Raw genomic sequence first — 211301 nt, 5'->3', positions numbered from 1 at the left:
AATTGAGGCAGCAGCTAGGAGTCCACAGCGTCAGCTTCCCCACCCCGGCTGTAATGGCCAGCCACAGCCACCGAGACAAAATCCAGAGGAACACCTTGCTGTGACACCCTGCAGACCACAGTGTACCATATTTTCCCCTCATCAGTGGATTACGGACACAAGATGGTGCATTTAGGGTATGGGGGGTGTGCTGGAGCTCCCCTGCTGTGAGGGGTGGCATGGTGGGAGTGTGGTGGGACACTGGGAGAACAGGGCACTGGTGTTGGGCTAGTCTCACCAAAACCAACACCCTGCACGCTGCTGCAGTGCAGCAGCTCCTGGAACGGCTTCAGCAGCATGATGGCGGTGTGCAAGCGCTGTCCACTGTCCATCCCTGGCCGTGGCCCATGCAGCTTGCAAGGTCAGTGCAGCTTATCCAGCTCAGCGCCATCCACCAGCTCATCCCCTTGGCTGGCAACACTGCCCTTCGTGGGAGAGCCAGACCCTGTGGGGAAAGGCTGCCTTGTCCCACGCTGGGGCTTTTCCCAGAGGACATCGTCCTGGGCTCCCACAGCGCTGCACCGCGCCGTCCAAGCAGGCAAAGCACCATCTTTAACTTCCCTCTCCTGAGCATGGCTGAAAGCCACTCACCGGCTGTGCTAATAAATGGGCACAGTGGGAAAGAAAGAGGTCTGGCAGCTGCCCCGGTCTGTGCCGAGCTGGCTGAGGCTGCCACACGCCTGCTGCCAGGTAGGGAGGCAGGCCCGGCTCAGCACGGGCGCTGCCCGCAGCCAGGCCTGTGGGCAGGAGGGCACCCCGGCAGCCATGCTCACAGCTGGCACTCCCCAGCCGGGCTGGGGCCTCGGGGCTGGAAAGCTGCCTGCCTGAAGCACAGGAGGTGGGATGAGGTGCAGGAATTTAACTCGACCTGAGCAGTGGTGGAGCACCTGCAGCTCCCCCGGGCACACGCACGCTGCCATGCAGCCCAGCCCTGGCACAAAGCGGAGGAGGGAGCCAAGAACCATCCCCCTGGCACACAGCGGGGGCAGCTACGCAGGAGGAGGGGGCCAGTGCTGGCCTGGCTGTCCAGTGGGGTATGGGCAGTGAGCATGGGGCTCCTCCAGTTCACCCAAGGTAAACAACCGCTCTTTTCGCTGGAGGTGACGCATTCCTTGCCATTAATTGATCTGGGCATTTGCAACTTACCTCTTGCTCTGCTGTTGATACACTTTCTCTTTTCTCCCGGGAGATGCTGGTAATTAGGCTTTTATCCAATAAAAGGGGGGGGGGGCTGGGGGTGGGTATTTTGAAGCAGAGATAGGACTAGTTTCTTTTAACTTGATGAAATACGCTTTGGCTTGAAATAATTACATGATTTGCACTTAGCACCTCTCAGCCCAGGGCATAAAAGTGATTTACAAGCAATTACAAAGCCCACTGGGAAGATGCTTTTATCCCCATTTTGCAGATAGGCTGTGGAGAAGAGAGGTTGAGGGCCTGCCTCGGCTCCCTGGCTGGGGACACGGGCAGCTTGCAGGGTCTCCTGGGAGTGTTGCCTCCGTGGGACGGGGTGCAGAAAGCAACAGGCATCGCCACCGCGACAGAGATCTCGGAGCGCCGAGAAGTCAAACACCGGGCCAGTGGCCACGCCGGGGTGGCTGCCCGGGAGTGCCCCCAAGCACCGCGGGGAGAAGGGAGTTCGGGAGGATGGGGGGTCAGAGAGCTGCCAGGGAGATGTTTGGCGAAGGACAGCGCGGCCTGGAGCAGCAGGGCTGGAGGCGGGGTGGGTGCTGCTGGGGTGCGATGGGGGAAGGTGGGGCAGGGGACACCCAGCCCCATCGAGGTGCTGAGTCCCTCGGACCGGGCTGCCGCTGAGCGCGGGGGGTCCCGGCGCAAGGGCCCTGCTGGAGGTGGGGCAGGACCCCCGTGGCTCCCCTCCCGCCCCCCAGGGCAGCGCCGCGCTGGCTCCCAGCGGGGTCGCACCAGCTCCGCGCGGCGGGGGGCACAGGGGGTGAGCGGTGAGCCCGGACACAGCCGCCCCGTCCCGTCCCGTCCCGTCCCGCTGAGACGCGGAGGCCCCGCCGCGGGCCCGCCCCCGGCCCCGCCGCCGGGCGGTGCGACGCGGTGCGGTCCGGCTCCGCAGCTCCGGCCGCTCCTGCCCCAGCGCGCAGGCGCGGCCGAGCCGCTGCCGGGGCTCTGTCCGCCGCCGTGGCCCGGCGGGCTGCGGCGGGGAGCGGTGGCCGGCGGCAGCATGCGGCAGTCCCTGACTCAGCAGCGCCCGGCCGGCGTTGCGCTGCCCGACTCCGTGGGTGAGTGCTGCGGGCGGGGGGGGGGCCCAGGGGGGAGAGACCCCGCAGCTCGGGGAGATGCGCCGCGGGGCGCTGTGCGGGGGGTCGGGGGGCGCGCGGCCATTTTGGGCGGTGGGTCCCCGGGAACGGTGTGGCCCGGCCCGGCCCGGCCCCCCGCCGCCTCCCCCGGCCCCGTTGCCTGGTCGCCCCGCCGCCGTGCAGGAGCGGTGTCAGCCGCAGGGAGACGGTCCCTCTTTCCGCCCCCCCACCCCCCGCCCCATCCATCCCGCTCGTCCCCCGGGGGGCCGCTTCGCCCCGGTTCGGGGCTGCGGCAGAGACCCCCGTGGGACGGCTCGCTGCCCGGGCGGAGGCAGCCGCCGGCCCCCCGCAGCCTCCGGGTCGCGCAGCATCCTTTGGACCGGGGCCCCCGCCGTGCTCCTGCACCTCCCGAACTAGGTCAGGAACCCCTCGTACCGGGGGCTGACCGCAGCCTTCTGCCCCCACGCCCCGCCGAGCGGTGATGGGCCGCCCAGCTGCCTTCAGACCCCAAACCCGCAGGGCCCGTCGTTAGCGTGCGGCGGGGACCCAGCTCCCTCCCTCGGGCTTTTTCAGCGGAGAAGCGGGGCAAGAGGATACGGGCTGGAGGGGGGGAGCACGGCTCGGTGGGTTGGGAATTAATAACGTTGGCTTCCAGGGGCTGTTTTGCTCGTGGCTTTTCCCCCCCGCCGAAGAACAAGATGGAGAAACCGGTGCTGTTTCTGTGCCGTCCCATCCCTTTCCTGCTGATAATCAGGGGAAAAAAAGAAGTAAATTGGGGCAGTACAGCGCTATATGCAATGGGAAACTTTTACAGTAATGGGGAGAAAAACACCCTGCTCCAGCCTTGCTCTCAGAGTGGGCTGATGCATGGCAATTACAGCACCGGGCTGTCCCTGAGGCTGGAAAGAAAAAGGATCTTTCTGAAGCCTCTGCACATCCTGAATGCCATCTTAGTGCCAGAAATTGCCAGACTATAGATAGGACTGTTTTCCCAGAGTTAAGCACAGTATTGTGAACCACCTTGTATATTCATGGTGAGGTAAGCACTGCAAGTTTTGAGGTATCTAATTTGGATAAATCACAGAGCAAAGGCCATTACTGTCTCTTAAAAGCAGAGATAGAGCTACAACAGCTTTGCTGCTTCTCTGTGTAAAGGTGCACCAAGCCCAGTATCAAGGAGGAAAGTGATCTAATGGGGAATGCTTTCAGTAGAAATTAGTGTTGAGAGAGGTGATTTAGCCTGGGCAGCCCTTCAGCAGCCATCAGTGGAGATGCTGGGTACCAGTCCATGTATGCTGAAGCAGCTGCAGGCATCCTTACAGAAATGCAAACCCACTTTCTCAATATATGCATAAAAAATGTGTTTTCAGAGACAGCAAAACCGGGATTTGTGTCCCTGTGCAGAGGCAAAGTGATGGTAATGGTGTTATCCCTTCAATTTCGCATCTCTCTCGCCAATAGCAAGTTAAAGGGCTATGGTTGGTTTTGTTAGGACCTGGAATAAAAGCATTTGGTGTTCGTTTGGCTTTAATTTTATCAAGAATATTGAAAAGCTTTCTGAAATTTTCCAGCTGGAAACTTTTTGTTTCATTTGTGCTGCATGTCGGTGTGGCCCAGTTGTGAGCTGGGAAACGGAGGAATGTACGAGTGGAAGACATGGTGGCTCTGAAACGAGTTCAGAATGCATCAGCAGTATTCCAGCCGCTTCTTTTGGAGCGTTTTCCTGCAGAAATGCCACTACAAAATGCTCTGGATTTGAGGAACACTACCCGTTGTGCAGCTTTCTTTCAGTGTAACTTTCTGAAGCGTCTCTGCTGGAAGTGCAGGATGCCGGTTTGCCCGTGCGGACACCACGCTCGTGTACCCACAGCGCTCACCCAGACGTGCTCTGCAGAGGGGTTTCACAGGGCACACACACACACCTGGAGCCTAACCCCAAAGAGTTGAAGCAGCATGAGGGACATACAGCTGGTTTTACTTACCTTCAGCTCATTTGCCAGCCAAACTGTAGCAGTAATCAGGAGTTTGGTGATCCCTTGTACGTAAGCAAGATGGGTTCGTTCTTCCTCTCAGAACTATGGGAGAAGAAGCAGGTTTTTGTCCAGTCTCTGAAGTTTGATTCAGCTAAACCTTTAGTCTCAGATCTTTGGAGTTTTAAGATGTTGATGTGACACAGGTGATGACATTGGGAGTGGAGTATGGCACAAGCTCTACAGTATTTAGGAGGCAGTGCACACAGGATGACCTGGTATCTCCATGCATTTGGAATGCTTCAGAAGCCTGGATTTTGTACTGTTAACTTATTTGGCAGATTTAGGAGAATACAAATATCAACCCCAAATGTGACCTGCAGCACTTTCTGTCCCATAAAAAGGCAAGAAAACCTAAGGATCATGGATAAAAGATCCGCTTGGATTTTAGGGTGATGTAGCAGTCACTTAATTTTACTTTGCCTGAGATTAGTAACTATTTAGCTGTTCATTTCAGTGAAGGACTAGATAGTAGTCAGGTTCCTTGCTCTTAGACCCCGTGATGTCCCAGCAGTGTGGTCACAGCTGTGGGCTGGGACATGAGCAGAAGGTCTGTGGGTGGAGAGCTTTCCTTCCAGAAACGCTCATCAGCCAGTTGAAAAAGGATGTGGCTTTTCTTGATAAACCTCTCTTGCCTTTCACCTCCCTGCATTGGGTTTTTTAGGACTTTGTGATTTCATGCTCAGCTGGTTGTTGTGGGTGAAATGATCCAGACCAGAGCACAGACGGCATGGAGAGGGAGCTTTCCTGCCAGCAGCATGGCTTCTGGATTGGGTTGGAGAGGGTGAGGAGGAGCAGCAGGGGCCTTGCTGTGGTTTTCCCTGGGGACAGCTGTCCCTGCTGAGAAAGGGAGATAGTTTGTATGTATGGCTGCATTGGTGGAGCTGTTAGGGTGAAAAGATCCCTCTAGCTGTGCCACAAAGCCTGAAGAAGAGCTTTTGGGCACCTGGGGCATGCATCTTCAAGGCAGAAAGCTGCCCAGCAAGGCCCAGTGTGTTCTTCTCTGGAGAATTTGGGCAAGGAGGTTGGGTTGTCTGAGTCTGCCCTACCAGCCTTTCTGCAGGTGTTTTATCTCACTGCATACAGGCTGTGAGGGAGACCCTGAGCACCTTGGATCAGAGTTCCAGGGATGGTTTGCTTTAGGGAGTGTGCTCAGTGATGATAGAAGCAGCTTCTTGCTCTTGGGACACATTGCTGGCCTTCTCTGAAGTGTTCTAGGAAGTGCTGGCAGCATGCATGTGATTTGGGACTCTCTGGGGTGGGAAATATCTCCACCTGCTCCCAGGGTGTGTTGGAGAGCCCCAGGATGCAGGGTGGCCCCAGCAGCCCTCAGGGACTGTAGCAGGGGACTGTTACAGCCCGTTATCCTACCAGCTGCTCTCCTGAAGTGCTGGATTTTGTCTTGGTAATGTATGAAATAGAATCCAAAGGATTGTTCCACAGATCAATGTGAAGACAGCAGAGCACACATAGAGATGTTGCAGAGCGTAACATCACAGCCAGCTTTCCTCTTGGCTGATGGAATCACTATTTTATATTTATTCTCATTTGGGAGATCTATAAATACATGCAAGAAAAAAACCCAGTGTAATCAGACAGCTGTAGATGAGTTTTACTAATCCTCAGATTCATTATTCAAGCATCTAAAAATACCTGGTCCGTGCTGAAAGTAGAGGATGGTACTACAGGAGAAGGAAAAGTGGCTGCTACTGATGTTTCATTTACATGGGAAATTGTGGATGGTATGATTACAGCCAAGATTTTCCCCCTCAAAATAAGTGTCATACAGTGTGGCTATTTCAACTTGATCTAAGTGCATGGAGCAGAAAATACATAAAAGCCTAATGGTAATATTTCTCATTACTCAGTTGCCCCAGGCCAGAGGGGCTGGGAGCTCTGATGCACCCAAATGAGCTTTGCAGAGGTACTTAAGGCTCTCTTCACCTACATCAGAGCAATGATAAGTGAGTGTGAATTCAGATACTTGATAAAGCATGGTAGTGAAGGTGAAAAGTGACACCAACCCCAAAACTATTCTCAAGTTAGAAGGAGGGAAAAATCACCATGATGTGGTTGGCGGTGGGAGGAAAAACTTGCGGTACCGTGACTGTCCCCAGATGGAATCAGCAAATTCTGTTGTGTGTGTGTGTTTTTAGGGTCGTTCAATAGAAGAAAAAGAAATTCCCTCTACGTAACTGTGACTCTCCTCATTGTGTCAGTATTAATTCTAACGGTGGGCCTAGCTGCTACAACAAGAACCCAAAATGTGACTGTTGGAGGTTATTACCCAGGGGTTATTGTAAGTATAGAACTCCTAGGTAGGTCTAGAAAACTTATTGCCTACAAGTCCCTTGTAATGCTGCAAATGTTATAAAGGGTGATCGTGTCCTGAATATTATGCTCAGCTACTTCATTGCCATTTGATTTATTTGTTTCGTTGTTATTTTGCACCTGCTGCTCATTCCCATGCAAAGACCCCATCCAAGTGGCAGCTTCCTCTGAGCTTAGGTAATAACATGCCTTTGAGCCAACGGTGAGACAGATAAATAGGTCTTATGTCAGTCAGAGCAACCTTAGACCTTCTTTGTTTGCATACATCCCGTTAGCACCAGGCAGAAGTAAGGCAAAGAAGGACCATAGATGCCAAGAACGGTCGAGAGAAATGGTATTGAAATATTGTTCATGTGAACTCGTGGTTATAAAGTTCACTTGCAGAAGTGTTCAACGATTCAGAGTCCCTGAATGAGGAGAAGCACGTTAGCAATAGCTGTGGCAGCTTGCCAGGGGAGCGTGCACATCAAAGCAGCCAGCACATCCATTCCTTCTTTTTTGTTATCAAGAGATGCAAATGGGAAAGGACAATCTTACAGCTTCAAATGATTTAATTTAGAGAAGACCACTGATGCCCAGCCTTCTTGCCAGCAGATGTATAACCTCCTGCAGGAGCATAAGGGCAAGTACATCGTGGCCCTTCCAGTGTACACAGAGGTCTAACGATCTAGAAAGCAAGTCCTGGTGGGTTCCTGCTCAGGAACAGGGATGTGCTCAAAAAGCAGGACAAACCGGCCCGAGCTGCAGTGAGATCGGGTGTCTCAGCAGGTTGAGTAACTCGGCTCCCCAGGTGTAGCTGCTGTGGAGTGCTGTGCATTCAGGCTCCGAGCCTTGAGGTGGGAGTCCTAAAACCAGTCCAGATAATCAGGCAGAGACTGAGGTTTATCTCGTTAGGGTTCAGTTTATTTGCCACGCATTGCTGATCTCAGGGAAGTTTATACTTGTCTGTGGACAAGCTCTTCTGTGACTTGAAGGAAAATCCTTCACAGCCATTAGCATTATGGACCGTCTCGGGCCTCTTCAGCTTGGGATTGGTTTTCTGCCTGATCCCAGTAACTCCTGCATTTAGGCCTGATCTTTTTTTAGAAATAAATATAGAAGGAAGGTGTTGAGAAAGGTGACAGGCTGGCTTCAAACTCTCCACACTTAGCCTACGCTCTGTCAGCCCGAGTTGAACCTCGTGCTTCAGAGCAGGGCCCGCAGACCGATGCAGATGGGTAGAGCCTGTTGTTCACGTCTCCTTGACATCTCCGATGCTATTTATGCACTGGGAACGTCACCATCGCTTAGGCTTTTGTAAGACTCAATCTACTCAAGGAATTAATGAATTCCTGGACTTGGGAAGGGCCTTGAGTTACTTTATTCAGCGGCACCCTGACAGTTTGTGTTTGTCACCGAATTCCCCCTCTCAGTCAGTTCATTAGTCTGCCGTGTGGAAATGTGCGACGGCCTGGCCTGTCTCTCTGCACAGGAAAACATTTCAGTGTGCTGCTGGATGCTTCAGCAGGTGCTTAAAATAGCTGATGTTTCGTAACAAGCTGCGATTTCTCCCTTTACTGTGGAAAAAGGGCTCACTGTGGTACATGAGGACTTGGTGAATTGTCGCTGAGCAGGTGGCTTCCACAGCCCTGAAGAAGCAGCTCCTTGCAGGTCTTGTCATCCAGAACTTCACCCAAAGGTTAGACCTGCATGTGTATCCTTTGGCTTTCTGTGCACCACTCTTCGTTGTACCCTGAGTGCCTTGCATTGGTAAGGAAAAGATAGAGCCACAAGTCTCTGTATGCTGGGTGACTTCTCCATGCACGGACTGCATCCATGGATGGGATCATCTCATGGGACACTGGGTGTCCCATTGCTGCCATGCCTAATGCTCCGTTCTTTCCTCCTTTAACTTATGTGCCTTGGGCAAACACCTCTTGTGCAAGGAGGAAACATGCACAGGCGTGGCTGTTTCATGCAGGGAATTGTCTTCCCGGGCCTCTGCTTCTGAGGAAGGGCAGAATTCACTGGATACCTTCCACATATCAGTGGGATTTTGTTTCATCAGGGTTTTGGTGGTGGTTTGGGGTTTTTTTTTCCACAAACAATGTAGTTCCTCATTGATGTAACTGGAGGAGCTGAAGTTGAGGGTGCAATGACATGTCCTGTAGCCAGGCTATCTTCACCCTCCTCTGTGACCACTGACACCTTCACAGCTACACCTGTGAACACCCTGGCTGTGCCTCTGTGGGAAATAGCCTCACCTGTGACTGGATGACTGACCTGGAAAGCCCAGAGTGTAACAGTGATGTGCAGCAGACAAGAGTAATGATCGGCTGCAGAGGGAAGCACCCCATGGAACTGCAGCTCTGAGTTATGTGTGTGGTCTGCAGTTGATACCAGCTTCCAGCATCTCTGTCAACGACTGACCTTTCTTAGGCTTTGACTGGCAAATCTCTTCTGTAATGGTTCCTTGCCAAGCGTGTTGGCCTGGGGCTTTACTGTGGAAAAGAACATTTGTTTTGTGTGCTGTCCTCTTTTGAGACTGACATCCCAGAGGATCATATCCACCAGTGAACAAGTGATGCAGATCACTAAGATCTCTCTGTCCCATGCATAGAAGACTGAGTGCCTTTTTTTCCCATTAATGCAATGAGAAGTCCTGTTGCTTGGAATCCACTGGTTTATTTGGTCTTCACTTGTTGGATGTACAGACTTGCTCCGATTTCTTTTTGAATTAGCTTAAATTATCTTTAAGTATTTCACCTTTTGGTTTGAGGCTGCTCTGAAGCACCGTTCCTCTTAAGTGTGTTGAATCAAGCTCAAAGGGTGCAAAATGTTTTCCTTGAGCGTTTGCTTAGTTGTTTGTTGCCCCACACAACTTCCTTGCTGCTAAACATCACTGAACTGAAAATAGTTGATCCATGTTGCTGTCAATGCCTGGACCTTCCAGATTTTGGGCTTGGAATTGAGCAGCAAAGCTCCAGTTACTTGGTGAAGGTGTGGATTGTTTCTTGCCCAAGGTGAGCAAAATAATAAGCCCAGAAGCACTGACAGATGAGTTTGGGGCAGTTGAGCAATGCCCCCAGCTCTCTGCCCTGCCTGTCTGCTGCCCCAGTGTTAAGCAGCCCTTGGATTCCTTGCTGTGTTTCCCACCATGGCAGTTTGTCCCTGATGTGGGGATGACAGTCTCTGAGAGCTTAGAGTGCCAGGCAGACGGCTGCTCTGCTTTAATCCCCACAGTTTGAGCCAGCAGCCCTTGCTGCCCGCGGCACTGCACCAAACCTTACTGAGCTGAAGCAGGCCAGGGGAAGATTTGAGCCTGACTTTTTGTTGTGTTTGTGTCTGCTAATCTCTGCACGTGCCTCTGCTTGCTGGTATTGGATTTAAACACTTGTTGTCTATTCCTGGATCTTAAAATATCGATTCCAGGTTATTTGACTCATTCTTGAATCACTGCAGCTTGTCTCCTACCTTATTTTACTTCCTGAGGAGCTGGCCAGGTATGTGACGTTCTCACAGGGGTCTTTACTGCTCCCCTAATCTATTGACTGGATTTGTCCCTGCTTATTGTGACCAGTCCAGCTGTAGGACTTCTCTGGCATTTCTCACTTTGCCAACCTGTACGAGTGGAGGTGGATATGTTCTGCACTGATCAGAGACCTTTTTCGGTGTGACACAGAAGTACTTCTGCATCTCACCCCATGGTCCATAAATAGAAACTTCTCTTTAGTGTAGCTAAATAGCTTAAGGCTATGGAGAAGGGTGGGAAATCACACTCCTGGCTGACTTCACTGAGCTGAAGGAAGAGCAGTGTTGTCAGTGATGGCAGCAAGAAAAGATGCTTTTGCTGGAGCAGCTTGTTCTCCTGGCTGGACTGGCATGAGCTCTTCTGGTAGAAGATCCTGATTGTTGCATCCTCACCCTTGGAAATGAGGGAGGAGTAGAAAGTGGCAGGAAACTGCTACATCTCCCCAAGTATAATTCTCTCCTATTACATACTTCACATCAAGAAACTCTGATTTGAAAACTTAAAAGATTGCTCACACCCTTGCTGAGGTTACCAGAGCCTGGACCTGCAGATGCCAGTGATGTGGTCCTGCAGATGCCAGTGATGTAGTCCTGCTAGGTTTGCATCTGGAGGCTCCAGACTGTTCATAGGGTTGTTCCAAGACAGCAAAGCATATCTTCATCCACCAGCCATTTCTCAGCATCACTGGGGAGGGGATGGATTTCAGAGCTCATCCTTTTGGTTTCTACGCACGCTTTTAGTGTCATAGAAGGGACTCACTTGATAGTTCCTGCTAGTGAGAGACTCCACTGATTCCTTTCTGAAGGAAGAGTGCTCACAGATCCTCAATATGTTCTTTTGCTGCTTCTGGATTTAGTTGTGTGCTGTCTCTATGTAAAACATGTTGGGTATTGTCCTGATCTAAATGCTAACGATATGTTGTTTTTCAGCTTGGTTTTGGGTCGTTTCTTGGAATAATTGGATCAAACTTGATAGAAAACAAAAGGCAAATGGTAAGTTCGTGTTAAAACCTTTTTTTAAACAAAGACAGTAACTCAAGTTTTGTTTGTGAAGAGTGTTACTGGTTTTCCTAACATGAGGGCTCAGAGCTCTCTGCCCTAGATGTGTTCAGAGTACAAATCATTTGAGATACCAGTCTTTGTGCCTTTCATTGTGTTGCTATTATTGAAAAGCAACTGGTGTTGCTGATTAGCATGCATGTTGCTGGCCCTTGTTTCCAAACACCTCTTCAAGTGGGAAGGAAAACCAAGAGACTTTACATGCTGTAAAGCTGCAGTATGTATGGATCACAGCGCTCTCTGGCTCCCTCCTTGCACTGCAGGGAGGCTTTTGTGTTGTGGGGCTGGGCAGCCCCTGTCGAGGCAGGTCTGTGGTGTCCCATCCCAAGGGAGCAACATTCAGAAGAGAGCAGGTGGGCAGGGAACGTGCAGGTAGCACAGACCTGATGGGACCGGCGCTGCTGGTTTGAAATGATCACAACTGAGCTTACTGAGCTTGTGCTGGGGTGGGAGGGGGTCTCTGTGCAGTGGGGACAGAGCTGGCCCAGATGACACACTTTGGCAAGCACAGGAGACTTGTGTGGACCTGGCTGGGTCTCTGATGGCACCTAAACACGTCTTGAAGATGCTGTTTCACAAATCCCCCGTTTTCCTGCCTGTGCCTGGAGGTAGGGGCTGTAGTGCTTGGAGGTGTCATTAACAGGGCTTGGGATGGAGTGGGGAAGTCTTTTGGGAGAATTTAGCAAAAGGTAGAGAGAGATCACAAGAAGGTGGTACCCAAAGAGGTCCCGGCAGACTGTGGAGCTCAGTCTTTCCTGCCCTGTTTTCTCTGCTTTCCACATGTGGCTGGCTTGAGGTGGGGTGTGGGGAGGGAGGTTCAGTCCAGCTCCTGGAGCATCCTGTGGACATGCCTGTGTCCGCAGCCAGGAGAGCGGCTGCAATCCCCCTCCCCAGTGGGTGCCCCTGCTCTGGCAGTGAGATCTCTCCAGCCTTCCTGAAGTTGCAGAGGGCCAAGGAGAGATCAGAGTGTCACGCTGGCCCTGTGCTGCTGGCTGCATTTGCAGGGGTGGAGCTGCCTCTGTGGGGAGGGGGGGTGTAAGGATCAGATTAGCAGGTGTGCTGCTGGCCAAGGCACATTTGCCAAGCTATAGAGGGAGTTGGGAGAAACTCCTTCTTGTCCTAATCCAGAGGCTGGGCTGCTTTGCCCTTTGCTTTGCAGTTAGCTGCTCCCTGCAGAGCAGGAGAGAGGGTGAGACAGACCCTGTAGGAAAGGAAAAACTGCCTTTCCCACAGTTGGACAGGGTGCAGAAGAGGTGGGTTTCCTGGTGGGCTTTTTTTATTTTCACCCTGGCTCTGCAAGAGCAGCGTGTCCTGTTCTTTCTGTCCTAGCAGGTTTCTCAGCCTCTTGCTTGTCATGTGTTAGCAGTACCTCAGGGTCTGGTTGAGCAATGACCATGTTACGCCAGTCCTGCGTTCTTTGCAGGAGTGCCCATGAGTGACAGCGTGGCTCTGACTGGACTTGTTTGTTTATTCTGAAAAGCCCAGGGTAGCCTGTGTTTATTCCTTTCACCTCTATCATTTTGTGTCCTAAAAAGCATGTGTAACCCAGCTCTGCTGGGATTACGTCACTGCTGCCTCGGTTGGCAGCTGCTGTGTCTCTGCTCTCACCGCAGAGAGTACATGCAGTAGCTGTCACTTACTGTCCCCATGTTTAGTCACATCTCCCTCTTGCCCAGAAGCACTTTATAGTGTTTTGTCCATTACATATCTCCATCATGCTGCTGGCAGTGCAGGATTTGTTTTCTTATCTTCTGTGAACTTCCCCTCTGTCCCAGTTTGCTAACAGGCAGTCTTGGTGGTGCTTGTTATGCAGTTGCTCCTCAGTGATGGCAGGAAAAGCTCAAAGCAACTTCTGCTGCCGTGTCCTTGTGCATGTTCCTGCCCATAAGCTGGCTGGGGAGCATGAGGTGTTGACCAAGCCACTGTGGCTGATGGGGAGAGCTAACCCGAAGCAGCGCTCCTCGCTTCCCTCCAGCCTGCTGACAGGAGTAGACCTCTCTGTTTCTTCCCACCTGAGTGTGTTGGCTTTCATGCCGTGGGTCTGTGCTTCCCAGCTGTCAGGGTAAAGGGGAGCTTTCACCCCCCAGGAGGGCCAGCTGCCCTGCCAGAGCCCTGCCTGCGCTGCCTTGTGCCCGTGCTGCCCACTCAGCAGTTCTCAGGCAAGGAGTCAGCACTGCACGTGCCTTTGTGACAGCCATCCCTGCCACAGAGAAGTAATAGCCAACAGCTCACAGCCTGTGTGTGGCAGGACCTAAAGGGAACCTCAGTCCAGGACACTCCTGCTTTGTGGTTCCTGCATGGTCTGAACCCAGGTCGTCTTGTCTTGTCTTGTCCGAGTGCTGCTCAGTGCGGCCGACTTCAGATCACAGAATCATAGGGGCTGGAAGGGACCTCGAGGGAGATGAGGAAAGACCAGGCACCAACATCACACAGCTCTTCAGAGGGACTTCTGCTTGCTGCAGTAACCATATTGTCAGCCCCAGATCAAAACTTGTTGGCAAATCATGAGTTGGGTACTGTGGCATTTGTAAAAATAATTTATATGGTTTTATTTGTTGGTTTGGGGGCTTTTTTAACCATAAATTCTCAGTGTTTGGTTTTCAGGGTTTTCCTTCTCCAGCTCAGAGAGAGAAAACTGTGTTAAATAACATGAGCAAACCCATTTCTGACACCAGATCCTTATATCCTAGTAGTGCTGTTATGAAACTATCATAATAAACCTTGTATTATTTTAAATAACCGTATTAGCAGCCCCTATCTGCAAGCAGGGCTGACCAACAAATATCTTAATGGTATATATTTAGCATCTGGCTTACTTCCCATCTCCAAGGGTCATGCTATTTAGGGAGAACACCCACCTTTGGGTATGTGTGAAACAAAGGACAGTGTAGAGGAGAAACTAAGCTTGGCTACAAAATAAGCAAATCCACTGAGGCTGAAAGAAGCTCTGCTTTCTCCCCACATGGTTTATGGGTCGTGGTAGTGATGGCAGCCGCGGTGGGTAGTGCAGACTGATCCCACTGGGGAGGTGCTGTGGGTATGAGAGGGGAGGGAATGCTGGTGGTTACAGCTGACAGAAACAGGGTCCCAGCACAGGACCTGTTCCTGGAAAATGTGTCACCTGCTGCCATCTGCAAGAACTTCGTGGCACAGCATCCAGTGGTCCAGTGACAGCTTGTTACTAGTGACTGAGACTTGTTTATATGGTCACTGGGCTCATTTCACAGTCTGCTCTGTCTGTGTTGCAGTTTTTAGTTGCAGTAGGACAGTGTATGTCTTGAATACTTGCCTTGTCTAGAAAGCCCTTTTATTTTCTCTCTTTATGAAGCGAACTGAAGCATGTGATTGCACAGGGACCATTTGCACTGGCTTATCTGTCCCAGATAAGATGCCCTCCTGCATCTCTACTCATTGCTCAAGCTGACCGGGTCTGCACGTGGATGTTGCTGGAAGAGGGTTTGTTTTTGCTGAGGGAGGTTTAGTGTGATTAACTAAAAAAATCCTGAGATACTTAAAATATCTATAGAATTCTTCTGGCTTTTGTTTGTCAAGGGTTTTGGCTTGTCTCTCTGAGAACTGGATCCTTGTGCAACGGTTTTTCAGCAGACTTAGCACCTGGAGCTTTAAAACAAACATCCCCGTGGCAGGAGACCAACAATGGCTGTCATTCCTGTCCAAGATAACTGTTATTTTTGTATTTGTGCTATTAGTGATTTTTTTTTACTGTTACTCAAAGGTCCCATGACCAGTCACCTTAATATTTGTGGAGAAACAGCTTTTAACAGCTGCCAGCAGCCCACACTTGAAGGCTGTGATTACTGGAGTGGAAAACCAGCTAAAGCTTTCAGGTCTTTAAATGGAAATTCTGCTGTTCCCTAAGGAACATCTTTGAGAACCTACCTGTCCCCCTTGGCGAGGGGGATTAGGATCAGTATCCGGAGCTCTATGTGTGACGAGCTGGTCTGGAGCCTGCCACAGGCCCTTGGGAGTGAGGAGAGGGGTCGTGTCAGTGCTGGTGTGTGTTTCCCCCAGCTGAGCACTGGCACTTTGGCTGAGGGGTTGTTTAAAGTGGCATTGTGGGAGTAAAGACTTCATTTCTCGTGCCTGGATTAGGGGTTCTGGTATTTCTGTTTGCCTTCTGAATGCTTTCACCCTAATTTTAAAATTAGGAAGAGGAGGGGAAAGAGGAGAGGCCCCATGGGCTGCACTCACTGCAAGCTGGCCCTGAGGAGCCCAGGCAGGCAGCTGGGAGGGTATGCAGCACCGATGGCCTTGGATGGTCACCTGTCTTCTGGTCGGTCACATGGCTTTGTGCTTGTGTCCACATGAAAGCATTGTTTCCTGAAGGCACAGTCCCACCACACAGGTTTGCATACAGCAGTCTCCTGTGCCCTTACAGCCTGGGAAGTGTTCACAAGAGCAGCTCCCCACAGTGCCCCAGGATGGGGAGAGAAGAAATCCCCTCCTTTCTCGCCTGGGAAGAGTTAAGGACAGGAGCAGTTAGAAGAGGAGGTATATCCTCAGCCTAAGTTTAGCACTTTGAAGTCATGGAAAAACTTGCATTACAGTATCCAGTCCCCAGGGAACCAGGTTGGCACGACGCTGCTACTCCTGCTGCCTTGCAGGAGCAGACACGCATCCCGTGGTGTTGTGAGACCGGTCTGTGCAGCCTGGGCAAACGTTTGGGTCATCGATTGCTTGAGGGCCTATTGACTGTGGGCCACGTATCCTTGGGGAGAGGGCACGGGACGCTTGGTTGTGGAGAGGCAGATGATACTTTGCTTTGTTTTCCTTTCTCAGCTGGTTGCATCGATCGTCTTCATCAGCTTTGGCGTCATCGCTGCGTTCTGCTGTGCCATCGTAGACGGTGTCTTTGCTGCCAGACACATAGTAAGTGCTTCCAGGAAAACACAGGTCCTGCAATACTTTTACTCTAGGAAAACAAGCGATGGTGTCTGTAATCCACACCAAACCCTGTAAATATGTAAATACATGGTTTTAATCATAAACTTGAGAAAAATGTATCCTTTTTTAAAAAATATATTGAAATTAGCAGCAAGCATTGAGATCTGAGAGCTTTGCCTTACTTTTTTAGTGCCTGCTTTGTGTTTACTGAGTCTGAAACTGTAAGATGTAATATGAGTTACAAGTATTGCCAGGGGACGATATGTGAGCAGTAACATCTACCGTATTTTAAATGCTAGCAGAGTTAGTTCTTCATGTTTATTGAACCACTGGATGGTGTATGAATGAAGCAATTTGATACGAAGCTCGTTAAAGCGTTACAGTGTAACAGGAGGCACTTGCAGTGGGTTCGCCATTTCCATTCGATGACTTCAGAAAACCCACGAGCCCCTGCTGTCATGACCAGCCACTCAGCAGGACAGGCAAAAGCTTCAGTTATTAATACAGGGGAGAAAACTGCATTTCAACTTTCTAATTGAAATTTATAACTGCAAATGGATTTTTGTCCCCAACTCCACAGTTTGGTGATGTTATTTGACATTCTTGTCAGAAGGTCAGAATTACTCATGAAGTGGGAACTCCCCACGTCCGCTGGGTCGTTATTCTCCTTGCAAAGCCCACTCCCCTTTCCTGCCCGAGTTTTCCCATGGTAGAAAGATGGCTGGACAGCAGGATTTGCTGACATAGCAAAGGGCAGCTCTGCTCAGCCATGTGATAGGGCTCCATCTGTCTGGTTGTGACCAGCACGTCTTGGCCAGCCCTGACACCCCCCTCTGCAAGGGCAGGTGAAGCATAGTCTCTGATGAAAAGGTGATGCTCCTTTTGACTCCTGGTCCTGGTTGCGTGGGTCTGAGCCCTGCAGACTTGCTGTGGGATTTTTAGGTGCTGACCTAATGGATCAGGCGATGGTATGAGCTGGCACCTCTTCCCGTCTGGCCCTGAGGATGTCTGCGTGTCTGAGGCAGCCAGAGCTGAGCAGTTGGGGTGACGAGGGCTCTGGTTTCTGCCTCTTGATGAACAGACATGGTTTTGGCCTCACTTCACCCCCTAACCATCCAAGAATGTCACCCTCTTGCTGGAGACGTGCTCCTGCCATGGTAGCACACAGTGTTCTCCCTGTTGCCTGCTGTTGCAACCACCCCGTCACCCCGAGCTTTGGATCAGATGGCCAGGGAGCGAGTCGGGCTGTTCCCGGGAAGGGCTGGCTCACGCGGTGACACATCCAGCGTCGCTTTCCCGGAGGGTTTGCCCTGGGGACCAAGCTGCCCCCCAAGTGAGACACTGATGAGTGTTGTTTGCTGTCTGAGCCATTGGTAATCCTCCAGAGCTTTCTCATAAGTCACTCAAGAGCCCAGAAAGACAAATTTCTCGACAATTTAATGAGAAATTTTTATGAATCAACATGAAGAATCCTTGGAAACGCATCAGGCAGCCCTGGGATGTGCCTGGAGGGATAAGGAATGAATTACTCACTTCAAAGTAGTTGCCCTCACCCAAAGGAGCTGGCTTAAGAGCCTGCTCCTCTCGTGCTAGCTGTAACAAATAAACACCTCCAAGGACCAGGGTTAAACATCACCTGGGGCTCAGGGGGGCAGGGTTGGGGGGCTGCTGTGGGTGGGGATGTTGAGAAACAGCCACTGTGTTGATGTGCTGATGTGAGAGCAGGGGCCCTCGAAAACCTGGCCCCTTTCCCCACAGCAGCTACCTGACTATGATTTTGCTGCAGTGCTAAGCCTGGTGCTTTTTCCTCTGCAGGATCTGAGGCCGCTGTACGCAGGGCGATGTCAGTACTACTCCAAGAGTACGACCCCACCGGAGGTGAGAGCAGGTTCAGCTGTTCTGTCTCTGGGAAGGGGCCAGCTTCTTGGCACAGGTGGAGGAGCCTGCTGCCAGGCTCCTGTGTCCCAGAGGTCTGCGAAGCGAGGAGGGGCGGGACGCTGGGCCTGGGGCAGGAGGGGGTGCTGAGGGGACTTGGGGTGGGAATTCTATGTGGAATTGGTACTGCCACATTAATGAGGGAGCAGGTGTGAAGGAGGGGGTAGGGAAAGGAAAATACACTAGCTTCTTTAGATCTTTTAGATCATTACAGGAGCAGGGTGGTGGGTTGAATTCAGGCAGCAGTGATTTCTGTGGATACAAGCAACACACACCAGCCTCAGCACCTCTGCTGTCTATTGGCTTCTCCAAAGAGAAGGCTGTTGGGGACAGATATTCATGCCATGTACTGATTGTGTGTGGGGACATCTCTGTCTGCTTTTGCTGTGCACTGAGAGTCTCCCTGATATTTCCTTGCAAGATCCCAAGTGCTTTTGAATAACCATTTTATTCCAAATTAAAAAGCCTGCCTGAGGTGCAACTATGTACTACCCAGTGGCATTAGCCGGGTCCATTCTCTTTTTCAGCCCAAAGACTGTCCATGTGAGCTTGGGTGTTTCTACCAACAGGCAGACAACTGCTTTAGTCAGTTACTCACCAGTGTGGGAATCTTGCTCTGTTTGTATCCTCAACGCTTTGTGCTAAGATGCTGTGTGGCAAGGAGTGCCGGTTCAGCAAGGTCTTGGCTGCTTGTAAGAGTTGTGCAACCCCCTTCCTGACGCTTCCCCATGGTGGAAGGAAGCACGGGTCTGTTCTAGTCTGGTGTGCCTGTATTCCAGTGTAACTGTGTACTTTGCAGGAGCTGTGCTGCAAGAGAAGGAAAGAAAAATCTGCCTGGAGCTAATCTGGAGATCTACATGTAGAGCAGGCCAACTAGCAGCAGCGGCTGTGTTTGGTGATGATGTCTTTATGTGCTTTATGTATTTTTTTCTGGATTTACCCAGGCAATCTGTCACCCCCAGCGCCGTGCACCCTGCACGCCGAAAATAAAAACCAACACCTGCTTCTGCTGTGACCTGTACAACTGTGGAAAGTGAGTAAGCTAAAAATACCATTCCTGGCCCTGGGAAAGGTGAGCAGTCGTCGTGCTGGTTTGTGGGTGTCTGAAGAGCCAGGATAAAACAGAAACAAAGTATTGGCTAGTGCTGTGGGAAGGGATCTAAAGCTGGGGTTGCTAACTGCAGGGGCCCCCAGGCAAAGGGTAACCAAGTAACGGGGTGTATGAAGTGCACTAAAGCCATCCCCACTAGGGGGGACCGTCCTCTGGGCCAGCCCAGCTGGAAAAACAGAGAGCAGAAGTTTCCATTACTACTGTGCTTGGTGCCTTCCATGTTGTGCCCCTTGTACCTTCCTTCTCTGCTGTCGCTGCTTGTTCGCTGGGGTTTATTTTGTTTTAGTAGATGGAAGATGTGAAAGCTGGGACACTGTCCTTCACCTTCTCACCATTTCAGGATGAGCCAAGAGGGTGGTTACCAATCAAACACCACTGCATAGTGATCATGCCATCTTTAGATCTGGCTACTGTGCCTAAGTTGACTTAATTTACAGCATGCGCTGCTTATGTCATTTGGAGTGTCTGGTGTCTGTCTGCAAGCATCTAATTGATTTTATTTTTTTTTTAGAGCTGGCTCTTGCCTAGGGCTGTTTCAGGCTTAGCATTTCTCACAGTGCTTAGTTGGGCTGGGCCCTATTTAAATCATTGACTGTGGTGGAGGAAGATCAAAAGCTGCTGTTGGGAGAGGGTGGTTCCACGTGCTGGGGAGGGGAATCCCTGGTCTCTGTAGGATTTTGTCTCAGCTTTCCTTTGACAGTTTACAGAATGCCATCTCTTTTTACGACCTGAAGAGAGCAATACACAGAGAAGTGGCTGGAATAGAAAAACTTGTAACTTTGGGGGTTGGTTGGTTTGTTTTTTCCCCAGTCAGGCCGGTTCAGGGTCCTGCCTCTGACCTGGTTTCCCCTCACTGATGTAGGATACGCGTTGTTGCCACCTCAGTGTTGCTTAGTGCCACACAAGTGTTCAGCGCTGAGGAGATGCTGGTTCTTTTGGGATCTCAGTAAGAAAGGCACAGGCACTCAAGGCTTGTTAGCTCACGTATTACATAGATTGAAACTACAGAAAAAGCGACAGCAGCCTTGCATCCGTGCTGGTGCTGGGAATCTGGCTGTGGCAGCGTTGGACAGCCCCTTCCCATTTACAAGTACATGCTGAATGTACTTCTGGGTGTTATGCTCTCACACATCTCCATAAGAACCAGCTCTTGCCAGCAGTACACACAGGTTGCATTGTTCAAGGCAATCACAGCATGTTCTCAGGTTATACAGAGGGCATGCAGGTTAACATACCGGTTCTTGCAACCTGTGGTTACACAGTCTCGGTCTGCTTGAAATCCCTCTCTCTTTGTAATGTCTCCCAGTAGAAGATGATATGGGGAAAAAAAGGAAAAGAAAAAAACCCCAAAATTGAGTAATGAGGGAAGAAGGGTGGCTCTTGTGAAGGGGGGCAGGTTCCTGCAGGCATTGCAGAGTCTGCTGGTGAGCTGAGCCAGGCGTCTCCTACTTCTTGACCTTAAATATGAACCTTGTTCTCCCCCATTTCCTCAAAGCCCTTGCGCAGTTTGAGCCTAACCCTGTGAGATAAACCATTCCTAGGCCCTCAGTATTGTTTGTCACCAGTAGATACGTTTTCTAAAGGGGGTTTGCTGTGCTGAAAGCCAGCCTGTTTGCCCGAGCAGCAGTCAGAGAAGTCATTACCCTCTTGCGAGACTCCAGCCCCCATATTGCAGGAGCTGCTTTTCCCTCTCCAAAATAGCCACCTAAGTGGATTCAGTTGAGTTTTCACCATCTCTTTGCTGCATGTGGCAAAGCTTAAAAATATGAGCAGCAAGAACCTCTCCCTGCCGGGGTCCTGGGGGTCCTGCCAGCCCCTGATGGTGCGGAGCTGCAAGGGGCAGGCAGGTGGAGCGGAGCTGCCGAGTTGCCATGGTCTGTGGCCAAGCCCCATGGCATGGGCAGGCCAGCTGTGTCATCGTGTGCCTGTCCCACCCAGCTGCTCCTGTGGCTTTGGGGAGCTGCCAGCACTGCCCTGCGGGGTGGCTGCAGCTCCTTGGGCCTGGACTGATTTCCCTGAGTAATTCCAAGACCGGTTTGTCCCTGGGAAACCTCCAGGATCTCTGTAGAGATTTCAGATGATAGACTCGATGTCATTTGGGTATTTGCAGGCCTTGCAGGACTTGTTTCACAACCAATCCCACCATCTTCTGCCTCTGTCACACGGGGAGATCTCAGATGCCACAAACATGGGATCTTAGCAGGCTTTATCCCTGCTCCCTCAGTAGTTAAATTCCAGAATGCATTTCGCTGTCTAGGAAAAGTACTTAGGTTTTGTGATATGTGGTGCATTTTTTATCATTATTGGTTTTGTGGGGTTTGTTTTTTTTATCTAGTAGAGTAGAGATTTCTGGAGGCTACTATGAATACATTGACGTCAGCAGCTGCCAGGACATCATCCACCTCTACCACTTGCTTTGGTCAGCAACGATTCTGAACATAGTGGGGCTGTTCCTAGGGATCATTACAGCAGCGATACTTGGAGGCTTTAAAGACATGGTAAGATGGTACTGATTTCTCTCTGTGTTAAAGAAAACAAACCAGGCCTTTTAAAAATAATAATGAAAAACAGCTATTGGTATTTCAGTGCAGATGTTCTGTGCATCACTGCAATCAGGCTGGAAAGGAGGGCATGAAATAACTCTAAGGAGAAAGTGGAAATGATTTGCTTTTCTAATCTGGTGTCACCATCTGAACAGAAAAGATAAACAGAGATGGGAGATAGTGTTTTCAAAAGGAACTCAGAGGTGTTGGCAATACTAGAATGAGTAAAAATAAGCTTTTTCTTACAAACTGATCTTACTTCACGTAGGATTGACCTTCTGCAAGGAAACGTGGTGGTTTCTTATGAACTATTTTACAGCAATAGTAGGGTTTTGAGCTTTACAGCCTGTTTTAAGCAGCTGTGTGAAGCTGAAACTCTCTATCTAGTTTCTTTGTGGCACAGAATCTGAGAGGGTGAACTGGGGACTGAAACCTGGGGACTGAAACCGGGTGACTGATTGCAAGCTTCAGATAATGAAAAATGTGCCGTTCTGATAATGTGAGCTTGAAATACCCTCGCTTAACCAGGCTGCCTGTTACCTTCCATGCACTTCTGTTCTGCAGAGGACAAATCAATGGGGAGAACTGAACATTCAACAGATAATTGTTGGCTTGTTCAGAATAGTACAAAATAAGACACCCAGAAAATGGCATTGGTTTTCCTGGCAATACCTATTTCTTACAAACAAATCTTGGGCCCTGCACTGAGGGTGCCTTATTTCAGAACTCCAAACTTTTCTAAACTCTTCAGACTCATCAAGATTTTCCCAAATACAACAGGAGACATATTCTCAGCTGTGCATAGTAGCCTTTTGAGACCAGACAGCCTGTAAATCTCTGCAAAGAAGGGTACATAGAAGTGTCTGCAAACAGCAGCTCAAGAGGAGTTGAAATACGCTGATCTCAAAATGCACTGAATAACAGGGTAATCAAAATTAATGGACTCTTTCTCCTACTTGTGAAGATGTAGTCTGAACAGTTGGTTTGAGTCCTGGCATGCACTGGGCTATTGCCAGCTCCTGCTGGTGGCTGAGGAAGGAAATGACTTACCTGCTGCCTAAGATTGCCAGTTGCTAATTCAACAGACTTGAGCTCTAAAGAGACACAGTGCTCCTTTTAAATAATGTCTGCTTTCATTCAGCTGTCACCTTTCTGGGACTTGGTTAGCAGCCTGAGATTCTCTTTTTGTTTTAACAGACTCCCTCCCTCCCTACGCTGAACTGTACGGTTGAAAACGCACACCCTTCGGTGTCCTACTACTCAAGGCCACAAGTGACATCTTACAACACGTACTACCACAGCACTCCTCACCTGCCTCCCTACTCTGCATATGACTTTCAGGTAGGGGACATTACAGGGTGTTTTTTTGTTCAGCAGCAAGGTTAAATCCTGCTTGTCTGCAGGACTCCAGAGGCCTGTCTTTCCGTCATTCACACGTTTTAATTTTCCTGTTTCTGCAGAAAATACCAAATCTCTCCTACCAGGCACTGCTCCCTGGCTCTCTCTTACTAAGGCAGTATTTTCCTGAAAGCTGTCCTTGAAGAAAAGGCAGCACAACCTGCTGCCTGCCTCCCCCGTCGGTTGCCAGTAGAGGCCACATTAAAAATAGGCCTTGCCTCTGGCCCCTGCGATGTTCTGAGGATAGAGGCAAAGCGAGGTCTTCAGGTGCTAGTTTTTATTAGGCCAACTGCTATATCTGAGAGAAACAAATGAGCTTTTGGAAACAAGCTGTCTGAGCTCCTGAAGGCACATACTGACTCAAAAGCTGCTCCGTTGTGGGGTTTTTTCCACACACTTCAGCTGGTCTAAGAGCAATCCCTGCAAACATCACTCCTGTAATGCATCCCTTCCTCTTCTGAGCTAAGGAGCTGTGCTATTGGAAACCATGAATTCATGTGAACCTTGCTGTCAGCGTCAGCTTTCACTTGAAGCAGATGAGGACATTTCCTCCTCAGCTCTTCTGTCAGGTGGATGTGACCACAGTGGTGATGTTAACACACCATATGTTTTCTTTGCCACCATCAGGGCTGGAGACTTCTTTTATTCACAAGAGCTTAAGGTCTTGGACATCAACTAAGGTGTGCTCCATGGTAGCCACCATCTCCCTCATCAGAGCCATGCATTAGAGGTAATAGGAATCTGGAAACCTTTCTGGTTTTACTGTTCGACAACACTGCCAAAAGGGCTTCCTAGAAATATTTGAACACTTGCATCACTGTTTCTAGGACTTAGTTACACCCATCTGTGACTCCTGTTTTGATATCGATGCAACCTGGGACAGTCACTAATGTGGTGTAACTTTTGACAGTTTCCAAAATACCATCCATGGCACACACCAAACCAAGCCCTGCTGCAAAGTCCTCAGTCTCTCGGCTGCTACTAAGTGCTGTTTAACTTGTAGTTTGCCTGTACAGCAGCCACAGGACCAGCAGAGCTCAGCGTGGCTGGATTTGTCCTGCTTTTCAACCAGAAGGACTGCTGGGGTTCTGCTGGCGCTTACATCGCAGCTGGACGGGTGAAGGACTCGGTGTCTTTCTGCTGTGAGCTCAGCTGTTGGCTTAGGAGCCAGCACAAAAGCTGGGTATAAACTGAAGTAATTAAATTTAAAATAGCTGAGTCTTTCTTTCAAATGCAATTCCAAGTCTGACCCTTGCTTATCTCCCAGGGAACTTGAAGGCCTGCATGAAGGCATTAGCTGTGGAGACTCTCTCTCCTTGAGCTCCACCGTGACCTGAGCAGTGTCTGTGCTGCCCTGACACCTCCCCTGACATCTTAGAGCATACAAGCCAAGCAAGCCCATCCTCACCTCTCGAGTCCCTGTCGAAGGCTGCTCTCCCCCTGGTGCAAGAATTGGCTGAGTCAGTGTTTCCCACTCATCCCACCTATCTTTCACAAGAAAAACGAATCTCTCCAGAATTTCTAAGGAACCTGGAGTTCCTTAGAAACCTTAGGAGCCTGGCTTTCACACACAACTCTACCTTGGCAGCCCCAGCTGTGCTGCCTGATGACACTCCAGCTGGTCATGATCAGGAAGGCAGCAGGCCCTTGCCGTGGGCCATGACAGGAACCGGGAGGAGGAAAGGGCCCCTGTGGAAATAGTGCCAGCATCTCACTCCTCACTCTGTGCTCGGCTGGGGGCAAGCAGGTGAGAAGTCTCAGTCCTGCAGCTTTTGGATGTCTGCAGGCCTTAAGCCACGTTTGGCTGTGACAAGAAGGCAGGGAAGCGGTGGCCATCTCTGCCTTTCACCCCATGTCAAAAGAGGAAGCAGTGCCATCTTCTCAGCCGCCGCCTTTGCGAACAACGCCAGGCCGCTGCCTGCGGTCGTGCGAGCCAGGCTTGCTGGCAGCCACCGTGTTTCTCCTCCAGGACTCATGGCTGAGGCTTTTTGTCATGGTGAAAACCCAGGGCTGCATTTGCTGATGAGTGTGGGTACTGTGTCACAGCAGCAGTGCCCTTCCAAATGTCTTTTCAGCCCAGGGGCTCCCACCCATCAGACTTTAGGTGAACTGGGGCGTGATGGCTTTCTGTGAGGCCCTCAATAAGCAGGCTGGCCTTCCATGGTCTATATATCCTCTTAACAAAGCCATCACAGGTTGGTGTTACGGGAGTGACACAGAAAAAAGATGCTGCTTGTAAACAACCTGCTATTACTGCAGACTCCATCATCCCTGCACAGGGTGCAGCACGCAGGCCAGGGATAAAACCACGGTGGATTAGTGGCCAGAGGAGCGAATGCAGAGGACAGTATTTCATTACCTATTTGTCTGGTGTGTTTCTGGACAGAACACAGCTTGTGCACAGGGCTCTCAGAACCCTAACCCTAATTTTTTTGTGTTTCCTCACCATTTTAATACTGCCAACAACTAGAACAGAGTGAAACTGTACACGTGACTTGAGGCTTGTAGGCTTTTTTTTTTTAATAATGAAGGTATTTTGGAGAGCAGAAAGTAATGTTCAGGCATGCACAAATTTTGTTTCTCCACCTTTTCAACCTTTTTACTTACTGAAGGAATAAGTTATTTTTGTACCATTAATTGGGGGGTGTGGTATTTGTAATGAATAGGAAAAAGTAGTGTAAAAAGAAATTGTCTGTAGCCTGTTTATTGTTGCTACTGGCTGCTCTTGTGAAACATGAGACTTGAGAGACTCAGTTTTCAGTTGTTGAGCCTCTGTGACATGTGACAGGTATTTTTTAAAATGCCCTCTTCAGTTTTAGGTCTAAAGAGCCTCCTTGTGCAAGACTGTTACTTACAGGCCATGCTTACCTTGAATGCAACAAGTTACTTGAATACTTATTTGTAGGTGTGTAGCTTTTGCACAAGTGAGCGTTGAAAGGTTAATTTTGTAATTTTTTTTGTCATGAAGTATCACTTTGCCATCGTCCTTACATTAGTGGTTACATTACAGCCTTCTTGGTGTCTCCCTGCAGCATTCCAGCATGTTTCCAGCCTCCACTCCTTCTGGCCTTTCCGATGACCCTCAGTCAGTGTCACCGTCGCCCAGCTATATGTGGTCCTCCAACGCGCCGCCTCGTTACTCGCCACCGTACTTTCCACCTTTTGAAAAGCCACCACCTTATACACCATAAAGAGCGTGGAAAAGAAGGAAAAAATCTTTGCCATTGAAATAATTGTGAACATTTTGTATTTATATTTTACTGTGGGAGGGAGCAGGAGGTTAGATACAGAAGATAATTGCAGATACAAATACTAGCTTCGACTGTTCTTTCTTGCAGGACTTATTTCAGAGGTTTAACACCAGTTTATGAGGAAGGGGACACACTGCTGATGTTTTGTAGTGTCAGTGAGTAGCAGGTGACCTAAATTCCAGCCTCCCTGTTTTACCATGACCAGTCCTTGGTTTTTAATAAAGCGATACAACACAGATGATAGATTCTGGTCTGCCTTACTCCATCTTGTGCCAAGCTGTAGTAAGAGTAGCCAAGATCGATAGTTGCCAGAGAATATCAATCTGTTTAACATGAGGGTGTTTGCAGACAGCTTGATTTGATGCTTGTTTTGCTTGGCCTTGGGGCTCCAGTTGCTGGGATTATTTGGGGGTCTCAGAACCTAGCTCAAGTCACTTGTTGGCTACAGCCTATGCACTGGAAAAATCTTGGGGGGGGGGGGGGCGGCGAACTGTGACAAGGTCTCAAACTTTAATGCTAATGAAAAGAGATAATATCATAAGATATATTCATATATGTCTAGCAAAACAATTGGAATACTGGGGGGGGGTTGAGGGGAAAAGCTTCAACAGACAAGCTGGTTTTATTTCAGGATGCATCTTCAGAGAGGTGAAATGGAGTTGTCTCTCTCCAAATTCTGTGTAAGCAATGCTAAAGTCAAACAGTTTGGGTGGTTGCACTGCCTAAATCTTCCTTGTATTCCTAGAAAGAGCATCAGGAACTGTCCACAAGTCACTGAAACAGTGCAGTGAAAACATCATTACTATTATTATTTATTATTATTATTCCCTTCTGTTTGGTTGGGAAGTTCTTTTTAAGCTTGCACTTTTTTTAATGCACTGAATCAGCACCCTAAATAAGCACTGTTTTAGTAGCTGCATTATGGGCTGCACATAAGGAATATCCACTACTAGTTCTCCAAGATGTAAGTCTCACATGGATAAAATTCAACACCCTGTAATATAGAATGGAAGTGATAGGAATTTGCAATTATTGTTGTGACTTTCATTTAATCTTCAGCTGATAACTGTGCTGATTGATCTAGATTCCAACAGACTTTGCATGTATCCTGCATAACAAAAGAAGGTCTGCTTTGTTATGTGACACACTGTCCTGTAAAGTGTGGTTCTACTCCAGGAAGTGATTTTAGATGACAGCAATCAGATCTGAGCTGCTCAACCTGAGCGTTCTCAACCGCTTACTTCGGGGATAAAAATAAGGTATTGACATTTTATTCCTTGTTTCCTAAAGATTTCATTTCCTTGGCATCAGGCTGTTGACCCAAATCCTCAGTTGTCTACCTTTACTTTCTAGCGCTGCAGACAAAAAGGTACCTAAAAGCTAAGCCTGGCTGTAAGAATCTAAAAGTGGACTACGTGCTGGGTGAGGGGGGAATCCAGTTGGATTTTAAACTGTGGCATCTCTCTACTTTTAATCTTAAAAAAAATAAAAAATTAAGTGCTGTCAAGATGGAAAACAAACACTGAAGTCTCTGATCTCACTTTTCAAAGTACACCCACACTTTATAATGCTGTTTTTAATCCTCTGCGTTTGCGAAGCCTTTAGGCTAGGTTATGTGTTAACCCTATCGTTTCCACTGTCAAATACTAATCAGTGTATTAATGAGCTAAAGGATGACACTGTTTATCCAGAAGCAAACATAACTTTTCTCCAGCAACAAATGAACAGCTGGAAAAAGGAATACAATCCACGGGGTTTAAAGCAGTAGTGTATGCAGTACATATCCTGGTGACATTTTGGTTTACTATAGATTGTTGAAGTGTAGCTCCTATGAATTTGTGTGCTGGAAATAAATTTATATACCAGGCCATCATCCATTTTATATTAAGTTTTCCTGAATTAGAAATTGGCCACAATCTCTTTACCAAGATTTAAGTAGACAGTACTTCTCCTGATAAAACTCTCCACAAAACTAGAAGGGCACATTAATTTAGTATTGGAGAACATTTTATTGCTGCGTCTCTGAAAGAAAAAGCTAATAGTCCTGTCCCACTTCTGACAAACATACTCTACCATTTGTGCCTGTCAACTAAATAGGGCTAGAAGGACTAGGGGACACAACAGGAATAACATCATCATGAAGGGAACATAACTTAGTGGCAGAGAAATAGGAAATCACGGGGTCATTGGTTTTGAGTTGACAAATACTAAACTTGGGAAATTATCCAAATTCTCTCTTTTTTTTTTTTCCTAAGGAATACTTAAGTAAAAATTACATTGCTGCTTTAAATTCACTGTGAAAGGACAAGTCCATTTTCACATTTAAAAAATTATCAGTGGGACTTTCTGTTGAATTACCCGTTTCCTTCTGCTTGAGTAAAACTAAGCATTTAATGTAAATGCAACATTCTGCACTGTATTCATCATTTCTTATGAGAATGTCAAGATTGTGACTCATATGTACCCTTTTATTACTTTACCGAAGTTAAATAAAACTGTGTGACTTTTGTAAACATTTATAAATTGCATTTTACATCTTAGCAACTTTCCTTCTTTACAAGCATCTTCAACATTAGCAAGAGATCCCAGTATAATAGCATCATGCATTAAAAAAATATACAACCAACGACAAAACACCACCACAAAAGAAACCCCCAGAAAAATTCTATTTGCTATTGGAAACTGATGTGTCTGCCAGGATTAGTCAGACTCACCTTTATTTTAAGTTCTGGCTTTAAAAGCCCTACCTGCCCCCACATTTCATAATTCTGCCGTTCTGCCCACGTACCAGCGTGCCCTGACTTCAGTCACTGGAAAGCTGTTTGTCCCGTCCCACTCAGTGGGTGAGGGTAAGTTTACTTCTTAATGCTCTGCACAATAGTCAGGAGTAATGGCAATTACTCAAGAGGTTCAAACAAGTCACAAATTTACTTTAAACCTCAGTGGAACTACAAAAGAGAGCAGCTTGGCAAGAGTTACTGCAATACCTACAACTCAGCAGAACTGTAGAAGGCAACGGCTGAGCAAAACGTGTCATGGTATTGCCCTAATGTGCCAAAAATTAAATTGGAGACAGAAAGAGTGGTGGAAAAGAGAAGAAAAGAAAGAAAGGTATCACCACTCTTGTTTTCTGCTTGCAGTTGTAGACCTGAGGTGGCAGGCACCTGCTGAAAACACGTTTCCCCTTTTTCTAACCCCATGTGCCTGCCCCACAGGCGGGGGTTCCTCACCACCGCGCAGGCGTGGGAGCGTTCAGGATGTCACAGAGATGAGTCACTTGGCTGTGGGGGTCTTGGGGAGCTCACTGCCCCCGCCCCGCTCAGGGCCAGCCGAGCGATCTCTCACAGGCACGCAGACGCCTGTGAAAGACAGACGGTCTTTGTTTGCCTGTTTCAGGAATGGGGGAGTTGGCTCCCAAGGCAGTAGCTCATGGTCACAGCCCCCAGTTATCAGTCTCTCCCTGCCCACATCAAGGTGGGAGGTGGTGGCCTCGCTTGCTAATCAGAGCCTTACGCCGTTGCTGCTGAGTTTTTGTTCAGCAGAGGTGAGTAATCCAGCCAGCGCGACGCCAACGTTTCCTTTACTTACTTTCATGTTTACTTTATTACTTTGGGCCTAATTTTGTCCTGATGATGTCAGCTGTTCTTTGATGCTCACAGAAGTAGGTGGGGAGTCCTCTGCCAAGAAGATAAAGGCATCTAAAACACCATTTGGTATGTTACTTGGGAACCTACATTCCTTACCTGCAAGAAAACTCCATAAAGTAACAGACTCTCTCTGTTAGCCACTGTTTGCCCACAGTGTAACTCTTCCAAATCCCAGCACCCTGCTAACAACTGCCGTGCACAGCACTGGCCGCTACGTGTACTCTTCCTTGTTTGCAGTGATGGTAGGAGTTGGGCAGACTGGTCCCCAGCAGTTCCACCCATTCTGTGAGTAAGCATGTATCAAAGCACTCAGCTCACAGTACCCTGGGGAGTTTTCCAGCTAATTTGGGCAAAAGAAAAAAATAAAATCCCTCAACCAAACAAAAAAGCCCCACCAAAAAAACACCTAAGCCCCAAATAAAAATCCTTCTCCCTCCCCTGCTATTCCCAAAGACCTGGACAAGGAAGTTACAAACTGTTGGTAATCTAACATGGTAAGACTAGAGGAGTTGAGCTGTCATTGAAAAGAAACATGCTACACCCATCTTTAGAATTAAACTTTTTTTTATTATTATTATTTTTGCCATAGAAAGCTCTAAGAACTAATATCAAGTATTGATTAATGAAAAGTAGAACACAGCTTTTAAAAGTATGTTAAGGAAAGACTGTACAACTATATACATTACAGATCTGGCAAAAACGTGAGTGTGTCACACGGCACAGTTCCTAGGCAATAGCTTTAGAACCCAGTGTTCAATGTATATAGTCGTCAGCTTCTGCATCTTTTGATAAGCTGCATACCTTAACAGTACAAAATAAATAAGCAGTCAATTGTTATCTCAATATTGGTTTCATCCACATACTGGAATGCTATGGTACGAATCCCCAGGCAGTTGTACATATTTTGCAGCAGATCCATTAATGTTTCTACAGGTGTATAAATGACCGTGAGGTTTGTTACCATACTCTGTTGAAGTGCTAAATTCTTATATAAGGGGTTTCCCCCCCCCCCCCCATAAGTCACTCTTTTTCTTTTGTTAGCACAAAGCCAATTTCTTAGTATTTACATCAGATTTTTCATTAAGTTAAACTGGAAGCTAAGTGTTTACAAAAAAAAAAAAAAACCTCCCACAAACAAAAATTAAACAAATGTAAGTGCAATAGCCAGAAATCTAAATATAAAAGCTTGTGGCCCCATAAAAAGTTTTAAAAGAATGCATTTAGTATGTTTCCAAACCAATAAATACTGGAAGTGGAAAAAAAAAAAAAGTTTTACATGACCTCTGGACTTTGGATATCAAAAATCACTTCCAAGGAAAACTGAAGACCCTGAGACGCATGCAAGCACGAGTCTTCTAGCAAAAATAGTTACAAAACCCTAATTTTCCAGTTTTCCTCCATAAAGAGACCTTTAGTAGGCACAGTTTAATTTAAGGTTTTAAATATATCAGCAGCAAATACTGACAGCCATCACATTTAATGATTACTGAATGTACACTTCGCAAGGTGATGTTTAATTCCAGATGTGTCTTGTCAAGGAGATCAGGAAGCCTCACTACAGCACACACCCAGCTCCCTCAGAGCTACCTGTGCTAAGAATACAGGCCACCAATACTTATGTCTCATGAGGATTATGTTTAACTGCCAAAATGCCATCTCAAGACAACATCCAACCTGTAACATTTGCAAACATACCCCGTTCTACTCAAAAGGGTCTGAAATAATGATCTGGAAATAACTGCCAGTATCAGGTTCTTGGCCCACAAGACAGAAGTGCTGAGTATTACATGCAGAACCCAAACAAATCCTCCTCTTTCTCCCATCCTTACTCATACAGCTTTCTGGTACCCTTTTTAATGGCCCTGGCTGTATTTGAACCATTTAAACGTCTCTCTCTGCCTAGAGTACTGTATGCCTAAAAACTTAACTGTGAAGGTCACAGGATCAAGTGCTTACTTAAAGCATGATGAAGGAAAGAAAAACATTTTGCTGTAATTTAAGCAATGAAAGGTTACAATAACTAACTAGTACTATGAGTACTATGCATGACAATCTCAGTCCTGCCCAGAACTTGAGCAGTTTTCATATTACCATTTACAAAAATTCAACAAGTCACTAGACTTGAAATGCTAAACTATGACTTGTTTTTCTCAGATCTCCCATTTCCGTTCAAGCTGGACATCTAATTTACCTTTTAAGTGCTTAAACATGTACCCATTGCAAGGAGAAGAAACAAGGACAGTGCAATAAACCTTAAACTGAAAAGAGATAACAAGACAACTGCAGCAATATTATACTTTGGATTATGATGGAGGGTCTGTCATCATTGTTGGTTTATTTCTCTTCTTTCCACACCTAAAAATTGTGGAGAAAAAAATTCCAAATCCCTGTTTCACTTAAAGATCTAGCCAAATAGGTATACCAGAGCTTCAACAGTCTCAGTGCTAAGTCAAAACAACACTTAGACTATTTCCATTTTAAGAAGTAAATTTCAAAGCCTTCAGCTGGAAAAAAAAAAAGGCAAAAATCCCACATTACTTTTATCCTATTACTTTTTTTTTTTCTCTTTAATCCCAGACTGAAGCCCCCCTTAAGAGCAAAAGAAGGAACAGCACTTTATTCCAAACTAACTACTGACATCTTTTCTAGTTCTAAGAAAACTGAACATTTTTCCCTCAAGCTTTGAAAAGGCAGCATTACCTCCTTTCTAAGTGCTCTAAGCTTCTTCACTTCTGAGCTTTGTGGGGTTTGGTTTTTGCTTCCTACCCCACTCCCCACCCCCAGCCCCTCCACTGCAAAAGAATCAAATGTAATGGTTCAGACAGTGACTACTCTGCTCACCATACTGCCAAGCATAAGGAAAGTTTGTTCGAGTTAGCGCTGGGTACGTCTTGTTGGGAAGACCATTTGCAGGGAGACACGTTCCTTCACAGTGCCTAGGGAAGCAGGTGCCAGTTGAAAAATACACTCCTCCAAACTACTGGATCAATTATTTTGGACCCTTGCAACAGTGTATTGTTCACACACAAACCAACCCTGAACTGTGGGTTGGGTGGTTTTGCTGGGGTTTTTTAAATGGTTCCATATTTGAGAGACTATGACGCGAGGTCGTACTGATTTCTTGGTTAACATCGAAACACAATTCAGCGTTAAAGTGCTAACATGAAAGGGTTTACACAGTAACTATGGGTACAGGAAATACTTCAGTTACTTTAGAAGAAAGATTTCTAGCTCTTTAGAAGTAACTGTACCTTTTCAAGCTACAAACCTCCAGATTTGGATCAAAATTAACATACCAGAAAACACCGCCAGCTCCTTAGGAACACCGTATTCTCCACTCAAGTAAACTTGCAGATGAATTGTTTCCACAAGTCACCTGAAGCTACTAATGATCCATCTACGTGCTACCTTTTGATGACTTGTAAGAACAAGTTAACTTGTTTTCTCTTTAACATTTGATTTTACAGTGATTTTTCAACTGTTCATTTAAACAGCTGCAGTATTTCTGCACAGAATCCCTTTTCCAGCATTTTAATGCGTTTCAGTAAGATTCTGGTATTACAAACTCAAATTCAGTACTTCCCTCCGACTGATTTTGTTTAAAAATCGCCTCATTTCCCTGTGGAATGAAAATGTCATCCCAGGTAAGCTGTTTGGCCGGAGGGTTTGATGTCGTTCCTTCAGTGCCATCCTTCCCTGTGCCGACACGATAAACAATTCCACCCTCGTTTATCACTGGTATACTGCTGGAGTGATTGGTAACGTACGCGTACTGTCTGATCTGCAGGGACCTGCACGGGTGCAACCGATAAAGCTTGGTATCTCCAGAAGGGTCTTGGCTGTGAACTGATCTTATGTGGGAGGCGGTGATTTGGTAGTTGATGAAAGACTTGCCACAGGTCAAGCACTGGTACCTCCGCTCGCCGGTGTGGTGGATTTCATGCTTGGTGCGGTACTCTGCAAGAGGGAAAACCTTGTCACAGTATCGACAGGGATACTTCTTCTCCCAGGAATGGACGTTAAAATGTCTCCGTAAACTGGTCAGACAGGCGTACGACCTCTTGCACACAATGCAAATGTAGTAGACTCTTCCATCCACTATGAGCTCGTAATGGTCGTCGTGCTTTACCTTCATGCGCTTCCTGTCTGGAGAATCACCGCCAGATGTTCTAGGCTTCTCATCAGGCTTGGCTTCACCTTCCTCGGAATCACCCTTGACAGGAATGACTATGTCATATGTATCCTCTCCAATGTTGGCATAAACCTTACAGCCTGTGGATAAGCCACCTATTTCAGTTGCTGTATCTAATGTTATGATCTTCTGCCCTTCTGCCACGTGCGTTGATGCTACACCTGAACCAAATTCCTTGTTGTTTCCAGTAAGGACATCTGAGATCTTTATTTTAAATTCTCCTGGTTTAGAAGACGGCTCTTGTGAAAACGTAACCACCTGTTTTTTCTGTACACCTGATCCTTCAGTGGTTACTGCCTTGGGTACAGAAGGCTGCTGAACCAAAGAGCTACTGCTGACTGAACCAGGACTAGAGGAGCTAATGATATCGACGTCGTCTTCAACAACCTCTTCATCATCGACAGCAGTTGTTTCCACTTCAGTTAAGGAGCCATTATTAGACGGCGGCTGGTTCTCCTCAAGCAGATTAATGGTAGGGGGTACATGGGTTTGATGGGAGGAGCTAGCATTGAGCGATGAGTTCAGCAGAGGCTTGTTTAGCACAATGATACTAGGAGTCAAATGCTGCGGTGCTGCAGAGGCCAGTGATTCGGCACTGGATTTTGCTTGGTTTGAACTCAGCTGGCTGGCAGGCAAAGTGAGTTTCTGAGCTGCTGTGGCACTCACCACGTGCGGAGAGCCGCCGCCGCTGCCTCGTGACTTTTGGTCAGACGCTCCAGCTGAATTTGGGCAAAGCTGGTGGTCCTGGACCGCAGCGTTTGTATCTTTAGTACATTCTTTCGGAGGAACAATCTCAGAGCAAAAAATGACATCATCATCATCCTCATCATCTGAGTCACTCACCGTAATTTTTGTAGTCCCGTATTCTATGCCATGTAAGGAGAATGACTGTGTTATAACCGGCATCCCATCCATTACCTCTTGACTCTCTGGTCTTATTACAGGTACTTGTGTTTCAGCATCCTTTTGACCTGGACTAGAAGTTTCTGAAGCACCATCTTTGACCTCCCTTGGCACGTCTTTTCTTTCAGGTGGAGCTATGCCCAGATCAGCTATGAATTTCACACCCAGCTGTTGCCCCGATTTAATCAGTTCATCCAGTAAATCGGATCGAATGCTGATTATCTTGGAACTATAAATATAATTAAGGATTTCTTCAAAAATCTCTGCTCTTATGAAGCTCAGTTCAACCACTTGCCCGGCCACTGAGAAAAGCTGGTGAAAATAAGTGCTTGAGGCCGAAAGGACGTTTCTGTGAGCTCGAAATTTCTGGTCTTCCACGATGACAGTAACATCACAAAAAAGCCCGTGGCCACGCTGTTCATTCAAAGACTGAAGGAGCACGCTGGAATACTGCGTATCCGTTGCCGAAATCAGTTTTTTCCCCTCCATTCCTACAAAGAGAAAGCAAAACGTATCCAGTTAGTAAAAATACAAATTTACAGTTTTCACTGCATGGCAACGTTCCCACGTTTGCTGTTTATTCCTTCTCTGAAAAATCAAACCTGAGATACCATTCATAAGCTTGTATGCTGCAGCACACTGCAGATTTGTTTCTTACTCTTATTTGTCCCTTCACCTTCTAGGCAAGGCACGTGCAATTCAGAATATATCCTCTACTCCTACAAGGTGATGAACAGAGAAACAACTGTTTCCCTGATTCAACAGCAAATCAAGTAAACTTGAAACCCAAAAAGATACAAGATTCAGGTCCCTCAAAAGGCTATGAGCATTATTATAGGTTTCTTTTTAATTGCAAAAATATTCCACACATTGTTATGGTAACTTCCAGGTTATTTATGGGCCAGGCAACAAAATCCATGCATCTGCGTGTTACCAGTCAACTGAGGTTAATGAAAACAGTGTCGATACTTCATTTCCTTGCCCACAAAAGGAAACTTCTTTTTTTTTAACTCCTCCTCATGTATTTGCAAGTCTGCTTTCTGTTTGAAACCAAGGTAGTGAGGCAACACAGCAACAGAACGGGTCTGTAAAGCCAACACTACCCACCCATACGCCGGCAGTCGCGATTCGATGCCAAAACCGACATCGAAATACCGTGTCGGCGCGTTACCAGCTGCAAGCCCCTACCCCCGAGCACTGCTTCGGTTCCGCACGCCTGGGAGGGCAGGGGACACGAAGAGGCCGAGCCCCCGGCCGGCCTCTCGGCCGCGCTGGCTGCGGCTGACGTGCCGCGGCTGAAGCACATCTCGCTCTCCGCCAAGGCCAACCAACCGCTCGCCCCCCTCTACCCCTCTCCCCCCCCCCACCCCCGCCGCCCCGGCGAAGTTTACCATGAAAACGGGCGTTTCGAGCCGGAGCCGCCGTTGCGGGGAACGCACCGTTGCGGGAGGTGTTTCGCGAGCGACCGCCGGGCCCCACCGGAGGGGAGGGGAGGGGAGAGAAGGGGAGAAGGGGGGGTCTCCGGGCGGGGCAACAGCGGCCGGGCGGTCCCGTCTCAGCGAGACGCAGCGCCGGACCCGGGCACCGGCCCGGGAAGCGGCCCAGCGGAGGCAGCGGGAGCTGACGGGCGGCGCCGCGGCGCGTCCAGGCCCTGCCCGCCGCCGCTTCCTGTTCAAGGCGAGCACTGGCGAGCCGCCGGCGGCAGCGAGAGGCGGAACGCAGCCCGTGGCGCGGAGGGGGAAGACGAGGGCCCGCGTTACCTGCGCTCCAGCCGCCAGCACCCACCGCCCTTCCCCGCACAAGGGGCACCGGCCGACACCGCTTCTCGGGCTCGGTCGCCGCCCCCTCCGCGCGGCCGCCAGGGGGCGCTGCACCACGCTGCCCTCCCCTGCGGGCCGCAGCGCTCCGCCCGAGCGCGCTCGTCACCCTTCGGCTCCCTGACCCGAAAGGCCTCGGGAACCTTCGGAGACGCTCGGAGGCGGGGCGATCGCTCCGCTGCCTCAACCGGGCGCCTTACATCGGGCCCTCCGGGCCGTGCCGTGCCCGGGCTCGCGGGGGGGCTTCCCCCGGCTTGGTCTCCTGCCGAGCACCCCCTGCGGCGCCGGCAGCCCCTCGGCCGCGACAGTGGTGCGGCGGGCTGAGGCGGCTGGCGGCTCCCAGGGCTCTCCCGTAGGCGCCTGGGGCTGTACCGTCCGGGTCAGCACCCCCCCCTCCCCTTCCCCCGCAGCATCTCCCGCCCCTTCGCGCCGGCCCTTCAGGGGCACCGAGGGCAGGTTACGGGCCCCGCGGCTCTGCCGGAGCCACTGGCGCGGGAGACGGGAGCTCAGCACCTCGGCAGCACCCTGCTCCACCGGAGGCCTCGGGGAGCTGAGAGCCGAGCACGCAGGCCTTGCTTCGGCCTCGGCGCTTCCTGCCTGGCTCCCGGCTCCCCTGCTCCCCTTGGCGCAGGCAAAGCCCGCAGCGAGCCCCCCGACACCCGCCGTACGCCTGGCCGTGCGCGGTAAGGCTGAGGCGATGTGATGGCAGCAGGTTATTTCCTCCCCGGGGGCAGAGACGGGGCTGGCGCTGCTCTGCCCAGCACTGACGCAGCTGGCACCGCCACCCAGCAGCGAGGGGCCTGTGCCCCGCAGCTGCACACCCGCGCCCGCCGCGGGACCGCGCAGGTCCTATTCCCGCAGGCCCGCTGAGGCCCTATTCCCCACAGGCCCGCTGAGGTCCTATTCCCCGCAGCACCGCTGAGGCCCTATTCCCCGCAGGCCCGCTGAAGTCCTATTCCTGCGGTACCGCTGAGGTCCTATTCCTCGCAGGACCACTGAGGTCCTATTCCCCGTGGGACCACGGAGGTCCTATTCCCCGCAGCACCGCTGAGGTCCTATTCCCGCCGGCCCGCTGAGGTCCTATTCCCCGTGGGACCACGGAGGTCCTATTCCCCGCAGCACCGCTGAGGTCCTATTCCCGCAGCACCGCTGAGGTCCTATTCCTGCAGGCCCGCTGAGGTCCTATTCCCCGCAGCACTGCTGAGGTCCTATTCCCGCAGGCCCGCTGAGGTCCTATTCCCGCAGGCCCGCTGAGGTCCTATTCCTGCAGGCCCGCTGAGGTCCTATTCCCCGCAGCACTGCTGAGGTCCTATTCCTGCAGGCCCGCTGAGGTCCCATTCCCCGCAGCACCGCTGAGGTCCTATTCCCGTAGCACCGCGGAGGTCCCATTCCCGTAGCACCGCAACGCGTGTCAGGCTGGGCTGGGAGCCGTGCGGCCGGCAGACCCCTGACAAAAGGCGTCTCTCCGCGCTTTCCACGCGTGGCCATCGAAGTGCCCTACCCACGGTGCGGTCTCTTGGAAACGGGCACTGTTGGTGAGTGCTCACAGAGCACCGAGATCACAAGAGATACTTTTTATCTCCCGATACCGATCTGTTCCTTTTTTCATTTTTTTTCCCCCCTATTAATTCTGAGGACTTGAACCACAGGGGGTCTTGATTCTCCTTCAAATTCAAAAACTGTGCCCAGAACAAATGTCCTTCTATCAAGTTCAGCCAAACGCCACGGTCGCTGGCACAAGCGCCTGCGGTCCGTCGCTGCGCACACCAGCAACAAAATGGTCTGTGAGCCCTTCCAGCCAGAAAATCACCTGCAATGCTCCCTGTCCTTGTGCTGCTGGCAGCAGACGTGCCTTTTTGAAGCGAGCCCTCAGATCTGAAATGTTATGTAGCCAGTTTCTGTTTATAGGGTTTTTTTTTTCCAAAGACTACAGTGAAGAAGAATAAATAATAGAAAAGAATGATCAGGGGAAAAGGCAGCCCTTTTTTTCATCATATAACCCTTCAATTAAGTTTTCTCCTTTGACATAGGTACTTAGTCGTTTTTACACAGGAGGTTATATTAAATGAAAGAAACACTATAATAATTTTAATGTATAACCCAATGCTCTTTTTCCTCCTCCAAAAATGCCTGATGGTCCAAATTAAACCACTTCTTAGCCTTTCATCCTTCGGCTTTAAGGGGTTTTCTTTTCCTCATTGCCTATCTCATTTCTAAGTAACTAACAGGAAAATTTACAGCTAAAGATCAGCACTGATTTGGAAGGAGCCCTGCTCTTGAGGTATCATCATTTCTCATAAATCAGGTTTGAACTGTTCACCCTCAGGCAGAGAAATGCTAATTTAAAAGATGCTGGTCTAGCTGTGGGAGTTGCCCAGTCTCCTTGATGTTTACCATTTTGCAGAAGCTTCTCTCTATGGTAACTTCTTATATCAGATACGAAATCTGAACCCCACTGTGGGTGGGTTTTGGTGGTTTAACTCACATAAAAACTCATATAGTGACAAATTGAACCATTTTATCTAAGGTATTGATAAGAAACATCTGGAACATATAATTAAACATGGGTCTGGGAACTGAAAAAAAAAATAGGAGACACAACAGCAACTTTCATTTTGATGCATGTAAGTTATTTCCAAAAACTCTGGGACGGAGGCTCTGCAAATATGAAGTACAAATTTAAAGAAAAGATGTGTAGAGTTTTGTGAGAAGACCAAAAAATTGCAATTCAGTAGTAAGTTTTCAGTTAAGAACTTTTTAAGACTTTTTAAAAAATACAGTTTGTGGGAACAGAAAATTCTTTTAGAGACTTGAAAAATCTGTGTGAGAGAGAGCAGCATTTTCTGTTATAAAAAATGTTTTACTTTATTGTAAAATACATGTATTTTACATGTATTTTACAATAAAGTAAAACATTTTTTATAAACAGGACAGCCAATTTCTCCTTAGGGCCTTCAGTAAAATCAAAATCCTAGCTAAGGCTACTTTTAGGGAGAGAAATGTTGTTCCACTGTGGAATTTCAGATAAAACACCACTGCTTCTGAAGGACTCCAAAGTACTAATCTCAATCCCATTACATAAAGCCTCATGTAACTGAATTTAAACTCCAGCCATACTTTTTATTGACAACAGTAGTCAACAGAGATGCCCTTACGTACTGCCTGTATATGGGCTGTAGAACCCATGTACAGCAATACTTCAAACCCCTTTACAATATCCAGTTCTGGAGGCACAGAGTGCTCCTGAGAGGCAGATGTTTTAGTCACCGTTTTGCCAAGACAGACCCTTGGGCACAGACATCAGCAGCCTTATCTCATGAGCCGCCTCAGCACGGCCGAAGGCTGGGAGCTGGCTGTGCCAGCACCTCTGAACCTCCCCCCAGCTGCTGGCCTCCCTGCCAACCACTTCAGCATGCAATGAACCCATGCATGCTGCTGACAGCCATGTTTCAGGGTCATCCACTCCTTTCCAGGGCCAGCCTGAGCCCTGGCTGGGGAGGATCCCAGGGGAGAAGCTAGGCAGGGCCACGTGCCCTCATGAGACATCACAGCTATGTTTACTTGCCACACAGAGTCCCTGCATTATGTGTCTGGCCCAGCAGCTTCCATCTCTCTCACGGGTTGGTGACATGACCTCATGTAACCAGCGCTGGGAGTACAGTGGCCTGGACTTCTTCCTGGGGACATCTGACTTCACATACCACAGGGGGAAGCAAACTCGGGCAGCCTGCGAGAAGAGCGGGGATACAGGCTGCTGGGTCTTGGGATCACTCGAAGTTTCAGGTTCTTCCAGAGACTGGAAGCTCAGGGGAGTCACTGAGCCTTAATTCACACAGCACAGGTTCAGCTGACAGAAACACAGCCGCTGCAGGCTTCCAGCCGTCTCACTCAGGTAACCCTACCACCAATCAAGACCACAGCCTTTGAAACGCTACCCTCACCCAGCTTAGGCAAGCAGTGGTCCCTGAGATTCAAAACAGCCCCACAGCAGGGCGACTGCAGGCTGTCCTGGGGCAGACACAGCCTACGGTACCTTCATATACACACGCAGACCTCCGGGAACATCTCTTCCCTCCCTGTTCTGCATGTGCTCACAGGCAGGCAAGATCAGACACAGCGTGAACAGGCTTCCTCCTCCTTACAGATTCTTTTTCACGCCGCTTATGACAAGCTGGGGAACCGAAATAGCGTTTCATTTGTGAAGGGGAGCCCGGCAGCCCTCTCTTCTAAACAGCAGGAGCCAGCACGGAGCGGCCCTGCCGAAGTGCCCCCTCGATGGGCCCAGCGACGTCACCCCCCAGGGCCAGGGCAGCGCAAGGACCCAGCACGCCTCAGGGTGCCCCAGCATGGCACCCCTGGAGGGGAAGGGCGCTGGCCGGAGCGTGATGGTCTCGATACGTAATTTGTACCATTCTCTCCCCCGATCGCTGCTGTTTCAGGGGCCCCTCACGCGCTGCCGCCGCGTCCGGCGGCCAGAGCCGCGACAGGCCGCGACAGGCCGCTCCGGGAGGCGCCGCCTTTATTGTCACGACAGCGGCCGCGAAGGTGCCCGGCAAAGGGGAGCCGGGGCGCCCGCAGCCCCGCGGGGCCCGGCGGAGGGAGGATAACGGGGCCTCTCCATCCTTTAGCCCCCCCCGCGGGGGCGGGTCGTGAGCTGTCCGCCGGGCAGTGCTGCTCCCGGGCCGCCCTGGACAGCTCCCGGCAGCGGCCCCGCGCCCATGCCCACGGAACGGGACGGGCCGCCGCCGCCCCTCGCCCCTCGCCGCCGCCGCCCGCGCCGCCTCACCTGCCGCTGCCGCTGCCCGCGCGTCCATGCCGCCGGGTGGCCGCTCGCGGGACCCGACCCGGCCGCCGCGGTGCTGACCCGCCGCCGGGAACGCCGCCGCCACGGTGCCGTGTTGCCGCACGGGCGGGTGGGGCGGTGCGCCCCGCGGGCGGGGCTGCCCCGCTTCCGCCCCGCCGCCGCCGCCGCCCGCTCGGGAGGGCGCCGGAAGCCGCGCGCCTCCCGGAAGTGGTTCATCCGCAGCGGCCCCGCCCGCCGCCATGGCGCCGACGTCTCGTTCCCGCAGCCCGCCGGCCGCCAGCCCCGAGCGCCGCGGCCGCAGGTCCCGGTCCCGGTCCCGGTCCCGGTCCCGGTCCCGCGAGCGCAACGGGCTGAAGCGCCCGAGCCACCGACGGAGCCGCAGCTGGTCCCGCTCCCGGGAGCGCACGCCCGGCGGGCAGCGCTCGGCCGCGCACCACAGCCACCACCACAGCAAGGCCTGGCCCGAGTACTACGAGAAGGAGAAGGAGGAGATCCTGCGGCAGAGGCGAGCGCCGGCCCCGGGCTGCCCCTGCCCGCAGCCTGCTGTAGGGCCTGCTATGCCGGCCCCTCCCCTCCGCTCGGGGGGACCGGCTCTCCCGGGGACAGGGGGGCAGGGAGCCGGGTCAGGGGAGGGGCTGACAGAGCCCGTTTCCGTACGGCCCTCTCACGGCCCGGCGCTGCTCTCCCGCCGCGTTGCCCGGCGCTTTATGCCCCTTCGGCCTTTCCTTGCGGCAAGCATCCCCTGAGGCGTTCCCCGTGGTCGGGCTGGGTGGGGAAGCCCGGGAGGTCGCTGACACCCGTTCCCTCCTCTGCAGTGTGAGGAGGCCGCTGGTCGTTTCTGCTCCTTACTATAGCTGCTTTAAGCCATTAGGAACGCTAACAGATAGCAGAGACAAAACGTTTGTTTGCTGGGCTTCACTGAAGGTGTTTTCCATGACAGGAGACTCAATGAGAGAGAGAGAATTGGAGAACTGGGAGCTCCAGAAGTCTGGGGACTGTCACCAAAGGTTCCTGACCCCGAGTAAGGCATATTCTGTCTTCTTTCTGTCTGGCTTTAATTTACAAAGATGTTCTATGCCTACACTAGTTCCTTTGCCACGATTCATGTTGTGACACTTCATTTCTGAATCAGTTTCATGAGATTATTACTTTATTTTTTTCCCCCAACATTAATTGATGTGTTGGAGTCATGGAAGGTGTGATTTATTGTGTGGTTCTGCAAGCAGTTCACATGCTGCAGTTCAGCTGTTTAATGGTTTATTCTATTGCAAGTGTTGACTCAAGACCTGCAAGCCTGTGTTTGTCCATATGTGCACCTTTGATCTGGAATGCTGTGCAACAGACTTTAACTTGTGTTTTGGTTCAGTTCCGATGAGCATACGCCGGTAGAAGATGAAGAGGCAAAATCCAAGAGTAGCTCTTCAGATTCCAGCTCAGAAGGTACGTTGTTGTGCTGACACAGCTTGTTTTGAAAGCGAGAGGCAGCCAAAATCTACACCCCACTGCTGTTGCTTGCAGGAGGGTCGCTGACTTTGATAGGTGGAAGTGAGTGTGGTGGGCTCCACCTCAAGGGGGAGCGTGTCTTTGGGAAGGTGGGGGGATGATGCATAGGGAGCTAGGTGACTGCTGTCCTCTGATGTTACCTTTTGAAAACTTCCTAGAGGAAAAAAAGAAAAAGAAGAAGAAAAGAAAGAAGAAAAAGAGGAAGGCATCCAAAAGGAAACGCAGAAAGCACTCTGAGGACAGCGACAGCGAGTCAGAGTCTGAGCAGAACTCCAGTGGTAAGGAAAGGGTTTTGACTAATGTGCATGATGGGAGAGCTCTCCTCCTGCTCACTGGCTCTTGTTACCCACTTGCAGTGTTCTGAGGTTACAGAGCTGCAGCATCAAGGCAGTTTTTCTTCTACCATCTTGCTGGGTTTGCAGGGCCTCTTTCCTGAGCACCTGCGGTCTGGCCTGAGGAAAGAGGATTTCTGAGTGTAGCAGCCATTGGGTGTCTCATGCCAGAGAGATGTTCGATATGTTCTCTTATGAAACAGGACTGCAGATAGCTTTCTACTGACAGTTTCTCAGTATTATTTGGTATGTAAACAAACCACATCTGAGAAGCTGTGGACTGTTCTGGTGGAAGCAGTTGGTTAGTCCCTGTGCAGTTAGCTCCTTACAGCTAATACCTTTTTGATAATATATTTACTTTATTTTTTTTTCAGATGAAGAGAAAAAGAAAAGCAAGAAGAAGAAAAAGAAGAACAGAAAGTAAGTTTCCAGGTAGTCAGGTGTAATTCTACGTGCTGTTGACTAGAGGGCAGCAACACTTCCTTAGCAGGTAGTGGGGAAGACTGAGCACTCCTGTAATTAGGGCTGTAAATGCTGTCAAATAATCGTGGTTTGATGGATTTCCTATAAATCTACAGAACCATGTGGCACAGAGGACTTCTGCAAACGCAGGGAGCCACTTTCTAGTGCTGTAGGCAAGGCATAGCAGTGTGCATATTGTCTTTGCTTTGCTGTAAGCTGTTTTCTGTGCAGCAGCAGTCTGTGTGCAGGCAGCTGGTCTTTCCATGTGTGGAAGTTGCCTTGAGAAGCTGATGCCTATAATTCCAAGCACTTTCTTTCCCTTGCATTTTGCTAAATAGCATGTCTGTCTGTGACACAGGAAGAAGGTCAAGAAAAGGAAAACTAAGAGGAGCAGGAAGGAATCCAGCGATTCAAGTAGTGAAGATTCTGATGATGAGACATTTCAAGGAGAAGATCTCTGGATTGAGAGATCAAGTAAGTTCACCTGACTCTAAGCTGGGATTGAAACCTTTTGGTGTCCCTTTTTGTGAACTCTTTGTTAGTTGTGGCTGACCTGTGTAACTCTTCTGAGAACAAAGAACAATGGACACCATGTTAATCTTCCTCATTATTTGATTGTGGTAGAAAATACAGAAGCTGACAGCTTGATTGGACCAGAAGCTCCGAAAACTCACGCGTCTCAGGATGACAGGCCTTTGAAGTGAGTACTCAGCTCCAATGGGTCTGTGATCAAATGAAGTAAACCAAGCCTGAAGGCTACTGTTCAGGAGGGATGTTGTAACAATGTGGCATGCCTCAGAGAAATGCTGCACCAGAAGCTCCCAGGCAGAAGTGGTAGTGCTGCTAGCTGTTACCCTGGCCTGCATTCAGGTAGAAAAGTCTGACTTGTGCTTTTTAGCCTCAATTCCTAGAAAATCAGTTGTAAGACGCTCTTACTCTAATGCTCTGTGGTGGTGTAGATACTTTTTAGTGTCTTCATTAATGTTTAATCAGAATGGATTCAACTGCTAATTTCAGTTGTTACTAGTATTAGCAGCAAGGAAGAAACAGGCCAATATGTGAGGAAGTGTAAGAAAGTGCATTGAAATGCAGCTGCAGCAAGTAGTGAGCAGGGAAGCTGGATGTTTAGCTCAGGCTGTCTATTTGAGACTGATTGAAATCCATGTTTGTTTGTTTTTTTTAAGCTATGGACATGCCCTCTTGCCTGGTGAAGGTGCAGCAATGGCAGAGTACGTGAAAGCAGGAAAACGTATCCCCAGGAGAGGTGAAATCGGCTTGACCAGCGAAGAGATCGCATCATTTGAGAGCTCTGGCTATGTCATGAGTGGTAGCAGGTATGGTTTTGATGATGATAATGATTCAGCAAAATTTTCAAGGGCTGCTTCCTCTGTTGGCTGGTTCCAGCTTGAGCTGAAAGCACCGAGGAGGTGCTCTGTGTGCTTGTAACAATATACACTAAACACCCCATTGCTACAGGTAGATGGTGAGTTTTTTAGGGATGTTTTCACCTAAAGAGCACAAATTCTTTCCAGGTAATACAATTCTAGTTACCTTGTATTTCAAATGAGGAGAGGCTTTGTGACTCAAAGGTGGTGTGTTTGGGCAGCAGTGGTGATGTGCTGGCTCTTCAGTAGGAGACAGATGGGAATGTGAGAGGTTGGCTGCACTTTTCTCTGTGTCCAACAGGAATTTCACTGAAATTTGGGTAAGCCAGCAGCTGGCACCCTGGGGATAGGCAGGCCTCCAGCTGCCTGCCTGAGAGCAGACATCTCCAGCAGCCGGTTTCTTGCACTGCCACGCTCCTTCCTGGGAAAGTTTGTGTGTGTGTTGGATTCTCTAGTGTAGGTGTCTTTAGAAGCCACTCAGATCACTCTGGCCAGTTGGTGGGTGGCAGCTGTGGCAGGGCATTATTCCCTCTGCCCCTGCTGCTGTTCACAATGCTCCTCCCCTCCACAGACACCGACGGATGGAAGCCGTGCGCCTGCGTAAAGAGAACCAGATTTACAGCGCGGATGAGAAGAGAGCTCTGGCATCCTTCAACCAGGAGGAGAGGAGGAAGAGAGAGAACAAGATCCTTGCAAGCTTTCGAGAGATGGTCTACAGAAAGACTAAGGGCAAAGAGGAAAAGTAGTTCTTCCTGTGAACAGTACACCAGAGATCCCACCAGGCAGCAGCTAACCTGTTCCAGACATGATTTGAAAAAAGCTGCAAGTGCTGCAGTGCCTTTCACCCAACAGGGCCCAGCCTCAGGAGAGGACTACTGGTATCAAGGACCCAGGGTTACTTTGGTCAGATTTCTGTGGGTGATTTGTTCACTGTCCACAAGGAAACCCTGTGAAGTGAAAGGCCGTGGAACAGGGAAGGCGGGAACAAGCAGATTTGCAGGTGTCTGTGTTCTGTGCTTGCTTTTAATCTGACAAGCAGGAGGATTCCATGGGAGCACTCTGCTGCTGTTTTCCATTTGTTTTGACTGTTGAGAGTAGACTGGCCACCAGACCCAAGCTAGCAAACAGCAGCAGCAGCAAGGGAGCTCCTAGGTTCCTGATTAAGACCTAAGACTGTCCACCCCAGGTAGTTTTTCACAAGTCTTTGAGATTTATTTTTTTTTTCTCAAAACATCTGAGTTTGGTTTGTGGTTCAGACTAGACTTGTAAATAAAAATGAGTTTGCTATTTTAATACAGACAAGCTTCAGTTACTTTAAAGCAAGCAAATCACAATTGGGGCATATTTACAGTGACAGGAAGACCTGATCTTCAATCCACCAGAGGTGGTGAAGAACTCAGCTGCTTGCTTCTTGTTCTCCTATGTTATACATAGGTATTGGAGCAGTGGGGTGCAGTGATGGGAACCCCTGGGTATGCCCAGGTGGTAGCAAGGCTGTGTCATTTTATTCAAACTATTTTTGTCTATGGGAGTGTTCTAGATTTAAAACCCAACTGCTGTGGTGTCTTCACTTGGTCTGTTTCAGCAGTACTACATGGCACTTCTTAAGCTCTGTACAGAGGTCTGCTCCAGGCAGTGCTTCTGTGGTGGTTATCTTCCACCCAACTGTGTATACACCCCTTAGTCTTTTTTTTTCAAATGCTTTTAAAAACAAAGTGTTTATTCTAGAGATGGGATTGTTTAGTTGTTGGGGTTTTGTTTGTTGTTTTTTTTTTTTGTTCCTCTAAATCTGTGTTGCAGCTCTGGCAGCAGAGATGTCTTGTATATTTGTATAAAGAAAATAAAAGCCCTATAATGTTTGCCCTGGAGTTCTGCATTTCACTCCTCTGTTTGCTATGCTTTAACAAGCAGGGAAGTGAGAGCCATTTGTTGTAGCAGATTTAGGATGTAGCAGAAGCAGTTTCTGGCTGTATTTTAAGTTAAAACTGCTGAACATCACTGTGATGGGTGGGGAGAAGGGCACGCTGTGGGAGCTGACTGGCTGTTGATGCAGACTGTTGCAGTCAGCAGAAGTGGGTGCAAAAACAGGAGCATTCTTCCCATCTCTCTGGATATCACTAGTACTTATCATTGCAGGTGCATCCCTGATGGTAGTTTTGGGGTAGTCCTCCTGATGTCACAGGCACCTGTACAGTGTCTATCACGCTGTTTAAAGTGAGGAAACTAATACTGGCCTCCAGCCCGGGTCAACCCACTGCACCACCACAGATACAAGAGTGGAACTGTGTATCTCTTTATTAGATTTAGCAGTTTACATGGATACGTGGGTTCTTCCAAATGCTGCCACCTTAGTCTATGTTCTCCAGACCCTGGAAAGGAAAGAGCAACAGCTGTATCTGCACCGTTCTCATCACCGCCCCGCAGGAGGGCGTAGCTGAGAAGGCAGAGCTTGCAGTACCCGACCCCCAGGGTGAAAAGGGCGCTGTACACCTCACAGAGCAGCTGCTGGCAGAGAGCGAGCGGCGCCCAGCACAGAGCTCAGGGCTGGGGGGAGCGGCACAGGGCTCCCGCTTCCCTCCCCGCGCTGCCGGCCCGGGCCCCGAGCACCACCTGCCTTGGACACGTAGTACTTGTTGACCCCCGACACACGCCGGTCTCTTTCCATCAGGGTCCACTGGATGGGGTAGCGGGCGACCCTCTTCTCCTGCGGGATACACGGCGCTGCCCGTTCAGGCCCCAGGGACGAGAGATGGCGGAGGGGAAGGGGGGCCCCGAGAGGGAAGGGGTCGCGGAGGGAAGGGGCCGCGGCAGGGAAGGGATGGCGGAGGGAAGAAGGGAGCTGGGGCCAAGGGGACTCCGGCAGGTCGGGCAGGGCCGCCGGCGAGAGCGGTGCGGGGGCGGGGGGGGGGGGGGGGGGGGGAGGCGTGGGGGGCCCGGCCGCCCCGCCCCGCGCTCACCTTGCCGCCGTTGCACCAGCGGTTTATGTAGAGGGTGGAGAGGCCGGGGATGCTGAGGCAGACGCCCATGATGGCCATGCCGGGCAGGATCTCGTACCACATCTCGCTGCCCTCGCCGCCGCCCCGGGCTCGCTGCGGGCACTCCCGGCCCACCCCGCGCGCCTTCCCGGCCTGCCCCGCGCCGCCGTCACTACCGAGGCAGGCCCGGAAGGGAGGGGGGAGCGGCAGCGCCGCCGGGAGCGCTGCGCCTCGGTAACGCCCGGACAGCGGCCGAGGCCGAGGCCGGGGCCGCCTGCCGGCCAGCCCCGGAGGCTGACACCGCCGCCGGGTGCGGTCCGCACCGGGCTGCGCGGGCCCCGCCGGGGGGCATGCCGGGAGCTGTAGTCCGGCGGGGCCCGGGGCGTGCCGGGAGCCGTAGTCCGGCGGGGCCGCGGCGGGGAGGCCTGGGCCGAGGGCGCGGCTCGTGGCCCTTTAAGGCGCAGTCGCGCGAGAGGCGCGGCGGCCAATGGGCGCGCGGGGGCGCGCGGCGCTGTCCCGCGGCCCGGGATGAAGGAGGACAAGGAAAACGCCAGGCCCAAGGAGCGGCGCGGGCCCGCCGGCGGCCCGGGGGCCCTGCTGGGGACGGGGGCCGCCGCCGGCGCGGATGGCAGGGCCGGCGGCGCCGAGCTCGACCGCCTCGAGCGGCCCAAGGACAAGAAGGAGACGCTCAGCAAGGTGGGGCCTGCGCGCCGCTTGGGGCAGCCCCCCCGGCCCGGCCCGGGCGCCGTAACGGGCCTCGCGCCGCGGGGGCGGCCGCCGCTCAGGCGGGCTGGGGCCGCCCGGGGCGGGAGGGACGGGGACGGGGCGGTGGGGGCGGCGGCAGCGGCCGCTTCCCCGGCGTCGCGGGCCGCCCTAACCGCCTCGCCGTGCCGCAGGTGGTGATCCGCCGGCTGCCGCCCAGCCTGACGAAGGAGCAGCTGGAGGAGCACCTCCAGCCCCTGCCCGAGCACGACTACTTCGAGTTCTTCGCCAACGACTCCAGGTACGGCCGCCGGGCCCCGCCCGGGCGGCTCCCGAGAGCCGCCGCTGCCGCCAGCCGGGCCCCGGGAAGTGCCGCCGCCTGCTCAGCGTTGCTCTCTGCCTTGTCTTTCTGCAGCTTGTACCCTCACATGTTCTCGAGAGCCTACATCAACTTCAAAAACCAGGAAGACATAGTCCTCTTCAGGGATCGCTTTGACGGCTATGTTTTTGTTGATCACAAAGGCAAGTGAGCAGCCCTTGGCTGCGTGTTTGCATCTCTCCTGCTGTGTGCAGCGTGCCAGTTGGGTTTTGGAGTGACTGATGGGAGCTGTGCAGCGTGCTGCTTCAGATTTGTGTGGGTTTAGTGCTTTAAATGGGGTGTCTAATGTATGGTTGAAACCAATTTGAATTGGTTTTATGTATTACACATAAACCCCAGTTTAGTTCACAGCAGTGGTATCCATGTAAGAGCCGTTGCTGTGTTACTGAGGTCATATCTTACACCGTCATACCTGAGTTTAAAGTCTGAAAAGTGAAAGTGGGTGGTGTCGCTGTCCAAACTAAAGGAAGCTGAGGTTAGTAACCACCCTCTGCTCTTCCCCTTGCCTGTTCAGTATGCTTCTCATGGTGTCACTTGGGGTTTTTTGTTCAGTTCTTAATTCAGACTGCAGTTTGTTCCAGTTTACAGCTGAGTGACCCATCTCTGTTCAGAAAAACAAACAGCTTGTTCCTTGTGGTCTTAAGTTGTGAAAGCAACTGCTTGCTGGAGACATGACTCTGTAGGGAGCGAATGGTTTAGTTCATTGGCTAAATGATTTAGTCACCTCTTCTCTTTTTTCTGAAGTCATGTTAGGTATTTCAGTCCATCTCAGGATTTTCAGTTTTTCATTTCAAAAGGGTGCACTGGAAGTTGTTAGTCTCTCATTGATGGACCTTGAACTTGTGTGTTTTGCAGCATCTTTAGCAGGGGTCTTCCTGTTGGCTTTAGTAGGCTAGTGGTTCAAGTGCCTGTGTTTTACCTTTCACCCAGCCAGGTGTTTTGTGTGACAGAAAGCTCAGTCACAAGATAGTCCTTGTGTAGAAGGGTTGCATGACAGGGTTCTGATAACACCAGGATCTCCTAAGCTGGTTTGCAGTGTAACAGAACACTGTACTTACCATATCCAACAGCAATATTGGGTTTATGCAGCCATGAATGTAGCATTCTTGTCAGAAGATAAAGCTTTGAAGCCTGCCTGAAATGTGTTGCATTCTACTGTATCTTGCCAAAAAGTCAAGATTTGCATTGGCTGCATTAACTGAAAAAGTTCTCTTCTGGTCACATGATGAGTGTAGCCTGTAGCATGAGGATGTTACGTGTAGCTGAGGTGACTGAACTGAGAGTTATGGGCTGTCTTAAATCCAGCCTTTCCTTGTTCTGAGTCTGTGAATTTGCTGTTTTGTTAAGAGTGAGAGTGTTTAAGCCATGAATTCTGCTGTCTGGTGTTTTGGTGTGGGTTTTTTAATTAAATGGGTTTTAAAATACAGGATTGCTTTTTATGCTGTCAAAGTAGTCTCTTCTAGTACTCCATTATTTCTTGTGAGGCTTATTTTCCTGCTTCAGATATGGACGATACAATCTAATGCATTTTTTCCCCTCTCCTCTTTACAGGTCAGGAATATGCTGCCATAGTTGAGTTTGCACCCTTCCAGAAAGCTGCAAAAAAGAAGAGTAAGAAAAAGGATGCCAAAACTGGAACTATTGAAGATGGTATAACAGCTAATTTCTTCTGTAGCCTTGAAAGTCCTAGCAGTGATTACAGTACCATGTCTTTCAGGGCCACTGTAGTTTGTCATCAGTAGAATATTTGCTTAATCATATCTGAATCTTATTAGTGCTGCTTTGACAGCTGCAAATCTATTAAATCTGATTGTCCTAGACAGACATAATGCAGCAGCTCCCTTGAGAGCTGCCAGCTTCTGAGAAGGTGACATAAGCAACACAATTTACGCAGATCTAACCCAGATTTCCAGCAGTTCACACTGCAGATTCTTTTTATGCTACAGTATATGTATTCTTCTCTTTTCTCTTTTTTCTGTCCCCTCTCCTGTAGATCCAGAGTACAAGAAGTTTTTGGAAAGCTACAGTGCAGATGATGAAAAATTAACCTCCACTCCTGAAACTTTGTTGGAGGAAATAGAAGCACGAAACAAAGAGCTAATAGGTATGGAAATGCATGTGCTCTAGCTGCATTTTCCTGGAACACGAAGAAATGCATGTGCTGTAGTTTGAAGCCATGATTTGTCAACCTGGAGGAGATGAAATTCTTTTGTGTGCTTGCTTGGTATTTGTTAAACCTTCAGGCTAGTGTCATTAAGTGTATTTTATTTTGTTCCCATACCCTAAGTTCTTCTCTAGTTTTAAATGTTACGTGATGACCTTCCTTCCAGCTTTAACCCCCTAGTCAGGTGTTTGTTAGCCAGCTGCCCCTGTGGAGTGGCTGTGTTTCTGTGAGATGCAGGGATGTTTAATGCAAAATGCTCTGAGTGATGATGTTCTAAGCATGCACAAATTAAGACATGTTGTGGGGTAAAATGCCACAGAAATGACCAGAATTCTCTTTTTAAAAGCATGTTACAGGTATCTCTTTCAAAGTGAGAGAATTTGGGAAGAGCCTAATGCAGACTTGAACATCCTTGTGCGGATAGGTGTGGGTATCACATTAGTGCCCTAGAGAATCCTTATAGCTGCAGCTGTTTAGGGATAGGATTGGAATGCTGTATGTGAGAGGAGATAGCCTGGCTAATCCATACAGCCTCTTCATTTCATGTAGGGTTTTGGTGTAGATATTGCAGTATTGGGTAAGGCACACTGTTTACATTTGTTTTATGTATTCTCTAGCTAAAAAGACTACTCCTTTATTGAACTTCTTGAAAAACAAACAGGTAAGACTTGTCTCCAGACTCTTCTTGCTGCAAGTACAATTTGCTGGTTAAAAGCATAAGTGTGTGTATGGCAGTGTGGTCTGTTTATGCCCTTCCTTTTGAAGGGGCTTTGCACCCTGCTTCCTTGGTAGTGTCTGGTCTGTGTGTTTGAAGCCACTCGAACCGCTGGCTCTGTAGGAATGGCAGTGCCTTGTGTGGCCAGAGCTGGGTTACATCTAGGTGCTTTCATTTTCAATGCACTTACAGCTGAGGTCTTGCTGGCTGATCTTTCTCCTAGCACACAGTATCACTTTGACTTTTAGCAATGGAGATGGGGGAGGGTTAATTAGAATTCGACAGGTAAAGGCTCAGACTAGTGGTGTATGTGTTTTATTTAAGGTATTACAAAGCAAGGCTTATGAGCAAGGGGGGAAAAGGCAATGCTGCTGTAACATGTTTGGGTTCAGAACAGTAGAGGCAACAGGATATGTATAATGGGGCAGTTTTGAAGTGCATTATTTGGTGGTTAAATGCTTTGTTGCTTTGTGGCTGGGTATCTTGTTAGATTTAAAGGGCTGTTTTCTAGTGTGGAAATAGACTGTTTCTCTTCACTTTTACACGCGCAGAGGCTGAGAGAAGAAAAGAGAGAGGAGAGGAGGAGGAGAGAATTGGAAAGAAAAAGGCAAAGAGAAGAAGAGAGAAGAAAATGGAAAGAGGAGGAGAGAAGGAAGAGAAAAGAAGCAGAAAAAATGAAGAAGGTAGACAGATGCCCAGAAAAAGAGAGAGACAGATCAAAAGAAGAACCAAAGATTAAGGTCTAGAACAGTTCTTTATTATAAACTGTTACACTCCCTTTCCCCTATCATTTGTATATCAGTCTCTTAAAATGTGCTTTGAGTATTGTGCAAAGAATCATATGAGTTTGGTGTTAGTAAATTGCCACTCTTTTGTAATATGGAATATTAGGCATTGTAAAGGTTAACACGCTGTAATGCTTGGTAGCAATATTTAAAGTTTCTGTCATGTGACTGTTGTACATGCTGTGGTAAACAGAATTGTGAATTCACCATGGAATGGAGACTATTTTTAAGCTTTCTAAAATGGCCTGTTTCAGGAGAAAAATCCTAGTCCTCTGTGTGGATTATGCTTACTCATACACTCCAGCTTGTAGAGATCCTACCGTTTGAGTAATGTTCCTCTAATGTTTATGTCTTACTGAACCACGGGTCCTTTGATGCAATTTCGGTGTTGTGCCAGACAATATGTATTAGAGTGAGCTTTTTAGTTGAGACTTCTGTTTTCTTTGTAGCTACTTAAGAAGCCTGAAAAAGATGAAAAAGACTTGGAGAAAAAAGAAAAATCCAAGAAACTGGAAAAAGAGACTCTGAGGGAGGAAAAAAATGCGAGTAGTGCATCTGCCAAACGATCTGATGGGGAGACAAAAGAAGAGAAGGCAAAAAAGTATTCTAGTACTTGCTATAAATATATATATGTATATATAACCTGTTTCCTGATCGTACTGAAGCTTAGACTGCTCTGCTGTGACCGTGTTTTGAAATTCCTTTCCAATTATCTTTCTGATGTAAGGCGTGGGATGTGTACTCTGTGGCAGCTGCACATCCCCTGGTTACAGAAAGCTGTGTGAATTACCTGGCAATTCCTCACTAGCAGACATGCTGATATGTTTTGCAACTGTCTATAGGAACTCAGCAAAAGAAGCCCAGGTGTAGGTGACCTGCAACAGGCTGTGAGCACTGTCCTTGCAATGAGAGTTATAACCGTGGCAAGAGGAGACATGTACTCTGCTTACTAGTCCTTTTAAGTCTTGTAAGAGGTCAGAGTGGAAAGGGTAATTGTCAACAGCTCCATGATCTGTAAGAGGTTCAGTTCTGCCATGTGAGAAGGGTGAGGCAGAGAAGCTCAGGTGTTTTCCAAAGCCAGAGGGGACTCAGCCAGCTGTGTGAGTGGAAGGCTAGGCAATGCTTGCAGCCAGTGTCATCTCTGGGTATCGTGCATGACTCAGGTTATTACAGCTTCCTGAAAGCTCCCTAGAACCTACCAGTGTGTCGTCTTCGTATTGCAGATTTGCACCAGTATTACATTGATCTCCCAGCTCTGTTTGATGAATCTTTTGAGCTTAATTTTCAGTTTTGTTTTCATACAGATCAGAAGATGAGTGTGTAAAGGACTACAGGGACCGAGATAGAGATTTTGAAAGAGACAGAGAATATGAGAGAGCACAGAGGGAGAAACTGAGACGCCAAGAAGAGGAGCGTCGGAGGCAAAAGGAGCGCTTTGAGAAGGAGAAGGTTTTTAGAAGAAAAGAGGAAGAGGTGAAAAAGGAGAGAGACTTACTCAGAGAAAAGGGAAAGAAAAGTGATCTTACAGACTTTACCAGCAGCACGGACAAATCTGAGAAAGCAACCAAAGACGATAAGAAAGAAGACACAATTAAGAGGGATCGGATCAGAAATAAGGTGCTGGATTTCTTTGAATTCCTGTGTTGATTCATAGGGATCAGTTTGTGGGGTTTAGGATAAAAGCACTTTAGGGAAAGAACCACATGGTTTCTGTGCTGAAACTCATCCCTGTTCTAGTAACCAACTCTGCCATTGCTAGGAAGTTTGCCCCTTTTGTCTACTAAACTCTGATATTTCTTGTTGCTGTATAGGAATTAAGCCAATGTACCATGGGCTACATTGTAAAGACCCTGCTTCCTCTTCATTTATTGTCTTAGGCCATGGGCTGTATCTTTAAGGTGTCAGTAGAGCATCAGTAATCTGCCTGTATCTCTGCTGATACTATACATGCCTGAAAATACGTTTTGAAGTGGGAACATGGTTGAAGAGGTTCTTCCAAAGCAGGGCCAAGACTGCTGTGTGCAGAGTATGACAGCAAATCTCCCATAGACTCAAAAAATAATGTCTTGAGTTTAGTTTTATATACTCTGCAAATCTTTTTGCAGCATCAGTATGTGAGTTTTCCCTGTTGCCAGAGGCATTATTTGGTACAGACAAAATGTAAGGTTTTGAAGAAGCCTTGAAGTTGGCCTCTTCTCTGCAAGAGGCCAAGATGAATTTGCCTCAAGAGGAGACTTCACAGATAACTTCAGCTATGTGCAGTGTTCTTTGCTTGAACAGGGATATGTTGCCTTACAACAGAGGCAACCTTGACTCGAGGCACAAGAAGTTAAATTCCGTGGTAGAATAATGTAACTTGGAACGCCCTGAAAAGTTTGGATTTGGGCTATTTCTGATGTCACTGATGCTCTATTAGTCATGATAGCATGGGGCTGTGAAAGAGTCTGAATAGTTTTGATTTATTTCAGGATCGCCCAGCCATGCAGCTGTACCAGCCAGGAGCCCGAAGCCGAAGCAGACTGTGTCAGTATGAAGACAGTGCTGCCAAGCCCACAGATCAGGGAGTGGACAAGAAACAAGAGAGTGAGGCCAGTAATATGAAGGAAGAGGAGTGACGAGCATGCAAGCCTTAGTGTTCTGACTGTCTGTGCAGCCAAAGAGCATGTACTACGCAATCCAGAAGTGCCTTCGAAGCGAAGAAGGAACAGAGGAAGGAAAGGGGGCATTGTGCTGTTGGATGTTTCTGGTTAAAGAACCTCAGTTGTAGATTCGGAATTTGAAATGTGTTCTCATTGTATTTTCAATTATTGGAATTTTTCTTTTCCCCAGCACCCACCTACAACAGAGAAGAGAATCTTTGCAAAGTAGAAAGACTATGGCCTTAAGTGTGATAATAAACGAGTCATGTGGTCAGGAGGAGATGACACCTGCATGTACAGCCCGAGCACTGGGAGCCAGCCTTGGATGCGCTTCAGCAGGGCGAGCTTGGAGCTGCCCAGAGTTAGCACAGGCCCGGGGGTGCCGTGGGCACTGGTAGCTCAATGATGCCAGTCTAGCACCGAGACAGGTACCGGGGTTAGCGAGGGGCCGGCGCCCAGGAGCACCCCTGGCAGTGCAGTAACGCTGTGTGGGCGGGAGCGCCCTTCCCTGGGTACGGTGACTGAGTTGGAGTGTATGAATAAGCTGGCTGAGTCCTGGAATGCGTTTTGATGAAGTCTCATGTAAAGTCTGCCTCTATTGAAATGCTTATTTTTGATCAAATGTAGCTGGTTTGAGCATCCTGGTTTCTTTCCAGCATCCTCCTTTCCGCCCTCCCGCCCGCCCGGCCCCGCTGCCCCGTCCCTCGCCCCCGCAGCCCGGACCGGCCCCATCACCACCCCCTACACACACACCTCCGCGGTCGGACCGCCGGGCCGCTCGGGGGCGCTGTGGCGGCCGGGCCCGCGCCGCTCCCCGCCTCTTTCGCCGCTTCCCCCCACCCTTTCCGCCTCTTCCGTCGGCGCCATCGCCGGGACGCCGGGCAGCTCCTCGACATGGTGAGACAATCGGCCGCCATCCGCCGCCGCGCCGGGCCTTGTGGCAGCTCGGAGCTCCCGGCGGGCAGGCCGCGCCGGGGAGGGGGCGGGTTGGAGCGGCCGCGGCCTAGCGGGAGGTCTCTGCCGCCGGTTCCGGGGCGCGGGGCAGCGGGGCCGGTGCCGGGGCGCGGCAGCGGCCGTGCCTCACGGCTGCTCTCTCTTGCAGTCGTCTCACAAGACGTTCAAGATCAAGCGCTTCCTGGCGAAGAAGCAGAAGCAGAACCGGCCGATCCCGCAGTGGATTCGCATGAAAACCGGCAATAAGATCAGGTAGCGAGCCCGGCCGGGGCCTCGCGGGGAGCTGCGGCCTGCGGGCTCTGAGGCGGGCCGCCCCGCCTCGGCAGCCGACGCGCTGACGCCGGCGGGAGTGCGAGTTTGTGGGCGGGAGTGGCGCCGGAGAGCGGGAGCGGAGGTGCGGGGCTGGCGCGGCGCCGAGGGGCTCCTGTGCCGCTCCCCGCCGCAGCGGCTCGGGGCGGTGCAGTGCGCTGCCTGCAGGTGCGGCGATGGCGCAAGTGCCGTGAGAGCCTGAGCGGTGTGTGGGGAGAACCTGTGCCCTGGCAGCCTCTGCTTCGGGCGTCCCCTTTCCCAGCACTTCTCCCATCTCTCAGTAGACCTTCTCCGGGTGCTGTGTGTTTAAGGAGCACTGCCGTGCTAGGCCTGGGTGGGTTGGGTGGAGGGGAGATACAGTCAGTGAGAACCTTGGCACACAACTGGAACACTCACAGCAGTTCCTTTGGGCTTGCCTGTAGCGTTTGCTTTCAAGTATCATGTTTAGGAAAATGCAGTAGGAGAGCACTGGAGCAGACAGGTAGATGAGGCCTGCAGAAGGTGGTGCCTATCTGAGCCCACTGGTTTAAAAGCATTAGCCCTTGCAGTAGGCCCCTCATGCTGTGCAGCTAGGTTGTTACCTCACATACCCCCTTGTCTAGGCTTACAGGAGCAGGGTGCTTTCTCCCAGATCGTTTTTTGCCCAGTGTAATGAGAGCAACAGTAGCAGTGGCTGGCTCAGGCTGTGAAATGGCACAGAATTGCCACGTTCTGTTCCTGTTACTTCTCCACATCTGTTCTGTTCTAGGACAAGTGTGTCCCTGCCTAATCTCACCTTACAGATACTGCCTCTCAAAGGGATTCTGTTTTAGCCAAATTTCAGTACTTTACAATACTTTATGATAGGGCAAAGTACCGAAATTTTGTACCTCTGTCATCAGCTGTATGCAGGCTGGGTGCTAAAGCAGGCTGCAATTGCAGTGCTTCCTTCTGTGGGAGCGCTGCCATTGTCCTGCTGAGAGTAACTCTGTTAGTGCTGGCTTGGGTTTCACCTGTACAGTGGTGAAACTTTGCACTTAACATGTACAAGTACCTACTCAGATGAGCACACTTCCCCAGAAGAGGGCCTTCTCCATAGGCTGCTCTGCTTTTGTATTTTAGCAAACGTGGGTTTTGTGTCAGCCTGTGACCTGCAGCTGAACTGCTTGTGTAACCTTAGGCACACGTCTTGTCTCCAGAAGAGGAGGTGGGATGTTCACACACAAGTGCTGCTGCATCTCTGCAGGCATCTTTGTCTTTCTGAGGTTCAGATTCTGTTGCACCAACGTGTTGGTTAGTGAAGGAAAAAAGCAAGCAGAGGTGTTAATTCAAAACAGCCAAGTGTACAGCTGATTATTATTTGCAGCTTGCTGCTTAGTGTGTAAGAAAGAGTTCAGTCCTTCGCTGTTGAGCTAATTCAAGGTGGTTTCAGGCCACCTGGCTCCTCAGATGTGTGTCTGTGTGCTTTGCTAATTTCCACTGCTTTTGTCTTAGGTACAACTCCAAAAGGAGACACTGGAGAAGGACCAAACTGGGCTTGTAAGCAGGACTGTCTCCTGGGAACTCTAACAACACTTGTCTCTCTGCGTCAGATCGATACACCTTGTACGCTGTTCAGCGACCCCACATGACTCCTTCTGTTGTGTTGGACTGCAACCCTCGATGCTTGGGGTTTTTTTTAATAAGCCAGTTTGGGTTGTTGATGTTAATTGGGAACATCTAAGTCATTTGCATCTGAAACATGAAGACTGTGTCCTATTAGTGTTCAGGATTATCAGGAATATTGACAGTGTACAGGCTTACTAATAAATACAGATCTGAATGACATGGTTGAAATTATTTCATATATATATATTTGGTGGGATAGTAACAGAATAACCCTGTAACATTACTGTGGATATAGTCTCACTGTGAGAAACCTTGTCAGCTCTTTTCAGATAGAGCATTGTTTTCCTTTCCACTTAAGTAAACCTCTGAGAGCAGCACATACCAGTTCTATGATTAAGGGATGACAATCAGCACTCATTTTAGAGGAGTTAATTGGAAGAAAATCTTTTATTAGACAAACTGAAATAGTTAAAAAAAAGTATTTTGGAGGCAGGTTTGAACAAGGCAGACTTGACAGTCCACAGGCAGCCCTGGCAGCAGTAGCTGGAGTGTCAGCTGCTTCCTGCTTACCCCCAGGGAAGGCTGGGTTAGTTTCTGGTAAATTCATGAAGTGCTGCTAAGAGAAGCAAGCAGCATTCTCAGACCTGACTCAAGACGTGTCTCCAGAGCCACTGGGTGTGTTTTACAGGGCTGGAACACAAAGCATGGTGAGCACACCCCTCTGGGGTAAGGGGATACCCCGTGTGAGGTGTGCTGGGGTGGGTGAGGGGGATCCAAACTAACAAAACCTTCCCCTAAACAAAGTCAATCCAGTTACCTCCCTCTCATTACGCTCACCCATTGGATGCTTGTATGTCCCCTTGGCTGGCTTCTGTCAGCTGCAGATTTTCAACTCAGTTATTTCCCTGTTGAACCCCCAGGCTAAATCATGTAGTACAGTGTCACTAGGCCTGTTGTCAGTCAGAGAATCGATTTTGTTATTAATGGAAGAGTGAACAGCACAAACAGTGGCACTAGGGTGCTGGGCAAACGCTGAGGTGTTCCACACCCAGAAGTACCATAAAAATACTTGGCCAGGGAGCAAGAACGTGGAGTTGAGAATAATCAGTGATACTTGAACACCAAGCTTACCTGTCCTGTGCCTGGGCAGTGTGCTGGTGAGGCTGCCCCCAAACACTGCCTGTGTTAGCTGCAGGTGGCTCCTCACGAGCCTTGTGCCTGCGGTCAGATGAGGATGGTGGTGGCTTCTTCCCCCTGAGTGGATCTGGCCCCTGCACCACCAGCTCAGCAAGGATGGGGCCAGGCAGCCCTTGGAGCTGGCAAGCAGGTGCAGCAGAACAATCAGATGAAAGGGAAGGGTGAATACAGCAAGGGCAGGGGATAGCTTGCTCATAGAAAATGCAGTACTCTTGCAGCAGTACACGGTGTCTGTGTGCTCCCTAGAACGTGTGACAACCGCCCGAGTTTTGTTGGGAGTGCTGTTGGCTTGGTAACTTGGTCTTGACGCAAGACATGGGTGGCCTGTAATTCCCAACTCTTGAATGGGAGGGTAGTAACTCAAGATGTTGCTCAAAGGAAGAGTTAGTGGCTGTTTACAAAAGGGGAGAAGGGAAGGAAGGGATTCAGTCACCCAGAGAAGCAGCGCTCCGTTCCCCATGCCAGCATTCTCCACCTGAGGCCTGTGAAACATCCCCTGTTTACCAGAGGGAAGTGGAGGAGGCTGCTGTGGCTCTGCACTGGGTCCTGAGTGGCTGCTGCTCCTTTCCCTTCTGCAGTGGATGGAAGCTCAGGACAGCTGGAAACAGCTGGAGGTGTGAGCCTGCTCCCAAATGTGGCTGCAGCACAGCCTATCCTGACACTGGGGGCTGCAGAGGTGCACTGGGTTCAGCCAGCTGTGGTGGCACAGTTCCTGGGTGGCTGCTTCCTGAGGAAGCTTCAGGCTGCCCCACCTTCTGTGTGGCTGCTCTTCATGTTGAAGGTAAATACATTCATCTCCTTTGTAGCAAATAATGCTGGGCAGCAGTATGTGCTGAGCACACACAAGTGCGTAACAAACACGCACCTGGCTCAGAGCTCACAACAGTCTTTCCCTCCTGAGGCGTGCTGGAGATTTCTGTGAGCACAGGAGAGCAAGGCTGGCATTTTTACCAACTTCAGCACACCTCAAAGATGCCTTCCAGCTTTCATTTCTGCCTGGTGAAAGTCTGGTTTCTCTTTGTCACCAGGGGAAGCAGTAAGTCACTGCAACAGGCAAGCAGCAGGCAGCATTGCCAAAGATATTATGACAGAAGCCTGTGTGTTGCAAACACTTTTACCCCAATGTTTTTTCAATCTCTTCTGTGCTCTTTGACGCAAGTATTTAGGATATAACAGCACTGCTGAGAATCAAACATCAGCCTTGGAAACCTGCAAACTGCCCCCTGCCTCTCCCCATCACTGCTCCTGGGAGGCAAAGCTGCTGGCAGATTTCCTCTTTAATTGTGTCTATGAGGACTCAGCTGAGATGGAGAAAAAACATTTCATGGACTTGAGAATGGAAAGAGACATTTTTCTCCATGACATCTGTGGGAAAGTTTTCCTGAGCAAGACACTGAGTTATTTATTGCTATAAGCAGCTTCTACCAGGGAGTTGCTTTGGAAAATGACCCCTCATTTTTCCCAACTTGACTCAATCTGCTTTTCAGGTTGGACGTTAAGGATTAGCAAAAAGTCCATCTTCTGCAGAACCTTAACCAACACAAATACCTCTGGGTTTGAATGATTTCTGTTGTTGTTCTTTGCCCCTTCCCTGTGAGAGTTGCAGGGTGAGGGGGGAATCAGGGATCTCTACTGGACTAACACACCGTAACTGAGCCATCAACAGAAGCTTTAAAATACAAATCTAATCAGTTTGGATATTCTAGTCCATTAATCTTGGTGGATATGCTTTTATTTTCTGGCTAAGAAGCAAAGTTAGAGCTGATTGTGTACTTGAGGAGTGTTTTTTAAATGTGTATTTCTGAATGGACTGCCCCTCTGCAGGAGTGAAAACAATCCACAGGAGACAGAGCAGAAAGTCATTGGAGGTGGCGTGGTGTTTGGGGTGAACACGGCAGCAGAAAGAGTCCAGCGATTTGAGGAAGATGCTCTGTGGAGAGGAACCCTTGCAGGCAGCTGATGAGTATGTTGTAACACCAACTCTGTCTGAGCTGCCTCCCTAATTTGCCTCAGAGCAGAATAGTTTCAAATCCCTGACTAAAAGGGAAGAGCTGCCTTTAGAGGGTTTGGGGTGGCTGTTCAGGGGAGGCAAGCACTAAAAATCATTAAGTGATATTTTCTGTATGTAGCATTTGCCAGTTAAATGTCACTTTTGAATGGAACACCAAAGTCAGGGTTTTCTGGTGGAGTGGTGACCAAGCTGCAGGTACAAATGCCAAGGAAGCGGCTTGTTCAAGGAAATTCTTACTAATCCACTGTTTACTCTGTGCCTTACTCAGAGGAGGATGTAGGGGCGGTCTCACACCCTCTCCCCAACAGTACACTGCTGTGAAAGGCTGACAGGGGAGTAACAGGTGGAAAAAATCTTCCATCACACATGAACCCACCTGTCTTATCAACAGTGCTTCGGTTGCCAGGACTAAAGATCACTGGTGTTTTGGAAGCCACCCTGCTGTCCCACAGCACAGACATAGCCAGAGAAGCTCTGGAAGGAGCTATGTCGCCATAGTCTTTATTAGAGTTAAAGCATTACAAAAGCCCTGTAGATCAGGCATTAAATCTATCCCCAGTGTGGTTTGTATGTCTCTGCTACTGACCTCAGTCATTAAGGTGATGTCCAGACACATCTATGTGTCCACCCAGTCTGGACTGGGTACTCTGCAGCTGCTGGATCACGATGGGCTCATCTGGAGGCTGTATCACCCGCTGCAGACCAGGCGGTTCCAGTGTCCAAGCAGCATTTCAGAGCACAGTCTGAATGTAACCAGGTTTGCTCAGGCTCTGTGAACCCCACGGGCTCACGTGCTGCTGTGGGAGTTCCCCATGTATCTTTCTGCTTCAGGGTGCAAACTGGCCTGTGCAGCCAGGCCAGAGTTCATCATGAGTCCCTTGGTCACCTCCACAGATCCCCGGAAAGGCAGCTGGAGAGGAACCCGTGACTCCCTCCCAAAGTGAGGTGTCTGCAAGGGCTGACACTCTGAGGTGGGGAACAGAAACTCCCCAGTCACTGCCTGAGAGTCACTTCTCAAACGGGACTGCTATTTAAGGGAGTAGAAATGGTCTCATGCAGATGAGAAAGAGGAAGGGGCAGTTGTTTTTCTGAAGATATTTTGAAGGAGCACTGGCCTTTGAGACTGTGAAAAGCAAGTGGAAATCAGCTGGGCAGAGCTCCAGTTGGTGAACAAAAGACAAGCAGGCAAGCAGAGGCTTTGCCCTTTTAATGCAGTTACCCGTACGCACACATGGAGTTACGCTGCTTTGGGATGTTTCTCAAGAGCTTCCTTGTTGAGCATGACCTCAGTAGCCACAAAGACAATCTCACAGCCTCCGTATCTTTTCCACAGTTTTCAGCAATGAATCATCTTTCCAGGGCTGCTCCTGGACTCCAGCCCTGCGGGAGCCACCACATGCAACTCCACTGGGCGTCCCTCCTGTCTTCTCCACTCCATCCCCCATCCCCAGTGGGGCTGAGCATCTCAGAGGTCCTGAGGGAAGGGCTGCCAGGGGGACTTGTCTTGCACTTTGACAGGCTTCTCTGTGCCCGGCCTCCTCTGGCAAACCAGCTCTTACTTTAGCGAGAAACAACTTTATCTGTCATGAACAAACAGCATCCCAGAGGAGGCGCATATGGTGGAGACCCTGGGATCTCACAGGGAGCTGGAAAGCTCGGTTTGTAGCTCAGTGGCTTGGTCTGCTCCCCTGTACCCACTCTCCCTGCAGGCAGAGAAGTGCACAAAAATAATGGTGTTGGGGGAGGGTGTTTTGGAAGCCATAGTTACTTCTCCATGGCCAGGCCAGTGCCAGGCCCCTGGCAGCTCAGGGTATGGCTGTGAAATATTTAATGATATTGTGCCAGCGGCTCTGTCCTGGCACCCATGGCACCAGAACCAGTCCAACCTCATCACACAGCGCTGCGGGGAGCTGGGCCAGTGCCGACAGCCTTGTTTGACAGGTGGGAGAACCAAGTCACCGAGTTGCTGCGTGACCCACTCACAGGCACACGGAAGGTCTGCTGGCAGCCCAGGATGGGCAGCACAAACATCCCCCTGCAGAGGACACCAGCTCCCATGCTGGGTCATCATCCCCCTCCCCCATGGGAACGCAGTGTGGCAGAGAAGCAGCTCCCTGCAGCAAGGCCTGTGTGAGAGCCCCTGCCATGGGGCACTGCCAGCTGGGACTAGGAGCCACCATCAGCAGGCATGGAGGGGAACCGCCCCCCCCCTCCCCCCCACCCCAGTGGGATCAGGCAGGTTTTTGGAAGGGCTGTCCCCAGGCTGTGCTCCCAGTGGCTCCACACACGCTCACACCAGTTACAGCCCCAAAAGAACAGGCAGGACATGGGGTGGCCATGGTGCCCTGGTGCAAGGGGTTAATCCCTGCTTGGCCAGGATTTCAAGTGCTGGCACTCACCAAGTTCCCAGCTCCCTGCAGGCTCCTCAGGCTGCTGTTTAGCATGGGCTTGCAGGTGAATGGGCCAGAGGAGCCTCAGTGCTCTTGGAAGAAAGTGAATGCCTGTCTGACAAAGTCCCGGATGGTTGACAAGCGCCAGGAGCGCTTCCCCTCGGCCCCGGAGTCCACGCAGTCCCGCCCTGCCCTGGCCTCTCTGGATGACTTACAGTTGTTGTTGGTGTTGTGAGAGTGCAGCTGGACCAAGTCCTCCTCCAAGGCTCCCGCAAGCTCCTTCAGCTCCCTGGAAGTGTCTACCTTCAGGTACTGCCAAGCCTTGCGCCCGTTGTGGTCCCTGCAGCTGGTGTCTGCTCCATAAGCTCCCACCAGCACTTTGATGAGCAACTCGTGTCCCTGCAAAGCAGCCACGTGCAAGGGGGTAAGCCCACCACTGGCCGTGGGGGTGTTCACATTGAAGGGATAGCCCTTCTTCTGGGCATGGGAGATGACCTGAATGAAGTTCTCATGGTGGCCGTGCTTGGCAAGCCAGTGGAGAGCGGTGAAGCCTGTCACAAAGTCTCTCCTGGTCAGCAGGCTGGGATCCAGGTCCAGCAGCCGGATGATGTTCTCCACATCGCCCTGGGCCACTGTCAGCAGCCACTCGTGCTCCAGGGGATCCAGGGCAAGGGACAGCACCTCGGGGCTCTGCTCAGGTTTCTGTTCTTGGTGCGGTGCTGTGAAGAGACTGCTGCAATGAGGTGTCTTCTGAGCGGTGGAGATCCGCATGGTGCTGCCAGGGCTGTTGGTCTGCAGGAGCATTTCCTTCAGCTCCTTCCTCCGGGAACTGCTGGGACCGACAGAGAGCCTGCCCGCAGCCCTACCCCAGCTCCCCGGGCCCTGGCTGCTCCAGCTGATGCTCCTGCTGGTGTCCATCTTCTGCAAGGGGTGGAAACGCTCCCTGCTCCCAGTGGCGGCCGGCCAGAGATGGGAGCTGCGGGCTAGGCTTGCCATTTGAGGCTGGGCACCTTCCAGGAGGGTTAGCGTCCGGGTGATGCCAGCTACCTTCCGCTCCGCTGAGCCCTGCTCCCGCTCCTGCCGGGCCATGGCAGTGCCTCAGGCAGGGCCGGCCAGACGGGCGCAGCTCTCCGCTCGCACTCCCCAGCTCTCACCCCACGCTTCCTGCCCCGAAGTTAGGCGAAGGAGGAACTGACTCTGCGCAGCGGGAGGGCACGCCAGGCATGGCGGCAGGCCCGTGCTGCTGCGGCGCTGCCGGGGCGGTGCAGGCGACCTTTGGTCACGCTGTGGCTGCTGACGGCACCGGGCTGTGTGTCCCCCCCCCGGGCTCTGTTTGCCTGTGGTGTCACGGAAGAGCAGGTGGGTGTGTGAGGACATGGGGAGCCTGTAGCACCGCTGGGGTGGGCAAAGGTGGAGGCGTCCTGGGTAAGGTGATGCTGGTATGTAGGAGAAATGTCATTAAGCATATTTTCCTCTCTGAATAGTCTCAGTATTAGCAGCAGCTAAAGCACCTGAAGCCTTAGGTCGCAAGAGCTGAGCAAGTGTAAACTTCCCATAAAACTGATGCTGCCAGGGAAGAACTCGCTGAATTCAGCAAGTACAAGAGGAGTGAAGGACCAAGGAGGCAGCTCCAGGAGGATGGAGTCACTTCAGAAGGCCAGCCCAGCGACACTGAACAGGGGTAGGGAATCAAGAGCAGCTGGTTGGAATCCTCCACTCGGACTTGGCGTTCGCAGAGGGGTCTGAGGGTCGGGCCCTGCTACAGTCACCTGTGTCTATAAATCTGTAACACTGGCCTTCCTCTGGCCCTGGCAGCACCCCAAAGCCCCAGGTGCCTTGCCAGACCCCCAAGCTCCCCAATGCCATTGAGGCACCTGCCTTACAGCCTCCTCCCGCTGCCAAAACATCCCGCACTATTGCAATGCTCCTCCTTGGTGCCCTGCTCAGGAAAGCCAAGGTTACTGCCCCAAGGGGATGTTTCCCCCAAAGCTTAGGAGGGTCTCTGTGCTGTAAGGGAGACTCAGTCTGTGTCAGTGCTTTGGAAGCCCCTTCGACCCTTTTTCTTTGCCTTCCCTAAACTTGAGCCCTGCTGTGACCAGCACTGGGCTGGTCATCAGCCCTGAGGGAGTTTTGCTTTTCTCCAACCACTTGGGCCAGTTTTTCTGGGACACATGGGAAGCCAGTGTCATCCCATAATGCCCAAATGACTGGTGGTGAAAAAAATAATTGTCCCCTTGCTCCCTGTCTGGCACAGCATGGTTCTGTCACTGGCTGTTGTGGCTTCTGTGGGCTCAGGGAGGGAGAGACCTCAACACACACAGCAGTGGGATCCTGTGGACAGTTTACAGCTCTTGTTGGGTCACAGCTGGGGAAAACAAGGAAGGAAATGAGGAGCTGCTGTGGGGGAACAAGGGCACTGATGGTGAAAGCAAAGAACCCATTTAGGGACACCCTGTCTGTGCCTGTGTTAGGGACTGGTGGCACTGGCAGGTTCTGACTGGGCTAAAACTGGGGTGTGGACCCTGGGGACTTTTCCTGGAGGGTCTCAGGGGCTGGGAATGTTACTTGCTTTGGGTAAGGACCAAGTTTCCTCTCAGCCTTTGTTTGATGCTTCTGCTGGCATCAAGGGACACCCTCAGAGCAGCAGGGGGGCTCACCCTGCCCCTGCCCACCGGCCAGGGAGCTCAGGCTGCACGAGGGGCCGAGGGAAGGGGCTGCACTGTCCCCGGAGGAGAAGCCAGCATAGCCACCATCAGTTGGGTTCCTAAGCGAGCGTGAACCGCCCTGACAGACCTCAGGAGGGGGCACACAGCCGTTCTGTTTGAAATAGCACGTGATCTGCTGAGGCCGGGAGGCCCACGCCAGAAACCCGGGCCCAGCCGCAGCCCAGGTGCGCGGCGAGGGGCCGCAGGGCAGGCGGGATCAGTGCGGGGGAGCCTATCGCTGTGCTGGGACCGCCGGGGACCGGCCAACCCGCCGGCCGGGAACGGGACCGCGGCGCCCCTCAGCCGCCCCGGCCGCTCCTCCCGCCGCGCCCCGCCGCACTGTGGCCGCGGCCCCGCCCGCAGCCCGGGCTGCACCATCGCGGCCAGTCGCGGGGGAGGCCGGCTACTCCGCACTTCTGGGAGAGGAGCGGCGGTGGCGGCACCGACCGGGGCGGGGAGGCGAGGCGGCGGCGGAGCGGGGCGAGGGGGTGGGGACGCGAGGGGCGCGGGGCGGGGCCGGGGGAGCGGCAGGTCTCTCCACACCCCCCCCCCCCGCACGGTGTCCCAGTGGGCGCGTCCGGGGCCGTCCGCCTGCCCGCCCGACTGGGGTGGGCCCTGTGGCGGGCTCGCAGCGATGGCGGCGGCCGAGGTGGCGCGGCAGGTGAGAGCGGGCGTCGGGTGCTGCTGCTGCCGCCGGCCTCGTGTGGGCCGGGCGCGGCGGCGGGCGGGAGCGCCCGGCTACGGCTGGCGCGGGAGGCCAGGGCGGCGGGGCTGGGGCTGGGGCTGGGGCTGGCCGGGTCGGGGCGCGCCAGGCGGGGCGCGGGCTGCGGGGGCACCGGGCTGGGGCCTCCCGCGGGCTCCGGGGCGGCGGCCCGCCGGGGGATCGGGGCTTGGGGGCCGCTCGGAGGCCAGCCGGGGTTACCTGGGGAGGGGCGGTTTTGGTTCCGCCGCCGCTGGCTGCGAGGCAGCAGCCCGGGCCGGCGACCTTGGGCAGCGGGGTGGGCCCGGGGGCCTTTCCCCGCCGGACCCTCGGAGCCCCGCTGCGGGCTCAGGCGGAGCCGCAGCGCAGGCCGGGGTGGCCGACCCAGCGCGCTGGGAGGCTCATCCGGCGCCCTTACCCAGGGCTGGGGCCGCAGCAGCGGGAGAAGCGCGCCTTGGCTTCCCCCTCTCCCCAGGGATGCCGTGCTCCTGCCAGAGAAACCGACTGCCCGGGCTCGTTAGCGTGCGGGGCGGGGAAGGCCCGCGGGAGCCCGCCGGCATCGGCACCGCGTCCCCGCTGCGCTCTGTGCCCCGCGGTGCCGTCCCCGGCTGCCCGCGGGCACACCGGCCGCCGCCGCGGCTCGCCTGCCCTCCCGGCGCGGCACCGGGTTCGCCGTGTGCCCGCGGGGAATTACCCTGAAGAGGAGCAGAGAGAGTTGAGCCACCTCTGCGTTCGTTAGAGAAATGCTGAGGCGGCAGTTGTAACGTGTTTGCAGGCAGAAGGGACTTGTCTGTGGTATGATGGGCTTCCCAGTTGGGTGTCAATGCGTTAGTCCAGGAATCACACCTGGGATGAGTGCTTGCTGCTTGTCTTCAAAGCAGTAGGTTTTAGCATGGAGCCAGTCTCCTTAAGCGGGTAGATGTAGCCGTTCCTTGCCAATTTGTGATGTTATTTCCTCCTGGACATACCCGTTGCCTTATATGTGCCTGCCAAGGTATGTAAAGTGACTCACTTGCTCCCTTGTCTTTAAAAAAAAAAAAAATATGAGAGTTAGGCTTTCCTAAGATAGTGTGCTGGAGTTTCAGACATCTGCTAGTGGCCTGGAATGAATTACGAGAAGGCAGAATCTCTCTTCAGATGCAAAAGGAAAGGTAACTGTGAGATGGACATGAAGTTAGTGTGCTGCAAATTGAAAATGTCGTTGTCCAGGCAGGTGACTTGTCAGCCCAGGTCTTGGGTATCTGATCATGGCCGTGGTTTGTGGAGCAGTCATCTGGAACGTCCTGGTGATGCAGGGGGCTGCACTGTGTGTACCAGCTGAGTTAAACGTGTGCGAGATGTGGCTGGTGGCCGAGGTGGGGGTCACCACTCTGCCTCTGTCCCATTGAAACTTTGATCTAAACCTGTGTTTATTGTGAGAAGATCAGTGAAGCCCTCTCCTCCCTGAGCAGGCAGAGCAGCTCCATCACCACTGAGCTGAGGCCCCTTGCCTGTCCCCTGCCAGCGTGGACAGTGCAGGTTTTAAACGCCGAGACCCAAAGGGGACGTGTCCGCCCTGTGCCCGTGGGTGGAGGGCTGCCTTGCTGGGAGCTGCCTAACTCTCAGTCTGTAGCACAGGTCAGAAGAATCATTGCAACTGCTGATAGAGGTGCATATTGTATTTTTTTTTTACTTGCTGGAGGAGACTTCTGGGAAGGTATCCAAACAATGTGGTGTTTCTGCAGCCCTTTGGCAGGAGCTGTCAGAATTTGAGATTTTGGAAGCGCTTGACGCTTCGTGAATGTTGATTGTCTGAATGATGCAACGTGCCTGAAGAGGGTGGTCAGTGGTCAGGAGCTTTGGTGAGGTGTTTCTGGCTTTCCGTGGTGACAGGTTCAGAACTATTTCTTGCCCACTTTTCTGTGGTTTTTCTTTGCTATGAGACCTAGTGATTTGTTACCGACCAAGCAAGGAAAAGAAATACGAAGTCTTTATGTACACTTTACATTCCCCCTTTGCATTTATCTGGTGGAGGATGTGTATGCTGTCTGCTGGATGATTCTGTCATTGCGTAAGAGAATTACATGCTTGTACAATTACACTTGTAATTGCTACAAGTATTCCTCTAATTTGCTGTTTAATCAGAGCCAAATGCAGTCTGGGGAAGCGGATGCCATAACGCCGAGGTCACGAGAAGGGATTTGATATTGTGCTGGCTTAAAGATGATGTGAAAAACCTCATTTCAGGTTTTGCCTTGTTTTGTGATTTGACATTTCCCCTCTTGTGCAAGAGGTATCTCAGGTATGGGGGTGAACCCTCCGGGTCTCGCCTTTACGGGGTGCCAGTGGAACCAGAGAGCGGCTGCTGTGAGCAGCAGTGGTAGAGCCCTCTGAGCCTGCTGAGATTTCGTTTTGTTCTGTTGTGTTTGGAAATTCTCCAAATCCAAGGCCTTTCATTAGAAGTGATTCTCACCTGGGAAGAAGTGGGAACTTGTGTCAGAAGTACTAAATGTCAGCTGTCAGTGTCCTAAGCACAGACACTCTTTTTGATGAGATGCAGAACTATTGCACTGCGGTCTTTGGGAGCCTTTTCTTGTTGTGCAGGCCTGGTTTGGACACTGGCTCCCTGGGGTTCAGAGCTGCAGCATTCCTTATTTGCTGTGCTCTGCCTGAATATTGCCAAGCAGAGGCTTTTCCTTTGCTCTGGGGTCCTTTTTCATTGTTCCTTGAGCTCAGGCCACCAGAAATTGCCCTGAATGTGGAGTGTTGGCGTTTGCAATGAGCAGCACCACTGCGTGTCTTGGGGAGGATGCTCTGCTTTATCTCCACAAAGCAGTGGTGGCCAGGCAGGGCTCTGAGGCTGTTGGGAGCTGACAGTGCTGTGTTTTACAGGACCTGTGTGTCACACAAACCAGATCAGGGCAGAGATGCACACTCAGCAAGATTTCCCTCTAATCGTGATTTCGCTCTGAGGACCCCAGAGTGATTCAAACACCTGGAGTCTAAATCTTGCTGTTTTATGTAAGCTAATGTGTCATGTGCAGTGCTTTCAGGCTTGAGGTCGTTCATTATAACATCTTTGTGTTTTCCATATGTTTCCAATAGTTCTCTGTGAGAATTAGCCTAGACAGTGGTGGTTTCTGTGGCACTGAGAAGCCGTGACAAAAGGTGTGTAAATCCTCCAAGGAAAAAATAAAATACCCTCTCCCAGTGGCTACTCCTTCCTCTCCCTCTACCATAACCTCTGGTAATGCAGCCAGAGAGGTGTTGCTCTTTCTGTTCGTTTCATCTTGTTTGTGGTAAACATGCTTTGCTTCCTCCCGAGCAACAACAGCCTATTCTATCCTGGGGGGTCACCCTGTGTGTATGGGGAGCTGGAAAAAAGAGGCATCTGGTATCTTGGTGTGGTGCCAGTGTTCACACTGGCTTCCCAGAGATCCCGTCTTTGTCTCTGTTCCAAGAAGATGCTGACTTTAAAGTAGAGAATATGGAAGGTCTGTCAGCCATCCAGCGCTCACTGATGCTCGTGGAAGGTAGTTAAACCTCGTTTACCTTGTTGGTACCTCTTTTTGCGTGTTAAATTTGGCCTGAAAGATTGTTTTTGAAGGTAAATAATGGAAGATGGCTCTTGAACAGTTCCTTAGCAAAAATCTTTTAAGTTTAACGTAGTTTTCAGATTTGAACAAGGTAAACCAAATCAACATTGAAGGTACAGGCAGGATGAGTAATGGCTGTGTTCATATGTTGTTTATGGTGATGCTGTTTATATATAGCTGTGCTCTGGATACAGAGACACCGCTTGCTGTGTGAAGGCTGGTGACTTGTGCTGGTTCCTGCTGGATCAGATAGGAAATGCTTTTCTCACCCCAGGTTTGGTAACTGCTGCGAACTTCCCGATGCACCAAAACCAGCCTGACCTGGAGACTTTCCCCTCTGCCCCCCTCCTCACTGCACCTGATCTCTCAATGCCTGGCCCAGCAGGCTTTGGGTTTTTAGCTGGAGTGGCACCGTGTACCAGGTGGCTGTGAACTTAACACGAGGGCTCAGCCATTGTGACTGCACATCGGGCTTTGCAGTGCGTGTTTCCTGGCCTGTCGCAGATGTGAAGTGCAGTTTCATTCCGTTATCAACCGCAGGTAACTAGAAAAAGGCTACAGGAAATGACTTGCAAGCTGAACTCCTGTGACAGTAAATGTCTCCCCTCAGCTCCGAGTGCCTGAACTTCTACCGTTCATTCTTTTCCATCTGGGTCGCGCTTATATTTAGTGATGAGGAGAAGATTTGTTCTTAATGAGAGCCTACACTCCTGCCCACACTTCCTGGGGAGAGTAGTGTTCAAACAATCTTCCAACAGTGCAGTTTTAAGGCTGAGTATTAAAAATACACTTGATATTTCTCCTTCCCCAGGAGGAGTCTGCCTGTGGTTCTCTCGCGTGTCTTCGCAGACTCTGTCCACCCATCTGCTCTGCAGTGGGGCCAGGGTGCTCTCAGAGATCAGATGCTGCCATGAGATGCCTCAGTGCTGGGTTTTTGGTTTAGTGGGACCAGTTTAGGAGAGTTTAAGGTGTGCCATCACAAAATCTGTGTGCCTGACAGTCTCCCTTCCAGCTGCTTTAGCTGTGTGTTTGTGAATGATTGAGCCTCAGAGCTGCATCCTCAGAAGGCAAAACCAGAGTCTGCCAGGGAGCTGGAGCGCCTGCCTGGTGAGCGTGTCATTTGGAGGCAAGGTGCTCAGAAATTAATAAAGCACCATATTTGGTGAACATCTTGGCAGGAAGAGTCAGATGAATACACAAAATATGGCTAAGGGGAAACATATTTACACATCAAGGGTGGTAAATATGGTTAATGGCTGAAGTGTTTTTGGAGCCTCATGCTTGGAAAAAAAATCCACACCAGTGAAACAGCAACAAGGCAAGTAATCTTACTGTGGGGAGTGACTGTAGTGTGTGCAGTCCTTGGGGATGTTTTCCTAGCCTAAAATGCCAGTGCCATTAACAGAAGAGGGAGAACAGGTATGTCTGTCCCTATAAACAGGCTTTCAAGGTATGTGAAAACATGATCCTGAAAGAGGAAGTTAAAAATGACAGCCTATAAATGATTGCCTTTTGGCTGTAGTGTTTCTTAGAAACTGATCGTGTTCCTGAGAGGCCAGAGGGGAATTTTCTGTATTTGGCACTGAAATGCATTGTTAAGAAAAGCCCTTGTTGGGGGGGCTGCAGGAGGGGGACTTTCCAGCACACATGGTGCACAGAGATAGCATCGACTCTCCATTTTGTGTGATGCTGTTTCTGAGGTCAGGCCTCTGCATGTAGTTTCTTACTGACTGCTGTGCAGGCCTGGAGCCCAGAGTGCCTTGGTGCCTGTAGCTCTTTGTGCTGTGGCCAGGTGAAAGCTTCCAACCCCAGCTCCAGAAGCAGGTGGCTGTGCTGGGTGTGGAGCACAGTGTGAGATGGATCTCAGCCCTTCTGCTTCCCAGGGCAGAAAGGGGATGCCTGGCCAGGGAGTCCAGGCTGGTGGTGTCGGGCACAGGATAGAGCAGGACATGGGAGCAGCTGCTCATGGTTTGTGTGGCTGGGCAGGAGTGGCTCCTGCCCCTCAGCAGGCAGGTTTGGGCACCTCCATTCCCAAACCCCTGTGCAGGCTGCCTTCTGATGGGGCTGCGGGGTTACGAGCAGCTCAGTTCTGGATGCTTTTCTCAGCTTGTTTTCCTGTTCAGTTCCTTGCTCTGAAAGATGTGCTCTGAAGGCTGGATGGCAACGCTCACAGCTGGAGAAGACCTGCTGCCTTGCATGGTCTGGCCTTTTGCCCATGCAAGCATCTTCCTTGCAGCTTCCTTCAATGATCCCTGATTTTCCAGTGCTAATGGCCACTTTACAGTTTTGGACAGACTCCTGGTTGCAGTCTGAAATTTTCATCTTCACAGCAATATGGAAGATACTTCTGTGCTTGATGTTCCCCAGACTGTGTCTGTGGTCTCTGCTGTTTCTGTGCTGCAGCACACAAGCTTTGCAGAGGCAGCGTGCTTGGCTCCTTCAGTTACTAGATGTAGGTAGTCTTCCTGTTTCTGGCTTGTTTCTGTAATTGCAGCTGTGAATGTGAATTACATGTAATAGGCTTATAGGAGGAGGCATTATTAGTACCTTCCTTTGCACAGGGGATTCTTTTTATTTTCAATATAAGGTGAGACTTGAGTGTCTACATAATTTCTCAAGAAACAAATGTTTTGCCACCTCTATTTCAGCAGCTGAGCTTGGGTATGTGTTTTGCACAGTTTCATATTTTCCTGATGGGGCTACCTCCTGATGTGTGGCAAATGAAATGCTCTGTTTGTCCCATCTGGATTTCTTTTTGAAGAAGAGGGAAGCCTGCTGACACAATTTACAGTATACCTGCACTTGATTCTGCTTGGGAGGTCTCAGGGCTTTACACAGATGAGTGTATTTTGCTTGCAAGTGACACAACTGTTTGCTTGTGTTTCAGGGTGAAGGCTGTCGCACTGTCCCGCTCTCTGGACACGTAGGATTTGACAGTTTGCCTGACCAGCTGGTTAATAAGTCAGTTAATCATGGGTTTTGTTTCAACATCCTGTGTGTGGGTGAGTATTTCCATTTTGGGAAGTTCTCTTGCTGAAAAGGGCTTCTTTGCAGCTGGATGTAGCTTGTAGATGACGGAGTGAACAAGGTAGCTTTGATTTTAAATTTCCCCCACTGTTCTGTCTATTTTCAGTAAGGGGATTTACTGGGGCCCTGGGAAATCCCTGCTGAGGTTGTGCAGTATGGCTCACTACCAAGCAGCGAAACACAGAAAAAAAATGCCTAAAATCCCAGGCTTCTATTAAAGTCTTTATTCTCCTAATATGTTTCAGTTTCATATATTTAAAAGAAAATAGGTACTTATGCCAGAGAACTTTGTTCTAGGGTTTTGTTTGGTTAGGTATTGAATGACTGTTATAATTATTTTAATGAAGTGCAGTCATGCTTCTCCTGAATGACTGAAAAAAAACAACTTTTATTTTTTCTTCTCCCCCCACCCTTAGTACATACTTGAATTAAAATAATGTCTGGCCAAGCCTGAGCTGGTCTGACAATTGTCCAAGCTGCCATGTGGTATGATGGATCTCAGCTGGACCCTGGCACTGTAGTAGGACTTGCTGTCTGTCCCTGCAGTGTGTGTCTGTCTTGTCAACCTTCCCCAGGGTTAGGATCCCAAATAGTCCCTCCTCCGAGGCACTCCTGGTAACAGAAGTGATGCCTTGTATGGCTTTGGTATGGCAGTTTGGTAAGGTAAATAAGGAAACTAATAATAAGGAATTTGTATTGTCTTACAGGAGGGTTAGTTTGGTTTACTTATGCTGGTGCCCTGCCTCTGGGAGCAGGGGGTTATTGTGTGGCCACGGCTGCTCGGAGTAAGCCCTGTCTGCAGAGGCTTCTCGCAGTGCCTGGCCTTGACAGAGGGGAGGGCTGAAGCTCTGGGTACCTGCTGGGGACTCAGCTGGTGGATACCTCCTGGATAGCTTTGGGGACTCAGCTGGTGGATACCCCCTGGATAGCTTTGGGGACTCAGCTGGTGGATACCCCCTGGATAGCTTTGGGGACTCAGCTGGTGGATACCCCCTGGATAGCTTTGGGGACTCAGCTGGTGGATACCCCCTGGATAGCTTTGGGGACTCAGCTCTGTGCCCACACAAAGGCTGTCTGTCCCCTCCTGTGAGAGATACACTTGTAGTGTGGACCTGCTGTTTGCCCAGGACAGGGTTAAGCCTGAGATGAGTAGAGCACGTAGAGGGGAGCAAAGCCCTGTTAAATGGAGCTGAGAAGAAAACTTTGCCTGACAATGCCATTCCTGTGAGATGATAAACTTTGCTGACAGGTGGAGGTCACTGTCAGGCTGAGTCGCTCGCTAGGTGATTTCCACAGTAGGGGAATGTGAGATGACCTAGTGCAAGTCTTGTCCCAAAGGCTGAAGTCCTACAGTGTTGCCTTTTGCATTTATTGAGCTGCTGTGTTGGGGTTTTTCTACAAGTTACAGGTACAGCAGTGGATGCTTCCTGTGGTTATGTTCTCTTCGATGTATGGAGAGGAGTTGAATGCCTCTGCTTTCCTCTTTGCAGGACAGAAATTGAATGCATTAATTGCTTGTTGATCTAAATAACAAGGACTTGCCAAGATCAATGTGCATTAGTTATTAATGTCAGTTTTCTATGAATAGTAATAGTACAGACACGGTCAATCTGGAAATAAAAGAGACTTTGTTGAAGAATTTAATGAAAAGATCTGCAGATCTTGAGTTGAGGAGGTCAGGCTTTAAAATGCCTTTCAAGTGTTGTCTGGTGCCTCTGTTAACTTGTGGTAAGAAAGTGAAACTCTTAAACATCCTGGAGAAAGAAAATACAAAGTCCCAGAGTCCAGCTGTGATTTGTTTTGTTGGGTCTCACTTGTGCAGCAGGAGTTTGGGGTGAAAAAGTCAAAGACAGGGAGCAAATGAGATTGGAGCTAACAAAACAACAAAAAGGTGAATCGATGCCAGAGGCACTAAGCACAGTAGAAAGGCACTTCATTGCCCCCCATTTTTCAGCTGTGTGGCATCTGTTGGAGGCAAAACCCAGTGACAGTTTTGCTCTGTGCCATACTGGATCCGAGCCACCGATTCCTCCCACTCGTGGTGGAGGAGCCAAGGAAAGCTTCAGAAATGGCTCTGAGCAGCACAGCCAGAGTGGAGCAATTTTTAGCTCTCCTCATGCTGAAAGCTGTCTCCCCTCTGAGACTGGAGCCAGAGATGAGTAAATGAGCAAACCTCTCATGAGAAGTTAGGGGTTGCGGATGGTTTCTCTGATATTTTTATTCCTCAGCACAACCATTTTCTTCCTCAGGCTTCCATCACAAAATGTTAGCTGCCTCTTAATTCAGTGCAAAGGCTGGAGAAGTATGTAGTGGCTGAGACCTTCTGTGCTGACTGTGTTTCTCAGTGAGCTGGGGGAGAGAAAGAGGAAGAAAAACCTGACATTTTTTCTTGTAAACTTTCTCAGGGTAGATTATAGTTGCATTAGACCAGCATTCTGTTATAAGCAGGAGCATCTTCCTTCCTCTCTCCTGGGATTTGCAGGGTATTTGTTCTAAGCAGCCTGCTCACTGCAATGAGAAACAGCTATTTTGAAGCAGAAATGCCTTCTTTTGTCTCAGGGCTGTGCCACAACTGCTTGAGGTGTCTCACTCCCAGCAAGCAAGTCCCTTGGATCACGGGAGCTCTCAGCAGCTGGGAAAGGGAGGGATGTGCACAGGTTTCCTTGTGCAGAGCTGCTGTTTGCTCTGCTGCAGGCAGCTTTGTGGGGTGAGGAGCTGTGTAGCCTTCGAGTTTCCCAATGGTTATTTTTGTGGTCACTGGTGCAACCAGCCAAGGAGAGGACAGAGTTTCAACAGCTGAAAAGCCTTTGGTCATCTCAGCCCTCTTCTGCCTCTTTGCCATTGGTCCTCTGAGGTGGACAGCGATGGCTGGGACCCAGGTAGTTCTCTGAGGTGCTTCAGCATCTTTTGTGAGCCCATGTTGCTCCTCTTACCCCTGCACCGCAGCCTTTGCTTCGCGATAGGCGAATTGTGTGGTGTCTCCCCAAGTCTGTCAGGTGAAAAGAACTATTTTTGCCTCTCTCTGAGAGAGATGGTCTTATCAGGCTGAGCAGCCTCAGGGCTTGTCTCAGCAAACCTGCTACATTGGATTAACTCCCACTTCTTCACATGAAGGGGTTGTGCATGCGTATACATTTTCTTTAGGATTAGATTATATGGTGTCTGGAGCCATGGTGGTTAATCACATGAAGGACAAGTGTTGCTGTCTTGCAAAAGGATGCTCTTGTGAAAGCTGCTCCATGCCTTTGAACAGGGAAATACTCCAAGGGCTCCTCTGTCCTCCCAAAGTCAATTTAGGATGATATGGCTGGGGCCTCTTAACCCTAAGTGATACGGAGAAGGGGACCAGTGAGCAGTTGTTTGTTGTTGCTTTTCACATGTACTAGGGAAAAGTAAATCAAGTTGCCAGGCACAAAAAAAGCAGACACAACTTTTGTGGTGTGTAATTCAGCTTACTGCTGCAGGGTGCTTAGGATGCCAAAATGTCTGTGGAAGGAAGAAGCCATGAAGGTGAATTCAGTTTGGGTTTGGGAAGCTGGAAGCTTCCCAAAGGAAGAAGCATTTGATGTGGGTGCAGCTTCTTCTGTTCTTCCACCTTAGCTGTTGGCCAGTGTGAGAGACAGGTATGTAGCACCTCACCTCCACCTCTCACCCCATCTCCATCTCACCCAGAATAGCTGGTGTTGGAGAGCCCAGCAATGTCTCTAGGCTGCCAGGCTGTTGGGTGTTCAGAAGCAATGGTACCTTCCCAGCACTGGCTGCTACATGTCCAGCACCCAACTGGTGTATCTCTTGCCATTAAGTCTTTGAAAATCATCAAACTTAACAGCAGAAATCCATCCCATGATGAAAAGCACAATGCTACAGCTTCCCAGCAGCTGTCAGAGCTTCCTGGTGCAGAACTCTTAGAAGTAAAGGTCACCCTCCCTGCCTTGTCCTCCCCACAGTGCTCTGTCAGCCCTGCTTCACAAAAGCAGACCAGTGCTGGGTTGTGTAATCCTTGAAGTCCAGTTTTGGACATCAAATCACATGTGTGCCTGTAAGCCTGACATAAGGAAATAATCTCTCTGCCAAGGACGCCTCTCACTTGGTTTGCATACACCACTGCTTTTTCCATGGCAATTCTGCCTCCCTTAATCCCCATTCATCGTTTTTGCTTTTTGGAGAAGATTCCAGCGCTGTCAGCTGGAACAAGCACAGACTACTTGTCCTTTTCATCGGACCATCTGTTCCATCTGGACTCCTGTCCTTACAAGAAGCAGTTGGCACCATTTGCATCTTCCAGCCAGCAAAAAGTTGCCTCTGTGAGAGGCAGAAACTCCCAGGCAATTGAGAAATCTTCCCTTCTGTCATTTTGCCCTTCAGAGTAGCTCTGCTCCATAGTTCTTGTCATATTTAACACACCAAAGCCCTTTATTAGCATCTTTGATCTTTCACCATCTCAAGTCACTCTGTCGTTGTTCATGTTGTTTCTTTTAGGTGAGACAGTCATTCCTCTCCCCTCCATCCTTCTCCTCCCTGGCAGGCTTCAATGCTGCCATGGCAGTGGAGTTGCACAGTGTGGGGATGGGTGTATCTGCTGGCTGAATGGCATTTCTGGTGTGCAGACTTAGCGCTGGAGATGCTGTGCTTGTGGCTGGGTGCTTTGTGTTTTAAACACAAAGCTGTGGGTGTTTGGATGGGCAGCTCCCACCCATGGAAACATGCCTTACCGGTTCAGATCTCCCCCTTTCCGCAAGGACAGCCTCAGTGTCTGAATCCAAAGTTGCCTTTGCTGGCCTTGTGTAGCTGGCATGAGATTGGAGTATAAAAGCATGTTAAAAACTTGCCTGCACCTCTTGGGCACTTCTGGCCCCTCCAACAGCTGGAGTGACTCCTGCTGGAAACACCACAGGGTGATTTAAAGTGGGCGATGGTTGCCAGGTTCAGGATGTATTTGAACAATAGTCTTGGTCTCATGTGGACGCCTTTGGCCCTAAAGGAGGAGGGAGGCAGGAACAGGGGTGGCTCACAGGGTGTTTTGCCTGGAAGGCCATGTGATTTACACTCGACCTTGTGTATCCGGAGCAGGGAGTAGTTCCCTGCCCTGGTCGCCTTTGTCACCCTGTCCTGCAGCCCTGGAGGCTTGGGGTACAGGCTGCTGCATCTGAGGCTGCTCCCTTGCCAGGCTGTGGGACAGAGAGCCTGGGGCAGCAGCACAGGAGGAGGTGCTGCAGGCCAGCGAGTGGGCCATGTGCACCCCTGGGCGGATGAGCTCCCCTGTCCTGGGACACCCCATCAGGGATCCTGGCATTGGCAGGCAAGCAGCCAGCTGCCTGGGCTGTCCCACCCATCCCTTGGCAGGGGCTCTGGAAACGCTGCAGCCTTCTCAGGCTGTTTAGATTTTTTGTCTTTTTTTCGATGCTGCTGTTTTCCTGGAAGCCCTGAGAAAGGCCTGGCAGGTCATGCAGGCTGGCTGCTGTTAACTCTCAAAATCCCCATCCAAACTGTGGTGCTTTGCTTTGTGCACCTGCTCCCCATCTGGGGGCAGATGGTACCCTAAAAGCCCATACTATGAGATTCCAAGTCAACGAAGGGCTTGCTGTGATCAGACATGAGTTTTATGGATGGTCTGGCTCAGTCTTCCAGCAACAGAGAGAACCTGGTGCTTTGCTGGGTTCCCCCTCCCTCCCTCCCCTGTGCCGGTGCGCTCCAGTTGGCAGTGTTGTGGATGTGGCTGATGCACTGATGTAGCACAAGGAATTGCAGCAACGCCAGCCCCTGGTGCCGACTCCTCCTCCTCCTCCCCTCCAGACTGCAGAGATTGGTGTGAGGAAAAAGGGGACTTGTGGCTGTTCTGGCCATAGCTGGCATGGGTCAGTGATGGAGCACAAGGTCTTTGCTGTCTCCGAGGTGTACATTGACTTTCAAATGTTAATGAATCTTGCTGCCTCTGGAAAGATACAGGATATATGATCCTGGCAATCAGAGACCGCTCAGTTCCCAGAGCAGTGGATGTTTGCCCTTCCCTGCCTGTTCTGAACTTCAGCCTTGAGTGAGAAAAGTCCCTTCTGGGGCCAAGAGAGAGGAATTTGCCTGCTTTCAGGGATGAGGCTTGGAGATTTGGACAGGGGAAGGATGGGGAGGAGTTTCCCCCTGTTGAATTGGGCATTTCATGGAAGTTTGGATCTGTTGCAGAGCTCTAAACCCAGAAAAATAAGCTCTTTTCTTCTGAGCAGAGTAGGAAAGTGATGAAGTTTTTGGGAGCTGAGCGCTCGGGGAGGGAGTGGAAGGCTGCTTCAGCCAGACAGGCTCCCTGTGGTCCCGTAGCAGCTTTTGCAGCAGGTGGGGTTCAGACAGCTCCTGAAGTTTCCACAAAAGCCAGCTGGGCAGCTCAGAAAGTGCTGTTTCCCCAAAACACAACAGCCCTTGCAGGGCAGCAAACTGAAGTGCTTATGGGTATAGCCCAAAGTCAGAGCTTTGAGCTGGAAGGCTGGCTCTGCTGTCCCAGTGTGATAAGGGAGGCTGCCCCATGGATTGAGTGCTCGGGGTGGGGGTGGGGGGGATTGTTTGTTCTTGCTGGGATGTATCTAAACCAAATTTCAGACTAGTCTCTGGGATTTTTCTCTTCCTTCCAGACAAGGAAATAATTCCCCATTGATAGATGGAATCCAATTAGCAGTTCAGTGCTGCAGCCCTTTCGTGAGCAGGTTTGGGAGGATTGAATAGCTTTGTAGCCCCGAAGCTATGGAAACCAGGTATTGCAGAAATACACCCTTCCAGTATAGAAGGCTGATCACCCAACTCAAATCTGTTGGGGGTACAAGGAACCAACTGCACAACTTGCTGTAGGACTGGACCCCAGTCTCTGTACAGGAGGCTGTTTCAGTAGCTGCTTATTAGAGACGTATTGATCTGGAGCGTCCTTTTGTTGGAAATGAGCCCATTCCCTCTCCCACTTTTTAAGGAAAACAACATCTTCTGTAGCATAGTTGTGGCCATATGCAGATCTGAATGATGCTTTCCCCCTTGCCTTTTCACCTTTCTTTTCATCTCTATTTTCTAATGATATTAATGGCCATTAGACTGTGAAATGTAATTTGCCCGGGATACAGACCTCCCGTTGTACACGGCTTTGTGCTTGCCAGACGATCCCTTTGCAGCATGAGATCTGCTTTCATCTGCTACAATTTCACCCCTGTTAATGTTTGGAAGCTGAAAGGCCAAGCTGTATTAATATTCAACAGAACATTTCAACTCTCTTTTTCCTAATAGGGGAAACTGGCCTTGGTAAGTCCACCCTCATGGACACGCTTTTCAACACCAAGTTTGAAGGTGACCCAGCGTCTCACTCACAGCCCGGGGTCCAGCTGAAATCCAGTACTTATGATCTGCAGGAGAGCAATGTCAACCTCAAACTGACCATTGTGAGCACAGTGGGCTTTGGGGATCAGATCAACAAAGAGGACAGGTGAGTGAAAGGGAAGAGAGGCTGTTTTGTGATCTGGTTTTCTTGTGCAGGGTCTCTTCCTGTGCCTTAGTTTGGCCAGACTATGCTGTAAAGTTTTCCTCCTTCCTTCTTATGGGTTGTCCTTGTCATGTCTTTGGAATGGGACAGGTAGAAGAGAGGACAGAGGCTGTGGTGTGTCAGCACTGCTCCAGCCATCGTATCAGCTTTTCTCATGCTGTCAGAGCAACATCTGCCCTGCTGGCAGCCTTCTGCCCAAACTCATCTGGTGGGGAGAGCAGAGAGCTGTAGGGCATCTGTGCTTGTTTTCCTGGGCTGGGCTGACCACAAGCCACCATTCAAACCACTAGCATGGTCTAGTGACCACTTGGTTCAACAGCTGCTTCTGGCAGGGCTTTTCCCTCCTGCCAAAGGAAGCACAATAAACATGCAGTGAGACACCCTGGAGGAGTACCTCTGGCAGCTCATGTCCCAGCGTGGTGGTGAAGGGCTGTGCAGTTCCACCTGACCTTCTCCAAGGTGCACCTTCACAGAGACATTGCAAATGAGATTTGCTTTGCTATGAGTTTTTCTTTTCACAGGATGCACGGGTGTCCTTTATGTTGTGTGACAGGCTCTGTGTTTCAGATGAAATCAGAGGAGGCGGTTGCAAGGATTTCCTGCCCAGAGCACTGGGTAGAGAGATACTGAGTGTAGATGTGTTTTTTACCTGAAGGACTCAGAGCTGCAAGAGCAGCAAGCTGTTTGCTCCCTGAGTGCAAGCAAGGGTTTCACACTGCTGTGAATGAGTCTACGTTATCCTTCCTTGTACAAGTCTCTAATCCTCACATTTCAAAGTATGAGTCACTTTCCCTGGAGAGGATGGTGTGTCTCCTGTCCACTGCTGAATCTCCAGCACTGTGTTTTGTCAAACAGGCTTCTAAAGGCTGATGCAGGACCACATCTCCTTGTTCAGAGTGCAATTTTTTAATTTCTTATGGGTGGGGAGGAAGGATAATTTTGAGAATTGGTCTTGGGAAGGGAACTCTAACAAGCAGCTTGTTTCTTAAAAGCAAACAGAGGAGCACTGTTTCCTGTGAGATGTGTAACTTTTTTTTTTCCCTTTCACTAAAGCTACAAGCCCATTGTTGAGTTCATTGATGCTCAGTTTGAAGCCTACTTGCAAGAAGAGCTGAAGATAAAAAGGGTCTTGCACAACTACCATGACACCCGGATCCACGCTTGCTTGTACTTCATTGCTCCGACAGGCCACTCCCTGAAATCCCTGGACTTGGTAACAATGAAGAAGCTTGACAGCAAGGTAGGCACGTTTAACTCTTACTGGGACAGTTTGCTCTGTGTGTGGGAAAGGCTGCTGCTTTTCTCCTCACATTGAATAGCCCTTAAGCTTCTGGAGACGACTGGGTTGGGAAATAAAAGCTGCAGATCTGTTGGGTGCTTTTAAGTTTTTGTAAGTTGTACTGTGGACTTGGAAAAACTCCTTGGAGCAAAGGTGAGGACTTCTTGCCACTCTGTTCCTTTCTAGGTGAACATCATTCCCATCATTGCCAAATCTGATGCCATTTCCAAGAGTGAGCTGACCAAGTTTAAAATAAAAATCACAAGTGAGCTGGTCAGTAACGGGGTTCAGATCTACCAGTTCCCAACAGATGATGAATCGGTGGCAGAGATAAATGGGACAATGAATGTAAGTAACTCAGCACTTCCTGCTCTCCAACAGCACTGTCAGTGTGGGGGCTGGTGGCCCATATCAGGGTGGTTCTTAAATCCTTTATCCTCTTTATTTTGTGTCTGAAAAACCAGAGGATTTCACAAGGATCCCATCCTTACAGTGTCATCCTAGGCTAGCCTTGTGGTAGGCCACTGCCTCTCTGCTGAGCTTTTCTAGTGAGAAAATAGACTGTTGGAACCCCTTCCTTGTTCTAATGCATTATCTGTTGAAGGACTTGTAGGAAATGGAGCAGATGGTGAGGCCTGGCTGTGCAGGGCAAGGACAGTCCTGGGTTATGAATTAATCAGATGGGTGTTACCCCTCAGGTGTGAGGGCAGCTACAGACATGCACCCCTCTGCTCCATATCCTGTGTTTTTTACACCAATCAGTTTTGCTTTCCTGGGCTGGTGGTTCCTGCAAAGCTCAGTCTCAAAGGATGTCTCCTCTTGGCTGTGACTGTCCTTGCAGCAGAGCCCCTTCACCTGCCTGGCTCTGGGACTCCTGTCTGTGCTGAGTTGCTGGTTTATTGTTGTTCAGGTTACTTAGCCAGGTCCCTGGTCTGGTTTGGCCTTCTGGTGCTGTTAGCTGGAATGGATGAGGGGGGTAGGGGCATACAAGGAGGCTGGTTAGAGCAGTAGCTTCCCTTCAGCTCCATACAAGTGCTGATGTGAGAAATGCAACAGAAGGGGGAGACCAGAGGCCCATCCAACCAGTGAGCCCTTCTCTAAACATCTGCTTTTGGTCACTTCTGAAGTATGTAAGGAGAGGGAGTGTTTATGATGCTTGACTTTCTCCCCAGCATCTAACCCCACTCAGCTCAAGGGTTTCTCTAGACTTCTGCCCCACACATCACCTGATGCCCCCCACCAGAGAACCTCTGGGCCCCTGTGGCAAGGAGTCACACAGCTTAACCAGCAGCCAGTGAAAACCAGTACACAGCTCCGGCCTCGGGGCGCCTGGGGTGTTTGCTCTGCTGTTCCTAGCATCAGGACCCCCTGAAGATGGAGCAAGCAGTCCCTGGGCCCCTCTGGCAATGCATCCTGACTGTGCTCCCGTTTTCCAGAAGGCTTGTTATAGGAAAGCAAGTAGGGGAAGTTGCTTGATTAATTTCTGTTGATGAAGCTGCTGTGCTTTTGTTGTCATCTCTTGATCTAATATGAATAGTTGTGGAGAGGCCTGAGAGAAACATGAAGCTCTTCCTACCATAAGAGCTGTCAGTGGTGGTTTTGTGGTCAGAGTAGTTTCATGGTGGCATCTCAGCCAGTGCTTAGGGCTCTCCCTGTGTATGAATACAGTTACTCCTGGAAACCAAGATGTAACATCACTCATGCTCAAGGAACCAGAGGTGTGATGACAAAGGGAGAAGTCCTCTCTCCCCTTGGCCCTTCTGGAGGCAGAGGTAAACCTCTCCTCATCATTTACATGTCTCCTGGGAGGGAACTGGTGTCTCTGATCATAGACATTCTGGGTTGTGTAAGCTGCTGCACAGAGAGATCAACTCTTTAAATCCTCCATTAAACTGATATAAATTATAATTACCAGATTTATGGGGACTAAGCAGGCCAGAATCTGAATCTGATCAAGATAATTTTGCAGACCTGAAAAACTTATATCCAGATACTGATTTTATTAGCAACACAAGACAAATCTGCTTATGCTACAGGATGATGAGCTTGTGGAGGGATTGGAACCAGTAAAAAAGAGCCAGGATGGGCTGATTTAGGTTTGTGACTTTGCTGATTTTAGCCACATCTAAAACTGAGGGATGGGATCACAGAGTCACTAGGTTGGAAAAGGTTTTTGAGATCATTGAGTTCAGCTGTACTTGTCCTCTGCTAAACCATATCCCTGAGCGCCTTGTCTACCTGTCTTTTCAATACATCGGGATGGTGACTCAACTCCCTCCCTGGGTGGCCTGTTCCAGTGAAATCCTTTGATTTAAATCAGTTGCCTTAACCTTTGTGTTTGTACTTCTCTACAGAAAGCTTCATTGTCTGTGCCTGTTACAGGTGGACACCTTTGAAAGGCTGTAAATGCAGACGTGGTGCTTGAGTCCTGCTTCGTGCTGACCAGCAAAGTCTCTAAATCAGTTACTTCTTTTTTCAGTTACAGGGGAAATTGAGATGGGTCTTTTCATTCCTTAATGTTTTGCTTATAATATGCATTAGTTGTCTTTTGCATGAAAAGTAAAACTAGGCTTTTAAATATGCAGACTCACTACTTCATATGCATTTTCCTTTATTATATCCACTTGTGCTGCAGGCATTAGGAATCTTTTCACCCTGAGTGTTTTGCATTCCAAATTGGCTTACTAAACAGAGAAAATATTGCCTGATCTGGCAGGAGTTGATTAACTGAAGGATTTAAAATCTGTGCCATCATGATCAGAAGCAAAAGTATTAAACCACGAACAAAGGCATCAAGTGAAGTATTTGGAAAATAATCAGATTAAACAAATCTTCAGAACAAGATGCCTGATTTTCCTTGAAACTCATTTGGTCTTTTTGAGAACCCCACCAAGCATCTAAGTATGAGTTCAGAGAAAACACTGTCCAAAATTCTGTAGGTCTTTTTCCATCTGGGTTTTCTTCTTAAATAAGAAAAATGAGCTCTCCTATTCTTTCAAGTTCATATTGGATTTTCCTTTTTGGATTGGTCTAATTACTGAAGAAAATACTCTCCCTGCACCTGCTAGTTCAGTGAAACCACGTGCAGCTATGGGAGCTGTCCTGCATGGTAGGAGCTAGAGCTTCCTTGCTGATGGAAGAAGGAAATCACCAGTGCCTTCTCCCTGGTACAGACAGCAGCCAAAGAGTTGGTACCAGTGGAGGAAGTGACACTGTTGTGATGCTGTCAGGCCCCAGGACAGACAAGGTCCCAGGCTGTGTCTGCGTGGCCAGAACATGATGCTTTTGCCACTGTCTCAGGTGGTTACTTGATCTCATGACTCACTTCACTCTCCCAGAGACCTGGATATGAAGCAAACAAAAAGCATGAAGGGCTGTGGGAGAAGCTGACCATGAGAGGCTCCTCATGGGCAGCCTGGAGAAGCCAACAGGGAGGTCTTGAAGTTCTTAGCCAGAAGTGACTGGATGGGAAGTGGGGAGAAGCAGGCAGCTCCAGTGGGCTGCGGAGGAGAGGGTCACCAGCCAAGTCACATGGCTGCTAGCAAACATTTGCCTGATCCTGTGTCCCTAAGGAAAAGGAGTATTTCCTTTTGGCTAGGGGGAGTTTCCCACATGTTTGGTATGGAGGCTGTTCAGTTGAGACAGCTTTGTTTCCTTCCAGTGCTCTGTATCCCCTGGCCTTTGCAATTAGACAGTCTTCTGCTGAAAATCAGATCCCTTCACCTTGGGAGACTGCTTTCCTTGTTCTGCTGCTTGGCCTCTCCCACAGGAACCCTTCAACAGCTCCATGCTGGCCATGTCCATCCAGGCACTGGTGTGCCAGCGGGATCACAGTGGTAACTGGGCATGGAGAGTGTCCCAGGAGGCCCCAGCACACCCAGCTGGGCCTAGGGTGGCCCCATCGGACTGGCCACGGGCCCCCTTACTCTGTGTGTGTCCCATAGGAGAGCAGGGAGTCCAAGAGAAACCAAAGAGCCCATCTTTGTGAGTGCTTGCAGGCAGTTGTGCTCTATTTGCAGTTTGACTTTGTAAGCCAGAAAAGATCATCTCTGAAGTCTTTGTCCTGCACCAACTGGCATGAACTTGTCCACATTTTGGGATAACCTGTGGAATTAAAACTTCACTGACTGCTCTTGAGAGCAGCCCAGGGTCACTGATCTCCCCTATGGTTGTCTTTCTTGGGGCCCTTTTGATTGCCCAGATCTCAGTGCACTTTGAAAGTTGTAGCTTACAAATGCCACTGCACAACACTCAGCAGAAGGGGTGGGTGTGGGGAGCTGGCAACTTTATTTTTAAGTGCTGAAACCCTGCATTTGACTTCCCTGCAGCTTGCAGAGTGCAGTATCGCTCCCTGGAGCAAGAGGAGGTGGGGAGAGATCTCACTGCACAACAGATAGATGCAGCAAAGTAGGATAGCAGTGTCTGGGGGGGGTCTACTTGGCTGCTGGAGTTTGGAGAGTGAGGGGAGTGTAAGGTGAGGTCTTCTGAATTGAGAGGTGTGTCAGGACCATTTCTGTTCTGCTGAGCTTGCACTGGGCGAGTCTTATACCTCTCTGCAGAGGACAAAAAGTATAGTCTTTGTTTTTTACATCTAGTTTTTTATTTCTGAGTTCTGGAAAAGCAAATCCTTACTGTTCTTAGTCAGCCTTCAGGTACTTGTCACAGCTGTACCCTGTGTGGTGTGTGTCTCAGAGTGTAAGGTGACAGTTGAATTTGCAGTACAGCTTTGCTGTCCCCAGGATCCCTTCTCATGGGTGTGATCCCTGGATCCCTGGCCTCCATGTCCTCTAGCTACACAGCAGCATCATGAGGTTTTTATAAAGCCATCAGCACTCCTTTGGGTTCCTCAGAACCAGGTTTGAGTGCTGCAGGATTTGGGAGAGAGAGTGCTGAGGATGAGCCCTAACAGAGCCATGGGAAGTGTGGGGCACCGTGGAGCGTCTGCACAGGGCAGGCTCAGCACAGCCCCAGGGAATGCAGAGCCCTTCCCACCAGGCACATGTTCAGCCCTTCCTGAGGAAGAGCCCTTTCTTACCCTGCAGCGGCGCAGGGAAGCAGGAAGGAAAGAGCTGTTACTCTGGGGGTTAAAGAGGGACGCAGGTTTCATGATCCAATAGAGCGAGTTGTCTTGTGCTCCAGTGTGTGAGCTGAGGGAGTGGTGGGGTGACAAAATCCAGAAGGCTCCAAGACCTCTTGTATTGCTTCTGTGCTTGTGCAGATGTTCTCAGCCACGCCAAGCGCCCGGGACAGCGCCGCAGTCAGAGCCGCGCAGCACCTTGTTCGAGCTGTCATTCTGATGCTAGTCTTGCACTGGCTCATCTCACCTGAGACCCTGGGGCTGGGAGGATCAGCCAGGTAGAGGATATAGAGTGGTAGCACTAACAAGGTTTCCAAAAAGGACCTTCCCTTCTCTCCCTTGTCTTGGGCTAGTGGCCAGTGACTAGACTCCCTGAGATTAGCTTGTGCATAATGACTGTCTTGTTCAGTGGCTGTGCTAATCTCTGTGTGCTGGCAAGTCAGCTGGAGATGAGAGGGACTAACATGAGCACTGTTTAATATGTTCCAGGCCCACTTGCCCTTTGCAGTGATCGGGAGCACGGAGGAGCTGAAAATAGGAAACAAGATGATGAAAGCTCGTCAGTACCCCTGGGGCACAGTGCAGGGTGAGTAACCCCTGGGATTTTCATGGCATGGATGGTGACACTTCTGCCCCGAGGCAGTGGGCTTTTGTGAGAGGACCAAGGGCTTGCTGGACTTTGCTGTCTCACTGGGGATTATCCCGTGTTAAAGCAGTGTGTCAGGCCTGTCCTGACAGTTTCCTCTGCTCAAGAGGGCTGTTAAACCTATTGGAGGAGTAGACAGGGGTGGAACATGGAAAGAGGCCGTTGTTTCTGCTGCCATCTTTACTCCTCATCACGCCTTCTTGCAGTGGAGAATGAAGCTCACTGTGACTTTGTGAAGCTGCGGGAGATGCTGATCCGCGTGAACATGGAAGACCTGCGTGAGCAGACCCACACGCGCCACTATGAGCTGTACCGGCGATGTAAGCTGGAAGAGATGGGCTTCAAGGACACCGATCCAGACAGCAAGCCCTTCAGGTGGGATCCCTGGAGGAGACAGGAGAGATCAAGGGAGGCATTGTTGGATGCTCTGCAGGGGTTGTGTGTGTGTGTGTGTGTGTGTGTGTGGCCTGGAGAGAGCGTGTAAAGAACCAATGCAGCAAGAAATCCTGCCAGGTCGGATAAATCCAGACTTGAGCTGAGTGAGGGAAGGTGAAAACACAGGGAGCTTGTGCAGGGTTGACTGTGAAACTGCAGGTGTGGGAGTAGACATACCTGTGCTGCAGAGATAACAGCAATGTCCCTCTGAACTACTGTTTGTTGCCAACTGGTGTCTTTGAATTGCCTAAAATTCAACATAGAGAAATGGTTGGATAAAGAAGACTTTGGACACACGTGGGTGAGTGAGTCACAAATGTGCTGTAGTCTTGGTGAGGGCCTGATTCCAGAGACTCAGGGGATGCAGAGTCTGTCCTAAGCCATATCACTGGACTTTCCTTTCTTTCTAGTTTACAAGAAACTTATGAAGCCAAAAGAAACGAGTTTCTGGGGGAACTGCAGAAAAAGGAAGAAGCAATGAGGCAAATGTTTGTCCAGAGGGTCAAGGAAAAAGAAGCGGAGCTGAAGGAGGCTGAAAAAGAGGTGAAGACTGCAGTACCTGTCTCTTTGTGGTTGTGACAGACCCATTCCTAAGTAGGGGGCTGCTGCCAAAACACTTTCTGTGGAGTGTGGTTTAGGAGTTTTTAAAGTTTTACTTGGGGTCACAGTGACATTAAGGTGTTCATCCTGTAGGACAAAACTAGATCTCAGTGCTTGTCGTGTACAGGTGAACTGCACCATGAAGTGCCATAGTCTTGACTGATCACAGAATGTTAGAGGTTGGAAGAGACCTCTAAAGCTCATCTAGTCCAACCCCCTTGCCAGAGTGGGGTCATACAGATTAGGTCACACAAGAACATGTCCAGGTGAGTTTTGAATGTCTCCAGAGAAAGAGAGTCCACAGCCTCTCTGGGCAGCCTGTCCCAGTGCTCCATCACCCTCACAGTGAAAAAGTTTTTCCTATGTTCACATGGAACCTCCTATGCTCCAGCTTGCACCCATTGCTCCATGTCTTATCATTGGACAGAGCTCAAGGAGAGAGACAGCCCCTGATCAAAACTTGTTACATGAAAATATACCCATACAGCTTCTTAGGTTGCAAAAGATCCATTAGCTTACTGACCTTCACAGAGGAATAAGGTGGAGATCCCTGGAAGAAATGTATTACAATTTTTGTATGATTATGCTTTCCCAATCCACTACTGTTGGTCTGTGCAATGGTGCATCATTAGAACACTGCCTGGTTTGTAAGCTGTTGTGGAGGGAGACTGTTCCTTGCCCTTTATCTCTACAGGGGGAACTAGAAATGATGTAGAGACCACTGGAGACTTGCAGGCTCAGATCTCATGGGATCCTTCCATCTTCTCTTTTCCTGTGAACTACCTGAAGCACTACCTATCTGGTAGTGCTTTGTCCTGCTCACCTCTCTTCTTTCCCTTCAGCTGCACGAAAAGTTTGATCGCCTGAAGAAGTTACATCAGGATGAAAAAAAGAAGCTGGAGGATAAGAAGAAGTCTCTGGATGATGAAGTAAATGCATTTAAACAAAGGAAGACAGCAGCTGAATTGCTCCAGTCTCAGGCTCAGCAGGCTGGAGGATCGCAAACTCTTAAAAGAGATAAGGAAAGAAAAAAGTAAGTTGCTAACCCAGAGGTATTTGCTTTTATGCTTCTGTTTTACTGGTATTCTGTGTGTTTCTGTCACTCTCCCAACCCAGCCAGTCCCTACTGGGGAAGGGTTGCAGCCTGATTTAATCCCTTAGTAACCTTGAGCAGTAGCTAGAAGCACTTTACCTTCAGCTGTCATCCTGAAGAGCAGGGAGCAGTACTAACCTTCCTCATTGCTTGCTGACAGCATCAGAGGGGATGAACTTGTTTTTATTCCCTGAGATTCCCTGCTCCTCCCTCGGTCTGTCAGCACTTGTAATGAAGTGGAACAATACTGGCTGCCAAGGCTGGGATGTGGGTGGCAGGTACATCCTGTGACCTCCAGAGAGGAGCATGTCCTGCCACAGGGTCTTATTTGTTTAGGTGGGGAAGAAGCTTATGCTGTGGAAATTATTCAGGGACACTCATAGTCTTGAAATCTGGAATCTACAAAATGGGAGGTTGCAAAACAAGGGGACAGCAGACTAGCTGCTTGTTAGTGCTAGTACTCTCTGCAGCCACAGATCAGCTCACTGCCCTCCACAGAAACTGTGAGATACTGCCTGGCTTCCACAGGGGCTCCCCACGCCAGGGACCCGTGTGACAGGAGCCAGCCCCTCGCCAGGCCTCTGTGACCTGGGCTGTCTGCAGTGCCCATGCCAGGCTCCTAAAACTCTGCAGTTGCTCTAGAGCAACCAAGCTGTACAGCTGAAACACCCTCCCAGTTCACCCAGCACTGAGCAGCTCCTTCTCACTGTGGTACGATTCCCGAACCGGAGTGCTGTGCCCCCCCAGCACACGTACAAGGAGCTGTATGCAGATAAACATGGGTCTGGTTTCTATACCCCTCCCATAATCCCCTCTCCACACATCCCTGGGGCGAATCCAGGATAAATCTTGCCTGTGCTACATAGTCTTAAGTACCTGGAGAAGTGCTGTTAATATGAACAGTATGGCACACGCCCAAAGAGCTGACAGGACTACTTGTCAGGGAAAATAGCCCTTGACTGTTAAGCTTGGAATCGAATGAGACAGGAGAGGAAAAATCCAATAACCAGAACGAGATCCTGGACTGGCCTCCTTAGTTTTGAGCTGGAGCTGCTTCAATGTCAACATTCTTTAGCAATGAGCAATTAGTGCTCCTGCCCTTCTCTCGCTTGTCCGTTCCTTTTCCCACTGCGTGGGTTGATTTGCTCTTCTGAATTACCTTCAAGGAGATTTAATATCTCTTCATGCTGAGGAGCCTGAGACTGACTGGGGACAGGCTTCTCTCCCTAGCCTGGGCTGTGTGAGGAATACGCAACTGAGTGCTTTCATGCTCAGAGCCCTCAGATATCTGCACGCTGAGGGCTGCAGACTTCAGGCCTGAGATCAGTCAGGGTCAGGAAGGCAGAAGAGGGAGATGACGTGCCCTGTAGTATGAGCAGTTATTCACTGTGGCTCAAGTCTTGATCCTAGAAAGAGCTTTGATCTCAGAAGAGCTCCTTGACACCAAGGACACTCGTATGGAAAAGCATTGGCACTGCCCTTGTCAGTTAAGGATGCAGAAAGTCCCAGGAGACTCCATGAAAGCGATAGGTCAGTGCTTGAGTTAAGGCCTGGGGAGATGTTAGGAGGCTTCTCTCTTCTCCAGGAAAATAGCTGTCTTAGGAACAGTGCTGCCTTCTTTACTCTGTAACTTCCAGTTTTCCTTAATAATGATTCATTTTAGTATGTAGATCATAAATACCTCTGGCAATCCATGAATTTCACAAGCCGTAGCTTAATTGTATCTTGTTTACTAGTGGCTGGCAGTACACTAGCCTTTTGCTTTCACAGGAGACCTTTTTTAAACCCAAGCTCTGTAATTTGCACTAATTGTGATTTGCTTTCTTTTTTGTTGTTCCATCATTATCATCATTAGTAGCTCTCACATGTGTGCTGTTTTGCAGTTAGCTGCTGTTTGGCTGCATGGTGCATGAGGCACATTGTTCTGGTAAGCGTCACTGACTAATACAGACCTCACAGTGGGATCAGCTACAGTTCCTAAAAAAGCACACCCTGTGCAAGTCCAGAAGCTTCTAAGTATTATCTCTGTCCTCCTCTCCTTTCACCCTTCCTGTACGTGCTCTGCCAGTCTCTCTCTGCATGTGCAGTTGTAGAAAAAGGATGGAATGAAGTTTGTCTTTCAAAATCCTGCAAAGTAAAATGCAGAGAGATTCAGTATTAGGATATGAAATGCACTAAAATAAGGATTAGTTCCTCTTCCTTTTTAACCAGGACTTTGGTCCCTTTTCTCTATACCATCTCCCTTAGAAATAAATCACATGCTGTAATCACACGGGCCATGCTGATGCTATGGCAACAATTGCTATGGATATGTGGTGCTGATGATAGAACCAAGTTAGCCATGAAGACGTCCTTTCCCTTTCTCCTCCTTCCCTCCCGCCCCTCCAAGTTGCAGTGTTAACTTGTTACAGTGCAGGTGAAGTTTCTGTCCCCCCTCCTCACATACTAACAGATGGTAAAATCTGCCAAACCTAGAGCTTTCCTTTGTCCCAGAGCACCAGAGAATCACCCAACGCTGTGTGTACGTGTGTCTGTGTGGGTGTCTGTCTGTCTGAGGGGGTTGGGTAGCCAAACCAGTGTTCACCTGCTGACCAATTAAACTTGATCATACAAACCATAAGGGACGAGATGGGCTGAGCCTGCAGCGACAGTGAAGAGACTGAAGATACTGAGAGACTTTATCACATTTTTAAGAGTCAGATGGGCCACCTGTGGATGGGATGTTCAGCTGCAGCAGGCAGGCACAGACACACACTCCTGGGAGCCATGCCAGGAGTGTGCACTGGTAGGGTAGGGCAGGTGGTGTGGTGGAAGAGGGCTGCATCAAGACCTGTCCAGAAAGCCTGCCAGAGCGCCTTGCCACTGAGTAAGGCCGGCATATGAGTTTCCCAGGAGTGTTGCCAAGGCAGGGAGAGTTCCCACTGGAGCAGAGCCCTGTCAGTGGTGTTACGCTGTTAGTCTGCTCTGCTCTGGTTGCTGTGACTCTGTCCAGAGTGCCTCTGCCTTCCTGGCAGGGTGGGGTTGTAAGGGGGTCACAGAGTCATGGGCAGGCTCGTGGAACCAATAAGGTTGCCTGAAAGGGTCGACAAACCTGGCTGTAAGCAAGTGTGTGCAGTGCCAAGTGCCAGCATCTGCTGTAAAATGAAGGACACCTTTAAACAAAGGTGTGTAAGAAATGGACCTGCCTGGCAGGAGAGCAGCATCCTCATTAGGTTTATTAGTTAAACTGCTAATGACAGTGGTCTACTTATAGCTCGGTTGAATGTGTTTAATTGAGGCTTTTTTAATTTGCTGGTGATTCTCTGGTGAGAGGAAAAAGAAAGCTCCCACAGGAATGTCTTGCTTCTTGCCAGAGCAGCAATACATATTATCCAAGGCAAGGGTGACAGCCCCCCAGACTGAGATGAGCAGGTCTCCCAGAGAAGGGACCTGTTGGAACAGCAACACCTAACTATAAAACACCCTAAAGTCTCACCCTGGAGTCCAGCCTTCCCTGCAGACAAAGCTAGGTTTTACATTCTCTCCAGGAAACAGTCCAAACTAACTTATGGTCTGCCCTTAAATAGGGTAAAGCTGATTCCAGGATTCCTCCCCTCTTAGCTCCACCAAGGGAAATGGAAAAGCAAGTAAACATCACGCTGTCAGTGAGAGACATTTGAATTTCATTTCAATGGGACCTTCCACTTAACAGAAGAGCTTCAGAAGGGTCTTGCACCGACTTGAACTGGAGCTTGCAGTTGTCTTGAGCAGTCCCGTTGGATGAATGTCTCTGCTGCCAACGGTAGCTGTAAAACAATGAAAAGAACAATCCTCTGCTTGTCAGGGTCTGAATGCAGAAAAATAAGCTCAAAGAAGAACAGTGTTCATTCTGGTGCCAAGTACAAAGGCATGGCTAAAGTGCTGTTAGAGTGAACATTACTGATTTGTGTTGGTTTTGGATTGCTTTTGGCAGTCCTCATAACTGTACGCTGTTGTGTGCTGGGCTTGGAGTCAAATGAAGGTCTTTGTTCCCGCTATACAAATGCAGACAGTGCCTTGTTCAATGGGCATTTGTCCTTGCTAAATTAAATACGTATATATGGTACTTTTCCAGAATTCAGAACAACACTCTCCATATTGATCCATAGAGTATCGCAGGGCTCCACTGTTCTGTAGGGATACAAACAAGTCACAGTTGATGAGTCCCCCTAGCTTGCAGAACTCTGACAGGATTGTTTTAGAAAACAAATTTGCTTCATCCCACTGCTGAGTGTGTGTGTGTGTGTGTGCATGTGTGTGTCTTCATAACGCATGGTTTGTCATCAAATTAAACCTTATTAACACTTAGTAACATTTCCTTTGTGTGTGTGTGTGTTAGGAAACATTTGTAGTCTGTCTTTATTTTATTTTATTTTATTTTTGTCATTAATCCATAAAACCATTAATCTGCCTTTTTCTTTCATTTTCAGTTCGGGTTTCCTGTAGAACCTTTCCCTTCACACCAGAAGGCAGTGCCCCCACGTGCGGTTAACACGCGGCTATGCCACTGTGCCTGTGCGCTCACCTTCCCCATTGCTCCCTCCCTGCGCTCACCACTTTGGTTTCAGCAAGAGCCCAGGCCCTTGGCTGCCCAGGGGCCTGGTCGTTCTTGTGAAGAACTCGACATTACCCCCCTCCCCTCCCCAATGGAGCTGGCAAGAGATGCTCAGTGCTGATACCCCCTCCCCTTGGGGCAGCAGCAGGCTGCCAAGCGCTGCAGGGAGTAGTGTCCCCCCTTAGTTGCTCGGCTTGTCCCTCCCTCGGCGCTGTGCGGGGGCTGCTGCATGGTAAGAGTCCTGGCTGCTTGGTGGTGTGTGCGTTCAGCCCCCGGTGCTGCCCTGGGGTGGGACGTGCTGTCTCCACAGACTGGCTGCCCCTCTCCCCTGTTCATCTTGCTCCACCTAACCCCGTGTTACCCCCCTGCCCTGTCACCTGTGACTCGGTTTTAAAGGACTTTGTGCAGAACTTGGCGTCCTGGCGGGCGTGGGCCTGAGTCCAAACCTCTAGTCCCCAGGCCCGAGGGGTTCTCAAACTTGGATCCACGGTTTGCAACTGAGTGTTCTCTGGATGCTGCAGGGGTCAGGAAGGATCTCTTGCCGTGCCTCCCCCTCGGTGTGCTGGCCTGGATGCACATCCTGGATCCAATCTCAGGGAAAGCCGGACACCGTGCTGTACATATCAGTGTTTGTGAAGAAAGGCACTAACGTTTCTTAGGCTTTTCTTCTCAGTGATTCCAGCAGTTTTCTAATGCAAAAAAGTATTACCTTTTTTAAAATGCTTTTGGATTTTTGTTTTTAAATTGGGCATCTGTTGAGAAGCATGCAGGTGCTGGCAGGTGGCTTCTCATCTTTTGTGTTCAGCAAAAGCCTTGTTTTACTGCAAGATTTGCACTAAAAGGAGGATGTTTGCTCACTGGGGCCAGGAGTTCACTCTGGCCAAGTGCAACTGTGGTTTGCCTGCAGCTGTTTTCTGTGTGTATTTCTGGATGAGTTTTGTTTTTAAATAAAAGACTTAATCAGACAGTGAATTCTGGTTAACATTTACTTCTTTTGTTTTTTGTTTTCTTTGCCCTTCTTTTACAGTAACCCATGGCTCTGTACTGAGTAATTACCCTGAATACAATGGGCTGGAATGGACCTTCATTTACTTGTTAAATCGGAGGGTCTAATAAAACGTGACAGCATTTCAGCTGTGACCTTTCCATGGTGTTACCCTTGCTCTCTCCTATATTGCTCTCTCATTGTGACGCTGGCTTCACTGTGTACTGGTGGTTATTGCTTTTATTAAACAATGTACAATTAGTCCTGACAAGGTTTTGGATGCTGCAGCTTTAAATCCTACCATTTCTTTTTTTTTTTTTTCCCTTGCAATTAATGGATTCCCCTCTCTCCTGACCCCTCTCCACCCAGATAACTAAGTGCTGTGGAAATTAGTTCTGTGAGTTATTTTTGCTGGCAAAATAACAACGCAGTTGAAATGTATTTATTGGTGACGTTAAGACAACACCACCTTAGTTTAATTATTGCAGAGTTTAGAGACAAAAGCTCTTTTTATACTTGGTGTCACTTTCACGGCATCATCTGGTTTTTATTTTTTCTTCTGCTAATTCATGCTACCTGAAGACTAGCCTTTAATCCTCATTTCCCTTTCAGACGTGCTCAGTGTGACCCTGATCCTTCAGCTGCACTGTGTGCAGGCTAAGTGCTCTGTGCCTGGGATGGAATCCACACGTCCTGAAAGATCAGGGTGCACACTGCCAAATAGTTCCAACAAAACCCCTCCAAATCCGGGGTTTTTGGAAGATAAGCACACCTCAGACCTAGCTCTGATAGGTAATCCTGGTTTTAGTGCAAGCTGCTGCTGGGAATTCCAGTAGAAAGGTGGTGTGGATGATGCTCCTGTGTCATGGACAGTTCGTCTGGCTAGTTGCTGTCAGCAGCAGCCAGCGCCAGCTCAAAGGACAGTCTGGCCTCTGTTTCCAGCAGTCAAGGCAGTTACAGCTCTTGATTACATTGTAGTTTCTCAGGTCCTCAGTTTTCCCATAAAACCAGTTTTATTTCTCATAAAAGCTTTTGACTGTTGTGTGTGGTTTGGGCTGGTTTGGGGATTGTATAGAACTTGCTATAGCAAGTTACAGTTGGAGGATTTACTTCTTCCTCTACTGTGGGCTGTCAGCCGGCTTCCCAAACCAGTCACTATTGGTTGGTCAATGATCATCTGCTAAGAGAAACATTTAATGCAGCATTTTTGTTTCACTGTAGGTCACTGACAGTTCTTCCTGACCGTTTGCCTTACTATAACTTCAAGTAAGATTATGTAAAGTCTTTTTAAAGACTTCAAGAAAGAAAAAAAAGACAGTACTGGTGTGATTTCCTTGAGCTACCCAGGGTACCACAAGGAAGTTCCATCTCTCCTCTGTCAGCTGTTTCCATGTTGCATCTCTTTCCCTGCTTTTTGAATGTCTTCCTCTTTTTTGCTAATCTCCTGTTTTTTGTTTTCTTTTTCCCCTTTTCTCTCTCTGTAGCTTTTTTTAATCTGTCTTCGCCAGCTGCACTGGGTCTGAGGGAGAAGACTGCCACTTCTAGAAGAGTTTAAGGGTCTTGTGTCTGGGGAGGGGGGGGGCGGGGAAACAAATCTTCAGTGTTAGTGTCTCGGAAAGAAGCTTTTGCTGACTTGCATGGTACCTAAAGTTGAAGTGTCTTGTAATTTGTGTGACAAGACAGGGCCATAGAGGGGGCCTGACTCTGCCTGGAGTTGTGAAGAGCGACAGGAGCGTGACCTTTGGACTCACCGTGTAGCGAACACACTCTCAGACCTTGTTACGGGCATATTTTTTTTCTTTCCTAATTTTGTCTTTAATAATACAAAACGTGATGAGCTTCCATGAGGGGCGGAGCCCGAGGAGTATTTTCACTGTGCTGGTGTCGGGGTTGGGAGCAGCGCATTGAGTCAAAGGGAATAGGAACGTGGGGCCAGTTGCTCTGTTGACAGCCACAAAGTATTTAATTTTAACAAAAAATAAAGTGAGAAGGACTGTTGTGTTTTCATGGGTGTCCTCCTGTGTCTCGCCACCTTACTGAGCAGCCCCAGGGGCTGGTGGATGTGGATCGGGCGGTCCTTTCGGTTTTGTTTTACCGAAACTTGGTCTCGTCCTTTGAAGTTGGAGGAGTTGGGTGCGGCCGGAGGCAGAGGTGCTGCTGGGGCCGCTGCAGCGACCCTCAGGGACCCGTGAGCAGGGTGCGGCGGGCCGGAGCCAGCCGCGCACCTCTCGCCCCGCGCCCCGCAGGCGTTCCCCGGCTGCCGCCGGCCGCTCCCGCTCCCGGGCCCGTCCCCTGTCCACAGGCCGGGGTAGGGGCGCAGGACGCGCCCTGCGGCCCCAGCGCTGCTGGGCCCGGCACCTTTATAACCGTAATGTACGTTTGAAATAAAAGCCAGGAAAGCCTCTGCCTGCGAGCTGCGTGTGCGGGGCGCGGGGGCGCGGCGGGGGCGGGTCTCCGCGGGGGATGCTCCCTCCCTCCCTCCTTCCCTCCGCCGGCCGGGCGGCATCGCCACGCTGCGAGCAGAGCCGCCCCCCCCCACCCCCCTCCCGGTAACGGCGGCCGGCCCCGAGCGTTACACTGCCCGCGCTAAGGGAGGGACCGGCGGGGGTTGTGCCCTGGGGGGAGCCCCGCGCAGAGACACCCCGCAGAGAGACCCCGCAGAGAGACCCCGCCCCGGGTGAGGGCGGGGCAAGGCCTGGGGCTCCTCCCGCCCGCCGCTCTCCCTCCCTCCCTGCCCGGCCTCACCCCCCCCCCCCCCGCGGGGCTTTCCCGGAGGTCGCGGCCAGCGCCGGCCGCCAGGGGGCGCCGTGGAGCTGCGGCGGCTGGCCGGCGGCAGCTCTCGTGGCGTCTCGCGCGGTTGTGAGCGCGCGGCCACGTGACGCGGCGCCGGCCGGGCCGTTCCGCGCGAGCGAGGGGCGAGACCGGGGCGCGCGCGGGGGGGGGCGGGGTGGGGCGCGAGGCGCGTTCCCCTCCCAGCGGCGCGGGACGGGCCGGGGCCGGCGGGACGGGACCGGCGGGGCCCAGCCCGGGACGGGTCGGGCGGCGCCGCGGCCGCGCTCCCCGGCGGCCCGCAGCGGGCCGCGGCCTGGTCCGCACGTGGGGCCTGGTCTCGCCCGGCACGCCCTGTGCCCGCTGCCCGGCGGCGGGGCCGGGCCCTCGGCGGCGCCGGACCGCCCGCCCAGCCGCTGCCTGCCATGTCGCCGCCGGAGCCGGAGCCGGTGCCCGAGTCGGTGCTGGAGCAGTGGCGGCAGTACAACGAGACCGAGCGGCAATGGGGGCTGCGCCGCCGCTTCATCCTCCGTCACCTCAGCGGGTACCCCGGGGCCGCCATCGACCAGCTGCTCTCGCTCTCCGTGCTCTGGACCAACCACGTCTTCATGGGCTGCAGGTGAGGCCGGGCGGGGCAGCCCCGGCTGCGGGGCTCTGGCGTCCTGGCGCGGCAGCCGGGAGCGGGAGGGGCCCCCCGAGGCCCCGGGCCCGTCCGTTGTGCTGGCAGAGGTCGGGGTAGCGGTCTGGAGCGGGGCCGGGCGTGGGAGGGAGGGAGGGAGGCTCGGGCTCCCTCCGGCTGCTCCCGGGGCCGCCCCGCTCTCGGGCGGCCGCCCCGGCTGGGGTGGAGGAACCGCTGTTCCGGGGCAGGGTCCGTGCCCCGTGTGCGCTGCCCGCGGCCCGTGGTGTCCCGGCCCCGGGGCTCGCCGGGCGGCTGGCACGGCGCTGGGGAATGGGAGCGGGGAGGAGGTTCCCCGCTGGGCACGGAGCAGCCCGCGCGGTCTCCTTACAGCTCTTCAGCGGAGAGAGACAGCCCTGGGGCTCGGCAGGGCTCTCCCTTCGCCGGGGTTCCTGTTGGCCTGCGGAGCCCGGCGGGCTGTGGAAGCTCCATCCAGCAGCGGCACCGCGTCCCCACCGGCGCCTTCAGCGCCGGGATTATTTTTAACTTCTTTAAAGACAGAAGCAACTGCTGAGCGGGCAGCTCCAGCAAGCCGAGCAGGGACAGGGCAGCTTGCAGACGCTGAAGGGCACGTAGTTTGACTTGCTTTAACGTTACTGACCCAGAGCCTTGTGGGGATTGGCTTGTGCCATTTGTACAGAGCCAAGTCAGCCTCTTTGAATGGAAATCCACCCGTTTTCTTACTTCTTTCTGGTGCAAGTGCCATATCACTCTGCTCTGCAAGCACTGAAATTGAACATAGTTTTAGACCAGCTTCGGATTCCAAAGCTTGAGTAGCACTTTAACCTGGAACGTGTCCTAAGCCGTGGTCTCTGTGGCCCGTTAGCTCATCTTAGCCTGTTTCTGGGCTCTTCACCAGGGGCTGCCTTTGAGACTCTGCTTTTGGGAATCAGTGCAACACTGTGGTTGTGGGAGCTGGTAACAGAAGTAAGAGCTATGGCAAGGTGTCTCATCCCAGAAAGTGGTGTGATGTAAGGATTTACCAGCACAGACATTGCCCAATGCACATCTCCACCCGCCGCTCCCAGGGAGACCCGAGCACTTGGGCAGGTGTTGTGCAGCCATCCTCAGGGATGGTGTTTCCCCAAAGCAGAGGGACTCAAACACGTTCATGTCACAAACACAAACACACTTGGCAGGCACAGTGAGAGCATCCTGCACTGTTACTGAAGAGCTGTCTGGAGAAGAGAGTGGACCCACAGCTTTCTCTGGAACTGCCTTTCGCTGCTTGGGAAGCAAAAATTGGGTGGATTTTTGTTGCTTTCTCTATAGTTTGTTGGTTGGTTTTTTTGGTGATGGGCTTTGGGGTTTGTTTGTTGTTAATGTTGCTCGCTTGCTAGCTCCAGACAAATGGTTTGTCAGAGTAAACAGGAATCAGGGTCTCTGCTGATGAAGTCTGGGGCAGTATTCTGCTGGGGGATGATCTGGAGAATGTCAAGAAAGTTCAGAAAACACGGTCTGTGAGGAAGGAGTTAAGTGACAGGATTCTTCTTGCTTTGGGGTGGGTGAGAGAAGGTGTATGTATTCTCAGACACCTTAAAGGTGGCTGCAGAATGCAAGGGGAAGCGTGCTGCAGAGCTGCTGGGACCAGGGTCAGAGGTAACGGGTTTCAGTCACGCCAGGGAGACGTTATGGCACCAGTCATGCCAGGTGTGGGAAGCATGGGATTCCTCTGTCTCCATGTGCAGTCTCCACAACTTGGGATTGCCAAGGCTAGGTTAGGCAAACGTGTTGTGGCTGGTTGATCTTTGCCCAGGCAGAAGCCTGAGGCCCAAATATCTTCATCCTTTGTGAAGAAGAGTGACACACTCGTGTCAGGTCTGACACTGTTCTTGCACCCTGACAGAGAAGGGTGTCATCCTTCCTGTTCTCATCACAGGTAATGTGGTCTTCTCCCAGTGAGCCAGAGAGATGGGCAGGTTCCCACACCTCTCCCTTCTGCCTGTGGGAGGATGGGGGTACCTCCTGGTGTTGTCTTCCCAGAGCGCTTCCACTGGGGGGGCTGAGCTGTGCTGGTGGAGCAGGGCTGCAGCAGTGTGTGCCCCTGGCCCAGTCACTGAAGTGGATCTGATTTATGGCTCTCCTGCTACATCAGGAACAGGAAGGGCATTTCTTCACTGGGCAGCAAGTAGGTTTCCAGAGCCCTGGGAACAGTGGTGTCCAAGAGCTGGCACGAGTTCCTGCAGCACTGGCTGTTGGTGGGGCGGGCTCCTGTCCATGGGCAGTGACATGGTGCTTTTTGGCTTTTGGAGGTGAGCACACAGCAGAACAGGGCCAGGATGGCTTTGTCCTCTTTCTGAGGCACGAAGCTGTCAGAGGGTAGTTTCAGGCCAGCTTTGTAGGTCCCTGATCAGAAAGGTTGGGGTTTTTTTTCTTTTGGTTCAGCTTCAGCTCTGCAAACAGCATGAAAATGTGATGGCTTCCCAGAGCAGTGGAAACCTTTGTGGGTCAAGGGTGTGAGGCCAGGAGGGATGGGGCTGTACAGGGTGTGCCTGTGTGGAGCTGCAGGGGTGCTGCAGCGGGTCGGGCTCTGCTCAGGGCCAGTCACAGCATCACGGAATCACAGAATCACAGGGGTTGGAAGGGACCCTGAGAGCCCATCGGGTCCAACCCCCCTGCCAAAGCAGCTCCCCAGCTCATATATCACTATATCACATAGGTCGGTGTCCAGACAGGTCTTGAGTATCTCCAGAGATGGAGACTCCACACCCCCTGGGCAGCCTGTCCCAGGGCTCCCTCACCCTCACTGGGGAAAAGTTCTTCCCCATGTTGGTGTGGAACTCCCTGTGCTCCAATTTGCAGCCATTGCCCCTGGTCCTGTCCCCACAGACACCTCACCTCTGGCCTGGCTCAGGGTTTTCAGTTACAGCCACCAAGCCAGAGCTGAGTACGGGTGTGTAAAGAGCGGTCGATAAAGGCTGAGCAGTGTCTCTGTCATCTGACATCAGCCACCCCAGTGCTGGTGACGTGCAGTCTGTGGCTGCTGACCCAGACAAGGCTCCAGTGCCAGGCAGTTGCTCCAGGGCTTCGTTTGCTGAAGCTGTGATGCCCATGGGGACTCCTCCTTCTCCACACCCCTGTGTTCCTCACTCTGCCCAGCAGCTCTGCCAGGTGTTACCTTTTGACAGGTAACGTATTTAGGTTTAAAACACCACCAGCTTGGTGGCTGTGTGGTTTGTTCCTTGTGGAGGGGTTCACCCAGAGCCAGGCAGCTCGTTAGCTGAGCTCGCTACAGCCTGAGGCCAGTGCTCAGGTCCTGTGGTAAAACTGCAGCATGACCAGGGGAGCGTCTCCCTGGGACCAGGTGCTGTGTCTCGGGCAGCTTCAGTGCTTGTCTTGCCCAAAAGCAGGTTGTGTGTGTCTGTGGTGCCCCTGTGGGAGCAGTTCTGACGTGGCTTTGCTGTGGGACCCGTGCAGGTACGGCTTGCAGGTCATGGAGAAGGTCCTCAAGATGGCCGAAGGCATCGACATCGGGGAAACGAGGACGTACGAGCTGGTCCCCAGCAAGAAGCTGAAAAGATACCGCTCCCCATCGGACAGTGAGTATCTCCAGAGGAGACACCCTTCCCTGTCACTGCCGGCTGGACGCTGGGGGGAGCGTGGGGGGAGCGCGGTGCGCCCCGGGCTGTCCCTCAGCACCCGCTGAAGAGAAGCAGCCGTGATGCACCGTGCTGGGCTGCAGCTCTGTCCCCTCCCCTGCCGTGCTGGGGGGGCACCTAATGCATGCAGGGTGCTCCTTTAGCTTAAGAAGATACCACTTGTCATTCAGATCACCAGGCAGTTGGCTTTCCCCAGTGATAAGGGAGTGAATCGACTTAAATGTCTGTCTGCCCTTCTTCCCTGTGGGATTCTGACCTGAGAAGGGACTGTACCTGTGCACAGAGATGTGGAGTTCAGTGTGTTGGTTTTGAGTTCTGACCTGCATGGGGCATTGGGTGGTGCTGTGGGGTTTAACATGGGGGGTTTTCCTCTCCATGAAGCCTGGAAGAGTCCTGGGTACGTCAGGCCAGTCCCGTGGTCTCAGGAATCAATGTTCCAGCTGTAGTGTTTCCAGTGGAGAAGATGCAGTGTGCAGAGAGGGCTGGCAGTTCAGTTTCTCCATCCGCTGGCTACTCTCCAGCACCCTCAGAGCTCCCTGCCTGCTTCTGGGAGCCAGGGGTGCAGGTTGTGGGTGCAAGCAGGCAGGCTCTTGTTTCGAAGGCAGTGTCTGTTTAAAGCACAAATGGTCAGACAGCACGGGATTCCTCTAGGCTTGGATACAATCCCTAGCTCTGCCAGAGTTTCTTCCCTCCCTTTGGCACCCAGCAGTCTTTCTGTGCTTTCGTGGGCCAGCTGCAGAACAGAAAACCACCGCTGTTCTGCCCTGCTTTGTGCCAGGCAGCAGCTCTGAGGGAAGGGGCTCTCTGGCAGGTTGCTCAGCCAGCAGAAGGAGCTGTACTGCTGGTGGGAGCCTTTAGGTGCTGCTGCAGTGCAATCCACAGGCCAAACTGAGCAAGAGTATAGACCTTGCCAAGACTCATCAAACGTGACATCCAAAGGACTTCCTGCACCTGTGAGAGCTCTGTCACCTCATTTAGACATGAAGGTCTGGTCCTGCTGTATGGGAAGTGTTTTTTCACTAGCCTGTGGTAAGCAGGCTGTGGTAGGGGGGTGTCCAGGCAGATGTGTGGCCTGACCTGCACTGTGGTGGCACGTGTTGGCAGTGTGTTAGGCAGCTCACACCGAGTGGCCTTTTGCTCCTGTGATGAAGTTAGACACAAGTACCAGTTCAGTGTGTGGGGGCTAAATCTGTCACAGGGGAGGACTTGTACGACCACCCTTCAGGTGTCCTAGAGGTCTCCCAGTAATGCGTACTGGGGCCCCCAGTCACCCCAGCTGTTGCCTGGGATGCGGGCAGATTTCTCCATGCCTGGTGTCCTTTAGCCAAGGAGAGTGACATTTATAGAAGATACAGTTCTATTAACGCCCATTAACAGCCCTGTGTGGTTTGGGAGGAGGATTGGGTACTGCTGTGTTCCTCCTGAAGATAAAGTAGTTCATCTGAGATCACCCTGCAGCCCTGCGGCAGTCGGAGCTGAGGCTCTGCTCCTGCTCTGGTGTTCCATCTCACTGGCTGTACTTTTCACTTGGCCCAGGAGCTTTGCTTGGATTAACTTTGGAAATGACTGGATGGGTTCAGTGGGCCGCACTGGGGGGCAGAGTAAGCGATTCAGACCTAAAATCCACGTAACTAAATATGTAGATACTTTTGTGTGGAGATGCCACTGTAGTGACCTGGGCACAAGGAGTGGTCTTGTTTGATCAGTTATGAGCCTGTTCAGAAGGAAACCTTGTGGCTTGTGACTAAGAAACGGGAACGATCTTGTGTTCAGAGCCTGCAGGTCCTCCAGATCACTCTGACAACACGGTCTCCCTGGCATGGCACATATGGGTAACCATGTCATTGTCCTCCACTCTCCAGGTCCAGAGCCGGAAGAGGTTGCCGAGCCTCCCAAAAAGATGGTCCCCAGGTTCCGGGTGCGACCGCGGTTTGAGCCCATACACTTCGTCACCAGTGCTGAGAAGGATGCCAGGAAGGAAGAACCTCTGGATAACCAAATGCAGGAGGTGAACCAGGAGGCAAATACCAACAGCATAGCTCAGCCAGCCGAAAACTGTACCAATTCTTTTGTGAGTGCCCGGGAGGCAGATCCCCAGCTCTCCGACTCCGCCGGGTTTGGCTCTGCGGGCCAGGCGGCAGCAGCCAGGGCGGCTGGGAATAGCATGGACTCTGCGGTAAACAGCGTGGGGCAGGCGTCTGTCTCCCCTGCAGCGGCCCCCTCCGCATCAGAGACGTTCCCTCCATCAGCTATAACGCTGAAGCAGAGTTTTATTGAGAAACTCTCAGCAGCTGTCTGGAAAAATCTGGCGAACCCAGACGCCAACACCGGGACTGATAAAGTTAACTACACGTACCTCTTGACGCGCTCCATTCAGGCGTGCAAGACAAACCCTGAATATATTTATGTTCCTCTGAAAGAAATCGCCCCCGCTGACCTCCCCAAGAACAAGAAGCTCCTCACCGATGGCTTCGCCTGCGAGGTGCGGTGCCAGAACGTCTACCTGACCACCGGTTACGCCGGCAGCAAGAACGGATCCCGGGACCGAGCCGCGGAGCTGGCGGTCAGGCTGCTGAAGAAGCCTGTGGAGGTTCGAGTAGTGCAGCGGAAGTTCAGGCACACCTATCACGAGGACTTGGTGGTGTGCGAGGCCGGCGTGAGCCGCCCGGATTTCCCGCCGGCTCTCAAACCTCACGAGGAGTTCGTGGTTGCCAACAGGGACTGTGTCCCGATGCAGCCTGGGACTGAATCCGTGAAAGGTTCCGCGAATACCAACAAACACTGGACTACCTTTGTCCTCACGGAGAACGCCAGCGACGCCATCGGAATCCTGAACAATTCTGCCTCGTACAACAAAATGTCTGTTGAGTACAAATACGAGTTGATGCCCAACCGCTCGTGGCGCTGCCAGGTCTACCTGCAAGACCACTGCCTGGCCGAGGGGTTTGGCACTAAAAAGACCAGCAAGCACGCAGCAGCGGAGGAGGCTCTGAAAATCCTGCAGAAGATGCAGACAAACCTAGCAGCCATCAAAGTGACCCAGGTTCAGAAAGTGGGCTGCTCGTCGCGGGGCTCGGGAAGGAAGAAGGACCTGAAGGACCTGGTGGTTTATGAGAACTCCAGTAACCCGGTGTGTACGCTGAACGACACCGCCCAGTTCAACAAGATGACGGTGGAGTACGTCTTTGAGAGGATGACTGGCATGCGATGGAAATGCAAGGTGCTGCTGGAGGACGAGTTCATCGCGGAAGCAGTTGGAGTGAAGAAATCTGTCAAGCATGAGGCAGCAGAGGAAGCCGTGAAAATCCTCAAAAAGACTCAGCCAACTGTTGTTAACAACCTGAAGAAAGGCACCGTGGAGGACGTCATCTCCAGGAATGAGATTCGGGGTCGGTCGGCAGAGGAGGCTTTCAAGCAGAAGATCAAAGAGGACAACATCGGGAATCAGATCCTGCGGAAGATGGGCTGGACGGGCGGCGGCCTGGGGAAGGACGGCGAAGGCATCAGGGAGCCTATTTCAGTCAAGGAGCAGTTTAAAAGGGAAGGGCTTGGGCTGGATGTGGAAAGGGTGAACAAAATCGCCAAAAGAGATATTGAGGAGATCATTCGAAACTATGCGCGCTCTGACAGCCACATCGACTTGACTTTCTCTAGAGAACTGACCATGGATGAGCGGAAGCAGATTCACCAGATCGCCCAGAAATACGGTCTTAAAAGTAAATCACACGGGCAGGGGCACAACAGGTACTTGGTGGTGAGCAGGAAGCGGCGCAAGGAGGATCTGTTAGACCAGCTGAAGCAGGAAGGCCAGGTTGGGCATTACGAGCTTATTATGCCCCAAGCAAACTGAGGTCGGGTGTCTCACTTCACCGGACACTGAGCTTCCCGGACACTCAACTAAGGAGAGACGTGCTGCATTTTTCTTGTGGGGGGTTATATTAACATTGAAGTCTTTTGCTTGGTTAATATAACTTCTGAAGTGGTGTTAGATTAGAACTGGCCAAGTTCTGTTGAAGTATCTTAGCACAACCCGAAAGCAGTAGTGCGGTGTGTGTGTCTTTGGTATTACTTGTTCCTTCACATTTTAATAGTTTTGTAATAGCAAAGCCACATGTCCAGCGAGAATGAATTTGACATCATTTAAAATTAGAGTTCACTTAGTCTTCTTGCCCAAGGAAGGAAAAAAAATAAGCCCTTTTTAAAAAAAAAAAAGCAAAAAAAAAAGCAAAGGAAATGCAGTCTGAGGGAATCAACCTGTATGTAAAGTTGGTATTAATGACAATAAAAAATAAAGTTTTATTTCTGGAAAAAAACCCCAGGATTTGTCACACTTCATATATAAAGAAAAAAGGTGTGAAAACTGCATTTATTCTTGAGAAATGTATATAGCAAGGTCTTGTTTCTGCTGTGTGTGTCTGTAGAGAGACGTCCTTCACCAGGTTATCAGCTTTATTCATAGATTCCAGCCGTGAGTCTCCTGCACTGACAACTCCTGAACGCACCTTGATCATCAGCATGCTGGACTGAGAGAATTCCAGTGCAGTTGTACCTTGGAGCACTGCTTGACATGTGCAAGTACCATGGTGAAGTGTGAAATGAGAGAACCTGGAGGTAACCGCAGAGCCCACGCTCGGAGATGCGCGTGGAGCTTGTGGGGACTGTTACATAACTTATTTTTTTACTTCAAATATAAGCTCTTTAATCCTGAGCAAAGTCAAACCTGTGCCTAGTTATTCCTCTGCTCCACTGCTGTACCTGTTCTTGTGTGTGTCAGGGGCGAGTCACGAGGAAGCTCTCTGGTGTTGCCCTGACCTGTGGGGTGTGTGTAGCATCTCTCCAGGACTGGCAGAGCTGCCAGGAGACCCGGGCGCTTCTCACTGGGGAAGCGGACTGGGCCCTGGGCCTGGGCGGCTCTGCCAGCAGCACCCTGGGAGGTGGTGCTTTGTGAACCTTCACGCTTGGGCAGCACCCAGGGGAGGTATTGGCTGTGGAAGAGCCAAGAGTGAGACCTGCCTGGAGGCGCTGCTGGTTTTTCTGTCACCAGTAGGAATGGCTGAGGATTCTGGAGTGCAAAGCCAATCTTAATGAAGTATTTTTTCCATCTGTTCTCCTGTGGTCATGTATCTTGGTTATTGCTTTTGTTTTTCTGCTGCCTGTATTTGCCTCTCCCATCTCTTTACATAATCCTCTAGCTTTTTTCCCACCTCCTGTTCTCTTTTTAAACACTCAGTGCTGAGGAGAGGGTGACTGACCTACTGAAGCAGCGGAATATCCTGATGATGTGCAGTCAGAGGTGTTTTCATCTGCAGTGCGAGGAGGAAGAGGCTGTCCTGGCAGGTAAGGCTTGCTCAGGAAGAGATGGAGCATTCCCTCCTCTCTGTCTGGATGGCTGAAGCGCAGCTTCTGTGGGCTTGGCCTTCTGAAATCAGAACGGGCTGCTGCTTTGTAAAGAAAAAATAATGATCTGGCAGTTAATTCTGAAAGTGTGTTGGGTTGTTGGGGGGTGTGTGTGTGCAGTATTGCCTCTCTGCTGCTGAATTCTGCCCTTAGGAACGCTCTGCTCTAGCAGATGGTGATGTGGGAGGGGAAGAAGCCTGGTACTTTCTAGGCAGATATTCCTGCGAGCAGGAGCCCGGCTCCCCCTCCCTACCTAGGGAATGCAGCAGGGCCTCAGGGCTGTGATGCTGAGAAAGGCAGTGGACAGACGCGCTGCCACAGTACCCGGCCTGGAAAAGGCCTCTCTGGGAGCGAGGGGGAGCTGTGACACTGCTAAATGCACCGGTACCTCGCAGGGGTAGGTGTGGTGTGAGGCTCTGCAGGGTGTTGCTTGTCCTGTGCTGGGTCACGGCTGTGACTCTGGGACACGCAGGGTTCCTCTGCACAGGTCCCATCTGCCACCTTCCCGGGTGGTCGGTGGCTGGGGGGTCGCTGGGCTGGGGGTTACCAGTTGGAGCCAAAGAACTGTCAGCCTCTCTCCTGGGCGTTTGGCAGCCAGGAGCTCTCTGGAGAGGCGGTATGTGAGTTACTGGCTGAAGGCTTACCAAGAGGTGTAAGGTGAGAGTATGTCTATTTTGCAGTTCTCTGCAGTTTCTGGCTGCAGTAAGAGGCTCCTCCAGCCTTTTAAGGACTAGCAAAGCAAATGCCAAACTGGAGGGATGATCCAAGTGCTGCTGTGCCATGAGCATGACGTGGCCTGTTCAGAGCAGGGTCTGCTGGCAGCAGTTGTTGCAGGGGTTAGGAGTCTGTGTGGGCTTCAGGCGTCGCTGTCACTGCAGGCACTGGGCTCTGGCTTAGTGAGCTGGCTGGGTGCTGGGAAAGCCTTGCAGAGGGAACGCTTGAGAACCAAACACCGTTAACTTGAGGCCTCCTCCACACCCACCCAATCGCTGGGCAGCTCCCCCCTAGGCCAGGTAAGGTGCTGTCCTGCTCTGAGCAGGACTGGAGCAGGAACACCTCATGGGGTGGGAGCTGCTGTCACAGCAGCTCTTAAGTCCCAATTTCATGTTTTGGAAGAACCTGGCAGCTTCCATCTTAATCATAGCGCTAGGCAGCTGTGCCAGCTGCTGGTGGGTGCCAGTCATTTTAGAACCTGCTTTCCCCATCCTAGGAGAGGAAGAAAACAACTATTGATTCCTCTATCTATTACTGAGCTCGTTAAGTTGCTGTAACTCATTATCATAGGCTCCTTTTCCAGCAACAACTCACTCCCAGGCCCAACAAGGCATAGCTCTGCCTGGTGCTTGCTCCCCTGGCAGCCACCCCAGTTAAAAAAAAAACCACAGGTAAACACCTCTTGCCTATTTATACAATAAGCACTAAGGTTACACTTTATTTACAACTTCTGAAAAATGTACAGTTTCTTACATGGGTTACTTGTGCAAAGTTAAACTTAACTAACAGACCAATGTGCACACAAAAGACACGGGAACAGTGGACAACACGATTGTAGGTCTCATCCCACACTGCTGCTGAAGGTACTGTATCCAAACGTACAAACTGAGCCTTACAAAAAAAGTGAGTCAGACTTACAAATGCTGGGGTTGTTTTTTTCAGAGTTGAAAAAATACTTTCATAAAACTGAAGGGAAACTAACTCAAGCATGCAGCAGTAGCTCACACAAACCACAGAGTAATCTACAAAGAGCAGAATCTGCAGGGACTCAAGTGCCTACCCTGTACTTTCCACGAGGCAAAGTTGGATCCCAAAGCACTTATCTTTCTCAGCTAAAGATAAGGGGCAGGAAAAAAAGACACAGGAGGAGAGTAATTCCACTGCCGGACCACTTCAGGGTTTAGCTCTTCCTTGATGTGGAAGGTCTTTTGCTCAGAGTACCACAGCACTACCTGATTTTGTCCAGTAATGCCTCAGTGATAGGACTATAGTAACTTACTGAAGCAGTCGCTGTAGGCATGTCCTTTAAAATAAAGTGAAAAAGGGGGTTGGTTCTCACCCTAAGCAAAGATCAAAGTACCACAACTGGAGTGATTTATGTAAATCTCTACATAAATCTTGCATGTGAAGTGCAGAAGTAACTGGCGTTCCACAGTCTTAATGAGTAATTGCATTGAAATCAGTTGGAGGGTCTTGTGTTGGGGGGGTTGGGGGGCTTTTTCCTCATGAAGAAGGGGTTGATAAACCAATACCAAAGGGAAACAAGAAGTTATTTCTTCACTCAGTACTTACAAATGCAGCGGGGTCTAAACCAATTGTAGAGGTAAATGACCAGCCTGGACAGATCAGCACTTAAGTTAATACCAGTTAAAAAATGTGTATGTATATAAACATCCCTTTTCTCAAGCTACACATAAGCATCACTGTGTATAACACAATTACAATTAAAAGCTTAGTGTACACTACAGAAATGCACAATACTGCCCTAAGACTGGAGAGGGACCACAGAAAATGAATTCAGCATCAGTAACTCTTTTGCAAGTAACCCAAGTACAGAACATTTGACTTCAAAGTGGGTGCTTTCGGATGTCCAAGGAGAAGAAGCTTCAGCAAGGGAGGGTGGCAACAGCACAACAGCTATTCTGCTTTCAAAGTAAATGCTAGGAGGAAAAAGATGACTCGGACACTTTCATTTTCCTCATCAGAGTGTTCATTTGCATCGTCCTGGGTCAACAGTCACGCCAGCTCTGTTCTACTATTGCAGAAACCCGTTTCTCGTACTCCCGCTTATTCTCTTGGTATAGCTGAGCTGCCTGGCTGTTTGCTGGGCTGTTAGGGTTTGGCTCATCCAATAGAGACTGTGCAAAGAGAAACAGATTCTTAGCGCTGCAAAGCAAGCACACACTTCCAACACATTCCTGCAACTATCCACAGTAATAGGGGTGCAGAAGTTAATCTAGATGCAGGTACAGTCCATGGCATTACTCCAGGTGTAGGTCACTGCAAACTCTGGCTGTCAGGCTGCTCGCAGCAGCGGGGGCAGCTGCCAAAGGACCCCCGCAGGGACCGCACCACCTGGGTCAGTTAAAGGACCGTCCGCCGTCACTGTCTAGTCAGTTCACACCCAGTGTTGGTACTTCAGCAAACACCAACACAGCTGCTACACTGCTGCCATGGGCAAGGAAAACATCTTTCCTGAGCTGTTTGTGTCTGAGCACCCTAGTCTCTGCCCTCTCATGCAGTTCTCTTTACCTGTATGGATGTTAAGATGGAGGAGACATCGTAAGTAGGACTCCAACGATTCTGAAGAATATCCAGACATATACTACCATCTGCATACACTAGAAAAGGTTCAAGAAGAAGAGCTTAGAACAGAAGTACAGCAGCTCAGTTTTTCCCTAGCACTGCCTGATCTGACACAAACACCACAAGTCAGACTCTATCCAGCTTAACAAGCCTACGTGCAGGCCAAGGGAAAGTCTGTCACCAGTGGCTGCCTAAGGTATTTAAGCTCCTGCTCCTTGGGCAACACCAAGTTCCTCTGTGACATTCCAACCACCACTGTGGAAAATCATTCAGAGATTTTAAGGAAAAAAAAAAATTAAGCTACCCACAAGTGAACCAAATCAAGAACATGAGCAAGAAACAGTGTGCAGGTGAGGTTTCCCAGAAAGTATCTGCACCAGTGTCTCCTCACCTTCAGAAGAGCCTTCCCTCACCACACTTCACCCACACCTTTCTGGCTGCATTTCAAAATTTCTGGTATTTCTTCTCAAAGCTACTGTCTGCTTGGAGGCAAGGAATACATCTCCACCTTTAATTTCCAAGGAAGGGCATTGAATAATCTTACTACCGTTGGTTCTAGTTGGAAACTAGGTACTTACTGGTGCCCTTACAGGCACTTTGGGGAAGAAAAGTGTCAGAACACAACTGCAGGGCTGCAGATACAACACATACAGACAAACAGTAGTGCCTTGGATGCTTAAGAACAAAAGACTCTCCTCTAAGGTTTAACAGCAGGCAGCTGGGAGCAGAGCATCTCACTACTGTGCTGTTCCACCTGAATGGTATGAAGCTCCTTTTACTGCTGCCTGCATTTCAGGCCTGAGCACCACACACATACCCATCCTTACCAAAGCTACCTAGAGCCACGCTGGCATTTTCATAGCTAATTAGACAGTGGAAACTTCCAGAACAAACTGAGCTTCTTCTACAGTGCTACAGCAAGACATAACTAAAAAGATTAACCCCAAACAAGAGCACCATTGTGTAAGTACTCACCATTTGGATGAAACATTTTAGAGACAAATCTAACAGTAGGTGGCTTATTCGGATATTCTTCTGTGAATTCTATTGTCAGTTTGAAAGTTCCTGGGGTTCAAAGAGAAATAAGTAACCTTTACTCAGAATGAATTTACACAAGTAGCAGCACTCCACAAGCACAAACATAACACCACACTCATACAAGCATGCTGGATATGGAACACAGATTGCTCAGTCCAACAATGACTCTTCTCTCCTTGGAGTTAATCATTAACTCTTGAGCCCACTAGTGTGAGAGCATCTCCAGGATTTACTTTTACTTTGAAAACCACCACCCCAGTCAAAACGTTTGTCTAAGGAAACAAATCTGCCCTTGAGGTTTTCTTCCACAAAGCCTCATCCCAGTGCACTGAAAAAACAACACAAGTGGGTGTATAACCATCTGTGTAACAAGCCCTGAGTTAGTAAGCCCTACAGACTGGAACATGCTATCGTGACAAGGAGCTTATTTATTTCCTGTTTACATTTCAAGAAAAAAACATTTTTATCAACAACTGTAAAGTAATCAGGTCTCTCTGCAGAAAAGCAGCATCAAAAGCAGCACCCAAACCAGGCACTTGAGAATAAAAATCTGGTCCTTCCCTTCACACTAATGAGTCTTCCTTTGAGAAGGACTGACAGAGCAGGAAAAAAAACAAACCTCTGCAGTTAAGTCCCAGCCCAAAGGCTTTAACAGCCTGAACCAACAGGAGTTCCTTCAGCCCCTCTCAGGCTACAACAATCTGAGAAGCCTGTCAGCTGCACAAGTACAGGTCTGAGGGACCAAGCTCAGGTCAGTAACAAGGAACTCTACGTGCTCCACTTCCAAACATACAATCTTCTCTTCTGAGCTCTCCTTGGAACAACCAATCTGGGAAGCAGTTTATCAAGTTTCTGGGTGTGCCCAGAGAGAAACACCTGAAGCACCTTCACACAAATACACAGGTCTCCTGTAAAAGGAACCTTACAGGAAGAGCTGTAGCAAGCTGACAGGTTTAGAAAAGGCATTCCTACACATCAGTGACAGATTTTTCACCCCCAGACACTCAGTGCCAAAATTAAAACTCAGGTGCTCAGATACAAAGCTCATCTTCACTTCCTGTGAGGGAGTTTTCCAGCACTAGGACAGTTAACATCTTCCTCCCTTTGGCTGACAAACGTGCCAACAGCTGGTCACCAGAGAACTGATTTTTTCAATCCCTTTTCTTTTTTTTTTCCCCCAGATCAGCAAGGACCTGCAGCATTTCCCTGGGACTCCTTCCTTAAGAGGAGATGAACTGAGTTGTAAGAAATGAAGGTCATTGCTTTGATGTTCCAGTTTGCATCTGAAGATGGAGTACAGACCTTTCAGAGCTCTCTGTACAGCACTGGCAAGTCTTGACATTGTAAAATTAAGTTTTTGCACGATTAGAGCAGCTAAAGGTGGTAAGAGCAGCGAGCCCACAGAGGAACTAGAATAGTAAAGATTGTTCAAATTACCCTAAATCTGCAGTGGGGCTTTCATGCCCAGCTGATCCAGAGGGATGGAGCCAGACTCAAGATCAGTTTGAAAGCCAGCACTGGGAAGTCACCAACAACTGTGGACCAGCTGTGGACATGAGCTCAGGACTGCCTGTCCTTCCCTTCGTGGTGACAGTCCCAAGCAACATCAGCCCTTCAAAAGCCAATGCTAAGAGATGTGATGAGGGATGCTTGGCTCTCCCTGCCCCAGTTCTGCTTCTCAGTACCCTCCTTATGAAGGAGGAAAGTGGGTTCTTTCTTCTGTAGAAGAGCAACTAAACAAGCAGGACGCTGAAAAGCAAGAATACCCCAAAGAAGAGAGTTCAAGAAACCTACTTGAGAAAATGAATGCTTCTCCACAACACCAATGAAGTGGGAGCAAAGAGGACAGGTAAGATGGCCAAAAGGCAGGAACAAGGGCAGCTTGGTCTTAGCATCCATTTAGAAGTAGTGGAAACAAAGGGAAGCTACCTGCCACCACACCGGGCACAGGACAGCGTCACTTCTAATGCAAACCCAAGCAAGGCAGCTTCTAGCTGGAGGGTCCACCCACTCATAGTTCCAAGGCAGGACAAGCTCTCTGGAAGAGCCTCACAGTACACAGCACCTCCAGCTTTACTAAAGGACAAATCCTGAGATTTGATGAACCAGAGTCCAAGGGTCACTCACACTGAAAGCCCACACAAGAGAGACATTATCACAAGACACACTGTTGGGGACGAGGCCTTCAGTGTCTGACCACTTTTATCAACAATTTCAAAGCTTTCAACTAGCATTCCTTGTAACCTGCCCCTAGACAGCTGAATTTAAACCATAATTCATCATATTCACCATCATAACTGATAGCAGCAGCATCACCAACCTCAGGAGAACAGTCTCTTCTCTCTTGTTCCTACTTACCTTGTAGGATCTGTTTCTCTTGCCTCAGGATGTTGGGACACTCACATGGCTAACAGAGAGGCTTCTCCATGATCTGTACACTGGACTGAGTGACCCCTGCCCAGACCAGCGCCCATGTCACTGCCAGGCCCTTCCTGCTGCAGGGAGGAAGAGAAGCCCACCCTGTTCCACTCTCCATAAAGCAGGGATGATCTCTTCCTCTCCCACACGGGAATACAGAACCCATATTCCATCAGCAAGGAACAAGCCACCAAGAGGGCAAGCTCTTTCTCTGTCCAGGCCATGTGCAGCACTCCAGCAGGGCAGGATACTACAATAGCTGCGTTACTTAACTGTCTCCAAGCCAGGAATGTTGGCATTAACCACAGCAGCAGCATCTACTTTCAAAAAACAGGTCTGAAGGACTGGGAGAGCTCAGCTTTCCATCACTGCCACAGCAATACTGCTTCCGATGCCACACACATCATACAGATCCTTAGAAACACGTGAAGGGCAGGATAAATATCCCCAGGGTCCTACTGCAGACACCTGCAATTGAAGCCTCTTAAACCAGAAGATTCAAGTTATGCTGCTATCTAAATTAGTAGCTGCTCCTAGGCCGAGTCAGCCTGCGCACCAAGTTGTGAAAACACCCTCCAAAGTCTGGGGGTGGAGGGGAGGGAGGGTTGTTAGCTGCATTATGCTGCACAGCAAGTAAACAAACACCTTTGAACTTCAGGTTTTTCAGTTCAGGCAAAGCTAAGAAACCTCAGAAGCTGAGACTGGAGAGGGGTCTCACCAGAATGAGGATTAAAAGCTACTCATCCTCACGATGTTGAAATTATTTCACTTCCAGTTAAAAAAATTTTAAACCCCCCCTAAATCACAATCTACTTTTCCCAGAGCTAAAGCATCTGAAGTCCTACAGCCTCACCAGGAAGTGACACAGCCTAAAAATGAAAATGCAAAGCGTGTCTGAAGAACACTGCCCTGCAAAGGCCCTGTGAGAAGCATCACACAACTCCAGCATACCAAGGGCCTGCAGAGTTACAAGACAACCCCAAACTATCAGCTCGATACTGTTAAATGAAAACTCCCCTAATTCCACCTACATTACCCTAAACTGCATCTGAACTCTGCTGCCATTATCTCAGCTGTGCTACTTCACTCACTTAATGGAAAAGCACAGCCAAGGCACCGATACACCCGTATCTCTAGGCACCACTTAGTATTTTCTTATCTAGCACAATGTAAGATATGTCCCAGAGAAAAGGAGATAAGCATATCCTGCAACACAAGACATATCTGTTTCCCTGAGCACACTGTGAAAACACACACTTTTCCAGGGAAAGAGCAATCCATCACACACTGGGATTACACTGTCCCACCAGCCCTGCAGCAGGACAGCAGCAGCAAACTCCAGCATCCATCTGAACTGCAAACTGCTGCAAGTGCAACACGTCCTGAGATAAAGACAGGATGCTGCCACAAGGGAAAGCGCAGACAAAATCAATGCCAGGGCTCTCAAAAGCAGTCTCCAGCCTCCTGCAACTAAATGGAAATATATGGGAGGGAAAAACCCCAAACCCATACAGCATCTGTTAACCCCACATTACGCTGGAAGAGCCTAAACATGGAAGCAACCTGCATCTTAGCATACTGCAAGGAGACAGGTTTGGGCTCCAGAGTGAATCACTCCATTAGTGGCAGCACACCAAGGACCTGAGCAGCTCCAGCAGCCCTCAGAGAGGTTTAAGGGGGCCCTTCTTTAAGCTTTACCAGATGAGATAACAGAATACATTCAGTCTACCTGTTCTGTTATGTGATGTTATGGATGACTTCAGTTCTAAACATTAGACTTCTGAAGCACACAAGTTTCTTAGCTCAAATACATTAGTTAAATAACTGGAGTCTCTGGAGTTTTCTTAGGCCAGAAGTGCTTAGAATCTTCAAAATCTTCACAGAAAAAACCCAAACCTGCAATTTACAGGCATGCCCACAGGTGCTACCTCCGAGGATCAACAGAGAAAAAGGAGTTAGCCAAGAACAACATAAGAGTTAAGGAATTTGTCCTATGCTTTTGTTATGAGTCATGGGGAGATCTAAGATTAATTACAGCCTGCTCTGAAAGTATCCTTAAAAAACCAAACGCATCACTGATTTCAGTTAGACAGTATTTCATGTCTAACAAGTTTTCACAATGATACTGAAGTATTCATACAGCATCAGTAAAGCCATAAAAGACAATAAGGTCAGATGGAAACTACTAGGACACGAGTATGCTACAAGGATCTACTTAGCTTTTAAAAGTTTAAAATGCCTTTTAATCTTTAACCCTGATACCGACTGTAACAGAGTGAAGTAGATGCCAAGAAAAAATCCCAACAAACAAACCCATTCTGAAGTTCCTCAAACATTTAGTCCATTTCCTACTTCAGCTGACTCACGTTGGGACTTACTCACAAAACACTTCCAGAACCAGAAAAAAACAGAACTCCAAACAGATGACAACTGTTCTAGACCAGGTTCTCGACAGTTCTCCAAATATGAGTGTCCCTAAAAACATGATCCAAGGTTCAACAGGAGAGCCTGGAGCTCCTGGAAACGGTGCGTTAAAGCAGGCTTAGGATAGTCAGATTTAGCGATTACGAGCAAGCCCCCACAGGCCAATTGGTATGTTTCTGTAACCCAATGTAGCAGTGTAAATCCACACCACTTCCTTAGAGTGAGGAAACAAAAAAATACTGGAAAAGAGATGATTTCCCTGAGTGCTGGCTGCAGCCCACGGCTGTGTGCCCAGGTGAGCGCACAGCCGGGCCCCTGCGCCCGCCCCAGGCCCACACCTGTTGCAGAGCCCACGGCAGTGACACACCAAGGCTGTGTCAGCCCCGAGAGAGCCAAACCCCGGACCCGCACACAGCCGCACTCACCGTCCTCGAAAGGCGTCCCCTCGGGCCTAGAGGGAGGGAAGAAGCAGAGCACAGCGTTACCCCGCGGGACGCCCAGCTCTGACCGCCCCCCGCCCCGGCGCGGCCGCGGCCCCCGCCGCCCCCGGCCCCCGCCCTACTCACCCGAAGATGACGGCGTTCCAGACCATGATGTTGTTTTCGGAAGGGGCCCCGCTCACCCCGGCCGGGGGATCCTCCTGCAGCCTGCAGAGCACAGGAAGGGCTGAAGCGCCGGCCCCGCCGCAACCCACCCCTCCCCCCCCCCCGCCTCCGGCGCCCCTCGCGGGCCAGCGGCCGCCCCTGCGCACTTCGCGTAACCCAAGCAGGTAGCTACACGCCCCTGCGCAAACAGCGTAACCCGCAGGCAGAGAGCGAGGACCGGCCCTACGCAATCAGCGGAGCGCGCCCTACCCCGCCGCCATGTTGTGCTGCCCCCCTCCTCCCCCGGTAGAGCCGGGCCTTTCGTCCTCCTCCCGCCCGCCCGCCCTCCCTCTCCTTTCCCCTTAGCCGGCGGCCTCAGTACCTCTTGAAGTCCCGCATGAGGCGCCTACGGGCCGGAGTGGACATGGCGGGCGCAGGGTTATAGATCACTCATACACTATCAGAGGGAGCACGGAGCGCCCAGGGACGGCGGCGGCAGCGAACTCCAACTGAGGCGGCGGCAGCGCTGACGAACAGGAGCGATCGCGGCCTCTACCACTGAAGCGGACGCAGGGGGAGGCCTTAGGCTGCGCCTACTCCTGCGCCTGCTGCCGAGCGATCCCGGGACGTACCAACGGCCGCGAGGAGCGGGGGCGGAGCCGGATGCCGCTGAGCCCCCAGCCCAGCTCCTACCACCGCGGCGCGGGGGCGAGGGGCGGCACCCAAGGCAGGGGGGCCGTACCAACGGCTGTAGCGAACGGGGGTGGAATGCGGCCCGTGACGCCACGGAGGAGAAGCGGGCCGCCTGCTTTAGAGCGGCGGCGGCGCTGGTGGGCGGTGCGGTGACGTCAGGGGTGGGCGGTGACGCGTAGGGGCGGGGCGGTGACGTTAGGGGGCGGGGCGAGGCGGGGAGCGGCCGGTACGGGCGGCAGCCTGCTTGTCCCTGCGCTGTGTCACAGTGTAACCCCAGGCGGCAGCTGCCCGGCCCAGCGGGATGGGGGAAGGAATCAGCAGGGTGACAGTGAGAGAACTCCTGGGCTGAGCTAAAGGCAGCTCGATCGGTAACGCAAAGGGCGCACACAAGCAAAGCAGGACAAGGGATTCCTTCCCCGCTGCCCCTGGGCAGGCAGGTGTTCAGCCATCCCCAGGGCAGCAGGGCTCCAGCACACGTCACGGGCACTTGGGAAGGCACCATCGCTCTGAGCGTGTCCCCCCTTCCTTCCCCTTCCCCACCTGTCCATGCTGAGCATGACGTCACACGGCACGGGATGTCCCTCTGGGCAGCTGGGCTCAGCTGTCCCGGCTGCGTCCCCTCCCGACTCCTCGTGCACCCCCAGCTACTCGCGGGTGGGGTGGGGTGAGGAGCAGAGGAGGCCTCGGCTCTGTGTGAGCACCGCTCAGCAGGGGCGACACATCCCTGGGGGATCAGCACAGCTTTCGGCACAAGTCCAACCCCAGCCTCATGCCAGCTGCCGTGAAGAAAATTAACTCTACCCCGGCTGAACCCAGCATGCCAGTGCTGCACTTTCTGCTTCTACAGAGAGCTTTTTTCAAGGGGAAAATAATAAGCATCTCTTTTCTGCCTTTCCTTACCAGCCTGCAGGACGAAAGCCTTTCTCTGCCACTGCCCAGAGCAGAGCAGGTAGGCCCTGCCTTTCCAGCTTATCCCTACTGATCACTGCATGTGGCCCGGGGAGGTGCCTGCAAGCACAGACCCGCGGGAAGAAGAGGTGCTGCCTTCCCCCGCTGCTGAAAGCACATAACAAACACGCTGCTTTCCTGCCTGCGCTGAAATCCTCCCGCTCTTGACCTTTCCTGCTCTTACCCGGCCTACGCAATAGGAAAGGGGTGAGCGCGGGGTGCCTGGCTGGGGCGGCGGCGCGAACGGGGCCGGACGGGGCTGCCCGAACCCGCAGCGATGCCACCGCCTCCCCGGCCCCCAGCTCAGCCTGGCTTGTTTGTCAAATGACGTCAGGCCTCTGTTTTGCCGTTGTAATTTGCATCGCATACGCCATCACCCCGTGCCGCCCCTGCGCGGGGGCCCCTTCCGGCGCGCGGTAGCGTCACCCGCCGCCGCTTGCAGGAGGGACGCGGGGACCCGCGGCCGCCGAAGAGGGGGGCGGAGAGCGGGAACGGTCGCTGCCCTTTGAAAGCCCCGGCCGGAGCCCGGGCCCGGCGGGCGGAGCCGTACTGCTGCGGGGAGGCCGGGCCGCGCCGCCGCCATGCCGAAGGTGGTGTCTCGCTCCGTGGTCTGCTCCGACACCCGCGACCGCGAGGAGTACGACGACGGGGAGAAGCCGCTGCACGTCTACTACTGCCTGTGCGGGCAGATGGTGCTGGTGCTGGGTGAGCCGCGGGCGGGGGGGAGGCGGCGGAGGGGCCGCGGGGGCCGGGCGGGTGTGTGTCCCGGCCCCGCCGCCAGCCTGACCCCGCCGCCGCCCCGCAGACTGCCAGCTGGAGAAGCTGCCGATGCGGCCGCGGGACCGCGCCCGGGTGATGGACGCCGCCAAGCACGCCCACAAGTTCTGCAACGCGGAGGAGGAGGAGTGCGTCTTCCTGCGCAGGTGGGTCGCGGCCCCCGTGCCCCTCCGAGAGCCCCTCCCGGGCCGCTCTGGTCTGGCCTTGCCCCTCACCCGGCTGGCGTCCATCGGCCAGGCCCGGTGCCGCTGCCTGCGCGCTCCTCATGCTCTCCCACTCTCCCTGTCTCCTCCAGACCAGAAGGCATAGAGCGGCAGTTCAGGAAGAAGTGTGGCAAGTGAGTGGGGCTCTCTGGAGACCTTCACAGTGGGTCAGGTAACCGCAGGAGCCCAGAATCTGGGTTCCATGGTGCCTGCGTGTCTCGGTTTCCAGATGCGGGCTCCTGCTCTTCTATCAACACCAACAGAAAAATGCTCCGGTGACCTTCATTGTTGATGGTGCTGTGGTCAAATTTGGCCAGGGTTTTGGGAAAACAAACATCTATACTCAGAAACAAGAACCTCCCAAAAAGGTAATCGGCGTTAGAGAAGTGAAAAGGCTCTCTCTGCTTTTCAGAAAGGTGTGGGGAGTAAAACCACTTAATTGGGAGGGCAGAGGGGAGAAAAAAGGAAGAAAAGGACTGCTACACAACAGCTCAGTTTGATGTCTTCTCCCTGTCTGCCTTAAGTTCTTCTTTACAGAAGACACTGCAGCTTGGGGCCCTAGCACTAAAGGAAAGCAAAATAAACTTAGAAATTTAGATCATGCCTGACATTTAGACTCAGTTATCAGAAAGTTTCCTTTTGTAAGCTCATCTGTTACGTGCCTCTGATAGTGACAGCTCTGAGCTAAGAAATCACTGGGGATAATTCTCCTTTGCCACCCATGGAGTTCAGGTAACCTTAATGACTTGCCTGAGAAGCCTTGAAAGCTTTGAAGGGGAAAGGATCCCTCATGGCACAACCGTTGCCAAGGTTTAGCAAAACACTCTGCTTCTCACCCAGGTCATGATGACCAAACGGACCAAAGACATGGGCAAGTTCAGTTCTGTCACAGTCTCCACAATTGATGAAGAGGAGGAGGAGATTGAAGCGGTGAGTTTTGTTGCCCTTGGCGGCTGTCACATCTGAGCGGCTGCCGCGGATAATGACCAGAGCTGGTGACTGTCTCGCCATTTGGGTGAGGTGGTGTTACTTTGGGGTTTGCCGTTGCAAAGTGACCTTGTGTGTGTTTCAGAGGGAGATTGCAGACTCCTATGCACAGAATGCAAAAGTGATTGAGAAACAGCTGGAACGCAAAGGCATGAGCAAAAGAAGGTTACAGGAGCTGGTGAGTGTTGAACGCAAATCGCCAGGTTCTGTTGGCTTTGTACACAAAGATAGAGAGGTCCTGGCACAGTCATAGGTAACTTGTAGTTTTGGGAGGATGACTTTGCCTTTATAGGTTTTCTAAAGATGTTCTTCAAAGAACAGAGCTCGAGAGCTTTGTTCAGCAAGAGCTTGAGCTGCTTTTGCTCCTGGTATGAAAAGCTTGCAGTGGACAGGCAAGGCAACCAAACCTGTTTGGAACACTGAAGGGAAACACATCCAGACATTATTTCACTCTGTCTTAATTTTCTTAATCAGGCTGAATTGGAAGCCAAAAAAGCCAAGATGAAAGGAACCCTGATTGATAACCAGTTCAAATGAAACGCTGCACATCTGCTGGGTATTTGGAGACAGGAGAGAGGTCCCAGCAGCTATCACAGATCTGTCAGCAAAGCAGGAGTAACAGACAACGTTCAAAGACAACATGCTGCAAACAGCTTGGAGGATGAGTACCTCTCTGACATAAGTGATACTCTGATACTGACTTTAATAACTCCAGTGGCACTGGGGACTTTGCTGAAACTGCAGTTCCCTACAGACCCGGTGTTACTCTGTTCCAGCCAGAACAGAAATCGTTGCTGGGTGCCTTCCTGAGTTTGGTGCACCGTTAGATACCTGTCTTTTTATGTTGGTGGTTTTCAAATGTGTAAGATTTCTATAAACGTAAATCATCTGTGCAACAAAAATCTTCACAACAGTAACCTCCCTGCTTGTTGTTCATTTTGTCATTTTAAACGAGTCCAAAAGATGCAGGAGCCTGAGAGATGTGCCACTGCCACGCAGTCTGGACCAGTTTGGGTGCAAGGCGTGGGGATCACACTGCTGTTCACCCTGCCCAGCAGACAGACTGTCAGACGTGGCCAGCGCAGTCTTGGCTGTGGCTCTGAGTCTCAGCTCCTACTGAACATCGGAATCTCAGTCACACAGAACTGTGCTGCCCCAGCAGGCACTGCCTGATACAAGAACCTGAAACTCAGCCCTATTTTAAACTACTGGACACAAAACCCACAGGGGTATTTTACCCCTGAGAAGTACAAACAATGAGTTGGGATTGGTACAGTTGGTTAATATATACTGTAGAGGCATCAGTAGCTGGAGCTGTAAAATGTGAAGGAGAAGGGAAAGTTGTTTTGAATGCACTAAGGATTTGGATAAAGACAACATTAAGGATTGGTGTGTACAGTATTTTTAGAAGTAATGGTTTGTCTGGTGTGTGATAAAATAACAGTGCTTTACAGCCCATGTCTTTTGTGTGCTTTACAGCCCATGTCTTTTGTGGCTCAGGATTAAATACCATGTTACAGATTTGAACTAAAATACTTTCCTTAGGGTGTTCTTATTCTGCTGAGTAGCATAAAGTAAGGCAAGCAATGAACAAGATGCTTCATTTTCCACAATTTTTATGGACAATCTCCTATACCCAATAAAGATTTTCAATCTGGCTTTATAGCCCTGACTGGGAAAGCTGTTCATCCTCTCCTACTCTGAACCCTATTTCCAGAAGCCCACATTCAGAGGCTTTTCAGTTAAGCAATGCGAAGGTGGCATGTAATGCTTGGGAAGGGTAGGAGGAATGAGAGTACAACCCCATTACACAAACCCCTTTTCCAAGAGCATAGCACAGCCAGCCAGGCGAAGGACTCAGGGTTCCTCGGGGGGTGACCCAAGCCCCAAGTAACTGCAGGACCATCTCTATAAAACTGGAAAGGTTTTTTTCCAACCAGGAGTCAAAGACTTTGAAATCTGAAAACAGGCTTGAACCATGTGAGGTCTGCTAGGATGCTGACTTCACCCATCATGACTACTAGAGACTAAGTACGGTCCTGCTTTAAGTGACACCCAGAACAGAAGCTGCCTTAGGGATGGTGGGATTTACTGTTAGGGTTAAGGATGGGAGTGATAAAACGCAGGGCTGCAGTTGGTGTGATGTTGGGAAGGGGCTGCCAGGGAGGGTTTAGGACCACCTTTGGACTTTGGTGTGGTACAAAGAATATTTGAGCACACAGCTTGGCACAGGTTGTCCACTGACACAGTTACCAACTGCCATCCGCTTCCTCAACTGTATACCTCCAGCCTTGAGGCAGCGTTCACACCACAAGCACTCCTTTCAGGGTGTTAGAAGACCAGCCCACATGCAGTCAATGTTTTTTTTTATTAGAGATGTACCTAGTTTGGTGCAGGATGCACCCACAGACCTGGTCAGAAAGGGGAAGATGGAGTTCATCGAGCTAGCCATCCCTGAGATCCCTGTAATGCACTCTAATTCCAGTTTATGGCTGAGACAACTACAGCACAGAGAATCTGATACGTTATTAAGTATGCATTTCTTAACTGTAACTAGATCTAGTTCATAATAATTTTAATTAAGTTAATTAAGTTGAATTTTTCATTTCTGGAGCTAAATGAATCGAAAGATGTTGGCTGACTAGCAGCAGCAACCAGGGGCACCTAGTTCAAGTGCTTGATTAATTGTCCCATTGTAACGCATAAGACTTAACTAACTGCTCTATAGAGTCTCACACCCTGCTGCAGACCAAAGAAAGGCCAGGTTTTGTTCCACTGTAAGAGACTGACAGGTTTTTATAAATCTGTAAATAGAGGTCAGCAGTAAGATTTGTTTGTTTACCTGAGCTCTGTATAGTACACAAAAACCTCGCTCAGACACAGTAGCATTGCAAAACAAAGCAGCATCTAAATTAAAAGAGGAGGAGGGAATCTGTTCCACGAGTAATGCTGCACAGGACCAGTCTCACTTGAGCCTGTTTCAGGGGTTAGCCCAGCCCAGTTTCCAAACTGCAAGCCTTGGTGTGGGTCTTGGCAACCCCTGGGTGCTCAGTGTCTGACCACCCCCCTCCAGTGGCTCTGCATGCAGTATGGGGCTGTGTCCCTGCAGGCACCCTGGCTTCATGCAGCTGGTGGGCTCAGTCCCAAGGCAGAGATGTGGAGGTGTGAGGCAGAAGCGTGGCTCTGTGCAAGGTTGGTATGGGCAGAGTAAGCCTGGGGTTTCCCACCTGCCAAGGCATGCCCTGAGCCTCTGCTCCCTGCCTGCCTGGGTGGATGAAAATCCACGCCGGCACTCTGGGCAGACCAGGCGGAGGGTCCAGGCTGTGCCCTAAGCCACCCCAAACATCCTGCATGGCTCACCACCTGCCCCAGCCACTGACAAGTGTCTCACACTATCCTGTGCGTGGCTGTGGTGCTTCAGCAGCTCCTGACCCTGTGATTTATGGCCACCGGGCAAGGAGCCAAGAGGAAAGTGGCTCTACATGCACTCGCTCACCCCTTCTCAAAGGGGCCGATATGCTGGGTTGGGAACTGCTCCTGAGGAGGAAATCATGCCGTGAGATGTTTACTACTCCCAGAGAGTTGTGTTAAAAAGCAGCATCCCCCTTGGCCCTGCCATCCTTGGGGCAGCAGAGCCTGGTGGGAAAACGCTTGCGCTGGAGGCCTGCACTCAGCTCGCTGCCTGGCTGCTGGCTGGCCCTGCTCCTTTTCCTGTGCCTCAGTTTCCCCACAGGAGCAAAACCTTTAATACCTCTGCAACTTGCTCCTGTGGCAGGCAAAAGCAGCTGCTGATCCCCACCCCCCCCACACCCCCCCAACCTGCTTCTGCAGATAAAGCTGCTCCTGGGGGAGAAGCCAGGAGGGGGAGGTTAAATTCCTGGGGGGAGCCCAGAGGGGGCTGCTGGCCTGTGCTCCCTGGCAGCAGAACGCTGTGAAAACCCACTGTGGGCTCTGCCCCACCATCTCCTGTGTGCCAGGGCTCAAACAAGCTGTGACACTCGTGCTTGCTTCCCGAGTCCCTGAGACAGGAACTATGTGGGCAGCCATCACCCCTTTCACTCGGTGCCAGCCCTGTGGCCCCGAGCCCAGTGCAAAACGCTGTGGGTCTAAGGACCCACAGGTCCCCCAACTCAGCTCCTCTGCAGCCTGGCACAACAACCAGCTCAGCACCTCAGCCACCCACCAACACTGTGGAGAGGAAACAACGCACCTTCCTGTGTAACAGCTCAGCCATACATCCCTGTGGAGGAAAGGCTATCCCACACAGCAACCATCAGCATTTCAGAACAGCCCTTGAAATCCCAGGTTGCTCAGCAGCAGGAGGCAATAAGAGCTGAGAGCCTTTAATTAATTAGCTTGCATTTGTGCAGCAGGAGGGGGCTCCAGGTAAGGCTGCCCTTGGCACAGCCCCTTGCCAGGCTGCTGCCTGCTCCCCCAGCACCATTCCTGAAGCTTGTGGCATTGCTCTGCACACTACAGGGAAGCCTTCAGCCCACTGTGTCTCCACACCGAGCACTGCAGGGCTCTCACACCACCAGAGGCCAGGAACAGTTGAAATGTGCCAGCAAAGGCTCTTGGCTCAAGAACATGGCATGAGACCACATCCCATCCCAAACTCACACCCCCAGTACAGGGACCTGAGCATGCTGACACCAGCCATGACAGACAGGATGGTGCTGCACTTCATGCCTGCCTGCCTGCCCTACTTAGATTTCAGCAACAGAAACAACAACCAAACTTTGCAGCACAAGGGCTGGTTTATCTGCCTCAGACAGTGCTTGAGCTTGGTTCTGGTGATTGAGATGAACCGCTCTGAGCAGGTGTGGGGAGCCAGAGGGGACCAAAGGTGTGGGCACTGCAAGGACTGACTCACTGATGAGGGTAGAGGACCAGGAAAGCATCTACTCGCTGCCCCAGCTCCCTGGGCAGAAACCAGGCAGCTTCCCTGGAGTGGCTCACAGACTGAGAGACATCTGGGGAAAGGCCAAGCCACATCGCCCAGTCTTGCAGCGTTGGCCCCAAATCACCTCAGCAGCATCAAGGAATTCCCCCTTTCCCCCAGACATTTGGGGCTGGGGCAAGCTTAACTTCCAGGGGTAAGGAATGAGCCTGAGGATACAGCTCCCTCCCTGGCACAGGAGCCACACGTCTGCTCAGCTACTACATCCCCTCAAACCTAACATCTCATGTGAGGGCAAGGCTAGCCAGAGGCTCTACAGAAGAGCAGCAATTACCCACACTACTGTTCTCTGGCTGAGTTTAAACATGCCCAAGTAGGCAGCTCAGTTTCTAAGCCAGAGTACATGGTCAGCTCTGTTCTTCCAGGAAGCAGTAAATACGCCCTAGACATTTCTCCAGCCTCCCAAGTGTTTAGCACCCTGGGGAGTGCTGTGCTTTGCAGGCAGCTTAGGCACTTGGCACTTGCAAAAATGAGGTTTCCTCAGCCCCAGGGAACAGACAGGCCAGAGGAGGAATGGTGGCACAGAAGACACCTCTAGTTACTGAGCTCTCAGGAGAGCAGTGGAATGGTCCTTCAGAGCTGCCTGTCCCTGTTCCAGCCCACACCAATGGCCTGCACTGGGCAGGAAATATCACACAGCATCCTCAGCAGCCTGCACTGGGTTTACTTGCCAGAGACAACAGGTAGTTAACAGGTAACGAGGTGTGCAGAATGGAGGTGGTTCATCTTCCTCCTCTACAATCACTGTGCAGACCCCCAACCCCCTTCCCATGACAGCGAGAACAAATGTGAGGTGAGGAAAGTTGGTTTAAGATGTTTTATTTCTTCGTACTCTTTAACTGAAAAAGAAACCATGTTTGGGTCCCATCAAGAGGAATGACTTGATAAAGCCAGGGCAGGCAGCTGCCCCTGCCCCATGCCAACCTGTATAAATACCAGCCGTCACTGGTTAGTAACTTGACGGTTTTCATACAAGTCCGTAACATACTACAACATGCCAGTTCACAACAGGAAATAACTTATGTGTACTTCTTGATTTCGTCATACAGGACTAAGACAAAAGCACCACCCATTCCTCGGAGCACGTTTGACCATGCCCCTTTGAAAAATGCCTTGGAGCCCTCGTCCCGGGCAATCTTCCGCCAGCAGTCAATAGTGCCGGTGTACATTATGTCAGCTGCGGGAGACAGACAGCGTTAGTGATGTGATGATGCCCATGACTCTGACTTACAGGTTGGAAATGGCCTAATATATCTGCCAGCTTCATAACCTTAAGTGCCTCCCACTTCTTGACTTTCTCCAGTATTCGTGCACCAGAGGACAAGATTGCCCAGGAGATAGGCTGCTGCTGCATTGCCCCTATGATGCACTGGAAGGACCGGTTCGAGCAGAAAGCAGCGCCTGTTTGCTTTGACACCAACACTTCCAGACCCAAAAAGCTATTGCACAGTCAGCCAGGCCATGGTTGCTAACAGGGATGTCTCCTCTTGGCCCAGAGACACTAGCTTGCAAGATCCCTGGGCAAGTTTTGCCATTCCTACCTAGTGACAGACACCTTGACTTGTGCACACCACCTTACAGGGGTGCTGCAGAGACTGACCTGTGCGTGCCACCTCCCACCCTGCTATCTGCCCCTCTCACACTCACACCCTGCCGTTTACAAGAGGAGAGGACATGGCTTGGTGACAGCCAAGCCACTCTGCCTTCACCTCAGCTCCATCACCAACTGTTGAATCAGGGATGCCCAACACCAGGAGGAAGACACTTACTTCCTTTACGGCCAGACTGCATCATCATGCGACGACGAACCGTATCAAAAGGGTAGGAGGTCAAACCGGCCACAGCAGTGACAGTTTGAGCGATCATCCAGCTGACAACGATGTGGGTGTTCTTTGGGTCTGGGAGCATGCCTGCAGGAAAGAGGTTTCGATGAGAACGGCAGGAGAGCCACCGGCATCTGCACAGACACACTATGGGCCTGCCGCAGCCCCGCAGCCCCTTTTTAGCGCTGTACCAGTCAACCTACCCTTTGCAGTGTCATAGATGCCGAAGTAGGCAGCTCTGTAGATGATGATGCCCTGGACAGAGACATTGAAGCCCTGGTACAGGCCCCTCAGCCCATCCGACCGAAAGATTTTGACCAGGCAGTCACCGAGCCCGCTGAACTCCCGGTCGGCCCCGGCTTTACCCACGTCAGCTGCCAGGCGGGTTCTGGCAAAGTCAAGGGGGTAGACGAAGCACAGGGAGGTAGCGCCGGCAGCACCCCCGGACGCCAGGTTACCGGCGAAGTACCGCCAGAACTGGGTTCGCTTGTCCACGCCGCCCAGGAAGATCTGCTTGTACTTATCCTTGAAGGCGAAGTTGAGGGCCTGGGTGGGGAAGTACCGGATCACATTGGCCAGGTTGCCGCGCCAGAAGGAGAGGACGCCCTGCTCCCGGGGGATGCGCACCACGCAGTCGATGATGCCCTTGTACTGCTTGTCGGCGGCGATCTGCTTGCTGGCGTGCTGCACCTGCGGGGGCCCAGCCGCGGCCGTCAGCGCCGCCTCACCGCGACCCCCCGGCCCCCCGCCACCCCCCTCCCCTCCCCTCCTCCTTGCGGCGACCTTGGCGCGCCCCCGGCCCCGGCGCTCACCTGCAGCAGCAGCTTCACCCTCTCGATGGGGGCGACGGCAGTCTTCGAGATGGCGGCCGCCACGCCGCCGGCGAGGAAATCTTTGGCGAAGGACACGGCCGCATCGGTCATGGCGGGAGGCGGCAACGGACGCGGCGGTTACTGAGGCTGCGGCGGGCTGCGGGGCGCGCGCCTGAAATGGCCGCCTTATATAGGGACGGCGGCGGACACGTGAGCGGGGGCGGGCCCCGCCGCCGCGTCCCGCCCGCCCATTGGCTGCGGGAGGAGGGGTGTGGCCGCCGCATCGGAGCAGAGCGCGCAGCGAGGGGCACGCGACCGGCGCCCCGGGAGGAGCGGGAGGGCCGGCACCGGGCCGGGGGAGCCCACTCGGGGCCCGCGGGGTCCCACGCAGCCAGTATCCCCCCGCGGGACACGCACAGCCCGCGCCCCTGGGATGCGGGGCACCCCGCCAGCCGGCGGGATGAGGGTCGGCGCGACCCTGGGAAGCCCACGGGGCGGTGACAGGGCCTTCCGTGCCCGCGCCCCCCCCTCCCCTCCGCGCCATCCGGGTGCCGTGACAAAGGCAGCACAGGAGGCGGCCGGGCGGCAGCAGGACGGAGCCCAGAGCCCCCTTCCTCCTCGGATTGACTGATCGCTCAACCCCTCTCAGCTGAGGTCCCCGGGGACACCCCTCGCACCGCCACCCCCTGTGCACGGGATGCTCCGGGAGCCACCGGGCCCCAAGCAGCATACGGATTCCCTGCATCCATGGCAGCGGAGCTCGGGGCGCTGAGAAGCTCAGATACACCCACCATGTGCCACCTCTGCCCCCGGCTCAGCGGCAGTCACTGAGTTACCGTTCACCTAAGGGCGGTCTCCGTGATTCTGCCTTGCTGTGAACTGTCTGGTCACAATCAATCATGCACCGTTTTACATGTCAGTGCTCCACTGCCGCAGCACGTGGTTCCAGTGCTGTCCGAGATACCCCAGTGCTTCCTTTTGGGGGGTTTCTTATGCACAGAGGTGGTTACACAATGTAGAGGCCGGGCTGATAAAAGGTTAGTGAGTGATTTATAGGTTGTAGGAGTACATACATCACGATACAAAGGTGTTATTAAAAACAAATTGAAGGTAACTTTTTGACTCACTTGACCCTTACCAGGTTTGAAGAGCTGATCAGACATTAATATGCACCCTTCACTTAATCTTGAAATCCATTTAAAATAGAAATCTAGTAATAAACAGAGGTGTGCTTGGGCAAGGCAAGGGTACTCTTTAGAAATCCATTCCTCACCAACGTGCTTGCAAGTCACATCCCCTTGTGCATACATCTCAACTGAGTCTCAGCATTACCACCTGCACTGCAAAAAAGTAGTCTGATATAAAAATACAGCTTTAAGAGTATCGAAACAACTTTGTAAGGCTTGTGGCTCTGAAATACCAAACACATTTAAGAATGGCATTTTCAGGAAGTATTTCAGTTCAGAGAACCTGAGGAAAACTGAAATAATTTGTGTACATGCAGTACCACCACAGGAGAAAGGGGGAGAGGTTTTCTAGCACGGGCTTAAATTTGCAAGATTGTCATTCCAGTGTATTACAGTTCATTTTGCACAGTTAGTTTCTCTCTAAGCACAAGCACAGTTGCAGCAGCACATTTGCATCTTTGTGTTGAAGACTCATATAAAACTATTATTCTCAAGTAAGTCTCAAAAACTGAAGAGTGGATTACGGAGTGTGACGTCTGAACTGGGGTTAATTCTCTACCTGCAGAATGCCACGTCCACACAGTATCACTAAAAACAAGATTTCAGTAGGAGTTCTTGCATGTTGTATGTATTCTAGACTGTTGAGCATTTTTGGCTGACTTGGTATCTCTGACTACTTAAAGAAAACCCCATTTGAATGTTCTTAGTATTTTTTAAGAAATAATTTCTACTCTCAGTTCTCTCGCCCCTCTGCAAGTGGTTTTATCTCAAGATGGCTATTCAGCAGTTGAAAAGCACCTAGAATAACGTCATTTCAAGTTCCAACAGCAAAGTGTTTTCAAACTAGTTGCATCTCTCCTCTTCAGTACACGCTTGACATTCACACTGTTTGTATCCATTCAGGAAGAGACACAAGATTCATTCTCCTCTGGCACTGGTGTCTCAGTACAAAACCCATGCAACCTGATGAGACGCTGTACCTGTACTTCAGCATGTCCTTCTTGCAAAGCTCCTGAAGGAAGGCATTGTGTATATCTGCAGTGGGCACTCTGATGTTAGTTTTCAAGAGCTGATTTCCTTGGCTCAAAGTTTTCCCTTCGGAGGAGCTTTAATTCTCTCAGTTCTTGTGGCTGTAAACTCTGGTCCACCCCAGGAGTTAGCTTGTAATTTAAAGGAGACTCGATATAACCGTTTCTGTACAGGCAGACCCGCTTGCAGAACTCAAAGGTGCTGAACATAACACCGTAGTAAGGGACAATCTGAGAGAATAAAAAAGAAAGCAACATTAAAAAAGAGGTATGTTAGATTCAGGAGTAGTATTCTTAGCTTAGATGTTTTGAAAAAGGAAGCTTCCAGGAGTTCAGATCTGATCTGCTAATGGAGCTGTGCTCATGTATCTAAAATCAGAGTCTCACCTCAAATTAGGCTGGCACCTGCAGCATGCTAGAAGTACCAGTTTATTATTTTAACAGTACTGTAGGTAGCAAGGTCTGTTGCTAGCCTGTAGATACCACAACTTGTCAAATCCCTAAGCACATCCTAAGCAACATCGGCAAGTCCCAGTAAGGAAAGAGGGATTTATCCTACGTATAGCAGTGTGACTGAACAATTGCCTGCTTTTGCCCCATGCAGCATCAGCAGCTCTGGTGCTGATACACCCAGGGCTTTATACCCACCAAGGCAGGGCCAGACAGAGGCAGGCTGCTGCAATCAATCATGCTGTCACTCAATTACCACTCATTAGCTGACCTGCAGTACTCCACACAGGTAATTTTTACCAAAGCACCATAAAATGTATTTATGTAAACTAATTACTTTCTGTTTAAGCTACTGTGCTGTATTTCATGCTCTCAGCAGGGCAAGAGCTGCAGTAACTGACACTCATGCACACCTAGCTTGTTGCAAACCACGGGCTGGAAGTACTGCTTCAGACTTCTGTGGAACTGGCTTACACAAGCACAATTTTCATTGCAGCTCAGTACAACATGTCAAATGACTGGAGCTCAGATTAGAAGTAGAACTTGTTTAGCTGTCGTAACTGGATTACTTGCAATCCCACATCCATACCCTGGCTGGTGTGTTAGCAGCACTCCCTTCTCTGAGGACATTCAAATGAACTTGAACGTAGCGACGTCTAGAAGCCAAGCTCACATCTGGGGAAATATGAACAACCCAAGTTCCAAAGCTGGTTTATAACCTGCCTGAGGTCCTATCTGTTCTGTCACGGACTCCTGTCATCTACAAGGTGCTAATGAGTACGAAGGCATGTCCTTAGTGTTATAACCCCAACTGTCCAAACGTGTGTCTTGGTTACTTCAGGATAGTCTTTGATTGGGATGAAAGCAAAACCTCACCTTGAGCAGACTGGGTGTGAGTCCACTCCAAAGTCCAAGCACACCTTTGTTCCTCACAGTCTGCCGGAAGCAGTCAGCCATGCCCGTAAAATGGACATCAACTGCTCCGTAGTGCGGAAGCCAAGGACTCTGAGCCTGTTCGAGAGACACCCGGGGGATTTAGAGCAAGCAAAAGAAAACCAAAGTAATGAAAGATGATTATTCTCTCTATTCTGGTAGATAAGGAACACTTAATGCCAAGTTTCAAGAGAATGTTATGGATTCTTCCACCAATCCAAAATAATCAGCTATTTTGCCTTGAAATGCAAACTAAGAAGGGCCAGAATTCATTCTCTGATAGGGAAAGCAGTCACTTCACACAGCACTTCCTTCTGTGCCAGGTCACCACTACAAGTAGATCCCACCCTTAGGGAGACAAACCACCTGAAGCAGAGCTGCATAACCATCAGCCTCACATCTGCCTGCTGCTCAGGTCTGGGGAGCCGTATTTCACACCACCTGTGAGGGGGAAGCCTGGGGCTGGAGCCACACTCCCATCACAGCAGAAGAAAGCGCTGTCCCGAGCGGCTGCCGAGGCTGTGTCCACACTGCCATGAGAAGGGTGAACTACAGGTTGAGTAGCGACAGGACAGCAGAAAGAACAAACAGAAGCTTCAGCCCAGGCTGTACCAGCCCACCAAGGACTCTAGGTGTGCAGCTGGTGCCCATGCTCCCTTATCTTTGCTATGTGCTCAGTGGATCCAGACCGATTAGTTTGCTTGGGAGCATCCTGCAGGGCTCCAGCTACGTTTCCAGCCGCAGTGTCTGCTCACAGGGAGGATGTGTAGTGAGTCATTTTTAACAGCAAAATCCTTCCTTCATTAATCCCCTCCTGTGTCAGCACAGACAGGATAACCTGACTTTGAATAATCCCATCCTCATCCATCTGTGCACATGCAGCCATGGGTTTATTTTGCATTGGCAAATGAGGGTTTCACTCAAACACATGGCAAGTGACACTTCTCAGTCAGGAGTGTGTGGGGATCCCAGGACACAGGCTGATGACTTGTGGTGAGGCACAGGATGCCCAGAGAAGCCCCTGGATCCCTGGCAGTATTCAAGGCCAGGTTGGATGGGGCTTTGGGCACCCTGGGCTAGTGGAGGGTGTCCCTTCCCACGGCAGGGAGGGTTGGAACCAGGTGGTCTGGGATTCTATGATGCTATAACTGATTGGTGATTATGGATATCATTATCCCCTCATTGATCTGAAACACCATGTGGTGTAGCACTTTTCCCTCCTTGGCCAGACTAACCTATGGCTTCTCAGAGCTGCTAAGCCTACGACAAGCCTCTCATAAACTGACAAGTGGTGATGACATTTTCTAGATGCCTCAGCTATAGGATTTCAAATACTTGGCAACTTAGCTGGAAATGGAAACAGATCAAAACACATGCTCCAGGTATATAAGACAAGTTGCTAATCAAATAGTTTTAATGCTGTTGCATCTCCTTGCACTACTGGCAAGTGTGCTGAAATTTAGAAGTTAACAGAAACCCAGCTAAGCACTTCACACAGTAACTGCATAGTATTTTTATCTACAAAAAAAAAATCACACATGGGACTTTCTCCTTCACTTTTATGTGTGTGATTGAAATGCATGTGCAATACTTCTGACAGCAGGTAACAGATAAAACCATACTGTTTCCTTTTGACACAGCTTTGGGAAAGCAGCTGTCTGCACTGAGAAAGAAGGCAACAGGTTTCCATCATATCCTGATTTGTTATCTTCTCCATGCCCTTTATCAAGCCCTGGCTTTTTTACCCCAGACACAAGTAGGGCTGAGGATTTAATTCACAGTCTTACACTTTAAGGAGGAGAGAACCAAAGCATTTGCTTCTCTCTGAACCTTCTTTACAGTGTACCTGACTTGTAAGTGGGATCACATTTTCAGGGGAGAAAGTATTTCAGCTATTCTAATTCATCATCCCCTTTCTGTCTACACTGGCCTTGCTAACTCTACAGCTGCTTCTGTTATTTGCTAACTGTGGTGCAAGCCCCCACAGCTTCCTGTTTTGGGACTCAGAGGCAGATGTTATGGAGTTCAACTCCTGTGATTTTACAGTATTACCAGCCTTGCCCTTGCAGGTAGTTCAAGGTAACGGAGCTAGTCTGGTAACCAAGGGTCATGTGCATGTTCACTTACAATCATTTGCTACAAGGAAGCTCATCTGTGTGCTTGGCTCTGGTTACTTAGGGAGTGTAAGGGTTTAAAAAGCAATAGCTAAATCCAACAGTAAGAAAGAGAGAAATAACTTTCCAAGCCTTAATCCACAGTGCTTGAGAAGCTCCTGCACAAAGACTCTCATGTTTCAAGGAGGAGTTCCAATAAGAACAGTGATATTAGCACCATGGATGCTCAGAAGAGCATCCAAAGGACATAAGCATCCTTAAAAACAAATCAGCAGTCATAGGAGTGCTGGATTCAAAATGCTTTCTGGACTGTCAGCCAGCTTCCACAAACATTTTTGGTAAAGGAAGCTATAGGCAGCAAAGAGGGATACACCAGAATTAACTGTATGAGTTTGACTTAATCCCCTTCATTACTGTACACAGAGCGAAGGCACATAGCAACGGGTTTGATTCCAGGACTGCCTGCACCACCAAGGCCAGCAACAAGCACACTGCAGCTTGCATGCAGCAAACACACCCAGAAAATAGTTAAAAAGGAACAAGCAAGTCAGGCTCACAGATTTCTAATTGCTCACAGGCACTGACCTCTTAAAGAGATTTACTAAAGATTATTTATAGTAACATTCAGTGTGGTTACAGCCATTTTCAAGAGTTCAGCCTGTGGGTGAAGCATGCTTTGCCAGCCTTTCCAATGTACAGGGGCAGTGTGTTTCTAGGACTCTAGACACAGCATTTAAATCACAGTTGTCCATAGAATCTCAGGATCACCTACTGCCAAAGGGAACCTAAAACTGGTATCAGTGTGTGGTTAAAATGTCTGTATTTTGGAACACAACTAAACAAAGTTAAAGTGCACTAGTAACAGGGAAAAATAATAGGAAGGTGTTTCAACTGGCACTGTTTTAATGAAACAAAATAGCTGTGGGTTTCGGGTGGTTCTGCGTCATCTCAGCATGTCTACAGCAGTGCAAGTCTTGCAAGTGCCCTAAGGCACTGGAGCCAGAAAATGGAAGCAACCAAACAGATCAAACTAGTTTCTCTACCTTTCTGCAGAACCCTTCCATGGCATAGAAACCAAACAGCTCACCTCCTGCCAAAGACATCAGGCGTTTCACACTACGCACCCCAAAGCAGCTTCAACTCCTTTCTCTTCACACCCCCTGACACTATGGCTGCTGCATGGAAACCCCTTTGTTCCAAACGTTTTTAAAAGCCTCCTTCCCCCTCAGTCAGGACTGTTTCATACTGCAGAAGGCTGAGATCCAGTACAGCTCCCTGTGCTGATAACAGAGCGCCAAGCTGTTAGTCATTGTCCTAGCAGGGCTAAGATGCTAATCTTTCTGCCTCTGATGGACAATGGGCTCTCTAAATGATTAAAGCACATCAAATGCAGAATTGGCTCCACCTTCTCCCTCAAACACAGACCTTTGGGATCCAAAGGCCACCAAGGCTACTACGTCACTGTGCTGCATCCCCAACATCCACACCCTGTTCTAATCATCTAAACCCAAGAGAGAGGTATAACCCCCCACACACACCTGCACTCACGTTTTTTATATAGATATTTAAATAAGGGTGAAGTGTCATGGCAAAACTCTAGTATTTGTTACCTGAATTTACATGTATTGTATATGCCTCTTGGGAAATACTGCCCTCTCAATTCATGTACTTTTTTTCCTCCCTTCCCTGTTCATAAAGGTTTTTGGTATAAAAGTTTGCTATTTATTTTTGAGTATACAGTACAGTTGGCACAGATCAACTAACAGCAAACAACTGCCATAGATAGTATGCTATCCTGATGGTAGATACAGTGAAATTGCTTTTTTTGTGTATTTTCAAGAGATTCAGGTGTCTTACACTTCTGATCAATTAAAAAAAAAATCACAGCAGAGCACTTTAAAACACAGCTGAAGAGTTCGTGCTCTTAATCTGGAAGCTAAAATAAGAAGTCTTTGCAGCCTGGGTTAATAAGGACACATGCAACAGGCAAGCATAACTGTAGCTCAAAGGAAACTCAAGGACAAATAATTGCAGTTTTCCTTCAAGCTAACACCACCACAGTGAAATGAAATTTCACCCAGGAGAAGGCTGAAAGCTTGAAAGAACATTTCATTCCACTCAAACGAGAATGTAAGTAAGTGTTAATGCTGAGGGGAAAGACATGCATTGTCTGGGCTTCATCAATCCCTTCTCCTGGAGGACAGCCTTACTCAGTCCTTTCAGAATCAGTGGTTTGGTAGTGCTGACTTACCCCTGGGCAAAGTCCACTGAAGGCATGCAGGCACGTCAGAAGGGAATGATGACAAGCTATCGAGGCAATCAGTTCCAGCACAGCGCAGCAGAGCTGCTGACTTCCAGCTTTCTGCACTCTAGGAACATGTTGTCCTTCCCTCTGTAACCTGAACTGGGGCCAAATCACCTTGCACTTCTGAGATCAACAGCATGGAGTGAACAGCAGTTTACTGCTTCTCAGAAGCTCAGTTCCTAGTTTGAAATCCATCATCACCAGAACTGTTGTACCCCGAGGTTTGTTGCAGAATCCCTCCTTTGCTATGGAACCTAACCTTGCCCTGCCTGTAACACCTGCCAGTGGGAGATAGATCTTTGATAGGGAGTAAAGGGGTCTTTCTCCTCAAGGCAGCGCAAACCTCTCACACAGACACCTCTGGGTGGTTTACCAAATGCCTCCTGACAGTTCAGCTCAATCCTGACAAGCAGGTGAGTCACTTTCATGCACTTTAGCACTGATGTATATAATGCTGCAAGCCTTTAGGCAAACTAATGTGAGTTCTAATGCACTAATGCATCTCCTGATGGCTGTATTGGAAACGAGGAGAAAATTAATGTTTTACAGAACTGGGGCTTTACAGAGGAAGTATTTCCATGGGCCTTGTGTGGATGAAAGAACACCACCAAATCAAAATAAATCAGATACAAAAGAGAGCATCTGTGATGGTTTAGGTCCTGTTTATGGAGTATTTTGCATACTTAATCACCTTACATGTCACAGGCACATCACTCTACGCACAGGCAAACGGATAAGGCAGTATTCATGCTGGGGGTAGCAGCTACAGCTGTCACTCTGGACACATTACTGTCTCCCCGCTGAGTATCACGGCTGTAGCAGCAGTGTGTGTGCAGCAGTGCACCACATTCTGCCCTCCCTCAGACCTCCTGCATTTCAAATGCGTAAGGTTTGTTGTCCTGCTGTTCTGCAGCAGACCACTGTGCTGTAGCACTAAGCCACTGCTGTCTGTAATCCACCTCAGCCTGAGTATGACACGCTTATCACACCACAGCTCCTCAGATGAGGAGGGAAAGACCACTAGACGCAGCACGAGCTGTCACAAGGCACGGACCTGACTGTTAGATCAGCCCAAACCTGCTTCCAATTCCTGATTTACCTTTTTTTTCCCCCTCTTATCCAGTTTTTCCACTAGCAGTGTTCAGAGTTCAGCTTCACAGGCAGTCAGCATTGATGATTCTCTCCTGTGGAAGTCTGGGGCTAAGAGAAACGTTTCTGAGGTTTGTTCAGATGCACAAAAGCTGATCTAGGCTGGTAGATTAGGCAGAGCCCACGTTATGCTCAGTAGCTTTTTACAGGCATTGTCTCAACCATTTACCAACTACTTCCCAAAGCAGCAGGACATTATTCTGCTACAGTCTCTGGCAAACAGGTAGAAAATACCTTTATAACACCACCAAAGAAACAATAAAAAATGCTGGTAGTTGAAAGCAATAGCCATAGGGAAAAAGAGAAGGAAGGAAGGGATTTTACCAAAGCAGAATCTGACGTCTATTACCTATTTGCTAATAATCAGAGGAGCCAGGCTGGTCCCAAGTTCAAGTGCCATGCAAGGGATGGGGTCCTGGCTGATGCCTGAACCCTAGCAAGAAGGAGAAAAAGAGCATGAGACCACAGGGACAGACACTAAGAAAAGTTAAGAACTTGCACTGCAGCCTCCCCCTGAGGTGAAATATTTTTGGAGTTTCATCTCTCTCTGTGCACTTGGTTTCACAAAACTCCAAGGAAGTTAGTGTTTCTGAAACCTCCTCTCTCGAGTTTAGTTGAAGTCAGAGAGCAGGATCCAAAGTTACAAGAGGAGAGCTAGAAACCATATATGTCCTACTTTCACAAGAAATCAGGCTGAAAATAGTAATAATGGTCCTTATTTGCTTCCACACTATGAAATGTGCCACTCTGTGTGGTTGAGTGGCTCCATCCCTGAACATTCCCATGGCTCAGGCTCCCATGCTGTTCATTATTTACCCACCTCCCTACACAAAGTCCCAGAGCATGTAGGCTTTTGAGATGTTGTGCAAATCACACAACCCAAAAAGGGTTTCTTATTTTTAAACCAGGTCATGACTCCAATAACTTTCCTATTCCCAGCTGACAAGAACACAGATCTCACAAACAGCAGGGACACCACAGCTTGAGAGTGTTCAGGGGCTGCCATACCAGCACCACTGACCATCTCTGATGACAGAGGACTCTTGCCAAGTTACACACATTTACACAACTCAGGAGCACTGCCTCCTCATTTCAGCAGGGAGAAGATGCTTTTCTAAAGAACATTTGTCATTTTATTTTCCAGAGCTTTGTTTATAACACAGCCACTGGGTTGTCCATGCAAGGAACTTACTTAGGGGACATAGTTAGGGCACTATTTTTAAATACATACTTAAATAAGAACGTTACTTTTGAAGACAGACTTCAGTATCTCCTTTAGCTGAAGGCAGACTAGAAATGTCCCAGTAAGGCACAAGACTCCATTTACTTCAAACAGGGAAGTTCACAAAGGGAACAACTGCTTAGGTATCTCCAGATTACTAAGAACTCCCAGCATTTACATAATTTATAACAGATTTCCCAGTTTGCAGAGCATCCTGCGCTCCAAAGAGTAAAAACCTACCCAAACCACACTGCAGAACTATTGGCAGCAAGAGGCCTGATTCCTTTTTGGCACTGAAAAGAGCCACTTCTTGGGTGATGGGTGGCAATGGCCTACACTCACCATGATGGGGGAGCCTGTTTATGGCAGTAGAGGGAATTCAAAGGCTAGATTTTAAAACAGAAACATCACTACTGAACAATGTTTTCCCTGCAGAGATGTCCTTAGAACTTGAGGTTGCTGTGCAGTCAACACCAAATATGTGCTGTATACCTCCTACACTACAAGGGTTTGATAGTAAAGCTGCACCTGAGTAGCATTTACTGGCAACGGGGTGTTTCAGACAAGTTTTAGTCACAGAAATTAAAACAAATTACACCAGAAAAATATGGGGACACTACTGAGCTTCTGCAAACCACGCAAAGCTTGTCCATGTAAGCAGGTGAGGAGTAACTGTACAGTCTGTGGGGTATCTGTGAAGCTTTAGGGTCACCTTTGTGCCTTCTGCCTAACAAAACCACCAAAGTTATTGGTCAATGTGGAACGAAGGCTGGGAAGTGCCAGGCAGGGGTATGGATCTGAGCCTGCCTCCAAGGGTCATGTGCACAGAAGGAAGTGCCAAACTTGGGTATTAGTTTGCACTGACCATTTGCCTATTTGTAGATTTTCAGTTCTACACATAGCCTGGGATCAGTGTCATTCTAAGAATAAACTTCTCTACTACATACAACAGCTCTAAATTCATCTTCCCTTACTGAAATGCCAGAGCTCACTCCAATATGCACCTTTGAAGGTCATCATAGGCAAAAAGATAACGTGGGGAAGCAGAAACACATTACCAGTGCTTCCCTTAGACCCAGACTCGTGTATCTGCAGGTATTTCCTTGCTCAAGGCTTAGGGAAAAAAAAAGTGTTCTTGCACTTACATAAGTCTGCAAGGTAAAAGTGCAGTACTTGAGTATCACTTAGATACTGGCTTTAACAAAGAACATGATGCTGTGGGATAAGGAAGGAATGCCAAGAATAAGAAACAGCCAGAAGGGTAAAAGGATCAGTTTATCTTCAGAAACTGATACATGAGTGAGTCAGGAAAGCACTCCATATAGAACATCCCTTTGAACAACCTTCTCCTTCACTAACCCCCTTCTACAGATGCACAACAAAAGCTGTATTCCCATGCCAAAACATGCATACAGTACCTCTTCATTCGCTAACATGCCAATCAGGAGCAAAGTGAGAAAGGGAAGACAAAGGAATAAAATTAGGATGAGCACAACAAAGAGGACTCACATGTTCAGTAAGACTCACTCATATTAATTAACATTTATTTTAAGAAAACCATTCAAGTATATTTAGTAAACATGGCATCATTGTAAAACAAAAAAAAAAAGTAAACACAATAAAGATCATTCTAATAGCAGAGGGGGAAGAAGCCATGGTTACAGAGCAAATCTGGCATCATAAATCATCACCAAAGAGGAAGAACTGCTCACTGACAGTCCTCTCCTACTCCCACACACATCAGTGACAGAAGCTGCTGACATCAGAAGTGTAGGATTCAGACATGTAAAATGAGAAAGGGGGAAGCACAATTATTACAACTGGGATTAAAAATAGCACCTTATCCTTCCTCCCCTAGCAAAATTTGTTTTCTAGTCTGTGCAAACAATTCAAGCTTTGTCTAGATGAGGAGATGGATGGAGGTAACTCTTCCGACTGCCCAGCAATGTCAGATAAAGACCCGAACTGGATGTTCTGGTCTCAGGATTATACTCCATCCCAGAATCAGAGAAGTCTTGTGTCCTAACTTCTCAGTTTTTGAAGCTCCTGAGTCGGCCTTATGACTCCCTTGTTCTCCATCATCAACAGCTTCACTGGGAAAGTCTTTGGGAATATGCTACCTCCACCTGTCAGATCAGTGGGACAGAAGGATGGAAGAGGCGTCTGATACTGACCTCTGCAATGTGCTGGGTTCCTCTTCACATGCAACACCAGTGTTTGCAGCCTCACAACCAAACCAGCATTTCCCCACTCACACAGCAGAGCACTCTCACCAGACCCCTGGGGAGCTGGTACACCCCTCTCCCTTTTTATCACTGGAAAGGTAAATCACTCAGCAGAGGCTGATCGGAATACAATGTCTGAGAAAAACTGTGATCAGAATTATTTGCTCCCCTGTTTTCTACAGAACACTAAAATGTCTTGAAGCTCTGTTCTCCCCTTCTTTATTCTCCCTCTGTCCAGGGGGAAAGACAACTCTTCTGTCCTAGACATTTCTGACCACCACCCTGTGAACTGACCAGGCTGGGCCATACCCTGGTGCTAACTGTGAAAAACAAACTCTTGGCTGACCTTCCATGAGTTCCAGTGAGCTCTCAGTTGCAGCTTGGGTATGATTTTCAACAGGTCTCTCTTCTGGAAAAACCTCTGTGACTTATGTAATTTCCAGTACCAAATGAATTATGGGCTTTCACATCCAGGCAACTATTTCTTAAAACACCTTTTCCTTTTCCCATGCCTTCAGAACAAATCCCTGAACAGGAGGTGCTCCTCAAAGCTTGGAAAAATCACTAATCAGTTGATGCAACACATCTATGTAGAAAAAAAACCTCTCTGTCTTTTTGAGTCTTTTTTTCCACCCAAAGTATTTTTAGCTTATCCACTTCCTACATATTTAGGCAATAAATCCAGCTCCCTTCTTTCTGGAACTGCCAATCAGAAGTTTGAAGCATCCCTTTGGTGGAAGAGTACAGCCTAGTGGCAGGAACGTGAAAGATGGACCTGTTCCACTTCCCTACTTGCCTGTCAAGACAAAGCTTGACACAGAAACCAGTTACAACAGAAAGGTACTTCTGAACTGATTACAAAAACAATGTGCAGGTAACTGATGTATCGACAGAAAATATTAAAAGGGAAGCAGCATGGTAAATGTCTTTATTCTTTAGGGCAACAGCACTGCTGTGAGCCTAAGGATACAAAGCAAAAAAGGACTTTTAAGGAGTAATTGCTTTTCTTAGACCCTCTGATACATGTGGAAAAAATGATCAAGTTTTCATGCTCAGAATTTCTTTCTCACCTGAAACTTTTTATGAGGTACTAGATGAAAGGCCTCAGCTTAAAGCCCGACCTCTGGACACGTCACCTACATGAGCTGGTCTGATAAAAAACCAACATTACTTCTGCTGAAGTCCACTGTTACAAGATTGAGAGAGGGAAACAAAGGCTTCTGTGCCACTGGATCTGAGCCCTGTCTGAAAAAGGGAACCTGGGCAGCAGAAGAGGGGAACTCACAGTTTCACTGACCTCCCCGTACCTTGTGATTTATCACCCAGACTATCACCTGAGGAGGGGGAAGGGGATGCTGCCACACCAAGTGACCACTCTTCTGGTAAGATCACAAAAGGTTTCCATAAATCTGCAGTCCTATGAACTGGGCTGAAAGAACCGACCCAAATGCCACAACCAGAGAGCCACCAGATGATGAGAGCTACTCACTGTCCCTCTGCTGATGAAGTTCTACTGAAAAGTTGACATAATGAAATGAATTATGTCAGTGAGATGGAAGGTTGGGAGGGGTTGTCACTTTGTGGGTTTCTGTTTGTTTTAAGTCATTATGACTAAACTTTCAGGCAAAAGGATCAGCAAGATAATATAAAATGAAATAGTTACTTGATATAGTAACTCTTATGGTGTTGATGGTCCAGCAAAACAGCAGCACCAACAACTGAGAAGTCACTTGCTAACCAGAGCAGTCAGAAATAAGAACAAGGATAGTCCTGGCCCTTCAGACAACACCTGCTGTGCAAGTCTCTTGTGGTTGCCAGTACGTAGGTCAGGCATAAATGACAGCCATGCAGGCTCTGAAAATGACACGGATCTCATTCATCCTGCCTACCACAGGGGGACTGAACGCCTGTACTGGACAGAAGGTCAGTTCTGAACTGTGGGAATTTGATGGAATTGCTATGAAAAAGAAAAGAAATAAAACTAAAGACACAGACTTTGAGAGTAAACCTATATTCCACAGTGGTACTTGAACACACCTTAAACACACACAGTTTTACTTAAAAACACGCTTTTCACAATAATTTTCAGACTTAAACCCACCCAACCTAAACCAAAGCCTCTGTAGCTTACTGGTAAGGGAAACAAGTGGCATTCATGATCATCTACATAGCTTTGTCCCAAGCTCCTGCCACAAGCACCTGTAACAAAGTCCTAGTAACAGGAACGCTCTGTACCTGCATCTTCCTCTTGACAGTCTCGAAGGGGAAAGAAAGTGTCTGTGCCACAGCCGCTGCCACGCAGCCATTGAGGAAGTTCTGAAGAGGAGTGAAATGAGCTATGGGTTCTTGCCAGATTTTGTCCAGGTTGATGTAAACAAAGAATGAGCCCGCAGAAAATGGGACAGCACCTAGAAAGCAAACCAGGCAGAAGGTTTATATTGACACACTGTATGCTGCTCATCATGTAACCTAGAAAGATGCCAGTTTATACCTTGCACTGCTCAAAACAGATGAATATTTTTAAGGACTTTACTTTTTAGGCAGCAGTTTACCACTATGTACCCATACTGTAGTATCCAGATGTGCTGATAGCACCTACATTTACATATTAAAACGTGCATGTTGTCAGAATAAACTGCTTTAGTCTCATGGAAGGTCAGCCCTTTTTCTCCAGGTTCTCTCTTTTCTCAGTACAACCCAATCCCTGAAGCTATAGAGAGCTGCCTTTTCAGTCAAGCTGATGAGCAATACTTCTGTCCTCTTTCATTCATTTCATGCTCTCATTAATTTTATAGTGGGATTACAATTATTATTTTGTGTTTTTTATAACATCATAGTGTTAAAGTGAAAAAAAAAGTGGACTGCAAGTTAAATGGCATTTTGAAAAGCTATGGAGAGTAAATAAATAATTTAAAAGTCATTTCATGTAAAGAGAGCATCACAAATCTTCACTTTTCACGTCCATTATACATTACTGCTCACACTGTTTTCGCTGAACAGCTAGAGAGACACTCTCACACCTAGACAGGAATTAGAAACACTCTGTGTGTGTGTATATATAATTTTGTTTTTAAGTTAAATGGTGGAAATCTTGCATCTGAGCACAAGTAGAATGTCTATACAATAAGGCAGAGTGCTTTGTTGAGCACTTAAACATACATAAAACACTACACACTTGGCCATAATTCAAAGCAATAAAGCTGCAGCAGACATAATCAGTAAGCAGTATTGTCATGCCTTGTAAGTCTACACACCCTCCACAGAACAACATCACTACTTCCTTTTGCAATCAGGCAAGCAAGCGAGCACGCTGTGTAAACAACGCTGCAAAAACAACATGCAATGAGGTCATTTTTTTCCCCTCCTTTATCACTGTACCTAATATAGCTGGTGAAACACCCCGGTAGAGTGCAAGGAGTCCTTCCTGGTGATAAATTTTGTAAAAAGCATGAAGAATTCCTTGGTAAGATGGTTCCAGCCGGTTCTGCACAATGAGCCGTGTTTTAATCACGTCAGTGGGGTAAGTCGCAACGGTCGCAACCATGCCAGCCAGGCTTCCTGCCATGATGGCTCTCCAGTGGGAAATGTGACCCAACTCATCCGTGAAAAGGATAACAAGTCTAGTGCAAAGACAGGAGAGAGGTACTGTTAATGACAGTACGGGTGAAGCATGAAAAACATTAAGGCAGATTATTCTCCATGTGATTTTCCTTCTGCTCACAAGCCCCTTCAGCAACACACGTTGAAAATGTAACATGTATTTTATCCAAGGCTTTACAACATATATGCAGAGGTTCACAAGTATCAGAGATACACAGGCATCAGAACCTCTGCAAAACAGAGCATGTGAATGGGCAAACACGAGCAGAGTCCAAAAACCACACCTAAGAGCCCAAAGAGATGTTGGATGAAATCACTCTGCAAACAAGTGTAGAAATGCAAAAAAGTTACAGTTAACAGCTAAGCCAGGGACTGGGATATGTACCTCTACAAACACAATTTGCTTTGAATGTAGTGTTACTGAGCTAAAATACTCCCAGCATCTGAAGAAGCTTTTTGAGAGGCAGCTTGTTCCCAGCAGAGACTAAACTCGCTTCGCTTCAGTTGTGGTAATGTGCTGGAGGAACAGGGCACCAGTTCAACAATGGAAAAGTCTTCACAGGCAGACCAGCTGTTGAAACAATTTACTTATTTGCTTTGCAAGAGACTTTTAAAGTAAGTTTTGACCACCTCATTGATATTTCTCCCTATACAAGATGAAAAACACCACGACCTAAGACATGTCTGTGAGCAGTTATCCGATCACCAGTCAGAGACATTGCTCCGACCCACCCAAAGTTATCATAGAAGAAACAGGTAGATAACATCATCACAGGCCTTCTGAGAACAACTGCACCTTCCTCTGTTGCTTGTGTCAGGACAGAAAGGTCCGCAGGGATACCTCTCCAGAGAAGACCTACATAGAGGCACTCTTATGCTCATGAGGATAAGTCAAAATTTGAAATTTTGAAATTGGAGAACAGAATTTTAAAAGCTGACCTACAACTGGCACGCTTGTGATGCACAGAAGGACTTTCCTCTGCACACAGGGCACTCCTACATCAGCGAGATGTGTCATGGCAGTAACAAGAAAGAAGTAAAAAGAATTAAGAAGATAATCTTAGCTGGAGGAAAAGAAACTTATTATTCTAAACGAACTAAACTGCCTAAATATGGCGTTACCATGTCGAGAATAAAAGGGTATTAAAATGTTTACAAGTCACTGCTTGCTCTGTTGATGGTGTTTTTGCATGAATGTGCATTTTCTACTACAAGACAGCTCCCTGCATCTACTTGTCTTGTGCCCTGAAGAGCCCAGAGCAGAAAGGCCAGGCAAGCAGGAGCAAAAGGGCATCATTTTTTCTCCTGCGTGCCTCCTACAGTCCCTAAAGCAACACAGCCTGATTTTCCTGTGCGTGCACAGATGTGTGGGGAGGGTGGTGGGGTGTCTCTAGGCTCCACCCAGACAATATTTAAAACTTCCAGGGCAAGATGTGGTTTGTGCACAGTAACCACGGACGGGATGCAGTGAGCTTAACCCCCTCCTTCCCAGCCAGCTCCCCCCACAGAGCCATTCCTGGGGCTGCCCACCCACCTCAGCCCCGGTCCTTCTGCAGCAGGCATTACTATTTACTTCAGATAGCATGGAACATTCCTCTCATTTTTGCCTTTGCATACATCATTCTCCCACTAGAAAATATAATTAAAAACCCCCAAATAATTTATCAAGGAGGCAGCCTTTATTTCATTTCCTGGTAGCCTACTTCCACTTCAGAAGAACACCCAGTGCAAACCAGAGACAGGCTACAGCCTTGCAAAGAGAATACGCCGGTTCCAGTGGCACAATGAAGTTATTTTGCTTGAAATCAACTGGTTCATACAGGTGCAACACACTACCTTTTCTGGGAAAAGCAGTTTAAACTGCTGTTTAAATTACATTTCAATTACTGTTTCTGCCATGCCGCTCCTGATATCCTTCCCCTTGTTTGACCATGGCGTGCAGGACACAACAAAGCTGCTCCAGGGTTGCTCAGCCCATCGCTTCCTGAGAGGCGCTGGCAGAGCTGGGAGGATGACTCTTGCTCAGCCAGATGTATGACAAACCCCAGCAGGCTGCACAGCGTCAGCCCGGGCGAGAGCTGCCACGAGCCGGATTGGCCAGCGCGGGCTGGGCCCATGCTTCTCCCCACCCAGCACAGCCCACAAACTGGAGTAACCCATGGCCCAGCTGGGCGGAAATGTCAAGCTCCGACCATGCACAGAGCTGACCTGGAAGAAACCCAACCCTCCAACTGGCAGGACATGCTGGTGCGTGCAAACAGTCAGGCACTCCCTTCGGAGCTGAGGGCTGCTGGCAGTGAAAACAGAGCCCGGGAAGGAGCCCGGGTCAGCAGAGCTCGGGCAGCACGGTGTCCAACCGGCAGTGGCCCTTCCAGCGTTTACCTTCATTTAATGCCTGTGTATCATCGAAAATAGCAGCTTAAAACCAGCGATGCAACACACTGACTTCAAACCCGGTCAAATCTGCATAAAAGCGGCTACACTGTAAGGCGAAAGATTTGAATAATGACATCATTTTCTCTGACACAGAAATGCTTGAAAGCAGATAAACCCATACAAGAAACTGGCTGTGAAGAACAGGTGCCAGTCCCATTTGCAGCTTCATTTCTGCAGGAATCTGGACGTGCAGAGGAGAGTTAACAACACTTCATCATCTGAGGAACACCTATGACTGTCTAACCACTTGCTGACAGACCGCCAGGCCCTAAGGGCTGCTGCACACCGAATAAACTCAATAAATGAAGCCGTGAGCCAGGGTACGTGTCCCGGGGAGGAGGACACACAGCCAGCCAGCTGAGACAGAGGCGTTCAGGGCCTCTACGGACTGAGCTCCCAACTCTCCATCCCCTCCTCTCTCCTGAGACACGAGAGGCCGGAGGGAGCGCGCACCCGTCCCCGCGGAGCCCCGTCCCGGCCGGGGCCGCTCGCTTACCGGCGGGAGGCGGCGAGCTGCAGCGCGCTGTAGGGGAAGAGGCGCAGGCAGGCGGTGAGGTTTCCCTTCCAGAGGGCCCGCACGCCCTCGGCGCCGCACAGCCTTCGCCCGGCGCCGCGCAGCCCCCGCCGGCAGTGCCAGGTGCCCACCTGCGCCAGCACCGTCAGCAGCTCCAGCGGCGCCGTCAGGCTGAGGCTCAGCGCGCCCGCCAGCCCGGCGCAGCCCAGCCGCTGCAGGGCGGTGACCCGGCCGTCCCGCCGCCAGGTGGCCATGGCCCTGCGCGGCGCGGCCCGGCCCGCGGAGCGGCGCGGCGGCACTGCGGGGGCTCCCAGCGGCGCGCCCGGCCCGGGCCGGCGGGGCGCGGCCAGCGCGGGGGGCGGCACCGGCAGCCTCGGCCGCCGAGACAGAGGCCCCGCCCCGTTCCGTGCCGCGCTGCTCGGGACGGTGCAGCCCCGCCCCGCATCGCGGCCTCTGCGCACAGCCAGCAGGCCGGTTTGCAGCCAGCGGCTCTGCTGCCATCGTGCTCCCGCAGGCCGGGCAGCTGGTCCGGCGGGGGTCAGCGCACAGGAGCCTGGGCAGCGGGGAGCCCGCTGCTCCTGCCGCTGTTTACATTCACTGCATTATGTGCACTCGCCTGCCGCTGACAGAGCCCTCTCAGCAGCGGCCCAGGGGCACTCGGGACACTCCTCTTTGTCTTCAAACAAATTTCCGCAGTGATGGAACACATCCATTAGCTACTGCTCACTTTCTGCACTCCCAGCCAGACCTCCTGCTTCCTACCGGCGAGCTCTGGTTCTGAAGGCCTGGGCACTGATGCTGAAAGCGAGGAACAGAGTGAATATGGCCAGGGAGGTTTATTTAGTTCAGGCCTTGTCGTCCCTACCAGGGGAAAGGGGAAGAAGCTACGGGGAGGGGAGAAAGTGAAACGGAGATACAGGTGGTGATCAGCATCTGCCGAGTGAGGAGGGAACAGCTAGCGGGAGGCAGTAGCAATGGCCTGCTCCAAAACAGCATGTCTGCTGTACTTTGTGTAATACTGAACAAACCAAACACAAACAACAAAACCCAGCCAATCAAATAAAAAATGTGAAACTTGAATTAGTCTACGTGCAGTTCCTTTTTACACTGCGTCCAGCAAAACAGTGTAAGGTCCCCCTTAGCCCACCTTTGGTAAGAAAGCTCTTCCGATGATCCCATAGAGCATTCCCAAATCAATTAAAAGCTAAAAGACATCTCTCCCTCTAGCTGCCAGGAACTCAACGATTTATGACATTATGTTCCTTTGGTGGGAAGAAAGTGTTTAATCACCAGGAAGAGGAAAATACAAGTTCAGGGAAGAATCCTAAACAGGAATAAATGGGTATAAACTTCCTATACATTAATACTGCTTGGAAGCAGAAGACATCTCACTGTACCAGGGTGATATTTCTTCTAGGGGTTTGCCCTTCTTGCTCAGCAGCACAAGACAAACTTCAGCTCAAGGTTTTTCTTGAGCACAGGTTTTTTCCGCCGTGCTTTCCCACTGCCAGTACCCATTTTTGTGGTCAAGTTTTAACATGCTTGTTCTGGCTGATAAAATGAATCACCAGATGACCTCAACCTTCCACACCACAATCTATATGCTATATTTTTATTTCTTTTAAGCCACCATTTTGACATAAATACAGACCAAGACAAAGGAGGGAGGGATAATGTATATACACAGAGAACTGCAGGAGCACCACATAAAAGCTTCCACTGATGCAAAGTGAAAAAAGCCTGTAAGGTGGTTGTCACAGGCCGTTACCTGAGGAATGCCCCTTTGCCTTCAGCCCAGCAGTCGAGAGGGGAAGACAAGTGCAGTGCAAGGAGCTGTCTGGTAAGGAGGGTGACATTATCCAGATTGATGAAGAAAAGGAAACTGAAGGAAAACCTTGTCTGATGTAGTAAGATTCGATGATCTTAAAGGCCTTTTCCAATAAAAATGATTCTATGAATAATCATTTTTTAAAAAAAAATATCTCTGTAAGCAGCAGCTACAGCACAGACTGCAGCACTGAACCACTCCTGCTAGGGAACTGCTGCCAAAAGCACTCACAGCTAACCACAGCTTTGTCAGGCAGGGCTGACATAGGATCTCATGACTACTCTCTGAATTTTTGCAAATGAGCCCAGTTACATTTCAAACACACTGTCTCTACACGTGGCACGACCTCAGCTGTAACCTGGGGATTCTCTCAGCTCTCGTCCCACACAGGCTTCTATGAGGAAATCCAGGTGTCTGAGAGAGATGACTATTCATCAGTAGGGGACAGATTGGGATGGGACTTCGAACATGGAGAGGGTCATCTAGACGCCCTTCTGAGAGGCCTGGCTCTGGGTAAACAAGGAATTACTCAGAACAAGGCAACAGTAGAAGAACAATGCTGATTTAAGGGCCATGTTGAAGGAAAACATGCTGTCAGCTGATTAGAAGAGTCCTGTATGTGTAACTGTCTTGAAGCATGAAGATAGTACTACTTTAGACACTACACCGAGCTTTACAAGCAAGCAGACATGCAGGAGAAGAGAACTGAATAAATTGAGCCATATCTCAAACAGAACTGATTGAAAAAGTTCTCACCTTTGCATTTTCAGAAAAGAGATGTCCTGGACATGGCAGAGTAGCTTTTCTTTTTTCTTTCTTTCTTTTTTTTTTTTTAATGACTGGTTTTATTTTTGGCAGGTCCCTTTTACAAGGGAGAAAACACCCGAACAGCCAACCACCATCTTCTCCATTGATTACATTGTGCTGTGGAAGGATGAGGTCATCTGCTGATGCATTTGATCAGCCAGAATATGATGGAAAAACTTGACCAAAAATGAGCAATGGAAATAGGAAGTTGTCATGGTTTAGCCCCAGCCAGCAACTAAGTACCACAGCTCACTCACTCCTCCCTCACCAGTGGGGTGGGGAGGAGAATCAGAAGAAAAAGGTAAAATCCCTGGGTTGGGATATGGACAGTTTACTAGGACAGCAAAAGGAGAGGGAAATAACAACAATACTTAGAAAAGAATAGACAAAGTGGGTGATGCACCATGCAATTTGCTCACTGCCTGGAGCCTGTCACACAGCTCATCGAAAACAGTGACTCCTCCCCTCCTGCCAGCTCCCCCTTTCTATAGTGAGCATGATGTCAGGGTATGGAACATCCCTTTGGCTAGTTTGGGCCAGCTGTCCTGACTGTGTCCCCTTCCAGCTCCTGGTGAAAATTAACTTTATACCAGCTAAAAACCAGGACAGAAGACTGGATGGAAAAAAACTGTGTTCAAGAAGAATCTTAAGCTGAGATTTGTCTTGTGCTGACATGCAAGAAAGACAAAACCCCTGGAAGAAATAATCACCCTTTTACAGTTGGAATTCTTCAGTTTCCAAGCAGTCATTAATGTATAGCAAGCTTATACCCATTTATTCTTGCTTAGAATTCTTCATTTAAATAGTTGCTGTAATGTATCGTGCTTAAAAAGGAAGAGACAGCATTCTTATGCCAGTCAAAAGCCTAAGAAAATTAAACCAAATGCCTTAAAACCACTGCACTGGCAGCAATGAAACTGTAGCTATTTGTGGCAGAGTTTAACGGAAAGAAAATTTAAATTATATTAACTGTTTGCAAGTCATTATTACAAAATAATTGCCGATTAAATTACAAAATAGAAATGTACTTTTTATATAACCCCTCTCAGAACAGGAAAATCAAAACAGTAAGTGTTGTCTCCTAAATTAGTAGGTGTTTATCTTCTTATCTCTTATTTCTGTACTCTGCTCTCAGATCTTGAAAGAAATATCTATGTCTCATGATATTAAACTTTATTTACGAGTTAAACCCCTAAAGTTTCTCAATTTACTGCACCTTTGGAAAAGCACCAGGTACAGAGTAGGTGAATATAATGACCCTGCAGCTGCAAACTGATCTCAAATGCCAGTTTGCCTTTTTGGGTTTGGAAAAATATACATAGAAAGGAAAAAAATCACCTAATGTAGAGACAGTATGTTTGAAATGTAACCTTTTGTACCATCAAGGGACTCTTTTATCTTTTAAGATAAACACAAACATCAGCGTCTAAGAGATTCCTAGAAAACTTTCCTAATGTAAGGAGAACCACCTGTGGAGAAGGCAAATAGACACAAGAAATGGTTGTAGGTCAAGGTGGTACCTTTATCATATTAACTTGTACAGTGAGAAACCAGAGACACGGTTTTTGGCACACAAAGTTGTAACAGAAATAAGACTCCTACACTAAATATACCCATAACGATCGTTCTCAGGTTGTAATTGCAATTAGACCAGCTGAGAAAGTTAGTGCTTGATATACACCTCTGGCCTGTAGCCTTAGCCCTGTGTGCATCCCACGATCACCAGCCATGGTAGCTACAACTGTAGTACCGCAAGGAAAGCAATGACATGTCCGCTTTTGAGGAGAGGGAGGCAGGATCTGAAACGCACCGTGTTTTACAGTTGCCTTAGAAGATGGCGAGAGGCAGAAAAAACCCCACTGAAAACTGAGGAAGTATTTGAGGGAACAGCTGCCCTACATTGAATTCCCATGGGGACCTTAAAGGAAACACCAGTGTGTGCTGTAAGGCATGGATGGTACCTTCAGCAGTGTGTTGGTGAGGCGCGGACACCCTGGGGAGCTGCTCTGCTGTGGGGAGCTGACTGCCGCACAGCACTGAGCCACAGGCACCACCTTTCCCTTGGCTGGGCACCCATGAGCTAGCACAAAAACAGGGAAAAGCTGGTATCAGTCCTCACATGCGTATCAGTCGGTGAAGCAGTGGTCAGGCGTCTTTCTTACAGGACAGACACACACATGGCCTTGCACCACTGCGCTGTCAGGAGGCCTTCATGCCACCTAAGCCTTCCTCCACTGAGGAGTGACTCCTTCACCTTGGGTTTTTGTTTTATTTTCTTAACAAAACGCACATACACGATGATCACAGGCTGAAGGCATCGGGCAACAGGCCGAGGGCAGGCGAGCGGGGCGGCCGTGGTCTCTGCCGTGGGGGCTCTCAGGGGTGAGGAGCAGGGCGGGAGGCGGCGGCCCGGACAGCCGCCGGTACCTCCCGGGGCTCCGCTCCGTCCCGTTCAGAGACTCGCTCCTCGAAAGGCGCGTGAAACCCCCAGACCCCGCACCGCCACGCCGCCTCCCTTCCCCCGCGGGCTGGCCGCCACGCAATGGCCCCGGCGGCTCCAGTGCCCCCTCGGCGTGAGGTGCCGGCGGACAACGGTGACCAACTGCCAGCGGTCCAGCTCCTGGAGAAGCGGGCGGTGCGGAGCCGCGCCGCGCCCCAGGGGCGGGTCCCCCCGCCGCTGCCCAGCGTGCGCCGCGCTCCGCCCCGGGGTGGCGGCGGGAAGGGCGCCCGGAGTGGGGGTGGTCGGCGGCTGCAGCAGCGGCCGGAGGGGTAAGCGGAGCCGGCCCGCGGCGGCCTGTGGGAGCTGGGTGCTGCCGGCGGAGGGCGTTCGCAGCTGCGGGAGGCGCTCCCTGGGCGGGGCAGGCGGCTGGGCTCGGTGCCCCGCTCCTTAACAGGGGAAGCAGCCGCGGGTGCTGAGCGCTGCGCTGACGGAGGGGGCTGGGGGCTCCTGCGGCGGGGAGCGGCAGCAGCGCGGCCCGTGTGGGGAAGGAGCCGCGGCCGGAGGCTGCTGCTCCCCTTGGTGCCAGTCGGGCCTGGCCCGCGCCCGCCGGGGCATCGTGGGGGAAGGGGGTAGAGCTGTTGCCGGCAGCTCCGGTGGGGCTGTCCGGAGCCCGCGGGCCCGCCGAGACGGGCTGGCGGGTGCTGGGCTTGCCTCAGGTCCTGGCCGGCCGGCCCTCCCCTCTGGCTGCTGGGGTGGCGGGCTCGGCCGGAGGGGCGCCACCCTCGCCTCCTCCCCCGGCCCGCACCGCGGGTCGCTGGGCCCGGTGGGGAGTTCTGACCTGATGAGCAGGCGGAGCAGGGCCCGGGGGTGGCAGGGGGCGTCTGCCCCGCACCCTCACCGAGGCGGGAGGCCGGGCGCAGCGCTGCCGGGGCAGGAGAGGGCGTCGGGCCCTGCCACCGCCTCTGTCCACCAGTTCCCGCTGCAACCGGCTCTCGGGCGCTGACCGGGGGCCGCCGCCAGCCTGGCGGAGCCTGGGCCCTTCCCGCGGGGCTCCTGTAGGCCGGCGGTGCCGTGATCCGGTTGGCGGTGGCTGCTGATACCGCTGGAGCTCGGGCGCCGAGCTGCGGGAGCGCGGCCTTAGGGCAGCCGCGTCCGTGGCAGTGCGGTGGGCTTGCGGTTTGCTTTATCCCCGCCGCAACAGGCGCAGCGCGGGGCAGTGACGCGAGGAGCGCTGGCTTCGAGCGCCCCTTGCATCGCGCTGCCTGTGTGAGCCGCTGCGCTGCCATCGCCTGGTGCTGCGCTTCATTCTGCATGGGCCGGGCGGAATGGACTAGTCCCATCTGATGAAAGGCTGTTTAAACACCCTGTTTAACTTATCCAAGCGTCTCTTTCTTTCCCCTGTGTGACACACCCCTGCTGCCGCTGTGGATCAATACACACCTCCTGTCACGTTGCCCTTTGCGTGCTCGTCTCTGCAGAATTAAGATATCCCCCCAGCCCGGAGCTCTCCCTCAGCTCTGCTGGTGGAACCGCTCAGGCCTGCGCTGTGCATGAGGGCAGGGGAACCAGCTGCCTGAGAAGTCCCCTCCAAACCCCCATTTCTTTCTCTTTTTTCCCTCCAAGGTAGATCTCTTCCCGGATCCAGTGATGGTGTGGTGCTGGAGACATGCCCAGGCCCTGGCATGAGTGACCAGCTGGGAAACTGGGCATGGTAAGAGCTGTTTGAGCTGGCAGGGCTGTGAGGAGATGGAGGGGCACCTTTGGATCAAGTTATTCTTACTACTTGCGTGTCTCTCATATGGGCCACAGGGATGTTTCAGGTTAGGTACTGACAGGCTGTCAGTGTTTCCCTGAAGTCTAATTTTGTATTAAAGTATCAACTTGGGTGACATGTTTTAGGGTGTTCTAAGATAATTTAGCCCAGGTAAAAAGGATGGTGAAGATATTCAGAAAAATTGCTTCAGAGTTACTGATCTACCCTCCTGGTTTTCTTTAAGGCTACAGAAGGGTGATTTTCATAGGGGTTTCTGTTCCAGTGCTGTGGGGACTGTGTTAAAGTGGTGATAGAAAGCAAACTGAAAGGAGTCAATCCACTCTGTGTGTGGCACTGGCCTATTTAAGGCTCTGTGTGGGTTTGGGGTTGATATCTTTTACATGGGAGAGTGTTAGGAGATTGCAACAAAAAGTACTTGGTGTCTGCTGAAGGTGCCTCATCGTGAGAGACTGAGAGCTCTTATACTTTGTATAAGAAAGGTGACCGAGAGGCACATGAATTATAGCATGTAAGAGGGGAAAAAACACCCCAGAACCACCTAGATGTTTTGTGGTTGCGATCAGCTTGAATCTCTTCTAAAATCCTGTATTATTTTAGGCTCCTGAGACACGGGAGGTTACTGGGTTTCACAGCAAACCTGGGAATTGATCACGCATCTGTAGAGTCACAGGTCAGTATCTTGGGTCTTTTTATACCTTAGTAACACCTTTTAAAAATATTTATTTATTTCAAATCTGTATCTCAGAGTTACAGGAGTGTGTGGTCACAGAAGAAAGGCATGCAGGTAGCAAAGGACTGTTGAGTCTGTAGTTCATTGTCTTTAACACTAATGCAAGAGCAAGTGTGTTTCTGATGTTCTAATCATGGCAGAATGGTTAAAGGGAAATACTAATTTGGTAAAGGGGTCAAATGTCAGATTCTTTGTGATTTGTCAGTTGGAACAGTTAAAACCTAAAGTTAATCACCTATTAATATGTCAGGGTTGACTCCAAAAGGCCATGCTGCTGAGGAACAAGCCAATGGTTGAGCTGGTAAATAATTCTGTGCTTTGTGATGTTACGTGAAGAGCTCCTGGCTATGAAGAAGAGTGGGGAAGAGCAAGAGTGTAGTAGTCTGCACTGGCAAACCACTAAAGCTTACTGAGCTTGGTGAAGAGATTTTTGGGCTTAATTTTAGGTGGTTTATTGCAGTAGTAGGAATGTGGTTGCAGCCATGATGATGGAAGGCTGTAAGTGGAGAAAGATTTACAAGGGCAGGATAATATCCATTGGTTTAATAGAAGATGTACTTGCAAAATGGAGCAAGCTTTTGGGTACAGCAGCTCTTCTTTAGGCTTACCTTTCATGTCTCTGTGGGTCTCAGCAGCAATGTCCTGGATGTTTCAACCTGCAGCACCTCAAATCTTAGTGCACTGAGAAAAGTGTAGGTCATAGTAACACATGGATAGCTTTATGAAGTTCTTTATCTTAATGCACAGTGGGCAGAAAGGATTCTAAAGACTATTTGCTTTTTCAGTTTTGTAGTAGGTACTTGGGGTGTGTCTGCTTTGCTTCTGTGAGATACTGAAGAGGTCTGTGTATATACATACACAGACACACACAGCTGTATTCAGAGATTAGTTGTGAGATCCTATGTCAGCCCTGCCTGACAAAGCTGTGGTTAACTCTGAGTGCTCTTGGCAGCAGTTCCCTAACAGGAGTGGTTCAGTGCTGCAGTCTGTGCTGTAGCTGCTGCTTACAGAGATTTTATTATTATTCATAGAATCATTTTTGTTGGAAAAGGCCTTTAAGATCATCAAGTCCAACTGTATTTAGCTTTTCCTTCAGTACATAGGTGTTTCTTTTCTTCATCAATCTGGATAATGTCACCCACCCTCTTTACCAGACAGCTCCTTGCACTGCACTTGTCTTCCCCTCTAGATTGCCAGGCTGATGGCAAACAGGCGTTCCTCAGCCATATAGTTTGTGACCTGTGACAACCACCTTACAGGCTTTTTTTCACCTTGCATCAGTGGAAGCTTTTATGTGGTGCTCCTGCAGTTCTCTGTGTATATATATTATCCCTCCCTCCTTTGTCTTGGTCTGTATTTATGTCAAAATGGTGGCTAAAAGAAATAAAAATATAGTATATATACAGCATTAAAATATATGAACCGTTATTTGTTCCTAGATACTGAGATGTTGTTGAAGAAGCTGGTACAGATGGTGGTTTGCCAGCTTCTGCTCTCTTTTCCTTGAAGTTAGGCCAGACAAACCCTTGCTAACTAGTGGAAGCCTCTCTGTAAGCTTTTCGGGCACTTAAGCCTCTAAGGGGAAAAAAACCCCTTTGTGATTATCCTGTTTGTACTGGGTATAGAGATAATGATATATGTTCATGCATATAAACTTAATTCCTTCAATTAAAAAATTGGCCTTTTACTGTCTTGATTTCCTGAGAAATTGGTGTGGGTGAGTTAAAAGTTGTAAGTATTTTCAATGTGGTTGGCACTGAAATTGGGAGATGATCTCAGGAGCTGCCCAGACTCTTTGAAAGATACATGGTTTCTTACTGTTCAGTGTGAAATAGGTGCAGTAACTGCCCTAATTGAGGCTAGTAAAGTGAACCCTTTCCCATCCATGTACCTGTTTGCTTAAGCATATTGAGGGATGCATCTGTTTAAAGTGCTGTGCTTAATGTGGTATTCTAAAAGAAAACTTGCAATTTGTGAGCTTAATTTCAGCAGCCTAATAGCTTACCTCTGTAAGTACTTAGCAGGGTGTACTCGCTTTGGGTATTTTTTCCCAGCAGGTAATTTCTAAACTGTGAGCCTGAAAGATACCTCTGTGTTGGAAATAACAGTTCCTATCACTGACTTTTTCAGTGTAGATGTGTAGATAGACCTTCATGCAATTTGCATGAGCCTTTTCTTTTAATGTGTCCACATCTGGACACTTGAAGCTGATTAAATGGAGCACACATTAACAGAATTCATCAATTTTTAAGGAAGCAAGCATTTGATCTGAAAGATGTTTCTCTGAGAGTCAGTGAACTCTAGTTTTGGCAAAACTGCATGAATCCTGCAGCTAGGAGTGCTCTTCTGAACATGCTGTCCCCAGAAGAGCATGCTAAGAATGAGTTCGGTCAAAGGTGTGGTGTCAGTTTGTGAGCCCCTGATGGCACAGCAGGAGGAGACATTTGAAGGTGGGGTGTTCAAGCCTGACTGACAACCCAGTGTGAACTTCAGAAGAGGTAGTCTAGTATGCCAGAGTACAGAGAGACATTCTCATGAGTATAATGGTGTTTGGTAGTGACCTGGGGTCTCATTTGCTTGGCAGCTTGTCTGTGTTGGTATAAATACATGGCAAACTGACCTGCTAAGTCTGATTCTGCTTCTTCTGTGACAGGTGACTTTTGATACAACCAGACATCTTAGTGAAGGATAAAAAAGGAGAAGCCTGGAAAGACTAAAGCTACAAGAACAAGAGCACGTTCAAAAAAAGGGGAAATGAGAGGGGTTTGAAAGGTGAGAGTATCTTCAGAGAATGTCCCATTTTGTTGAGATTTGTTACACTACCTCATGCCATGTAAAATCCAGGAATACTGGCTGCTGTAAAAAAACAGGCCTTGATGAAATGAGAACTTGAAGCAATGCTATCTAGTTTTTAATTTATATGTAAGGAATCGTATGAGGAGTTCTGAGTTATGAGAAAGGTTGGACTAAGACATCCTGAACTCCCTTTCGGATTAGATTATTGTGTGATTCTGTGGGCCTGGAGTGAAACTGGGAGAGCTGTTGCTCTCAAGTAGCTCTGAGGCTTGATGGCTTAAGATTCTGCATGTGGGCTTATTGTATTGCTCAGTGCTGCAGCATCACAAACTAATGTCTTTATGCCCTGAAGTAGAATTAATGTGACGTACACTTCTAGGTGCCTTTCAGTTGACTGGAAAGTCAAAAGCTAGAGATGAACACTTCCCTGTCTTTCCCTCTGTCCCTTTTTAGGTGTTATGTTTTCATTATTATTATTGTTATGGCAGCATTCTTAAAGCTTGTATTTGAGTAATGGTAATATATCAAAGTCTTAATTCAGTAGATAATGTGTTTGGATGGCGTAGTGAACTGTCACCAGTAATTAATCATGTTACACACTTCCATATCTCGAGGAAATCCCAATACTTAGAATATGCAGCAGAGACAGTTCAATAGGTGAAGCAAAAACTGCACACACAAGCAAAGCAAGACAAGGGATTCCTTCCCCGCTGCCCCCGGGCAGGCAGGTGTTCAGCCATCCCCAGGGCAGCAGGGCTCCAGCACACGTCACGGAGACTTGGGAAGGCACCATCGCTCTGAGTGTGTCCCCCCTTCCTTCCCCTTCCCCACCTGTCCATGCTGAGCATGACGTCACACGGCACGGGATGTCCCTCTGGGCAGCTGGGCTCAGCTGTCCCGGCTGCGTCCCCTCCCGACTCCTCGCGCACCCCCAGCTACTCGCGGGTGGGGTGGGGTGAGGAGCAGAAGAGGCCTCGGCTCTGTGTGAGCACCGCTCAGCAGGGGCGACACATCCCTGGGGGATCAGCACAGCTTTCGGCACAAGTCTAACCCCCAGCCTGTACTAGATATGGTGAAGAAAACTCTCTACCCCAGCCAAAGCCAGCAGAACAGCTTCAACTTTAATTTTTAGAACAGTGGAAATAGTCTTGTAATAATTCTTAAACGGGACCCTCATGCTAATTTGTAGGGGAGATTTAACTTAAGCATTATATCCAAATCATCACTCTTATTTGTGTCCTTGGAGGCAAACAACAATGTGAGACTGTCATCTTGGCAATGCATATAAAGAAAACCCTAGAATACAAACCATTTGAAGAGACAAAGAGTTTTCTAAATGTGTGCATCAGTTGGATGCATGTCATCTCTGTGCTGTGGTTTTTTAATGTTACTCTAACAAACAAGATTTCTTGTTAGCCACATGCAGATTCTTGGCGAGTAGTTGCTTATTATTAGCACTTCAAAGACTTGCATCCAGTTCCCCAGGATTCAAAATGTAAAACAAGTGTCATCTAAATTGTCCCATATTGATAATTGCCTAGAAAAAGACGTGGTGCTGAAAAGAAGGTCAAGAGAGGAAAAAGAAAGCTAAGCTCGAGAGGAGAGAAGAGAGGCAGATAGATGGAGATGAGAAACATCCCCCAAAGCAGCAGAAGGTACCAGCTGAAGAACAGCAGTGGCCAGAGAATATGCCTGAATGGGAAGAAAGGAAATCCCTGCTAGCTCAGAGAAGAGTGGAGTCTGTCAGACTGCTTACAGTGCTGTTAAGCCGTGTGAAAGTAAGACTATTTTAAAACATTTTAATTTTTGAAGGATATTTATTAGAGCTTGAACAATTCACTAGACATGTGAATGCCTTGGGACTGACAATGCTGAGAAGGCCTGAGGTCTAAGTGTTGTGACAGTCTGCTCTCAGTCTTGTCCTGAGAGCCAAGGTAGTGCATTTCCACTCAGAAACTGCCTGTGAGAGGCCTATTGGAGGCCTTGTCATTACTGGGTAAAAACAGGGCTGCAAGTGCTGTGTCAGCTGTATGAGACTTGACCCAGCCTTGTAAACAAGGAGTTTCAAGGTGGGGATGCAAATGATGCCATGACTGCTTAGTTTGGTCTCAGGTCTGCAAGTGCTGGAGTTAAAATGACGTGGATTATGCCTGTTGCATTTCTGATAGCCTCTCTTGTGTGACCAGTGTGAAGCTGTCGAGTTTCTCTTTGATTCAGCTAATGTCTTGACAGAATCAGCAGAGGAGTGTTAAAAATTCACAGATGAATGTTTGGAGGTTTATTTTAGTGCTTTGGACTAAAAACCCAATTTCTAAATGAAAACCAGGGGTTTAATTTCTCAGGGCTGCTAACATGGCTTTGTCTTCACTGTTTGCTAAGTGAAAATCTGCTTGTGGCTTTTCAGACGTGCATGTTTCCCCCATCTTTAATGTTAGAGACTTCTAAAGGGCTGTAACTGGTTAAGAGCTGAAGGCAGAGGCCACTCTGCCTGACTTCTAGGGCCCCGTAACCTCTGACACATGTTGCCTTAGTTACAAAGGCGATTTGTTCAATAAACTTCTGTTTTCTTCTTGGTTTCACCTCTTGGAAAGCTTTGGATTGGTTGTGTTTGGACCCATCTAAAACAATGTATAAGAAAGTGATTTATTCTAAATAAAATACTCGACCTACAAAAGTGCAGTAATGTGACTGCTGCACACGATGCTGGTGGTGATTCTGTCATCAAAGAAAGAATAAGGATTTTGTTAGGTGGTTGCAGTGAGATAAAGGAATTGATTGGAAGGATCACTTGAGAATGCAGCTTCTTGAGATGATGAAATATAGTTGGTTCTCACTTAGGAAGGGTGAGGTAGTACGATTGAGCTCTGAATGAAGGCAGACTTACCCCTCACCTGTATAGTTCTCTTGGCTGTGGGACTGCTGGCTTAGGAGTTTGCAGATTAGCACTCCATAGCACTCAGTGGATGTACATAACCATTTTCCTGACTTTTTATTTGAAGGACTTTGTGCAGTTGGCAAGTCAAAAAGTGGATCCTTCATTGGATGTAAGGAAGGACAATTGCTTTCCTGAAACAGCACTAAACGACATACGTCAGGAACGGATTAATTCCCATTGTCATACGCACAAAGAGGTGAAACATAAGGAAGAGATTTGGTGCCCGTTAACCCAAAAAGGTCACAGCTCATATAGTGAGGAAGATGGGAGTAACTTCTATTCATCTACTTGTCACATAGTGAGGACAGTGTTAAATGATCCCTCTGCAGCCCTGAGCTCTGACAGACTGCCTGGCGGAGACACGCATCGCTCCTTCGGCTGTGGGTCCTTGCTGATTACAGTTACTCAAGACTGCAGGGTCATCGAATCCCTTGATGGAAGGGACTACCAGACGTTGGATGTAGTTCACACACAGGCAGTGTCTGATGAAGATGGTTGCAAAAAGCAAAAGGTTTATGAGACTGATGAATTCATCCATTATTTACTAAACTACTATCAGACACCAGGCTATGCACGTGTGTGCTTGGAGCCAAAAAACACTACGAACAAGTGCTGGTGGAAGAGAGTGGTGTCTGATGATGACAGTGGTTTTCACATCAGCTTGAGTGACAAACCTGGTCAGCAGTTCAGAGAACTGAGTCCTGTGCAAAACCTCAACGAGAGGAATAGTAGCAGTGAAGGTAATTACAGACTGGTGATCGCTGTTGAGGAGCTGGAGTCAGCAGATGTGTTAGAAAACAATACCCATGGGGGTAAGCTTGCAGAAAAGTTGGAAGTGCAGAGGAATGACTCACTTGCTGTTCATCACTTACCACATGCTGGACTGAATCGTTCTTTGGATTGCGTTGCTGTTACTCATGATGAGGAATTTGAAAAAGAAGATGGTAGTGATGAAGGTACTGTACTGCACAAGGCATGCAGTTCTGCTTGCAGATTAAAGGATTTGTTGGAAGAGATCAGTGATTCTGAGTACTTCAGAGGGGCACATAGCGGCTCAGTGAAGAGAACAGAAAGGAGGTGTGAAGAAACTTACAGCAATTGCAATAAAGGGTGCTTGCCTGAAAGAGCTGGGCAAAGGAAATTACTGGTTTACCTTAGAAATGTAACGCTGGAGGGTCAAGAGAAGGAAAGCAGCAAATGCAGCTGTTGTTTGAATTCTGTCCATGAGGGCTTCGCAAGGCGGTGTGAACATAAGCTTAAAAAGTCATGCAAGAGGTCTAGTAGTAAATTAAGACACAAAGGAGAGAAAAGTGAGAGACAATCCAAGGAAGAGGAGAGAAATGCTTGCAAAATGAAGAGAAAGCGAAAAGAGCTTTCTGCTGATCTTGTAGCTGATGAACGTGGCTTTTCAGAGACTGACAGTTGCATGCAGCTGGAGTCGCTCAGAAAGATACAAAGGAAATGTAAGAAAATATTCCACAACAAAGTGAAATTCAAGACACTCCACACTGCTATGGCAGCACCAGGTGTCACCCCTCATGATGGCTTGCCACTTCAGGACACCCTCCAGAGGACAGGTGAGAAAGAGGGACACCAAAACTAAGGGGACTGAATTTGACCGGTCTCTGACAGGTGAGGTTGGTTACCACAGATCTTACAGTGATGATGGTTTTTTTAAAGTAATTTAAAAAAGTATAAACACAGTGTAAAAAGAGAGTGTGACTACTCTGCAGTTAGAGGTTTGTTTGGTTTAGCTCAGAATCACGCAGCTGCCATCGAAGAGTTGTGTCTACTCACTTAGATAGCAAAGTATCTGTGGTGGGCATCAGCACATAGGTGGTTATTCTCTTAACCTGCATGCTAACAGCTCAACATGATGTAGACAGCTAAAATGTTGTTAGGCAACCCAATGTGTGGTACATCTGGGTGGGAAGTGCTGTCTGGTCAGTCATCGGATCTCCATACAGGATTGTTACATTTCTGCCTATTGCTCCTCACAGCCCTTTCACAGGTTACTGTGCCTTGTTGGGGAGTACCTCACAGTTGCCTCCCCATATCCTTTCCCTCCCTGTCCCCCAACAAACTCATAAACACTTTTTCATATACTTATCTACAGGAGATGAAAGGAAATTAATGTTGAGAAGAGAGATGGATGCAGATGTCAGAGGATGCCCTCTATTTCCTCTTGAGATAATTCAGACAAACCCCTGCTCAGATACTTTCTGTGGAGCAGAGCCCAGAAGAGGATCCTGAATAGCTACTGTATAATAGCTCTTTAAGTTTTCATGTACACGTGAGAGAAGAAAGACCTTTGACCATTAACAGGTATATGAAATACTGGATTTTTTTTTTTTTTGCTTAGGTAATTCCTTTGGTTAGAATCTCTTAACTGGTGTAGTGAGCCACAAAACCAGAATCTTGGGTTTGCCTTTTCAGATAATAGAGGACCAAAACTTTCCCCAGGGCCAAACCAAACTTTAATGGACCAGTTACTAAGAATTTGAAAGGCTGGGGGTTGAACCTTGGGTGTGTGATATTCTGATTGAATGTAGAGAACATGTAAATATCAAAGTTAAAAGTTTTTAGTGATGATGAGTCATTGGAAAAAAGCATAGCTATGTAAATCCTAGAGCAAGCATATGAAGTGCCTCCTCAATCAGATTGTGAAAGTAATGGGACGGGAGGGTGTGGGGGACATTTATACTTAATCCTGGGAAATAATAGATTTCCAGATAAGGAAAAAAAATCCCATCTTTTGTAAAAACCACACTGGAAAAATCCTTCTTTTCTATTTGCTAATCTAGAGCAAACTTGCTGGTCACTTGCTGGTGTTTGGTAGGACAGGTTTCCCTGAAGCTGTGCTAGATGCAGTGCTTCCAGGAATCCGAAGGCCTGAGCAACGCTCCGAGTGTTAGACAGTGCAGGGGCAGTGCTGGTCAGCGTGCTGACAGGCCCTGTGTATGCGTGGGTTGAAGATTCATTCACACAGTTTCAAGATGTGCCCTTTTGAAGGCATGTGCAGCAGGATAGCTACTTAGTGTGAGTTTGCTTGCAAATAATTTCCAGAGGAATTGTCAGATGTTGTCAGGTATGTGCTACGTGTAGGTAAAAATGTGAAAACGCAGTCTAGGAGCTTAAGTTCTATCCACAGTTACTCAGCTGGCTGTATTTACAACACAGCCACAGTTGCTTTTGGACAAAGTCCCTGAGCAAGATACAGAGGACCAGTTCAAAGTTCAATGCACTGATTATTTCAGCTTTCCTTTTGGTATGCTTTATTTATTACATGTCTATTACTAAGTTAATGTGTTGCTGTTGCCTTTATTACATAGACTCTTATCCTTGTTTGTAACTTCTGCTCTAATAAATAATGATAATAAAGAGAAAGTTGTAATTGTTTGTGGTAGATAGGTTTTTCCCCCAGTGTTCAATGCTGGTAACTCCTACAGGCTTCTAAGCAAGGTCATATCAGACTTCTCTGTGCACATGTTGAGATGTGGAGTGCCTTTTCAGGGTTGTGAATGACAAATGGTTGCTGTTCAGAGCACTGTTAATCTATGACTTCTATCCTAAAAAGATCTTATTTTCTCGACATAAATATTTTCTGACTATTTTGGAGAACATTTATGCCCCTGCTATGTCCTCTTTTTAGTATTTTATACAGTTACAGTGAAGATCAACTATTGTATTTGTTGACCACATAAAACATAACAGTTGCACTGATGACAAACCAAGGGTCTGTTTTTTTTTCTCTATGCAGTATTTGCAGATTAAAGATGACAAAACTTCCTCCTCTGTCAGTCTATAGACAGTTCCATGTGCATAAGTACCCATTTCCCATGAGACAGGCCTTTCGATTCCAGGTGAGGAAGTATTTCTGTTTGTTAGTCTGGGTGAGCAGGAACTAAAGGTTTCCTCTGGGGTATGTTTCCAGTGTTTTATCCAAGTGTTACCAGGATATTCAGTAACAAATCAAAACCACCAGTTCTTATATTGCTTCTTGCATTCCCCTATACTGACTGAAATTGATAAAGCAATTCCTCTGTCTCCAAGTCCAGGTTCCATGTAAAACATTGTTGGTAAATAAAATACCTGTGCACTTCAAAATGGGAGACACCACTGCAATGGTCATGCCAGAACAGAACACCTGGGTTTCCTGTTTGCTTACTGGTGGCATCATTTAGGACCTGTTTTCAGGTGTTTTAATATTAATTCTTTACTTTTCCTGTCGCTTAATTTGAGCCCCATCCTTTCATACGCTGGACTGTTCAGCACCATTTTATTATCTTTGAAGACACACGTAACACTTTGCTTTGGAACTTACCAAAATACAGAGCTTAGTACATAAAATTTCACTAGCTATAGGAATAAACATGTCTGGCATGAAAGCTACAGAATATTTAGACAATTAGAACATTTATTAAGTGAAAAGATACATTCAAAGCAGCATTTGTATGGCTGGCTGTTGCTGAACTGTAGCAATGCTGGCACAACTCCATGCCTTTCAGTTTGAGTCTGGTGTGTGCTGTTGTACTCGGCTGCTGTTTCCAGAAGGTTTGGGGGCTTTTTTATGGAGACAGTTTACTCTGACATGTATGAAGTAGGCCCCCAAGGCTCAAGGTTTTGCAATTAAATCTGACTTTCTGGACAGAGCTGGTGAGAACAGGGGTCTTCTCAGGGGAGCTGGCTGAACCAAGCTTGTTACGGGAAGGGCAGGGCCACTTGGCTGTACCTTGTGCTGAAGTCAGAATCCCACAGGCTTGTTTTAGAGCAGAAACACACAATGCCCGTTACCACCTCAGTCAACCTGCTTGAAATACAAGAGTACAGTAATTATGATATAAAGCCCTTTTTTAACCTAGAGATTCCAGGCAGGGCATGGGGACGCCTCACCTTTTGTAAAACCCCTTATGTAACTGGACATGAGCATTCATTGCTGAGCTTTTTTTGTGTGTTGAACTGCAACAGCTTAAGTAAGAGCTAATAAAGATCATTAAGAGCAGGTAGGTGCAAGATGAAAGAATACCTGAACTTTACAAAAGCAGTTGACAATATGCCAGAGCTGGTTGGAACTGAGATGCTGCTCAATTGTTTTGCTTTGTCCTGGGGCACTTGGTCTTCGTGATAGACACAAGTAATGGGTGTTTGGGTACTTCAGATGAGACACATTTTGCTGACAGTTTATGCTCATAGTTCATCATCACGTCCTACCTGGTTAATGTACAACCTGCCAAGCTACCTGGCATAGGTTGTTTTGCTTAGTCATTGCAGCCAGTCACTGTTGAAGGAAGGTATCAAGTTGCAATCAACAGAGAATAGAAAAGAACCTAAAACCTATCCTTTTTCTCCAGAACTTCAGAAGAAAATAAAATCCATGCCTGCTGCTTTATGAAACTACTGCTTTTGTGACTCACTTCTTCCCCTTTCACAAGTTCTCCTTGTGTTCTCTGAAAAGTGGTTTTACCAAGGTCAGTGCTTCCTCCTAAGAGTCACGTATGCTGAACATTAAGCTTTGCTTTCTGCTACTCCCAGTTTTCTGGGTACATTTTATTTATTGTTATTGGTGATTAATCATGCTGGGACTTGCAGATTAGCATGTAATACAGTGCTCAGCTCCTCAGGATATGTTGCAGACTAAGAGTCAGAGGGTTGGGTCCACTGGAGGGTAGGTTCCAGCCTTAGCCTTGTTCTGCTACAGGATAGCCCTCTCCAAAGCTCCAGCTTTTGCTCAGTGTTAACAGTAACTTAGGCCTTTTTATGCCTGAGTCTGTTTTTGCATCAGAGAAGCTTATTATACAGCATGAACATGTATGTGTAATGTTTTGTTGAAGTCATACTGCAGGAGCACACTTCTAGGCCTTCAGCTGGAACATGTTCTACGCACTCTGCCACTCTGCCTTGGAGAATGAAAGGCATTGGCAAAGAACAGTATGAAACTTGAAAGCATTGGAGAAGGGTTAAATACCACACTTAATTGCAGTAAATAAAAACAAACACTACCATTATGCAAGAGCACTTTATTTTCTGCCTTAAACAAAAGCATATTTTTGATTTGAGGTAAACCATTAGTAGTAGTCTGTGAAGAGTATAAACATCTCTAAAAATAAAACAGCAGCACAGAGGTTATGACAAGATTTACATTTGTCTCGAGCCCTTCGTTAGGTAGCTCATTCAGTACCACTTAATGCAAGCTGTCTGGCTCAAACAACTGCATGTGTCACTTGAAGGCCCAGTGTAACCAAAATAAATGCTGTGCAAGTGTCAGGACTGAAGGAAGGTCATCCCTTCTGGTCTCAGGCACTTTAACACGTGCTGTCACGTTGGTGAAAGCTGCTGTTGTGCAATGGACTCTACTTCCAAATCACTTTGCCTAGTTTACACCTTCCCACTCAGGTCTTGGTTCATCCTTCTCATCACGTGGCCGAACTGAAATAACTTGGCTGATCAACCGAATGAGAGAGACTAAATACAGGGAACTCTACCAGACAGGCACCAAGCAGAATCAACTGGACAAGAACCACATTTACAAGCGATGAGCAAATCATTAGTTGTCTCCTTGGAGTCTCGGAGCTACTTTGGCAGCAGCATTGTGGATGAAGTGCTGAAGGAGCATGTTCATGTTTCCTTGGTGAACTCCATTTGCCCAGCCCCCTGGGGTAGGAGGCTGGGTTACGTGGTGAGAGCAAACCTAGTAATTCAGGATAGATGTGAGCTAAGAGAGCAGATAAGTAAAAAGCAAGGCAGGGGTCAGGTCCCCCAGGTACAGCACTGCTGGTTGTACAGGAGATGGTGCCATTTCTTTTCAAGGCAAGGTTCCAGAGCAACAAAGGCCTCAACACAGAAACGCCTTACACCACGTTATTTTATTTGGTACAGAAAACTCGTGGAACTTACATTGACCAGGAATATTTTTCTGCTAGATAAAGCTGCATGTACAAGAGTATTGTTAATCATGCTATACCAGCAAGTCTTTTTTTTAGGACTAGGAATCAACAGCAGCTGATCTTTCCTGTTTAATAGAATTTCATTAAAGTTCACAGAAAAGTTTTACTATGAGAAAAAGTGAATAGCAATTGAGTTGAGTCACACTCCATGGTGTACCTGGGTTTCAGGGATGCCTACTTACACTCAGTATCTAAAACTTTCTAACACTTAAAATGTGCTTTGAAAGTAAACACAGAATATTAATCCATGCATAGTTATGCATGACTGAATACATCAAGTATTCATCAGTCCATATTAATTTTCTAAGTATCTAAAAGTGATTTTACCTCTCACAAATTCTTTTCTTTGAAGCAGTCAGTGTTTCATCTGTAAGCTGCTATGTAACTCCTTAAAAGCCATATTATCTTACAGAATATCGAATTACATTGTATCACAATGAACATAATGCTTCATGGCCAAATAAAACATAGTCCCTTTTCTAAAGGAATTCCCACCACAGGCCCAGATCCCACAGAAGCTGCCACAAAACCAGATTTAGTGGAATCTGCGTTGCGTATGTGAAGTTACTCTTGTGCTTGTGTCTGCAGTGCCAGGCTGTTGCTGCAAAACTGGATCCAACCTACTCTGCACTAAATGGTGATAGAAGAGAAACAGTAATAGTCCTTTATTGCCATAATTGCAGTTTACTTTAGCACATTTTTCATTCATACTTCAGATTATGCAGGTTTAAAAGAAGGCAGATCTTAGACCTTTAGTAGTTTACCACTAAATTTGAAAAGGAAACCTTTGTAAAGAAACAATTTGCTGTAAGTGTGGACCTTTTATAAGCATTGCTGCTGTTGCAAATTGTAACAGAAGTGGAATGTTATAAATGATCCTTTAGGGTTCACAAATAGATGGTTCCTCACTGCCCTCTCTAGTCTTTCTTTGCATTTTGGGCATCCTTTTCTTCATCATCAGAATATACAGTGGGTTCCTCCCCTTCTTTCAGCAGCTTACCAACATGGTGATACTTAACTGGAAAAAAGAAAAGAATCCAAGTCATTATTTGGCCCTTAAGACATACCTTTTTTAACTTCTATTTCCTGAATTAAGAAAATGCCTGTATGATTATACAGCAGCTCTCAGCAACTTACTCCAAGCACTGGGAGAAAGGAGAAAAGCTGAAATCAACTACCTGAACTACTATCAATGCTGTAAGAACCATGCAAAGTGAATGTAATACCAATTCTCCTTCTATTGCCTAAACCAAAAGGTGAATGAATGTGAAGACACATGTAAACCAAGGGACTCATCCAGCTAAAGAAACAGAATCCTGGATTAGATTATTTTTCATGCCAGTGATGTCAAAACTAGTTTTTCAAACAGCATCAGAACATTTACATTATGTATTATACGTGTGCACAGATGTACACAACTTACAAGGCTTTTTATTTTTTGTAATAGATGTTGAAGACATCCAACAGGAGAGAGGAGAAATCCTTTCTCCCAAAGATAGAGATGGATCTGTTATCCAATTATGCAGCTAAGCCTCTGCCTTATTTTACATCTGAACATGTGAAAATGCCAAGATCGGATACCCTTACGAAATGAGACCTCTGCTTCGTTGCCTGTCTGTCAACTTCAACAAAACAAAAGGTGCCTATGACTACAGGTCTTTCAGGCTAGCATTGTTCTAACTAATGAGAACATAAAGCAGCTAATTGCCAAATTTACTAGAACCATCATAATAAGGAAAGTGCAGTTCACTGTCAGTCCTGAAGCCTGACTCTTGAAAAGCTGGATTTAAAATCTAGTTTAGGTCAGATATTTGGTAGCCTAGTTTTAGTTTCTGCAACATGCTTGTTAGCATAACAAAACAGCCGTTCAGTGTGGCATGATTAATGCTCTTGATTAAGACAGGAAGGGTGCCAAAATAGTAGGGGCACATCAGGTCAGGGCTGAGATGTTCTAATGACATTATGTGGAGGAAAGCTCCATTATAGCTAGTGATAGTAAATCTTTAATACCAAACACCAGATTTAAAACCAATTTGATTCCCACTATGCTACTTCTTTTGTATATGCAATTTCTATCATATATATGTAAAAAACTTTCCTCAAGACAAACAACCCATACATTCAATTTTTTGTCTTATCAGAGTAGAAATAACCGCGTTGGGGTTCACTTGCCTAAAAGGCATAATGACATATGGAGGAATTATTTTCCATCAACAAGATACACAGAGAAAAAAATCATACCAGTGAGCATGCCCTGGTACAAGGTCAGCACAGCGATTTCCATAAACCCATGGTTTGGAGTTCTTTTTGAGCAGCAAGTTGAGGCACACGACACAAACCAGTTAGAATCACCTTTCTTAATGTTTTAATACAAAGCACAGGAAAGCAAGGCAACTATGAAAGTGACTTTGTTCTGTTAATTTTAGAACAAGTATCTGGAGTGTGTAAGTTGCCTTTTTGACTCTGCCACTGGCCATCACTGGCACCGGAAGGACCAGAGGTGGCATTTCCCCATTCCTGATCCCCTTCTGGGGAAAAAAAGTCAGCTGGATACAGTTGTCTGTGAATCTGATAAAGCCACCAGCAAGGCCACACAGAGTAAGTTACTCAGAGTAAAAAAGGTGTATCAAGAGCTCCAAGGGGAAAAGGGCCAGTTTAAACAGTCTTCAAAACTCAAACAACCCAAGAGGTGACACTTCAAATGTTACTCTTATTTCTGAGAAGCTGAACAGGACATAAGCTTCATTTTTCAGAGCATCTTCTTTATAGATCAGGTCTTAAGTGTATCAAAAACATGCTCTTAATTTCCAATTCCTGTCAACTTTTTGGGTGGTCTTACAGATCTTATCCTATAGCAGAGTGCTTCCACCTCTCCTAATGTGAGGAGCAGAGGGAGGGAGAATGCAGAAGGAAAACCTGATATTTCCCTTCATTCTTTTGAGTAACATTAATTCTAGGAATATTTGGTTAACTGAGATATTACCTCAAAGTAGGTTTCCAGAGTGATGCTTCCAGCTGGTGACAGCCTTTTAACCATTGCTTGTTACTACATACTAGTTAGCTACTTCTTTGTAAATAGGTTTAAAATTGCTTACAAGTGAACTGTGACTCCCAGTCCTTCAAGGTCTCTTGCTCTGTAGCGTTGAGATCGGAAAGGTCATCGTAGTCATCCCTCAGAGCCTCCTTATCCAGGCAGTAAGTGGCAAGCCCCCGGGATGCATCCCTTCCAGCAAAAATCCCATACGGGCCCTCTTTAAAATAAAAACATAATCATCATCATTACAGAGGCAATGGATGGACGCTGCATGACCTTCGTGGATTAGAGTCCCCAACCTGAAATGGACCCTGACCTGTGGGTCAGAGGTGCCTCAAACTTCTGAAATAAAAGCTTTTAAGTCTTGTCCTTCTTGGTAATAAAGGAAAACAGGAAGAGGACAAGAAACAAAACCATGCAAAGATACATGGAGTTTGCTGGAACATCAGGACAATGAACCACAGAACAGTGCATGGAAGGTACAAACAGGGTAAGAATAAGTACATCAACTGGAAAGCAAGAGAAGCAAGAGAAGAGATTTGTAAGTCTGAGGTGAAATGGAAGTTTTCTAATAGATGCTCCTGACTTAAAGAGTTTAAAGGATGACTTGCCTGAAAACATGGTGGACATACAAAAATTACCAACTTGGAGGAAACATCTACTAAAACTCAAAACGCAAGATGAACTCCAACGATCACAACACGCAACACAGTAAATCAGAGATAGCTTATCAAGACAGGCTCTTGCTAAATTTCATTAACAATTAACTTGCTTGCATGACAAGTTCAAAATGAAGATATCACATGTTGCAACAGGGATTGAAAGTTCTTTTTAAGGGAACTTAAAGTTGGATGTGAACTCTGGTTATTGTAGAGAGCACGCCACGCCATCTTCTACACCTGCCAGGGCAAGATCCTTCCTGAATTCATCAAAAGAATTTTACTTTTACATTAAAAGGAAAACTAAATTAGCCAGTGTGATAAACTGTTCAGCAATTACCAGATTAGATACAGCGGGCAGCTTTTACAGTAGCCAAGGGAGGTAGCATCCAAAGCACAGTCCTTATGTCAAGTGGGTTTTAATTTGTACCAATACAAAACTGCAGCATCTAATTCAGCTGTACATATCATCTCGACTGCTGCAGAATGCAAAGTTACAGTCCAGCATAATTCAGTGACAGTCTCCAGTCTACGTTTGGACCAAAAGTAATAATCTCATTGTGGTTCCAAACATGTGGTGATTGTCCCTCTCTGCTCTGCCCTCGTGAGGCCCCATCTGGAGTCCTGTGTCCAGATCTGGGGCCCTCAATACAAGAAGGATGTGGAACTGTTGGAGAGGGTTCAGAGGAGGGCCACAAGGATTATTAGAGGGCTGGAGCACCTGCCCTACAAAGAGAGGCTGAGGGAACTGGGCTTGTTCAGCCTGGGGAAGAGAAGGCTGCAGGGGGACCTCATTGCAGCCTTCCAGTACCTGAAGGGAGCTTATAAGCAGGAGGGGATTCGACTTTTTAAAAGAGCAGATAATGGCAGGACAAGGGGGAATGGACTAAAGCTAAAGGAGGGAAGGTTTAGATTAGATATTAGGGGGAAGTTTTTTACAGAAAGAGTGGTGAGGTGCTGGAACAGGCTGCCCAGAGAGGGGGTGGATTCCCCGTCCCTGGGGGTGTTCAAGGCCAGGTTGGATGGGGCCCTGGGCAGCCTTGTGTAGCTCCAGGCCTGGAGGTTGGTGTCCCTGCCTGTGGCAGGGGGGTTGGAGCTCTATGATCCTTGGGGTCCCTTCCAACCCAGATCATTCTATGATTCTATGGTGTGTCCCACACTGTTCTCCTTGGCTGAGTAGCACTGGCAGCCACGAGCTGTGTGAACAGCTCAAGAGTAGTTATACCTGACAGATCCTGGTACAAATTATGAAGCCCTAGTGAGGCTTTTTAACAGGAGGCCTCTGTGAAAATCAGCCCCCATGCTCTACCGGAGGGGATCCCTGCCTCACACCTGGGTGCACAGGCTCCCACACACCTGATGGCTAGCTGCTCTGCTGCCCTCGGCACAGCGTATTCAATCTCTGCACATCTGAACGGCCTGTGCTCCTGATAGTAAGCGGGTTTCATCTAAATTGCCAGGTATTTAGTATAAATGTTATGCAACAGAGTGATGTCCACTGAAGTTGGGGATGGAATGTAAACAGCGAGGGAACACTCTGCGCTGCCGCCTGGCACCGGGCACAAGCACCCGGGGCGCAGGAAGCCGCCCAGCCCGCCGGCGGCACAACCCCCGGCGGCACTTGGGGCATGTGCAACCTGCCCGGGGAACACACACACCGAATAATGGAGCAGCGTAGGCCGCCCAAGCCCGAGTTTTTGCAACACCGAGGCCCGGCTCCGGAGCGCAGGCAGCCGCAGTAATCCTGCCGCCCGCCTCTCCCGCGCAGGCAGGGCTCCCAGCGCTGCCGGCTGAGCGGCCGTGCCCCGGGCCGGCTCTAAGCAAGCCCAATCCTTTCCAAATCTCCGGATCACGGGCAGCTCAGCCGAGCGCTTATCCCGCAGCCCAGCGGGCGGGTTAGGCATTAACGCGGAGCACGGCGATGCCCGCGCCGCAGGGCACAGGCTGCCGCGCCGGCACCGGGGCGCAGCCGGGCCCGACCCCGCCAAGCCACCGAAACCTCCGCCACCCCTCCGGCCGCACAAAGTGCCGGGGATGCCGCGCCCCCGGCTCGCCGCGCCGCCGGCCCCCGCCCGCCCCGGCCCTCACCGGGCCCGTAGAACTTCTTGCCGCGGGTCACGTCGAAGACTTTGCCGTTGATGGCCATGAGGATGCGGGGGTCGCGCACCCCGTCGTAGGTCCGCAGCTCCGCCAGCGTGAAGTCGCGGCGCTTCATCTTAGGCGGCGGCGGCGGGTCCGCCTCGCCCGCCGGCGCCGCGGGCCGCTCGCCCCGGAGGATCTGGTAGAGCAGGAAGAGGCAAAGGCCCAGCAGGCTCAGGTTGAGCGGGGAGCCCACAATCTCCAGCAGCAGGCCACCCCCATCGGCCGCCGCCTCCTCGCCGGCCACCGCCGCTTCCTCCCGGGCCATCGCGCTCGGCTGCGCTCCGGCACGACGAGCTCAGGCGCGGTACAGCGGCGACGAGGAGGAGGAGGGGCTGAGGCGGGCCGAAGGGATGGGACGCGGCCAGAGAGCGGGCTCAGGGGGCGGCCCGGCTGTGTGGGGCGGAGGCGGTGGGAGGGCGGGGCCGGAGGCCTTGAGAGGGCGGGGCCGAGGGCGGGAGAACGTTGAGGCGCCGTCCTGCGTGAGGCAGCCTCTGTGCCGGTCGGCTTCTAACTCGTCTCCGACAGTAGGTGGTGGTGTGAGCCAGGCGATGGCGGGCGCTGCCCGGGGCGCCCGCGACCCGGCGAGGGATGCCGCGCAGCTGAGGCGAGGAGGGTTCCGCCGCCGGCCGCCGTTGCCCGGTGAGGCGGCAGCCGGTCAGGGCAGCCCGCTGCGGCGGCCGCTCCCTTGCTCGCGGTTTCACAGAAGTGTTGGTAAAAACAACGTCGGAGTTGGGTTAGACCCGCGTCAGAGCTGCCGCTCTGGGCTGCTGGGACAGGCTGGTCCCTTCCCGGCACTGGCTCGCCCTGTGTGAGGGTGCAGCTTTGCTGTCCTGACCGGGCAGCGTCTCTTCACAGAGCTCAGAAGTAGGAGAGAAGGGAGGAAACTGCCAGACTTACAGGTTTCTACTGCTCAGGTAATACCCCCAGCCCCCCAGAACCAGCACCCACGAGGTACAATTATACCAGGAAAAGGTGCCCAGTTGTGGGCTTCTCTGTTCATGCTGCTCTTCAGTGGAGAGTTTGGTGAAGTGAAGAGGTGAAGGAAGTGCTACTTGATGTATCTACTCGATACAGCAGTCACACAGAGCAGCTGGAGCCCTGAGTACCCCTGAGCACCGCCGTGTCACCTGCGCCTTGGTGTCGGGTGTGAGAAGGCAGAAGTGTGTTTTGGGTCTGACTGGTTGTCTCTGTAAATCGTGTCCTCAGTGTCTTTCAAAATGAACACAAACCCCTGCCCAGTCAGAATATCACCATTCCTGCTGCCCTGGGCAGCCTTGTGTAGCTCCAGGCCTGGAGGTTGGTGTCCCTGCCTGTGGCAGGGGGGTTGGAGCTCTATGATCCTTGGGGTCCCTTCCAACCCAGACCAGTCTATGATTCTATGAAAATCACTGGGGGTGCGTGTGGAGAAGAAATGCAGTGTGCCAACCACGATCTTACATTGCAGCTTGGCAGGTGGCTCCTATCACTGCTTTGGTGTGTAAAGGCTGCTTTGACTGAACCTGTCACTGGGGCCTTTAGTTACATAAAACTGGAGGCAGTGCGCTTCATTTACTTTCTAATTCTTAGTGTTATAAAAGCTTTGAATGCTATGGGATAAAGAGATTTGCGTTTTGGGATATGCTCAAGACCTCTCAGTACTGAGGTGTTAAGGCATGTTGGCTGTTGCAAGGTAGCCTGTTTGGTTCCACCTGCTGCCTGATTTGGGAAGCTCCTTGTTTTATTGATCAGCACTTGGACCTTGACCCATCCTTTCACGGTAAACGCTGACTTCTACTTCCACCTGCTGTGGAACTTGAAAAACTCATTGTTCATTGATCTGATGACTGAGATTTGTATTTGGCAATTTGTGCTTGGTCTTAAAGCTCTGAAACTTTAGAGTTATTAAAACTAGGTGCTGTATTACCTAGATGGCAGTTAATATTCTGCTCAGTGTGGATGTGATGCTATTACACTTCATCTTGTTGATGTTACGTGTTAGAAGAATTGATATAGAGAAAAACCCCAGAAATTTGGATGAAGATTATTTTTCTTGTTACTATTTAACAATACAGTTTGTTTGAGAGAGAGAGGAAAAACCCTGACTCCAAAATAGCTCCAACCTTGAATTTGACTGTGAACTAGACACTTAAGGGACGGGAAAAAGCAGCTTTGTTTATGCCTAGTATCCTAGAGAAACCGTGCAAGAACAGTTTATTCTTAGATAAAGGAGGGCCAGGAAATATTGCCAAAACTGATAGAATCTGAAGTTATCTGCCACAGTTGCACTGGTAGTACCAGTTACAGTTGCCCAATCTCAAACTCTTTTTTTTTTTTATCTTGCAGCATATGACAAAGTATTATATTTGCCTCAGAATACATCTTTCTTAAGAAAAAAAAAGTAAAATGGAAGTTTAGAAATAAGTGAATGTAAATAAAACTGTGACATCAGTCAGAATTATCTAAATTCACAAATGTTTTGTTATACATTTCTTGCTAGCAAGCTTACTTGGTGATTCCTTTAGATGGAATTGAGGGTGTAGTCAGAATGGAGTTGGCCCTAGCTCCAGGTAAATGCCATGGGCATTAGCTACTAACCAGTTAAATTCCCTACAGTTTGTCCTCTCTGTTTTATAAATAACAATATTTTCCTCCTTAAAGCCAGTCTGTTGACGACATTGATGAGATGGGTTGCTAAAACTCTTCTAATATAATGTTTTTTCTTTATTGAAGAAAAGTTAACTTTCATATCCTTGCAAATAAGAGTAGCTCAAGTAGTTTTAGAATATTCCTACTTGGTTTTTTTGATAAGCAGCATCAATCTGTTAGAGATGAAGCAAAATCAGCCCTGCTACACCTCAGCATTCTTCTTACTGCTCTACTTTCAGTTTGGAACTTGTCTTTTATAGCCTATTTAATGCTTTTGAAACAAAATGTTCCTTGCCTAGGTTCCCTATGATGTGCTTTACTTTGACCAAGTACATGGAGACCATTGTTACCAAGCTGGTTTCTGTCTTCCCCTTCCTTCTTTGTTTCTTTGGAAGCCCTCCACAGGAATTCTTTTCTCTAACTTAGCTTGACCAACAACTTTAATTTAAACTATGACTTCAAGAAAGTTTTCAGAAGTTTGCGAAGATACTGATGCCTAATTTGCATTACTTGTGAGCAGATTCACAGAGCTGCTGGCCACATGGAACTAATTGTTGGCTTTTATTCCACCTGCAGGAACCCAGGGTTTGTGAGGTAGAGATGAGGTGTCTTGGTCTCTGAGCTTACTGAGAACTGGAGACAAATAGAACCACTGCCTAGTTAGAATTTTACTATACATCCTAAAGTCTGATTTGTAACTCCCACCTGAGAATCTGAGAGACTTCAGTAAAGTGTGATAAGCTTGCATTGCAAGCAGCTGTGCAACATCAAGTAGCAGCTGTGGAGAGAAGATTTTGCCTTGTGGTCCAATGACCTCTATTCCAAGGAGATCTCTCAGGGAACTAAAAAGTGTGATTAAATGTGCCTTACAGGGACACAAGGAATTCAAGGCCTCTAGAGAGAGACATATTACATGAAAACATCCAGTAAATTTATGCAGGCAATCATACCATCATACCTGTCTGTGTCTTACAACTGCTTTGACACAGGTATTACTCCTCCCTCTTTTCCCCCCAGTAATAATTTAACTTACTAACAAGGAAGAAGAAAGGAATGATGAGGTGCTGTAGTCTCACTCTTACTGACTGGCACCTACCCATGCCAAGGAAACAGAATCCCTCCCTAAACTGTAGATGTCCCATAGGTCAAATGATGTACTCCTAATGCTGGTGGCAGGCATTATATTAGACTGTTGTTAGAGTGGGTCTGTTCCAGGTGCAGAGCAGGCACCTGACCTAGAAATGCCCTGAATTCTGTTTAGTCCTCACATCAAAAGCACAGACTATCTTTCTGCTGGACTGACTTTTTTATGTATAGTTTTTATTTCCATGTTTCTGTTTATTTTTCAGTTGCATCTTCTGTCTTTATATCTGTGTTCTTCATCCAGCTAAGTGCTAGAAGAAATAACTTTGCGATGTGCAGATGACACTATGCTGGAGGCTATCAAGAGCCTGTCATTCCTGGAGATAGATATGTAAACATCTGCAGTGTAAAGCAGCTCCAGATGGGAATTTTTACCAAGTTTTAGAAAATGTGTCAGAGTGGGGGGTTGGAAAGGCAGAGACTGCTCATGCTGGAGAATTGCTTTACTCAGAAACATACTGATCTGAGCTTGCAACTAAAGTCTCTCCCCCTGCCTCACCTTCCCCCAATTGCTAGCTTGTCTTTGAGGCTGCCAGGACTATGGTTTTCGATTCAGTCATGCTGACCAGGACTGACAGTCACTGTGACAAGAAAGCTTGCTTGGTCAGTATGTACAGCAGCCATACTAGGAAGTCTTGGAGATGTCTTCTCTTTTAACTGTGGATGAGAATCTGGGTGTGAATTCTCAGCATGGGCTCCTCATTTGAAAGACAGCAGATGTCAAAACGATCTGGACAAGCAACTTCTGGAAGTCACGAAGAAAAAACAAAATGTAAGTCTGTGGGTGATTCTTCAGTGTAAGTGTCTCAGCATCCCTAGAAAGTGCACTGATTGACACTGGAAGAGTAAACAAAATCCTTGACTTCCAGAAAATAACTCCTTGGCTTTGCTTATAGGTCTGGTGAGCCAGGAAGGGTATAAAAAATAACTGGGTGACATGAAGGAAACTTGGTGCATTCACAGGTTGAGGCAAATCTGTATCATTGTTGGAGTAGGAAATGTTCTCTCTGCTCCATTAGTGTTGGATAGGGAAGTTATGTCTGTTGTATGTACGGGGCTTCCTCACAAGGACTGGTTTTTACTTCGGCTGGAGGCATTCACTTTGCATTTTGGAATGGATGAGCTATCTTCCCTCATGTCACTGCATGCCTGAATTAGGGCCTGCTGTTTCTCTGTGCTGTGATGGAGTGCTGGTTCTGCTGCAGAGCAGAGCTGTCTGTTTCAATGTGAATTGACAACCAACTTCAACATCAGTAGATTTAAAGCTTAGAAGAAGGGAGGTATCAGTAAACTGGGATCGGTGGGGGTTTCTAGCTTTGCAGCCTTTCAGCTGCAGACATGCAGAAAGATAGGCATGGATTCTCACCTCAGCTTGAGTTTACTTAGGGGAAATCTGCTTCTAACATCCCTAGCTGACTACAAAGAAAGCTTTCACTGCCTTTCTTTGGGCTGTGTTAGTTGGGTGGTCAAATCTAAAGCAGCACAGGCATGATGAGGGTGACTGAGTGAACAGAATGCATCAGGAAGGCAGACATGTGGAAGGACTATAACTTGCTGCTTTTCCTCCCAAATCACCTAGGTGTCTAGCTAGGTTAGATACACTTCCAGGTGTGAATCTGTTCCCCAGCAGGTTCCTTTTGTCTTTGCTTTTACGATTCTTTATTTTAAAAAGCTGCAGACAGTTGGGTCATGCCTGGTTTGACACACAGTGAGACTGTGGCACAGCGATCCCTTTCGGACCCGCAGCGCCCGAGTCCGTATGCTGAGAACACGCCTTGTGCCATGGCCCAAACCCTCTAGGCAATGTGCCGAATGTGGACGGCTTGGGTGACCAAGCTTACTGCTCCCCCAGGCAGCCGTGTTTCAGCAGCGGGGCCGTGAGCTGAGCTGCCCGCTGCCCTCAGCCGGGGCTCTCCCAGGTTCGGCTCCGTAAGAGCCCGTGGGCAGCATTGGGACGGCCCGCGGACCCCGCCCAATTCCCGCAGTACCGAGCACACCCTGCGGGCTGGCCCGGCTGCAGAACCCTTCGCGCCGGCCCCGGCCCCGCGGGGTGTCCGGGCAGCTCCCGGAGCGCAGGAGGTGGGGCCGCTCCTGGTGCCGCCGGGCGGCGGCGGGCGCGGGGCGCTCGGGCAGCCGGTGAGTGGGGGCGGAGGGGAGGCCGTGGCGGTAACCGGCCCGGGGCCCGGCTGGCTCCGTATCCGCTGCCCCCGAGGGGAAGGACTCCTGCCCGCTGCCCCCGGGCAGCGGGACCGTGCCGGTGAGAGCTCCTCGGGACGGGCTTTGCCCACGCGAAGCCCTCGGCGCTAGCGGGATAGCGCTACCGGGCGTTGGCGGTGTTCGGGGCGGTTCGCGAGCTTTCTGTGATGCTTTCTGTGTGCAAGGGCTTCTTCCCCCGCTGCTGGCTAACGTCTGCTTGCTCCTGGGCACGTGGGGTCTGTCAGGGTAAATCGGCAGCCTCGGCATTAACTTGCAGACTTGCTGTCTTTCCGTGTCGGGTCTCTCTGCATCTTACGCCCTGAAACATTTATTTTTTAAAGGTATGTTAGTTTGTTGGAGCAGTCACAGTTATTGATATGAGCTGGACTTTGTCTCTTGCATCGCTAGTGGAATTGCTGGCTGCCTCCCAGATGCTAGGACAGCATCTGTTAGGACAGCAGCAGTCCTAACGCTGCTGTTTGGGACTGGGATAGTCCAAGTGATCTCCGAGCAAGTACACAGTGGTGATGTGAGGGAAGCAGTAGGGCCTTGCAAAGGGAGATCAGATCCATAGCCTGGAGTAGAATGAAGACATCTACTATGTGCACTCCATAGTGTAAGAGCTTGATCTTACAAACAACTGTATGCAGGAATAAAGGCTTCAATGTGAAATGACTGATGAATTTCCCATGATAGCTTTCCTTCTGCAAGTAGGAGTGTCTCATGGAAGAGCAAGTGCTTTCATAGAGGTAGCAAGCTGCAGGCGGAGTTTGAGCAGAGTACCTAAGAACACTAGTGAACCAACCACCTGTAGTCTTTTCCATAGTCTAATCCAACTGTTTTCTTGGAAATGTCATTTAAAATGTCCCTTTCCCCTTCCAGCCACATACCACGTCCTTGTGCTACGTGCAAATCTTGACAGGCTAGAGAATTGAGTGGAGAGGAACCAAATGAAGTTCTACAGGGGCCAAGTGTATGGTCCTGCACCTAGGGGGGAATAGCCCCAGGCACCCGTACAGGTTAGGGGATGACCTGCTAGGAATCAGCAGCACAGAGGAGGACCTGGGAGTCCTTGTTGACAACAATTTCTCCATGACCAGCAGTGCCCCTGTGGCCAAGAAGGCCAGTGGTACCTGGGCTGCATTAAGAGCAGCGTGCCCAGCAGGTCGAGTGAGGTTCTCCTCCCCCTCTGGCCTGCCCTGGTGAGGCCACATCCAGAATAGTGTCCGGTCTTGGGGTCCCTGGGGTCAAGGCAGACAGGGAATTACTGGAGAGAGTCTACTGGAGGGCTACAGAGATGATCAGGGGACTGGAACCTCTCTTTTATGAGGAGAAGCTGAGAGAGGGATTTAGTTTTTAGTCTATTTAGCCTGGAAAAGAGAAGACTGAGGGGAAACTCATCAATACTTACAAATGTCTAAAGGGTGGATGTCTAGAGGAAAGAGCTGGACTCTTCTCAATGGTGCCCAGTGACAGGACAAGGAGCAGTGGGCACAAACTGGAACACAGGAAGCTCTGTCTGAACATGAGAAAAAAACTTCTTTACTCTGAGGATGACAGATCATGGGAACAGGTTACCCAGAGAGGCTGGGGGGTCTCCTCTGCAGAGATTCAAGACCAGCCTGGACACAATCCTGTGTAACATGCTCTAGGTGATCCTGCTTTACGGGGAGGGGGGGGGCGGGAGGGGGGGGCTGGACAAGATGATCTCCAGAGATCTCTTCCAACCCTTAATGTTCTGTGAATCCTACAAGATCTCTGTGTGAGTGGATTCCTGTGCCTAGCCCTACGCAGTCATCAGAGCCATCGTCCACAACAACTCTGACCAGAATGCTGACTGCATCTCATACTTGAAGTGTGTAGAGATTAATTTCTGTTTATTTCTCTGAACTCTCTCTATATACATGAAGAGAAAGCACATGCTGGCGTAGGAAACTGGGGTGTTGATTTATTTTTTTAAACTGAGGGTTTTCAGTAATCCTCTGTCTGTACGTGGCGTGGCTGGTCTCAGTATCTTCAGTTATGTAATGTAAAGATCCTGCTGTGCAGTATGTCAAACAGGACACAGCAGTGTGACTGTAGTCCCTGTTGTACATCAGACATGAGCCTGGGCTGTGACAGGAAGAGTTGAACTCAGTGGAAAGATTGTCATTGATTTTAATGAGCTCTGGATGTGGCCCAAACTCAAGAGTTGGTGGCTTGGCTTTATTGGAATGCCATCAGCAGCATATTGAGTCGTGTGTACACAGACACGTATACATGCTCTTAAAGATTAAAATAGCTTTCAAAAGCAATGCCAGTGCCACAAGCAGAGATGCCATTTGAATTTCACCAGTGTCTTCTAAATGAATTTGAACACATTGTATAAGATTTTGTTACCTGACATGGGTTTTAGGGGAAGTGCAGCCCTGTTCCCTCAGCATCCCCCAGATGAGTTTTTATGACAATTCTTTTGTCTGTTTAAGGTCAATCTATTGTGCAGTTTGAGCATAAACCTAAACAGATTTCTCTCCATCTGGAGTGGTTTATCTCTGTATCTTTGGTTGACAGCTTATATGTGCAATGGAAGGAGGGCTACAGGTTAGAACTTGAAACCACCTCTCTGGTGAGCAGCAGACACTGAGATTTGCAACCGATGTTATTAACAAAGAGTGTTTTAACTACTGTTCCTCCCTCACTCCTGCTGACTACTGCAGTTCCCCTCATAAATCTTAGGGCATCTCATCAGGTCACAGCTCACACAGCCAAGTGATCATGCAAGACTCTGAACATTCTTCTGACCAACCAAAACTGGGCAAAGCTGCCAAAACACACGCTTTCCCACAAGGCTTGAAAGCAGGATTTTAATGATTCAGAGACTGAAAATGAAGGGAGCTCCCAATATTATTTCCACTATACTCACTTGTTAAAGCCATCATGTAGTTTTCCTGACTCAGGAATGCTGATTTGGGGGTGGCTGCACTACTCTTAAAACTGTAGGAAGGAATGAGGTTCTTATTTCACAGCATCTTTTAAAATTGCTTCTTGAAAGCCTGTGGGGGAAAATGGAGGTTAATGCATGTATTTACTTTGCTTACAACTTTGACATGCTCTCCAGAGCTAACCTCAGCAAAATGGTATGTCGATGAGTTATACAGCCTCTCCTGCTTTCACTGACATTCTTTGGCTTTTCATCTGCTGTTCCAGCCCTTTTCTTCTGATTTACTAGGAGGAAGAACCTGCCATTATTCATAGAAATCTGTTAAATACTATTGCTATAATTTGCCAGAGAGTGTTACAGTAGTTTACAGTCAAGTGTGTCCTTGCCTTTCTCCCAGTTTACACTTAGGAGACATTTTTGTACTCCACAGGGTAGGTCATGTGGGAAGCCTACCTGCCAGCGCATAAGGGGTTAGTGCTGCTGTAGTTTGGCTGGTTCTTTGCCAGTCTTTGCTCTTCTGAGTGCCAAGACTATTTTTTTTTCTTTTCTTTTTTTTAAAGATTCTTAGCTTAGGAGACTTGGAGCTGGAGCCCTTACTGTGTGATTTGGGGACACTTGTCTCACCGTGGGTCACAGTGTCTGGCAAACCAGCATCACTTCCCTGGCTTGTTTCTGACTTGCTGAACATGACTGCAGCCAGATAACAGGAGTCTAAGGCTCTTCCTTGTGATGTCAGGACAAATTTTATCCCTGTGGTTCAGGAAAGCATTCATATATTCCTAAGCACTGGTAATGACAGGAGGGGGAAGGTTTAGAAATGACACATTCTCTCATCCTATTTTCTTTCCATGCAGTGTCAGGGTTTCTGAGTTCTCCTGAATTTACCCTGTTGTTTGTTTTTTTTAATATGAATCATTTAATTATCTCAGTAGAAGGAAGTGAAAGGGTGAGGGAAAGAAAGCAGGGGAGGTAGGCTGTGTGGTTTACTTGACATTTGAGAAATGGTCCACGAGTTTCTCTATAAATTTCAACTGTAGACCTGTGGTGTAGTTACCCAGGAACATGCTACAAGTGGGGATGTGTATGAACGGTGCTTCCTTGATTTTGTTGCTTTTTCAATTTATACATTATATTTGAGTCTGCCAGCAAATGATTTAACACCTCACAGGGAGCTTGTGGATTTATATAATTGACTCTTTAAATCGTAGTTTCACAAAAAGGGGAGATGTCAACACAGTGTTACAGAGAATGGTGCTTAGAAAACCTCCTGTGCTTTAGGAGAGCAAACTCATCCAGAGATGGTATTTCAGAATTGCCTTGTGTCCAATCCTAATGAAAGCTCTTTGGAAAATCCCTCATTCTTTCTCTGGTGATATATTAAGAAAGACTTTATTTACAGATGCATGAGGCTTTACAGTTTTAACGCTTTTGGTCCTTGGAATGATGCGTAACATGCAGCTATTCCTCATGAGAGTAAATTTTGAAATCACAGTGCAACATGGTTGTGTGCTCTTAAATGTTCAGGAGCAATACCATGAGCACAATATTTAGATTGTTTATACACCTGTTAACTACCAGCAGGTACTTCTTTAAGCATTTGGGTTTTTAATACTTATTTTCTTTTTTTTTTTTTGCATCTATTTTTTGTACATTATCATTTTGTGTCTACTGTGCTGACTGAAGAGTGGGTTTAAAGAGAATTAAACTCCTAAAGCTGTGGGTTCTGCAGTAATTAAAAATGATCTTATTGTATAAGAAAATACATTATGTTAAGGTTCTTAAAATAAATCAGCTAAAAGCAAGAAATCTGAGTCAAGGAAAGACTACTGTCTGAAAAGTTCTTGCTTTAGTTGATTTGTCAAGCTTCTAGGCTATGCAAAAGGTTTTATATTATATTTTAAATGTGAAGGAGTGAAAAATCATGTTAAATAGAGGAAAGAGGGGGGAAAAAAAGAGAAAACCAGCCATTATTATTGTGATGAGTCTGAAGAAACTGATATAAACAATACCACCACAACTTTTGTGAATTGAATTAGATGAAAAAAAATTAATGCAATCAATTAGCATGCTCTGACTCTGGTCATCACCTTTCTTCTGCTCTACTGGCCCTCAGACTGCAGCGAGTTCCACTGCTTTTCATTCTGCAGTTACACGAGGGGTGGAAAAAGTCACAGAGTTGACTTAGGTTTTATTTTACTATACATTACACAGCATCAGCACAATCATGTGCCCTTATTTCTCTGAAGGAAAAAATAGTTCAGCTTCTGAACACATTTTGGTGGAAGGGGTGTTACATCTGTGTTGTGTATGTGACTTCAGAGATGGTGCATTTGTAACTGGTTCTGATCAAAATTAAAGCTCGATCATATCATCATTAATGCCGTTTTTACTGATGACCAACGGCTGTTCTGTAACATTAAATGGCATTTCCTTTGTGTGTTTTTTACTAATATCCCATTATATTTAGCAATTACATATGACTTGATGGTGAGAAAACATTGCACAATCTGGGAAAAAAAAATCCAGGAGTCTCACCAGCATTTAGTGTTTGTCCTTGGCTGCAGCTGCCTTTGTGAAATACTAAATCTCATCTGCAGCGAGAAAATATTACAGTGAGCTATTGTGTAATCAAGAAAACAGTGCAAATCATCCAATAACTTAGCTCATCAACCTTTAGTTGCTTTTCAGTACTATCTAGTCTTATACGTAGTGTGTATAAATAGTCCTCAGTAGATGGAGGCCTTGCTTAGTGTTTTCATGGCCAAAGGGAGCCCTCTGAGCACAGAACAAGCATAGTTAAACTTCAGGACCTCACACTAGCTTATGTCTGGGCAATATACTGAGTCCCTTGAGGACCCAATTAGTACTATGCCAGACAGTATTGGTTATGTTGACTTCTCTGTTATAACCAAAGGAGCTGTTTCATGAGAGGGTCTGAAATTGCAGTTTTGTGTAGATGCTGATAAAACCTGTAGAAGGGGTAAGTGACTCTTCAGCTACGTGATGCATGGTGACAACTGCTCCTCTCCCTGTTCAGACCTGCAGCATTGGCTGGTATTTTGCTGTGTGGAAACTACCTTGAGGAAATGAACCACTTACTAGGAAGGGTTCAGTACCTGAAGCTAATACTGCTGGATCTGTTTAAAGGCTAGCAATAGGAGCCAGGGTGGTGAGGCTGAGTGGGGCATCTAGCCCAGGGAAGCTGTAGTTATCCCTTACTCCCCGTGGTAAAGCAGAAGGACACTAAAGCAATGGACTTCAGTTTGTCATGACTCTTAAGTGTAGCTTTTTCAGATACTGCTGACCCTGGGACAGTGGACAGACCCACCAGCTCAGGGCATTACTTAAGTGTGTGCCCAGCTCTGTGGCTGCACTATTTGAAATGGGGGACCAAGCAGGGATCCAGTTTAAGCATGTGGTTATGTTTCTTAGTGACATAGAACTAGTTTATTCAACAGTGTTTTTTAGGTAAAATTCTTCTGCAATTAGCTAATTTCCTGCCTCTAGATAGTTATTAGATATTTTCCCTTCCCATTATGATGGGAACAACTCCAGCATATTTAAGAGACAATTGGGATCACACTGGGATATTTAGGGATTCCCAGAACTTGAATCTAAGCAATGCATTGGGCTGCCATGTAAGGGCCCTGCTGTGCTATGGGTCTGTTCTGGTGCAGTTGGCTCAGTATGAGGTATTTTTTATTATGTGATGATTTTAAAACTCTGGACAGGCTGGGGCAAATCATGTAGAGCAGTCATTGATTTCTAATTTAACTCAGCATTTTGATGCCAGTGATCCTGTAGGAGTTCCCACGGCTGAAGGCTGGTTAGTGAGCTTAAAGTTATCCTGGATATTTATAGGGTGCCTATTCTTGTAGGGTCTTTCTGGATGTCCTTATTGAGCCAGGGAGAGTGAGGAAGGACTCTAAAACACAGTTCCAGACACCAGCGACTTTGTGTTCAGTTGCAGTTTATGGATTCTGGAATAATCACTGAATTACTCTGCCTCAGTTCTCCCAGCTCTGTCTTCAGTAGGGAGTAATGTTATATTCTGTGCAGAGGGACACAGGTCTGCTGCTTGTGAATAATCTTGCAGATATCAGGTGGTGGGAGTAAATCTATTATTACTCAATACTTTCTACTTATTTTGCAGTTTGTAGAATTAACCAGGTACTGTATTTGTGCCTTTATAGAGAGGAAAGCTAACAAAGAAAAGAGGCACGTTACCATCGCCTACTAATTTGAGTTAAACGTCACGATTATGCTGGTCTGACTTTTATTTTTCTGTTCATTTCCCCTTGGAGCAATAAAGCCTGCAGGCAGGACATTCTGGGACCTCACTGCCCTTCTCTGAAGGTTAATGGTCACTTTATCTTTAGCCTTGTGTTTGCAGGCACAGGAGTCAGACAGCCTTTTCCCCAGAGCTGTGCTTCCGTGATTTCCCGTATTATTCCTTCAGCTGACAGCCGATGAGATGGTATCAGAGATGACCTTCTCCTTTGAGTTTTTATTTCAGTTGCAGTTGAAATTCAGGATGTTGATGGGTTTAGGAGTGTTATTCCAGATGGGAGAGTCCTTGGTTCTCCTTGTGCATATACCTGTAAAAACAAATCAGGAGTAATTCTGTTGAAGAGGTGGGCCTATGTTAGTGCAGAACTAATATACATGGGAAGTCATTAAACTTGATGGCTATTCACAGCACAAGCATTAGTGGCAATGTCGGTCTGATCTGTCTCCAAGGGAGCTTGGCTGAGAGTGTTGCAAGGACATCGTCCTGATCTATCCCTAGAGGGGAATTTGGGAAGAATGGGGTGTAGAAAACTCAATTCATTATTCACATCATCTCAGGATATTTGTTTAGACTCAGTAACTGTTACCTCTGATGTTCGACATCTAGACTAGGCACTGGTCCATGTGCCTGTAGCTACATACTGTGTTCTCACATTTCTTTCCAGATGGTCTTGTACATTGGTGCCTGCCTGGACGCCAAGAAGGAAAAGTTGTGTTGTTGGAACTTAATATTTTTTAACATGGTATTTTCTTAAGTCAGAACGTGTAGAAATAGAGCTCCTTTGTTCAGCTTCTGCACTACTGCCTCTCAGACAAAAGAACCACAGTCTCCCGGTATATAAAATATTGACCGTGCTTGTATTTTCACAGGAAATACCAAGCTCTTCCACTGTGTCAAAAATAATCTGCTTTTCATTCAGACTCATTAAAATCATAGATTTTAGATTTATTATCTTGGAAAAAAAAAAGCAGATACGTGAGAGGCAGCACATCTTGGCTTTGTTGTCTGTGTATACCGTTACTTTCTCTATAAATAAATGACATGTAAATGCAAATCAATCTGTGTAGGTTTGTAAAATGTCTAACAAACACATTTATCTCTCTGTGTTATTTGTTTGGTAATTGATATTTTCTGACTCTGAAGTCTGAGGTTACATCTGTGATCCTGTTGCAAATCTAGGGGAAATTACCTTTCAAATGACACGTGGCCTGACCTTCATCTCCAGATAATCCAGGAAGAGTTCCTGTTTGACTCTCAGGATGCAAAAGACAGATTTAGCATACCAGTAGCTTTTTGGATATATTTTAGAATTCAGTTACACCGTGAAGTTCCCATGTCAAAGTTAATCCTCAGTCCTTCCTCAGAGGTGAAGGCAGTATGTTTGTGGTAAATCGGATTCAAAGAGGTTGTGTGCTGCTTTCTTTGAAACACACTTTGTATTGAAGGAGCTTGCAGGAAGTCCTCTGACAGGGAATAACAGCAATAAAAATCTCCCAAATCCCACACATTGTACACAAAGTGTGAAAATAGACAGAATTAGAACAACACACAGTAATTAGACTCCAGAGCAAGTATCATGGCAAATTCTTCAGGCTTTTATGCATAAATAAAAAGCTGATAGAGTGTGCAGTTACAGCCCCCTGACTATGTTCTCTGTTTTAGAGATAGGCTTTGACCCTCATTTTCCTTCTAATATTAATCACAGATGGATGTATAAACTCTGCAAGGCAGAAATCCTCTTATCTCCACTCCTTTGTTTTCTGCTGTGTTTGATCCCAGCCCTGTTTGCTTAAAGCTCTGATACTGCAGCTTTTAACAAGGATACATGTTCAGTTGTTTCTTTAATACCTCAAGGTTTTCACGGAAAATTTCCAAGCCAGACCCATTTGCCAGCCTGAGAATCTCACTTGTAAGAAAGCTGAATCCATTTTTGCTTCAAGAAAGTGTGTGCTTAGAGTTCAGGTTTATGTTAGCACACAGGTAAACAATCCACATGCCAAATAGAACTGTGGCAGGGTAAGAGTGTCTTTGAATGTTTTGGTTAGATTTCTGTGCAGCATTTATTCCAGGTTATAATAGTAGGAGTGCTTTACATGCTATTCATCTGGAATGGCACTTTTATATAAATACTTGGGCAAGATCAAGTGCAACATAAAATCTAGTCTGAAAATTCTCAACTAACTTAGGCTTCATTGCTCAATGGTATAGTCACAAGAGCTGGGAGCTAGGTTTGGATTCTGCTGGATTTTCCCCAGATACCTCTTTTGATGTCCAGACACTGACAGGGTTACTTTTTCAGAGTTAAACAGATGACTAGAAAGTGTCAGTTGTTTGAGGTTATGCAGCCATGGCCTAAAAGGAGGGGAGGGTCTGTGCAGCTGGGTAGCTTCAACTGTGTTACCACGTGGAGGAGGGCACGTGGTGCTCAGGCCTGGAAAGGTGGAGTTAAAATAACGGAAAAGCACAAAATCTGGCTGGGGTATAAATGCAACACATGTGTAAGAGAGACACAGAATCCTCATAATGGAAAAAGCCAAGTGAATAGAGATGAGTATGTGACAGCTCACCCCATTGCAGTGGTGACAGTGAGCTGCAAACCTCCTGCGGTGAATTCTCACTTTGTTTTTTGCAACAGCAAAACTTACCAGAGGAATGCAGTCAAAATGTGACTTTGTTACAGTGATTAGGAGAGAAGGAAGCAGACTGGTAGAGACTAAAGACTAAAAATGAGAAACCTAAGTCTGGCTTGTTAACAAGAAGTCAGTCTGGAGACACCAAAGTATACAGGAGATTTGAAATGTTATGGTCTGTCAGTCGGCTGTAGGATTTCTACTGCTGGCCCTATGTTTCTTTGGTGAAAAGTTCCCATGAAACTCTTGTCCCTTTCTGGAAATAAATTTAAAAAATATAAATCAAACATCCCTATTAAACATACTGTGTGAATCATGGGATTTCCTAACTGTGTGACATCTGGTCCATCCCTGCTGCTCTGCACTGATACCTGTGTCCTGGTTGTGTGCAAGCTGGCTTTGAATGGGTGTTTTGCTAAGTGTGAAGTGTTTTGTGAAAATCAGAAAGCAGGGACACAGTTAACCCCTGGGCATCTATTTGCAAGAGGCTGCAACAAAACCAGTAGATACCAGACACGAAACATATTTTGAATTGCTGGTTGTGTGTGTAGCTCCTAACACCTCTGCTGTCAGGCTGCTGGCATGTACCCTGGGTACATGTGTATGTGTAGGAAGTGGCTGTGGAAATATGCCCGTGTTTTTTAGCTCACTTTGAGTTTCCCCCACTGGATAACCAGTTGCTGTGTTGATGAGGCTTTCTTTCTAGTGGCACAGGTGAAAGTTTCTCTCTTCAGATGGTATAAATTTATCTTTCTCTTCAGATTGCGTAAATCTTCTACCTTTTACTGAAGATTTCTGTGGACAGGAACAGGCATGAGTGTCAAGGAATTTTTTGAGGCTCCACTTCAATGGGGCTGTAAAACTCTCCTACAAAGACAGGCTGAGAGAGTTGGGGTTGTTCAGCCTGGAGAAGAGAAGGCTCTGGGGAGACCTTACAGCTGCTTTCCAGTACCTAAAGGGGCTCCTGGAAAGCTGGAGAGAGGCTGGTTACAGGACTGGGAGTGGCAGGACAAGGGGGAATGGTATTAAGCTGAAGGAGGGGAGATTTAGATTAAGTGTTAGGAAGAAATCCTTCCCTGTGAGGGTGGTGAGGCCCTGGCACAGGCTGCCCAGAGAAGCTGTGGCTGCCCCCGGATCCTTGGCAGTGTTCAAGGATGGATGGGGCTTTGGGCAACCTGGGCTAGTGGGGGGTGTCCCTACCCATGGCAGGGGTGGAACTAGGTGATCTTTGAGGTCCCTTCCAACCCAAACCAGTCTGAGATTCTGGGGGAGGGGGTGGGGGGAAAGTACCTGTGAAACAAGTAAGTTGCTGATTTTAAGAGCTCTATTTTGGTGCAGATGTTTCTCAATGATTGGGTTGCTGGGCCTTGCTCAGACTTGTCTCCCTCATTCCCTTTGGAGAAATTAGGAAACTTTTTGGGAAGATTACCAGGTGCTGGGAACTCTTCTGCTTCCTCTTCATCAGTGCTGATAGCACTGTGGGAGGGCAGCTTGCCACCTGGACTGACTGTGCTGCCTGCAGACTTAGAAGATGAAGCGAGGCAGATTTGGACGTGCAGTGGTCATGGGGGTGTATGTGCAATATCATGATGTTTAGGGAAAGCAGTGACAGTTTGAAGAAGTCAATGGGGAAGGCCATAGTTTTCCAATGAAAGTGAGCCTGGACTGGGCTATTTCAGTCAGGCCAAGGCAAAAACTTTGGTGGAAATCCAGATATGATTCAGCTTCCAGGTGTTTAAACTTACTGTCTTCCCTGTCTTTCAGGAACCATCTTTAATTTGCCAAAGCCTGTTTTCTGTGGTTATTTGATGTTCATTTACTTTCCAAGCTGAAAGCAACTTTAATTAACTGGCAGTAGAGCAGCCCATTTACTTTAGCACTTGACAGGTGAAAAGCTAATGTCAGTGCAGTGCCAGTTTGGCTCTCAGACCTGGGCTACAGTTCATAACTGCCTACTAGCACTGATTTACCTGCAAATGTAGAGCCATGAGGTGTATCAACATCTAAGATTTCAGATCTATACCCAAAAAGCTCAGCGTGTAGCCATTTGGAGCTGAACTAGTGATAAAGAGGTAGAGCAGTGAATAATAAGTGCTGCCATGAAGTGGCTTGGAGACTGATATGAAGATAGAGAATCAAAAAAGCATTAAATCCCGAGGTGGGGTAATTATTTTTAATGACTGTTTACTAGTCTGTGTTTCTTGGAATCTCAGGGGGTTTCTAGATGGTGCAATGTGTATTACTGAACAGCCAGATCCTGGGAACAGGACTATGTTTGACCTAAATGGAACCCAACAGATGAGGATTTGCATGTTCAAGTAAGTAACTTCAAGACAAAAATGAAAGAAAGAAAGAAAGAATAATGAAAGGAAACCTATTCTGAAGGCAAAACATCTGAGGAGGAGACAGAGGATCTGCTTCATGTTAGCAAAAAATCTGATCTTGTGAAGATTGTGGACTGTATTCCAGTACGAGAATGGGGACCCCAGTACAAGAATGACATTGAGTTCTTGGAACAAGTCCAGGCCAGGCCACAGAGATCATCAGAGTGCTGGCGCACTTCTCCTGTGAAGACAGGCTGAGAGAGTTGTGGTTGCCCAGAGAAGCTGTGGCTGCCTGTGGATCCCTGGCAGTGTTCAGGGCCAGGTTGGATGAGGCTTTGGGCACCCTGGGCTAGTGGGGGTGTCCCTGCCCATGGCATGGGGGTGTGTGTGTGTGTGGAACTAGGTGATCTTTGAGGTTCCTTCCAACCCTCTATGATTCTACAGGAGTTAAAATGATGAAATTCTTCCAAAGTCATCAGGATCACACCCTTCTGCTGCTGTTAGGGATTGGGCCTTCCCACTGGAAGGGCATTTGATTTTCTTGCTTTTCAATACAAATGTGAATTTCTCATGAGGTCTCCTTGGTTTCTTACTACAAATGTTTCTTTCCATTGGCAGCACTTTCTGAACTAAATGCCAGGCAGATCTCAGATGCGATCCTACGTCCGAGGCTTTGTACATTAAGCCAGTCAGAAGTTTTCTCCAGTAATCTTCAGGAATTCCTTCTTGGTGGTTGTTACCCAATAACTGTACCATTGTTTTTTCTGCCTTTTTTTTTTTTCTTCCCCATGGGCTTTCTCTGATGAGTTAGGATGAATGTTCTCTAGCTGGCCTTTTTCCATTAGGATTAGCAGTCCAGCTCAAAGTCATCATGATAAATGCCATAATTCAGGACAACATTAAAACCCAGTTGGGTAAAACCTCAACTAGTGTTACTGTATTTTTGCTTCTTTGTCTTTTCCTGAGGGAAAAAGTGTATCTGCTTGAGGTCAGGGTTGGTTTGCAGATCTGTGGATGGTCTTGAAGCTGGCTGCTTGTAAAGGCCTTCTCTTTCCTGCTAAGTGGGAAACTAGAGTAGAATGTGATTTGGCTCCTGTTTGTGATGGCACTTGCTGTCATTTACTATTTGTCATGGCTTTCCTCTGAGTAGGGAAATTAATAGAAAATAGAGAAATGGAGTTATCTGTCCATAGATTTCCATCTAGATACTGTTATGAAACTGCTGTCGCTGAGTCAGTTATGGGACTGACCAGACTCACCAGAGGTGCCTTTCTTGAACTTCATGTCTCTTTTATGGGAAAGGTGTTAAAACATTTTTTCCAAGTATTCCAGAAGAACTCTTCCACCTTAGATCTGGACTTGCTACTCAAAGCCTTTAAGAGGAACTTCCATCGAAAGATAAAACTCCCTCAAACTGACTTGCCAGACCCAAGTATTAAAGTATTATGTACTAGCTGAGAAATACAAATCAATGTGGTTTTCTTCTGATCTTTTAGGAAACAATGTAAATATTTCCTTTACAATTCTGAGAGTTACGAACTTACTACATTTCAATATATATATATATTTTTAAACAAGGGCTGAGATTCTTAGGAAGACACGGGACTCCAGGAACAGGCTGACACTGTGTTACGGGCTGCTGATACTCCCAAGTGTGTGCTGGCAGCACAAGCAGTGTCTTGCTTCACCTCTCTGCTTTTACCTCAGCAGAGGTCACTAGTGGCTGTGATGTGGATTCATTTCCATATGAATTTAATGCAATGTAATGTCAGAAATGTGCACAGTTATGTTGTACCCAGGGCTTGGGGTCACCTCTGTGAATGAAGCTGCTTGAGGTTCAGGCTCCTGAGCATTAAACCATACCCTGTTTCCTCCTTCCACACCCAGTGAGGGCCTCCTTATTTGTGATAGTAACAACTGTTAGTGTATTGTCAGAGGGCATCACCAGGCAGCATTTTGCTCATATGGGTGTGCTGGCTACTTTAAGCTCCAGAGCTTTTTGCCTGACTTTGCAATATTGGAGGGATGGGAGGTGAGGGGGGTGGTTTGGTTTGTTTTTTCTTTTCTTTCTTTTTTTTCCCTGTTAATGAGCAGAATAGCTTATTAGAACAGATTGTGATTTACAGTGAGATTGGATAATGCTGATTCTGGAAGATCCTGTGTACCCCTTATGTGCTGGAGAATGACTACAGCTTTTAGTGGTTATTTCAAAGATGTTGCAAGTATTTTCTGTAGCCTTTCTCTGTCTAAAAAATAACAATAACAATTAATCTCCTCAGGGATTCTTCACATCCTAATTACAACCAAGCCTCTCATTAGTCCCACAGGGAGACAGAATCAAATGCCATATGGTATTTTACACTTAGGATGCTGTGCTTACCAAGAGCATTAAGGAGACAGGAAAAGGGGGAGTTAACAATTCATAACCATTTATGGAACAGGCACAGCCCTCCTTGGACCCAGTTCAGCAGAGTCTGAGGGCCTCAGATCAGGAACTTTATCTGGCTAGTAATTGCATCGGCATGCTGGCTTCCTTCTGTGCCTGTGTGGGCATTTGGTGAGCAGGACACGGAGCGGCAGAGTCTTTGTGCTGGCATCCAGGCGCAGCGATGAATTAACTGCACACGCGCCTCCCGGGAAGGACCATGGCTGGATTCTACAGTTGCCTGAAAAGTAAAAAGTAAGTGCCATGCTGAGCCCTCCCCTCCACCTTTCCAAAGAGAGCTGAGTCTAGTGGGTACTTTGAAATTCTGTCTTTGTTGTATTTCAGCAGCAGCACTGAGGAAAATGCTTATGCCTTGAGACTGAATTGCCATTCTGGTACAAAAGTGCAGAAAATCAATCCTGGCTGAAATACCAGATCAGTGAAAATTGGTGATGGGTTTTTTTTTCCTTCAAAGGTATAAACATGAAATACTGACAAAGGAATTCAGACCCTTTCCCTGCCTAATTATAGCAAGAAGAAAAATGTCCCCTTCCTTATTGATTAGCTATATTGTTAGCATACTAACACATAAAAATGAGGAATGCAGAAATGCACATTGGCTGTTAAAAAATGTGCAGCTAGAAATGTGGCAGTAAGTGCTCCTTGAGAACTTGATGTGCTCAGTTTTGTATAAAGCAACCTGAGGTTTGTGTGGGTCATTGCTCCCTGTTGAGAGATTCAGCTGTATTTAAAATAAATATTTTTTATTGTTTCACTGACACATTCTGTTGCAGCAGACTGTAAAGGGAGAGCGGGACAATGAATGTTAGTTTTTAACCACCATGAAGATACATTCTGGTTTTCCTCTGACGTTCTCCCTGATAAGGAATGGAGCAACATTTTCTGCTGCAAAAACCGAACAGTGTTTTCTGGTGATGCTTTACCCCAGCACACTGTAGAGGGCTCTGTTCTCGCATAGGGTCAGAGAAAGTGAAAATACACAGTGAAAGGCAAGCAAAGCTGCATCTTGAGGCTCAAGATGTGAATGCTAATAATTAAATGCATGGTAAGTCCTGGTTAGCAGAGGGGGAAAAACAATTCAAAAGTGAAGCTGGCAATTCACTCCTCCTTTTCCCCCTACTAAAGGTTGTACCCCTCATACCAGCAGTGTGTCTCATGTTACTCTGGTGGAAGTGTGCGTTTTCAAAGGCACACAATTCCTATTGGATTTCAGTCACCATCTCCACCCCACATTGACTCTGCCTCCTTTGAAATTTGTAACAGTGTGTATAAGAGTCAATTAATATACAGAAAGTAAGTCTGCCTTGGATAAAGGGGGAGGATGCAGTCAGAACTAGCAAAAGGGCTAAAAGTGAGTCCTGATGAGAGTAAGAGGAATGGTACTTCAGTGGACCAAAAAGAAAAAAAAAATTGAGTTCACATTGTTTGTTTTATGCAAAGTGGTGTTTCTCCAAAATCCTCCATCAAATGCAGTTAAAACTAACTTGGAAGTCTGAGGGCAGATGAAGCTTCTTTCACATGACATGCAAAGTCTGTCCTGGTGGATCTCCACCTGATTTATGAGGAACAAGGTTTCCTTCCTTCATCAAATTCTTCTTTTTTGTTACTTACTCTTCAGTTAGATCTTTAGACTTGGTATTTCCCCAACCTGTTATTTCATCCCTGGGATGTGTTCCTAAGTGGAGTAATGCAACTATTAGTACCCAGCAGTCTTTACAAATTTTGTGTGCTGCTCTGGCTGTGATTATTGGCAGTTAAAATGAGTCTAAGACACCTACTGCAGTAGCAGGGATGTTTCTAGCCTGAGATTAATGTTGGATGAAATTTGTTTGGAGTCTGACATGAAGTATTTGTCTGTCCTGATAAATGGGGCATTGGAACAGCTTCCTCAAATACTCATGTGGTCATTCAGCCTGTAGGAATTCGTTTGCCTTCTGCATAAAAGCTGTTTTGGAGTGAAATTGCTTTTGTATTTTAAACAATTGGCTTAGGTTCCTGTAGGGATTTTAGCCAAAGTGTCACAGAGCTCAGTGCAAGCCATAAAACCTGCCACTGGGACAGGGGTCCATCCAGGAACCTGAGCTGCGGGGTCCAGCCCTGGGTAGCTCTCTCCTGTGCTTTTACCCCCACATTCTGTGAGGTGAAGCAAAGGCTTCGCCTTGCTACACTGCAGTAACACATGGCTGTAGCTGATCTTCCTGCAGAGTCTTGTCCCTGTGCTTTGTTAATGTTCTTTTATGAGAAGCCCAAAGCCTAATCTAGGTAATTCTTTGTCACAGCCCACTCGTGGTGGCTATTCCACTGAAATTAAAGTTGTAGATTGCTTTTGTGTGTTTCTCTTTAACCAACATCTGCAGTCTGAATAATCTTAAATTGTTCTGCAGTAAGTTTGTAGTCCATCAGTCTTGTTGCACAGTGTCATTGTGCTTTGTCCTACTATGGTGTCAGAAAAAAATACTAGATGTGAAGAGATGAGATCAAGTTTTCTAAAGCCTGTGAAGGAATCTTTTCATATGTCTTTCAGGTTTTGGTACTAGCCAAATACATGGTCACGAGCTGAAAACGTGGTTGCTTGAATAGTAAGGTTCACTGATGGGCAACTCAAACTGCCAATTTGCAAAGACAAATATAGTGTGTTAGAATCTATTTAAAATGTTTGGTTGAAGGCTTTGCCTGCCAACTCAGAACTGTTTTGTACAATAGACTATAAAGAAATGTATTTAGCTGGTCTGTTCTTAATGTGGTCACTCAGGGTTTCATGGTGTCTCTCAAAAGCAATCCCAGAATTAGGACATAGATTGGTTTGAATGTTTTCTGCTGTGCCAAGCTGTGCACTTCCAGTGGGACACGTTGTATTCCTTTCTTACAGTCTGAAATTGTCAAAAAATGCTGATGCACACTTTTATTCTGCAAACAAGCTTGGGTAAAAGAAGTTAAGGGATGCATCAGTATGGTTTTCAATATATTTTTAGACTACTTGACATGAAAGTCACTACAAATGTAAAATGATTTTATGAACATGAAATTGAATAAAATGTATTTCATGGATGAGGTGCTGTAGCTTGCATTGTTGCCTCTTCAGATGAATGTCAGGAAGAGATTCCAGTGCTTACTGGGATTAATGCAAAGATGGTATAGTGCTGTCCACCTGATGGATAACCAACTAAAATATCTCTCTGTTCCCTGCCTCCTACACGCTTGCCCCAAGCCCGTTTGTGGGTCAGACTCCGAGGGGACAGTGGAAGAAGTGCCAGGAGTCCCTTCGTCCTTGGTGCAAAATACACTTTTTACAGCTTTTATATCTGTGTGGGGTCCTTGGAACCTTTGGTTCCCCATCCACAGCAAGCAGCTGCTGCTTTAGCTGGGACACTAGCAAGTGAATTGGAAGAGGTTTAAAGCTCCACCAACCGCTACTGCAGCAGTAACTTGGCGCTGTGGGGAACGGGGCAGTTCAGAACTGTTGGCTCTTCTCTGTCAGCAGCTCGTTGACCTCCTGTGGCTGCTCTCACTTTTTGGAGGCGTGTAATCACCATGGAGCCTGAGTAGCTGTGCTTACTCACTGCTCACAGTACGTGATGCTTTGCTCTTTGGCACGATTTTAGACATGGAGCATCTCTCCAGGACTCACAGGCTGTTCAAAGTCAGACACAGAGTTCCCTGGCCATCCCTGCCTGTGGCATTCCCTAGCATACCTGGTCTTGGCAGCGGTCCATAGGCTCAGTGGGGCTGTCAGCTGTCAGGAGGCTGTGTGGTCTTGATGTCAATGTGTGCTGCCTGGGAGCTGTGCTGTGGTCCCATGGTTATCTGGGGGTGTGTGTGTGTGTGTGTCTGTCGGCATGGCTGTTGAATTCCAGTGAGGTGAAATGCTTTCCATGAACACTTTGGTATCTTGAAATACATTTGTTTCCCTGTCTTTATTATCTACCACTTTACTACAGTATCTCCCAATGAGGACAAGAAATGCTCATTAACAGTTTTTCTCTGTGGGGTTTGGGTTTGTTTTTTTTTTTTGAGATGGAAACGTCAGAGGATGAAAGGTGGTTCTTTCCCAGCAAAGCAAGTTCACCAGTGCAGGTCCACACAGGGGTCACAATACCCAGGTTTCAAGGAACAGCTTATGGAGGATGCACAAGGCAAAGCTCTGAACAGGAGAAGGGATGGATGTGCTTTTGTGGAAAGTGGAGAGCTCTCTTGGCTGGTGCTAAGTCAGAGAGCGGGGGTGGAGGTGAAAGGATTCCCTGAGCATCATGAGTCTCTGAGGGGAATCCTCCAGTTCACAACCTGTGAGCATGGTCCTGCACATGGCAGTTATACAGAGTATTTGGACATGTGAGCATTCTGTTTTCAGCACACAGGAATCATTCAGCGCCGGGCTTGGTATCGATGTGTGGAGGCTTAAGTCCTGTTTTCTTACTCAAGAATAGCACAAAGGGTGAACAAAAGCAATCAGGAGGTGGCAGAGCCATGGCCCTACAGGCAGTTGAGCACAGTTAATACAATGGTGCTGTATTATTAACAAAAAGATCAACTATTTCTCTTTGTTGATTCATTCCATTTGACTCATCTCTGTACTAGAAGTTCAGTTCTGGCTTAATACACCATTAAGTCACTCCACGTCTCCCAGCCCTCCTTGTTCTGCTTGAGCTTCTCTCTGGGTGGTGTTTGTTTTAGCAGCCACAGTGATGTGGTGTGTTTGCTGGCTGTGGGCAGAGGAATTCCAAGCAGGCATGCCCGTTTATTTGGCTTCAGCAGAACAGCCCTTTCCCTATCACCGAGGTGCTGAGTATGTGACAGATGTGAACCTCTAACGCTGCCTGTTCTACTTCTCTAACACTGGAGCAGAAGGTTCTTGGTTTGGGACAATCTGCTGAATGTGGTTCCCACTCTTCTGCACCATTTGGCCATCAGGCTTTTTGTCTACATCATTTTGCCAGACTGAGCCATAAAAACATCTTGTCATGATTTTGCCTTGTGTTCTCTTATACAGAAGCTTTGCTGCTCAAAGGGTCTGGCTTTGTACCCTTACAGCCACTTGGAGAGATTAATTTGCACTGAGATCGATAAAGTTTATCAGCTGTGATGTGGAGGCTTTAGAAACTGAAATATGGCTACATAATGTGGGACAAAATGCAGTAGGCCCAAGCTGTACTTCTAGTAGATAACCTACCTGAGCTGGTGTAGGGCAGCTAATGCTGATTATCAGGCAGAGTTGGGAAAATCTGAGATAAATCTGTCTGTGGGGAAACAGGGAAAAAAACAAAACCCCAAGGTATTTCCAAGGTTGACTTCCCTCCCCCTGCCCCCCCCTTTATTTCCCCCAAATTTCTCCTAAAGGTTGCTGCTCTAAGAAGACAGTTGAGCACAAGGTGTTCTACTCTAACATGAGCCAAGCTTGTAGTTCTGCATTAAATATGCTGCAGTTTCTCATGGTTGATAAAGCTATTATGGATCAGGGAGTTTTAGTCAGTATTTTGGGTACAGCAAATAATAACTGCAGACTTTTTGGTTCTTTTAAAATCTTGTTATATTATTCATAATTGTTGGTATCAAGGCAGCAGATGGCCCTCCAAGGCTCCGTTGTGGGAATCACTGTTTAAACAACAAAAATAGAGTTAGTCAGTTGATACCCTGTCTGATTTTGCTTGCAGATGCTGAGCTGTCACTGTTCATCACTTTTAACAGTCAGGGTTGTGCTAACAGCTCAACGTTTCCAACATGATGTACATGAAAACACGGAGACCTGGGCCATGCACATCATTACTCAGTGTTTACCCCAGTCTTTACACCGGGGTGTGCTGCTGCATCTGTGTGCAGGTACTGCGATTTTCTGTGGTCGGTTGTATCCTCTCATCTCACTGCAAGTGTGACTGATGGGGGGGTCATGCTACTCCCAGGCACAGTGGGGTAACATGGCTGGGCACATAAAGCTGCCTGATTTGGTTTTTAACCAGCCAGCCAGAGCTAAGGCAGCATTCCAGCTTCAAATTTTTGTGGCGGTTGTTTCTTTTGGCCTTCGAGTTTCAAGGATCTGGTGCTAATTAGTGAACTAAATGCTTGACTTTTATTCATGATGAATTCATTTATGCTTATTCATTCTCAGAAATATGTAACTGTGTGCTTTTGCCAGGCCTTGTAAGCATCAATCATCTACCAGTGCAGTCCTGATCCACACAGTAGTCTGGATGTAAATGGGATGTATTTGAACGCTCTCGCTCGGAACTGTGATGTAGAGATCATGTTAATCATCAAGCAATCTGTGTATGTGGGAAAATACAGACCTGGCAGAGGTGCAGAGGAATTGTCCTGGTCCCCTCTAGTAGTCAAACTACCATCATCTCAGCTTAGTGAAAAGAATGTTCCAGAAGTTGACATTTCATTGCTTGCCTTCACAAAATGCAAATTGTCATATTGCTTCCTTTCCTGCAGCCTTGGCCGGTGAAGACCCTACAGGATGCCTGTAATGCCCATATGCTCCCCTGCCCCCCTCCCAGTGCCTATGTACCTACCTTGCATGTCTTGTTGTCTTTGGTGTCACCCCCATGGGTTTTTCTACTTCAGGTACCCTCTCTGCTCCCTGATGCAGCCATACCACCTTCCTCAGAACACAGCTGAATACAGCCTGATAGTCTGTTGGTGTAAATCAGTGTTAGCTCAGATCATCTTCTTTTAGATGACCCTATTTTAGAGATGTATTTGTGTCTGGAGTCCCAGAGAAGAGGATCCCTTTTCAAAGGCTGCTAATGCTACAGAGAAAAGTCAGTAGTTGCCCTTGGGACAGAAATGCCTGAGGGATTTCATGAAGCACATGCACAATGGCCCTTGTCTCTAACTTGAAGTTCTGTGCTTCAAGACCAGATGTCTTCGGAAAGAAGCTGCCTCAGTTAAAGCTCTGGAGAGCAACCAAGAGAGAAGAGCAGGGACAGCAGGAGGTTTCTTTTAAAGCAGAAGGGAGACCCTCAAACTCCATGCACAGCTCCAGAAGACCTTCTGCAAGCCTGGAAGCCACCCCAGGCCTTCCTTGATCAGCAGCCAAAATAGGGTCTGAATTCCAGAAATACCCCTGGGCAGTGGGAACTCAGGGGGTTTGGCGAGCCAGGCACAGTTTGTTGCAACATAGGAGGGAGCTGGCCTTGTTTTCCTCCTGGTGTGTGTACAGGCCATAGACCCAGCTAGGTTCTGGGACTTTGCATGGAGAGGGTTTTCCTGAGCTTCCTGCCAAAGGCAGCCTCTGAGACCACAAAGCCTGCATTTTATTTGCTCCCTTATAGCCAAAAGATGGCTGGCTGGTTTTATTACAGTTTGATCTTCAGAGTGAAAATCTCTAACACAGTTTGCCCTGGAAATTTCTGTCAGCCTCTCCTTTTTTTTCACTGCGCTTTGAATTCTTGGGCATTAAATATCTGTATTACCTCCTCTGGGAGGTTTGATCTATCTGAAGATTTTTCAATTTTTTTTTTCCCATCCTTAAGCTGCTGTTTAACCCACAAATTGAGGGATAAGTGACTGTTTTGGAAAAACCCTAAAGGAAAAAAAAATAGAAAGCTTTGAAAATTGCCTGAAGTCCCATGTTTCAGTTCTGGCATTCAGTTCCCCATTGTTTCAGCCTCATTTCCCCTGCAATATTCAGACAACTTAATTTGGTAAAAATGTCTCCTGACTTTATCCCAGGCCCAGGATGGAATGGTTCCTCACAGTTTGTGAGAATAAGATTTTGGAGATCAGTGTGAGACTGAAATACAGGGCATGGCAGATATACAGGCTACTCATGTGATGTTGTATGGGTTTTGTTATTTATCTCTTGTGTAATGGCAGCACTTGATAGCACCATCACTTGGTATTGTTCCAACCTGCTGGTCTCCCTTGTGGAGGTAGTGCTTAGCTCCTCCACAGGGCTGGTAAGGCTTTCCATGCTTTCAGTGTCAACCATCTCCATTCCCCAGGTAAAGAAACTCAAGGCTGAGCAATAAATAACTTGGCTACTGTCAGCAATCCAGTAATTTGCCCCATTATCCAGAAAATCAGCCAGTTCTCCCAAGTCCCAGCCCAGTAGTCTCCATGTGCTAGGATATGTTTAAAGATGAGCTCTGTCTCAAAGATTTTACTGTCTAAACTAATAATTGTCACCTTCACAGTTTCCAGCTATTGGTAACGTCCTCAGAGCTTTCTCAGACACACAGTTTTTCAAGTCCTTGAAGAGCACATTGAAGCCAGCTGATGGTAAACTCGTTTTCTTAGCTACCTTTTGCTGAGTCCTGCAGAGCAGCCTGTGGGCTCCAAGTGCTCTGCACACCACAGGTCTGGTATCAGTCATCTAAGTTGATTCTGACTGGCCACAGGTGGAACAAAATGAGTTAGGAGTTAAGAGGGGTAAAAAGCTGGCACACGAGCCAGAAAACAGTGGCCAAATCTGCCCACCAGCAGGTCTGGGATAGAAGATTATGTGTGTGTGTTGAATTTGCCACAGAGGCAGACAGCTTTATTTTTATTCCTGTATTTCACTCTGACATCTTGACTCTGGTAGCATGAGGCATGTCTTCTGTTCGCTGATAGTGGCTTGACATTTCCTGTTGCTTTGCTCAACAAACCGTTTCCAGAGGCAGTAACACTTACTGGGTGTAGCTCCCGAGCTGGCAGAGGCTCCCTTTGGTTAGACCCTTGCTGATTTTTAAACGTGTGTTCCCCCACCTTCTCAACTACTCCAATCGTATCCATGTCAAGCAGATCTGGGAGTGTCCCCTACTGCTGCCAGTGTACTAGCCCCTTAGCATGGGTGCTGGATGACTCTGCTGCGTCTTTTATGTCTTTTTAGGGAGAGTGGATGAAGATCATCTTTCCAGCTGTTTCCTGAAATTTGCCTGGTGTGGTGTAGTGTGCAGGAACAGAATTACTACATGGGAAAAGCTCCGACTTATTCCTGTGCTAATGCCAAATGGTGCAATTCAGTCGAGTCATTTACTGTACATTCCTTTAAAATGGAGGCAGTCAGGGCCCAAAACATTGGCAGAGCTCTTGTGTGTGCTTAGATCACGAGTGTGTTAGTGCCAGTCTTGGTGTGAGCAAAGTTCTGTCACATTTTTCCTCACAGTAGGTGAAGAGAGGTCCTTCTCCCCCTCTGCTCTGCCCTGGTGAGACCGCACCGGGAATATTGTGTCCAGTTCTGGGCCCCTCAGTTCATAGAAGGACACAGAGCTCCGTGAGAGTCCAGTGCAGGGACACCAAGATGATCAAGGGAGTGGAACACGTTTGTTATGAGGACAGGCTGAGGGAGCTGGGTCTCTTTAGCATGGAGGAGATTGAGGGGTGACCTTATTATTGTTTATTAATATGTAAAGGGTGAGAGTCAGGAGGAGGGAGTCAGGAGGAGGGAGCCAGGCTCTGCTCAGTGATGGCAGCGACAGGACAAGGGGCAGCGGGTGCAGCTGGAGCAGAGGAAGGTCCATGGGAATATAAGGAGAAATATTTCCATTGTGACAGAGCACTGGAACAGATGCCCAGAGAGGCTGTGGAGTCACCTTCTCTGGAGACATTCAAACCCTCCTGGATGCGTTCCTGTGTGATTGGTCTAGGTGATGCTGCTCTGTCCAGGGGGGTGGACTAGATGATCTTTTGATGTCCCTTCCAACTCCTAACGTTCTGTGATTGGTGCAGACCAGAAAATGCCCTGGAAAGAAATGTGATAAATTATTATCAGGGATGGGCTATCCAGAAACATTTTACTTGGCTTTTGGCAAACTGGCAGATACTGCTGTGTTGTCTGAGCAGATACAAACTTGGAGTGGAGATCCTTGCACTGATAGTAACTACCTAAGGTCACACTAATAAGCACCATGTAGTAATTAGGGATATGAAGGCAGCTTGACGTGGCATGTCCAAAACAGGTTAATCTGTCTGGCATGGGTGCCAAGTGCTGCACAGCTGTGGTAGCTTGGACTTCACTTTGCCCTCTTGGGCTGTTTGAACCAGCAGCTGGTCTGCTACTGGTACCTGCCTCAGGTTTAAGGTAACACAGGTCCATGTACATATGCTACAGCCGTGACCCCACGTGTAGGGAGACTGTTCTGCAGTGATTTAGGAGATGGCATCTCAGCAAATACTTCTGAGAGGGAGTGAGTCTGTGGAGATGGGGCAGGATGCAGGGGACAGAGGCATTTACCCTCCCAGTCCCTGGGCCTGTGACAGTGCATTTCCACTGTTTTCTGTAGTAGCTTATGAATGTTTTTGTCTCATTTTCCCTTCCCCCTTCTTATCCTTTTGGCTTCTCACACAATTATAGACTCAGCCTGTGTGACTGTATGAAAGGCATTTCCTCCTGTTATTTTTTTTTGAAAGTCGGCTTCAGCCCACCAGCTGCTTTCCATTAGAGTTACACACACACTCACCAGGAGGGCAGCTCAGAGTGCTTCAGGCACTGCTGAATAGCAGAAAACCTTCAGAATCGCTGTCAGACAGAGACCTCTCAAAGCAGATTGTAGGTAAAAAGAGTTCAGCACACTGGGACCTGTCTTCTGCAAGCCTTGGCTGAGAAGCCAAGGTGTGGGGACAGAGGGTGGTGAGGAGGAGTTGTCTGAATGTGGAGTGTGAAAGCTGTGAATAGATCTCTTGATGTGAATGGTTGTTTGCTCTGGATATCTCGTCAAGGGTAGGAGCTGAATGTTGTCTGTTGCTATGGGGAATTATGACCTCCTACTTGATCCTGGGAGAGTATTTTATTGATATTAAATATTATCTAGTTGCTTATCCAGACTTCCTGATGGCTGCTCTTGCTGTACTAGTTGTGATCCTTGTAAAAGGATCTTAAACGTTCTTAAACTCTCCCTCCTTCCATGAAGATTACAACTCATAAACTTTGTAAATTCCTCCCTGCACTGTTATCAGTGGCAACAGCAAGAGTCCTAATGTCAACTGCCATTTGTGCTGTTCTCTTACACCTAAACCCCTCATGGTCTGCCTAGGGATATGTTACCCAGGGGCTGCCAAAACCTGGGAATGTCATCCTAGAAACACTGTGCTCTGGAAGAGTGCAGTGGGATCAGCTGTGCAGGGTCAGATCCCAGACCCTGCTGTGGTGTTGGGTCATATCCCACTTCAGCGAAGCTCTTTGTGGGATCTGCCGCTACTCGGCGTGTTCCCTGAGCACGGACCTTGAAGCACAATTTGCTTGGCTCACTGCCTGGAGGGCAAAGGGAGCTGCTTTGAGTTTCTGATGTGCTCAAGGGATATGAAAATTGAACAGAGATCTTGCTGTCTCTGCTGTTGCTTTTTGATTGACTCTGAAAATCGTCTTCCATGGAGTTGCAGAGGGTAAACTTTGCTTCATTTACTGTCATTGGATTAATGAGTTCCTTGATAGTTAGCTTGTAGGGTTCCCAGAGAGCAAAGCAGTCAACCACATTTTGTCAGATCAAAGTCCTCTAATGTGCTTTAATAAGACAGAGTAAAAATTTAACCTGTCAGTCACCTTTTGCTAAAGAAGATGATATGAATACAAAGCCATCCTGCATTCTGTGGGGTTTTTTGAAACTTGGTGCTCAGGAGAAATAGAGGGGCTGAGATCCCTGCTTGAAGTGTGTCCCAGGGGGAGGCTGGCTGCAGGGTGGTGGCCTGCAGGGCCAGATGAAGGGCCTGCATTTCCCTGTGCTGATCCATCTTGCTCTGCAAGGTGTGTGTCCTGAAATCTGGAGCGTGAGCTTCATTTCAAGTAATTTTTGTAGCCTGAAGGAAATTGGTCTTTAAAAGCTCCAGGCAAAAACTTTACCTCTTTCTTTTGGCTGCTTGCCATTTGCTGTCAGCTGTGAAGATGCTAAATGGATGCCATCTTTAGTCTTTATTTCCTCAAAAAATTACTTGCTAGGAGAGAGTCTGTTCAGGGTTCAGCATCTCCTTTGATCTCTCTGTCATAAGGCCTTCTGGAAAGCTTATGCAGAAGTGGGAACTGAAGCTGAAGAAACACTAAAAGTGGGGTTGGAGCTTGCTTGTTGTGCAGTCTCCAAGTCTTCTGCTCTGCTGGAGAGACAGCAAGGAGCTGTGTCCCTCTTCTGAGGCTGAGCAGAAAGCGTTTCTGTTTGTCTTGGGCCTTTGTTAAGTGGAGGAAACTTGAGTCCTGTACAGTGTTAACATCCCAGGAGTCCTTAAAGACACAAACTGAGCAGTGAAAGGGAACTGTCTTTTCTTCTTTTAGCAGTCTCACCCACCTCTATGATGTACACATTCAGTAATGTGCTCAGCTGGGAAAAGGGAATGGTCACAACACCACGCTGGGACTTCATTTCTTTTGCCCTCCCATAGAGCACTCCAAGTATTTGTCCAGTTGTCCCAGTTTGTAAAAGGGAGATGAGGATATTTCTCCTGTTCCTGGAGATTTCTTTTTTCCTCTTAAGACTCCTTAGTTCCTTTAATGAGTTGAAGAGCTCCAAGTGCATGCAACAGACTAGGGTTATTAATGGCAGTTTTGTATGGGGTAGCAGGGAGCCTGAGTCTAAACCATCACACTAGGTGAGGGTGGTGATGATTGCTAACAAGGTCCTGTTGTCTGCTTTTAAAGCAAAGCAAGCCCTGCAACTTTATAGGAATTTAATTGCTTTAAAATACACCCAGGAAAGGCAAATAAGCACTAGGAATGTCACTGTATCATTGTGATTGAATCTCTGTAGGATGCCACTTCGCTGTTTGCAAGTAATTCAGTAATTCATAGGTGTAGTAATCCAGCCCACCACTCTGTACAGGGAGAGGTGAAGGCCATGTAGTCAATCCTTGCTGCTCTTACTGAGCTTTCAGTCTTTTCCATGGCCTCACACAGGAATTGCTGCAGTCAGCTGGCTGGGCAGGGCCAGGCCTTGCTTCTGAGGTGTCTAGCAGAGACTCAGCATCTTTGTGCTGTACCTCTGCAGTCTGTGCCCACACAGGGATTGCAGATGCTACTTGAGAGAGGATTAAGAACATGATTAGCAAGCTGTAGACTGGGGAAATGTGTCCATTGTTCCACTTCTAATGAGAATCAAACAGGAGCTGAGACTTGACAACTTTTACCTTGGGCAGCCATAGCTATCAGTCTGCTGTTGGTCTGCCTTCACTGCTTCCCCCACTGAAGGGTCTCCTCCTCCCTCTGTGAGCTGCTTCTCCCAGCTGTCCTCTAGCATCTCCTAGCCTGAAGGGTATGAGAAACACTGCTCCAAAAGGCCATTTATTTCAGCTGATATTTTTGTCACTAAAAATCAATACAGATACACTGCTTGTTTAAAGCTCTGTCTCTAAAGGCAGGATGCTCTGGGAAAGCTCAGAGGGTGCACATGGTGAGTGCAGCTGATTGAACTGGACGTGCATGGCACTGATGCATCCTGACACTGCCCCTGTCAGCTGTCATTAAGGCCTGGAAGTGGTGAGTGTCTGAAGGTTCGATCAGTTAATGCCTCTGCGCTCTCATGTGCTTGTATTGATGGGGTTTTGTCCTCTTTTTCTCCATTACATTGATTGCCAGGCTAGGGTTTGTTGCTCAGAACATTTGCTAGCTGTTCCCTGTGAAGTACAACTCCCTGTCACCAGAATTAAGTCTAAGGATCCCCTAATTGCTCCATCAAGCTTTTAATGATGGAACCTACACTTTACTGTAAATATTTTTTTTTCCTTATCACTTATGTACTTGCTTGGAACCTTCTGCAGTGGGTTCCCTTGCCTCAAGTCACTGTTCAGTTCACTGGAAAAAGATGATACTGTGATGTCTACAAAGGCACCAAGCTATTAGGTCCTAAGTGGGGCACATTTGCAAACAACCCATGCACCCTGCCAATTGACACTTGACCTCCATATGCCCCAGAGAACTCAGCTATAAAATTGAATTAATACAGGAGTTGTTTGACTGTGAAGAGACTGCCTTGGAGCTGAACTGCTTTCAATTATAGTTTTACTTGAATAAAAGATGCACCAATTGGAAGTAAATGCTCATAGTTGTAATGAACACAGCAGTCAAAATATCTCCAAAGGCTGGAAGGACTCTGAGTGAGCAGTGGAGATGATTAAGTCTATTTAAATAAATGTAGAGATGGTGAAAACAAAGCTGGATCTGAAAGTATTTTCTCTTGCTTTGATTTTATTGAAGGTGGGTAAAGCAGAAGTTAAAGGTCTAAATGAGCCAAATATCAGACCCACTCACATCTGTGAAAATAAACTCAAGACTGGGGATTTGCTTGTTTGTCCTGGTGAATTTGTTGAGTGCTTTCTTGATGTTTTATTTCAAATGCACTTCCCTTTCTCTAGGAAAAGCCAGCTTAATCAGTGTGCATAGTGGGTGAAGAGGAGGGGGGAAATTGGAACCAAATTCCTTTTTAAGACAGAGAAATAGCCTATGAGAGAGCCTGCCAATGAGCACTTCAACCAAAATATGCAGGAAATGCAGAGATTTTCATGGATAATTGATGAGATACAGGAGGAAGGGGGAAGGGAGAAGGGAGAAGGGTTGAAAGGTTATGTTCATCCAAAAAGGGAAAATCTTAAGTTGTGTGTTTAGTTGCTTTTCAGTATTGTCTAGCAATTGTTTCAAAAACATCCTCAGTGCACCTTATTTAGAAAGGGTGTCATCAGTCCTGGTTGCTGCAATGACTTTTTCATTGATTTTTAGCACGTTGAGGTGGGATGTTTGGAACTACAGTGCATTAATGCACCCCTGTGTTCCGTGCTCACAAGTGATCAGTTATAATAAACCAGCAGAAAACTGCAGCCTGTCTCCCCCAGCTCTGCCTCCAGTTCAGCAGCTGGGCGGTTTGTGTCTCTGGGTGACCAGTACAAGGGAAGTTTACTCTGCAGTCTGTTTTTTAGCAGGACCACTGCCTATTTTTTACCTCTATGGTCTGCTCCCTTCATTTGTTTGTTTATTTGTTTGTTTGTTTAGAACAGTCCCATCACCTCAGCCTCTGATTTTGTGCACCTTATCTTCTGAGGTTATCTGAGGACGGGGGCTCTTAGGAAAAGCCCAGTGCTTTTGGCATGATGGATGATAGAAGGTGTGGGTGATACATGCAGACTAGTTCACTGGTTGGCCAAATTAGTATCAAATCATTTTCTTGCTTGCTGATGAGGTGCTTAAGTTGGCAGCGTTTTTATATGATTTTGAGGTGGATAAAGGTTAGACAGGGTCTGTGCAAAAAAAAAAAGGGAGCATGATTTGTTTCTGCATATTTTCATTTGTTCATAAAGCTTTCTTACTCCTTAAGTCCTGACACAGCATATTGGAACTGCTAACTGTGTAAATGTATCACCTAGATATCTTCCATAACAAAGGACAGTATTTATGAGCTGTCCTGCTAAACTGTCACGTTTCCATTGTTGCTTGACATTTGTACTGGAACTCTCTGGTCTGCTGCTTAATACCTTTGTCTCTGACAGACACCCATTTAGGAGTCTTGGAAAATACAAAGTGGGGCCAGTTAACATTGAATGATTTTAAAACTAGGCTGAACTTTTGTTTTCATCAGGGAGGAAGATGATGCCATCAGCTAATTTGGTTGATCAATAGCCCTGCTTGCGATAAGGTTTCAAAGCTTGTGGCTAAAAGCTGATTGCACTGGATCCAAAATAAATTTGATCTATTGGTTTCCACAAATGTAGCATAGCCTAGAATGATGCTTCAGTGCTGATGCTTAA

General features: G+C 48.7%; 14 protein-coding genes across 19 annotated transcripts; 7 read left to right on the top strand and 7 right to left on the bottom strand.

The window, feature by feature from the left end:
• Window positions 1-2199: 2199 nt before the first annotated feature.
• On the top strand, window positions 2200-26615 carry TMEM255A (transmembrane protein 255A). Of its 2 annotated transcripts, none has more exons than XM_084269256.1 (9): window positions 2200-2288; window positions 6493-6635; window positions 11108-11170; window positions 16037-16126; window positions 17957-18019; window positions 19021-19109; window positions 21526-21685; window positions 22928-23071; window positions 26161-26615. In XM_084269256.1, exons 1-9 carry the CDS (start codon window positions 2231-2233, stop codon window positions 26317-26319), a joined length of 969 nt encoding a protein of 322 aa, XP_084125382.1. In that variant the 5' UTR covers window positions 2200-2230; the 3' UTR covers window positions 26320-26615. The 2 variants fall into 2 exon arrangements, with proteins under 2 accessions (XP_084125382.1, XP_084125381.1); XM_084269255.1 differs by having other exon boundaries at window positions 21523-21685.
• A 6952-nt stretch (window positions 26616-33567) lies between these two features.
• ZBTB33 (zinc finger and BTB domain containing 33) lies at window positions 33568-36692 on the bottom strand (the record flags this gene model as incomplete). The annotated part of the gene is made up of 2 exons (XM_084269339.1): window positions 36561-36692; window positions 33568-35612 (listed from the first exon to the last, which is right to left on the bottom strand). Exon 2 carries the CDS (start codon window positions 35608-35610, stop codon window positions 33568-33570), a length of 2043 nt encoding a protein of 680 aa, XP_084125465.1. The 5' UTR covers window positions 35611-35612; window positions 36561-36692.
• A 5280-nt stretch (window positions 36693-41972) lies between these two features.
• NKAP (NFKB activating protein) lies at window positions 41973-46308 on the top strand. Its single transcript, XM_084269002.1, has 9 exons — window positions 41973-42247; window positions 42683-42763; window positions 43109-43182; window positions 43404-43523; window positions 43952-43997; window positions 44398-44513; window positions 44664-44739; window positions 45224-45373; window positions 45996-46308. The coding sequence occupies exons 1-9, from the start codon at window positions 41982-41984 to the stop codon at window positions 46168-46170; spliced, it is 1104 nt and encodes a 367-aa protein (XP_084125128.1). The 5' UTR covers window positions 41973-41981; the 3' UTR covers window positions 46171-46308.
• Window positions 46309-47701: 1393 nt separating this feature from the next.
• Window positions 47702-48566, bottom strand: NDUFA1 (NADH:ubiquinone oxidoreductase subunit A1). The gene is made up of 3 exons (XM_084269297.1): window positions 48382-48566; window positions 48039-48128; window positions 47702-47793 (listed from the first exon to the last, which is right to left on the bottom strand). Exons 1-3 carry the CDS (start codon window positions 48481-48483, stop codon window positions 47773-47775), a joined length of 213 nt encoding a protein of 70 aa, XP_084125423.1. The 5' UTR covers window positions 48484-48566; the 3' UTR covers window positions 47702-47772.
• A 316-nt stretch (window positions 48567-48882) lies between these two features.
• On the top strand, window positions 48883-56424 carry UPF3B (UPF3B regulator of nonsense mediated mRNA decay). Its single transcript, XM_084269296.1, has 10 exons — window positions 48883-49095; window positions 49296-49402; window positions 49517-49623; window positions 51032-51130; window positions 51474-51584; window positions 52262-52305; window positions 52911-53099; window positions 53594-53745; window positions 54449-54761; window positions 55613-56424. Exons 1-10 carry the CDS (start codon window positions 48928-48930, stop codon window positions 55757-55759), a joined length of 1437 nt encoding a protein of 478 aa, XP_084125422.1. The 5' UTR covers window positions 48883-48927; the 3' UTR covers window positions 55760-56424.
• A 180-nt stretch (window positions 56425-56604) lies between these two features.
• RPL39 (ribosomal protein L39) lies at window positions 56605-58850 on the top strand. The gene is made up of 3 exons (XM_084269094.1): window positions 56605-56680; window positions 56886-56989; window positions 58520-58850. The coding sequence occupies exons 1-3, from the start codon at window positions 56678-56680 to the stop codon at window positions 58566-58568; spliced, it is 156 nt and encodes a 51-aa protein (XP_084125220.1). The 5' UTR covers window positions 56605-56677; the 3' UTR covers window positions 58569-58850.
• A 3472-nt stretch (window positions 58851-62322) lies between these two features.
• SOWAHD (sosondowah ankyrin repeat domain family member D) lies at window positions 62323-65320 on the bottom strand (the record flags this gene model as incomplete). 2 transcript variants are annotated; one of them, XR_014617522.1, is made up of 3 exons in its annotated part: window positions 63479-63544; window positions 64241-64323; window positions 64447-65320. XR_014617522.1 is itself a non-coding variant. In XM_084269171.1 (2 exons), the coding sequence occupies 2 exons, from the start codon at window positions 65318-65320 to the stop codon at window positions 63402-63404; spliced, it is 1017 nt and encodes a 338-aa protein (XP_084125297.1). In that variant the 3' UTR covers window positions 62323-63401. The 2 variants fall into 2 exon arrangements, 1 of the variants encoding a protein (XP_084125297.1); XM_084269171.1 differs by lacking the exon at window positions 64241-64323 and having other exon boundaries at window positions 62323-63544.
• Window positions 65321-67570: 2250 nt separating this feature from the next.
• On the top strand, window positions 67571-97993 carry SEPTIN6 (septin 6; the record flags this gene model as incomplete). Of its 3 annotated transcripts, none has more annotated exons than XM_084269263.1 (10): window positions 67571-67597; window positions 74099-74213; window positions 81493-81688; window positions 82799-82985; window positions 83211-83372; window positions 88591-88687; window positions 88954-89122; window positions 89593-89725; window positions 90625-90815; window positions 97918-97993. In XM_084269263.1, 10 exons carry the CDS (start codon window positions 67571-67573, stop codon window positions 97925-97927), a joined length of 1287 nt encoding a protein of 428 aa, XP_084125389.1. In that variant the 3' UTR covers window positions 97928-97993. The 3 variants fall into 3 exon arrangements, with proteins under 3 accessions (XP_084125389.1, XP_084125390.1, XP_084125388.1); XM_084269264.1 differs by lacking the exon at window positions 97918-97993 and adding an exon at window positions 95970-96517; XM_084269262.1 differs by lacking the exon at window positions 97918-97993 and adding an exon at window positions 95324-96517.
• Window positions 97994-99482: 1489 nt separating this feature from the next.
• On the top strand, window positions 99483-108216 carry NKRF (NFKB repressing factor). The gene is made up of 3 exons (XM_084269160.1): window positions 99483-99821; window positions 103296-103417; window positions 105340-108216. Exons 1-3 carry the CDS (start codon window positions 99628-99630, stop codon window positions 107325-107327), a joined length of 2304 nt encoding a protein of 767 aa, XP_084125286.1. The 5' UTR covers window positions 99483-99627; the 3' UTR covers window positions 107328-108216.
• Window positions 108217-110270: 2054 nt separating this feature from the next.
• UBE2A (ubiquitin conjugating enzyme E2 A) lies at window positions 110271-119361 on the bottom strand. Its single transcript, XM_084268994.1, has 6 exons — window positions 119021-119361; window positions 118621-118701; window positions 118480-118505; window positions 113150-113239; window positions 112121-112209; window positions 110271-111726 (listed from the first exon to the last, which is right to left on the bottom strand). The coding sequence occupies exons 1-6, from the start codon at window positions 119062-119064 to the stop codon at window positions 111598-111600; spliced, it is 459 nt and encodes a 152-aa protein (XP_084125120.1). The 5' UTR covers window positions 119065-119361; the 3' UTR covers window positions 110271-111597.
• A 1337-nt stretch (window positions 119362-120698) lies between these two features.
• Window positions 120699-123898, top strand: STEEP1 (STING1 ER exit protein 1). The gene is made up of 7 exons (XM_084268960.1): window positions 120699-120984; window positions 121085-121202; window positions 121352-121393; window positions 121489-121627; window positions 122100-122189; window positions 122332-122424; window positions 122721-123898. Exons 1-7 carry the CDS (start codon window positions 120861-120863, stop codon window positions 122781-122783), a joined length of 669 nt encoding a protein of 222 aa, XP_084125086.1. The 5' UTR covers window positions 120699-120860; the 3' UTR covers window positions 122784-123898.
• Window positions 123899-128008: 4110 nt separating this feature from the next.
• Window positions 128009-129998, bottom strand: SLC25A5 (solute carrier family 25 member 5). The gene is made up of 4 exons (XM_084269303.1): window positions 129842-129998; window positions 129233-129719; window positions 128976-129116; window positions 128009-128383 (listed from the first exon to the last, which is right to left on the bottom strand). The coding sequence occupies exons 1-4, from the start codon at window positions 129950-129952 to the stop codon at window positions 128226-128228; spliced, it is 897 nt and encodes a 298-aa protein (XP_084125429.1). The 5' UTR covers window positions 129953-129998; the 3' UTR covers window positions 128009-128225.
• Window positions 129999-130874: 876 nt separating this feature from the next.
• On the bottom strand, window positions 130875-149258 carry SLC25A43 (solute carrier family 25 member 43; the record flags this gene model as incomplete). 2 transcript variants are annotated; one of them, XM_084269042.1, is made up of 5 exons in its annotated part: window positions 130875-132287; window positions 133383-133517; window positions 144690-144862; window positions 145833-146074; window positions 148987-149258. In XM_084269042.1, 5 exons carry the CDS (start codon window positions 149256-149258, stop codon window positions 132084-132086), a joined length of 1026 nt encoding a protein of 341 aa, XP_084125168.1. In that variant the 3' UTR covers window positions 130875-132083. The 2 variants fall into 2 exon arrangements, with proteins under 2 accessions (XP_084125168.1, XP_084125169.1); XM_084269043.1 differs by lacking the exon at window positions 133383-133517.
• A 19058-nt stretch (window positions 149259-168316) lies between these two features.
• On the bottom strand, window positions 168317-175377 carry PGRMC1 (progesterone receptor membrane component 1). Its single transcript, XM_084269308.1, has 3 exons — window positions 175040-175377; window positions 172354-172509; window positions 168317-170276 (listed from the first exon to the last, which is right to left on the bottom strand). The coding sequence occupies exons 1-3, from the start codon at window positions 175356-175358 to the stop codon at window positions 170176-170178; spliced, it is 576 nt and encodes a 191-aa protein (XP_084125434.1). The 5' UTR covers window positions 175359-175377; the 3' UTR covers window positions 168317-170175.
• Window positions 175378-211301: the final 35924 nt, after the last annotated feature.

Source organism: Gallinula chloropus (genome assembly GCF_964237585.1).
Source record: "Gallinula chloropus genome assembly, chromosome: 11".
In the NCBI taxonomy this organism is placed as follows: Eukaryota; Metazoa; Chordata; class Aves; order Gruiformes; family Rallidae; genus Gallinula; species Gallinula chloropus.
The sequence above is the reverse complement of the archived record's forward strand: the minus strand, read 5'-3'. Positions and strand labels throughout refer to the sequence as shown.

Excerpts from the sequence above, each read along its gene's own strand:
- PGRMC1 (XM_084269308.1), bottom strand. The coding sequence starts at position 175,358 with ATGGCCCGGGAGGAAGCGGCGGTGGCCGGCGAGGAGGCGGCGGCCGAT. Across the intron at positions 172,510-175,039 it reads CAAGAAGTTCTACGGGCCCG|AGGGCCCGTATGGGATTTTT; the intron begins GTGAGGGCCGGG and ends TTTATTTTAAAG. Across the intron at positions 170,277-172,353 it reads CTGGGAGTCACAGTTCACTT|TTAAGTATCACCATGTTGGT; the intron begins GTAAGCAATTTT and ends TCTTTTTTCCAG.
- RPL39 (XM_084269094.1), top strand. Across the intron at positions 56,990-58,519 it reads AAAACCGGCAATAAGATCAG|GTACAACTCCAAAAGGAGAC; the intron begins GTAGCGAGCCCG and ends CTTTTGTCTTAG.
- UBE2A (XM_084268994.1), bottom strand. The coding sequence starts at position 119,064 with ATGTCCACTCCGGCCCGTAGGCGCCTCATGCGGGACTTCAAGAG. Across the intron at positions 118,702-119,020 it reads CTCATGCGGGACTTCAAGAG|GCTGCAGGAGGATCCCCCGG; the intron begins GTACTGAGGCCG and ends TGTGCTCTGCAG. Across the intron at positions 112,210-113,149 it reads TAAAATGTTTCATCCAAATG|TGTATGCAGATGGTAGTATA; the intron begins GTGAGTACTTAC and ends AACCTTTTCTAG.
- STEEP1 (XM_084268960.1), top strand. The coding sequence starts at position 120,861 with ATGCCGAAGGTGGTGTCTCGCTCCGTGGTCTGCTCCGACACCCGCGAC. Across the intron at positions 120,985-121,084 it reads GCAGATGGTGCTGGTGCTGG|ACTGCCAGCTGGAGAAGCTG; the intron begins GTGAGCCGCGGG and ends GCCGCCCCGCAG. Across the intron at positions 122,190-122,331 it reads AGGAGGAGGAGATTGAAGCG|AGGGAGATTGCAGACTCCTA; the intron begins GTGAGTTTTGTT and ends TGTGTGTTTCAG.
- TMEM255A (XM_084269255.1), top strand. The coding sequence starts at position 2,231 with ATGCGGCAGTCCCTGACTCAGCAGCGCCCGGCCGGCGTTGCGCTGCCC. Across the intron at positions 2,289-6,492 it reads TGCGCTGCCCGACTCCGTGG|GGTCGTTCAATAGAAGAAAA; the intron begins GTGAGTGCTGCG and ends GTGTGTTTTTAG. Across the intron at positions 19,110-21,522 it reads GACCTGTACAACTGTGGAAA|TAGAGTAGAGATTTCTGGAG; the intron begins GTGAGTAAGCTA and ends TTTTTTATCTAG.
- NDUFA1 (XM_084269297.1), bottom strand. The coding sequence starts at position 48,483 with ATGTGGTACGAGATCCTGCCCGGCATGGCCATCATGGGCGTCTGCCTC. Across the intron at positions 48,129-48,381 it reads GCTGGTGCAACGGCGGCAAG|GAGAAGAGGGTCGCCCGCTA; the intron begins GTGAGCGCGGGG and ends TGTATCCCGCAG. Across the intron at positions 47,794-48,038 it reads ACAAGTACTACGTGTCCAAG|GGTCTGGAGAACATAGACTA; the intron begins GCAGGTGGTGCT and ends TTTCCTTTCCAG.
- SLC25A5 (XM_084269303.1), bottom strand. The coding sequence starts at position 129,952 with ATGACCGATGCGGCCGTGTCCTTCGCCAAAGATTTCCTCGCCGGCGGC. Across the intron at positions 129,720-129,841 it reads GGGTGAAGCTGCTGCTGCAG|GTGCAGCACGCCAGCAAGCA; the intron begins GTGAGCGCCGGG and ends GGGCCCCCGCAG. Across the intron at positions 129,117-129,232 it reads CATCTATGACACTGCAAAGG|GCATGCTCCCAGACCCAAAG; the intron begins GTAGGTTGACTG and ends TCTTTCCTGCAG.
- NKAP (XM_084269002.1), top strand. The coding sequence starts at position 41,982 with ATGGCGCCGACGTCTCGTTCCCGCAGCCCGCCGGCCGCCAGCCCCGAG. Across the intron at positions 43,998-44,397 it reads AAGAAAAAGAAGAACAGAAA|GAAGAAGGTCAAGAAAAGGA; the intron begins GTAAGTTTCCAG and ends TCTGTGACACAG. Across the intron at positions 45,374-45,995 it reads TATGTCATGAGTGGTAGCAG|ACACCGACGGATGGAAGCCG; the intron begins GTATGGTTTTGA and ends TCCCCTCCACAG.
- NKRF (XM_084269160.1), top strand. The coding sequence starts at position 99,628 with ATGTCGCCGCCGGAGCCGGAGCCGGTGCCCGAGTCGGTGCTGGAGCAG. Across the intron at positions 99,822-103,295 it reads CACGTCTTCATGGGCTGCAG|GTACGGCTTGCAGGTCATGG; the intron begins GTGAGGCCGGGC and ends GGACCCGTGCAG. Across the intron at positions 103,418-105,339 it reads ATACCGCTCCCCATCGGACA|GTCCAGAGCCGGAAGAGGTT; the intron begins GTGAGTATCTCC and ends TCCACTCTCCAG.
- UPF3B (XM_084269296.1), top strand. The coding sequence starts at position 48,928 with ATGAAGGAGGACAAGGAAAACGCCAGGCCCAAGGAGCGGCGCGGGCCC. Across the intron at positions 49,096-49,295 it reads AGAAGGAGACGCTCAGCAAG|GTGGTGATCCGCCGGCTGCC; the intron begins GTGGGGCCTGCG and ends GCCGTGCCGCAG. Across the intron at positions 51,131-51,473 it reads AACTGGAACTATTGAAGATG|ATCCAGAGTACAAGAAGTTT; the intron begins GTATAACAGCTA and ends CCTCTCCTGTAG.